The following is a 288,358-nucleotide window of genomic DNA, read 5'->3' as shown; positions in this document are numbered from 1 at the left end:
ATTCTATTGATATCGCTAGACCACACAAGCGTGGTTTAGACGTGCAAGACCGTAGATAGTTTTTAATAAACTTAAGTTTCGAGAAACTTCTTTCTCCATTTGCCACTCTTACCGGTAAGGTTAACAGAATCCTAAGCCATGGGAGCAAAGTCATGTTCCTTAATTAATTTTTAAGTCCCTTTTGGTAACCTTTCAGGCTTAATTATAGCGGATAACACTTTCAGTTCGTCTTTCAAATCATTGAGGTTAATATCTTTCGATTAGGTGTGTTAAAATGCTGGCAAGTTCAGTCACTTTTCAGATTAAAGTTCATGTGGTATATCTTTACGATTATTTATATCGTAAAGAAAATCGAAATACTCGCTGTGATGTTTAAGTTGCTCAAACCACTCTCTTAAAGCTAACACAATCACGTCTAGAACTTTGTAATAAAACTCGATCTTGTATCTTATTTGTGGATCTTCAATAACTTCATCCTCTGCCTCGTACTGAAACTCTCTCTTATTCTTTCGACTTCGAGCATACACTGTATTACCTATCTGTGGATCATCCATATCTAATACTGATGCCAACTCTATCGCATCAACTAAGTAAGATTGAAACTTTGCATCATTTCTTCTCGTCTCAAAGTACTCAAATACATTTTCAAGAAGTCCGACGGTATCCTGCATATGACAATCAGTGCTTTGGAGACTTTTGCTTACTATGTTTATGTGGAGTAAAAAGTCATACCATATAACGAGTGACCAAAGGAAAGTAGCTACGAAGCTGGTTTGCTATACACAGAGCATCGTGGGTGACTATTCTATCTGAACTATTGTCGTTACTTATTTGAAGTAAGGCATCATAAACCTCCCATATTTGATATCTAACACGTAGGTTGAGTCAGAGCATCAATTCGTCTCTCCCACCTTGTGGTGCTTAATGGTTTTAAAATGAGACTGCTGATGTGTTCCTTTAGTATGGCCCAACGTTGAACTATACAAAAACTGAAACGGCGTACTGAGGGGTTGTGGCTGCATCGTTAACGACAAAGTTTAATGAATGACTACTGCAAGGAACATAGAAGGCTCGGGAATAGATTTCTAAAATTCTCTTCTGAATATCTGAATGTTTGCCTATCATATTCGGACTATGGTCATATCCTTGGCCCCTCATGTCTTCGATAGGAATGTTCATTTCCTATAATGTTAATTAATAGTACTTCTGTCGGTCCTAGGCCAGCGGTGTCTGTTACCGGTACGAAACCAACGACTTTTCAACCAATTTGTAAATTCATTAAAAACTCGCTGCTAGAACCTAAATGTCTCTAGATGCTGTAGGCTAAACGCGCTGTCTCAAGTGGAAGTGTACCTTTTGCATATTTGGAGTGGAGCGTTAGAACATTGCTGAATAGAATATATATATATATATATGTATATATATATATATATATATATATATATATATATATATATAAACCACCTTGAAAATATTATCCACCCTAGCTGAAAATCTTCGCCGCTGCAAGGGAAATATTGAACGAGATACCTGTGGCTGGTAGTTCGATAAATGAAAATGAGGGGGAATGCTGTGAATTTCCTGAGTAAGTAATTTCCTGAATGTGAGTGATGTAAGTTCAATTACATTCTCAGGTAAATACGGTTTTATGTTTCCATTTGTGGGCCTATTACGAAGCATTATATTTTGATAGTATTCTTTTCTTTTTCAAATTTTGCCGCCCATTAGACTTGCCGCCCTGGGCGGTGGCACGGCTCGACCCCCCCTCGCGCCGGCCCTGATTTTAACTAATGTATTCACTGGAATATAGAAATTAATGCAAAAATTTAAACACTTCCTCTAACCTCATTCTTAGTTAAAGGATAACATGCAGCAAGATATTACCAATTCTTCTTTTAAGTTTGTTCTCCTGTCAGTAACAATCATATTATACTTCGAATACAACCATATCTCTGAACACCAACACTCGAGACTGGCAACCATATTAAACGTAACGAGCTGACAGTAAAAGGCCTGTGGTTAACTTTCAAACTGTTTAACAATGATACATGTCAACTTCCTTATCCTTACTGTTGAGAACTTCAATAACCCCAAAATTATTTCATAACTCTTTAGAACAGAACCCCAAAATTATTTCATAACTCTTTAGAACAGAGCTTTACGTTTAGCTGAAGGCAAAAAAATACCACCAAAACATCTGTACCTTTAGTGATAATTCTTGTTTAGTAATGCAGTATTCTCGCTCCATAAAAATATAACATTCGTTATTATTATTATTATTATTATTATTATTATTATTATTATTATTATTATTATTATTATTATTATTATTATTATTATTATTATTATTATTATTATTTTACCAAAGACAGGAGTTGGCTATCTTGATGAATATTTTTTTCTGAAATCTGCAAACCTTGGTGCTTCTCTGAGAAAAATTTCACATTATGTTTGTTAGATCTTGAATTATAACATGTTCAGTTTAGAGTACAGTCTCAAAACAGAATCTCGGAAGCTGTAGATATGTGCTATTTTCCCAAACTTTGATCGCCTCTAACTCCAAATTTATTTGGTCTAAGGAGGAAAAACTTCACACAGGTTATGACCCTTGTACTACTAAAAATGACAAAAGTTTTATGAAAATCTAAGATGGTGGGTTAAATGGCCTGGATGAACTGAGGAAGAATAGAAAGAAAAGCCCGAGTTATTGCTGGACCCTAATATCGAAGTCCGAGTTGTCAGATCTCTGTGCTAGAAGACTATTATGTACTTTTAGTAAAGCACATTGTAATTTTTGTTAATATTTCATATTTATGGAGATTTAAAAGTAAAAACTCAAAAAAAGTACCAAACGTGAAAGTTTTGGTGATTCACAGAACGACAATGAAAAACAGTTAAAGCATTAACTACTTAAGCAGATAATTTAGAAAAGAAAAGGTAAATGCATAATAATGAGGTGATTAAGAAAGATTTTTAAAAGTTTCAAAATGACCAACTGTAAAGAAAATTAAAAAAATGAGAAAAAATAGGAAAACGATAACCTAATGGTTTTGTTTTCAGTAGATCATAAGATAAACTCTGTAAATTGGTCTAAACAGAAAGTCATTTGCAATGACTACATAATAGTGTATTACAGTTTTACTAGTCAGTCAGTCAATTATCTAGTTAAACTCAGAATGTATTAGCTTATTTCTCTTTGCCAATTGTGAGAAGTCAAATCCTTAAAATACACGTTAGTATTGCAGAAGTAAGGTCAAGGCTTTGCTTGATTTAAAAAAAAAAAAAAAAAAATCATTGGTAATGGCGTTAAGATTTTATATATTTTACCTTCGATCTGGACGTGTGACAGACATCTTTTGATATACACTGTACTAACTACTGTGGTAAAGAGTTTCTTTTGATTAAGGTTATCATTTCTCTTTTATATTGTTTTGTATATTGGTGACAATATTCCCTCATTATTACAATACCTTCTCTAATAAATTAATAAGAAAGGCATGGTGCCTCAGGGGTAGAATGCTCACCTCTGGTTCGAAAACTCCCTGGTTAGACCCCAAGCCATGTGAATTTGTGCTAGATAACATAGTTTCTGTGCGTTTTCTTGAGATTCTCCCGTGTCCGTTCACATTGTCGTTCCAGGAATTATTTCATTATCACTCTGTTATCCGTCCTCCTTAGCCTAAAGAGTGTAACCTTGGGACATAAAACTAGAAATGACATTTCACTTCACATTAATAAATATATAAATTAATATTACATAACTTCTCAATTTCGGTTTTCCTTAATTTCTGTCTTAGCGTTATCTACCTTTTGTTCAAAGGCGCTGATCCTGGGAGAGCCGGGGGGCCGGCCCCCAAAGTTTATGTGGGCCCCCTATTGTATTTATGAATATACAATATTAGGCATAATTTGAATGCAATTTGTCTTAAAATCCTCTTATATATATATATACCTTCTACATATGAATGGGTCCCCCAAATTTACAGAGAAATCGGCGCCCTTGCTATCCACCAAAGCTAATGCAGACAGTGATGAAATAATGAACGAAAGGTGGAATGAACAAAGTGGAGGAACAGGGGAAACCACGTATACGGTATTTGTCCGCCATACAGCCCATTACGCGGAGCTGGAATCAAACCAGGGACCCCCCACATACCAGAGGTAAAGGTGAGTCCTTTACCACTAGGCTACCGTGGCCTTGTAAAAAAAAGTTTCGAGAAACATAGTAAAAATTTGTCAATATATCAATATCGATTACATGATTAACTTGTTTATGCATGCACAGCGCTGTCATAAAGTATAGTGTAAGTAGTGAATAGGTCAGTACATCTTACCAGAGAGTGAAAGTATTATCCAGTAGCAGCAGCACCCGTCATGAATGTACATAATAAACATATAAATTAACACAAGTTTTGAAGCATCATCCATTACTATTTTTTTCTTCATACTGCATACAGTATGTGTATGTTCCACGAGTCAAGGCCATAGCACACACATATGTATAGAAGACTACTGGAAAGCTTGTGAAAGGAGGTTGAAGAAGTGTGCGAATGGGGTTTATTATGCAGTTATCAGCACAAATGGGCTTCAATTTTGCCTTGACATTTTTTTAAAAAAATCTCAATCAAGCTACTATTTAGGAAAATTATATCTCTAATATTAAACAGGTTTCTTTCCGTATGTTTTCTTGCTTGCATTAACAGATACTATCTATAGAAATAATGTGGAGTTATAAATAAAACATGACCAGCCCTTCAGTAACCTGAAATTATATAATTTCATATCTTTTTAATGTTAGCATTTATGACATTTATAAGTTGCATTCTTCTCGGAAGAAAATGTTCTAAATACCAGTAAAATTACACTTTTACCTTTTAATGATAAAATGTGCAGATAACAGACACGATGCAAGCAAGTATGCAGAAATTTAAAGCCAAATATATTGCCATAATATCTCAGGTTATTACTTCAAAGTATATTTTCAACTTTGGTAATAGTTTTCAGTCATTCAGAATGATAAATCAGGACATACACAAAAATAAAATTAGAAGAGAATTAAGTAACAGATTCGACAACACGGCAGACATTATATTTCGTCAGTCAATGATGCGTGAAATATTTGCTATTTCTTTCTAACTGATGGCAAGTAAGGAAAATGGACCATTGCTGAAACACTGTTGTATGTACTTGTATTTCTATATATTGCATAAGAAGGATTGAAATTCTCGAATGTAGTTTATATCTGGTGACCTTAATTAGACAGTCAAATAGGCCACAAAATATTTGACCACGCCGACTGCGATGTATCAATATTTTATTTAACATCAAATATCAATAGCGTAGTAACATTTATTTTACGTTGTACTACCTTGGAATCTGGAAGGAACCTCTAAACAACTATAGAATATTACTAGCAGAATACTCGTTCTTCGCACGGGGAGAATAAGTTTCATTTTGACATAAAAAAAACTGAATTTGGATTTACACGCCATCGGAAGTGTCACTGTTCATCTCAGTGACCCCGAAAACTTTGGATTTGGCATGAATATCAGTCATTTTCTATCATTTTTCTATGTCTCCCCTTCCCTTTTCCCCAAGTTGCAGGGCTGAATTTGGATTTAAACGGCATTGGAAGTGTCATCGTTCATCTCAGGGACCCTAAAAACTATGGATTCGACACTAATATCAGTCATTTTCGATCATTTTTAGATATACCGAAGTTGCACCGTCAAAGTGAAATGAAGAAAACTATTCCAGGTCCGAACCTCATCTATGTTGAAAATTTGATCGAGTTCGGTCGGGTGGTTCAAGAGTTATGAAGTCACAAACATAGCCACTTTCATTTATTTATATATATATATATATATATATATATATATATCAGTGGTGCCCACCCCCCCTTATGTCCATGACGCACCCCCACCCCAATTGTCTACCCGTAGGTGTTTTTCCATGAAAAAATCTTCTTCTCGATTAATTTTTACACTCCCTCAAACATATTTATACAGATTTTTAACCCCCCCAAATATTTCAATGACGCACTTTGCGTCATAGCCCCCCCTTGTGGGCACCCCTGTATATATATATATATATATATATATATATAGATAGATAGATAGATAGATAGATAGATAGATAGATAGATAGATAGATAGATAGATAGATAGATAGATAGATAGATAGATAGATGAAAAGACTTCGTTCTGACTTAAGGAAAATTATATAAAACATGTGGTTTAATGTTCCATTCCAAGATGAAAAATGTAAATGCTTGAACGGTGGTAAAATTATTACTAAAATAAAGTAGGAAGCATAAACGGAAGAACTCCGAAAAAAACACGCGTGTGATATCCTTACAAGTTATTCTGGCATAGGACTGAAGCATTGATCCTTCACACAAGAAATTTATGACTTTTGACATATTCAATCATTTAGCGAGATTTTTTTTTTTTAAAAAATAGGACTATTTGATTCTTTCAAATTAGCTGGGAAGAATGGAAAATCGGTGAGTAATTGTTACAGATTGGGGCATGTGAGTAATATTGAAAATAAATAGAGAAAGAGAAAAAAAACTAATTAAGACGCTAAGAAGAATTATGAGGGACGTGACAGATGGTGGAAGTAAAACTGGGGATGCAACAAAAACTACTGTAGTCAGTGAAAAGTTTAAAGCGGATAATTTTTACTGCAAGAGGAGGTTAGTTGACAGAGATGCCCATCTACCCAATGAGCTTGGGCATGCCCTACCCTGCAAATTTATCATTCTTCCTCTCAAATTTACCATTGTCTCCCCGAAATTTATCCTTCTCCTCCGAATTTTATCATTGTGTCCCCGAAATTTACCATTCTCTCCCCGAAATTTACCCTTTTACCCTGAAATCTACCATTTTCTCCTAGAAATTTACCCTTGTCTTCCGAAATTTACCATTCTTCTCCTCAAATTTAACCTTCTCCCTCGAAATTTAACTCTCACTTATTTGGAATTTACACTCCCCTCGAAATTTACCTTTCTCTTCCCGAAATTACTATTCTGCCCCGAAATTACTATTCTGTCCCCGAAATTTATCTTTATCTCCCGAAATTTACCATTCTTTTCCTTCTCCCTCAAAATTTACAATTTTCTCTCCGAAATTTACCTTCTCCTAGAAAGTAATGTAATATTCTGTCCCTGAAATTTATCCTTCTTCTCAAATTTAACCTTCTTACTCGTAATTTACTATTCTCTCCCAGAATTTACACTCCCCTCGAAATTTACCATTCTCTTGCCGAAATTTTCTCTTCTCCACCGAAATTTACCCTTTCCCCAGAAATTTACCATTCTTCCCCTCAAATTTACCATTCTCCCTTAAAATTTACCATTTTCTCTCCGAAATTTACCATAATAATAATATTATTTTAACATTAAACTATTATTCTCTACCTGAAATTTAATATTTCCTCCCCGAAATTTACCCGTGTCTCCCGAAATGTATCATTCTTCTACTCAAATTTATCTATCCTTCTCCCCGAAATTTACTATTTTCTCTCCGAAATTTACCTTCTCTCCACGAAATTTACCATTCTCCACTTAGATTGTACCATTTTCAATGAAAAAATATGTCTCCTCAAACAATCTGATGGACACAACATGCGTCCTAAATCCCGGCTATGGATATCACTGTTAGTTGAAGACCGTAGAGTATAGAAACGTTTCTATTTGTGGCAAGTGGCTTATTTCTGATTAGAGAATACATTTGATGATGAAACGATATAAAGATTTCCTCGTGGCTAAAAGAAAAAAATGTTTTACTGCTTTCGCTACGGGAGACTCGGGTTCGATTCACGGTCAAGCTTATATAGTTTGCACCCCATGTTAACCATGTCTCATGGCAGCCTGGATGCTGAAAAGTGACGTTAAATTCCAAAAGAACCAATTACAATAGATTAGTGTATAAGTTCGTCGTTAAATTAAAACATCGTTAAGGACAAATTAAACCTTTTATTGTTAGAAAGTGTATAATCAGTAGGTAAGGTAACTTTTTTCCCTACAGAACTCGAACTACGAGGGCGTGTGTTCTAGTACAATCAAGGCTAAATCCATAAAGAAATATGTTTTAGTTTATTTCTTTTTCTCTGGAAAACTTAAATTGGTCACGATATCTACAAGCATGCATCAGGATTTGTTCCGTTCTAAGAGTTGTTGTTAGAAGTACGGTCACATCACGGCACAATGTCCAAGACGTAAAGAGATTATGATACGCTTTCTGTAATAGGTTAACAAAGGTCCGGAGATCTATTCGTTGCTCAGCTATAAAATAATTTATGATGGAAAAACACTGAGTTTGTGTTCTTTTGGGTGTCACCCGTTTATTCTACTGTCATTAATCCATTGCCATTCGCTTTCTTACCTTGCTTATTGTGTTTCTGTATCTGGACATCATAGGCTAGTAAGTCTGAAGTTGTGTTTAAACTTCACCCGGCTTCAACTTCACGAATTTTTGGTGTTAACTGGATCAAATTGCAAAAGAACAAAGAATTTTTTCGGCTTCTCACGGTAACTACCAAGAAATGATACGAGTATATTATATAATTTATTTTATGCACTTGGTGGTTTTCATTTTCCGTAAATAATTAATCGAATAATTAATTAATTAACTGCTCGTTAATCAAATTGTATAATACTATTAATGTTTAACGAGAAAAATATTCAAAGATGAGACATATATAGAATTCGAGTACAAAAAGGGAGTAAAACAGGGAGACGGGCTGTCGACAACTTTATTCATAATAGCCTTACATATTGCAATACGAGAAATAGATAAAAGAGGCACAATTATCAATAAAACCAGCCAAATATGCGCCTATGCAGATGACATCGCCATCTTGACGAGAACGGAATACGAACTCAGGAAGCTCTACAACGAACTAGAAGAACTAACGAATCCACTGGGGCTGCAAGTAAACATTGAAAAAACAAAATACATGCACATAACATCAGATAAAAATAAGAGAAGAAACGGAAGGTTTGTAATAGGAAACAAAACATTTGAAGAGGTAGACAGATTTAGATATTTAGGAATGACAATAGATAACAGGAACAACATGACAACGACAATCAAAGAAAGAATTCTAGCAGGAAACAAGGCGTATTATGCTAATGCACAAATAATCAAAAACAAAAGCATTGGCAGGCAAACCAAGATGAAGATTTACAAAACGACAATTAGACCGATAGTCACTTACAGCGCAGAAGTATGGACGTTATCCAAAGAAAACGAAGAAAAACTACGAATATTCGAAAGGAAAATAATTAGAAAGATTTTCGGGCCAATCAGAGAGAATAACGAATGGAGAAGCAGAACCAACAACGAAACAGAAGACATCCTAAGAGGAGAAGATATTGTATGGTTTATAAAAGCGCAACGACTGCGATGGGCGGGACACGTAGAAACAGTGGCGTCGGAAGTATTTTTCAGCTGGGAGGGCAAACTGCTGTCTTGAAAATAGACACCGGAATGTAACATAGGTAATATATTACTAATATATGTTTGTAATGTAACAATAATTTGATTTGATTGGTAATAATAATAATAATAATAATAATAATAATAATAATAATAATAATAATAATATTTGGTCTAGGAATTAATTCGTGCGGTTGGTACGCACATATTGAAGCTGTAGTACAAACACAAAATACATAAATACCTTAAGAAAAATATTGTCCATCGCTAGCCACCACTTTCGCCCATCTGTCAGGCAATGTATGGATTCCGTGGCGAAAGAAGTCCTCATTCTTGGAAGCGATCCAGTCAGAGACCCATGTTTCGATATCTTCTGAAGAAGTAAACCGCTGTCCAATCAAATCGTTGTTCATGCAATCGAACAAGTAGTAGTCCGAAGGAGCAACGTCTGGTGAATACGGCGGGTGGGGTAAAACTTCCCATCCGACATTTTCTAAATAGGTTTTGACCGGTTTTGCGACATGTGGGCGAGCGTTATCATGTTGAACAATAAGTTTATCATGTCTGTTCTCCCATTCTGGTCGTGTTCTGGCCAGAGCTTGCTTCAAACGCATTAATTGTCGTCGATAACGTTCTCCATTCATAGTTTCACCCGGTTGCAGCAGCTCATAGTACACCACACCTTTCATATCCCACCATATGCACAGCATAACCTTTGCACAGTGAATATCTCGTTTTGGTTGTGATGGACCTGGTTTCACCCAGGCCTTTTTTCGTTTAGGGTTCTCGTAATGGATCCACTTCTCATCACCCGTAATAATTCGATGCAGAAACCCCTTTCTGCTCTGTCGTTGAAGCAGCAATTCGCAAATGGTTTTTCGTCTTTCAACGTCTCTGTCTTTCAATTCATGTGGAACCCAATGTGACATCTTTTGAATCATTCCCATGGCTTTCAAGCGTTTGGAGACTGTTGTTTGATCAACGCCTAATGCTGCTGCAAGTTGTTCCTGCGTTTGACACGAATCCTGCTCGAGCAATGCTGTCAATTCTTCGTCTTGAAATTTTTTTGGCTGTCCAGCTCGCTCTTGGTCTGCCAAGCCGAAATCACCACTTCTAAACCGTGCAAACCACTTCTGACACGTTCGCTCAGCTAGAGCATGGTCACCATACACTTCCACCAAAATACGATGACTTTCAGTCGCACTTTTCTGCATGTTAAAGTAATGCAGTAGGACACCCCGCAAAAACACTTTATCAGGCACAAATTGCGCCATGTTCACTTAACTACAAACTGGTGTTTTTGACGCTTTAATCCACTGCCCTATACTACGAACGATACGCGATGACAGGGGTTTGCAACACATGTGTGGATACACGGAACTGTGGGACGCTCCGTTCGTTGCGCCATCTCTTGTCCACCCGCACGAATTAATTCCTAGACCAAATATAATGAAGCTGTAAACAGTTTTGTGAGAGTGAAATTACCATCGATAAAAGGCATCTTAGTTTACATCTTTAGATTAATTAATCCCGTGTCAGTTTTGTGCTGGATTTTGGTCTGGTACAGAAATTTTCAATCACTGAAATCAGAGTTAAAAATATATAAAATTGTAAAATTTCTACTGCTCACAATGACTATTTGTAAGTACAATTTTTACCATTTTATATACTGGTACATATTTTTAATTGTATTGGACGTGGTCATACAGACACTATTAAAGAATCTTAAAGCTACTTAAATGACTTGGAAACGAGGAAATTAAAATTATATTTTTAAAACTCCAGTTCTAGTGTTGCAGTACATTGTAGTATTAGAAATTGCTATTTAGAACTACAAACTTTGTAGCACTTTGTAGTAGAAAGTAACTCGAACATTATAAAACAGGCTACATAATCAAGTAAAAAATAAGAAAATATATTTTTCTACCTACTTGGCTTCGTACCAGAAATGGAAAAATGGATTTTTCACTAAGGATTTCATAAAATGTATATAGAAAATTCAATTACACTAATTATCCAGAGTTATATGTATTTTTTACAACACTTACTTCAGTATATCCAGTTTGTTATTACATTCACCTCTCTTCCTAATCTCGTTATATTTACTTCACTTCACACTAATAAAGTACGACACAATTAATAAGGAATAATTCAAGTTTATATTGAATTTTAAGTGCTATTTTGTAATTTAAATAATTGGTTATATAACGCATAACATTTTCACTTATGTAATTCTACATTTATTTCTTTTCAAAATTGACCAAAAGTATCTTTTCTTTCGCTTGTCTTTGATTTGAATTTTCTTGCAATGGTGTTTAAATCTAAGTCTGGTCGCTACACATATACAACAACAGCAGATGAGTCAATCTTTGCTGCGTCATGGACGTCCTCAAATATGTCTTTAGACGACGCAAATAGCTGAATGATCTTTCGCAAATGCTCAAGAAGTGAGAACGAAAGTCCCTAGACGAACAACTTGGTCGAGAAGGCTGCGAACAGTTGAGGCTTCAGCGCTAATAGTTTTAATATTCTGGTGGTCGTCAGCGACTCAGTCGTCATTAAAGTAGGTGGAACCAGCCTGAGCTGAGCCCATAATATATCCAGGTTAAAATCCGACGCGTGAACTCCCAATTCCGGCTTCAAATAATCTCTTAAGAGAGGTCCACCAGCACATATAGCTCCTTCACAAAGTATATTCTAGACTTTTATGAGTTGTTTGAGGCCTGGCTGATTGAAACGACGCTGCACTTCATTCAACAAATAGTCAATGATTTCGAAGTACATTTTTGGAAGATCTAATACAGGTTCTAGGGTAGCTGCTATAGAAGGATTATCAGTCTGCTCCAACCTAATTGGTGTTCTGTTTGATTTTGATGAAGTGGGCAATTTTAAGTGTAGTCTGTCTGCATTTTCCTTTGCTTCCTTATAGATGTTTTCATATGCACTGTCCGGTCGTAAGTTTCTCAGAGTATCCTCTAGATAGAATTGCTGCTGCTTTTTTAGCTCCAGAAGCAGAAGCTTCAGAATTTTGAAGCACTTTCGCCAGTTGTCCGCAAGGTACAAAAACGCTTATACTGAGTATCAGAAAAAATATCATTCCGAATTTGTTCATTCTTTTCAAATACCCTTTTAGAATTACTTTTTGATCATCATTTGGACCACTTGTATTATTAATGAGTCTTTTCCAACGTGATTTGAATTCGTTTGTGTAGTAGATTGAAATCTGATTAGAGATTTTCGCCTAACACACCAGCGAGTAGGACAAACTGGCAGCAAATGTTTAGGATTACTTTCGTTGATAGTTTTACAGGGTTCAAGAACAATGTCGGCGTATGTTGTCTATCGTTTTGCAGAATCCAGGTTGGTGTTTCAAACGTCTTTCACTATGGCCCATACATCACACAAAGATTCGCATTTTCGTGCTACTTCCTGCAATGGAAGATCTAATGCATGATTATTGCAATGAATGCATACAGCTTTCGGATGTTGAGCCGAAATTATCTTCTGCACACTATTCACCCGTCCTGACATAATAGCTGCACCATCATGACACTATTCGCGTATATTTTCTGCATTCAGGTTATGTTTCGTTAGAATATCTTTGATCATGAATTCTGTTTCCGAATTTTGTGCCATATAGGGTGATCATTCCCATAAATATTTTGTTGGGTTTGATGAATCAGAGTCAATACAGCCTACACAGAGACAACTGTTCTTTCTTTGTCGTGGAGTCGGCTATGATTGCATAAAATGGAGACTCTTTAACTTCTGCTACCAAGTCTCTCTATACTGCATATCCCATAATCTTTAGAATTTCATTCTTTCAATCAGCACTAAGCCAGTTATACCGTCGATTAATCCATTGATTGAGAACATGCACATCCATTTTTCTTTCAGCCAGCAGTGACATCAAATTATCCGTACTATGCAAATGTCCACTGATTGCTTGACCACTGCGAGCTAAATATCTAAGACTACTGATTATTACAAGTAGCGACTGTCTTGCTTGTTCTTGTTGTTTACGAACTTGGTCTGAATGGAGACTTGAAACAGGTGTTTTGTTTCTGCACTCATATCTTAACCCTTTCACTACCACTGGGACATATGTGTCCCACGATAAATTCTCAGAGGACCCGTGGCAATTTACCGCATATTATTGCTATGAATCGATGTTCCACTAGTAAAGAGAAGCCTGCTAATGGTTCACAGAATTCTTATGAACATTATCAAATAGGCAGTAGTGGAAGTGAGCGTGAACAATGAAAGTGAGGACCAATGTGCTAGTGATAAAGCAGTGGTTGCATGTACTGTCATTTGGAAAAGGATGCCGAAATGTAAAATATTTGTAATCATAAATACTATCCAATTGTTTTTCTGCCAATATACGTATCATAATTAAAAATACAAGATGATCATTCATGTCACTACCACTAGGAAATATAGGTCCCACGTAAAAATATCAGTGAGATACGTAATGTCCCACCCTTCCCACGTTGAAAAACGAAACGGTGGAAAATGTTTTATATCCATGTGTGTGTGTGTGTGTGTGTGTGTGTGTGTTTGAAAACAACTTAAAGTAGCCATATATTAATGTTTCTCACTCCGAAAAAAAAATGGTAATGAAAGGGAACGACAATAGAGTTCGCATTTTTCATGTGCTTTGAATTATTAATCCTACCTTATACATTTTTCCTACTCACTATAAAACTTACTGCACTCTGCATATTGTTTGTAAGAACATTAATTTAACTTTATGGAAAATGCATTTAGGTCCTAAATATCCTGTTACCAGGGGCGATCGGGGCGATTGCCCCCCAGAAGAGGAAGCTTTCTTATTTTGTATATATAAATAAAACCCATCCCAAAGTTTGGAGCCCTTAAAAGTAGCAGTATGACAACCCATCGCCCCCCCCCCAGAAGTCGGTCCTTGATCCGCCCCTGCCTGTTACTCATTTAAACTGTTATATTTTTCAAACTTTAAAATCTCGCTCGACGACTCGTTTCATATTGCAGACTTAAGATTACTTAAACAACAATTTTTAAGAATTTACAGTGTTTTGAAAATGTACACCAATGGAAATAAGGAGAATTTTCAATTCTTTTTCCTAACTCTTTGTCTAACATGGGGGCAGAAAAAGCGCCGGGCCCTTGTTTCAAAAAGAAAGATGAATCTGGAATAGAGAATTTTTTCACATTAACATAAAAAGCAAACTTTAGTTCTTATAATCAGTGTTGTGTGATGTTCTTACAGTCTGAAAGTGAGGGGGCAAAACGAGTATCTTGCCCCCTGTGAAAATTTCAGGAGGGGCAACTGCCCCCCTTGCCCCCCCGGTTCCGGCGCCCCTGCGTAGAAAGAATGGAAGAAGGACGACTAGCAAAGAAGATACTACATGAAAAGATATTCTCCACGAGAAGAAGAGGTAGACCAAAGCAAAGATGGTACGAGAATGTAAACAAGGATTTGAGAATATTGAAAGTTAAGAACTGGAAAGGAAAAGCAAAGAATAGAGAAGAATGGAGGCGCCTGGTGAATGAAGCCAAAGCCCACCCAGAGCTGTAGAGCTGTATGGTAAGGTAAGTAAGAGACATATATAGGCTTACCATACATCCGGGATTCAAGAATGTGTCCAGCAAGTTGTCCAGGATTAACTAACGTCCGGGACGGGTTAGTCAATGGAAGGCCGGAAAATTTCTCCCTGTTTGGTCAAGCGATTGACTTGCAAGGCTGTCTTGTGTAGACTTTTATGAAAAAATCAAGTGATAACGTGTTCCTCGGAAAATTACTTTCATCAAAAAAGTAAATCTTTAATAATGAAATAATAATTTAGAAAATAATTAAGGTAATTGTAAGAAATATATTTTCAGTAAAGAAAATAAGTAAAAACTTTTTAAAATTCAAAGTTAACCTTTTTTTATTTTCAACCCTTCGCCCTACCTCTTTCCAAAAAAATGTCCAAGGTTGCTATCTAGAAATTATGGTAACTCTAGACATTACTAATCGGAAGGTCTCATTGAGCAATATAAAATTAACGCGAGAAAGTATACTCGTATGCGTAATGTTTTGAGAAAATTGACAAAAACAAATTTTAATAAACCTAAAACTTGATATTGTACGATAACTACTCCATCTATAACATGAAAGTGATACTGAAGTTTTTTATATCAAGTTTTTCATTATGACACTGAACAAGACGACAGTATGGTTAATATGATATAGTATAAAATTGTAATTAACTATTAAAACTTTAGCTTCTGCTTAGCAACAATATTGTCCAAAATTGATGCATATATCAGTGAATAAATCACATTGAGCTAAACAAAATGGCATGCTTTGAGGGTAAATACTCACATCTAGTTATCGAGAAGATCGAGCAAAATGATTTTTTTTTGTGTTTATTTATTTATGTACAGTATATTAAATATATACATATGTAGTGTTGACTTACAGATTATATTTATTGTTTGTTTTCTCCTAACAGTGACGCAATACTCCTAACTGTGACGCATATACTCCTTACTGTGACGCACATACTACTTGTTAGTAATTGAATAATTACCAGTTGCAATACACATAAACTCGTTTCAAAGCTCTTGATAAGCACCCAAAAAGGTATTGTCTGAGCCTCCCATTTTGATTAGTGTGCATTTAATTTTCGTGTGCATTCATATTTATTTTATTTTATTTATTTATTTATTTATTTGCTAATATGTGTCGTAGAACTTCAGAATTGTAATGACGAACGTAACCGAATACAAAGTATCAAAGGGTTTAAACTTTTATGAACTTACTTTGTTAAAAAAAATAATAATTAATTGTGTGTGTTTATGAATACAATGAAATCAAAGATTTTAGAGATTGGAACTAAATTTAGGTGATTCTTCATTGTAGTCAACATCTGAAAATAAGTAATTAACTAATTGACGAAAATATTTTTTTTTTTAATCCAACGATTTTGTCCATATTTATCTACGTATATCTGAGTGTCCTGCCGACAGGCAAGTTCCAACCTACTTACCCTTCATTTCGTTACTAGTTAGATTAAGCAACGAAATGAATTATGTTGGCCAATTTCTTTTCCCCTCTTTAACATATAAATGTTTTTAATTACTCTGTATCTACAATATCTACTTATTTAGTTGTCTTCAAATAATCCAAAAAGAATGATTCATTAGTGGGAGAGAGTTTCGCTCAAAGTTCATTACGGAAGTTAGCCACACTGTGGATCCATACCATCTGGATTATATCTTTCATAACTATTTACGTTTACAACTCATATGACCTCAATCTTAAAACTGGGCATTAAATTCCAAGAAACAAAGGAAAAGAAATTAATATTTTGTAAATATTGCATAATCAATATCAAGAAAGTTTTGTCCCATTAAAAACTCCTAAAACATTTTAATCTTTGTTGCAGCCGTTTACAAATTACAGAAGAAAAAAAAAGTAAAACTTGTAGTTCATATTGATAGTCGTAAAGTTTCTGAAGTTACTTTTAATAAATAGACTACTTAAATATTCATAATAGTAGAAATAACACATGTAAACTTTTCAATAAATAACTTAACAGTGTTGACTGTGTTGTTTGTTTGCCTAGTACGATTCAAGAACGTTAACATGTTGAAACTTCTGTTATTTTGATCATTCTTTTGTCCTATTTAAAGTTGAGAGCCAATCCATTAATCAGTTTTTCTTTCATTTTATTTTATTGTTTCGCATATTGTACGAAACGTGTTTTTGAGATTGATTTCGCATACTTAACAGTGTTGTTAAAACAAGGTAATTCTTAAGTAAATAAGAGATTGAAAACCTCTTTCAACATTGCTATTGTGTTCAATGACTAAACACATTTTCTTCCGTTTCTTTTTTCCTCTGTAACAACCTAACTGAACTGACTGCTACCTTCTGCTGCTGATTGCTATCTGCAGACCATTGTGTTTATGCGGATTACATTTCTTGATGGAGACTAATGCAAGCAAGACAAAGGCTTAGTGTCTGCATGGGTCTTGGGTTGCGACATTGTTGATTGTGAGTTTGTTCGCCACCTTATTCATTGCTCACTTACCAACTACTTTCAATCGGTTCAACAACCGACGTTATATGTACAAGAAAGAAAACAAAGCTTAAGGTTTAATCAATTGATGAAATTTGATACCACTATGGTATTTAGAAGTATAAAAGCTCTTTGTGGCTATACGGTTGGCATACAGGCCTTCGGTGTAGGAGATCTGGACTCATTTCCCGGTGGAAGCTCATGTGCTTTGGAATCTACGTTAAGCTGTAAGTTCACGTCTCATATAGCCTCGGTGATGAAAGGGACACTAATCTCCAATCCCAATTCAAACAAATGATCATTACAGCCAGTCTGTTTTATAAATATTTCCTAATAATGATATCGTATCAGAGTTAAAGTATTTGTGCATATTGAATACTTTAGTAACTACGATCTCAACAAACAGAAGTTTACTCTCTCGTGCGTAAGAAGGACGTCTAACCAATCGGGTATTTTGTCCATTGTGTTTTGGAGAATTTTTACGACTGGGCTTAAGAAGTGGGAACACTTCAGAAAGATTTAGAAACATGGCACTAGATTTCCTGTCTTCTTGTCTTGCGAAGTTGAAACAGGTATTACATGTCGGTCGACGATTATGTACACTCATGTCCAAAATTAATGTCGCATGTCTATAAATATATTGTTGTAGGAATATAATTTGATAATAAATTCACCCGTTATTTCTTATAATGTTAGTATGTGTATAATCGGCAAAGACATGTATGTGGCAAATTTTATGTCAAAAGAGCAGTAAATAAGAGCAATAAAACGAAAATAAAATTTTTATGTCCATTTAGCAACATTTTGTTTTACTCACTCTAACTTTCGTGTTTATAATTCTTTTCCTATGAAATTTACCACAGATATACATTTCCCGATTATACACATACTATCAATATTAAACGTACCCTGCAAAATCATTATCAACTTATATTGTTACAAGAAGACAGTTATAGATATGCGACAATCATTTTGGACATGAGCGTACATTCCTTGAAGATCTGATGACTGCCACCTCTCTCTTTCAAATTTTGAAATTCTGCTTTTTTGATCTATAGATGTTGAAATGTTATTTGTGATCTGTCCAACAGTTGAAGAGTGTATGTGATTTCAATTCCGATTCGGGGTGTTGAAACTGTTGAAATGTATTTCATTTAAGAGAAGACTGCAGACTAGAAAACTAGAAATTATTGAGTTGGTAGCTGATCTGTTAATGATTTAATCTGTTTAATACTTTTCAATAGAATTTTTAGAGCGCGCACAAAATTAGAACTTTCCATGTTCAAGCCTCCTCATTGTAAAAAATGGTTGACGAGTAGGAGGGAATTTCAATTCAAGCGTTGTCAATAATGAGTTACCAACAATTTGTCAAGAATAATGTGTGGAATATTCTATGTGATTTAACAAACAACTTCTCAACGTTGAGCCTTCCATGCAAATTAAGAAGCTCCAAAGGTTTAAACCAAAGTACATTGAATTCCCAGCATTGGGTTTACTTATTATTATTACTATAGTCGATTATATTGAAGGTTCTAAGTAGGAGAACGTTTGGTGTTTCGACCCAATGATTTGCCAACCGTCCAATGATTACCTTACATTAGCCAAAATTTTTTTTGCTGTTAGGTCTGTTGCTGGTTCAATCTTGATTTTAAACCATGTTACATACACTAAAAGCGAGGATGCTAATCAATCAAGAATTATACAGCACCAATAATAAGTCAGTGTAGTGTTGCAGATCAGAATTTGTACAAATTGTTTTACTCTTCGCACACATATACATTGAAATATCACAAGCTATATATTTTAATAGTAGTAATTTGTGTGATCAAAACGTAATTCATTATACAGTATGCAGTGTATATGATTAGGTCTATACAGGCAGCAACAGTATTGTAAATTACTAAAAGAAATTCTGTTCGTATCCGTTTTTAATTAATCACCCAATGGTTTAATAAACGTTGACATGCAAGTAAATCTCGAAAGCTAACATAGAAATATGTAAACGCGTAAGAAAACGTTTAGTTAACAAAACATTATGTAAAATTTCAGTTAATCAATTTAAAAAAAATCGTTCAGTGAATACGTTAAAAACCGAATTCCCATTGTTTCCTCCATATTATGCACTTTTCAAGTTCTTCGAGAATAAATTTACTCCAACCAATGGCGTATTTAGGGGGGCTTCCGGGCTTAAGCCCCCCGAAATGTTACTATAGTAAAGTATATGAAATATCTTGCAGAATTTTCACATTTTCAGGCTAATTCCCCCCCCCCCCGAAAGTTAGCAAAAACCCCCTCCCCGAAACAAAATCGTAAATACGCCACTGACTCCAACTATTCGTAGAAAGACTTTTCATTATTGTTTGAAAGACATAATTAATTTTGTATTAAGATTTGAGAGTTTTCTCATCAGTTACCTCCAAGGTTATTGAAAGTGTTACCCTATTCGTTGTTGGTCTCATCATTTTTCATTGAGTAGGAGCAGTGAGAAAAAAAAAAGTTTTTTACGTTTAAAGCAAGAAGACGGATTCTCATGATGCTTAAAACGAACACCAGATGGAAACAAAATACACTTCATGATTATCATTCGAAACAGCATTTTGCGCCATCTAACGGCGAGTATAGAAACTAAAACGTGAAACGCAATGTAGTTAGAAAATGTTGGAATGTCAAAATACGAAAAATTAACTTTAGTCCTTCGTTCAATTGGGGGAGGAGGGGGGGGGGAATTTCAATGCGAGATATACATGGTTCATACAATCTTGATCAAACTTGATATAGCGATATACCCAGATTTGCTTAATAGATATATAAAATATTTTTCTAAACAGAGAGAATTTCTTACCGAATTGTTGAGCACCAAATCACTATTTAGAACAACAATTAGGAGGAAATATGTAGAATAATCTCAAATTAACATTGAACACGTTTAAATGTTGAGTAAAAGCAGCGTGTAAGTCTAGCTGGAAGGTTTACAATACTATTAGCGTTTAACGAAAAAAAAAATCCAAACATGAAACATAGCAATCGATACATGTCAGTAGGTTGAACAAAATGATGAGTGTAAAATCTCATGCGTAGTTTCTGAGAAAAACGGATTTGTTTGTAAACCTAACAATTGATGCTGAATGAGAACAACACAACTTGTTGGGGTGAAAATGATACTGAAATATATTCTCATTAAGCTCTTCATTATGACACCAGCAAGTACTCGTATAATTAATGAGATATAGGCTAGCCCAAAATTATTATTTAATTCTTACACTTTAATTTCTGTTTAACTGAAATAATTTCTAAACATGATAACATATATCAGTTAATAAATGACCAAACTGAACAACATGACATGCTTGAAGTTCAATTCCCATGCTTAATTTTCGATAATTCGGTGTTATGACTCTAAAGTAGTACATGTCGTTCCTAGCTATTTTAATTGTAAGTTTTTTCCTGGTATAAAGTATTGTTTTTTTTTTTAATGTAATATAATAGGAAAAAATAGACGGTCAATTAACAGATGATATCTGTTATTGCTTCTGTTCTTATGGCGATACTTATATTCCTAACAATGACACATTCTAATACTGTAATTAGGCCAGTACATGGGCGCCCGAAGAAAATTTCCTAGGGGGGCTCAAATCCATGATTGCTATATTAACTTACGTTTGGTATTTTTTAAATTTGTATTAAGAAAATCTTAAGAAATTTAATATATTTTCGTGAGCCAGGAGTAGGAACGGGCCCCACCCTGCCCCCGCCCTCGAGCGTCCATGGGCCAGTACTAGCTGTAAAGATTTGTTACAATCAGTGAAGAACATTTTTTCATAATACTTTTTAAAGAGGAATCGTACCGCAGTTTGCGACACATCATGGAAATGTGATGCGAACAAAATATTATATTGCAAAATGCAATACATTTATGATCATAATTTATTACCGAAGTAAACTACTTTTGAAGAAAGAAAGAAAGTACTTTTATCATTTACTTTCCTGGAAAACAGGAGAGCTCTCTTTTGATGTTACATTTGGTAGTAGACATTCAGTGATAAAATATCCGATCGGTCGAAAACTCAGCTTTCCCATTTTAGGTGTATTTTAAATTATCAATGATGCAAACCAATCCAGTATGGACTATATGACATATTAGTGGCGACAGGTTAGAATTCAGTAAATAGATATCTTCTATATTTTGACATGATATTGCACCTGGAAGTAAAGCATCTAAATAAGATTTCGAAATGCAAGACCCTCACATCTTACATTTGGGAAAGAAGATCACTAGCAATAACACACAAATTTAGCAGTACCTCCTTTTTTGCTCTTCTATCTTTCCATAATTGTTTCAATCTCTGGAGAGGAATTTATAAATAACGATTATTATTATTAATATTAAACTTTTATATTGATTTCGATTAATAATATTAGGTTATAACTGCAATATCCTCTTGAAGCTTCCAACGGTACAACTGTATTAACATTTTTTGTTTACATAGTACTATTGCGCCATATTTCCAAAAGAAACTTCATAAGCCCAAAATACTGGTATCTACAGATAGGTTTATATGTTTGTAGTCAAGAAAAGTTTATATGTTTGTGGCCAGTTCTTTTTACGATGATACTTCAACCGGAAGCTCTAGAAAGATACCGTTTTCACTGATTGATTGCAAGTTTTGTGCAGATTGTTAAGTTCTAATTGGATATTTAAAAAATGACAGTTATTTCTTTATTACATTTTTAAAGAGTACTTTGGAAGTATTGATTTTTTCTTTGTTTTAAAAAAAAAAAATAACACTAGTTGAACCTGCGCTGTCTACTCAGCACATCGTTCTATTATGACCGTGAATCTCCTTCCCACTGTGCATGTCTCCTTATTCACATAAGTAAAGGATAGGAGACCCACAAAGGAAGTGAATTTCTATGTATAGGTATTGGAGTGAGTTTGTAGCAAATTTGTATAAGTAACACGATATCAAATGGAAATATTTTTTCTAATAAATCCATATCCGTCCGAGTACGCCTCTTGCGTCTCTTGAGGCCTTTGAAGTTGCCAACATGCAGTACGTTTCGCCATTCTGATTTAAGCAAAGTGCCTGCAATGTCCATCAACCCGCCATACGTAACTTGTCTACTGGTTGCCTAACACCGTAGTTTCGGCCTGCAACAATGTTAATCTTATGGGCTCAAAACGGCCCCTAAAATGTTGAATAGAACAATAACGACACGGTTTTTGACAAGTTGAATGAGAACTAAACAGTCTTCACAACATTTGGAATCGACCAGTGAAAATGGCACGTTTTTAGTACGTGTGGTTTTCGAGATCTCATTGTCGAAAGGATTGGAGACAAACATATAAACCTAGTATTTTAATATATAGACTAGCTGAACCTGCGCTCTCTACACAGTGCATCATTCACATATGAGCATGAATCTCCTTGTTATTCCTCACATCTGTACATGTCCCTTTGCAGACACAAGTGAAAGACGTCTTGATAAACATCTGCAAGATATACCGTAAGGGGAAGATTTTTTTCGATTACTTTTTCAATATCTCGTACCGTTTGCAAGATTTGAGTCTACTTCCGGTTGGAGTTCTTAATTCATATATGATTGGTGTTTCCTTTCTTCTTACATGCAATATGTAATAAGGAAATACATAAACTAACTAATTCTATGGTCTATGAAACCCGGAGGTTCAATGCCGCGTTCACAAAAACTCTCCACTGACATATATCCTTAGGCAATTTGATCCAGTTTTTACTTTGTATTCCTATTTCTGCGAGATCCATCTTAATATTATCCTCCAATCTGCGCTAAGATCTTCCTAATGGTCATTTTCCGGCTGGTCTTCCAGTTAAAATTTTGAAAGCGTTCCTTCTTTCTTCCATCCTGGCTACATGACCTGCCCACCTGAGCCTCCTAGATTTGATGACCCTAACAATGTTGGATAAACAGTATAAATTATGAAGTTCCTCGTTAAGAAGTTTCTGCCATTCCCTATTTCCGTTTCTCTTGGGTCCGAATATTCGTCTCAGGATCTTGTTCTCAAATACTTTCATTCTATGTTCTTCCTTTCGAGTAACCGATCATGTTCCGCAACCATAAAGAACAACAGGCATGATTATCGTTTTATATATTTCAAAATAAGCGAATACATTACACATACAATCAATTATAATGTCAGTGATATATGGTGTTCATTGGGCAAAACACTCCAAACAATAAAGATTTAACTTCGACTGGAGAAATTGTTATCCTTCGGTTTTCATAATCATTGGCCTTGAAACACGCCTGAGAGATATACAACCGCTATATACAATTATGTGGTGTTGGAATGTATAATGGGTAGGATATGATGCTTTATTTTTTTTCTAATTTCAACACTTCCAGTGTACCCGTAAAAATGTAATAAAGAAATAATAGCCATGTTTTTTTTTTTTAAATATTCAATTAAACCTGGACAATCTACGCAAAATTTACAATCGATCAGTAAAAACGTCATCTTTTTAGAGCCTTTAGTTTCTGAGATCTCGCTGTCGAAAGGATTGACCACAAACATATAAACGCCCACAAACGTATAGTTTTAAAAAAGCCAAAGAAGGCAGCACAATTCATTTGCCTTTATTTTGGAGGAGATTTATTAAAATGGAAAGGCTTTGAACAATAATTTACAGGGATAAACTTTATGAAAAATACCTCTTTAAACAATTTATTTAAAGTATGCATACTTTAAAATACTTGTCTTTGCTATAACGTAAAATCACAAATAACCGTAAATCATAGGTTTGAAATCCAAATTTATAGGTTGGAGCTCAGCGGCCTTTGTTGCGATTGTAGCATTTTAATAGATAGACTAAATTGAACCTGCGCTCTCCACACAGCGATCATTCACATATGAGCTTGAATCTCTTTGTTATTCCTCACATCTGTACATGTCCGTTTACAGACACAACTAAAAGACGTTTTGATAAAAATTGGCAACAGATACTGTAAAGGGAGATTTTTTATTACTTTTTCAATATCTCGCACTGTTTGCAAGATTTGAGCCTACTTCCGGTTGGAGTTTTTAATTCATGTATGATCAATGTTTTCTTTCTTGTTGCATGAAGTATGTAATAAGCAAATACATTACACACACAATTATAATGTCAGTGATATATGGTGTTCATTAAGCAATACAGTCCAATCAATGAAGATTCAACTTAGAGTGGAGAAATATTATCCTTCCTTTTTTAGTATTATTTGGCCATGAAGCAGACGCCTGAGACGTATGCAACCCCTGTATACAATTATGTGGTGTTGGAATGTATAATGCGAAGGATATGATGCTTTAGTTTTTTTTTAATTTCAACACTTCCAGTGTACCCGTAAAAATGTAATAAAAAAATAATGGCCATGTTTTTTTTTTTAAATATTCAATTAGAACTGGACAATCTACATAAAATTTGCAATCGATCAGTGAAAACGTCATCTTTCTAGAGCCTGTAGTTTCCGAGATCTCATTGTCGAAAGGATTGGCCACAAACATATAAACGTCCACAAACGTATAGTTTAAAAGAACTCCAAGATGGCAGCACAATTCATTTGCAACGATTTTGGGAAAGGCTTATTAAAATACAAAGGCTTTGCACAAAATTTTAACAAACTTTATGAAAAAGGTCTATTTAAATCATTTATTTAAAGTACATAATATAAAACATTTGTCTTCGTTAAACATGAAATCACATATAACCGTAAATCAAAGGTTTGAAATTCAAAGTTGTAAATTGAATCTTAGGGCCTTTTGTTGCTACTGTAGCATTTTAATAGATAGATCATACAAACACATTGACTCAAGATCCACGTAACTACGAAATAATTAATTAAAGTAGTGTTTAAATATAAGAAAAGAACGTCTGTAATTGTTTGTAAAGAAAGTTATACATACCCACAAAAAAGTAATTCAACTGATTTATGTTATTTGCGAAATACTGAAGTATAAGTAAACAGAATTAAATATCTCCAAACCAGAGTTTTTCTTCAAATGTTGTGAAATCAAATTAAGGGGGGGGGATGCCAATTTATTGACTAATTCTGTCAAGTATTATAAGATTGCTAGATATCTATGCTATTATATAAAACTTTAAAGGGTATATATATGTTGTTATATATGTGCTTATTTAACCCAAATACTATTAGGTAGATTTGATGGAACCTTCACCAATCTCTTTACTGAAATCTTAGAATGGTTATAGGCTGCTTATCATCTTGCTTAGATTCCAGGGAAGTAGGTAATAAGGGAGCAAAGTGTGTGAAAAATTCGTTTGTGTTTAACCCTATTGTTTGCCTAAAGATTTCTCGAAATTGGTTAATCTACCATTTTGAGACGCTAAGAAAATTCATTCTCCATAGGATGTTTTACAACTTTCTAAAACTGAGTGAATCTGTTATTTTCGAGTGGAAGAAAACGATTCATTGTAAGTTCTACTTTGGGTAAAAAGATTTAAGGGTGACTCTGCCCGGAAGGAGGGTGGGAGACTCCAGTAAATATGAATTTGCGACAACAAGCTCGCAGGCGAAGCAATGGCATTTCAACTATAGAGATATAACTACAATAATTCTCATAAGAATATTAAAGAAAGTTCTTTTCCCTTGGTTAGCGAACGTGTCTTCGGCGCGGAAGATTCTGGTTCGATTTCCGGTGAGAGTTTTTGTGGTTTGGATACCACATTAATCTGTAGATCCACGTTTCACATAGTCTCAGTGCTGAAAGGGATGCTAACTCCATCCAACCAAACCCCGCTTGAAACATTTTGATTGTTGTTCATGAATATATTACTGTGTCTCAATTGACTCTTTTGTTTCACAAGATTTTTTAAAATGTCACTACCAGTGGCGGATCTAGGAGATAAAAACTGGGAGCCAGCCAGAACCCAGACTATGATATAGTTATATCATGAGTTTAATGTTTCACTTTCAAAAATAAATAAATAAATAAATAAATAAATAAATAAATAATATCTTAAATTATTTTTGTCACTTAAAAACTGGGAGTCTAGGCCCCCCCAGATCCGGGCTAGATCCACCACTGCTCACTACATAAAGGTTATTTTTGTTCAGTGATTCACGAATACTTGTACATGTTACTCAAGAAAATCAGAACAATACTGATGTTCATAATTCATATCCACCCAGAAATTTGATACCATCCAATTCATCACTCATGTCTAGTGTGATCGTATCACTAAACGTGGTGCGAGAATCCCGTATGAACCAAACAATATGTATAAAAGCCTCTACATATTTAGTATTATTATGATTTGATATTAACAGCATATTTATATGTTTCAGTATTTAATATCCTTGTTTGTTTCGTTTCAGACGCTGACTGATCGACCAGACTTCACTCTGGATGTCCAGAAGGCTGAGCAGTTGATCAAGAAAATGCGAGCAGGAAAACGTCGCCGCTGTTGGTGTCGATTCATCACGTCGTTCGTCGGTCTCGTGGTCTTTCTCCTCTCGGTCATGGCCATTAGTTTGTTCTATACAAGAGGACAAAGAATATTTGGACCTATTTGAATCCTATGAGTATATTCCCCCCTTCTCCTCCTAATACTTAATAATAAATATATATATATATATATATATATATATCCCCCCTTTTTTATGTATCTGCAGCTTGCAGAATGTGATTGGTACCTCAATGAGGTTTCGTGTCCATTGTAAGTGTGTGTGTATGGTGCATGACACAAAGGCTTGATTATGTATGTTTACGAAAAAAAACGTTCGTATGTTTTTGTAGCATTAGAGCTTAAAAAACTAGTATAAATCCTTAACAAAAAATATACAAACTAACTCGACTGAAGCTCAAGTACTGAATATTCTATTATGTAATTAATATTTGAGTTATTTATTTAAGTATAATTATTATTTATACAGAGGTTGACCTAATCTTGTAACAAGCTATAGTTATTATTAAGCTGTATAAGTATAAACACATTAAGCTGATTTAAACTAACATTATTGTAATTCATGTTTGATAATTGAAAATTATTATGGTTATTATAGAAGAAAAGTACGTGATTGCAATTAGAGATCAATGGAAAGCAAAGAGTGAATGGAACATTTCATTATTAAAGTATTTGCAATATTATTTTAGGCATAATTGAAGTAAGTATCAAATATGATTCATACGTATGTGGTACATTCGATCACTAACATACAGCTATCATCAAAATTGAATACTAATACCTATTTGTCAGTAGCTTTTTGAAAGTGATGGACCAATTTAAATATATTTCTTTTGGCGTAGAAACAGAGAGAAATTTAGATGGGAAACCAATGGAGTTTCCCTTCACCAGAGTAAATTGTAAACATTTGAAGTAGATAATCTAGGGTGAAAAAAATAAGTATTTATTTCCTCTGGGTGAAATTTAAGTTAGTTCATCACTGCTTAGTAAGAATGTAACTGTTTGAATAATGGCTAAAATTCTGCTTCAATTTGGTAAACTCATTTCCGAACTTACTGGTTAAAGAAACTATGGAGTAACAATCTTCAAAGAAAATTAATCTCTTAAAAAATTCCTTTCTGTACAAATTATCTGTAAGACTTCTATCGGTATGATAAGTTAAGAAAAAAGAAAATGTTCTTTTACATGCCGAGTAGTGGTAGTAGCTCCCACAAACTGACCCAGAGCATAACTAATATATATTAGTGATTATATTTTACTTCACTGACATATCAGAGTAAATATTTGGCAATTACGTATGTCCCAAAAGTAGCTCGGTTATTTGAAAAATCAATATATATATATTTTTTTAAGAAATTTATTCTACAATCAGGATTGACATCTAATTTATGGAGGATTTCTTTTTCCGTTATTTCCTTAAATATAACATTCTTCAATTGAGTCGCAATAATTGATCGTTGTTTTTAAAATAAAATTCCACAATTGCGATTCTTTGTTGAATCTTGAACCTCTCCGTATCTTCAATCTTTTCAAATCAGAAACGAAATCAAAAGAAGATATCAAAACTTCTAAGTTTCTAGTTTTCAAACAAACAAAAAAAAAATTAAAAAAAGTTGTTAAGTTTTAACATCACGTAGGCTACATACTTTGGGACACCCTGGGTCTTGATAGGTCTTTTAAATGTAGTCTTGCAAAACGAAATTACCCCATTACTCAAATTCCAAACTCAAATCGATAAATGGATAATTGACAAATATAAAAAGATACCCACAATTAAATAAACGGATAAAGATACAAACTCAATATGCCCAATCGTATTTCCTTCAAATAACATACGAGATATATTTTTGACTCATGATTGATTGTTCAAACTTACTTCTCCTTTCATTTGTTATGGGGGAAGCATCTCCTGTAGTTTGATTATGTTATTTAGAATAATATTAGTGTAAAGAAGTCTTGGAAATTATGTTCTTGAAAAAAAAAAAAAAGAGACTTTATTGCATCACTGTTTAAGAATTAGTTACTATCTAAAAATAAAACATTTTGGAGAAAGCATACTCATTTTCGTTATAAAAAGTTTCATAATAAAGTTGTTAAAGCATTATAAAGTTGTATAATAAAAATAAGTGTGAATACTAACAGTTTTTCCTCTTTTCGGTACAAAATTCAAGTATTGTTTCAAACTTTCTTATATTGTGTTGTAGTTTTCCTTGGATTGCAGTAACGTAACCAATGAGTGTTATAGTTTGAGCAATTTATTTTGTCAAGAATTGGAAATCAGCTTAAAGATAATGTGAGTAATGATTGAAAAAGAGGCACGTATTAGTCGCTATGATATGCAAGTACTCAGTATTATTTTCTAATCTAATTATACGTTTAATATAGTGAGTACAAAGATACAATTTCATTTAGCTCTAGTAACGCTAGATCGTTTGATACTTACAAAGTTTCGTGTTTGCAACCTTAAATCTTCGAATTTAGAGTGAGTCCGGGATTTATGTTATTTTACAATAGTCTGATAATAAATGTTTAGTCCTAGATTTACGACAGTCTTGAGTACGATATCTAGATAGTAGTAATTGTTTCGCAACAAGTTTGTAAATAATGGAATTATTTTATGAAATATGTCTATAGTAAAAATGTCATGATCACTTATCCTATATACGAGCAATAAAAAGAAATAGTTGTGACTCAGTTTAGATAGGTTTGCTCAAAGCTAATCTTCTTGCAGTCTTATTGGATTGGTATTGTTCCTTAACAGTTGTTCGGTTTCTTTCATTCAAGTCATTCAAGCTACTGATTCTGAATGCAAACAAAAAAGTACACTTTTATAACCGTACATCATATAGTACATTTGTGATGTCTCAAAAATGTTTTAGATAACCTTGGACATCCATGAGATATTATGTGATCATTCAGTCTTGTTAAGTTACTTATATGTAAATTCTACCTGCTTTATTATGTAAACAAGTGCATGCTACAACCATTAAACATTGAGCGCTTTTACTAACAATATAAACACTGTTCAAGTTTGCACCTGAATATAAATGGAGTATCGTGGTAATCTTCTGCTTCTTCTACTGAGGAAAAGGATTTACTCCTCTGGAACTTTGTTTTAATGTAATTTTTCCTTGTTGTATTTTGGAAGTACAATAATTATTCTGTCTATTTACGTTCTCATAATAGTTCAAAATGTGATTTAAAAAAGGAAACATATATCCTATATCAATCTTTATTTCTAGGGTTACCTAGTCTGATGAAAATCAATATAGAACCTAGAACCTATTATTCTTTGCAAACCTGTTTATTTCTATATTATTGTATGTTCTCTTCATTCCCTTTGCTTTTTCTTTATTGTTATAATTATTTATGTATGTATTAGTTGTTAAATGGACGGGATGAAAGTTGCAGTGATGTAAATAACTTTGTCGAAAAAAGACACAAAACTCACACCTAGGTTAGTCAATCTGTTATCAAAAAATGTGAAGTAAGTCAGAATTTCATTCCGAAAGATGGCGGATTTCAATAAATGTCAGTGAAAGTTCCAGTGTTAAAGGAAACAGCTTTTAGATTTATTAGAAAATTGGTGGTAGTTAGACAAGAAAATATAAGCCATGCCACTGTAGGTTTCACCCGTCCAAATATATCTATTTTCTATGTTTTGCACCACCTACAAAATACATGTTGTAAAACCATCTTACAGCTTTTAAATTTGGTGTAATCTTGTTGAAGAGAAATCGAGAAGTTTATGATCGAATATAATTTTCCATCCACTGTTGTAGCTTCGTTTACGAGTTACAAAGAGTATTATATTGACTGCAACGTACAATGATCTGCTTGTTAACTACAGAGTATATGTTTCTTCAATTTATAATTTTGTTATATGTTAAATCCCGGTAATACCTTCAAGAAAATTATCCAAAGACTTCGATTGTTTTCGTTGGAAGTAATTTAGCAAAATATATTTTCAGTGAAGTGTTGAATTTTATCATCACATTTAGGTAAGTTCGATAAATTTCTGTAAATAATAAATCAACTATTGGTACACACTGTATTATTTCCTAATATTTAAAGATATAATGTACATTATATTTGTAAGAGATGTTGCTTTTTATTTAAAAAATATGTATCTGATAGAAATTAAGAGTTCGTTTTGAACAAATGAAAGAGAATGACATATACAACGAAATTATAAATAACTTCAGTGGAAAGAAACTTAATATGATATCTCCAGATGATAATATCAACATTTTCAGTTTACCCTCAATAGCATTATACACATAGTTACAAATACGATATGTGTATGTTAGAAAGTTGTAGTGTTCTTCCTTCATATTTGAATTGCTTAAAGAATCAGTAAGTGCATATTGGACAGTTATATTTTCTACCTAGATCAATATTTCAGTCAAGGTATGTTTAATTCAATATGAAAGTTAAAGTTAATTCATTGCATATATATATAATTTGTGTTTATGAAAAGAAAATTAAGAAAGATGAATTACCAGGTAAAATAAATGTGCCGATCAAGATACAGATTCGATATTGTACTCATTATATTCTTATGGCAACTAATAACGAAGAGTAAAATTATTGTCATGTAAAAGAAAATCAACCTCTACTTAATAAAGTATTAGTATTCTCATTAATCACAAAAATGTTATAGGTTTTATAAAACATAGCAACGTTGTTTTTTGTAAGTTAAAAAGGAAATTTCAATATAAAAATTTGCAAATAACAATAATTACAGTATTTATCGCCGATCAACTTTATTAATATTATTATTTCAATTTCACATTATTGTGTAAATGAAGCTTGATCTTCGTTAGTACGAAATGTACTTATGAAACAATATTAGGTTGTTGTTTCTCAAGTAATATGTTAATTACATATGTATGGTTGTTTCAATTACACAACTGGAATAGATAATGCAAAGTATATGTTTAAGAAAATTATGAAGAGTTGAAAAACATTTGTTGGAGCTTGTTGCAGGATAGGCTATATCTCTAGTCGTTAACTATGCTCTGCGTGTGTGACATTGCAGATTTCTCTGTATTAAGGTACAAGAAAAATAAATATTTGGTATTATGTTTAATGCATAATATAAATGTATAATTTAAAAAAACAATAAAAGCAATTCCTTTGTGCAGTATTTAGTTATGAGTATAGACCTGTTCTTTATATATATATATATATATATATATATATATATATATATATATATATATATATATATATATATACAGTGAAACCTCTACTAACGGACACCTCTATAAAGCGGACACCTCCCATAACGGACATATTTTGTAATCCCCGAACACTGTAATAGGAAAAAACATATTGGCAAACCTCTCTAAAGCGGACACTCTCTAGTACGGACACGGACAGTCTTTCTTGTCTTTTATAGGTATTATTTACCTCCGTATTACGGACACTTTCTCTAAAAACAAGTTGAAAAGTACAGTAAAAATATACTTTTAGTAATTCATACTATGTCACCAAGGAAGAACATGAGGATGTGACAACATTTTGCCTTCTAAACTGTCCGCCCAGCAACTCTGAAGAAGGGTCTCTGTTTCGCAACACCCTTATATCCTTTGCTTGCATTCCACTCCCACCCAACCTGCTTCAGAAACAAAAGTGATTGACAATTGCCCACTGTTTGGGATGAAACATCATTCTACTGTCCCTCTGGAATCTCTAACCAAGCAGAAGACAAGTTTGGTATTTTTGACCACGGGTACGCATATTGTCTTAAAAAAGTCATTACTGGACTGCAATTAACTCACAAAATAAAGCAACATACCGAAAATGTAATAAGTAGCGATAAATGTAAAGTGCAGAGAACTATAACATCTTATTCCCATGTTCTGTCTCGAACATAGGGAACTGGATGACGTAAGATAATGCAGATACAATAACATTTTCGTAATATTCATAAATACATGATTCATGCAAAAATATTTTTTTCTAATTGCATATTACCTTGTTTATTAATTTACTTAAGAAAATATTGAAACCTCTGTAAGGCGGACACCTCTCCATAGCGGACAATTTTTGATTCCCCACGGCTGTCCGCTTTAGAGAGGTTTCACTGTATATATATATATATATATATATATATATATATATATATATATATATATATATATATATATATAATGTGTGTGTGTGTGTGTGTGTGTGTGGATGTGTTTGTGTGTGTGTGTGTGTTCTGAAGTATTTGTCTTATCATATTGTTTTTTCTTTAATTAGTTGTAAATCCTTCCTTGGAATATTCTCAAGAACTCGTAATCAGAAGTTTGTACAAATCTGGACAGCTTGCAGGCCACTTAGTTTGAACAAAGAAGCAGTAATAGACCATCTGTTAACCGCCCCACAGAACAGAAAACGGGCCTTCATTTAGCAAATTGACAATTTCTTCATGTATTACTAAATATCAGATCATTTCTCCTTACTTTTTTAAATCCTTGAAAATTTAAGAATATTTGTGTTCTGGAGAAAAAGGTGCCCATGCATAGAAGCTTTACTAACATACGACAGAAAGCAAGAGTTTTTGACTTGTTGCTTTATTCATAAATTGTTATGCGTGTAAACGGTATCAAATAAAAAAATATATTTATAGATAGTCAAGATTCGATTCAATAAGCTAATTCCGTAAATTAATTAAGCGGGTTGGTTTCTATCTTTCAATCAATTGTTTTGAACCAAGTGGAAGTCATGTAAAATCTTCTGAATAACCAAAGTAAAATAATCAATACTCCAACTAAGCTGCGTTTGTAGCACAATAGACTATCCTGTTTCTGTATAGACAAGGCCATACTTCCTTGGAACCAGTGGGAATTTCAGATTTTTCCCGGAGGGCACTTTCAATATACTTGAGATGAAATTAGTACTGCGAAAATACCGGAATTCACGTCGAGTACGATCGGACACTGCCCTGGGAAGAATTTCCTCTCCCTCAAGCCATTCTTTGAAATAATCACTCGTGAGAAAGTGCAGTTAGCTATCATCGTATAACTGAGTAAAGAACATTTTCGTATGATGATTTATGATTTGAGGTAGTCTTATACACCAGTGATTGTTATGATTTATAACATTTTGAAACATCCATTTGGGAACTGTACACCTTATTTGTTTTGAGAAATCTGAAATCTTATCAAGATCGTCTAATGAATGTCATCTTCAGAAGTGAAAGTGTTGCAACATAAGTGATATTTGAAAACATTATTGGTTTGAAAAATACCGGTACCAGAGAAAACTCGAGATCAGCTATTAGAAGTTACGAAGTGGAACTAAAAATGGGATCAATAGCAATAAATACGATATTGTAGTAATATCTAACTTCCACTAAATAGAATATAAGGCTTCGTTCTGTTGGAATGACACAAAACTTCCAACAACATGTTATATCATAAAACTTGTAGGAAAAGATTTTTAAAAACATTGTTTGCTGACAGGGACTGAGAAAGAAGCAAGCATGGTTTGATGCAAGTTTATGTTGAAAAAGTTTCATGGCAGAAAATCAAAACTGTTGCCTGAAGTAGTCACAGGTGACAAACACGAATATGTCCCATTAATCCTAAAAGCAATCGCTAATAGACATTCTAGATCCATTGTTGGAATTCCAGATTGTAGATGATCCACCATCCACACAATGTGAAGAAAATGATCAGATCTGGTAAAACAGAAATGACAGTGACTGTAGAATATGTGTCCTACAGTTTGCTTTCTGCAAGTTTTCTAGGAATTGCACAAACGTTGATCGATGACAGGACTTCGTGAAATCCTCTTTCACCACAGTAATATAGTTCATACACAACTGTTCTTGGATGGAAACAAGGTGTAACTATTGCCACATCTTTACTATTCACCAAGGTTGTCAACGTGCAACTAGTTCATATTTTCCGTAACAGTAGGGGAGATCGGGGCTGGTTGGCGAACTTTTCATTCTTTATTTTTTTATGAGCAGATGGTGCACTGTATTGCAATGTAATGGATGTGTGCGGACAGACCAATGTTTCCTCTAATAAGTTCAATTTTTGCTTTTGTTTTTGTTTTGTTGCTTACAGTTTTTCGAGAAATAAATTTTTCTTTCTTTTAAAATGGAGTATGCCAACCGACCCCTAGTAAGGGGCTGGTTGGCTGATATTGTAGGGCTAGTTGACATACTTTTTAAATGTAGCAAAACCCAAACAAAAATCTGATTTATTAGAAATAAACGTTATTTTTCTAAATTCTATTATATATATTGCAATGAAGTAGGCTATTTGAAGTTTGAAATGACTTTTATTCACAACGTTTAAAAGAATCAGCATTATGAAATATGAAAATTTCTTTCTTTCATTCTAGCTTGCTTGTCATGACATTGAAAGCTACAAGATTATCAAACCACATCAGTTTGAATACGATTTGGTGTAGGTTAGTTCTTGATATTATTTCAAAATGTAATTAAAATAACTGAACTATCAAGAAACGTAGTTTATTTCCCGCTGTTCACAAAGTAGCTAAGAGAAACTAAGATATGTTTTAGCTGAATTATCGAGAAATGCAGTTTATTTCCTACTTTCGACAAAGAAAGAGAAAGCAATAGCTAGGCCTCAATTTTTGTAACAAAAAAGCACATACAAAATATTCTTGATCCTGAGAATTAGGCCTATTCAAAAAATTCAGAGTCCGGCATACAGTCTTATCTCGATTTCTAAATTTTGACAGTAATCCAATACGTGCATGCTATTCTATAACATTCAAGTAAAAGATTGGTAGAATTGTAAACAACATGACAATAAAACAAACAATGTAACAATAAAAGTAAAATGAAATAAAATTCCACACGCGGTTGTTTGGCGCACTTGCCAATCAACTCCAAATGCTATACGCCAACTAACACCAAGCCCATGTTGTGCAACAAAGTCGTAATTATTCAGAAAATGTTTGGCATTTACGTTTTATTGTTTGAATACCCATAAAAACAAAGTTCAGATCTTACTAATGCTGTACTCCAAGTAGTGATCATTCTGTAAAGCTGTAACGGAGATTTGAAGAAAAAAATACTTCAGACTGGCAAAAACACTCTTTATCTAATAGACGCCATAATCCGCAAGTTTCAAATTCCATATGAAGGTAGCAGCTGATCCATAGGTCGCTCTTTTATGGCAGCAGCAACAGCTCATTATGTTAATTAATGAAGGAATTACGTATATGCAGTTCGTCAACCAGCTCCTGTTGCCAACCAGCCCCGGTCTCCCCTAATGATTCATGCACAGTTGTTAGTAGTGTGTTAAGTGATTTCCTGTAGATCTTGGAGATTCGAAATCGAAGAAGAATATGGGTTTCAAAGAGGCAAAATTATGGGTGTGCGGTTATTTCGTGCGAGTGTATCTGACGGTCAGTGGGTCAGATATCGCGAGGAACAGTGTCCAAGGTGATAACGCCCTACAGAACTCATAACAAAACAACATCAGCGAAGATAATAGTAGACGAGAAAACAAGCCTCAGTGACAGGGACTTCTGAGTATTGAAGATGATTCTTACCAAGGAAGTAGAAAGAGTGAGACAAGTTACTGTGGAACTCTATCATCAGCCGGAACAGCCTACTGTAACAATCACAGTCCGACAGGAATTGCGTAACTTGAACATCTGCTCTCAGATTGCAGTTTGTAATTTATATACTGATCACTGACAACAACGCTTTAGCGTAATAAAATTGGTTTCGAGAACATGTGAAATAAACAGTCGATGATTGGAAATGGATAGTATAATCAGGTGAGTCATCTTCACTGTGTTTATGGCGGACGCCGGAGAAAGCATATGCTTCAAACTGTTTCCTCCCTGCCGTGAAATATGACAGTGGCTCTCTGATGTGGGTGCCTATTTCCTGTACATTCTATGGTTCAAATGTTCCTGGCCAATATAATTTTCCAAGGTCAGGTTGCTGAAGCTGATGTGGAGCGATATCATAAAGATCGGGAAGTACCACACCTCCCTAGCTCACCAAATCCCAGATGTCAACATTATTAACATCTGTTGTCACTTCTGAAAATCAGAATCAAGAGCATACATCCTCCTCCATCTTTACTGTTTGCCCTGAGTTGTGCAATGCATGAAGTATTGTATAATACTCCTCTCGAAACGATTAATGACTTACATACCTCAATTCCACAACAAATTAGTTATGATCTGCAGGTTAACGGTAGTCCCACCCCATATTAATAAGGTGAATTGCATTTTCTTCGAGTATTTCTATTATTTTATAATCATCTATACGTACGTATTTGATTTTTTAACACTGTTCTTATCCTTTCATAAAGACATTTCTTCACCTTCTGCCATCTTATGTATGATTGCATGCAAGTTCTGCAGCGCAAATCTCGTTGTAAAAATGGTCTCTGAAGTTTGTGTAAAAGAATTGCAAATTTTTTGCCATAGTTTCCAAAGTTCTCAATTGAGGCGGGACGTCTTCGAACAATTTATGGAATTATTGGTATCGTGAAGATAAATACAGGTTTGTGTCAGTAGCAATAAAATATTAGGCCTAAATTTGTCTCGTATTGTTTTTAGATTCAAGATACAGAATCAACAACAGGGTTTGTTGTTTAGTAGTATGCGGCTGCAGATATGAAAAAAAAACCTACCTAACCCTCAAAAAATTCCTATAAAAGGTTTCTCAATGGTTTTTTGTAGTATCAAATGTGCTGAATAACATATTAAAAGTTTACCAAACTTTGACCACGGGAAAGGCCCAATTTTCAAGATGGCGTCCAAAATGGTTGTTAACTCTTTTACAATTTTAGGCTTTCATTCAAGTAGCTACTGAATCATCACTATTTATCCTAGGATTATGGTTTTTACATCATTCTCTTCAGAATAAAACAAGCTTTCAAGTGGTGCCATCCAAATGTGTGCATGGCCTACGTGGAAAGGGAAATTGAGAATTTGAGAAATTTCCCTCTTAAAATCCCTTTTCTAAAGTTTGGCGCCCTCTGAAGTGGCTCCAGGTAAGAATACATGGCCCAAACCTTCCTAGAGAAGTACTATGAGATATAGACTATGTACGTGCCAAATTACATTGTGAAATCTCTAGTAGTTACGACAGAATAAAATATTTACCAATATCCTACTCTGTGAATATATCTAACCAAATATATAAGTAGACAACAGAGTTGGAGTGGGTCAGTGGGTCAAGTTTTCTGAGTGGGTGAGTGGGTCGTGGGTCAACAGCATGTGACCCACTGTGACCCACCACCCACCATGACCCACTGTGACCCACCACCCACCGTGACCCACTGCGACCCACCACCCACCGTAACCCACTGTGACCCACTACCCACCATGACCCACTGTGACCCACCACCCACCATGACCCGCTGTGACCCACCACCCACCGTGACCCACTGCGACCCACCACCCACCATGACCCACTGTGACCCACCACCCACCATGACCCACTGCGACCCACCACCCAACATGACCCACTGCGACCCACCGACTCAGTATGGTCTACCGACCCTCTCTGCTCACTGCATTGTAGACAGTATCTTCTGAAGACTGGTAAATTTGTCTCCGTTTTACTTTCAAGACCTTCATTTCCCTTCCTTTTCCACTTGTTTCTGTCTACCTACCTGAGGTGAGTATATCTAACCAAGTGAAAAAAGAACTTCAGGCACTTTTGGATATTGATATTTTTAATTGTAATAATAGCAATAGGACTTACACTACAACTTGGCTTTCGAGATCTGTGAGTTTTTAGAGCTAACTACTGGAAAAAAATACATTTTTGAATCACTGTAATATATAAAAAAAAATGCATGTAACTATGAGTGCCTGATCATCACGGTCAAATTGCCAAGTCAAATGAAATTACTTTTGGTATATAGTTCGGCCTTAATCCAAATTGGGATGTTATATTGCTTGTATTATAATGCATAATATCCTAAGGAGGTAGTGAGGAAACAAATTTTGCGGAAAAAAAATGAGTATCTCGCAACCCGTTACACTTACGGAGCTGAAATTCAGTGTAATAACTCTTTATTGAAAATAAACAGAATGTGTCCTAGCATTTTTAAAATTCTCCTTTATGTGCGGGAGGGGCACTTTTCTATATATGGAAAATTGGTAGTGAGTTGGTTTGTAAAAATTAGGGATGGGCACGAGCCAGTTCGAGCGAGTTTTCTTTGAAACTCGATTCGACTGGAAACAGACATGTTTGAACTCGACTCGAGAACTCGGCTCGAAAAATTTCCTCCAACTCGACTCGAAACTCGACTCGAATTTGGTTCGAGTTTCGAGTTGAGCCAAATCGAGCCTAATCGTGTGTGTAGTTCAAGTACTCTCTTCAAGTATTATACATACATAATACAATTATTATCAATGACACTACTACTACTACTATTACTTCTTCTTCTTCTTCTTCTTATTATTATTATTATTATTATTATTATTATTATTATTATTATTATTATTATTATTATTATTATTATTATTATTATTATTATTATTATTAATTTCAGCACGCAAAGTGTCACACATGTAAATATTTCCGTGAAAGCAGAGAAATTAACTTGTTTTTTCCGATTGCCTTTGTAAATAGCTGTGCGATTCTTCCTGTTATTTGAGGAGTGTCTGCAAATTTTGACTACCATAGCTTTGCTCAAATAAATGACACACTGCCGCAGAAAAGTAATATTGTTCTTCTCCTATTTTTATTGCCTCCTATAAAAAAGGAAAGAGCTTAAAACTATTCAGTAAAGAAAAGTCTGAACCTCTGTAGGGAGGGACCTCTGATTACAGATTCCGTTTGGTGGTAACTTGTTTACTTGCAGAGTTGCAGGGCTGTAGAACAGTAAACCACACGTGTTCAGTTGCAGTCCAGTCTAAATCTGTAAGAACGTTTGCCTCCAATGAATAAGATAAAAGAGAATTTCCGGCCATACAAAATATGAAGAAGCGAAGTCATCACTTTATTTACCATGATGTGTGTGTGGGGGGGGGGCGGTAGCTCAGTAGTAGAGCGTTCACCTCCGGTGCTTGGGGTCCCTAGTTCGATCACAGCTCGCGCCCTGTGGACTTTGTGGTGGACAAACACCGAGTAGTAGGGGTCGACGTATATTGAGCCGAGTCAGCAAAAATTTTTGTGACGTCATAGGTCAAAGGTCAATGACCTGGCCCGGGGTCAATGACCTAGGGGTACTTAGGACCACCCCCTCTAAATTTTGGCAGGGGTACCTTGGCCCACCCCCTAAATTTTGGCAGGGGTACATAGGACCACCCCCCTTAAATTTTGGAAATTGCCAAATTTAAAAATTGGGTGTGGTAGCCTAGGACCATAGTATGTACCTCTATCAGTATTGGGTGTCTATGTCGTCCCCTTTTATGGGTAAAAAATTGCCAAAAATTTAAATTTCGGGGGTTTTTGACCTAATTTATCCCCTTGGATGAGGTGTTATTACCCTATATGGTTATATGGGCGTATACAGGGGTCCATTCCCTTTCATAAGACATGGGTATATTAATGCACCCCTTGAAAAATTTGGGAGGGGTACCTTGGCCCACCCCTTAAATTTTGGAAATTGCCCAATTTAAACATTGGGTATTATAGTACAGGACCCTAATATGTAGCATGATAAATTTGGGTGGTCCACCTCGTCCCCTTTTAGGGGTACAAAATTGCCAAAATATAAACGTAAGCAATACGTTATACCACGTGTTTGGTTTTCGGCCTAATTTATCTCCTTGGATGAGGTCCTATTACCTTATATAGTTATATGGGCGTATACAGGGGTCCATTCCCTTTCATAAGACATAGGTATATTAATGCACCCCTTGAAAAAATTTGGGAGGGGTACCTTGGCCCACCCCTTAAATTTTAGAAATTGCCAAATCTAAAAATTGGGTGTGGTAGCCTAGGACCATAGTATGTACCTCTATCAGTATTGGGGGGTCTATGTCGTTCCCTTTCATGTGTAAAAAAATTGCCAAAAATTTAAATTTCGGGGGTTTTTGACCTAATTTATCCCCTTTGATGAGGTGTTATTACCTTATATGGTTATATGGGTGTATACAGGGGTCCATTCCCTTTCATAACATATGGGTATATTAATGCACCCCTTGAAAAATTTGGGAGGGGTACCTTGGCCCACCTCTTAAATTTTGGAAATTGCCCATTTTCAACATTGGGTATTATAGTACAGGACTCTAATATGTATCATGATAAATTTGGATGGTCCACCTCGTTTCCTTCTAGGGGTACAAAATTGCCAAAATATAAACGTAAGCAATACGTTATACCACGTGTTTGGTTTTTGGTCGATTTTATCCCCTTTGATGAGGTGTTATTATTCTATATAGTTATATGGTCATGTATAGGGTCCATTACCTTTCATAAGATATGGGTATATTTGTGCACTCCTTTAAAAATTTGGGAGGGGTACTTTGGCCCACCCCTTAAATTTTGGAAATTGCCCAATTTAAAACATTTGGTATTATAGTACCGGACCCTAACATGTATTATGATAAATTTGGGTGGTCCACCTCGTTCCCTTTTAGGGGTACAAAATTGTCAAAATATAAACGTAAGCAATACGTTGTACCACGTGTTTGGTCTTTTGGCCCAATTTATCCTCTTGGATGAGGTTCTATTACCTTATATGGTTATATGGTTATGTATAGGGGTTTATTCCCTATCATAAGACATAGGTACATTTGTGCACCCCGGGAGGGGTACCTTGGACCACCCCTTAAATTTTAGAAATTGCTCATTTTATATATTTGGTATTATAGTACTGGACCCTAACATGTATTATGATAAATTTGGGTGGTCCACCTCGTTCCCTTTTAGGGTACAAAATTGCCAAAATATAAACGTAAGCAATACGTTGTACCACGTGTTTGGTTTTGACCTAAGTTATCCCCTTGGATGAGGTCCTATTACCTTATATGGTTATATGGTTATGTATAGGGGTTTATTCCCTATCATAAGACATAGGTACATTTGTGCACCCCGGGAGGGGTACCTTGGCCCACCCCTTAAATTTTAGAAATTGCTCATTTTATATATTTGGTATTATAGTACTGGACCCTAACATGTATTATGATAAATTTGGGTGGTTCACCTCGTTCCTTTTAGGGCTACGAAATTGCCAAATTTTAGTACAACCACGTGTTTGTTTTTGGCTCAATTTATCCCATTGGATGAGGTCCTATTACCTTATATGATTATATGGTTATGTATATTGGCCCATTCCCTATTATAAGACATGGGTATATTGATGCACCCCGGGAGGGGTACCTTGGCCCACCTCTTTATTTGGAAATTGCCCAATTTAAAAATTTGGTATAATAGTATAAGACCCTAATATATATATATATATATATTACTATAAATTTGGGTGGTCCACCTTGTTCCCTTTCATGAGTAAAAAAATGCCAAAATATAAACATAAGCAATATGTTGTATCACGTGTTTGGTTTTTGGCCCAATTTATCCCGTTTGATGCGGTTCTATTACCGTATATGGTCATATGGTCATGTATATAGGTTCATTTCCTATCATAAGACATGAGTACATTGATGCACCCTTTAAAAATTTGGGAGGGGTATCTTGACTCATCCACTCAGTTTTAGAAATTGTTTTAATATAAGCATTTGGTATCTTCGTACAGGTCTTCAATATGTACCACTATAAATTTGGATGGTCCACATCGTTCCCTTTCATGGATAAAGAACTACCAAAAATCAAATTTCGGAGGTTATTGACTCCTATTTAATACGTTATATGGTTTATTACCTTTATATGTTTATGTTCTCTTTTAAATTTGGGAATTATAAAATAACATAATTTGGTTAAAACTGAAAAAAGGGGGGGGGACCGTTGCCATAGAGACTACCGTTTCCATAACAACGAATCCTGTCACTGCTTGTCAGTCTAAAACTGTTTGAAGAAAAGAATAAGTCGTAAGTGGGAACCCTTCACCCCTGGTGGGGATGTTCTTGAAGCTATCAGCTTATGTCTAATTACGTTGGAATATAATTTCCATTTCTTAATTTCGAAACATACTAGTTTCGATCGAAACGAGAAAACTTTTTATCGGACTTCTAAAGAAAATAAAATAAAATAAGTACATACATGACCGTGTATATTACATATAGAATTCCCAGTCACGACCCCCCTTTCAGTTTTATTAAAAAGAAATTAGAAGAAGGAGAAGAAGATGAAGAAAAGAAAAAGAAGATAGAAGAGGAAAGATGTAAAGTAAGAAGGTGATAAAGGGGAAGCTGTTACTAGATATTTTGAGGAATATGGTAAAGGAAAGTGAATAATTATCTAATTGTGATCATTTCCAATAGCTATTGGGTGAATGTCTGGTATTAGGGTGATCAAAGGTAGACACATGTTAACCCATACATCCCCGATCTAGATCCATTTGACCCCAACTACCGAATTATCCCGATCTAGCTCGGAGATAGATGAGAAAGTTTAATGTTACCGTTTATTCAATATTTCCAGAAGTTTTAGACTAATATTCAATATTTGAAAAATGAACGACGAAGTTGATGGCATGTTAGAAACGACCACAGAAAGAAAGAAAAAAAAAAAATCAGAGTATCACATATGTGTCGAAGATTTTGACTTTCACAGTTCTCTCATGATGATCATTCGTTCAGGCTACTTCAGTCCTTTTTACTTCCTTCATAGAGCCAACTTAAGTTAGTATTAACATTCAATGAGTTCAATTGATAACTACCAATAATTATAATAAATTACACATGTATGACAAGGTAATTGGTGCACTTAATACTAAACCTACATTTCACTCACACACACATTCATACAGGACAATGTATACTTCGGGTTGTATTTGGTTGAATTAAACTAACCTAACTACATTGCTATAGACATTTATTACATTTCAATAGAAGAAGATTTAGTTTGACATAACAAAAAAAAAATTAATACATGAAAAGAATGTTTCATAAACATGCACAGAAATTCGCTACTTGCAACAAGATCAAATAACACATTTCCCTTTTATATATATATATATTAAAAGTTGAATTACATTAAAAAGAATTAAACCAAAGACGAAACAAGAAAAAGAAGAAAAAAAAACTTCAAGGGTCAAGATATATTTAAAATTCAGTGCAATGAATACATATCGTTGCAGGCAGAAGAGAAAAAATAATTGGTTAATCATTCAAAAAAAAAAAAAAAAACACTTTAGTAATATTTTATTGAGTCTCTGTCTCAATAGGAGACATATCGACAGTTTTATGAGTCTTTGTTCTCACGTCGATAATAGCTCCTTTTTTTTTCTACTCTCTTTACGCACTGTGGTTTGTGTCCATGAGAGTATTCAATTGTTTTTGTTTTAACTATAGACAACTAATTGCTTCATATCACATATATGTATATCTATATTTCTCATTTCGTCACTCGACGCACTTTATCTAAAATTTCAAAGTTTGTCAATATTAAGGAAAACTTATCAAATCCAGTCACAGATATTGGGAACATATTTCCATATTCCGGTATTCACATTAACTTATTAAACAGATTTCAGTTCGTTGAATTTAAGATCACTAATTTTTTCCTAGTATAGATCTTGTAGTCAAAAGATTCTAAATATTGAATAGTTTGGTTTCCAATCGTAGGGGAAGGATTTGTTTCATGGTTCACTAATGGAAAAAGTCGTTGGAGGGGCGCACTGTTTCGTAGGTTGCTAATTTCACTCGCAAAGTAAATTTGGGTAAGGATTAGGGTTATTCTTATTTATCTTACGACCCGCTACTTGTTTTATTCACATGCAGTAGTTAACATTATATTCCACTTTAATAGTTACAAAAATTAATAACAACTCAACAAAAAGTAATTTATAACAATTTACGCGGGAATACTATATATCACAAATAGTTAGTTAATACCGGGTGTCAAAAATCTATGGCAACCTAACAAGACCAGGGTAAATATCGAGCCCATTACATACATACTCGTATATATATATATATGTATTCATATTAATCAATACAATAAATTTCACTTTAATATCTATCTTAATATTTCATCGACGTTTAAATTCTACATTACCGTTCATATTCGACAAGTATTCATATTTTATAAATATTTATATTTATTTGGCTCAAAGACAAAACAAAACCCTGACTATCAACATTCACTTTTTTTCCTTCATAAGGTTGCAACATTGTATTTCATATGAATAAACCCGATAATCAATAATCATTTTTCAATTTACTAAAGATCCGCGTATATATACAAAAAAATAGTTGGTGTTATTTAATGACATAAGAGGTGGAAATGCAACAAAATGAGCAGGCACGTAACTTTTAAAACTATGTAAGCACATATATAGATGTATATAAAAAAAAATCAATGTTATTGGAAACTAGTGGGCCCAGACTACTAATACATACACACTATATGACCAATCAATAGAAATAAAAACCAGTAATCAGTTGTCAATGGATATAATTTGTATGATCCATGAATAACGAATGTTTCTAGGAATCCGAAAGCATAGTGTACCTTCCCATCAATTTCTCCAGTGGTGGATTGAATATCGCGAAAATGGTCCCGAGATGTGCTGCAATACCTCCACGAATTGCATCCCTCGATGTCTCAGTTAGTACATACGATTGAAATAGGTGATATGAAATATTGTACGTTTTCATGAGTTTCAGAAACCGGGGGGGGGGAGGTTGAAATTTAAAAAAAAAAATCTCGAAGTAATGAAGACAGAGAGAGATAGAGAAGAAGGAAGACGAAGAAATAGTGGCGCCAAAGACTTAAGTGGGAAATATCTAACGCTACAAAGACAGAAGTCGAATTTCTATCTCGACAAATCCATAGCCAAAATATTCTTAACATGCCAAAAAGGGTTCGGCTTACCAAATAAATAGCCGATAAAACTGTCTGCGAAGATGAGACAAGTCTGTGTCCACAATGGGATTTTCGGAAAGACAAAGGCTTTAGGGAAATCCCACCACTCACCGTATCCGGTCAACACCCTTGCAGACCCCGAAATCCTCCGGAAGGTTAGAGACGGCGTTAATTTAGAATTTCAAAAAAAAAAATCATCCGACCTCTTGGAAACTAGAAGATTCCAGAATAGGGATGAAATTAGAGTAATAGCTAAGGTATCCCTAATTAGTGATTTGCCAAAATTAAAAAAAAATTAAATAAATAAACTGAATTTTGGATCAGTGATTTCAATTACCGAAACATCACCGATGGCTACCCAGCGCAGACATGCCACCGTCTGGGACGTCGTTAATTTCCCTCATCTAATTAAACTAAGAAAGGACATGAAAAATACTTAAGGGGACTAGGGGTCGACGTCCGGGTACGCTATAACATAAATATTAATTTAGTAGCAGTTAATTTAATCGGATAGTCCGAACTGAGTTATATGAACACTGCACAATAAATAAATAAGATAAGCAACGAAAAAAAAAAATCTCGGAGAGGCAATGAATGCTAAAGGTACAAATGACCGAAACCTGTACTTTTCGATGATCACAGGATATAGCAGTTGGTTTTCTTAATTATCATTTCTGTCATCCTTTAGAAGTAATTCCCACATGATGCTACTCTATCTATTGAAAGGCTTAAGATCTGGGGCTGTTGTTAGGAGGTACATAAATGCAAAGTAACACACAATTCCCAACTATAATTTACTATCCAAGTAGCAAACTCGGTTGGATGAATGCACCGGTGTGGAAGTCAAAACGCGAGAGATTTTTTTTTTTCTTCGTAAACATATTCATATTTTCACTATATAAAATTCACTAGGCCTATCCATTTAAATATAGGGGTTGTCATCTCGTTCATATTATATATCATATTATTAACATATCATTACATTCATTCATTATCTACTAATTTTCGCACGAAGTAATATTTTATAAACGCCCTATTTCGTACATTTTACACGCAGGCCATACACATATTTACATTACGCAGTAATAAATATATATATATATAACTATCACAATCTATCACGCTCAAACCACCACACGATCACATTCATCGAACCACGTACTCTTTATTTCGAAGCACCCAAATTGTATTTACCTTGCAGGTTTTTTTTAAAAAAAAAAAATCATACATGGATTTACGGAAAGTTAAATTGTCAACGATTAATCTATTTCTGATTTGTTGATAAAACTGAAGCAACAATGGAATTTTCTACAGCTACGGGAAAAGAGAATTTAATACTACATTTTTAAACAAACAGTAACAGCATATGGGCTTTACTTCTATTAAGAAAATAGGTGTTCTTTATTTCAGCGGATTATTCATTAACTACTGGACCTAGCAAGCTGAAATTTTCAGTACAGTAAGATCTCATGCCATTTTATACGAAGGTATACTCATCCGAACCGAAAACCATGTCCACGGGAAGTAATTTGAGAATAACTGTCCAAAATCAAACAATCTAAATCACTAAGTCATGCGATGTCGTACTGTCAACAAACAATTGACTACCGAAAACTGACGCTATAGCGCTGTAGTGGAGGCATAATTTACCGTGTACTGAAATGTATACTTGTACTCATTAATCAGAAATTTAATATTTACTCTGGTTTATTTATGTTAGCAAAATGGTACTAAATTAAAGCATATTTATACACTGTCCAAATCGAAAATTCACACACTCACACAAAATTACTAACTACATACACCACTGTTAGTACTATACATAAAGACAACTAACTAAACTAAACATGCACCATTTAGTTACATGCATGTTGACGAAAATAACCTAACACATTAGATTTAAAATACATTACTCCCTCGTCGATATATACAGTCGGCTCTATTTAAGTTAAAGGGGGGGTCACAAATGAGAAAGGTAACACTAGGTCTAATTGACCTGACCAATTGTTTACATAATGATTGCCAAAAATTGATGCCCTGGGGGCACCTTAACGAGGTTTATGGAGGGACCCTTCCCCTGAAAGGGGAAAAGGCCCTAAAACGAACAATAACTAACCCATTCCCCCGCTAGAACTGGTTCAATTTGGAAAAGGGGATAGGAGCCCTTTTAAGCTAACTTAAGCTGCCATTATGATTATTTACAGTACTATCAAACCTACTACATACATGCAATTACGAAATAAATAATGATAAATCACATTTACTGTATACACGACCAACATGCACTAATCAGGTCGTATTGTCCCTAATCCCTAACTGAGTTTTAACAGATCAAAAATCACTTTCCTATATTGTCTATTCTTTGGCTTGGATAACGAGCAATATGGCGTCTGTAAAGCTGGTTCCCATTTCTCCTTTATTTTTTACAGTTCACTTCACGAAAAATGTAAGTTTGTCAGCTCCTAAATCATTATACGGCGTTTTTCAATGAAATTAACTGGATATTACCTTGAGATAGTTAGAATTTCCATCCTTTTACCGCAGATATGTAGAAGAAGAAATCACGGGCTGCTCCTTGTAAGGTGTCTTCAATTATTCTGATAATATTGCGCCGAAAAAGCCAGAGGTAGGAGAATTCCTCCAATCAGAACGAAAACTTTAGCCGCGGAAATTACAAAGCAAATAGAAATTTGGCAAATCCAGATATAACCGGATCTGAAAGTGACTATGGACTAGTGAGAGGGGGTGAGGGAAAGATTAGGTACCTGGCCAAAATCTACATTGGTCTGAAATTAAGGAAATTTATATCCAATAACGGAACTATGTTTCGGTATGACGTCAGAATGGTAAACCTTGTAACTATTCAAGTTATATATCCGAAAATGGGTTTTACACTTAATCAAAATATAAATAAATATATTATACAGTGGGAATATGGTTACTAACGAAACCTTTGGGTTCATTATATTTAATTCGAAGTAGAGAGAGTAAATAAATTGTGTAACTAAACCGAAATTGAATTAAGAAAAAATTTACTAGGTACAGGGTGCGTAAAAAAAAAAGAAAATTGCCATTACTTTCAACTGTAATGGTATATTACAGTTTTCCCCGGCCCATTAACAAAATTTTGTTAGAATAACAAAATTTTGCTAATTGGGAATACTAACTAATGATGCTTGTTAAGTTAACACACTCATTCATCCCATTCAAACGTTACCAGTCACTCTAGGACAGTATATTATATCTACTTGGGGTATTGCGCAAGTAATTCACTACGTTTATCTTCTGTACAATTGAAAATCTTTAAATTTCGAAAATTGTGAGTTCCGATACTTTTTTTTTTCAGTAGTGTTCACATAGCAATAGAACGGACAGAAGGTATAACTGAGAAATCGACGGATACAACTCGTAAGGCTTCACTCGCCGACTAGCATATCAGATGACATTAGGCCGCAGTTTCCCGACTATCACTCCCATTTAATATTGTTCTAGGCTCACCGTTACCACGCACTTGCGAAGGGACTGAATTCTGGGGTCGATTTACATTATTGTTACTATTATTGTTATTATTATTGCCCTGACTATTACCGTTCTCCCTTCTTCCGTACGTCCTGTTAAAATTCCTCCTGGTGTTATCGCCCCTATCCGGGTTCGATGCCATGTTGGTACGGTCATAGGGACGATAACTCCGGCGATTGTTGAACATGGGCCGATTCCTAAATAGTCGCCGGCCATTATTGTTGTTTTCTGAGCCATACCCACTAGGATAACGAGATCCAGCTTGGGTATAACTCAGGAAATCTGTCTGGCAACTTGCCGTTACCTTCGTCTTCGTCGGTTTTAGAATCTTTGCCTGTCGGGCGAAGTATCGTTTTGGTGGACCACCAACTTCCTTGCCGCACAAGGCAGCTAAACGTGAGGTGACTTCTCGCACCGTTTGGCACAAGTGGGACGCTATGGCCCGGGACTCATCGGGTGGAAGAGCGTTAACTATAATATCTACAAGTTCAGCCTGAGAGGGATGTTCAGCTATCTGATAATATAGTTCGATAATTTTCCAAGCATAGTCCAAGAGGGATCCATACTTGGAGCGATCATACCGGAGTGATTGTAAGTTTCTTTTTTGGAGTCGTTCGATGTGCTCATTACAATATTCTTCTTTGAAAAGAATCAAAAAATCACCGAACGTCCGGATTTGGTATTTAACCGAAGCAAACCATGCGCCCGAAGCGGCGATCAAACATTTTTCAACTATCTGTAGGCGTTCCCCATCTGTAAGTTTGTACATGTCTAAATATTGCTGCAGTCTCCGCAGGAAAACTCGAGGTAACCCGTTAGTAATGTTCCCATCGAAAGTGGGAAAACGTTCAATATCCCGGAGGGAAACTTTAGAGCTCATACTATACGGGGCAGGAAAAGAATCTAGTGGAATCAACGCATTATCCTGAGCGGTTGGGGTTGTCACCGGATTTGCCACCGACGGAGTGGTCACTGAACTGAACGCTCCCATATGACCAAGAGAGGTTTTATAGTTAGTATTGACCATGTAAGGTTCGAACTTAGGACCCACCACAGCAGTAACCGACGGTCCGGCACATCTCCTTTCCCCTCCTGGCAGCACGCTGTAAGATTGTACCATTCCAAAGGTAGAGTGAGCATTTACGCTAGTGACTGTTGTAGTCACAACACTCGACTGCATCGGTACATCGAAATTACTCAACCATGATTTCGAGGTTGGCTGATGCGGGGGACAATACATGGTTGTGTCCCGTGCATCAGGCAACACTTGACTCTTTCCCGGGAGGACGTTACTCGTTTCTGGGAAATTTTTCCCTGAAGAATCGCCATCAGGAAAAGGATAGGAGATATCAGACTTGGCGATTTGCAATTTAGTAATATTCCCCTTAATACTGTCTACTTCGGTTTGAATTCGACTAATTCTTTGATCAACCGACTCGAGTTTAGTTTCTATTGATAGGTCGGATATTACAACATTCAATCTACTTATTTCAGCCTGCTGCTGTTCAACCTTTCGTTCGATGTCACCAAATCTTTTGTTTGTACCCTCAAACCTTACATCTATTTCGTTTAATTTCTCATTTGTTTCGTCTCTGAGCTGCTCGGTAGACTGTTGGGCCTGGTATCTAACCTGCTCCAGTTCAGTAGACGTTTGTTCTTTCAATTTACTAATCGAAGAAGCAAAGTCTAAACAAATCTGGTCAAATTTGTTGTTTAATACCTCGAATCGAGCGTCGGTCTCTCGTTTCGAGGTATCAAACTTCTCATTTATCTCACGCCTTAAGTTTTCACTATTCTGGTCTATTTTAACTTCCATGTTAGTGAATTTTTCGTTCATCATCTCCATCATCTGGCGAATTAATGCAGACGTGTCAGACCCTCCAGATGACATTCCTTCCTTCGGGTTTGCCGTCTGATCCCGAGAATCACTTTGATTTCCACTCTTTTCCTCATCGTCGAGGTCAGATATCTCCGCTGGAGATATTTGGCCTCGGTCCTTTTCACACTCCTCACAATATTTCATTATTTCGCCGGTTTGAACTTTTTCTGCATTTTCAGCAGTATCGTCCAAATTGGAGCAAGCAAAGTGGATCCATTTTAGTCCACAACCGGTACATCTTATAAGTCTCCGCGGGGCGCGAGATCTTTTCTCTTTTTCGTCTAACGTGCATTGAGTGCACGTGACTTCACACTCGTCCTGTGATACAACAACCTTTTTTGTTGCCATAGCTTTGAGACACTTTACACTTTACAAAAGACAAGATATATATCAGAAATACACATATACTATAAAATACTTATTCGCTATCCAAACAAGTATTATTCATAAATTAAAGGACTCCCATTCTCTTTCCTTCCTTGAAACCCTTCTAGCGTTTAGTTCTATTTTAGAAAAATTTTGACACTCCTTCTCTTTTTCCCCCTTAGAAAAGGAAACAAAAATGACAAAGTAGCCAACGACTCTACTTGTTTCACTTGACTATAAAATTTCTCGTATTAATTTCAATGTTGTAATCAATTCAACATGCCTTCAACCTCACTCTTTGACATTCTTAAAAAAAAATTCAAATCTATCGGTCGCCATTTAAACTGAGATCCGTTGCCATGGGAACAAACGTTGCCATGACAACCATTCTTGTCGCGGTTCACCAATTCAAACTGATTGGCATGATAACTGGTATTATTCAATAAGCATTTTCAGATCCGTTACCACAGTAAACATGCGTTACCATGGCAACAGTCTTGTCACGTGTCGCCACTCTAAAACTGAAAAAAGGGGGGGGGACCGTTGCCATAGAGACTACCGTTTCCATAACAACGAATCCTGTCACTGCTTGTCAGTCTAAAACTGTTTGAAGAAAAGAATAAGTCGTAAGTGGGAACCCTTCACCCCTGGTGGGGATGTTCTTGAAGCTATCAGCTTATGTCTAATTACGTTGGAATATAATTTCCATTTCTTAATTTCGAAACATACTAGTTTCGATCGAAACGAGAAAACTTTTTATCGGACTTCTAAAGAAAATAAAATAAAATAAGTACATACATGACCGTGTATATTACATATAGAATTCCCAGTCACGACCCCCCTTTCAGTTTTATTAAAAAGAAATTAGAAGAAGGAGAAGAAGATGAAGAAAAGAAAAAGAAGATAGAAGAGGAAAGATGTAAAGTAAGAAGGTGATAAAGGGGAAGCTGTTACTAGATATTTTGAGGAATATGGTAAAGGAAAGTGAATAATTATCTAATTGTGATCATTTCCAATAGCTATTGGGTGAATGTCTGGTATTAGGGTGATCAAAGGTAGACACATGTTAACCCATACATCCCCGATCTAGATCCATTTGACCCCAACTACCGAATTATCCCGATCTAGCTCGGAGATAGATGAGAAAGTTTAATGTTACCGTTTATTCAATATTTCCAGAAGTTTTAGACTAATATTCAATATTTGAAAAATGAACGACGAAGTTGATGGCATGTTAGAAACGACCACAGAAAGAAAGAAAAAAAAAAATCAGAGTATCACATATGTGTCGAAGATTTTGACTTTCACAGTTCTCTCATGATGATCATTCGTTCAGGCTACTTCAGTCCTTTTTACTTCCTTCATAGAGCCAACTTAAGTTAGTATTAACATTCAATGAGTTCAATTGATAACTACCAATAATTATAATAAATTACACATGTATGACAAGGTAATTGGTGCACTTAATACTAAACCTACATTTCACTCACACACACATTCATACAGGACAATGTATACTTCGGGTTGTATTTGGTTGAATTAAACTAACCTAACTACATTGCTATAGACATTTATTACATTTCAATAGAAGAAGATTTAGTTTGACATAACAAAAAAAAAATTAATACATGAAAAGAATGTTTCATAAACATGCACAGAAATTCGCTACTTGCAACAAGATCAAATAACACATTTCCCTTTTATATATATATATTAAAAGTTGAATTACATTAAAAAGAATTAAACCAAAGACGAAACAAGAAAAAGAAGAAAAAAAAAACTTCAAGGGTCAAGATATATTTAAAATTCAGTGCAATGAATACATATCGTTGCAGGCAGAAGAGAAAAAATAATTGGTTAATCATTCAAAAAAAAAAAACACTTTAGTAATATTTTATTGAGTCTCTGTCTCAATAGGAGACATATCGACAGTTTTATGAGTCTTTGTTCTCACGTCGATAATAGCTCCTTTTTTTTTCTACTCTCTTTACGCACTGTGGTTTGTGTCCATGAGAGTATTCAATTGTTTTTGTTTTAACTATAGACAACTAATTGCTTCATATCACATATATGTATATCTATATTTCTCATTTCGTCACTCGACGCACTTTATCTAAAATTTCAAAGTTTGTCAATATTAAGGAAAACTTATCAAATCCAGTCACAGATATTGGGAACATATTTCCATATTCCGGTATTCACATTAACTTATTAAACAGATTTCAGTTCGTTGAATTTAAGATCACTAATTTTTTCCTAGTATAGATCTTGTAGTCAAAAGATTCTAAATATTGAATAGTTTGGTTTCCAATCGTAGGGGAAGGATTTGTTTCATGGTTCACTAATGGAAAAAGTCGTTGGAGGGGCGCACTGTTTCGTAGGTTGCTAATTTCACTCGCAAAGTAAATTTGGGTAAGGATTAGGGTTATTCTTATTTATCTTACGACCCGCTACTTGTTTTATTCACATGCAGTAGTTAACATTATATTCCACTTTAATAGTTACAAAAATTAATAACAACTCAACAAAAAGTAATTTATAACAATTTACGCGGGAATACTATATATCACAAATAGTTAGTTAATACCGGGTGTCAAAAATCTATGGCAACCTAACAAGACCAGGGTAAATATCGAGCCCATTACATACATACTCGTATATATATATATATGTATTCATATTAATCAATACAATAAATTTCACTTTAATATCTATCTTAATATTTCATCGACGTTTAAATTCTACATTACCGTTCATATTCGACAAGTATTCATATTTTATAAATATTTATATTTATTTGGCTCAAAGACAAAACAAAACCCTGACTATCAACATTCACTTTTTTTCCTTCATAAGGTTGCAACATTGTATTTCATATGAATAAACCCGATAATCAATAATCATTTTTCAATTTACTAAAGATCCGCGTATATATACAAAAAAATAGTTGGTGTTATTTAATGACATAAGAGGTGGAAATGCAACAAAATGAGCAGGCACGTAACTTTTAAAACTATGTAAGCACATATATAGATGTATATAAAAAAAATCAATGTTATTGGAAACTAGTGGGCCCAGACTACTAATACATACACACTATATGACCAATCAATAGAAATAAAAACCAGTAATCAGTTGTCAATGGATATAATTTGTATGATCCATGAATAACGAATGTTTCTAGGAATCCGAAAGCATAGTGTACCTTCCCATCAATTTCTCCAGTGGTGGATTGAATATCGCGAAAATGGTCCCGAGATGTGCTGCAATACCTCCACGAATTGCATCCCTCGATGTCTCAGTTAGTACATACGATTGAAATAGGTGATATGAAATATTGTACGTTTTCATGAGTTTCAGAAACCGGGGGGGGGAGGTTGAAATTTAAAAAAAAAAAATCTCGAAGTAATGAAGACAGAGAGAGATAGAGAAGAAGGAAGACGAAGAAATAGTGGCGCCAAAGACTTAAGTGGGAAATATCTAACGCTACAAAGACAGAAGTCGAATTTCTATCTCGACAAATCCATAGCCAAAATATTCTTAACATGCCAAAAAGGGTTCGGCTTACCAAATAAATAGCCGATAAAACTGTCTGCGAAGATGAGACAAGTCTGTGTCCACAATGGGATTTTCGGAAAGACAAAGGCTTTAGGGAAATCCCACCACTCACCGTATCCGGTCAACACCCTTGCAGACCCCGAAATCCTCCGGAAGGTTAGAGACGGCGTTAATTTAGAATTTCAAAAAAAAAAATCATCCGACCTCTTGGAAACTAGAAGATTCCAGAATAGGGATGAAATTAGAGTAATAGCTAAGGTATCCCTAATTAGTGATTTGCCAAAATTAAAAAAAAATTAAATAAATAAACTGAATTTTGGATCAGTGATTTCAATTACCGAAACATCACCGATGGCTACCCAGCGCAGACATGCCACCGTCTGGGACGTCGTTAATTTCCCTCATCTAATTAAACTAAGAAAGGACATGAAAAATACTTAAGGGGACTAGGGGTCGACGTCCGGGTACGCTATAACATAAATATTAATTTAGTAGCAGTTAATTTAATCGGATAGTCCGAACTGAGTTATATGAACACTGCACAATAAATAAATAAGATAAGCAACGAAAAAAAAAAATCTCGGAGAGGCAATGAATGCTAAAGGTACAAATGACCGAAACCTGTACTTTTCGATGATCACAGGATATAGCAGTTGGTTTTCTTAATTATCATTTCTGTCATCCTTTAGAAGTAATTCCCACATGATGCTACTCTATCTATTGAAAGGCTTAAGATCTGGGGCTGTTGTTAGGAGGTACATAAATGCAAAGTAACACACAATTCCCAACTATAATTTACTATCCAAGTAGCAAACTCGGTTGGATGAATGCACCGGTGTGGAAGTCAAAACGCGAGAGATTTTTTTTTTCTTCGTAAACATATTCATATTTTCACTATATAAAATTCACTAGGCCTATCCATTTAAATATAGGGGTTGTCATCTCGTTCATATTATATATCATATTATTAACATATCATTACATTCATTCATTATCTACTAATTTTCGCACGAAGTAATATTTTATAAACGCCCTATTTCGTACATTTTACACGCAGGCCATACACATATTTACATTACGCAGTAATAAATATATATATATAACTATCACAATCTATCACGCTCAAACCACCACACGATCACATTCATCGAACCACGTACTCTTTATTTCGAAGCACCCAAATTGTATTTACCTTGCAGGTTTTTTTTAAAAAAAAAATCATACATGGATTTACGGAAAGTTAAATTGTCAACGATTAATCTATTTCTGATTTGTTGATAAAACTGAAGCAACAATGGAATTTTCTACAGCTACGGGAAAAGAGAATTTAATACTACATTTTTAAACAAACAGTAACAGCATATGGGCTTTACTTCTATTAAGAAAATAGGTGTTCTTTATTTCAGCGGATTATTCATTAACTACTGGACCTAGCAAGCTGAAATTTTCAGTACAGTAAGATCTCATGCCATTTTATACGAAGGTATACTCATCCGAACCGAAAACCATGTCCACGGGAAGTAATTTGAGAATAACTGTCCAAAATCAAACAATCTAAATCACTAAGTCATGCGATGTCGTACTGTCAACAAACAATTGACTACCGAAAACTGACGCTATAGCGCTGTAGTGGAGGCATAATTTACCGTGTACTGAAATGTATACTTGTACTCATTAATCAGAAATTTAATATTTACTCTGGTTTATTTATGTTAGCAAAATGGTACTAAATTAAAGCATATTTATACACTGTCCAAATCGAAAATTCACACACTCACACAAAATTACTAACTACATACACCACTGTTAGTACTATACATAAAGACAACTAACTAAACTAAACATGCACCATTTAGTTACATGCATGTTGACGAAAATAACCTAACACATTAGATTTAAAATACATTACTCCCTCGTCGATATATACAGTCGGCTCTATTTAAGTTAAAGGGGGGGTCACAAATGAGAAAGGTAACACTAGGTCTAATTGACCTGACCAATTGTTTACATAATGATTGCCAAAAATTGATGCCCTGGGGGCACCTTAACGAGGTTTATGGAGGGACCCTTCCCCTGAAAGGGGAAAAGGCCCTAAAACGAACAATAACTAACCCATTCCCCCGCTAGAACTGGTTCAATTTGGAAAAGGGGATAGGAGCCCTTTTAAGCTAACTTAAGCTGCCATTATGATTATTTACAGTACTATCAAACCTACTACATACATGCAATTACGAAATAAATAATGATAAATCACATTTACTGTATACACGACCAACATGCACTAATCAGGTCGTATTGTCCCTAATCCCTAACTGAGTTTTAACAGATCAAAAATCACTTTCCTATATTGTCTATTCTTTGGCTTGGATAACGAGCAATATGGCGTCTGTAAAGCTGGTTCCCATTTCTCCTTTATTTTTTACAGTTCACTTCACGAAAAATGTAAGTTTGTCAGCTCCTAAATCATTATACGGCGTTTTTCAATGAAATTAACTGGATATTACCTTGAGATAGTTAGAATTTCCATCCTTTTACCGCAGATATGTAGAAGAAGAAATCACGGGCTGCTCCTTGTAAGGTGTCTTCAATTATTCTGATAATATTGCGCCGAAAAAGCCAGAGGTAGGAGAATTCCTCCAATCAGAACGAAAACTTTAGCCGCGGAAATTACAAAGCAAATAGAAATTTGGCAAATCCAGATATAACCGGATCTGAAAGTGACTATGGACTAGTGAGAGGGGGTGAGGGAAAGATTAGGTACCTGGCCAAAATCTACATTGGTCTGAAATTAAGGAAATTTATATCCAATAACGGAACTATGTTTCGGTATGACGTCAGAATGGTAAACCTTGTAACTATTCAAGTTATATATCCGAAAATGGGTTTTACACTTAATCAAAATATAAATAAATATATTATACAGTGGGAATATGGTTACTAACGAAACCTTTGGGTTCATTATATTTAATTCGAAGTAGAGAGAGTAAATAAATTGTGTAACTAAACCGAAATTGAATTAAGAAAAAATTTACTAGGTACAGGGTGCGTAAAAAAAAAAAGAAAATTGCCATTACTTTCAACTGTAATGGTATATTACATGGTAAACGTTTTCTAGGACCCATTGGTGTTCCTCTTATGGCCAAATATTCAAAATTTAAAGGTTATTAACCGGCTTTATTATTAAATGAGTAAAGGATTTATTACTTTTTCATAAGACACAGGTGTATTTGTGTACCAATCTTAAATTTCGGGAGGGGTGCATTTCTTATTGTCATATCAATAATTGGTAATTGTTCTTAAAATTGGATAGTATTTCATTCATTGGGTAAATCATTATGATCACGTGATCAGTTATTGACCTATGATGGGATTAGGAGTCCAGGACATTGGTACATTTAAACTTTGTAGGATAATTTGAGAATGCGTCATTGGTATTGATTATTACAGCCAAATATAAACGTAAGCAATACGATGTACCACGTGATTGACCTTGATGAGGTAGTGTACAGGGATACATAGCTAACCTTATTGAATCTTATGACTCATAGTCTTAAGGGAATACATGCTACAACACTGGCAAAGTTATTGTTGATGTAATTTGATTGGTTGATCACTATCTTTCGTGCAATCTGATTGGCTGATCACTATCTTTCGTGCAATCTGATTGGTTGCTGATTTTCAAATCTTTGCTGCATTCAGTTTTAAGTTTTGTTTAACATTTAAAAATCTTGGTTTCGTTCAACATTTTGCACTCACTGATAAATATGATCAAAACCGTTTATTTGTTAATCGAATAGTTAAAAACCGGATAAAGTTTGACGGTTAACCGTGAAACGTAAAATTTTTAGTTTGACATTTTTTTGTTTGAAACTTTTTGTTTGAAAATTCTTGCTTTCAAATTTTTGTTTGAATTTTTTGTTTCAAAATTTTGTTTAACATTTTTTTTGACAACTTTTGTTTCAAAATTTTTTTGTTTAAAAATTTTTCGTTTGAAATTTTTGTTTGAAATTTTTCGTTTCCAAATTTTTTCGTTTAAAATTTTTTGTTTCAAAATTTTTTCGTTTGAAATTTTTTGTTTCAAAATTTTGTTTCAAAGATTTTTGTTCTAAATTTTTGTTTCAAAGTTTGGTTTGACATTTTTTAAAAGTTTGTGCACTCATTAGTAAAGAACCGGAACTGTTAGAACTAAAACCTCTGGCAACATTCTGGTGCAATAGTACACGTCAGAACACGATAATGCAACGTCATCAGTTTTGCATCATCGTTCGAGTTAGTATTCATAATAACGTCATCATGGCTACTTGTCTGCAGTTTCTAAACACGCGTGATGTGATGAAATCATTTACCAAGATTACTGATTTACAACAGAATGTACCTTATAGAATCTTAGCTAGCCAAATGATACCTACAAAGTTTGGATTAAGAATCGTAGTGAAGCTTGAAAATGATAAGAATATAATTTTACCAGCAAGATATTTACCCATGGAAGCATCAAAACAAGAAGAACTGCTGCGTTTCTTAAATACTGGATCTGTATCTTTATGTTACAAAGGATTCTTGGGTCGAAGTCATCAATTTGAATTTAGTACACAGCCAGATTCGTCAGCAAAATCATGAATTCAAACGACAGCACATCAGGCATAGTTGTATGAATTTGGTTGGTCAGCATGACGTCAGTAACTGTGATGAAACCATGAATTCAAACGTCAGCACATTTCTTTCCAATGACGTCAGCAATAACTATAAATCAACCAATACACTGTCATCCCACGAAATCATTTGAGCAAGTGCTTTTCAGGAGGAAAGATGTGTACTTCTAACGATAAAGAGTTCATCTTCGCAAGCTATTATCCAATAAACAAAACATGTGATGATTGGTATCAGTGCTAGAACATTTGAACCAGTAATTCGATTGGGCAAAGCAGAACAATTTGGTGTACAACTGACCTGTGAAGAATGGCTCGAATCGACCAAATGAACGATGAGCTAAATGTGACCATAGTCAAATCATTAGGCTCAAATCATGAAGTGGTGCTGCGTACAGTCCTCGAAGAGAAGATGGTGCTGTTACGTAAAAAGAGTACATTCCATGTCAATCGCAACATGGTGTATCTAACACAAACTGAATGGAACAAATTCATCAGCGTATTTCAGTGTGTGAAACATGCAGTGGAAGTGTGCAACAAAACTAGTATATTCCTGAAAAAGTACTATTTTGAAAAATGTTATGCATATTGTACAACATGTATCTAGATATTGTGATGGTTGTCAACACCGTTCGTGGGTGCATACCTGTATTGATAAACAGTTTATTTGTGATCAAATGGACATTGAGTTTCCACCAATTGATATTGCATTAGATCTTAAAAGACTTCAATTGGAATTAAAATTATATGCTAAAGACAAACTAGTGCAAGAAGTTCAAAATACATTGTATCGACAATATCCAGAACCACTATCTGGTATGGATGTATGTGGAGTGTAATAAAATGATCCATTTCAATGAATTGTGTTTTTTCATTTCAAGTACAACCCCAGGTTCTGACGTGTACTATTGCACCACAATGTTGTCAAAGGTTTTTGCTCTAAACAGTTCCGGTTCTTTACTAATGAGTGCACAAACTTTTAAAAATGTCAAACCAAACTTTGAAACAAAAATTTAGAACAAAAATCTTTGAAACAAAATTTTGAAACAAAAAATTTCAAACGAAAAAATTTTGAAACAAAAAATTTTAAACGAAAAAATTTGGAAACGAAAAATTTCAAACAAAAATTTCAAACGAAAAATTTTTAAACAAAAAAATTTTGAAACAAAAGTTGTCAAAAAAAATGTCAAACAAAATTTTGAAACAAAAAATTCAAACAAAAATTTGAAAGCAAGAATTTTCAAACAAAAAGTTTCAAACAAAAAATGTCAAACTAAAAATTTTACGTTTCACGGTTAACCGTCAAACTTTATCCGGTTTTTAACTATTCGATTAACAAATAAACGGTTTTGATCATATTTATCAGTGAGTGCAAAATGTTGAACGAAACCAAGATTTTTAAATGTTAAACAAAACTTAAAACTGAATGCAGCAAAGATTTGAAAATCAGCAACCAATCAGATTGCACGAAAGATAGTGATCAGCCAATCAGATTGCACGAAAGATAGTGATCAACCAATCAAATTACATCAACAATAACTTTGCCAGTGTTGTAGCATGTATTCCCTTAAGACTATGAGTCATAAGATTCAATAAGGTTAGCTATGTATCCCTGTACACTACCTCATCAAGGTCAATCACGTGGTACATCGTATTGCTTACGTTTATATTTGGCTGTAATAATCAATACCAATGACGCATTCTCAAATTATCCTACAAAGTTTAAATGTACCAATGTCCTGGACTCCTAATCCCATCATAGGTCAATAACTGATCACGTGATCATAATGATTTACCCAATGAATGAAATACTATCCAATTTTAAGAACAATTACCAATTATTGATATGACAATAAGAAATGCACCCCTCCCGAAATTTAAGATTGGTACACAAATACACCTGTGTCTTATGAAAAAGTAATAAATCCTTTACTCATTTAATAATAAAGCCGGTTAATAACCTTTAAATTTTGAATATTTGGCCATAAGAGGAACACCAATGGGTCCTAGAAAACGTTTACCAAATTATGTTATTTTATAATTCCCAAATTTAAAAGAGAACATAAACATATAAAGGTAATAAACCATATAACGTATTAAATAGGAGTCAATAACCTCCGAAATTTGATTTTTGGTAGTTCTTTATCCATGAAAGGGAACGATGTGGACCATCCAAATTTATAGTGGTACATATTGAAGACCTGTACGAAGATACCAAATGCTTATATTAAAACAATTTCTAAAACTGAGTGGATGAGTCAAGATACCCCTCCCAAATTTTTAAAGGGTGCATCAATGTACTCATGTCTTATGATAGGAAATGAACCTATATACATGACCATATGACCATATACGGTAATAGAACCGCATCAAACGGGATAAATTGGGCCAAAAACCAAACACGTGATACAACATATTGCTTATGTTTATATTTTGGCATTTTTTTACTCATGAAAGGGAACAAGGTGGACCACCCAAATTTATAGTAATATATATATATATATATATTAGGGTCTTATACTATTATACCAAATTTTTAAATTGGGCAATTTCCAAATAAAGAGGTGGGCCAAGGTACCCCTCCCGGGGTGCATCAATATACCCATGTCTTATAATAGGGAATGGGCCAATATACATAACCATATAATCATATAAGGTAATAGGACCTCATCCAATGGGATAAATTGAGCCAAAAACAAACACGTGGTTGTACTAAAATTTGGCAATTTCGTAGCCCTAAAAGGAACGAGGTGAACCACCCAAATTTATCATAATACATGTTAGGGTCCAGTACTATAATACCAAATATATAAAATGAGCAATTTCTAAAATTTAAGGGGTGGGCCAAGGTACCCCTCCCGGGGTGCACAAATGTACCTATGTCTTATGATAGGGAATAAACCCCTATACATAACCATATAACCATATAAGGTAATAGGACCTCATCCAAGGGGATAACTTAGGTCAAAACCAAACACGTGGTACAACGTATTGCTTACGTTTATATTTTGGCAATTTTGTACCCTAAAAGGGAACGAGGTGGACCACCCAAATTTATCATAATACATGTTAGGGTCCAGTACTATAATACCAAATATATAAAATGAGCAATTTCTAAAATTTAAGGGGTGGTCCAAGGTACCCCTCCCGGGGTGCACAAATGTACCTATGTCTTATGATAGGGAATAAACCCCTATACATAACCATATAACCATATAAGGTAATAGAACCTCATCCAAGAGGATAAATTGGGCCAAAAGACCAAACACGTGATACAACGTATTGCTTACGTTTATATTTTGACAATTTTGTACCCCTAAAAGGGAACGAGGTGGACCACCCAAATTTATCATAATACATGTTAGGGTCCGGTACTATAATACCAAATGTTTTAAATTGGGCAATTTCCAAAATTTAAGGGGTGGGCCAAAGTACCCCTCCCAAATTTTTAAAGGAGTGCACAAATATACCCATATCTTATGAAAGGTAATGGACCCTATACATGACCATATAACTATATAGAATAATAACACCTCATCAAAGGGGATAAAATCGACCAAAAACCAAACACGTGGTATAACGTATTGCTTACGTTTATATTTTGGCAATTTTGTACCCCTAGAAGGAAACGAGGTGGACCATCCAAATTTATCATGATACATATTAGAGTCCTGTACTATAATACCCAATGTTGAAAATGGGCAATTTCCAAAATTTAAGAGGTGGGCCAAGGTACCCCTCCCAAATTTTTCAAGGGGTGCATTAATATACCCATATGTTATGAAAGGGAATGGACCCCTGTATACACCCATATAACCATATAAGGTAATAACACCTCATCAAAGGGGATAAATTAGGTCAAAAACCCCCGAAATTTGAATTTTTGGCAATTTTTTTACACATGAAAGGGAACGACATAGACCCCCCAATACTGATAGAGGTACATACTATGGTCCTAGGCTACCACACCCAATTTTTAGATTTGGCAATTTCTAAAATTTAAGGGGTGGGCCAAGGTACCCCTCCCAAATTTTTTCAAGGGGTGCATTAATATACCTATGTCTTATGAAAGGGAATGGACCCCTGTATACGCCCATATAACTATATAAGGTAATAGGACCTCATCCAAGGAGATAAATTAGGCCGAAAACCAAACACGTGGTATAACGTATTGCTTACGTTTATATTTTGGCAATTTTGTACCCCTAAAAGGGGACGAGGTGGACCACCCAAATTTATCATGCTACATATTAGGGTCCTGTACTATAATACCCAATGTTTAAATTGGGCAATTTCCAAAATTTAAGGGGTGGGCCAAGGTACCCCTCCCAAATTTTTCAAGGGGTGCATTAATATACCCATGTCTTATGAAAGGGAATGGACCCCTGTATACGCCCATATAACCATATAGGGTAATAACACCTCATCCAAGGGGATAAATTAGGTCAAAAACCCCCGAAATTTAAATTTTTGGCAATTTTTTACCCATAAAAGGGGACGACATAGACACCCAATACTGATAGAGGTACATACTATGGTCCTAGGCTACCACACCCAATTTTTAAATTTGGCAATTTCCAAAATTTAAGGGGGGTGGTCCTATGTACCCCTGCCAAAATTTAGGGGGTGGGCCAAGGTACCCCTGCCAAAATTTAGAGGGGGTGGTCCTAAGTACCCCTAGGTCATTGACCCCGGGCCAGGTCATTGACCTTTGACCTATGACGTCACAAAAATTTTTGCTGACTCGGCTCAATATACGTCGACCCCTACTACTCACCGTGCTCGTGGGTTTTCTCTGGATTCTCCCGTTTCCTCACACTTTCTTCATTCCACCATTTCACTCATCTCTCATCATCACCGTCTCCTTTAGCCTAACCGGCAAAACCGTTGGACATAAAACTTAAAGATTTCATTTCGTTTTTACCATGATACGAGAGGATTTAGCGAACATCATGTTAATTGTCACTTCTGGTAAAATTAAGTTATTACGTGGACCGGATTGGTATTAAACCACAAGGGAAACTTGTTTGGTATGTGTCATTGTATCGAATTGCATAGGAATGATGAACTTTCTTTTCATACTTACTCGAAAGTCAGAAAATGTGGCATACAATTATGTTTCTACGAGCTGCCCATACTATACAAATAACAACATTGTTATCCGGAATAGGCTTTTTATAATATTGTTAATAATAATAATAATAATAATAATAATAATAATAATAATAATAATAATAATAATAATAATAATATGTAGAAACTAGATGACGATTATTCTTCTCGCAAGAAATTCTAAATATGAGGAATTTAAAAATACCATAGGAAAATTATAAAGCTAAAGACAATATAGGAATATTCTGTCTATATTAAAGAGTATTATGAAGATAATTTAAAGTTAAGTATGATTTCTTTTGTCACTAGAATTCTTTATAATGATTGATACTAACAGAAAAACAGACTAATAAACCAATATGTTAATACTGAAAAATTAGTAATTTCTCCACATAGCCTATGATAAGATATTCAGAAAAGTGATCAATTTTGAATTATCCCTTTTATTAATCATTCATAATGGGAGCCATTTCAACACAGCTATACACAGTCACATATATAAAGACAAGGAGATTTAATGTTGATAATTATGGTTGGAGGGGTTATTCGAGATATATATGATAAAATATTGGAAAATATGGTAAATTTTAATGGTAAACACCTCACCTAACCGAGACGGCAAAAACCGATGGCTCACCAGGGCAGAACCCATTCCGAACGAGTCGGCTCAGGCCATCGGCTCAATTGAGCCGAGCCGATGGCTCATTCCAACCGAGCCGGCTCGAGCTGTTTGCTCAGTTGAACCGAGCCGAGCCCGTTGACATCACTACCCGGGTTGGGCTTCTGCTTAGGTTCAGAAATACGACCGTGCAGGTCTCATCCTTGATGGTAAAAACTACAGTATATACATATATTGGTGCTCACGACATTTGAGGCTGTCCTTTTATTTAAAAAAAAAATCTATTGTGCTCTCGTTATCGAGACGAGATGAGATGCAAGCAGTGTCCCCTCTCGTGAGCAACACTAAAAGTATTCCACAGTACGGCTTACATTTCTCATGGCTTTCGCTTTACAGTTTAATCAGGCCATGATTTCAAATCGAGCTAAAACGAGCTAAACGAGCGAGCCATGTACCAAACTTGACTCGACTCGAAACTCGATCTCAAAAACAGTAACTCAGCTCGAAACTCGACTCGAGAAAACAACCTTTCACACGACTCAGCTCGACTCGTGCCCACCTTTAGTAAAAATGATCGAAAACGATCGATGTTATTTAAGAAAAAAAAAATCAGAAACAAAAAATACAGTGCTTGGCTTCATATATCCATTGCTTTCTGTTATAATAATTGCTGAAGCTTATGTTTATTATATGGAGCGCTTACAGCACAGGGCAATCAACCCATAAAGTTGTGAGAAAAATAGGCATAAAATTTGTACTGTAAGCTTAATTACACGGAACTTTTAAGTTTGGATGGCACGCATAATTGTATGGAAAATTTTACACTGTTTTTCCTTTATGTTGGTCTACTTACTTTGATTTGGAACTTTGAAATTTCATCCTTTTTTCCACTGAAAAGTATTGATAATTCAACAAGGAAATAATTATATTATGATAATTTAATTGAAATTCATCGTAATTTGGCACATGGCAAACAGCAGTGTGGTAATTGAAGGGGAAGGAGGGAAATTCCCATTCACCTCTGAACACTTTCCAGGAACCTCCTTCCCTTTCCCTTTCTAGACGGGGGAGGAAACTTGTTAATGGTATCAAACCTTCATGTGTAACTACAAAAATTAAATTTATAAACAAATAAGAAATCATCAGTTTATCAGGCTTTAATTGATAATTTATTCACAAGATTCCCTATCAAAGGTGTGGTAGATGAAGTTTCTGTTCTACATGGGTCGACATTGCCAACTGACATGGTCGATATGGAAAAGATGTTGTATGGTGATGGAGAGATGATACTTCTTGCTGAGTATTTCAAACCTGACCAAGAAAAATCGTTATCAGACTTGAGTCTAACAAGTAGATTGTCGATGAGAAGTTGCAGAAATCGGGTAGAAGTATTATCAATTTCCACGACAGAGTGCAAACGGGGATTTCTCCTTATGAATTTACAGATGACATATTAGAAATAGACTAAGTGCTCAAACATTGTCTAACTTGTTGCTCATCAATGTTAATGACCCACCGCTAGACAAGCTCGAAATAGACGAGCTAGTTATTTCTTGGCTGAAGGATGGACATCATTCCGCTGCGGACGATTTACCACGAAAAAGTTACCAACAGGAAATAAATCCGATTTCAGATTTGTTTTAAGGTGGAAAATTACGAGTTACGGAAAATGTATACTTGTATTACTAATGGCTAATTACTTATGTTATTCAACTTTGTACCTAATTTTTAGTAAGTCTCTTGTTTGCTTTAGGTAAACTACTTTGAATAAATATTCATAATAATTGCAATTATGCATATTTGTAACTTATATTTAACGTGGTGTTTTAGTGATTACACAAATTACAATTATGAGCATGCTTTATGGAAATGCTCTCACATAGGGTACCAGACCACCTTTATACACTATGAAAAACTGATTTTTCAAGTTTTTTGTGAGAAAAATACTGTGAACTGAGAAACCATAACCTTTTCCATATAGTACAGGGATATTTTCCTGCGAATAGAAGTTTCTTGGGGAATGCGTTCAGAAATTAACACTTGCAAGAATACCCTCTTAGTACAAGTATATTTTAGGCACACACTAATTTCCCCCCACCTCGAACTGCTTCAATTTCCTCACTGACAAACACTTTACCATTTTATACCGTAAAGGTCAGATCCACCGTTATTGTAACAGAGTTGTGCTTGAGCGATTGACTAGAAATTCAAACTCCGATTAGTAATAATTTCGCACTGTTGTTTTATTACAAGTGTAAACTCTTTAGTCAGTTCAGAAGAGGCCGTGGATCGTGTTCAGAGTTGGTGACGATGGATTTTGGTGAGTCAGAGTAGGTCAAAGTAGATGAGAGTAGTTCATGGTGGGTGATGGGTCAGAGTGGGTCACCGTGGGTGGTGGGTCATGGTGGGTGGTGGGTCAGAGTGGGTCATGGTGGGTAGTGGGTCGTGGGTCACGGTGGGTCAGTGGGTCGTGGGTCAAGTTTTCATTGACCCACGCCAACTCTGGTAGACAATAAATAGGACAGAACATAAAAGTTTGCAACACAGTACTATTAATCTGGGTATTATCATTCGTGACTTATTGTTTTTAGAATAAAGCAAGCTTTCCTATTGGTATCATTCCCATGCGTCCATGATGCACGTGGAAAGGGAAATTGTGGATAATTCGGAAAAATTCCCCCTAAAATTCCCTTTCCTAAAGTTTTACGCCCTTTGAAGCACCCCTGGATAATATTACACTGCTACAGGAACACAAAAGACATTAAAAGTAAACAACAAAAAAGACTTAAACCACCAAAGAGAAGTGCTAGGATATCTTAAGGTCCTTCTAACAGCCAAATAAATTGTCTCTTCTGCGGTATTACAGTCACACCAGGAAGTGCTGGTATTAGTTATGTGAAAACAGAAGTAATTGTGAACAGTATTATTGAGTGTTGTAATAGTCGTTCAGATGAACGGGTGAGTATCGTGAAAGAAAGAATAGAATATTATGGACATTACCTACACGCCGCTGGCTGTTTACCATCACTCTTTAGCAGTAATTTTCGTTCTGAGCTTTGCATACTGCTACAGTTCCATAAATACTAAGAGGCGAAACGCAGTAGATCTGGCCGACCCAAAAACAAAGATTAAGAGGAAGCATTCTTCAAAGTTCGATCTTATCTAGAAAATAATGACGATGAACCCTTTCTTTCATACCTGATTTCCTGTAAAGATTGTTAAATGGTATTTTGTAGGTAAAATATAAAGTATGATGACCGGAAAACCAGTACAGAGGGCTTTACGTGGACATCTCTTGTTAGACAGATGTCTCAACTTTCTAATTGTCTCAGATCTAGAAAAAACAGCGCACAATTTGTCACTAGTGAATGAAGCAGAAACGCTATATTCATCAATGATATTGAAACAGATTACAATCGAAAGTGACATAAAGTCGGATACACTGATCGAAATAAAGAAAATTATTGACACAAGAAAGACAGAATTTGGCCACAGGTCAGAAACAAGTTTACTTTGGACAAACTATCAGAAAATGTTGCAGGTTGCCCGATCACTCATCAAAGCAGATCGCACAGGGTCCTGGATGATGCATCTGCAAGCGGTGTTAGACTGTCTGCCAATATTTGCTGCTGCTGGACACTATAACTACCTAAAATCTGTATATATCTATGTGCAAGAAATGAGTCAACTGCAGAGCCGCATCCTGATGTATATACCGCATTAGCCAAAGATTCCATGTGATTCGCCACAGTAACCAGTTCTGGGCAGGCCTTAGTCCAGATCTAGTAATCGAGCAGACATTAATGAGATCCTTAAAGAGCAGTGGCAGGTTGATCTACGGAAGTGGCATGACTGAAGAAATGCGTGCTTTGTGGACAATGTCCACACCTATCTCATCTCAATATCGCGATGCCATGCAGGAATTCAATGGTCTTATATACACAACCAGTCATCAGCATCGAGAAACAATATTGTCAAGGATGAAAAGGGATCACTGAGACTTGGAGAAGATTAAAGAAAAACTTGTAACCTTTATGTCATTCTCACCAGACTCTTCTTTGAGAAATATTGTTACGGGTGTAATTGCCAAAGAGGATGTCAATGTGCATAATTCACAGATGATCAGGAAAAATATTGTACAAAATATAATTGGAAAACCAATTTTAATGTATCATTTAAAACAAAAGACCAAGCAAAAACCCTTGCCAACGAGTCCAGCATTAAAATTAACAAAGACAGAACCATTGATCCTGCTCTTCTCTATCAACGATTTTTGGTCGTCAAAAACTTGAGAACTTTCTTTAGAACGTGTATTGAGCTATGAGCTCAGTCCATTTGCAGTAGCCATGTTTGACGCCAAATAAATTTCGTAAAAGTGACAAAGCTCAACTGGCTCATACGATTGAGGTGTATATTACTAAGCAATCTAAACAAGCTATTATGGATTCGGTTTCAGCAACTGAACATCATGTGTTAGATGGTAGTTCACTTTTTCATCGGCTGCCTTGGATAAAGAGCAAGAGTTATGGTGGCATTGCACGTTCATACGTAGAATTTACCATAAAACATAATGGTAAAGCAAATGTTATTTTTGACTTTTACGAAGCTGGTCCTTCCATCAAGGATAATACACATCATCGAGGAGGCCAAAGCACCCATTTCACATTCAGCTTCAATGAAGCAACAGAGTTTCTAGGGAAAAAAGATGATTTTCCTGCTACAACTAGCAACAAACAGGAATTTTTCACATGATGGCAGAAGAACTGCAGAAAAGTGGCTGCAGTGTTATCAATGCATCAGGAGATGCAGACGTAGACATCGTCAAAGCATCTGTCAAGTCATCAGAGCAACATTCAACAACATTGATTGGGGAGGATACAGATTTACTCATCCTCCTTCTTTATTGTGCTCAGTTTGATAATAAAGGCCTATATTTTCGTTCGGACAAGTCTACACTTCATAAGATATATGACATCAATGAAATGAAACGTGTTCTGAGTGGTAATGTATATTCGCAACTGTTGTTCATTATGCTTAAACAGGATGTGATTCAACTTCGCACATATTTGGTGTAGGCAAGAAGTCAGTATTCCAGAAATACATAAGCAGTGAAAAAAAATCAGAACTGTGGAAATGTGTTCCTGCTGCCACATCAAACAAAATCTGTTGTAGCCATTGGCGGATTAAACCAAGTGTCTTGGGGGGGGGGCTCTTTGTTGTGGAGTGGGATATGTTCCCCGAAATCTCCTCCTTAAAAAAAGAAAGATAAAACGGATTCAGGAAAAGAGGGTAAAACATATAATATCCATGGAATTTTCACCACAATGCCCCCTCCCCCAAAACGATATTCTGTCTACAGACCTGGTCGTGGCTATGCTTTACTAAATATTTCGCTAGAAAAATATCAGGTTAAACATATTTTAGAACGCTCATAATGTTTCTGTATCTTACAGGTAGTAAAATGAATTAAAGAAAAGGACAAAAGAACTTAGAAGTTACACTCAAAACATGCTTTTTGGCGAATTCCACCCAAGGCGTATCTGTCGATATAATATTGTCGCGATCTACGACAACATCCCTATGATATTTAAAAGTGTTAGTCCATTCAGTCGCTTTTTGCCAGAACAAGATCGCAATCACGTTTTCAGTCGGTGCAATGTGGATTAAGATCGTTCTGCACTGGCCACGCTCGAATGCAGGGTTCTAACCCGTCCTTGTGTTTGTGTATCGAGTTTGCACATTTCTTCAATGCTATGACATTTTAATTCATACATGTAATACAGTCCCTAGCAATACCTTTGTAGGAATTTCATAGTTGACGACATTTCTCTTCATATTCATGGATAACATGTTTATTTGAATAAAAAATATGAGGTAGACATTCTGTGTCCCGGGCATAAGTTCAGAATCCGCTATTTTGGAAAATGGCCGATTGACACCCGTCAAAGTCCGCAGACATGCACTTTAGCGCTCCTTATACTCCTTCTAATTATCCAATTGTCATAAGTGATACATCGTTGGAAAGGGCATAGAACGCAGATTAAAACATATATAACTTGTGTTCGTACTGTCTAAATTTTAGAAGAAGAAGAAGAAAACTTAAAATTTAGGGAAAAAATAGGTTGTATTTCTATTCTTAGGCAGCTGGCAACACTTACACTTACCGTACGCCGACAAAAAAAATCCAGCGTGTAACTTAGATATTTCTGTAAAACACACGCAACAATCATGAAGATAGGTGTTATACTAAGTAAGAGAAAAAATCAGAAATCAAATATTGCCAATAAAGCACGTTTATTATTAGACTTATGGAGCCCCCTCCTTTTCCCGTACTGTTCTTCACTAGCACTACGCAACTGACACTAACTTGTCCATATACAATTCAACTTCGACTATAGATGTTGTAGCGTCATATATGAGGAAAAATTTAACAAATAACGTATGATATAGTTCACTTATACATTCATACTAATCAAAATTTTCCAATGTGGCAAATTCTGAGGTTACGCCCATTATGCAGAACGTCTACTTCAGATATTTTAATTTGAACAAGCATATTCTCTTTGAATATGAAGAGAAATGTCCCCAAGTATGAAATTGCTACAGAGGTATTGTCGGAACTCGTTATTTTCTATCACAATTGAAGCTATTTTAATGAATTGTGTGATGTTAAACCAGGAAAGTTACATGTTTAAAGTTATAATGCATGGCATTAGTATGTTAAATTATTAAAAATTAGATGTAAACTTATTTTTCAGTTTCTTATTTCAAAGTTGTTAATTGCACCTTTTCATCTTGCAGATAAATTTGAGTAGCCAAGATTATGGATATTAAATCTGGGAAAGGTGTGCCCCTTAACAGGTCTATTGAACAGAAAGAGACTGTTGATCTGTCAAAATGTGTTATTTGTCAAAAAGACATACCAGGAAAAGTTCCAACTACATCTGAATGTGGGCGCAAACGAATTTTGGAGGCAAGTGCCATACGATGTGATGCTGTTGGAAAACGATTGAAGACTCTTAAAGAAAATCAATCTTTTGTGTACCATTCAAATAATGAATGTTACAAAACATATACAATGAAGAAGACTCTTGACAAACTTAAAAGTATGTCTGAAGAAACTAATGAAGATGATGAAGAATTAGAGAATGGAAACTTCATGAATAGAGAACGTCCAGTGCGGCAATCAAAAGTAACTGCAAGTGAAGTAGATGCAGATAGTCGAACTTGTGTTATTTGTAACCATGTGAGACATTCTGGTGTGAGACAAAAGTTCAGAATTTGTGAAAGTGATAGAGCGACGCGATTCTTAAATGCTACTACGTACTTTCAAGATGAGGTATTTACACGTGTTTGTGATTTACAAGATCCCGCTGCTGTGTTTGGTGCCGACGTATATTATCACAAATTGTGTCTTGAGGGATATTTTGCTAAATATGAACGTCAGTGTCGTGAGAATGTGCCTAAGGTGGACAACATTAAAGTTTCAGCTTTCCAGAGAGTGAATGACATGATTTCACCCTTGCTTGAAAGTGGTTGGGGATTTACACTAAGCGAAATAAGAGATATGATAAACGATACTGCTAACGAAATTGTAATAAGCAACAAAGAAGTTAAGATATTTTTATTGCGACAATATGGAGAAGCTGTTATATTTTCTAAACCTAAAGAAAGAAAAGAGTCTTTGATGGTGTTTTCATCTAAAATTAGTGCAGAATAAATTGCAGACAAAGTAAGAGCATATGATGTTGTTAAAGAAGCAGCACAACTTCTTAAATCAGCTTTAAGAGATGTTGATTTCGGTTTGGGAGATAAATTTTGTGATGCTTCGCAACTTAACACAGCATGGAGAAGTACAAAGATACCAAGTGTTGTTCAAAGCTTTTTTGTTGAGTTATTTAGTATGAAACGATCAGGAATGTTTCCAAATAACGAAGATATTGAGGAGGAATGCGAAGAAGATGGTGAACCACAGAACTTTTCTGAAAAGGCGACAGGGAAAGGACTGAAAGCAATGTCACTATTTCAAATTCTCTACTACAATGTTCAGAGAGGCCAGAAGAAAACTCCTCTTCATTTAATGAATGCTCATGCGATATATGAAAAATGCAAAAGCAAGCTACTTATTACATCTTTCAACAAGCTAGGTTTATCTGTAAGCCACAATGATCTTATGAGAAATCGGCAAATGTTAGCTAAATATGCCATTAGATCAAGCAACAGTAGTGTGCCACTACCTAGTAATCTAACAGGACATGGGTTTACAGTAGGCGCTTTCGATAATTTTGATCATGAGGAAGCTACTTTATCTGGATTACATGGAACACACGACATTGTCATGGTACTCTTTCAAGATGGCTCAACGACTCTTCCGACAAAGCCAAGTGTTTCATCCATGAATTTAGATAATGAAAGTAAGAGAATGCCAATGCACCTACCATGCCAAATCCTTAGAAATTATTACCATCGTGAAAGGGTATTACATCTCCCAGAATCAATGAAATTTCCAGAAGCCCTGCAAACATCATATAAAGAAAGTAACTTAGCTGCAAACAAAGAGAAAATTATCAGTTTGTGCCGAGCCTTACCTCATGTAGAGGACAAGTATGATTCTACTGTGCCTACATGGAATAGCTTCAATGCTGTTATATCTTCGGCCAACGTTCCAAAGAAAAAAGTAGGATTTCTTCCAATTATCCCATATCCTGCAACAAATGAGGCAGCTGTATACACAGCTATGAAGAATTTCCAAGACATAAGGAAACAGCTGCGTCAAGAAGCACTTCCAATTGTTTGTGATGAAGGAATCTATCATATTGCTGCAACTATAAAACTTCTGAACCCGGAAGAATTTAAAGATATTATATTGATGTTAGGATCGTTCCAAATGTCCAAAATTGTTATGAAATGCATTGGAAAGTATTTTTCAGGAACTGGAATTGAGCATGCTTTTACAGAGAATAGGATATTCGGTGTCAACATTATCAATCAATTCAATCTAAAATGTAACAACTACAATCGTTCGTTAAAAGCTTTTCTAATACTAGCAGATGCTATTGAACGTATGCAATGGAAATCAATCTTTCAGATGTTTGGGGAGCAGTTTCAAAAATTAAAAGATGAAGCAAAAATCCTCTTAGATGAAGTGCATAATAGGAACAAGCCTTATGCTCAAGAACAGTATCAAAAGCTGAGTGATTTAACTTCTGACCTTCGTCACAAATTAAATGCTTTTGTCTCAGATTGCATGGAAAGAAATGAAATGGCTCGTTATTGGAATGGATTTTTGCACATGGTAACACTTCTAAAAAATCTTATTCGAACTGATAGGGAAGGACTATGGCTACTACATTTAGAGACAGTACAACAGTTATTACCAATATTTAGAACTTTCAATTGTATTAATTATGTCAGGTAGTGTTCATTGTACTTGGAAACTAGAATTTGCTGAGCAGTGATCATCCAAACATCTATACCAAATTTATTGAAGGTCATTTTGTTGTTCGGCGTACAAATACTCAATTCAATGCTGTGGGAGCTGATATGGCTTTAGAACAAACTATAAACCGGAGTCAAAAATCAAGTGGTGGGATAATTGGAGATACCCGGCGAAAAGAATATGTTGCAGAATGGGAATTAGTTTACCACGAAGTTCTGTCTATATGCAATACTTTTAGGGAATTGACTAATACCACATTGGTCACTTACGAGCTTTACTTACATCATGAATTGACAGGAAGTCTTGCAGTTCAGCTAGAATCTCACGTTCAGTCCATTCTACAATTTATGCAGACTCATTGTGGCAATCCGTACGAACCACATGCTGGAATTGTGAAGTTGCATAACTTTCTGACTAAAGAAGTTGTTCATTCAGAAGATGCAGAATTAATTTTAAGTTTTCTAGAGAGAGGAGTCAAGGCTTACGAAGATTTTCGTCTTCATAGATTTGTAAATAAATCTAAACTGTTGTCTATCCTATTGTAAGACTGAAGGAACCAAGATATAAACGAGACCAACCAGTTAAAGCTAAACAATCTTATGGCAAAAAAACTTTGAAGGAGAACACAAAATGCTATAGGATTTTTGCAATTGCTAAGGAAAGAGGCTATGATATTGATGAAATTTTGAAGTACGATATCACACTTTCCAATAATTTGTTTGATTCAGATGGCTTTACTTTAGGAACTACGAAACACACACTATTATCTGAGCTACTCAAGAATTTAGTACCTGATGATTGTATATTTCCTACTGCAACCAACAAACCTTTTTGTATTGTTGTTGATGTGATGAACCAACTAAGAAAAATTCCAGCCCAAAACATTAAAACTTTCCAGGAAATGTGAAAAACGGTCTTGGATATGTCTGTAAAGAGTAGGAAACCATGTCGAGTAGACTTTGTGTTGGACAGCTACCTAGAAGGGTCAATAAAGCAAGGAACAAGAGAGAGAAGAAAGATGGCTGGTCCAATTGAAATCTTAACAATTGATAGCTCCACGTGCTGTCCGGTGCAGATGGAAACATTTTGGGCGTCTTCTAGGAACAAAGAGTTGCTGCAAAAGTATTTTAAAGATACAATAATTTCAAAGGCACAAGAATTAGAATTTCGAACATACATCAGTGGCACAACAACAAATTCTTCCAGGACCCCAGCGATATCCATTTGTAATTCTGTAATAAAATCACATTCTGAATTGGAATTTGACATTGAGGAAGCAGATCTTAGAATTATACCACACTGCATCCATGCTTTACAGGAAGGAATCTCGATAATCGTTGTAATGTCATCTGATACGGATGTTGCCATTCTACTTCTGCACTTTTATCAGATGATGATTTCTTATGGACTCGAGGAACTTTGGTTGATGACGTCAGCAAACAACACAATTCCCATTCATACATTAGCTGAACGCTTGGGTCAACCTTTGTGTAAATCTTTACTTGCTCTTCATATTTAACAGGTTCAGATGTCACTAGTAAGATTGGCACTAAAACGAAAGCACATCCAGAACTCTATTTACAAGATTTCGGGCTATCATTTCCACCAGATCAGAAGAGTTTTTCTCAAGCTGAAGAATTCCTTGTTAAAGTTATTAAACCAAAGTGTGAAGGAAAAACATTTAATGAGTTGAGGTGCTACATGTACAACAAAAGTTTGTTGCAATCACTGAATGAACTGCCTCCTACATCACATTCTCTGTATACTCATCTAAAACGTTGTTACTATGTTGTTCATACTTGCGCATCAGTCATGACGCCTCATCACAGACTAAATCCAGTGGAATATGGGTGGTACCTTGACGATGAGGTTTTAATGCCTGTACAGAACATAAATTTCATTCCTGACAGAATTTTCCAATCTTGCGGGTGTAAAAGCGGTTGTTCGAATATGAGATGTGCTTGTAAACGTGAAAATGTTATATGCTGTTCAGTTTGTGCGTGCTTCATGACTTGTGCTAATAAGGAAAATAAATGAAGATCAAGTGTCACAAACTTTTGATTACTGTGAATGTATAAGTGAACTATATCATACGTAATTTGTTAAATTTTTCCGCATATATGACGCTACAATATCTATAGTCGAAGTTGAATTGTATATGGACAAGTTAGTTTCAGTTGCGTAGTGCTAGTGGAGAACAGTATGGGAAAAGGAGGGGGCTCCATAAGCCTAATAATAAAGGTGCTTCATTGGCAATATTTGATTTCTGATTTTTTCCCTTACTTAGTATAACACCTATCTGCATGATTGTTGCGTATGTTTTACAGAAATATCTAAGTTACACGCTGGATTATTTTTTTTTTTTTTGTCGGCGTGCGGTAAGTGTAAGTGTTGTCAGCTGCCTAAGAATAGAAATACAACCTATTTTTTTCCTAAATTTTAAGATTTCTTCTTCTTCTAAAATTTAGACAGTATGAACACAAGTTATATATCGTTTTAATCTGTGTTCTATGCCCTTTCCAACGATGTATCACTTATGACAATTGGATAATTAGAAGGAGTATTAGGAGCAGGGGTGTAGCCAGCAGGTTTGTGTAGGGGGGCCGTCGTTTTTGAGGGGGGGCAGCTACAATGTACAAAGCCAAAAAAAAAGTGTTGCTGCTAGTGTTTTTGAGGCCTGAAAGAAAGGAAAATTTTGGTTTTCTTCTGGAAAACTAAAAACACTATTTTAGCTTATTATTATTATTATTATTATTATTATTATTATTACTATTATTATTATTATTATTATTATTATTATTATTATTATTATTATTATTATTATTATTATTATTATTATTATTATTATTATTATTATCCATAAATTATATTCAAGCTAGTTTTATTATAAGGTAACCAAAAAAGTTCTGTCCCTTTTCGTGGAAGTCTGTGTTCAATTGGACCTCACACCGTGAGTTGAATGCGATTGGAGATAAGGTGAACGTCAGTTGTTGGTGTGGGTATATCCAACATACTATCTGGTTGTGGCAATTCAGACACACCGTGAACTTGCGTAAAGACAGAGGGAACATGGGACATCCACAGAGCGTCATAAGAGCATGTATGCTGAACGAGTTCAAATGGAGGTCAAACGCCGCTGTAGCGTGACAGAAGATATGCCAGGCCTTTGGTGAGAGTGTCGTGATGACGCGGACATTGCAGCGATGGTTTAACAAGTTTAAGGACGATGACGAAACACCCGAAAACACCACGTGCCAGAAGAACAACACATGTACAAAGAGGAACTGGGACTACAATTCAGTGTGTGAAGAAACCATTCGGCAGCACATCCATCAACTTGTGAAACACTACAAGTTGAGTCAATGAATCTCACATATTTTGACTCCGGGTCAGAAGGCAACGCGGCAGTCGCCTGTGTTTATTTACTGTTTCGGATAGGGCATTTCTGGATAGGGTATTGAAATGTGATAAAAAGTGTGTTCTATACGAAGCTCCACGGCGCCGTCATCATTGGTTAGCATCCCATGAACCGATTTCAAAACAGCCGAAACCAGCACTGTACCAGAAGAAGGTCCTTCTGTGTGTTTGGTGCATCGTGCATCGGGTACTGCTACTAGCTGGTTAGAGTATCAATGCAACTGTGTAGTGTCAGCAGTTGAGCTGTCCTCAACAAAAACTCAAAACTCTGGAGCCATCGCTTCTGAATTACAAATGGGTCCTCGTTTACGGGACAACGCTAAGTCCCATGTGGCTAAGATGACTCAGGACACCATTTTTCGCCTTGGATGGGAAACAATATTCCAACCTCTATATTACCCGGGTATTGCACCGTCCGATTATCACCTGTTCCATTCTTTGAACAATCACATTAGAGGACGCCAGTTGAAATCCCTAGTAAAAGTCCAAAATGCACCTGATACTTTCTTCGTTTCACGGCCCACCAAGTTCTACCGCGATGGATTCCATGGCCTTCCAGAACGTTTTCAGAAGGTCGTCGATGCTGATAGGGACTATTTTTCATCTTCTAGGTTAGGTGACATATCGATGTTCGAAGGTGGTGGGTGAAAAAGCAACAAAACTTTTCTTGGTTACCTTTATATTTAAATTTAAGACCTTGTGTACAGAACCTATCTACACAAGATTGATTTTCTTTCAAATTTCACTTAATTTCTTTACGGTTTCCTGACAAAAATATTTATTATTCGTGACTAAAAATACAATTATTTTAATACACTGAGTAGAAATAAAAGAGAGAGCGAATGAAATCCAAATTGCATAAAAGCATTGTTTCTCACCAAATTTTCCATCCTCTATGTCTTTTAAAACACTTGTTAAAGCATATAAAAATCTACTGTATTACAAATCAGTTTAATACCTTTGTTTTATGGCTGTATTTGTAGTACCTTGTTAAAACGTTTGTCTTCAAACTGTCAAATATAAATTACAGTAAATTGTGTAATCTGCTGTCACACACAAAAAAAAAGTATCCTATTTTTCGATCGGTATAAGGAAGAGATACTATACTATTTTTCGATCGGTATGGAAAAACAATATTTCTCCATACTATTTTGTCAATAAACTTTGTTACTTTTAAATGAATGAAGCGAGATAATTTTACTATGATGTTTTAAAAGCTGGTCATTTGGGGGGGCCAGGAAACCATTTGGGGGGCCCGGCCCCGATGGGCCCTCCCTTGGCTACACCCCTGATTAGGAGCGCTAAAGTGCATGTCTGCGGACTTTGACGGGTGTCAATCGGCCATTTTCCAAAATGACGGATTCTGAACTTATGCCCGGGACACAGAATGTCTACCTCATATTTTTTTTATTCAAATAAACATGTTATCCATGAATATGAAGATAAATGTCGTCAACTATGAAATTCCTACAGATGTATTGCTAGGGACTGGACTAATGACCAAACACCTTTTATGACTTTGCTTTTAATTTATTATATCTGCGATACTATGCTTTTTTGTTCTTGGGTACTTCATTTTTCCTGTAAAGAGAAGAGGGTGCTACTAGAGGGTGCAAAAGACCTCGATGTTGACGCGCCCATGCAAACCCTTTCAATCAATCAATCAATCGAATGCAGGGTTACAAGTTGAGTTGATGTTGAGTTAAACGTCCCTTTCAGCAGCGAGGCTATATGAGACCTACTGATTAACGTGGAATCCGTACCACAGGGTTACAAATATGCGCAGCAGTTTTCGAATAGTCAGTCACGTGAAGATCTTCGTCGCTGGTGGGCAAGGCCTCCAACGCAGTCCCTGATAGAGTTCCACCTTCTTCTTTTATTCTCTTCCATTTACAAGTGCAGATTGCAAATTCAGAACTAAAGAGGGAAAACAGCATTTTCTCTTGAGTTCCGATAGTTTTGTAAAATCTTTCTGCTAGAATGCGGAAATTGTTGCTCAGAGTTTAGTCAGTTGCGCGGGTTTGGCAATAAAATGTTGAGTCCGTATACATTGAAAACTTTCTGCGCAAGACGAGTTTTGAGGTCCTCTACAACCGACTGTATAAACGGAATGTAGACATTTCTTCAGTAGTAAAATGTCGTGTCATCTGCCCTGAAAGTCGTACGATGTGTTTGTCTTTGAGTGAGATGAGGAGTTTGAATCTGCACGTCGACACTAGCAGCCATTCTGGATATTGCTTCGAAAGTTGCCTTGAATTCTTTGCTGTTTAAACATTTCTTGTTTAATGCTGCGATAGTGTCCTGAATGGCATCTGACGTTGCGTTCATGTCTAAATTTGTCTTTTACAAAAGTCGATTGAGGGAAGGGTTATCGTGAGAACACCCTGAAGACACATAATAGTTACGATAAACTCGCTGTCTCCCATCTCGTTTCACACAATGTCTCCAACTGGCCACTAACCGTAAGCTTAAGGACAGTATTACGTTTTGAGATGCGGTGAAAAACGCAATGATCTCTTTCGTTGTTCCTAGACAGTTCCTCACGCACTGTATTGACGACGACCTGAAGATGGACAAGTTGAGGCTGTGACTACAATATGAACAGTACAGCGCATTTGAAGCCTCCTTCTGGAACTCCTGCACAGCCGGCGACTTTGAGAGTTCGTGATGGCGCAACCATCTGTACCTATACCAACGCAGTTTTTCGGTTCGAGTGAGAAATCTCGTAGCAAAGATAGAACAATTTCTCCAATTTTCCCTCCAATCAGTGAGAGTTCGGGCGGTTCTGCGTCTTCGGATTCCGAGTTCGAACCAATGTCCTCACCTTTCAGCTCTGCTTGTGGAGGATAATGAAACAGTCTTCTCATTTTTTACCCATGTGTTCGTACCTTAGAATCAAAGACAGCTGAGATGTGTGCGAAACGACCGTAGTCTCATCAAACATAATAGAATAAAACTGATCCTCTCGCACTCGATTGACAATTTTACAGACGTGATTTCTCATCCACAACCCTCAATGAGGGCATTTTGTGTGGTTTTATTGACAAAAATGATCCTTTTCGAAGCTTTCTTTCAGTGATTCTTTAAGAGATCGTCACTACAAGCCACTCTAAATTTGAACAATTCTCTAAAATTGCCCTCTTTGAACTTAGTTTCCGCACCGTCACCATCTGAGGTCCAATTATTTGCACAAGCATCGTCCCAGGAATATCACTTTCCAAGGAATATCACATTCCGCAACATTAATTTCAGTTTGTCGCGATTTTGGATGACTTGTCTTCTTTACAAGTTGATTTGATTCTCGACTGATTTCACTGGTTCCCAGTAGTTTTTTCAGAAACGCTTTTCCGACCTCAAGAGCGTGAATGTGATATTGTGCCTTGTTGTGAGTTTCTAAAATACCGTAGAAAGTAGCGAATTTCTTCAAAGGTTTAGTCCCAAGAGTTTGCAGGGGCACGTTTCTTCGATAGCCCCCCCCCCCCAAAAAAAAAACGTTGCAAAAAGTGAGCAATATTTACAAAAAAGATCCCTCTCCTTATGGGAAAGAACCAGCCATATATAGTTTTCCAGATGTTCTAGCCTCAAGTAACACCGTCATTCTTTCTGAGATTTTTCTGATATTATGACTCGAGTTATCGTTAGTGAGAACGCGTCATGCCGGATAGAGACTATTTTTAAATAGAATTTAAAGAATAAACCCTCTTTTGAAATAACGCAAGTACGATCCCAAACTTTCGTTCGTGTGACGGTAAGCTAAAAGCAGCAGTGTGTGTAATTTTAATATTTTAGAGGGCTCTTGGGGGGGGGGGGGGGCGATCGCCCCCTTCGTCCCCTCCTTTAATCCGCCCCTGGTTGTAGCATCGTTAGGGGTAAAGGTAATGGCTATCTTGTTTATACGCAGAAGTACTGACCTCTTTGCGCTACCAACTCTTCAGTAAAAGAAAAACTGTTTCTTCCATGTCACTCATCACTCCAGAGTGCCTTCCTCCTACTGAGTCCTCTTACAAAATAGCACAGCTTTAAAGTTTATTACCAAATCAAGGTTTGGATCAGAAATGACAGTGATATGAATGCAGTTGGTTGGAGGTGGAAACTATGGCACAATCAGTATATACCTGTTATGACAGATACATCTGTTGCACCAGAAAGTCTTCTTCATATGCTTCACTGTAATTGTTCAACTGCCTGCCTAACAAAACGGTGCAGTTGCAAGAGGTATGGACTACCATGCACATCTGTTTGCAGACCTTGCCAAACAGAAAACTGTGAAAATAATTTCAATGAATCTGTTTGGGATGAAGAATGTAACAAGGACTATTCGTAAATACGTTAATGTTTAATAAAACGTATATTAATTTTGTGTAAACTAAGGACAAAGAAACTATCCTTTACCATTTAGATGTAATAAATGTATTTTAAGACAATAAAAAATACACTTCAAAAACATTAGAATGAAAACTGAGGAAACAAAATATTTTGAATGAAATAGTATGGGAAGAAAAAAATCTTACAATGATTGTTTGTAAATAAGTTAAAGAAAATTCTGTTAATTTTTGCTAAAATAAGAATAAAGAAAGTACTGTTTAGAATTTCGGTGTAGCAGATGTGTGTTAACTCCATAAAATTATGAGTAGACACTAGAATAACTTTTGTACAATGAAAACTGTAGGATGTGCTATTTATTGCCTACTTATAGGTTCGGTTAGGTATATTCACAGAGTAGGATATTGGCAAATGCTTTGTTTTCTCGTAACTATTGAAGACTTCAGAATTTAATTTCTCACACATATAGTCTATTCATCATAGTAATTTTCTAGAAACATTAAGGTAGTGTACTTTTATCTGGGACCGCTACAGAAGGCGTAAAACTTCTGAAAAGGGAATTTTTAGGGGATTTTTTTTTCGAATTATCCACAATTTCCCTTTTCACGTGTATCATGGACGCATGGAGATGATACCATAGGAAAGCTTACTTCATTCTAAAAATAATGAGTTACGAATGATAATACCCGGATTAATAGTACTGTGTTAGAAACTTTTATGTTCTGTCCTATTCATTGTTTACTTATATATTTGGTTAGATACATTCAGAGAGTAGGATATTGGTAAATTTTTTATTCTGTCGTAACTACTAAAGATTTCACAATGTAATTTGGCACGTACATAGTCTATATCACATAATACTTCTCTAGGAAGGTTTGGGTCGTGTATTCTTACCCGGGGCCGCTTCAGAGGGCGCAAAACTTTAGAAAATGGATTTTTAAGAGGGAAATTTCTTAAATTATTCTCAATTTCCCTTTCCACGTAGGTCATGCACACATTTGGATGGCACCACCCGAAAGCTTGTTTTATTCCGAAGAGAATGATGCACGAACCATAATCCTAGGATAAATAGTGATGACCCAGTAGCTACTTGAATGAAAGTCTAAGATTGTAAAAGAGTTAACAACCATTTTGAACGCCATCTTGAAAATTGGGTCTTTCCGGTGGTCAAATTTTGGTAAACTTTTAATACGTTATTCAGCACATTTGATACTACAGAAAATCGTTGAGAAACCTTTTGTAGGAATTTTTTGAGGGTTAAACCGTATTTTCAGCCGCCTATAGTGTATTTTCGTCTTCAAAAATTTGAAATCAATTTACTACAGGAAATAAAAGTTTAACCCGTCTGACAATTCAAATGAATAAGTTTCAATGTAAAAGGACAATAGAAAAACATTTATTTATCCTAACATTTACTTATTTCGCAAGATTCTTGGGGTCAGCCAAGTTTAGCCCCAATCGCCGTGGGGGATGGGAAGGGGCGAAACATAAAATGTCCAAAATGACCACGGTTGGTATCAAATCCATGATTTTCGAAGTCGGTAAGTTGATTGATGACATTTCCAGTGACCGCAAATTTAATCAAATAACGTGAATGTTAGGTGGTCTGGGAACTGGCTGGCGTTGCTTGTCGTTATTTAAGTTCTCAATAGAACGGTGTAATTTCAATCATATAACACTGTTTAATTTAAGTGATAAACCTTACATTTTTAAAAATAGAATTACAAGAAAAAATAGAACTTAGAAAAAGAGCTGCTTGTGCCAACTAAATATATTTTAAGTTACAGTTCCCCTACAAATACAGTGAACCTTTGGGTTAGTAATTTAATCCGTTCCGCAACGCTATTCATGAACCGCAATGTAAATCAAAATTATCTTTTTATTGAAATCAATGTAAATCGGGCTAATCTTTTCTAGCTACAGAAATATGATACTGAACTTCTTTTTACATTATAAATTGCTTTTTTTTCTGCAGTGGTGAATATATAATGAAAATACCATTATCGTTTTCTAAAGAGTGATAAGTAACTGAACTAAACAAAACAGTATGAGGGCTAAACAGTAGAAAACACAAAAGAGAACAAACAGTAGTTTTTGATCACTGTATTCTGACAGATAATGTATAGGGCAAACAGTCGAAAGCACTACTGGATGAGTGGAATTGCGAATAGACGCGTGTATATGCGTTCACATCCCGAAATATTGTTCGTAAGCCGAAGGAAAACTTGGTCACAAAACTTATTCATAAATCGATTTGTTCATGAACCAAGGGCTTCGCATTCGTAATCCGTAGGTTTACTGTATTACTACACTTATGACGTTATGCTTTGTTGAAGCGAGGGATCCTCCCTCTTTCCTCCTGCTAGTTTTAACCCCAACATATAGGAATAAGTCTCTAACTTCCAGCAAAACATACGAGTACACATTGTGTTCTATAAAAATCGGAGTGTTTTTAATATATTTTCACTTAAAATATGTTCTAGCCTACGTATAAAATATAGAAGAATGCAATTCTTTATTATTGACCCATTTCAACTTCAAGCAATTGAGACTATTGGAATTACTTAAAAGAAATACGCAATATTCGACTAAAATCGACTTTTTAAACGAAAGTTAAGTTTTAAAAAAATATGGAAACAGCTAATTGAGTCAGTTTCAAATGTATAGGCCTAGTTACTAAATTTTGTTAAAATCAAATAATTTCTACGAAAGTTATCATAGAATATATATATATATATATATATATATATATATATATATATATATATATATATATATATATATATATATATATTTAACCGGAGGAGGGAGAAGATAAGTTTCTCTCTTGTTCTCGATTGATTTTAAATCCAAATAGTGGGAATGATTGTGGAGCCTCAAAAAATAAGCGCCAAATTCTATAAACACTTAATATTATTTACGAAAGTTATCGTGAATCATATTTTTATTCGGTGGGGGAAACAGTAATCTATCCCACATTAGAGAGTCAATGCTCATTTTGCCTGATTTTAATCTGAAGCACTGAGAATTACGGAACGGACTGAAAGAAAATAATTCACTTTTTTTTTTTTACTGACTTCAACTTAGTGCGAAAGGAACGATTGGGAGACCCCAAAGAAAATCTACGACATATTATGTCAAAAAGTATTTTAAAAGAAAATTCTCGTTCAGAGACGCTCCCACAGAGGATCCACAGGGTTCGAATACCCCCCAAACTTCCCAACTCAAATACATTTGTACACTTTCTCAATAAAACTATACTTGTTTAACGGGGAAATGATTGATGTAGCATGAAAATTTGATCTTCACCTGTACTTTTTCTCGTATAAAAACAATCGAGTTGTACTTTTTTTTTCTGAAACTATAAGTGGAAGTATTTTACAATTACTTATCGTCTTTTTGAGTGCAACATAATGTCCATTCATGGCTTGTAGTATTGGACTCAACCTCCAACGTTTGGACCCCCCTCCCCAACAAAAAAATTCTGGGTGCGCGCATGTTCTCGTGTAACAGTTTTTAATGGGAGAGAGTGAAATCACCCTTTCATTCCTTACAAATTTTAACCCCAAGCTGTGGGGATGATCTTGTTCAAGTGTCTCGAACAATACTCCTTTGAACGTGTAAATTTGAGGTATTGAATGATCTTGTTCAAGGTTTCTTGGATCGTCTACAAGTAGCATTAGTGATCAACATAACTTATCGTGAATAGTGGGACATTAAACGTAAAAAAATGGTCATTACTATATTGTAAATATATAAAATTTGAAAAGAATCGTCTTAGGTTATTTAAACTGATAGAATGTTTTAAAATGTAAATGGCTGGATGCATTAAACGTTAAATGCAGGAGCATTTTAATACTGTAGTAGCCATTCCAAGAGGTTGAATGACAATGTTCAGAGAAGAAATTCCCGAGTATTTTTGGATATAACTGAGCAAAAGAAGAGGAAGAAATATCCAATGATACGTCAGTTTTTTTTATTGGTTACAGCTGTTACTGAAAAGGATGAAGAAGACTAATAGAGATTGTTTTAAATTTTGCACGTGTGCATTTAAGATTACTAAAAAAAAAAAACAAAAAAAACAAAAAACAAAAAAAAAAATAGAAGAAGATAAACAAACATGATTACAAGGACAATCCATGTTGAACTTAGATAACATTAAAGATCAATTCCTTGATTGTACTTATTTGTTTCAAAATGATCGGACTCAGTATTTTAGTAGTAACTTTACGATATAGTGTGTTATTGTAGCATTTTTGCTATGAGTGAGAGTCAGAAAACCGAATCAAATATGACAGCAATATCAGTAGCGAAGTCTGCGTTACGAAAAGAAATCAAACAAAAATTGAGCCTGTTAAGTCGTGACGAAGTACTACGGCAATCTCAAGTGGTTGTCTCAAAGGTAGGTTTATAAGGTGCTAATTTAAACCAAAGCACTAAACATTTTTTAGTGAGAATTTGCGTATAGGTCTGTCAATAGAAAACTAGGGGTTGTATTCTGTCAAGTCCCGTCAAGATTACTTACATCATGGTAGACTGTGCAAAATTTAATTTAATCTAAGTTAAAGTAACGTAACCTTTTATTAATCTAACCCAGCGCGTGGGCAAGGTTCTAGATTACTGGTCCCCCTTCCCATTGATCAGTAATAAAGACAGGAATCAACGTGCCCTGCGTGGCTGTAACCCGCCTTCACTCGCTAACACTCGCTCGGCAGTACTGTGAAAATTAAATGTATAAACTTTAGTACAAAAAGAAATCAACCCAACTACTAACCTACATGGGGGACCAGCAATCTAGAACCTTCCCCAGCGGGTGTTTTATAAACTGGCATGGGTTAACAAAATTCATGCCCAAAATTATGACGTATACTCTGCCTCTTGGATGAAGTCAGCTCCTAATTTGCTCAAAAAGTTGAATTCGTAAATGTTTAGCAGAAGCGGTCAAGAACTACGTAAAGACTACAAAATTTACAGGAGAAATGGAAGAAGCAAGTAGGGCGACATAACATAAGCTGAACTAACTTAACTTGAACTAACCCAAACTAACGTAATATTAATGTAAATAAGCGAAGTACTATTTTTTTTAAAAAAATTATGCTGGGCTCCTACAGTAATATAATCTAACATAACCTAACGTAACCGAAGCTAACTTAACCTAACCTAAACTAAGCTAGTATGAACAGAAACTACTGAAATTGTAACATTTTTTTAGAAAAAAATAACGACCCCCCTTTTGCTAAACATTGTCCGTTGAATTTTATATATATCGTTCCATTCCTCGGTATAGTTACTTTCGGACGACTTAAGGCAATGATCATGCATACAGTGTTTCCTGTGCAAATGCGTCGCAAACTATTAATCCATTCTTATTATAATGGAGGAAAGCTGTTTCGTGACCCGTGCATGATTGTTAAGAGTGAGAGATCGAAGACATGCAAGTACTACAAAGGGTTAGACTTGGGGTCTATTTATAGTCCAATTTGCGGGTCAAAAAGTTGTTAGTTGATATTTCGAGGGGAATTTTACGAAATTAGTTCGGTACCGTCATATTTAAATTGTTACAAATAATTAAATAGTTACCACTGGTCTAATTTTGGCCCATCATTAGAAAGAATTGTTAGAAAATTATAATGCATTCACTAGTATCCTTCTTGTCCCCTAAAACGTTTCTGCTGGACGATATGAAAATATCTCTCTTGCATAGATAAAATTCAAGGCCACCAGAAGTAATTGTTGAATATTTACTTTTCTTTTACGATTTGCGTATAAGTACGATATCCGGATGTGTGGCATAAAAACTATACAGTGGAAAAACAAACCAACCTGTGCTAAGTTGCAACTAAAACGCACGAATGCTGTCTAACCGAGCCAGAGCAGGGTGAAACTAGTTGGCCCGCGCGAGGTGCGTGCGAAGGAAGCAGGCGCGTCAGCGATGATGGGGATGCGCGTAAGTGAGGGTAGTGAAAAGATGTGGATTTTGGCAATGATACGACTTTCAATAGCACTTGTGACTGTTTCATACTAATAACGCTCCACTCTAAACATAAAATACGGGTTCTGCACATACTGCCGGTAGAAAATACCATCTAATAGAGTCATTTTTTATATTTTATCCACAGACGGGTCGTAAAGCACTTGTAAAGATTTTACACTAGTAACTCTATACTTGTAAACGTAGCTCTCTCTTCACTCAAAATACTAGGGCAATTCAGAAAATACAGAATTACTCTATACGCTTCCCTCTCAATTACAGAAAGTCTCAGCATATTCTGCCGGTACTTAATGAAAACGATATCCTAACCATGTCCCGCAGACGATATCTCCGATAATGTTGTTAACTATACAAAACAAATTCACAAAAAACACCACCTTACTTGCATCATAAATTAACATGTAGATCAAAAATTCACCGTTACAATACCCGAGGAAGTCATCATCATCATAGGTATTCTGCCTTTATTGCCAGGTCACTTGTCGCAGCTGAGAAGCTTCCATGCTCCACGGTCCTCCGCTAACCTCTTCGTCTTCGCGTATGATCTTTCTGTTTTAATATCATCCATTAATTGTAGTCTCCTTCGTCCCCTCCCCATCTTTCCCGCCACCATACCTTCTAGGACGTCCCTCATGATACAATCTCTTCTTAGGCAATGTTCCAACCAGTTTCTCTTCCTCTTCCTAATACTATCTAAAAGTGTTCTTTTCTCACCCACCATTTCTAACACTCTCTCATTCGTTTTCCGCTCGACCCAACTAATTCTTTCCATTCTTCTCCACACCCACATTTCGAAGGCTTCCAGTCATTTTCGTCACCTTTACGTAATGTCCACGTTTCCGCCCCATATAGTACAACACTCCACACGAAGCATTTTATGAGTCTTTTTTTCTCAACTCTTTATTCAAGGTCCCACAAAACAGACTTTTCTTCCTCCTAAATGCTTCTTTCGCCATTCCTATCCTTGCTTTTATTTCACGTTCGCACTTCATGTCATTACTAAGAATACTACCCAGGTATCGAAAACTATTCACTTGTTCTATTTTCTCCCCTCCTACTTTTATATTTGACACAGACTCCTTCGTTCCAATCACCATGGCTTTTGTCTTTCTAACATTTATTTTCATCCCACATTCTTCAAAGCCCTTTCTCATTTTTTCTAACATTTTATTGATTTTCTTTTCGGATTCTGCAAGAAGCGCCATATCGTCTGCAAATCTTATGCATCTAATCATTCTACCTCCTACCGAAATACCATCTTCATCATGTAGGCTCTTTTTCACTATATCTTCTGGATAGACATTAAATAGTGTTGGCGAGAGGCAGCATCCTTGTCGAACTCCCCTGCCAATTGCACTCTCTTCCGTCATTTCTTCCCCTATCCTCACACTTACTTGTTGGTTCATGTATAAGTTTCTTATGAGTCTTCTATCTTTCCATTCCAACCCTATCTTCGTTAGAACTCCCAACAACAATTCCCAATTCACGCGGTCAGAAGCCTTTTCTAGATCAATAAATACAACATACACCTCTTTCCCTTTTTCCATAAATCTTTCACCGATCGCCCTTAATAATCCAATTGCGTCTCTTGTGTCCTTGCCTCGTCTGAACCCGAACTGCTCCTCCTCAACATCTTTATTTGTTCTTTCATATAACCTTATGTTCAGTATTCGGAGCAGAATTTTAGCTGAATGAGATAATAACCCGAAAAAATTAATAAACTGAATATGCCCCGGCATTTTTTAAAAATAACAAAGAAGGCATTTTCAATTTCGGCAGTAAGAATATGGAACTCCCTACCAAAGTCAATCACTGACAAACCATATAATTCATTTAGATCATCACTCCAAACATTATTATTTAGAGATCAGAGACAAAGCATTGGCACACATGAAAAGTTTACTACAGTGTGAAATTGGTATGAAATTGGATTAGCAGTATGAGTATAGTTATATATATATATATATATATATTTACTGAGTGTTTTATTTATCCTTAGTATTGTTGAATGTATCATGTTATGTTGTTATTTGTATCTTGTATCTTATTTGTGTCTTTATTTTTTTCTTTCTTTTCTTTGTAATGATGACAAGGGTTAGGTGGCAGAGCGGCCTCCGACTGAACCTCGCCCGCTGAAATAAAGAGAAATTCAATTCAATTCAAAATACAGCTGTATTACTTTGTATTTAATTCCGGCTCCTGCAAAAATGTTTTTCTAATGAACAACATGTCTTTTCTTGCAAAGTTTGAATTTTATCTGTAAATCTTCCAAAATTGGAGAGCCAAATATACGCTACGCTAAAATATTTATTGTAATTGTAATATTATTGTTATTTAATTTGTGTTGGGGACACAGGTCTCGCTCCCTCCTCAGTGTCTAAACTACTTTATGTCAAGTCTTGTCTTACCTTGTCATCGATATCTACTGTTTCACATGGTATCCGTACTGTCTGAGTGTTTTACTGTTGATTGAATATACACTTTGGGAGAGTAATTTATTAGTAGTTTAATGTTTAGTAACTTGACTTTGCACCTATAGGAAAATTGGTGTTTAAAATTAATTTATTTCCTCTATTCGCTGATATAATTTTTAGTAGTTTGCCTTTTGTTAAACTTGTTCGTGTTAAAAGAGATTCAATATAACCTAAAGCTTAGTGTACGGTGGTGGTTGTGTGAGTTACTCGGTTACAGGATACAGTTAGCATGTGTTTTTCCTTTTCGTGTTTTTATTTTATTCGTAACATGCATGAGTTGAAATTGGTTATTTGGATATTGAAATATTGGTATTTTAATTATATTTTATTTTATTTATTTATTTATTCATTTATTTTTTGAAAGAAAATCGATGAAAATGAAAGAAGGAAGAGTTATGTCATAGCTGTATTGCAACATTTTGCATTGCGATCCTTAGTTCTTTCAAATATATTTGCTTTCTACTTTTATTTCTGGCGGTTTTCTTTCAGAAATAAAATTCAATCATCACTGTTTCACTATTCAGATAATCTTTGAAATTTTATTTGTTTTAGCAGAATACCAACTAACGAACTTTACCCAATTTTACGTACAGCAATTTGCTGGTTGGTTTCCTTCAATACTCATTTATTGCATTCTCTACCTTGTGTTTTTTTACTTATGCTTTTCTTTCTTCTTTTTTTTTATCCACTTCCTGTGCTTCAATTCACTTGTTTTTCCATATTACCACACTAAACTATCAATTCTCTCATTTCTCACTGGTGTTATGTATTCATCATAATCACATCTCATACTGTCTTTCAGTAAGCCTTGTGTTTTGTATACTTCGGGATAAAATAACATTTCCGAAAAGGAGAAAATAAAATGCTTTGATTCTCCCACATTGCTTCCTTTATGGTGAGTTCAATTGTTATTCGTACTTAGGCCTATTTTTGCTCTATTTTATTTTATCTCTTTATTTCTTCACTATTGTGTACCTTACAGGTATGTCGATGTATGAATTAGACCCTTAGGAAATGCTGTTTTGTTCTGATATAACACATTGTGTCTGCAAATCTGATCGTTACCCAATTACGGCGAATTATTTATTTTAGGTTGTTTTATCCTTGGAATAGCCGTGCTAAAACAATATATAATAATCATTCCCCGTTTTTCAAAAAAAAAAAAAAAAAAAAAGTCTAAAATCTTACGCAACTAGTACTAATATTTACTTTTTTGTTACATTTTCTCATAGTGTAAATTACCGTGTCTTGCTGTAATTTTGTTGTACAGTTTCGTCAGACTCGCGTACCATCATCGGTAGGTTGGAGCCTTTACTAGAAAATCATCTCACATCACAAAATGAAATGTCATCTTGTACTGTTGTATGTACAGAACTTATGAAGGGCGACTTAATAAACGATTATTGTTGTTCGAAACCTACCGATGGTGGCAAATGAATCTATTGAAACTGTCAAAGAAATTTATAATAAGTGTGGTAAGTTAACCAATTATTATTACATGTGTCAATTTCTGCCGTCAATCAAGTACGAGTTTCTGGTAGTTTGTTGTAAGTTGATGTTATACACAAACAAAACAAAGAAAATATTGAAGTTTCAAACATATGTAATCTACTTTCAATGTACGAGAAACAATCTTACATAACGTCGTGTTATTATTAAGAGCCAAACCGTATCAGTGAATGGTATCAACTTCCTGAACTGGCGAATCTGTGCAAAATGCTTCTTACATCCCAAATTCGTATTCTTATCTTCATTTCAGTTATTGATTATGGTCACAGATCTGTTAGTGTAAAAATTGTTCCCCATCGTCCTTCATTTGATCTTTGTAAAAATCACAAAAATAGTATACGGTAATCTCTCGATTATCCACGAATGAATTGTCCACTTTGTGGGTTATTCGGCTTTTTTTAAAAAAATTTTTATAGTAAGTTATATTAAAAGAATATCTACAAAGGTAGAGTAAGTTATACGATTAGGCCTACAATTAAACGTTAAAGCGTTAATCAGAAATAAAGAAGTATTTTAACACGAGGAAACGAAAATAGTTGACTAATTCTTTTGTGATAAAGCGAATCAATTAACTTATAGAAAAACTACTTTTTATTAAGTCACAATTGTATGAGTAGGCCTCCTACTATAAATAAAAATTGTTCAAAAGCATTTTCGTGTTGATTTGTATTCTTTTACGGCCATTTTGCGGCATCTAATTTCGAGAATAATCGATAGTTTACTGTATATGTTAGGCAACCGATGAAACTCAACTGATCTTGACGGAACTTGGCATTGTGATAGATCTTGACGAACTTAATACGTTTGAAATATGGGTGCAGCCCAAGCTTTGGGCCATCGAACTTGAAGTTTAGACATAGTCAAGGTTTCGCTTAGGCAATATATGTATGTATAATAAAGATTTGTTTTAAAAAATCAGTGGAGGATGAATTAACGGAATTTGGAAACTAATGATCTTCCATTACAGTAACTAAATATCTCGCTTGAGTTGGTAGTATAATTACGTTGAATCTTTAACAATAATATAGTAAACATTGTAAGGAAAGAATGAATAAAAATAATACTAGCGAAAAGAATTTATTATATTTACATTACTCTTAGAACAACCAGACTCGTACGCAATCATGGGTCAACGTTGCTGGGTCCAACTGACATTCACCGAAACAGTTTTGGCTCATAATAATAACACGACGCGTTAGGTAAAAAATCTTTTTCCTTGATTTAACAGCATGGATTGTGCCAATTACATACCCTGGCTTACATTCAATTTGTGTATTCTTTTCAGCTTCTTTCACACCCAAAGTATAAAGAAAGCAAGAGGGTTTCCGTGTATCTGAGCATGAATAGTGAGATACAAACTGATAGCATCATTGAAAACATTTTCCAGACTGGAAAAAGTTGTTTTATTCCTAGGTAAGTTTGTGTTGTTGCTGTCTTAACAATATATATTGTGTTCCTCCTTTCTATACACTGACCATGATCCTGTAGAGACTTGAAAGCTATGTCTCTCTGTTTAGTTCTTTTAATGAGTGTGTATGTATGCTAACATTATGTAAGTATAATTGGTTACGATACACGAAAAAACTAGAGAGTACGGTGGTGCATCGGTAGAGTGCTTACCTCTGGTGTTGGGGCTCCCTGTTTTGATCCCGGGGTGAGTGAGTTTGTGGTGGACAACATCATGTCCGTCGGTTTATTCGGGGTTTTCTCGTTTCCTCTTACATTCTTATTCCACCAATTATTGTATTATCATTCAACTTGATTAATCATCTGTCTTGTTTAGCCTAATGGACATAAATCTAGAAATTTCATTTCATTTCATACGCGAAAAACCTTGGTTGTACTCTATTATATATAATGGGCTGTCTTTTAAAACAAATTTCGTTACACAAGTATGAAAAAACAAAAAAGGATATGTATTAGTACTAATCCATTTTTCGAAGTTGCATAATGAAGGAGGGAGAGCAGATTAGTCGTCGAAATAATCAACAACAAAAGTAGTGGAATTGAACAGAAGCGAAGTGAGTTCATAATAAGTTAAGTGTTTCTTTTGATTACATACGGTATTGTTAAAGCTACTAAGAAACATATTTCTTTGTTAGAAATTAGGTTGTATCAACACTCATTATTATACTGTTTAGATTATAATTAATTTATTTCCAGTTCGAATATAAGTTTTATTACATTGCTCATTCATCAAAAATGTAATCGAAAATGGAAGAATACAACTGGACGAACAAGAGGGAGTAAGGACGAAGAAATTCAAGTACTTAACAGCAGAATTAGCGGCGGATGGACAAAATGGAGAGAATTAGCAGGACTATTGTGTAAACATAGGGTACCAATACGCTTTAAGAAAAAGCTTACAAAGTAGTTATGAAACCTGCCGTATTATACGAGCGGAATATGTGATGATGAAGAGAGAGGCACAGAAGTTGCATGTTGCAGAGATGAAGATACTGCGGTAGATATGTGGGGTTATACGGTAGGACAAAATTAAGAATGAAGTGATCCGAGGAACAGTAAAGGTGAGATCAGTAGTAGAAAAACTACGAGAAAGTAGATTTCAATGGTTTGGACATGTAATAAGAAGACCTTCGGAATACGTAGATTACCGAGTAGATCCTATAGAACTAAATGGGAGACGCGAGCCCGATCAAAAAAGAGGGGAGATTGTGTGAAGAACGATGGTGCAGTGTGGCATCACAGTGAATATGACACAATATAGAAGCAGGTGGAGGACAAAAGTTAACTTCAGCTAACTGAGAAGATGATTTACTTATAGGAAGAATAACATATTTTGTACAAAGATATATAGAGAACGTGCATCAAGTTTTCAATGTATGCAGCTGTCTTATGCTCATTTGTTGCGGTAGATGCTAATGTTTGGAATAATTTCTCTGGGAGGGCGTTTAACCTCTGTGCAGAAGAAAAGGTGTTAAGAAAATACTAACTTATTTATAAAGATAACCAAGAAAGTTCTGTCGCTGTTTGCGGAGATCTGTATTCAATTGGCCTTCACACCGTGAATTGAATACGAATAGAGATAAGGCAAAGGCCAGTTGTTGGCGTGGGTATATCCAACATACTATCTGATTGTGGCAGTTAAGGTACACCGTGAATTTGCGTAAGGACAGAGTGAACACGGGACCTCCATAGAGCGACATAAGGGCGTATACGCTGTACGAGTTCAAACTGCTGTCAAACACCGCTGCAGCGCGAAGGAAGATATGCCAGGCCTTTCGTGACAGAGTCGTGACTACGCGAACAGGACAACGGTGGTTTAACAAGCTTAAGGACGGTGACGAAACACTCGAAGACCTACCGCGTGCCGGACGACCAACATATGTCCAAAATGAAGATCTTCATGCAGCATTTGAGGCGAACAGTGGCCAGACATGTGAGAAACTGGGGTTACAATTCAGTGTGAGTGGAGAAACCATTCGTCAGCACATCCATCAACTTGGGAAGCACTACAAGTTGGGTCTATGGGTCCCACATGATTTGACTCCGGGCCAGAAGGCAACGCGAGCAGACACTTGTATTTCTTTGCTGTCTCGTCTGAAGATGGAGCCATTTCTGGACATATGTGATGAGAAGTAGGCCATGTACGAAGCTCCAGGGCGCCGTCATCATTGGTTAGCATTCCATTAACCGTTCCAAAACAGCCGAAACCAGCACTACACCAGAAGATTCTCCTGAGTGTTTGGTGGACTACTCGCGCCATTGTGCATCGGGAACTGGTACCAGCTGGTCAGAACATTAACGCAACTGTGTACTGTCAGCAGTTGAGCCGTGTTCAAGAAAAACTTAAAACTCTGGAGCCAGCACTTTCGAATCGCAAAGGGTTCCTCCTGTTACAGGACAGCGCTAAGCCCCACGTGGCTAGGATGACCCGGAACACCATTCTGTCCCTTGGATGAGAAACCTTATTGCATCCGCCATACTCCTCGGACACTGCACCGTCCGATTATCACCTGTTCCATTCCTTGGACGATCACCTTAGAGGACACCAGTTCAGATCCCTAGTAGAGGTGCAAAGTGCAGTTGATATCTTTTTCGCTTCACGGCCCACCAAGTTCTACCGTGATGGAATCCATGGCCTTCCAGAACGTTGGCAGAAGTTCGTCGATACTAATGGGGACTATTTTTAATCTTCCAGGTACGTATTAGGTGATATATCGATGTTCGAAGGTGGTGGGTGAGAAAGCGTTAGAACTTTCTTGGTTACCTTTATAGTTGAGATAAGAAATGGAATGGTGTGAAGACGACTCTGGTTGGCTGGTTAAACAACGTTTAATGTCCCATCTGCAAAAAAGAGAAAATATGATACTACTTAAGTAATAACAGATGAGAAACCTGGGTAGTGATACTACATGAAAATACGTGTATATATATATAATGAAATATTGAACACATATACAGTTTACATAGTTAACTATAAATTATAGAACTTTTCAAATTGTAAGTCACAGGCCTTGAACAGGCTGTCTACTTTCTCCAATCGTATTTACTCGGTGTTGTCCATTTGTGATAGGCGATAGTGCGTACTGACTTTACTGACCGCTGCAAATGTTGTCAATGCCAGACGCACTTCCTAGGAATATTGTATTACTATATTAATTGTTATCTTTAGCAAGTAGAAAAATGAATTATGAACACACATATGCAAACCGCATGTTTGTTATCAACTGGTTGTCATAAAAAAGATTTTTAGATGTTTCCATATAAAACAATAATTGTGAAACTCTTTAGAATATGATGTCTCGCATAACTACTAGTAGATTTTGATTCAAGCTTTTGTTCCATATTTCCCCTCTTATATGAAATCGAACCCGTAACGTATCACAGGATAGTAAACAAAATAACTTACTAACACTACTTGGGCTCTCTTTGCTTGTGGATGCATATGTAACGACGTATTTTTTTTAAACATTTTCGTATGTATAGTGGAAATAAAAAAACTAGACGGTTCTATTTCTTTCGAAATATAATTCTGAAACAAATATTTCTTTATCCGGCTTAGGCAATGTGACTTTTTTCTTCGCGTTTCACGCTTGACTATTTCATGATCCATTTCTCCCTCTCTCTCTTCCCTTCTACTCAACATAGGAACTCATGATTATTTGAACAAACACGCAGACATCTAAATTATACCAAAACTTATTGCATCCAAAACAAACTTGACTGCTTCGAGACGCAGAGAACTGATACAATTGAGCGAAAATAAGGCTTCTTACCTTTGTTCGTAAGGTAAAAAAGAAATTCACATCAGAGAAAGGAAAACGAAAGTTGAATTTACTGCTATAAAAACAAAAGCTTTAGAATTCATTTCGTTTGTATGATTCATCTGTGCTAAAGCAAGGAAGTCCTCAGGGAGGAAACCCAACAACGTAACAAAAAGACTGGGGCGATCCTTTGCTCAATATATAGAAAAATTGCAAAAGAAGATTTCATGAAATAGTAATTAACAAAATTGTAACATGTTACAATAAATTTAGGACTCAGGTTAACACAGCGACAAATTTTACGAGGATAGATTAAAAAAAGAAAAGAAAAAAAGGTTACAACCAGTAGCATTAGAAAAGGGAATGGAAACAGAGCAAGCATTGTGGAGGGAATATTGTTTCCCGGGAGAGGAAACAGATGGCACTTTGTCTGTGAGCAGTTGTGCGGGTAGATATTGCGACAGCGAGTGAAATGGCAAGATATTTACAAAACTGTTCTCATTTGGAGTTGCGAGCTGTGATTCGTTTCTTGTGGACAAAGAATGTGTCATCGTCGGACATTCATAGTCAGGTCGTGGAAATGTATGGTGAAGAAGCGATGATCAAACAGGATGTGGTGAAATTATGTGTTTTTCAACCAGACAGAGAGAAGGTGGAAAACCGAATAAATAGCAAGCGGTCGTCTAAGTTCTGCAAGGACGGATATCAAAACGGCACGAGTGAAGAAACGATTAAAAATAATCGAAGAATAAATGTTCGTGCAAGTGCGCCAGAGCTAGTATTGAGCTATGCTTCCGTGTTGCGTTATTCGAAGGTGTGTGCCCGCTGGGTTCCACATGCGTTATCTTAGGACCAGAAAGACACATGAATAACATGCAGTCTTACATTTCTGGAACGGTACTACGCTGACAACCAAAACTTCCTTGATCACATCGTTACTGGGGACGAAACCTGGCTTCATCATTTCGTCCCAACAAGCAAAAGAGCCATATGGTGTGGAGACACGCTGCATCACCAACGAGAAAGAAGTTTAAGGTTACACCCTCTGCCGGTAAAGTTATGGCAACCATTTTCTGGGATTCATGTGGTGTGATCCTGCTCGAGTATCTGGAGCGTGGCCATTCCGTAACTGCCGATCGTTATTGTGCAACGTTCACCAGATTACGTGAAGCCATCCGATGAAAACGTCCTGGCATGTTGAGTGAAGATATCATCTTCCTGCATGGCAATGCCAGGCTCCATGCTGCTCGCCAAACTCAAGCACTGCTGTAGCAGTTCGAATGGAAAATGTGGAGGCCCCCTTCTGTAGCTCAGATTTGGCTCTCTGTGACTATTTCCTTTTTCCTGCATTGAAGGAGTACCTCTCTGGAATAAGATTCGTTTCAGACTGTGATGTGAAAAGAGCAGCTGAGAACTGGCTGAATTGTCTGAGACGTGATTTCTACCAACCTGAGTTAGAAAAGTTAGTCCTGTGCCCTGGTAAATGCCGGAATCTCTTTGGTAATTATGTGTAAAAGTGATCGGCACATATGCCACTGTCGTTACGTTTGTATTTTCTCTCACTTATTAATACATATTTTTCCTCAATGCTGTAACCTTCTTTTGGATTCATCCTCGTACGAACTATTATAGACAATGGTGATATCAGGATGAAATAGAAGACGAGCTTTTAGAAATTGTAATGGAGTAAATTAAAAACAATTAATCTAGTTCATATTTTATTTCCAGCATGAACAATGAATACAGGGTGAGTCAAAAGTCCTTGGACACCTGCATAAGTTTGAAAATCGACGGGAAAAGTAAAAAGTGATGATGGGAACAGAGGTTTTATGAGGGGCCGCAACTTTTGGAGTGTATGTCATTCATGGCCGCCATCTTGAAATCCGCCATTCTGGATTTGTCATTTTTTTTTTTAAATGGAGAGGGGTTGTATGACACATCAAATAACACTAACTCGAGCTAAGGAATTTAGTGGTGTAATTTGTCTTTTTCTATCTTGTACAGTTTAGAAGTTATTAATGTTCAAAGGTGGGAAATTACCTTGATACTGAATGCTACAACACATGTTCTACGTGTTGTCCATCCCGTGCAATGCACAACTGTAGTCGCCGCAACCACTCTGACTGCACACGGAGGAGAATGTCTCCTGAAATTTGGTCACAGGCCTGTTGGATGCGTTCCTCCAGGTGTCTCAAATAACGGATTGTCTCAGCATACACTATCTGCTTAAGATGTCCTCATAGATAAAAATGAAGGGGCGTTAAGTCAGGGGATCTGGGCGGCCACTCCACGGGATCACGGCGACCAATCCACTTCCCTGGCAGTTGTTCATTCAACCATTCACGGACACCAAGTCCATAGTGTGGAAGGGCTCCATCGTGCTGAAAATAAGATGGGAAAATGCCGTCAGCGTTCAGTGTGGCAGGGAACACAAGGTCCTGCAGCAGCATCAAATACTGTGGTGCAGTTAAGGTGTTGTAACTGAAAAATGGCCCAATGATGCGGGTGTCCCATATGCCACACCACACCATCACCTTCGCTGGACTATGTTCTCGACTCGGGTCAACCCAGTTCGGATTTGCGTCACACCAGTATCGACAATTATGTCGATTAACCTCCCCGTTCAAAGTGAAATACGCCTCGTCGCTGAACAGTATGCCCTTGGCAAACGCAAGGTCCAGTTCGTGCTGTTCAGTAGCCCACATGCAGAACTCCAACCGGCGATCAGGGTCATCCTCGTTCAGTTTATGTTGCATGTGCAGCTTGTAAGGATGGCACTGATTGGTGTGCAATATCCGGACAACGGAGGATTGGCTTATTGCACATGCTAGAAACACACGACGGGTACTTCGTTAGGACTTTTCATAAACGACGCAACAACCGCGGTTGCAGTTTCCTCATTGGTGGCAGTCTTTGGTCGCCCACTACGTGCCCTATCTTGAACAGAGCCCGTCTCCCGGAATTTGGTGATCACGTGAGCCACCGTGCTGTGTGATACCGGTTCTCTGTCTGGGTGCCGTCTGTTGTAGTCAGCTGCTATTGTTCGATAGCTGTGTTCCCCTGATATAAGGATGATTTCGATCTTCTGTTCACGTGTCAGACCCATTTTAGATCACCTGGAACAAAGAGAGAACTGGGTCAATATCAAGGTAATTTGCCACATTTGAGCATTATTAACTTCTAAACTGTACAAGATAGAAAAAAAAAAAAAAAAAAAATTACACCACTAAATTCCTGAGCTCAAGCTAGTGTTACTTGATGTGCCATACACCTCCCCTTCCGATTTAAAAAAATTGACTTGAATCCAAAATGGCGGATTTCAAGATGGCGGCCATGAATGACATACACTCCAAAAGTAGCGGCCCCTCATCAAACCTCTGTTCCCATAATCACTTTTTACTTTTCCCGTCGATTTTCAAACTTATGCAGGTGTCGAAGGACTTTTGACTCACCCTGTATTTTCAATTTTACTGGAATAACATTTTTGACATTATGAATTAAGAGCGAGAAGGAAAAGAGGAATCTGCAATCGGCAACGCTGCGCTAAATATCGCATACCATTGGGTAGTGATCATGTTATTTCTCATCTGAAAAGAGCTGTAGATAGAAATTTATTTAATAAAAATTAAAGGATTTAAAAATTACTTTATGAATAATACACAACAGTGGATATATCAAACGTGGTTATATAAAAACGTATACAAAAAGAAATATAACGTTAAGTTAAAGGTTACCAGGGATTCCGAAAATAAAAATCTGATATCAAGCTTATCAAAACATTTAGAAATTAGAAAAGAATAATAATGAAATTGATAGGTGATTAAAGATTTTGCATAAAACTGATCGTAATGTGAAAAAGTGAATTTTTTAAGCGCGAAGAGTTAGAATAGATAAGATAAACCAGTGCTAAATTTGGATACTAATGAGCTGCATGAGAGATGGATGAAATATTATAGCTGGATATTATGCAAGTTAGCTGGAGAAAAAGAAAGAAAAAAAAAAGTTGAAATACGTATTAAACATTTTTGCCGCCCCAGGGTGTTAAAATATTGCCACCTTCCTTATCAATAAATCCCGGTGTAAAAAGAAATTGAGAGAATGAAGTGAATGATCAATATTTGTAATAGAAGCATTATACAATAAATAAAATAACAATACATACATATTATAATATAGTAAGATAATATAATATAATAATAATAATAATAGAGAATACTATATTTCTCTGAACAATATCTGGTCTGAGAAAATTAGCGACCCAGAGCCATGACCAATGCTTAAAAACGGCCCCGGGTATTACTCAGCTCAAATGTGGTCGACAAATAAGGCTAAGTAAGATGTTGTGACGAATTCCTATGGATGATCCGCGGAGCTTGTGTAGTTAAATCCTTTTAAGTGTCGTGAATGCCTGTTTTCTTTCGATTTTGAACTTGAGATGAGAAATCCGCCATAACTGGAAATACCCGTATATACTTGGCACCAAAGGATTTGAATGTAGTAACGGACACAAGTTTGTTATTTGCTTTCGTGATTGCTTAACACATACACACACACACCGAAATACTAGATAGATACACTTAGGTTTCAAGTCTTGAATGGCTTGTCGACAAACTGTAAAAAAGAGAGATGAAAAACAGTACTAGAGAGATTGTCCAGTTGAGGTAACTGGTAGTCATTTTGAAGCTCTGTTATGTTAATTGTTATTATTTCACTACTTTAAAGTGTCAGGAAAAAATGCATTTATGTAGAAATACAATTTCGACCATTGTTACTTCATTTGAAATCTTGTGCTTGTCAAATCAAAAAGAGAGATAAACATGGGAGGAAAAACAAATAAAAACATTGGAAAAATAAAAGGAACGGGCTCACCAGGGTAGAACAGTGCGATGAACACCTTGTCATAGCTGCTAATCATACGTCGAATGATGGTGCAGTAATTGTGGAATGGCGGGCTCGATTTGTGCATTCTTTTGTTTACATAGGGAAGGTTGCTAGCTTATGTTGATGTTTCTGTTTTGGTGCCAATGTTGTATATACTTTTTATTTAGTGACTTCTATCCCTTGCTTAACCAGTCCTTCTCTATATTTGAATTGTTTAAGAAAAACAAAAGAAATTTTTTAAAACAAGTCTGTGTTTCATTTTTGACTCGAAAGAGAAGTTTTCATTCAACAACATTGTGTTGTATTTCTTTTAAATGTCTCTACAGACTTTAAACCGGATGTTCTGTTTTAGCAACTGTGATATGTTCCTTCACCCGTACTTTTAAGTTTCTTTTTGTCGTTCGTGCTTATATAACCCTCCAGACAGCTGCATTTTATCTGATATCTTTCATTGGACTCTTGAATTGAGTGATACTTTTTTCCAAAATTTTGGTGGCGGGGGGATTTAATGCTGTGCGAAAACCATTAAAAATCGTACTTGATGGAGTTGTCAATCTGCGGAAAAGTAGGTAGTCCAACCCACTTTTCGGCGGTGGTCTCGGTTTTAGGTCTGTGGGAACGTTAAAAACTTAAAAGGTTAAAAGGAATACACCTAATTATACCAACTCAATAAGGTAGAAACAAGATATCCATTCATTTTACCAAGTTTCAACAAGTAATCGGACTCTTCATTTAAGTCTGGCTCCAATGAAGTAAGTCTTAAACACGATAAACAGAATTTTCATACATTCGCTTTGGTCGCTGGTGAGTGTGTAGATCTATGTTCCTTTTTACTTTTCTCGATGTTTTTATTGTTTCCCCTTCTGTTTTTATCCTTCGTGAACAAAGATCAAGGGGAGAGCCGAAAACTAGGAAGTACAAACTGTTTTCAGGAATCACAATTACAAGTAAGTAAAATGATTATTAAAATTCCTGAGCGTGTTAGCGTAGCGTATGTCTAAAAAAAAGAGAGTTAAAACAGTTGGTCTAACAGAAAAGAAAGAGTAAAATGTATCACAGGGTGAAAGGACTTGACTGTGATGTGATTGTTTCGTGCTTTTAACATATCTTGGAAACAAATTACTGCGGAAGATACTCACCAAAGCATTAATATGACAATTCAACACAAACGTTTCAACGAGCATTGTCATCATCTTTGGTGAACATCCATTAAAGAATTATTCTTTGATTAGTTTCCTTCATTGTAGAAATAATGTTTATTGTCGTTCGATTACTGTAAAGCGTAAAGTAGGTGTGTTTTAATAATTATTCATGTTCCAATGTATTATTTATTTATTTATTTACACTTAAACTAGATAACAACACATAGGAGGGTTAAACGCAGACCCAGAACATTTTAAGCAGTAGTCCCTCTGTCGTCGTGAAAATAACTTCATTGTAGATGTATGCAGCACCACTACGATTAAATCTGTTTGTTTTTGCAAAATATATTTCCATTTCGTCAGCGTCATTCTTTCCCCCCCCCCCCCTCCCCATTCCTCTGCCACTTATACACACGGAAAATCAGATGGATGGTCAATTGCTGCTAAGTGGAGAAATTCGTAACCACAATCCTATGAAAGTTGGTTTCTGGGAATATCAAGTGACTGCAACCGCTTGTTGACAATATGAGAAAATAGGAGCGATGAAGGTATAAATGTGCTTCTCCATGTTAAGAACTAGGAGCTCCCTGCCATATGCTTAATGTTACTAGATGTAGTTTCAGCGCTCATGCAACTATAAATGTAAATTCTTCCCTTGCTTTTTGTGTGTGTGTGTGAGTGTGAGTGAGTGAGTGAGTGAGTGAGTGAGAGAGAGAGAGAGAGAGAGAGAGAGTGAATGAATGAATTTTGTATGGTAGATGCATCAATATTGTTTGCGCTAAAGAGTAGCATTTTATTGTTATTCTAACACTACTCATAGACTTCAGGAAACATTCTATAAGGTTAAAAAATAAGCGGTTGAGTATTCAAAATATCTGGATACAACGCTTGCATCTATACTCGAAGATTGCGTGTAGAAAATGCTGAAGGAGAGAAAGTAGGCTATTATCATTGAGATGTGCAGTTGTGTACTTGCCTTGTAATTAGATCCTAAATGTGATTTTTGGTATCAGTCATTTTGACAGATTTGTTGTTGTTTCCTTCAATCTTATCATGATTATCAAAACAACATACTTAAAAATATGTATTTTTTTTTTCTTTTAATAAAGCGAACTATGTACGGTAGACTTCTATGTAAATCGTAGTATAAAGGCACATATTAACTGTAGTATATATTTTGTAGGTATAATAAATCAGTCATGGAGATGGTAAAACTACATTCTCTAGAAGATTTAGAGAGCCTTCCACTGACGAAATGGAATATCCGGCAACCTGCAGTGTCAGATAATAGAGAAAATGCCCTTGAAACAGGTAAGAAACTTATTTTCTATAGTGAAGCATATATATATTTAGGTTCTGCGCCCTGAAGATATTGAAATCAAGAGCATAAATAACTATAATAGAAATATTAAAAGTGACGAGTGGAAACACACTAGTTCCGTTGATTGCGTCTGTAAGACTGGGCAGTTTCAACCACTTAAACTGTGGCCTTGTTCACCAGGTTCAGTTACTAACATAGAGATAAAATACACTCTATCACTTCGTAAATAAATTTTGCACTTTTAGTGCAAGGATTCATAGTTAGAAAGAGACCTTGCTCAATGGTAGTTTATATAGAAAAATATAATATTAAGTAAATATTATGTATGTTTATGTTTTAGCTCACAACAGTTGGGGCGAATGTTTCCTAATTGTCAGCCTTCTAGACTTGTTTGACTCATCCCTTTTTTTTTTTTTTTTTTTTTTTTTTTTTTTTTTTAATTGAAGCATATACTAAGCTTTTTTTTAAGTAATATTTTTAGAAAGGGGAGCATAATTGCACAATAGGATTTACAGATTTTCTGCATTTTGACTTTTTGCCTTTACTTCAATGTAAAGAAATGCTTTAAATTAAAAACAAAATCGTAAATACTTCGCCATTACTGGCAGGACCCTCGGCGCATATTAGGAGCTTCCATGCACTCTGGTCCTCCGACAACTTCTTCGCTCTGACATAAGAATCATCCTCTTTATTCATTCACTAATTATAATCTACTTCTTTTTTCTTCGCTTCAGTTGTATCCCTGACACAAAACAATTTCTGCGCAAATAAGCCACCTTTGCTTCTTTTTAATTATTTCTAAAATTGCTATTCTTTCCCCAACTTTCGACAACAGTTCATTATTGGATTTTCCAACCATCTGATTTTCTTCACTCTTATGTATGATAAATGAAAGAAATAACTAATTTTATATCACAGCAATCCTCTATAGGTTCGACTTCAGTGATATACAGAGAGTTCCAGTCGTGCATTTTTTTTTTTTTTTTCATCTTGCTCTTTGTCATTTCTTCACTTTTAATTAGACCAAATTTTAAAATTCCTTCAGTAGTTTTTATGGCTCTTCCGTATTGTCAATTTTTCTGTTCCGTACAGTACAATTCTCAACATTAAACATTTGAGAAGTCTTTTTCATAATTCTTTATTTCCCAGCTCATCACTTTTCTTCGTCCTGAATACTCTTTTCACCATTCCTATCTTTGTTTTTTAGTTTTCGTTTACATTTCAGAGTTTCTCTAGTAACCTACACATTTGATGTTCATTCTTTCAGTCAACCATGTCTTCGTCGTTTTAGTTTTAACGAGCCGAACAAAATGATATGCTTGAAAAGTAAATCATCATGCGTAGTTTACGAGGAAATCTGGAAAATGTTAATTTTATGGCGTTAAAATGTATGCCATTCGTTGCCTATCTGATGTATTTGATAATTTTTACTCTGCTGGAATAGATTGTTTCTTTATGTACTGTAGATGAAAACTATACACTGTTAAGTAGCAAATTGTTTCGATTGTTGTTTGATATTTTCTAAGAGAGGCGTGCATACTACTTGTAACCCTTGTTGAACATCTCGTCCAATTATAATATCCATTGTCAATTTTCTCTTTTATGAGTCTTCGATCTTTGCTCTCCAATTCAATCTTCTTTAGCGTTTCCACCAAGATGTCCCAGTTCCTCTATCAAATGCCTTTTCTAAATAAATGGCCATTTTGCTTTCTGCTTTTCTGATAAACCTTTCACTGGCGAGTCTACCAATGTAAGCTCTTCACCTCAGTGAATATCAATGGGCAGAGTGAGTTGGTTTCGAAAATTCGTTACCATCTCATTTAAAGGAACTGTTCTTGCTATTACTGCAAGTACTGAATGGATTTTAATAGCTTGTGGTAAAATAATTTTCAGCAAACTTTGATGCTTGCGAACGACATTTTTTCCCCCTTAATTGGCTTTACACCAAAGCAACCTTAGCTAGTATTGGAAAGCAAACTTATTGTTTAAGTTTTACGTCGCTATACTTTGCAAAAAAAAAAAAATGTCGTTTGCGCAAGGCTGATCAGAGGATACTACAGAATAAGATGAAGAGCAGCGGGATTCACTAATACAATGAATACATACGTAGAAGAAGGCCAGTAGCAGATTCAGGCATCTTGGGCCCAGTGGCGAAGGGTGGTAAGAGGCCCTGAGGCCCGGCCTACCCATTTACTTTCAGAAATTATAATTTATAATTAATTCATTTTCCTTGCACAGAATGCATTATATTTTCTAAGTTGAAAAAAAAAATATTTCGATAAAGAAATCGTGGTTGGCACCACTGCTGGGAGGCTCACCGAGCAGTGTCTCAGGCGGCAGTAGAACTACCGCCAAGCTACTTAGAAAATCCCGCGAGAGAACGTGTTGGTAATAACTTGCGAAGGAGACCAGCTTCAGCGCTTATCGACTTTCGTTCCCTGGAGACCTTCGATTTCGATTCGATATATCAAACAAATAAAGAGCAAGATAACGTGGGCTCCATTCCGTTCCAACTTTACTTAATTTTGCGGACTCGAACGCAACGCTAAAGCTGAAACAAGCAATTCTAAAGGCGCTATGCCTATTATCGCAAACTAATGCCCCTTTATTCCGTTGCGATGGCATTACAATATCAGGCTCATTAAGTTCATTAGAAAGAGTGTGTGTTTTTGAGATATTGTGAGTGATATTTTTTCTTACTTTTGCAAAAGTGAATGAGAGAAAATGTCAGTAAGTGGAGAATATGAATATACGTAATATAATTCCTATTAAAAAATCTTCTATGTCAGTGGTCTTTTGAAAATTAATATGTTATTAAGGAGCGAAGACCAACGTCTGTGTTGAAAATAGAACAAACGGAGGGCAAGAGAGTTCTGCATGCATTATATATATATATATATATATATATATATATATATATATATATATATATATATATATATATATACAGTATTTGTAGTTGTTGAAATAAAGAGCAGTGTATAAAAAATATTTAAGTCTGATTCTGTTTTTAAAGGGGAATTAAGTGACACACAAAATATCTTGATTGAATGCTTGGCATGTGTTTTGAACAATATAATTAAAGACAAAATTTTACAAGCACAGTTTGTTTCAGTACATGTATACTAAACAACATAAGTGTCTTGTGAAGCGCAGATAATGTGATAGTCCATCTTCCTCACCCGATCACGCCAATTAAAACAATTAAATTGCATTATGACGAATTAGGATCATCTATGAGTCACATACGTCAATTTCATTATGAGAATTGAGATCCGGATCGAATAAGTGCTGTCGATGGACTATACAATTGCATTAAATTTATGTGAATTCTTCTTCTTGTATTTCTGTAGTAAAATATTTATGTCTAACCCGTTTCATTTTACTATTATTATTATTAGTAGTAGAACATTGGGCCTACCTTCCTGAAACTATCACCCTTCGCCACTGCTTGCGCCTCTCTTCCATTTAGGGCCGGAAGCTCTTCGCTCGCCACTACACCACTCTGTGATATGTTGTCCACTGATGAAATTATTCCTTGATTCTTTTATCTTTTGCGGCCCCTCTGAGCTCTGCGGTCCTAGGTAGTTTGGCATGTTTACCTAGTCATAAATTCGACGCTGATGGAGGGAATAATGGGAATATTTTTATTCAAGATGCATGCTGTGGTGTCCTGCAGATGGGTTACTTATAAAACTGTAATCGGGTTAATTAGGATTTTGTAAACTTCGTAATTTTATTAAATGGCGCACTTGACCATAAATATTTAAATCAAGGGTAGTACTATGAAGTGCGGGGCCCCAGGCGGTTGCCTGGTTCGCCATATGTAAAGGCTATCCTCTGATTATTCCTAATAATTCATAGATATTGTATGTTGTGAGTTTTCAGTATCGTTTAGTGTATATGTTTACTCTTTGAGTATAAAGTAATGTATTGCTCCTTCAAAGTCGAAATTTTCCGAATAATACCACATTTTCTAGAAATAAGGTACATTACTCCCCTCCCCCCTCTCTCTCGCTATATACATTGTGTGTTTTTCTGACAGTACGCAACGGTACGGCCTGCCGTCACCTTTTTAATGAGAACGGAATATTTCCTCTTCTGTCTTAAAAAGGGGTTGACGAGAAACTTCGAAAATACCAAAAATGAGAGTTTTTACTCTTTTCCTCTAAACACTTCTTTCCGAGGGGTTCCAAATTCAGTGTGAAGAATACAATATGTAAGATTAAAAAATACGTCAAAAATTATGCACAAATTTACGTAGAGCTTAAAATTTTCGAAGCTCATCCCGACCGTCCAATTATCTCTGATTGCAGTAAGAATTGAAAATTCATTTAATTGTGAATCAAGCTCTCCCAGTTGCACTTATCTTTGTTGACAATTTAAGTTTTATAAATTAATATGAAATTACGAACACTGGTTGTACAGCTTCTAATCGATTAAACTGAAAGCCAATACAAAAATTCTGTTGAGACTCCACCTCTGTACTTTCTCCGTAGAAGAGCATTTACTCAATTCCCATTTTATTTGTATCCAGTTAATTATTTTTATTCATTAGGAAAAGGATTAAGTGAAAACAACCCCAAGATTTTTTTTTTCGCAAAATTTATCCATTAATTTAGTAAAGGTTAGTAGAACATTTTGGTAGCATGATTAGTACTCTGAAGAATATTGTGTGAACAATGTACTGTAGGTGTGTTGTTATTGAAATTCACTGTTTGGGGAACTCTTGATGCCTTTTGAAAACAAACAATAGCAGCTTACTTTCGCCCTTTACAGAAAGAGATATAAGTGAGAAACAAATCACTAAGAAATATTGATTATTATTACGTGTATTGTATTATACAATTAAGATACTTTAAAAAATCTGATTCTTACATCTTTATATAATATGTATGTAAGAGTTTTTGGTTACAAAACTGCAGTGATATGGTACTGAATATTATGTTATTATTATTATTATTATTATTATTATTATTATTATTATTATTATTATTATTATTATTATTATTATTATTACCCTGAAAGGTAAGCAACCTTTTAATCATTATAAACCTGAGGTCCAGCGTATCGGCATCTTTATTTTTAGAAAATGAACGCTGTATATATATATATATAATGTGATGTTGTGTGTCTACTAATTTTTTAATGTACACTTCGCCACTGATCGTGAATAGAGGCAGATTCATTAGATACTGGATGAAAACTACAGCCAACAGATGTGAAGGGGGTCTTTCACTCCCGTTCAGCGTACAAGTAACCCTGACAGAAACCAAGCCTTTCTAACATACTATTGTAGAAATAGGTACACAACAATATCTCATATTGCAACTATTACATTATATGTTACCTTAGTTTAAACATACGGGAGATCTATGGAGTTCAACTGACTTCGAAGATTTATTTATTTGTATATATATTTTTAATTAATTATTTTTTTATTTATGTTACCATGGCATATTCCTAAAATGCAGATTAATGAAACTCTTAATTTGAAAACGGATTTCTTCTTTGTAGGTGGCCTTGATTTAGTGATAGTCCCAGCAGTTGCTTTTACTGCATCCGGTCGTAGATTAGGGCATGGGAAAGGCTATTATGATACATTCCTAGGAAAGTGCTTTGATTCACAGACAAAACCACCAACTACTATTGGTTTAGCTTTCAAAGAACAGGTGGTCGAAAAAGTACCCGTCACTGAGTACGATAAAATAATTGATTTTGTGTTGTTTCCCGAAGAATAAGAAAGTTGTTGCTGAAGCTCTTTTTTATATGTACAGGGTGTTCGGAAATAACACCAAAAAATTTTGGAAGAATCATCACATGAAAATAGTTATAGATCAACATGGGTGCACAAATATATTATTCTTGAGTTATAGCGGTCGGAACTATATGAAAAGTCACAATTTGAGAACGAAATGCTAGATAAAGGTCGGGTAAAAGAGCGTAGTGATTAGTTTGAGCTTAGATTCCATTGATGTATCAATGAAAACGGAATGTCCCACTTTTCAGTTCCCGGTTTATCATTTTTCGCTTCTAGAAGACATAAATTTCCGTCTATACTTGGAGGCTAACCTTGTCTCCGACTTTAATGCGACATTTCGTTGTTGACGCACGACCCTATATTTTATTGCTACTACCAATTTTCGTCGAGCTATCATTGCTCTGAAATGACGCGTTTGTGCATACATGTTGCTTTATAGTTATTTTCTTGTTTTCGTGTGATTTCATTTCTTAAAGGTTTTTGGAGTTGTTTCCGAATATTCTATGTGTATATGTAATTCTTTTTATTTCATATATTTTATATATTTTATTTTACATATAATTTGTATAAATTTATAATTACAGAGGAAGGAAAGGCATTTGGTAGCTAACAAATTTTGAAATAACTGTGATTTGAATATATTAATTACATACAGAAACTTAAAGAATATACTGCCGTTGTAATATACTTAGGCTCCATGTAGTTATAGCTGATCTCATTTTGATATTCGTACTTAAACAAGAAAGAAAAGAAAAAAAAACAGGTATGTCGTATGTGTTTTCAACAGTTTTGTTCGTTTCTATAATCTATTCTACAATCAAATTACCCTCGATAATATATACTTAAATTATTTCCCTAACCCTATCCCAGATGTCCTTTCCTGATTCTTTCTACAACTAACTTGGAAGTAAAACTTATTTACAATCCACTTTGTCCATTGACGTCTTTCGTTTCCCAACAAAATAATGTCTCTTAACCGTGTCACTCATTTATTATCATGATTTTGTTGAAATACTTAATTACTGCTTTCTGTGGCTAATTTGGTAGAAAAAATAGTGTCTGATATGTGTTAAGACAAATAAACAATAGTTAGAAAATTCAGTGAATTATTCTGAAGGTATTAGCGATAGAGCTGTCATGTACTTAAAAGAAAAGTGCTGTCAGTAACATGTAAAATATAGAGTTGTTAGTACAGGAAATGGGTATTTTAGCCTTTCATTTTTAATCATGACTGTGTTGTTGATTTTCTTAGTCCTATATACTACTGTTGTAGGTTTTAGTTTTACATGTATATAAATCTGAAATTTTGCGGGTTTTAATGTATAAACTTTTAATATTTCAAAGGAGAGGATAATGTTAAATTTTAAAGCTCTATTTTTTGGTAATGTTTATAATTTCCTTTTAGCCGTGTTTCAACAAGAAAAATAAAACATATTTTCTTATTCTTTAAGTCTTAGGTGTTTCATTTCCTTTGCATCATTTGTAAAGTAGCCATTTTAATTATAGGAAAGTATAAGCAGATTGTGCTCATGTAAATAACAATGAATATGGTAATCAGTTTGTAAGCTTCGTACATATACATTAAGAAAATACACTAAGTTCTCTCTCTTTCTCTCTCTCTCTCTCTCTCTCTCATATATATATATACACGAGGTATGATCGAAAAAGGTTACTAAGCTTAAAACTTCTATGTTATAGGCTGTAACTTAACGAAAATTTATTTGTAGATTAATAACGTACCTCGTGGTGCAGGTTTGAAGGCTTCGGATTCTGATCATGTATATCCGAAAAGCGAACATTAAAAATAATGAATCGTCTGGAAAATTAGTCAAAAGTAGAAGTGAAGTAAGTGTGCGGTTTCTGTGGGCCAAACACACTAGACCTGCTAACATTCATAGACAGATTGTATAGGTGTATGGGGAGGGCCAAATTTCCGAGAAACATGTAGGGAAATGGCGTCGTGCGTTCAAAGAAAGACAGATAAATTTATTAATGTCAACCCTGGACACAGCGATAGACCCAATACTTTAACCACTGATGTTACGCTTGGAACGACTAGAACACCTCTTTAACAGCCCTGACCTAGCTCCATTGACTTTCATCTTTTCCGTTTTCCCTGTTCTAAAGCAAAAAATGGTTGATCACCATTATCTGGCATGTGATTATGTCAAAACCACTGCCTCACGGTGACTACGAGAACTTGACGCGTATTTCTATCCAAATGTTAAAGATCTTATCTGCCATTGTGATAAGCGATTGAACAAAAACTGTGATTACATCGAGGACTATGGTTGAGTGCCCTCAATCATCAGGGGTGTTGCTTTTCTAGTATGTCTCACATATAAACCATAGTAGCCTTTGCAACCTTTTTTCGATCATCTCTCGTATATAGCAATATATATGTGTGCTTATGTTACTTAAAAAAAAAAAATAAGAAGATGAAAAAACACCATTAATAATGATTAATAATCTAAGATTAGTAATGATTCTTTAGGACAATTCAGAAAAGAATAGTTTAGAGCTTTCTTTTCGTGGATCTCAGAAGTTTTCCTGAAAGCTGTAAGGTCAAACTGATGATTTGATTCAAGAATAAAAGGTGTTTAAATCTTAACTATCTTTACTAAAAAGCCGCTGGAAGACAATCAGGCAACGTCGCGTCATCGTGTGTATTTTCTGGCTGAAGAAGAAAGAAAGGAAAACCAGTTAAGTTTTCGAGATCTTAAAGATGCTTCTGGTGGAAGTCATTCAATTCATATTATTCCAAGAGACAACTTGCAACCAGATGTTATATTAGTTGTATGTATAAGATATCTTTCGTGTCCCTGATTTGAAACCAGAAGCAGTCCCAAATACCACAATAATTAAATAAGAACAGTAAGCAAGAAACTTCGAAGGAAAGCAGGATCGAGGTAACGAAGCGACAGGTTTAAGAAAGACAAGAAAGAAAGTACGATTAAAACAAAATTCTGCTTTTAAAATTATTTTACTTACGTTTGTTGTAAAGTGACCTCTTACAGTCGCCAGTGTAATTGTATATCCACACAGTGCATAGTCTCTTTTGAATAACTCTGGAACGAATGGGTGAATATGAACACAGTTTTCGGTAATATACAAAGAAGTACATTGTTTTTACGTCAATGATAATTGTAGACATTCGTTCATTCCAAAAAGTCATTGACGGAGGAATAACTATAGAACTTTTACAAACTGGTAACTTACATAGCACTGAAAGACACTGTGTTGTATACAGGGTTGGCTGGTTTAAACCAGCTGTTTTTTCAAAAAAAAAATAAAATAAAATAGAATAAAATAAAATAAATAAAATAAAAAATAAAATAAAAATAAACCAAAAAACGAAAATGTTCGTAAAAGTGTAAGTGTTTGTAAAATCTTGATGAACACACATTTGTGGGTTATCACGTTTCACTCCCGTATACTATTCGTAACGCTGCAATACAGCATAAATCGTTTTGCATAAAAATGTCCATAAGAGGTAGTTTATCCTTGGGGTAAGTTCTTTACTGACGATTTTCTCAAATGTGCACTGAAAGAAAAATTGTTTAAACGTGCTTCGGACACTTTTTAGAAACTACTTTTGATAATTATTTAACATACGAAAAAAAAGAAGTGTTCTGAAGCAAATGCCTCATACAAAATTATATTATCAATGAGCATTAGTTTGTTTGTCTTAGCAAGGCTTCAAATTTTTGTATTGATAGTATTCACTTTTAGCACCTTTTAAAATTATTTTCTGCTTTCCTTTACCGCTTGTTTTGAAGTCAATTAATTTTTATAAAAAGTTATTATTTTCTGTTTTCAGCGGTATTACAAAAGTCGGTATATACGTTTTATTTTTTCCACTTTTCACTACGCCAGTAATATTGATATTATCTGTCAAAAAATGAATTAGTTTTTTTGCGGGTATCATCCACTGTCCCTTGTAGCAATATAAAGTATGATAAAATAAGTTCACACAACGTAAGTTCACTTCGTCACTTAATTGACCTCATTAAAACATTCAAAGCCGTAAATCTTGGTAAAATAAAATATATATTACCTTTATTGATCCAGCTTAGGCAGTATGAAAGTAAAGGCAAGGGAAATCCTAAAACCGTTATATGCTAACAGTTCCACACAACAGGAATATAAAAATTACTACAAGGTTGAAACTTTATAGCAGGTGTAGATTAGGTGGACATGTGAGCTAATGGTTATCGTTCTGTCTTTCTAATTCATCGTTACGTGTTCGAGTCTTCAGTAAGAATTAGATATTTTCTTTGTCTGTACTAGATTTCCCCCTTTTAAACCGAGCAAACCATTCATACACTTGCGTTTTACTGAGAGCACATTCTTTTTAACCTGTTTGCATCATCCCAACAGTTTCTGTTGCGTTCTTACTAATTAAAAGCAAAACTTCACAGCTGCATGTTGTTCATAAGAATCTGCCATTTCTTCGTGTCACAAGTGCACTAAAGACACACACATAGAACTCCCAGAGAAACCACACCCATCATTGTCGATTGATGCTACTTGACATACTGACTCAGGAGAGTCCCCCCACAACGCTATAGCGGCGCAATCTCGTACTACAAGTAGCGTACACGATGCGCAGGAGTACGATTTCAGGTATTTATGAGTCCCCCTCGTAAATGGCATTGGGAGCGTCACTATTTCAGTGACCCCAATACTATGGATTCGACACTAATATCGGTTATTTTCAATTATTTTTACATGTCACAATTTCACCACCTCCCAGGGTGTAAATGAAGGCTAATTTTGAACTTAAATGGCATATGAAGTATCATTCTTTATCGAAACAATTCCGAAAACGATGGATTCGACACTAATATTGGTCGTTTATGGTCTTTATTCTGCTTCTCTCACTCCCCCTAGAACTACAAAGGGGGTTATGCCCCCACTGGGACTGAACTTGGACTTAAACGGCATTAGGACTGTCACCAATTAACTGGGAGAGGATGATGTTCAAATCCAGTTTGGCTCATTCCTGGAACAACTGGTCCCGCAGAGCGGCCAACGTGGGGACATGTTGATGTCTCCTCTTCACGGCCCATTCCATGTCCCAAATTTTCTCGATAACGTTGAGATTAGACAAATTCCCGGACCAAGTGAGATGTGGGACGTTCAGCAAACCACTCCCGCACAATTCTGGCTCGGTGCACGGTGCAGTTGTCTTGATACTGGGACTCTAGGATATGACAATTTTGCAGAAACTGAACAAATGGCAACACCTCATTATCCAGAATGGACACGTAATCCAAAACCTTCATGCGGTTGGACACCTCTATCTAGGCACTAGCGCTCGAATACATCCCCACAACATGACACTACCACCCCCTTCTGTGCAGCCTATTGCACACCCACACAGCTTTGTAAGCTTCTACGGCCCGCCGCCATTGGATTGTAGGCACAACCGAAATTCGTCTGATTAGATATGTCACCACTGGTCTCATCCAACCACATTATCACCCCGTGTTTTCTTACGTAGCGCAATTTGATAATGATCTTGGTTTCCGCTCACGCGAATCCACTTTCAACTTTTAGAGGGTACAATTGGTCAAAAATGTGAGAAAATATACTGATAGATTTTTCTGGGTTTTCCCTGCTCCACCAATAGTCTTCCTTCCCGATAGGGCGCTCAACGGTGATCGTCTTCTCGTACGAACAAATACAAATAAAAATTGATGCTTATCCTCAAAGCCAATGACACAAAGAATGATTATTTTAATAATAATAATTATTATAAAATTATTATTATTATAAAATTCACTTGATCTTTATTGGCCAATTTCCTTCCCTCCCCCCACACTATTTACATCTTTAACTCTTTAATTGTTCACGTAATAATTTATTATTGACGTCTAACTTCTACGTGCTTCTGACAAAAAGAAATTTAAACAATGCACACAATATCATTCTTAGATTGTTCATTTTGCAATTATTCCTATGCCACTAATACACTTATTCCTTGCTAAATCATTTACTATTGCATAATGGGCTTGATAGTCTTTGAACAACAGAGGTAGGCTGGGCCGGAACACAAGCACCTTCTAGATTTCAAAGGTTCCCACGTTGGGATGGTCTTTGCTGAGTTGTTATTTCTTGGAACGAGAAAAAGAACGATGAATTAGATTGTGCTGGATGTATGTAATGCAATTCAACACAAGAAGTGTCACCAATGACCAGAACTGGGAGGGAGACCTTAATCTCTGGCGAGCCAGGCGCATCCTGACTTCCATTACATTACCTCGCTAATGGATGGCGGTAGAGGACAAAAGTTTAAAGCACCGAAATCAATAATAATAAACCCGATAGTGACAACGTCTGGTGCTTCCCTTCACTAACTGCGACGACTTCGTTAGGGTTATTTTAATATGCACCGGATCACTTTTGTTTATCACACTAATGCCCATAATGTTTGTCACATTATCTTTGGGATTTGCAGTGTATTAATTTCATAGTTGTTTTTCATCTACTGGTATAATAAAACAATGATATAATAACATTTTGAACTATGTTCTCTGTCTTGTTTAGAACTAAAACTAGTATTTTATTTCTAAAGAAAATTTATTTTAAATTAAAATTATTTCCAGAAATAAAGATGATCGAAGCTAACACATCAAATAACTAAAAATCCTTCTGGCTAATCATATGAACTGTAATGGAAGAAAACTAATTTAGTTGTCAACTGAAAATCTATTCCTATAATCTATTAATAGAAACTTTGTATGTGATGTATTCGCAGTGATGACATTCCGATGATCAAGAACTATCTAGCAACGTTGTTTAGAAAAAAAGATTTGAATTCGTACTATCAACAAAATAAATAGATAAATAAAATAATAAAGAAAAGAAAGAAAAAATATAAACGCGAACTAGAAAAATATAAAAATGTATTAAAAAATCGCTGGGACCACGGTGCTCAGTGGTAGAGCGTTCACCTCTGTCGCATGGGGTCCTTGGTTCAATCCCAGCTCGCGCCACATGAACTTTGTGTTGGACAAACACCGTGTGCGTGGGTTTTTCTCAGGGTTCTCCCGTTTTCTTCCACTTTATTCATTCCACCATTTCACTCATTTCTCATCACCGTTTCCTTTAGCCTACCGGGCATAAACGTGGGACGTAAAACTCAAAAGATATAAAATTCGCAAAATAATGAAACTACTGTAATAAACGCCAAATTATGAGGGAAAGTTCACTTCGCTATCACTAGTACAAAGAAGATAGGCATAAATGATTTGTTCACTCATACATTTGACAGCCATCTGAAAGAATGCTTTGTCTAGGAAATTCTTCCCAATGCAACAATAGCGTTCTTAAAATTATAAAATATATCACTACTATAAAATGTAGTACTTTTGAGTATACATATTCCCTAAACAAAATTGCAACTCTCTCTGTTGTTGTTACATTTGACCAGACCGACAGTGTGCATATATCGTTCTTCTTCTTGTGAACTGTTTTTCCCTGACGCTGAGTCTTCTGGGCAGTTCAGTTAGATTCGTCTATATTGGTTTAGATGTACTATTGGCAGTCCTTGCAGGAGGATATATCCCACTTGAGAGTTATACCGAGCTGTAGTGCAAGAGCTAATTAAAGCGTAATGTTGTTGATTATTATTTATTGAAGGAGGTGATACACTACTGTTCGAATATTGTTCGCTAAGATCATATATCGTTTGCTCCTGTTTCGCAGAAAAGGTTCAAACTAGTTTTACACACTCAGTGTTGCCATGTTTCAAAGAATAGACGAATAATCCAATGCGTGTGCTCCTATTTTACAGAATGAAAGATTTTATTCATATAGGTTTGTGGAAAATCTATACTGCATCGGAAGTACACCGATATTTGTATTGCATGTTGAGAAATTGATCTCATCATTTGGAAACTGATTCTATCACTGTAATGATATATACAAATTGCAACTAACGATCAATTTCATAAATTATTGAGAAAGTCAAGATGGCTGGTATGCCAGCACCTATTGCACGGGAGGTAGTCTATTTGGGACAATTGTTTCCACTCGTGTTCTGCTTGCTGCAAAACAAAAGTCAGTCGTTGTACATACGTAAGCTTCAGCAAATCAAGAAAAAAACTGAAGATTGTTACTCCCAATTTCGCGTGCAAGAATTTATGACTGACTTTGTTTCATTTTATCCAATCTACAGGCCTCCAAGCAGGACATTGAAAAAATATAGGACAGTTTCGCTTATAAAATACGACAGTTTGGTTTATACACTAGAATATTATGCTTTGAAGCACAGAAAAAAAATATAAATGTATTGTAAGAAAAGGCCACCCTTCACCAATGGGCAAATTGAAACAAGATTTAGATTAATACAGAACAAAACTTTTTACTTTTTAACTTGTGTATTGTTTTGAAGAAAAAAAAAACCTGATTGAAATCACTTTATTTACTGATTTAAAGAAAAATTCTTGTGGTCCGAGTTACCCATGCCTTTCCCTCGATCCACCACTATTATACATACACATTTTTACTTTTACATTTTAAAGGTATAATAATGAACTATAAAACACCAGTACGCGTGTTACTTTTGCGACACCTTTGTTGTGGCATTTTGAACTCTTTTGATCCCAGTCTCAATCAAGGCTTGTGCAGCTGACACGTCATCGGCGAGCCGATGCTTTATTACTTTCTGAAGCCGAATGTTTCCCTCTCAAATTACATTTTCAGCTTCACGAACTTCAACAAATATGTTTTCCTCCATTCCTTTTTTGGCATTCACTTTTGTCTTTTCTGTTGTGATCTTATGCTCACTTTCTTGCTGTTCTAAGTTTTTGTTTTTTTCTGTCCGTATGTTCGATACTTCTTATGTACTTCTTTGTAGTACATTAACATTTTTTTAGTGATATTAACTTCATTTACATTTTTACCAGCTGCGTCTTGAATCATTCGTAGCCCATTGATAGTTTCTTCAGTCAGTCCTTGTCTCTCGGATGGCACCATGTTCTTATTTGTCGAGGCACCACGTTTAACATATGCCTGCCCGAATGAAAGTGTTAACACTGCTTTCACAAGATCAGTAATTGTTGGATACTTGGGTTCCCTTGTATTATTTTCCAGCAGCAATACTTTGTTCCAATACACGTCAATACTACAATTAACAAACAAACAAACAAAAGCCATCGTGTATACTCTGATCTAACTAACTAAACTAACTCTATGGCCTATGGAACCCGGAGGTTCAATGCCGTATTCACAAAAGCTCTCCACTGACTTCTATCCTTAGCCGATTGGATCCAGTTTCTACTTTGTATTCCTATCTCTGCGAGATCCATCCTAATATTGTCCTCCCATCTGCGCCTAGGTCTTCCTAATGGTCATTTTCCGATTGGTCTTCCAGTCAAGACTTTGAAAGCGTTTCTACTTTCTTCCATTCTAGCTACATGACCTGCCTACCTAAGCCTCCTAGACTTGACGACCCTAACAATGTTGGGTAAACCGTATAAATTATGTAGTTCCTCGTTATAAAGTTTCCGCCATTCCCGTTCCTCTTGGGTCCGAATATTCGTCTCAGGACCTTGTTCTCAAATACTTTCAGTCTATGTTCTTCCCTCAGAGTAAGCGACCATGTTTTGCAACCATACAGAACAACAGGCATGATTAGTTTTATATATTTTAAGCTTCAAATTCCTCGACAGAATTCGCGACGACAAGAGATTTTGAACAGAATAGTAACACGAATTCCCTGCTTTTAGTCGACATTTAATTTCTTCGTGAATATGATTTTCGTCTGTTAATATTGATCCTAAATATTTGAAACTATCCACTTTATCAAAACTATTATTTAATATTAAACGCATCCACAATTTGCCGTATTACGGTCCCGACGCACTTCCATGTATTTAGTTTTCTCTGCATGTATTTCTAAACCCATGTCCCTGCAAGCGTTTAATAAGATCTCTGCATTTCTTTCTATTGTTCTAGCATCCCCTATTAAATTTACATCATCAGCATATGCCATAACCTGGTGAATACCGTTCAACTCTAGGCCCTGGTTGCTATCTTTGATTTTCTTTATAGCGTATTCCAGCACAAACTTAAATAATAATGGCGACAACGCATCTCCTTTTATCAGGCCGTTTTCGACGTGAAAGCTCGTGGGCAAAAATTTTCCTACCCGGACTTTACTTTGGGATTCATTTAAATATATCTTAATCTAATTAGCTTTCTCGGTATTACAAGTTCTGTAAGAATGTTGTATAATGTTTCTCTCCTAACCGTATGGGGTCAATCTTGCTAATAGAATATTTGAAAGGATTTTATAGGATGTTGACAGAAGAGAAATGCCTCGATAATTATTACAGTCAGTTTTGTCGCCTTTCTTGTGAATTGGAACAATGATTAATTTTTTCCACTCTTGTGGCAATTCTTCCTTGTTCCAGATAAGGAGAATGAGTTTGTGTATCTTGTTACACAATTTTTCGTTACACACAGTTACACAGCTAAAATTAATTAAGCCGAAATTTCATCTACACCCGGAGATTTGTGTTTCTTTAATTTCTTTATAGCGGTTTCTACTTCTATTCGGTTGGGTTCTGGAGTATACAGTTCTGCGGTGTGTATATCCTTTTTCCACGCACATTAGTTTTTGGCTGCGTGTTCAGCAAATCGTAAAAGAAATCTTTCCATCTATTTAAGATGCTATCCGTATCAGTGAGAACTGTTTCGTCAGCTTTCTTTAATATATAAGCACGAGGTTGATAGCCTTTCTTAAATTCGCTGATCCCCTTATACATATCCCGAATATTTTTATTTTTATTATTATCTTCGAGTTCCTTAATTTTAGTTTTCAAAAAATCGCGTTTCTTTGTTCTAAAAGTTTTCGAAGTTTCCCGCCTGATATCTGCGAAATTTTGTGTAATTATTTCATTCGGATTTTGTAGCCAGCGTAATTTTGCCTGTTTTCTCTTCTCTGCTAGTTTAATACATTCCTGGTGAAACCATGGTTTGTTCCTACGTATTTCCGCGTATCCCAATTTTTCTATTGCTGAACTTTTAATGCTATCTCTAATTTCAATCCAAGTATCCTCAACAACTAGTGCACTCCGAATCTTCTAAAACCGAGAATCTGTTCGAAATTTCAATCTGATATCCCTCTCTTACCTGGCTCTCTTCTAATTTCTTTAAATTAAATCTCTCCGTTTTCGAATATTGAATATTACCTTTATTCAACGATAATCTCTCTCGTATTATTGCTACTACCAGGTAGTGATCAGTGTCGCAATCAGCCCCTCTAAACGACCGGACATCAAATATGCTAGATTGCCTTCTTCTATCTACTGGAACGTGATCAATTTGATTGTGTTTTTCCGTCTGGTGATGTTCAAGTATATTTATGAACGTCGCGATGTGGGAATTTTGCACTCTTCACGATTAGGCTTTTGGATGTTGCAAAGTTCACGAGTCTAACTCCGTTATCATTACTTTCCTTATGCAGACTTTCGTTCCCTATAATCGGTTTGAAAATATTCACTATATTCGCAGCTAACCTCTATATATAGAGGCCTTCTCCTTGATCCGCAACCTGAGGACGCGCCATGCCGTGGTGAGAGGAACCCACGTTAATACTCTGATCACTCATATAAATTCGCTACTCGTCTACAGCCTTCTCAATTTCCTGACTGGTTAACACTTGAGGCACACAAGACGCTAATCGTTTCAAAGATGACAATATCTTATTTTGCTCTTCCTTTGCATGTCTAACAGCAGGATGCAAAATCTGTTTCAAAATTCGGTTGTTTAGCGGCAGAGTTTGTTGAAGGAAACTTGTTACCGCTATGAAGGATTTTTTTTGCATTTAATGCGAATAACCGTTGTTGCACTTTATCGACTTCTTTCAATGCCAACTGTGCGCCTTCTCCATCAATTTTGTTATTTGGCAATAGATTTTTTTCTTCTTTCACTTTATATTTAGATGAGATCCAGTTTCTTCATTGCACAGATTAAATACTACAACTCTTTCCATTATTCTTTGAAGTAGCTCAACTAATTCATCATGCAAAATGTGGGTAAGTGGTTCCTGTTTTTGCATAATCACAAGGAATTTATCAAACAAAGTGCTTACACTAATAAGAAAATGTAAGTATACCAATGGAACAGGGGATCTCAAGTTCTGACCCATTCTCTTGTAGCCTTCTGACGATAATGAAATTTGATTTTGCTTGGGAAGGAAATTAAAGTAATATTCTGTCAGCGCTGGCTACAGAAAGACAATTCTAGAGCAACCAGGATTTTCACCATTTTTCTGCTTTCCATTACTTTTTCAGGGCATTTCCACGACACACTTTTGTTTCCAGGTTTTCCAGGTCACGTGGGAACCCTGCATATTATGTCCAATATTGGGATATATTGGTAAATACCAACACACCTCAATGCCTAGCCAATACTGCTGCACACACTGCTAAAAGAAAATGCTAACACAGCTTGCGTTATACGAAATGGATTATGGCAAGATTCCTCGCCAAGCTTCATTGGGGAAGAATAAGCATATAGGAAACAAAGGAGAGAAAAAAAGAGTGGATATGGAAAGATAAGAAAAAGCAAATTAAAAAAAAAAATAATAGAGAGGATTAGTGACTACCCTCAGAAAAAAAAATGCTAAGACATATTTAGCATATTGTTAATATGTAGCAATTTAAATCATCACTGGAACTACCCTTGGCTTGCATTTTTAATAATTCAATCACAGAAAAATATAGGAAATAAGGGACAAGATTAAAATATATGACAAATATACACAAATTTCCAAAATATATGAAAAATAGGAAAATAAGACAGCTGGGAGCCCTGAATCTAATATGGAGAAAGGTACAAGATATCGTGTTGGTTTCGCTCTACAAGGCTGCTGATGACGTGAGGAAATATATTAGGAGAGCACCTGCGCTTCCCCTTGTTCCTCTTGAAGACATACCTGATGCACCCGACATGCCTGATGCACCCTAGACTACTTGGTGGACACCTACAGGGTATGTTGACGAATTGAATGCACCCTTCCATCCTTAGGTAAAGCAATATTTGAAGGTTTACTTTTATTGGATTGTTACGTGATTCCTTACGTTGCACTAATGGTATTTTTATTGTTTCACGGCAATGGAACTAATTTGAAAACAGTGAAAGGACCACGAACAGTGCCGAGGCTTGACATTCCAAGTTTAATAGGAAATCGACAGAAAGTCATCCTAATATATATATATATACAGACTAATTCTACTTTTGAAGCAAGAACAGTCCGAGAATGAAGCGTCGGTGCAGCAGCTATTGGAAGCAGGTAATTTAACTGCGGAGAAGATTGCTGAGACGTTTAGACAGTCGTATTTGGGTTCTTAAGAGCAGATTTAGGTCCGGTGAGGTTGGCTTTATTCTGTAATTTAATGCAGTATCTCATTGCATTCATTTGGATAGTTGAAATTATAATTTAATGAAGACAAAGCGATATTAAAAGTCGTCGCACTTGTTCAAAGTAAATTATTTTTTTAATTTGTGTGTATGTTGTTTTCGTTGCTGCATATTACGATTGGACTTGCGCGATAAGGCTCTATTGCAAGCCGTTCCTCTTTCTCAGATTTATTTTTCGCCAAATATTTCTAATGTTGAGGTGTTACCAGAATTTTTGATGCAATTTTGCGAAACATGAGGTAATCGAGGTGAATTACTCGTCGACATTTAGCCGGTAGAACACTTATGAAGCAGGAATAGGTAAACTTTAAAACGCTGCACACTGATAACGCATTCTGCAAAACAGGAAGTAATGTGCACAGATCCCACGGAAATGCTAACTTTAGAGGTGATGTGTCCCACACTCATTCGGCTATCCTTCAAAGGAACTTTCTCCACTTATTCGATCACGTCGTCAGACCGGCTTGCGCGAGGCCAAGATTGTCTTGGTATGTTGTCATACAACATTCTGCCTTCTTTGAACTGTCGCACATTAGACACGTTCATGACACTATTATCACATGTCTCACTCAAGTGGTGTCACAAGCACACAAATGAAGAAAATGACGAGTATCGTAAGTAAAAACAGTCATCACTCTCACTGCTACCGCTAGAGTTCTGTGTGCCGTCCGGTGTTGCCATCTCTTGTCACACGTCGACAATGAGTGCTCAGTCTGTTAAAATAAACAGCACGTTTCTGTTACCAGCCCTGAGAAAAATGGAGGTGTTATAACTTCAATGCATCTCGTACATCTACCATGCTCAAGCCATGTGCTCAATCTCACAGTGGCACAATCCTGCGAAATTCCTACTATTAGATATACTCTGGGTCCGCAATGTCTTTTCTTTTTTTTTTTTTTTTTTTTTTCTTCCTTCAGTGACTGCTGCTGGAAAGCGTATTTTTAACACAAATGCAGCTATGAGTGTAGCAGATCCAAAGTGCTGAAACCTCACTGTGTACCTCGTTTCATTGAGAATCACGATTCTGTGATACGATTTGTGGAATTATTTGATGCAGTTATTTGTTCTTTGGAAGAAATAGCGACCGGTAAAAACAGAGATGGTGCAACAATAGCTAACAAGCTATTGTCATTCGTCTTCACGTGCCGCATCTTTGTTAGCGTAGTTATAGTCGAGTTTTGCCCAAAAATTGTGTCCTCTATCAGTGAATTTCCGAAGTCCTACTTTTGACCTGCTTACAGTCACGGAATATGGTATGTGAATATTTGGTCTAGGAATTAATTCGTGCGGGTGGACAAGAGATGGCGCAACGAACGGAGCGTCCCACAGTTCCGTGTATCCACACATGTGTTGCAAACCCCTGTCATCGCGTATTGTTCGTAGTATAGGGCAGTGGATTAAAGCGTCAACAACACCAGTTTGTAGTTAAGTGAACAGGGCGCAATTTGTGCCTGATAAAGTGTTTTTGCGGGGTGTCCTGCTGCATTACTTTAACATGCAGAAAAGTGCGACTGAAAGTCATCGTATTTTGGTGGAAGTGTATGGTGAGCATGCTCTAGCTGAGCGAACGTGTCAGAAGTGGTTTGCACGGTTTAGAAGTGGTGATTTCGGCTTGGCAGACCAAGAGCGAGCTGGACAGCCAAAAAAATTTCAAGACGAAGAATTGACAGCATTGCTCGAGCAGGATTCGTGTCAAACGCAGGAACAACTTGCAGCAGCATTAGGCGTTGATCAAACAACAGTCTCCAAACGCTTGAAAGCCATGGGAATGATTCAAAAGATGTCACATTGGGTTCCACATGAATTGAAAGACAGAGACGTTGAAAGACGAAAAACCATTTGCGAATTGCTGCTTCAACGACAGAGCAGAAAGGGGTTTCTGCATCGAATTATTACGGGTGATGAGAAGTGGATCCATTACGAGAACCCTAAACGAAAAAAGGCCTGGGTGAAACCAGGTGAACCAGGTCCATCACAACCAAAACGAGATATTCACTGTGCAAAGGTTATGCTGTGCATATGGTGGGATATGAAAGGTGTGGTGTACTATGAGCTGCTGCAACCGGGTGAAACTATGAATGGAGAACGTTATCGACGACAATTAATGCGTTTGAAGCAAGCTCTGGCCAGAACACGACCAGAATGGGAGAACAGACATGATAAACTTATTGTTCAACATGATAACGCTCGCCCACATGTCGCAAAACCGGTCAAAACCTATTTAGAAAATGTCGGATGGGAAGTTTTACCCCACCCGCCGTATTCACCAGACGTTGCTCCTTCGGACTACTACTAGTTCGATTGCATGAACAACGATTTGATTGGACAGCGGTTTACTTCTTCAGAAGATATCGAAACATGGGTCTCTGACTGGATCGCTTCCAAGGATGAGGACTTCTTTCGCCACGGAATCCGTACATTGCCTGACAGATGGGCGAAAGTGGTGGCTAGCGATGGACAATATTTTTCTTAAGGTATTTATGTATTTTGTGTTTGTACTACAGCTTCAATGTGTGCGTACCAACCGCACGAATTAATTCCTAGACCAAATAGCATTGTAGTTCTCTTAGAGAATCAGTTTAAATGCACCTGAAGCCTTTTGTGAAGTATTTTCAAAAGCTGTTAGTTTGTGTGATAAGTTGAAGTATTGAAAAACCTCGAGTAACTACTAACAAACAATGTGTGAAAAATGTCCAAGTGGCGTGAGAATTATGCAAGTGACACAGTTGAAGATTACTTTCGATGTGCTTTGTATATCCCATACGTAGATAATGTGATAAGTGAATTGAAAAGTCTGGGAAACATAACGAAGAGTGCCTGAAATTGCACTATTTTGTGCCAAGCAAGATAGGCGAGCCGGGAGTAGATTTGACTGCTCCTTCAGTTGAATTTTAAAATTATGATGTGGCATGAGTAAATATGGTCAAAGCAGAATTCGAATTGTGTCAAAATAAGGGGGAAAATGTGCCTGCAAATGAGTATTCTTGTACAGCTGTTGGTCGCTTTCTTCATTACTCAGAACTGTACTCGAACACCTACAAGTTGCTGCACTTTCTTGTGACTATACCTATAAGAACGTGTACACCTGGATGTTGCTTCTCAAGTTTGAGGATAATTAAATAATATCTTCGCTCATCTATGATAGAGGGCAGATGCGGCCCGCCAGAGACAAATGTCAGCTGAAAATTGCGCTGTAAAAGTAGTCACAAATTCGAAGTTAAAGAGTAAATTACAAATAAAGATTATCATATAACTGTGATTACGATTGTTAACATATTAGTTGGTTGCTAAGGATGGGATTGCATCTTTGCTCCCATATATAGATGATTATTCAATGAGTTCAAAAAAGTTAGTCTACCAGAAAGGGTCATCTTTTCCAATATCCTGGATGCGGGTCTACGTACCCCGGTAATATTTCAAAGAAATCTTATATCACTTTTTAACATTTGGAAATTAAAAATAAATTTTACAATAGTTCACATCCCATTCATGGGCCGGATGTACGGAGAGATTAGTTAAACATTTGCATTAATTGTTTACGTTTAGCTTAACTGTCTGACCACGAAATTTTATCAAGACAATTTTCATTCTGTTTTGGTATCTAGGGCATATATTTGTTGAGTAGCTTTCTGGTTCAGATGCTTGAGTTCAGGTGTTGGTCTATAGAACAAGCATTCAATTACTATTTTAGGTTCCAAAGACAATCAAAATTGTAACACCTTGCGAACATCTTTGACCTTTCCATTCTTGTGCCAAGTAAACAATTAGAAAGCAGCTTTCACTGGTACAAAAATAGAAACAAGAATGTTTAACATTTAAAACACAGTTCTGACCAGAACAAAATGAATTATTTAATAACTATACTTTTTTTTGTTACAGTTTCAAGGACCTAACGTCCTCTTCATCAGACATTGAGAAAAAGACAGATGACAGCAAATCTTATATCTTCCTCAGCCGTTAGTTAGCATATTCATTTATATAATTTTAATTGTTCTATATAAATAATAAGAACAATTAAAATTATATAAATGAATATGCTAACTAACGGCTGAGAAAGATATGAGATTTGCTGTCATCTGTCTTTTTTCTCAATGTCTGATGAAGAAGACGTTAGGTCCTTGAAACTAACAAACAAACAAACAAAAAAAAAAACGTATAATTATTAAATAATTCATTTTGTTCTGGTTAGAACTGTGTTTTGAATGTTATTGTGATTATCCAGAACCATGGAGTTTAATTATTAAGAATTTTTAAGTGTAAAAATATTGGGAAGGTAGGTACAAGTGTTAATTTATTATTCAATGTTTTTCTTAGTTCATCACCACAACAGGTTTTAAGACCCGAAGGATCATGCAGCAGGCTATCTATTAAGGTGATTCTGTCAGAACAATTCCTTAGACTATACAGGGTGGCCCAAAATAGGTATACACATTTCAAGCATAACATTCTAGTTTATGGATTTATTTGCTTCGACTGTTCCGGGCTTAAGTTATAAATAAAAAGACGTTAAGAATAAATAATAAAGAAACTAGGTCTACCTATTTGATAAAAATAAATTATATAAAATAGTACGGGACTGTATACCTACTTTTGGGCCACCCTGTATTTTATATGAACAAAAACAAGTTCTTACTGAAGGTAAAATCAAATATAGATTAATATTAAAATAACTATAATTACTAAGCCTTTACTTTCTAGCATTCTGGACTGAATTTGTTAATTCTCTTTGTAAGTAGCTCGTAAATTGCTTCAACACCGAAAATCTTGATTCTCAAACGAGAATCAAATCCGGAACTATGCGTACCAGTGCGGAAAACGTGTTAACAACTTGGTTAAGAAGCATCATGTGTATCTGAGACAGAATTTGTCCCCCTCCCCCGCCTCACTCCTTTACAGAATTCTGGCTACGGGTCTGCATTCCCGACAGATACATCCCTGCCTCGTCCGGTCAATACAAACTTCCACATGTCCATGGAAGATGACATTCGGCAGCTTTCGACCTTAACATATTTCTTTTCATAATATGTTAAGGTCGGAGCATATGAACTTGGGCCTTATGCTTCAACAGATGTAAATCTTGCGCAATAATGCAATTCACGGTTGCGGCGGATCGTTGTATTAAGCTTGATATTGTTCTTTTTTTTTTTTTTTTGCTTGCTAGAGGAACATGCTTTTTGAACTACATTGGAGGTACACCCGGACCAGCGATATCTATGACGCCTAATATTGAAGGGACCAGCAACAACAGAAGGTGCTCGTTTCGTTATGATTCAACACAACGTTTGTTCCTTTTGTTAACATATGGAAACATTCTGTCATACACTGTGTACTTGTTTGACTAACTACAACAGGGTGTCTATCGATTACGAAATCAGAAAACGGTCATGAAAGTCAAGAAAAAGTCACGAAATTTAGCTTTTGGGTCACGATTTTTTTTTTTTTTTTTTTTATCTATACAAATATTAGTGCAGACTGGCAAATTTTGTTCTATAAAACGTCAAAATTCAGCACAAAAAATGCCTATTGTCGGCTTTAGACGCTACCAAATCGCAAGCAAAGCACAGTTCTATCGCATGCATGAAAATTGGGTCTAATTCGCACTCAAATTCACTCTTGTGAATGTTATGAAATTTTATGGTTTGGTAAATAGAAGGTCTCGAAAAAGTCACGAAATCTCATTTGGAATTTTAGAGACACCCTGTACAAGCTATTGCGGAAAGAGTGCAAATATAGCGCTCTCGAAAGGCCGTAATTTTCGGAACCATATAATCACACTTGACACACTTGACAATACACAACACTTTCGAACTATTCACAACAACTTCTCGGTCGTGTTTACGCGTGCTACTACGTATGGATACAATTCGTTGCCATAAACCTGACGCGATTTTCTGTAGTACAGAATTGAAGTGAAATATAGCGTGAATCTTATGGTGTTCTTTAAAGTTTTATTTTCATAGTATCGATGTTAGGGATGCATTTAGTTATATGGTATAAGTACATTAAACGTCGGCGTAAGCTGTTTGTATCATTAATTATGATAAAATTATCTCAATTTCAGCCCGTAGAACGTTCAACGAAATTTTCAGCTACAGGTCACTTGTTTTAAAATCAAAATCTTAAGTGGTTGATGCTAAACAGTTACCTGACACACTGCACAGTATTCTTACGAATCAAGTAATTATATAAGGCCAAAGAATTTTAAGAAACGAGGTCCCAAACAACCTCGTTGCCAATACTGGTAAGTATATGTCTGAACAATATGTGAAACCCGTCTACAATATGCTTTCATATCACTTCGAGCCCAAATAGACCTACAGCTAAATTATGGTTCAAATATAAATTTATATGATCAATAAAATCAATGTTTTCATGTTCCCAAGCGTCAGAAATGTGTTTATATTCAATTAGGCATGTCAGAATAAAAATATAACATGTCATAAAAATCCGGGCCTTACTTTTTTTTTTTTTTTTTTTTTTTTTTTTTTTTTTCACCACAGCATGTATTAACTTCTTTCCAAATATGACTAGGTTTTGTGGAGCATTTGAAAAGCCGATTTGTATTACCTATGGCTTCACTAGTTACCCTGGTGCTCACTACTATAATTACAGTACATTGTTATATATACTTGAAGGAAAATCATATTGTGTAAAATTCAACTATACTATTTTACGCCATTTGCATTTTTATTGCCAGTGCTCTGAAGCAGAACAAAGGATGTCTATTATTTTTATTTTAACAGTAAAAAGAATCACGTTCAAACTTATATTCAAGCAAGTGACAGAACAAAGAACATTTAAAAGAAAGAAAAACTATATGTATAAAGGTTACAGGCAAGACAATGATAATAATTGTACCAGCATGTAGTTTTTAATTGCAATATTCGTTCTGTCTATACATGATTATCGCACACAGAGCAGATACTGGAACATTGGTACCCGGGCAGTAATAGCTCTTAATGAACACAGTGACAGGATGAGAGAAGAGGGATTGAGGGCAGGGTGTAACAACAAACAGGTTTCTCTTTCTTCATTTAATTAAGAGGCAAATGGGCACAGTTAAATATTACCTACAATGTCATTTTTCTTTCTTTAAAACTTTATCCGATTCCACTAAAACTGGAACGGATTTGCATTACTCTTGTTTAAAATAGCTTAATACATGCCAATTTTGTTACAGAAAAGATCATATTTCTCTCGCATTACTTTTTTTTCTTATCATAAAAAACACAAATAAACATTTTGATATTTCACTCTAGAAGTTGAAAAACATTAAAAATACACATTGAGTTCAAATTTCCCATTGTGCCTACCCACGCTATGACTTAAAAAGACAGTTTTATGTCTTTACACTATATACACAAAAATTTGTATATATATATATATATCTTTTATATTTTTATATATATATATTTATATATTTATATGCATTGTTGTAAAACAGAGTCTGTGAGATACTTAAAATAAATGAAACTTCATTGAACAAAGGGGCAGGGGACACATGGAATGGTCGTGCCGTACAAGTCCCTCATCTGGTTTTGTAAATTTGCTAGATATAATACTAAATTCTTATTATACATTCATCTCTTTTCCTTTTTACTTCAATAAACATTGTATTTTTCCCTTTTAATCTGAAGTTTTTTTTTGAAGGAAAAAATGAAGCCCCTAACACACTATATATATAATTATAAGTCTTGATTTAACAGATTTCACACCACTCAATTGATACCTTGTACTCACAGTAACACCACTCGCACCTACATACAAGCACATGCACACAACACACACACAGAAGCAAATATAATTTCCCATAAACATAACTGGTCTTACACTCTTATTTTTTTTACTCTGTGAGATCAGTATAGTCACACATTTCTTTTTCTTAATGTGGCTGTGTGGAAAATAGTTTTGTCCATGAACCAAATGCCCTGAGCTTCTTCACCGAACTGGTGCAGCTTATAATTTTTAATATCTTTTTATCTTTCTTCATTCGCGCGCAAAGAGTTACACTAACATCTTGCCAACAAAAATAAAATTAAGCACCTATTATTTTAAATTTCCTTCTTTTTTTCTCTTCTCCGTTACATTCTTAATCACGCACAGAAAAAAGTATTATTAAGTCCCTGGGCATTCTCTTCTTGTATTTCTACACTGATGCATACTTGTTATTTGTAGTAAAGATGGTCGCTTGCAACATAAACACTACATTACATCTACATTTAAGAACGGTACCACACACTAGCCCCGGGACTTCACTTTGGTGTATATGGGTTGATGACTGTTGAAGCTGCTATGGCAGCTGCTTGCTGACTGGCTAGAACCGCAGCTGTCGCTGTGGCTGTAGGGAAAAAAGAAAATATTATGTAACATCGATTTATTATTAACAGTTTATTGTTTTCCTCAAAATATTCTCCTTATACTTTAAAATATTAATTCCTACGAGCGACCTATACCTCATAAAAGATAGCTAGTATAAGGGTAAGTCATTAGTCTTACAATATTTCCACAAGCAGGCGCCTGTATACGCGTGACAAAGTCAAACTGGCCCAAGAGGTAGTATCTCGAGGTATGGCAAGCAGAATATTTAACACGAAGACCGCCACTCCGCCAGTATCTTTAGTTAATTTTTAGTGACAGTGACGATGAGTGCTCAATAACGTCTGATACCTGAACTGTTACTGTATGAATTCGAACTTGGCCATAGCACTACAGCAGCAACCCAAAACATTTGCCATGCGAAAGGGGAAGGTGCAGTGAACCTCAGCAATTCGTTGGTTCCAGAATTTTCTTGCAGGTTGGAAAAATGTGGAAGATCTCAGGGTAACAGATTTTAAGGTCATACGATATGCCATTGAGGAAAATCCATCCACCAGCAGACAATGACTGTCATATCAGCTCGGCATGTCTCAGCCCCTTATAGTGGGTCACTTTCACGAATTCGGGAAAAACCACCAGGGCTGGTGCATTTTGCCACATGAGTTGACCCCAGCTTAGGCACAGAGAAGAGTGGATGTGCCGAAAACTGCTACAAAACCCGCCTGATGTACCTTTCCTGAAACAGATTCTCACATGCGACAAAAAGTGTGTGTTTTTTTTTCTTTTCTTTTTTCTTTCTTTCGAAATCCGAATATGGAAAATCAGTATATGAACAAGGACCAACTTCCAGAAGGCTCCGGTCGTCAAACAGGACTGTTTCGAGCATAAAGTCATACTGTGTGTGTGATGGAATTACGAGGAAGTAATTTACTTCGACTTAGTTCCTAACGGTCGTACCATCAATTCCGCCCTTTATTCTGAACAGTTAAGAGTGGATGTATGCTGTACTGCGCAAAAAAATATCGCGCATTTGTGAACCAAAAGCGAGGCCTGTTGCAACAGGATCACGCAAAAATACATTCGGATCGATAAACGCGAAAACAGGAACTTGATGACATCAAACTGGTGCCACATCCAACATATAATCCTGACCTTGCTTCATCAACTAGCAGGAAATGGAAACAGCAGTCACTGACTTCTTTGCCTCTAAGGACAAGATATGGTATTAACGTGGAATCGAAAAACTGGTAGAAAGGGCCTGCAGAGTCCTAAAAGAAGGGCTAAACTTTGAATGTTACCCTGCTTTTACTGTACTGTAATAAATACAAGTATGCTGTGTACCAGAATGTTCTGCAAGACTTATGACTCACACTTATAATATTTCGATACGCAAATTTTCTATTCTTAGCTCACCTCTAAAGAAATAAACACAGAATCGAATGAAAAAAAAATAGTAAAAATTTCAAAAAGGAAACCTATATTATTATTATTAGATGTCTAATGTTTTATTAATAATTCTTCCTCATAAAATAAATTCCCCTTTTCTGGATTTCTATCTACCATTCAATAATATAGACACATATCTATTGTCTTTTGATGAACAAGGGTTTCTATGATTTATCCTTCTACGAAATTCACCACTTAAATCAAAACACTATAATACGTATAATAGTTGTTCTAAGAGTAAAAATTATTATTAAGCTAGTCCTTCAAGCAAAAAAAGTTAACAAGAGCCCCTCGTGAATAAATTTAATTTACTAAAATAAGTAACATTAAATTTACTAACACTGTGTAAATTTTGTTTCAAAAAAGAAAAAATTGTTTTTATTTGAAAATAGTTTGCTTATTTATTTAATTTTCTATTCCACGATTATGTTCTGAAGGTTAATGGGAAACTAACAAGGAACGGTCATGAACGTGTCATCCAGACATCCGAATCAAACCTAGTCCATTCGATAAACATAACAAAGATATATGTTCATGCACAAAAAAGTAGGTGCCATGGACAGTGGTGTAAGCCCCTGGGGCCCATTAACTCTGTTAGTATAAAGAAAATCATAGACTTGCAGTGAAATAGCTATTGCATCAGTACTGTTCATGGGAAAGTCATGGTTTATTCTTCATTCTCTTCATCATAAAACAAGCTTTCCAGAGGTACTATGTATTGGGGCCCAAAAAGTACTTGAACATGGAAAATTGGGAGAATGTTGGGAATATTCCGTCCAGAAATTTCTCCCATCAACTTTGGACCAATCTGGATTGGCCCCGGGTAAAAGCACACAATCCAAATGTATCTCGAAAAATACTACAGGTGATAAATGTGTGTACCAAATTTTCTATTCATAGAGAGAATAGGTATGAGGGGAAATTGTGTATTGGTATACAAGCTTTTCCCTTGTATTTATTCCGTTTATCAATACAAAACTTGGTACACACATTTCTTATCCCCTATAGTACTTTTCGAGATATATTTGGATTGTGTGCTTTTACAAGGGGCCACTCCAGAGGGATCCAAAGTAGATGAGAGGGATTTCTGGAGGGAATTTTCCCGACATCCTCCCAATTTTCCCTGTTCAAGTACGTTTCGGGCCCCAATACATAGTACCTCTGGAAAGCTTGTTTTATGATGAAGAGAATGAACTATAAACCATGACTTTCCAATGAACCCAGTATTGATGTAATAGCTATTTCACTGCAAAGTATATGATTTTCTTTATACTAACAGAGTTAATGGGTCCCAGGGACTTACTCCATTGTCCATGGTACCTAATTTTTTGTGCATGAACATATCTTTGTCGAATGAACTAGGTTTGATTCGGATGTCCGGATAACAGGTTTATGTCCGTTCTTTGTAAGTACCACTGGTCGAACCCAGCACTAAAAAATGACTGCTGAAAATAACTACGCTACCCGAGAGTACATTCTATCCAATATTGAGATAACTATTTTTGGTAGGGTTACGGAAAGAAGTAATTCGTTCCTGTGAATGGGGCAGTTTAATCTACTAGGATCAAGGTTTGTATGCGTCCTATATTTTACGGGATTGTTCCTTATTACGAGGTTGTGTCCAAGTGTTGCCACAAATTATAAGGGACGGAACACTGTCCGATAATTTGTGGATTTGATTTTAACGCTCTTATTTTTGAATTGAAAACATGCAATTGCAAAGAAATCGACAGCTATTGTCATCAAAATGTCATACCAATTTGCAATTCTCCTACGTTGCGAGATTAGTCCCAATACGGACATGGTAATATTTAAGCACGATTTACTTGTTACGACACTGAAGTGCTATCAAATCTAAATTAGATTTATTTCACGTGTCTTCAAAATGCCGAAAAGAATGTGTGTTCTCACAGAAAATGTAAGGACTAAATAGCAGTTTATTATGCTACGTAATTGTAGTGGAAAAGCGTCTCGTATTATTCAAACAGTTTTTATTATTATTATTATTATTATTATTATTATGCGAACCCTAACTAGAATACATGTAACCCACATTAATAGTAAACGAGTATATTTATGTCATCGCTGTTTCTGCAGTATTGGGTCTACATGTTGTTTCCGCTAATTCATAACGATCCATACTTTTTAAAATTCTTTTGCCCTAATTTTGATCTGGTTGATTAATCAATTAAAAATAATATGTTACCAGATAAGTAAAGTAACAATAAGATTATATATTAGTAATTTCAAAATACTTGTTTAGAACACGTAAGCCTACTCATAAATGAGGAATATATTATCTTCGACTTAGTTTGATGTTAAATTTATACGAGTTACTGGTATTATTATCTATATCTACGAACTTCTACACCATCTGCTAAGCTCAGCACTACATTATCCGATACGCTGTGATTAGCATTACTTTAAAATAACTTCATTATTCATAAACATTCATACGTATTTATAGGTATTACCGCTATCTACAGCCTTCAAGCCCGTCACGCATGAGGGATAACGTTTCTCGGCGAGCAAACTATCCGCGGAATGGAGGAAGGAAAGAGGTACCATCCTGGCGTTTGCCTAATGTGAATGGCTGGCCTGAAAAAGCTATTATATCTTGTCGACCAAGTGTCCCCACCGGGAATCAAACCCGGGACCGCTCACATCAAAGTCAAGAGCGTTAGCGACTATGCTACGTGGGGCCACCAACTTCTTCCTTCCTTGGTCAAATTATATCGAAATAACATATTTATACTCCACAATTTATTTAATTCTTCTATTTCTGTTAATAAATGTGTTATATTCATGTGCGGTCAGAAAATTCAGCAGCATATACCATTCTTACATCATAAGAGGAAACTACTTTCTATAGGACAACCCTGGCTGCTGCTTTTTTTTTTTTTTTTTTTTTTTTCATGTATACGTGAAAGAATGACTAGCTTAAAGTGGCAGAAAGGCAACATAGAAAACATTATTATATTAAAATTAAATATTGTTATAACTAATATACATTATACTGGTATACATAATCAGTTCAATTCTATAGTACAGTTTTCCTATGTTCTATATGCATTTATGTAAGAAAAGTAAAACAACGGGAACTATGCATCCTAATCTACTAACACATTTTTCTTAGTACGTGTTAACTCCATCTTAAATGATCATTTCCTCATTTATTTACTGATGTTATGGCATCTAATAAAGGCCTTAAATATAGGTTTTGTTCGGTTGTCATTCAATTTCTTACTCACTTTACTATTAAGTATTTAAGTATTATTTGATATTTCTACTTAATTTTATATAAATTTCACTGCATTAAACTCAATTCTCAAATATGAAACCTCAGAATTACAACGATAATACTATGTTTTCAGAGTTTTTGTCCTATTCTTCATTAAAAACTACAACAGACTAAATTTTTGAAATAAGAAACTATTAAAATAGATTTACTGAAATGTCAAAATTCTGAAACAAACTCATATATTTTTTTGGATTTCTAAAATACATTTTTAAATTTCTCCTCTAGAATTTGCAAAATAGAGCACTAAATATTTCGTAATAACTTACACAAAATATCTAACACATTTTTGTGGTGCCAAGGAAAAGAGGGTTATATTGAAGCTTTTCAGATTATTATACGAAATTTGTGAACTTTCACAATTCTAAATAGCTGCACATCAGTTACTTTCTGTTTTCATGAGAAAAGTCTTATGATGTGCGTAGCTCACATTCAGCAAATTTAGACTTATCACTTTTTCGTGGCTCCACATATTTCTTACAGTTTAGATGTATACTAATCCAACTAGTCACTACCTTGGTGTACACGATGACATTATAGACGTCACATGAAATTACACACAAGCTATTATTACGTGTATTAATGATGTCACATTATTATTATTTTGACTTTATGCTACTTAAGTTTGCTTTTGCAATGTTCTTGAAAACTGTTCAGTGATGCAAAAGCAAAAGCTCGAGGGAAAAGAAAGTTGTTAATTACTTTATCTGATTTAGTTTCTCTAATTATAGTACTGTCTTTATATTCGATATTCATAAATGTAAGGTCAATTTTATCAGTAATATAAGAGAAGTGGATCAAAGGGATCACGAGCGGACATGAAAAATCAATAAACTAATTACCAAAGACAGTGGTAAATTATCATTAAAAAAAAAAAAAAAAAGTATTGTTGTTTCGGTAAATGCTTCCTCAGATACGGAAGGGAAGAAGTTATAAAAGAAGAAAATGAACAGAAAACGAAAACTATGAAGTATCCAGATAGGAGCCATCTTGAAATAAAATCACGTGATAGGGTTGCAAGTTTTAAAGTAAAGAGTGTATCAGGTGGAGAACGATAAAACTATGGGACGTGTTGATCAAGAGTATTAGCGGAGAAGACTAATACATATCTGTTTATTCACTTAAAATTCAAATAATAAAGACTACGAGAATGGTTCGCAAATATGGTAATATACGTGTCGTGTCATCTCATCTCTTTCTACAAAATATGGAAGAGTGTGGAGGAAGAATTTTGAAGATACTTACATAAAAAATGTGGTCGAAAGCACTGTTGAGATGGGTTTTGTGTTCTGGGACAGGTAGATGAGAAACTTATGTGCTGCAAAAGTATTCATGATACTGATTGCACAGATCGAAAGGAAGTTACCGCCAATATAAATAAAGAGATGAACAGAAGCTGAGTCTTCAACAATGTTAAGGTTCAAAGAATGACAAGTGTATGTTACAATGGCATTTCTCAAGTGGAGGTGAGGGGTATTTCAACGACGCAGTTCTCCTAATGAAGATGTAAAGGTTGAGGAGGCTTCAGCAAAGTCTTTCGGCTTCAGGTGAGGTTAAAAGTACTGGAAAGTAAAATTCATTAGACTAGGATGGTATTGGATAAGGAAGTTTCAAACAGCAGATTTTACACTGTATACTTTTTGCACGTCTCAACTGTTAAAAGTGAGGTTTGGAGGAGGGAAACATTCCCAGCTGGATAACACTGACGGGCGGAGGTTGATGGACGACGTGTGTAATAAATGTGTAATGCTACCCAAACGGTGAAGGTGTAATAGGGTAAGGAAGTTTAATGTGCTGTGAGTGGGATCTCTTGAAGTAGACGTATTGCATACTATTCATAGATTTGATGTGTACGTCGAGATGCCCATGTTCAAGTTTGACGTCCATATCCAGGAAGATGATTATTGGTAGAGAAGATGTAGATGAATTTCATTGCACACTTGTTTAGGGACTGTAGGAAGATTCAGCGCTAGCTGGTCCTGGGTCCATATTACGAAAATATCGTCAATGTATGGAAATCAGAGGAAAGGTTGAAGTGTTGACAGCAAGAATATTTATTATTATAGGCACCATATGAATACATTGGTATCAATTACGTTCAACTGAGATAGTTGTATTAGGAGTTTATTATTTATCTTCAACTTTTCAGATTCGAGGCGTTTGTTTAGGAATTTGTTAAGGGCCTCCATGGATAAGTAGCTTTTGTGCATAATGAATTTACTTCACATCTGCGGAAACTAGGATGGCATAAGTAGTAGAGTTTCGGTATTGGAGCAAGTAGTGGATAGGAAACGTTTTGTGTTTTTGAGGCTTGGTGGGAGAGTCTGGTGGAGATCACAGTCGCAGAATGCGGAGATTAGTTCAATTGGGCTACCAGCACTGAAAACAATAGGTGTTTTTGTGTTGTGAATTGTAAAAGGCAGGTGAAATTTGCAAGTTTTGGGAAGATTTTGGAATTCACTTACAACCCTACAACAATATCATGTGACTGCACTCCGCTATGACGTCTATCTGGACGCTTCACAGCTGTTATTCAGTTCCATAATTTTTATGTCCCTTCTTGCTGCCTCTATCAGATGAAGCATAAAACGAACACCCTAGAAAAGTGTACTTGTTTTAGTGTTGTATGATTATGTTTCCATACTTTCTCATAATATGTATAAGAATATATAAAAGAATAAATGAAAGAGAATTTCGCAGTACTTATTCAATATATCTATTAGTCAATGATAACATTTAAGCAGCAAATATATTCTCTAAACTTTGGGACAAAATTTCTTAAATTCCTGAGAAAATTTACTGAAAATGTTCACAAAATTTGAAGAAAATATTTCGAAATAGGTTATACAATTAACCGTTAAGTATGCTCAATAGCTATTATTATTATTATTATTATTATTTCTGTTGTTGTTTAGGGTTTTTTTTTGGGGGGGGGGGGGACAACCACATTAAGTTCTAAAGTAATAGCTAACAAAAGCTGAAAATTTGTACAAAGCAAATATCGATAGAGCAACCATCTGACATACTTTGCAATGCCATCAGATTACCAGTGTTGCCAGCTCAACATAGTTATATTTTTTCAACTAGAACTTACAATACCACGTTTGTTTTCAGTAATGCAAACTAGGGTACACAAACATCTGAATTTTGGAAGCCTCTACCACAGTACAACATAACTGAGATGAGAGGGGTAATGCACATTCTAAGGATCCGAGTATTAGATACCATGATCATGATTACTGGTGCAAATCCCGGGGGAATGAGGAAAACAGGTCCCCTCCAATCCTGTAACTGGGGTAGACTGTCCCCCACCCAATAATTCGATTTGATTTTTTTTTGGGGAGGGGGAAGAAATGTGCTGATTTATGTCCGACTGCCACAAAGGAAAGAGAGATGAAACTGATGTCCCTTACTGTATAATAAATACGTTCATCTCAGCAATCAGATTCATCCACCGTAATATGATTATCATCTCTCCCCCCTCCCCAGAATAAGAATCTGCCTGCCTCCCAATGTTGAGGATAACTCTGCTCACCTGATCCTCCACAGAAATGTTTTCAACTTCATAAATATTTTGAACATTGCTTACACATACGGTCTTGACAGTCCCTCCCAGTGATGAAGACAAATTTGCACCGATAATCATGATATGACATATTTTCAAACAAATGAGAATGAAGTTAACAAAGGCAGAACATTTGACTCTTTTTTTTCGAAAGCTTTTATTTCGAAAAACTTCTTAGATAAGTATCACACCTAAGTATATTCGAAAAACTTCTTAGATAAGTATCACACCTAAGTATATATATAATTTCCAATTGATGAAAAAAAATGTCCTTTACAGCATTTCATAGCTCAACTTGCTCCTGTGATATGATAATCATTACTAAAGTTTGCAACACTGCTTAAATGTTTAATATGATAGTTGTTTTCCTTTACTTTTATAACACAACAGTAATAGCTTTTAGTAGTTGTAATTACAAATTCACGCAATTACGTGACGTTTCCATCAATTTAGATATATAAGTCTGTCTACAAAGAATTGGGCTTTTGGAGGTCAAAATTGAGAATACATTTATTGTGACTTGAAAGTAACATTATGAACCACATATGCATCATTTTGTTCGATGATCATCTGCAATTTTTTCGGCAACACCATTATCTCGTCACTATATAACTTCTGTGGTTTCTGGTCAAAAACTTGCAGCATGAGCTTTTCACAGGTCTCTTTTGAAACTAACTTCACCATTCAGTGAGCTGAGCAGAGACCGAAACAAATGATACCCTAACGGTGCCTTCACCAGGCTATACGGTGGACGCATTAAAACCTTCAAGCCAAGTTCTTTCAAATTCTGACGAGTCTTTAAAGATTTATGCGGTCTGGTATTATCAGCGTGGTATACAACACTTTCTGTTGACCAGTTCCAGTCGTTCCTTTGGAAATGCTAGATGCACTGCGTTAGTAGTCGACAACATAGGTCCGAGTCTGTCATTCTTCCCAGCGACAGTGGCTCGTCATGCCCTTGCAATCGCATCAAATCCACAACATAACATGGGCGTCAGTATAGGATTTGGCACAGACTGTGGGGATTCTTGCTTCGACTCCGGAAAACGGCTAGCTCGAGTTCATTACGTTTGAGTAGAGAATCGCAGATAGAAATTCGACCGTCTAAAAGTTTTTGAATCACGCCATTCACGCGGCACCAAAACTTTTTTTTTTTCCCTCCAAACGGTTTAACACTGTTTTGTGATGGATATTTAGGTCATTGGCGATGTCATGACTGCTTACATGCCAGTCTTACTCGATTTTTGCCGGAATATCATTCACTTTTTCTGTCATTGGTCGTCCATTGGAAGGAGAATCTTGGACACCGAAATTTCCAGAACAAAGGCGCCTCAACTATCTCTCGGCTGTTAATTTTGACAACTTATCTTGCCCATAAACAGCAAAAATTTCTTCACGGGCCTGTGCAGAATTTGCACCTTTATCGAAAGAGCACAGGTTTTCAGAAAGTGCACTTACTTTCTCGGTACAATGTCTTACATCTAATTAGAAGATTTTCAACAATTTCCGCACATCTACTAGCTTCAACTGTCAGCTGTCGAATTACGTCAGCCTGACCTACTGCGACTCATATTACACTTATTATTAATAATACACACCACACATATATAGTGTGAACTATTAATAATAAATGTAATGTTAAGTTTTCGTTTAACATGTAGATTTGAAATATGTAATAACATGATGTAGTGCCATTTGAAAAAATATATCTTTATGTTGGACTGGCATTACTGCTAAACTTCTGGTATACAGAGTACGCCAATGTCCCCGTGCCAATATTTGAGTAGTACAAAATTTCAGCACTTTTTGTCCATTAGTTTAAAAGTTACAAGGGCGTATCAAGATAAATGGTCAATCCTGTATGTATTCGTATAGGTAGGTAGATAGATAGATAGATGTTATGTACAACGTTATCACGAATCTCCGTGCTAGTACTGAATACATTATTAACATAATAAAGGAACTCAATAAAACGTCTCATGATTTGGGTACTTGTTAATACGAAATTATTGTAACATATTATATATATATATATATATATATATATATATATATATATATATATATATATATATATATATATATATATAAAAGAAAGATTTTAGTGTGTATTCTACACCCCAATTATATATATTATACAAAAAGTGCAGAAACTATATACAAAAAATATACGGTGGTGAAGTTGACTAAAAACTATTATTAATAAAATTTATAATGGTATCTGCAGAACAATTTCGCACTATTTCCAACTCAACACAGAAACCCTTTCATATACCATCAGCAACAATAAATTACAAAATTAAATTTACAACTACCAGAACACTATCAGAATTAATGTATATATATTGATTTTCCATAATAATAATAATAATAATTATTATTATTATTATTATTATTATTATTATTATTTCCTACAGGAAAGACTGCGTTAAATGTTCTGTAGATATACGTAAGCTATGCTGTTATTCTGTTGCTCATAAAAATTAGTCTAGACTGGATTATTTTATAAATATTTAACAACTAACTACAACGACCACATGCTATGAGGAGATCCTACACTTACTATTCCATGAGAGAGTGCCCCACTAAATCCCGCACTGTCAGGGCCTGAGAAGAGGCTTACCTCCATAAGGTGCGGGGTACTGGCTCGGTGGCAATATGGGGTAGCCCAGCCCGACGTGTGTATGGTGGTGGGTATGGACGTGGCGCTGGGGCGGTGGTGAACGCAGCCGTTCAGGTCCACATGGTGGCTCTTTGCCATCTGTGGGCTTTGCATGCACTGTCGTTACAGGGACTGGGGCTGATGCGTTGCTGGACCCTACCGTTGCACCTGGAACTGGAGCCGAAGGAGATGCTGCAGTGCGGACTGCAGGATTTGGCGTCGGAGACTTCAAGGCTCGTTCCTGAAGTTCGTGGATTTTGTGGGAAGAATAGTATTGATTTGCATGATGTTGTAACAGATCTAGGGCTTTTGGACCACCTGGGCGAGATAAGTCTTCAGGCCCTCCAGGAGGCACATGATACCGCATCTGCGGGTGAAGATACGGATTAGCCCCATAGGGGCCAGGCACTAACATCGGGTTAATGCTACGATACATGGGATGGCTAGGGTCAAATGGAATAGCACCATAGTGAGGTGACTGCATATAGCTTGGATGGATATAAGCGTATGAAGAAGTAGGAGGCGGCGGGCCCTGTGTCTCCATTGTCGGTTTAACACCTTCTTGTTTCACTTTATCGTGTTCCTTCTTATCACTTTTGTCTTCACTCTTCCGCTCAGACTCCTTGTGGTCTCGGTTGCTTGCATGACTTGCTAACTTTGGACTTTGCATAGTTGAGTTTGCAGGAGTTGGAGGCTTCTGCGGTTCCCGAGAAGCAACAACTGTGGTCGGTTGTGTCTTTGTTTCTGTGGGAGGCTTAGAAACAGTTGCATCCAAAGGTTGACCCTCTTTCCGTCGTGGATCACTTCCTCCCATTTTATGGTCAGGATATAAGTAATACCTTCGCAGTTCCTCCTGGCGCTGATACAAGTATGGATCATACGCCACATATTTACTCTTGTCATTCATTTGGCTCTTCATTTCAATGCTCTCTTTCAAAATCTGATGATTTTCATTTTGCTTATCTTTAAGCGTTGGCGTACCAGGCTCTGTTTTAACACTTTGTGTAGGTGGTCTTTCCTTTACTGGACTTGGAGAGATATGATGAGGAATCGGTTGAATGGTCTTTGAAGGATCCACTTGACTCTGCGCAGGGCTTGACCCTCGTCCAATTGAGGAGCCAGGAATTGATATCGCACTTGGACTTGGACCTGGAGTTAAACTGCTCTTTTCTTCTTTATTGGGCTCCTTAACCATTTTGTCCTTTTCTGCTTGCTTCTGTCGTTCTAAGTGTTCTTTATATAATCTCTCGTTTTCTTCAACATATTTTTCATATGGTGCTTTGTGATTTGGATCTGTAGCCATCACAGACACGTGGTAATTTGGATCTATGTTGTATGGATACCCTGGAACATAGCCATACGGATAATAATGTTGTTGCATCAGTTTCTGTTGGTAGTCATTGACGCTACCAGAAGATGAAGAAGTAGGCACTGGCATGTCTTTTTTATCTTTGTCATTTCGTTCTGGATTCTTTGGTTCTCCTATCTCCCTCTTCTCCCCTTCCTTCACTTTGTTCTCAGCCACCATACTGGAAGATGATGTCGGTACTGACGGCACCAAATATGGAGGCTGTCCATAGAATGGGTAAATACCATAGTGGCCCAAATTATGAGACGATGCTACTTGACTCTCAGGTTTCTTCTCACTCTTCTGCTGACTTTTATCTCCTACTTCAGACTCAAGAACAGGAGCTGTGTCATTGGCATCAGAGATGTCGGAGTACGCTGGGCTCTGCACATCTTCTCGACCACCTCCATCGCCTCCCGGAGGCTGGGGCATTTGCGTTGGGGGTGCAGAACCAGGCAACCCGCTTGGCAGTGGGGATGCTGAGTGTGGCGTATTGGAATCCATTCCAAACACAATTCCATTCACAAGCCCTGACTCAGGCTGAGGCCCTGGACTACTCGACGGCGATTTCCGATCCTTATCCCTACCACTCTTCTTCTTATGTTTATTCTTATCCTTCTTTGCACTGTCCAAAACTGAAGCATCACCAATTAGAGCCAATGGTTTTGGTTGCAAAGGTTTGATGTTAGGGTTCTGGTTGTTGGTACTTGTAACACCACTTTGTACAGAAGTACACACACTCACAGGTAAACTCACTACAGGAGAAGGGACAGGAACTAAAGGTCTTGTGCTTGGTTTAATTTTGTACTTGTCATTCATTTTCGGATCCTGTGTCTGCTGTTTCGCATTAGCTACTACAGCAGGAGGAGGATTGGAAGCCATTGTACTGGCTATGGGCACATTGACTGCTCGTATCGTAGACACTGTTGTTGTTTTCGCCAGACCGTTCACAGCTGTAGGTCCACAATATAAACTTACAGGTACACTTAATGTACTCGGGAAATTTGGCTGTTGGGGTTGAGAAAGAGAAGGTGGTGGAGCAGGCGTCTGCTGTGGTAGTTGTTGTTGTTGCGACTGTTGTGGTGGTGGTGCCTGTTGAGGGGGTGGTGGTGGCTGATGATGAACACTTGCTGTAGATGTGATCACTGAAGGTGGATGAACGGGTTCTTCTGAAGGACCAAATCTCAAAACTCCTGCACCACTTGGAGGTTTTACGCCGGTGGTACTCTTTACATCTGCTGCCACGGATATTGGTGTAACTCCTGTTGACACTACAGGTTCAGATGGCAAAACCGTTGTTGGTTGTTGTTGTGTTACTACGATGGTGGGTGCTAGTACTTGCGTCGTAGGAATCATCAGAGGAGCCCCTGTCACCTGGCTGCTCGTTGATGTACTTGTGGCAGAAGTAGTAGTAGTCGCAGAAGTAGTCGTCGTAACAGTGGTAGTAGCCACTGTAACTGTTGTTGTTATTGTACTGGTACTAGTTGTTGTAGCCGAAGACGACGGTGGTGGTGGCTGAGGGGGTAACGCAGGCGTAGCCGACGAAGATTGTTCGACCAAAGCTTGTGCCGGTTCTTCCTTTCGGTCGGTCGCTTGCTTTGGTCGCGGGGATTTTTCCGGGGAAGGGCTAGGCGTTGCCTCCATGTTACTCTCGTCGTTCTCCGACATGCTCACATCTTTTGCATCCAATAATGAATCTTCTTCATTGACTAAGTTATTCCCACCGTGAGCATGAGACTGGTGATATTTGAGTCCATTGATATGCTTGTACTTCTTTGAACAGTTTGGCTCCGGACACTCGAGTAACACGGGAGATGAAGGAGGACTTGAAGTTGGGCCTCTAGAAGCAGAGCGACTTCGTTTCCCGCTCTCCTCTGCTTCTGTAGGGCGCCCTTTTCTCTTCCCAGGTTCGGGACGAGGAGGAATGAACCCTGCACCACTTGTACCGCCTCCTCGCCGACCCTTAGCCCCATTTCTCAACTTGCTATGTACAGATGACCTCGTTTCTGTAAAATTACTGAGATCATTTACAGGCGTTGCTGCCGCGGCCCGACCTCGCTTGCCCCGACCCTTAGGTGTTCGAGCTTCAAGGTCACTTGTAGGAGAATCGCAGAACCTGCAAAAGGAGAAAGAGAGAAAAATAAATATATTTGTAAATTAATAACACAGAAGTGTATACAAAGTAAAATTGTAAGAGGTGCAGAAAACTTGTTGACTGAGGAAATAAAAAGCGTAAGTTAAATAAATAGGCTGTGACCGCGTGTACCTACCATTTATACACATAATAATCAACAGTTAAAGACTAATTGTGTCGATATATAATTGTAATTATTTCGTCTTTCTCGATTACACTAGGTCACAATTGTACCTGGTGTTTATAACCACTTACTTTCCTCAGATTTCTAAATACTAAGGCATTAAGAGCCATTCCAAGTTTTTCTCTTTTTTAAGAATTAAAACAAAGTAAACTTTTACAAGTTAAGTGGAAGGCAGATCTTACGAATTGCATTAGTAAATCATTGCATATATATTCAATGATTTTAACAGACAAATTCTACTTGAAGTGACTCTTAAGTCCAAATACATATATTAATTTAAAATAATTGTCATTATTTGTTCGCATGAATGGTTTCAGAATTGTTCATTCTAAGTACAGCAACTCAAGTCACGATTCATCTCATTACTTATTTTTTTTTTCTCTCTCTTAAAAATGTATGTTGCAACTGAAGTAACATGTTTCGTATTTACTCAAATACCTCAGATCTAATAGAATTTCTCTACCAATTGGCTTTTTTCTCTCTCTAAACGCTTTCAATATGAATGACTCTTTGGGATATTTTGCAGTCTATACCTAGGTAATACACGTGTGTGTGTCGTAAAATTGTGACAGGATGGTTGAACACGTTATGAAGACTCACGCTATTAGCTATGGAATGAATAACAGAAGGAAAAATACCGAGAGGAAGACCAATATTGAAATATAAGATGTCAGGAACAAAAACTACACGGAAATAAAGCCTGGTTCAGGAAGGAAAGAATGCAAGGCTACATCAAACCAATAGAGACAATGCTGACCCCAAAAGAAATATGTATGCCAACACTTATCTAAGAACTATTAAAGCTTTTCTTTCTTTAGCGGTATTTTCACATATTACTTAGAAACAATACAAAAACTTGTAGTAATTACAACACACACAATAAAATTAATGTAATCATTCACGCCCTAAAAATTTCAATTAATGATGATTAGTACTTATAAAAACAAGTAGTTAACACTTTTTTTAAAAAAAATCTTAATTCAAGAAAACTTAATATTTAAAAACAAAGAGTTAATATTGTAATTTTACTTTTAGAAATTCCCGTTATCTAATATTATTTCACGGTACAACAAAAGACTTCTTTTCAAACACAGCTATCATGGTTTACAGCTTTAAAACTAAAAGAAGAATATAAAATTAACACTCCCATTAATTAAGAATTACAAAACACATTATTATTATTATTTTAATTCGCCATAATACTGTTGCTTCGTGTATATATCAAATTACTTTTCAAAATATTTCAAGACATTAATATGCAGCTGCAGTAAAAGGATAAATTTTAACTGATACCTAAAAAATAAAAGAACTAAACAGAACTGAAGACAAAATTGGTGATATCGGATTCCAGAACACGCAACACTTAAAAACTGTTTATCCATTACAGATGGTAATTTCCCAAATACACGAACGTCGATTTTTCTACTTATGTAATATTACCAAACAGAAAGATCAATATTGATGACTCCATTAGTCCGAACTTACTACCAAAACTCAGGATTTTAGATTCTACGTATTGCCTTCCATCATACATAATTTTTTACTTGATACCGATAAAAGAGATGGTTAACATTGGGAAAAATAAATATAGATATATATATATAGATGCTGTATATTAAGGAAATGTATCTTAATGCTGTGCAACTTATCTTTCAAAGTATAAAAGTATACCATCTTAAAAAATAAAAGAATGAAAAGAGGCAAGTTATACATGAAAAGACCTAGTCTATGTAATTCACAGTAATCCTTGTAGATAATTTTCTTCCTCCTACTTTTCTCCTTATCTAAACTGTCAATTAGCACCTTCAACTATATTCTGTACTCACAATACGATTTAAAGAAAGCAGTGCTACGAATAATTACGTTTCCAATTTAAAATACAGGTCACTAGGAAATAAATGGACTAATGATAATGTGTGTGTGTGTTTGTGTGCATACTTATAATTAGCGACATGTTATTAACATTGTAATTTACACATACTGTACTTCCATGAATATGTAATTTCCTCACAAATTCGTATGATATAGGTATAAAAAATCATACATATATTTACTAGTCTCACAAATTACAAGTTGTATCCAAAACACGTATTCATCAACGTAAGCGCTGCAATTCGAGGTCAAATACGGGAATAACTATAGTGCGCATTCTTGTGTGTAAGTGTATGATCGCACTTTTCAACATATGTATATCAATAATTACTGTATTCTGCATTGAATACTTCAGTGAAATTAATTGCAGTAATTCTACACGTTGTTATACAACAGTAATGGAGTAGGATCAATATTAGGCGTGGTTGTCTTTGCGTTCCAAACATGCACTTCTGATCGCTAGGAAAATGTAATTCTCTTGCCGCTCGCTTAACAAAGCTTTTCTTCTTTCTTTGCTTTTAATGAAAAGCATGTAAAGATGAGTACATTGCTTTAACGAATAATGATAAATTATTCACATTTTAACAGTTATATAAATCAATGTGATAACTACATCATTCTGTTCTGCAAGTCGTATTCACTTGTTTTTATTATTATTATTATTATTATTATTATTATTATTATTATTATTACTATTATTACTATTATTATTATTATTTCTTCATATATCCGAGCTCGGATCTACTGCATATTGAAGACCACAAGTTCTAGTTATCTCGGGTCATAAATTTGAGAATGTATAACATTAGTTGAGCTGTTTACAACTTGCTATAGAACATCATATTTTCTTTGTCTCATCGGTCCAGCCCAAACGTACGCAAACTAGTATTCGGCGTAACAACTATTCGTTAAAAATGGTATTGCTTTTTTCCCCGTAAGGGAAGAACATCAGTAGCAGAGTTTGTGGATGTATTATGGAGGAATGGAAACTTTTTTTTTTTTTTTTTAATAACCGATATTCTTTGTTTCCTATTGGAATAAACTATAATACTAGCTTATTTTAACATATACTAATGTTTCAACATGAGAGGCTATCAGGATGTCTATTCAATTTTCAAATTAAGCCCTGAGATCCGTATTTTAACACTCCTAGCTCATGGAAACACCAATTTCATTACTAATCACACCATCAGAATAACATTCTCAAATTATATTCTTTCATTATTTTTACTGTGTTCTATTTACCGGGAACCTTTCACATTAGAACTCTCGTTATCGTTTTCTCACCATTAACGCGCGAAAATGACTCATCAAGAACAAAAGAAAGTATGCACGCAATAGCGTGTTTGTTTTTGTAGCCAAGTTTTATGTACAGTTACCATTCATTATCTGCAACTCAATATCCAGGACTATTTAACACGCTGCTTCCATACATGAATCAACAAATGTAGTGTAATTCAAAATGTCTGACTCATGTTATTATCGCTTGTGTGCTATAGCAAATGATATTAAATGGGTCAGTATTGACATTGCAATTAGATATAAAATGAATTAATGGTTTATAAATTCATCTTTTATACTTTTCAAGAAGAAAAATTCTGCTTTGTAAATACGCCAATTGACGGATGGATTCTACATCAGGCTTCTTCGTGGAGTGTTGTCACGATACACCAATAAATAACTATTTCATTATTATTATTATTTAAGGAAATGCGACGGAAATTTTTCTTTCACTTTTGTTTTTACACTGAGAACATATCGAATAAGACAGGCCTATATTATGTTTGTTTCCTAAATAATTATCACCATTACCCAAGGGCAGTATCAAATTATAGTATAGGCTAATAGCTAATGCTAAGTTGCATTATAAGTAATGCAAGGAATAGTATATTGACTTATTTGCCCTAAATTTAAATCCCTAAGCTACTCCCACAGTTTTGTGATTGATTTACAACAGTCTCTTCATTCATTTTCATGTTGCCTAATTCCAAAAATAAAAACAGAACTAATTCTCGTAAGAAGAATAAAGCAATTAACATAAGGATTACGTGTCCTTCAATGGATGTTTTTTTTTCTTCTTTTTCCCTAATTAAGTACTAACTTTCTACTGAAAATTAAAACTGACTATATGAATACAGGGATATGAAGATGAAAAGCTGCGATTTATTTAACAAATAAAAGAAGTTTAATATACCACAAGATAGTTTACCTTGGTGGTGCCCAGTCATGCTTTGTGCAATCCAGCAAAGTTCCCACATATGTCTTCCCTCGCCACGTCACATTTACCACAAGAACGCCTGCAATAAAGGAAATAATATGATAATGAGATGTTACAATCACATTGTTTTTCTCACACTTATCAGTTAGCATAGAATTTAACACACCATATTTGAACAATTTGCAAATCTTACTGCCTTAGCTCTATATACCGTTGTAAACTGAAAGCTGTGTCAGTCATTCAATATACAGCAAACTCTCTATAATTCGGCCTATAATCGGACCGTGTGTTACTCCGGCCCGTCCAGTAGTCGAATGTTTTCCGTTAAGCTCTTTGCAAGAGTGGCGATTCAGTAGTTTTCCGCCCGCCGCGTCTAATCCATAATCAGGCACAACGTGGTCTGATATCTGCCAGATTATAGAAAGTCGACTGCATATTTAGAGTGTATGAGAAGTGTATTATATAAGCCTGCTGGATAAGAAATGGGCACTTTCGCTAACCCTCACAAACCTAACGCTCAGCTCTCTCGTGGCTAAATGGTTTGTGTAGTAGAACTGAGTTCAATTCTAGTGGGAGTATATGCAGTTCTGATTTCATGTGATACTAGATTCATCTTGGTACTAGTAAGGGAACGCAAACAAAATCAGCCTTACAATCCTCATGTTTCGGTGATCCTCAAACTCATGACGCTGCTTATTCACCTATCGCTGTCTACATAAATCATAATTTATAGTCTTAATAAAAGCTTAGAAACGAAGCTTTTCTGTAAAGTGTGTACAGAAAAGTACTGTTAAGTTCCGCAATGTTCTAACTTTAGGCATGCAGTTTCAAATGGCAGCTATACTACCTTTCAGCTTGTAAGTACTTGCCAGCCACATCAATTTTTTAAAACTTTTTTTTTAAATTCTCTGTTATTGGTTTAATTTAGATTGAAGACAGTTTCCAGAAATATTATGTTAAAAAAAAAAGAGAGAGAGAGAGAGAGAGAGAGAGATACAGGGACTGAAATGGCATTTTGTTCTGTACAGTTTTTGACATCCTGACCCCGTAATATCGTCTCGGTATACTCCCGAACCACATGGAACCTCATTCATCTTCAACCTCTCACCATGTCACGGCCCTTTAACCTAAACCTCACACAGAATGTGGGTGAATAAAACTGATGGGCGCGGACCTCATAAGATTAACACGGATTGAGCGCTTACTGAGAAATGAAACCGTAAGCATGCATAATGATCACTCAGCAGGTTTAAAGTCTGCATTTTAAATACCTATAAACAATTCACACTATTTTTATTTGCAACAATAAATTTACGAATCTTCAATCTTAATATCAGATTTTCGCCAGAAACTATTTCATGCTGATTTGGATAGGCTATCACATTGCTTGATTCTAGTCTTTGCTTATTTATTTATTTTATTTATTTATTTGACAAATTTCCACATAAAGCTGCAAGGCTAACACACTAAACAAAATACCTCACTCTACAATTTCTTTCATATTAACAATACGAAAGGAAGTCAACGAGGAACTAATATTTCGAGGTAGATCCGTTATTGTGGCATTCAGCTACTAAACAGTCGAAAAAATACATAAACAACTGTTCTCTTAGCTGGTCGCAAGGTTTAGAACCTCTTGAATGGGAAGCAAGGACGCTAACCACTGCTCAGCGTCCGCTTGATATAGCTCTGTAATGTAATTCAATAGGTATAAGAATATTTGATCTTATAGATTCGGCAGAAGTTCAAAGAGAGTTCTATTTTTACTTTCGAGTAATGATAGAGCGAAGGAACTTTTGTAATCTTGAAGGGAAAAAAAGTTCTAAATTTCAATGAATTTACTAGTTTCATCACTCCTACATCCGAGTGTTTATTTATTTATTTACTTCCAAATTTTGTTTTAAATGTCATTTGCCCGTTCTTATGTGCGAAGTCAGCAGACACTGCTCAACGTATCAAAATCAAATTTTCAAGGGTTTTAAGGGATTCTCCCAGGAATTTTGCGTATTTGCTCTATACACCCAAATGTATTGAGAGTAAAAACTGAAAAATGGCATATATTCTCGGAAACAGTCCCAATGAATTCGTTCATATTATGTAACTTGATATTCCATTAATAATGCTACAGTATGGCATAATTCACTTGTTTCGGAAAAATCCACACAGCGTTTATTTTTTTTTTTTTAATTTTATTTTATTTTATTTTTTTTTTTATTACTGAAAACACTTATGTCAGTGTTGTTCATATTCCATTAACAATCCTACAGCGTGGCCCGAAAGCTCCTTTACATCCTACCTAAGGGAGTGTATTTAACAATGTAAGACGTTAAAATCTCATCCTGATCATTGATATGGCAACAGTGCTCCTTACGTGAACTGACACGTGACTGCCAGCGGAGGGAGGAGAATATAGTCTGGGCAATTAACCAGTTAAGTGTCTCACCTTTCTGTGTGTGATGAACACCATTAGGAGATAACAGTGTCTTCACTTTGGAGAGGCACTTAGTAGCTCCACGGAACGGAAGCACAATAACGAAAATATGCCGCAGGTGATGGCTAGGTTTTGTGAACGGTTCGGTAAGGAGCCAAGTTATCAGACTGATCACGTCGAAGAGGAAGATTTTCGCCAGGGAAGTGTTCTGGATGCCCTTCGGTTTGATCGTCTATCAATCTAAAAGGGAAATATTTGCAGAAGTGAATGCGTCCGTGATGTGTTCACTCTGCAAGTCGACCACAAAGCGTTCTGTAGAACATGGAATTGCAAGGAGCACAACGCAGCTACACAAACGCCTGCACGCATTCCGACCAATGGCTATCAATGAATTAACGATGACAAACCGCCGGCAGGAAACATGCACGATCTTGTTAGAGACCTTTCCCATCATTCCTACTCGGAAGTACGTTCTTTTCTCTGATGAATGTCCTATTTATCGGAGTTGGCGAAATAGGACATTCATCAGAGAGAGCGAGAGAGAGAGAGCACAAAATTTCAGTCAGACGCACTCGCCAATCCAAAAATGATGGTCGCCAATATCTCTCACGTACAAATTATGAGAGGTCCTCCTTCCCCAAGGCCTTTGGTTTGACAAAGAAAGAGATTACATCGAGGCATAAAAATTCAAAACCATAAAATTAGATTCAGAATAATCAATTTTTTAATTGAACAATTCGTATACATGCTAAAAAATACCTTACCGTAACGCTCTGTCTTTACACTAAAGTACCAGTTGTCGATTGCATTTTTCGGATCAAAGCCCTTAAGTGAAATTGTCAGCAAATCATCCAGTGTATGGAAATTGTCAGCAAATCATCCGGTGTATCAGTCTTCAGTGAATTCCTGTAGGCAGTCTTAACTCTGTTCAGACTGCACAAAAATATGATAGTTGGAAGCAAATTTGGGAATCTTGTAATGAAGTTTTCACTGTAAATATTTTTCAGTGTCTGATTCAACGTCAATGAGGGTGGGAAAGGCGGGGCACATTACAACGTTGTGAAGACTTCACATTCCGTGTTTTCTCTCATTCAGTGACAATTATTTTCGTGCGAAACAAACTGCATAGCCCTGTTTTAGGCAGAAACCATTCCTACTGAACACTAGTAGCCAATGGCGATCTGGCGACCGCAAATGTTGCGCCATATATATATATATAAATCACAGGGCTCATAGCGAGTCACCTTTTTAACTAAAAGTTACTTTTTTTTTTTTTTTTTCAAGTTGGTCACTAAAAGTTACTTTTTTGGGAGGTAAAGTGACTTTTTCGTGTGGTTTATGTTTTGCATTGGCAGTTTTCTAAGAGAAATATTATAAAAATAAATGGAAAAAGGCAGAAACTTGTTTCGCAATACTCTTCTGAAAGCTTCAGTACTTGCTGCCACTTATGAAACAGTCACGAAAGTCAAGAAATTGAGCTTTTCGGTCACGATTTTTTAAATCTGTACAAATATAAGTAGACTGAAAAATGTTGTTCTATAAAACGTCAAAATTCACTACCAAAAGTGTCTGTTGTCGGCTTTAGACGCTGGAAGCAAAGCACGCTTCTATCGCATGCATGGAAATTCGGCCTAATTCGCACCCAAATTCGGTCTTGAGAATGTTAACAAATTTTATGATTGGTAAAGAAAAAGTCACAAAACAGTCACGAAATTTCATTTTGGAAGTTTAGTAGACCCTGAGTCAGCTTTATTCTCACTTCAGTTTTTATTCGTTCTAAAGCACAGTGGATGGTTGGTGGATGCTTAAGCTCTCAAGGTGGTTTGAGAACCCTTCTGTGCCCATTCTTTCTTCTATCATAATTGTCTTTTAGTTTTCTCTCGTAATAGTTAACGCTCCACTCAACGTTGTGTGTGTGTTTGTGTGGTTCATGTTCATCTTGTTTTATGCTTCTTGTATGTTCTTCTTAAGAGTAGGTGATGAATTTGAATATTTCATGGCTTTGAGAACTCTCAATGCTAAGTTAAATATAATGTCTGGAATAAAGAAATTCGGAAATAGGCCAGAACTGATTCCACTTACTCAGAAGCTTCTTACATTTGCTAAGTTTGTTATAGTAACTACAAAGCATACTTAGAAAACCTAAGAAAGGAGGAAGCTCAAAAAGAAGTAAAGAAGAAAAGATGAAACAAAACAACAAACAAAGGAAAAGGTGATAGAGAAATTGACAAAGGAGGAAAGGGGCATGATGAGATATTGGTCACTTTTTCATGTACTTTTGGTCACTTTTTGGTCATTTTTTCGTGTGCTTTTAGTCACTTTTTCGTGTGTTTTTGGTCACTTTTCAACTATTTACAAGAGACCAGACCACTATGACCCCTGTAATCAAGATATTGAGAACAATCCTCCGCACATTATGCTTTGGGCGGGAATGACTGAACAACACATCTTTGGTCCCTACTTCTCTTTGAGGGTTTCATGACCCAAGTTACTTATCTGGAGATGTTGAATGTCTAGCTTCTTCCACTGCTGCAAAGTCTGAGCATCAGCAACACGATTGTTTATCAACACGATGGAGCTCCCGCCCACTTCTTACTTGCTGTTTGTGAACGCCTGAAGCACTTTTCCCTGGTCAGTGGATAGAACGTGGGTCCTCAAATTCACCAACCCTTTATTGGCCATCTTAAAACCCATAACTTACGACACCAGACAGTGCCTTGTGAGGTTTATCAAATCAAACGTGAGGAAGAAGCGGTACATGGACAATGAAGCTCTGCGGGTAAGTGTGTTTGAAGCCTTGCAGCTTGTGACGCCACAGCTGCAAAAACGGTTGAGTAGGTAATCATGAATGCATGTCAAGCTGTGCATTGATAATAGAGGTGCACATACGGACATTTTGGATGAATAACTGCAAGTATTATTAATGTAGGGATGAAATAAGTGCAGGTGTAAAGGGACTTTTTGGCCACCCTGTACAATATGACAATTAATTTATCTTGGAAAATCTTGGCACTCTGGTTACTGGGGAAGATAAGAGTATTAAAGATATTTTCTCCACAGCTGCGCCATCTCTTTTGTTCATAAACATTGTATAAAGAAGCCTATAATTTAGCATAATCCATTTGTCTGGGGAAAATCCATAACTGGTAGTTATTAGTTTCTTGAGACATTTTTTCTGAAAAATGGCTGTAGTCACTTAGTTTATACTTCATAAATAAATATTTCACAGAGTGACGTAATTCATGATTTTCTGTATGTGTGGGTGAGAAAATGAATGCGGTGGCCCGTACCTTTAGTAAGTATATATCAATTTCCTTTGATATTTTACATTTTATCATACTGCCACAAAATGAATTCAGTTACAAAATTGTGAGGACAGTGCTAGTCGTTTTATTGCATTCTTTTGTCGCGTATGAAATGAAATATCGTGCTTCTGTTTCGTAGAACAAAATCTATTGTTTTGTAAATACCATGTTTTTCATTTCCTGTGATTTTGTTACTGGTAGCTTTCAAGGATTATACAAGAAAAGTCTTCCTGCAGATAGAACGGTTAAGGATTTCTGTTGTCTTGTTTTCCGTTATGGTCTTTATCTAATTTCCTACATTTAATCACCGTTAGCACATTTTCATTCGAATTTCACAATAGCCTTATGCAGTATTTTTTATTATCTTTAACTTCAAGGACACTAATCTTTCAAAATACTTGTAGCTACTAACTTGTAATACGGCAAATGATAAAAACTTCTTTAAATAATGAATTAGCTGTAAGCCACTGTGTTCAAATAATGATATTACTATCTGTTTTTTAAAAACTAAGATTTTACAAAACAATTCTATAGACCTGTGGTTTCCAACCGGTATGTCGTGAAATTTTAGAATGTTGAAATCATGAAGCATTTAATGATAGGTAAAAATCAATTTTGAGACGGACTGCACCAGTCAAGCGGCAGCAATAATGTTCAGTACAAATGTAGTACTTTATAGAAACATATACTCTTACATTTTTATATTAGGCCTAAGGTATTAGCTTTAATAGAAAATAAAACAAGAGTATCGAGATCTTGCGGGCGTTCAGTAAAACTGTGTCGTCAGTCAAAAAGGGTTGGAAACCACTGTTATAAACCAGTTATTTCCAACTGGCCAATGTATAACGTAGAAGCGGGATTTTATAATCAGAGCAAGGACAGAGAGAACAACTTAGGACAATGGAAGGGAACATGGTAGGTGGAATATAAAAAGAAAGTGTTGGCGGTGTACCACTAGTCACAAATTCATGAGTAACGTAATCTGCAAAACATTGACTTTTTGCTTTTTTTTTTTTTTTTTTTGAAAATACAAACAGAAAATTGTGACGTCACAGATCATCCAGTTAGAAAGAATGCTATAGACGAAAGATAAATGAAGTATCTAAATTTTAAATCAAAAGTTAAGTCTAATATATCCTGTCAAAATTTAATATGTATCTATTTCACTATTAAATGGTCAATAGCTTTGGAAATTAATATTAGCAATTTGATCAATATTTATTTCCATTTTTGGGTAACTGGTACTCTTTCACTTCATAATGGCATAATGAAATTCTGGCACCGAAGAGTACACGCACAACAGTTTTAATCTCAAATATTCACCTCTTATTCCATCAGGATACCACAACTAATACGAAAATACTTGAAATTTATATATATATATATTATATATAAAGACTTTCTTTTTATAAAGACCATTCACGTAATGCATCACAAATGATTTAACGATTTTTCTGAGCTGGTAAGAAGTTTTCACTCACTCTATTGAAACTTATCGTAGTATGAAGTGGAAAGTGGAATACTTAAAGCTGAACGACATAAATAATTAGTCCACTGCTTTTTTATGAATGGCATGAAATTTTAATACGTAGCATACGTTGTACTTCCAACATTATCAGCTACATAACTTGCCATATAAATTTATTTAAAACTAGTATTTGCAGATAATCATTACTTTTATTGAAATAAACGTATTGTATATTTTAATTTAAAATTAACGTTTTAGAAGCAGAATAAAGACAGTTTTGTTCCTACACATTACCAACTAAATCTCAATACTAAATGAAAACTCCATTTACAAAAAAGTAATAAAGGAAATCACAATAGTTATTTATTACTGTGACGAATTGTTAATAATTGCTAATAAACAGACTATAAACTCATTTAATAACACTACGTTAGAGATTTAAATGAACTTTTCCTATTCTTAACTGCTTCTCTCCATAATCATATATCCCTTCCTTCGTATCATTCGTATTTTAATAACCCATTACGTAATGCACAAAATACATAAGAATAGTGACCAGTTTACTACACATGATTTTTTTTTTTAATAAACCATATTAAAAAGGAAATATCGCCATGTAATACCATCGGCTGGATATCAAACATGTATTGCAACAACGAGGCTATTCGTAATTATGAACTCTATATGATGTCTAAACACTTACAAGCTATACCTAAGAAACTTCTTTTCTGATTCTAGGTGCATTTGATATCCTGAAAACAAAACGGGAAAATGAAAAAGTAGTTGAATGCTCATTCCTAACCGAAAGGGTGAAGACGTAGTTTTCTAACAATAATCTACAGTCAGCACATTATTGGTGAACGACACGTGAAAGCTGTCCAATTAAGAGTAACGCATACAACGATAACGAAATATATGTTAATCATCAGAAGTCTTCCAACGGATATTGATATTGATAAGTAATTGTGAGTACATTCCTGCAATAACTAAAAGGCATGTATTTATACATTTATACTTGACGCCATACAAGAGAAAACAGTGGAATTAAACTTTATCGTATATATTACCTCATGAAAACTTTTTGTAATAAATATTATTCTAACAAAAATGTCTGAAAACTAATATTTATTGCCACATGTGTTCTACCACTGTCATGGTTACTTTTCACAATTGAAAATTTTCATGTACTGTATTTCCCTCGCTCCTCATCTTAAAAGTAGGGTTATTCACTTCAGTGGCCGCTCTAGAGGGAAGTCACACTGGTAAAAAAAAAAATCATCGCTACGAGATAAGAAAATTAGTTCACATTTTATTAATATTAAGCTGTACATAAGAATTATGGTAGTACTATTTTAAGTTTTTTTTCCCTTAGTTTATACTGATAAAACGTTAATTTTTACCGATATGATTTCTCCCTACAGCCGCCATTGATTCACTTTTATATTGAAATCATCTTCTCTTTACTCCTTTTACCTTTCTCTATATCTTATTATCATGTCCCTCACAATACTAATTCTTCTCCGTATCGTAGCCACTTAAAAAAAAAATCTTAATCTATCCTCTCCTACTTTTCCCATTACTTCCTCTGTGCTTTTCTTTTCATTCAGATAATTTCCTCCATTCTTACCATACTAAGATCTATACTTTCATACACATAACCGAGATATACAACATATATTTGAACAGCAATGTACAGATTCCAAGTATTTCCATACAATTGTCGCATAGATAGCTTTGCTTTTACACTAACGGCACCTGCAGAACAATTTATAACATATTTGAAGTTGTACATCCTTGTCTATTCTGCATCTTGTTATCTGTGATAGTATCCGTCCATATCGCCTCCGTATATGTTCAACAGCGTAGCTTCTGTAGGGTTTATATTATTATTATTATTATTATTATTATTATTATTATTATTATTATTATTATTATTATTATTTAAATGAAGACTATAATATAATTGTAATAATTATTTTACATTGCAGATGAGCAATTGGTTAATTAACTACCTCATATCTTTAATAATTATCATTCAGAATGTCATTTCTAAACATACTTGATGTTATATCGAATACAAATAAAGCGAAACTGGTTCCCAACGTTAGTTTTCAGCAGAAAATCCACACATGAATGCAACTAAGCAGGAAAACATTCATGTGGTAGAAATTGTTTAAATAATTCCCTAATAATGAGTATTATTATATATTCAAAACAGCACTGAACTTTTACTTTTGAATTCTAAAAGTCACTGAACTTTTAGGATACATCACAGGAGTCATAATCGAAATTAAATCAACTGTAATAGTAGTTTACTCGGATCGTCTTGGATTTGACTTACTGGAATGAATATCAATTGATAATTTCGATACAAACTTAACACCCATTGTTTCCTTTCATCCTTTTCATATCCTCTGGACAAGAAAATAAGTATACTGGAGTGTATGTGTTGAAAATAATAGTAAATAAATAATATCCTACATTTTCTAAAAATGAGTAATTACGCTTTCTGCTTCTCTCCTCGGTGTTGGTTATGCTATTTTCCCGGTATTTTCGCGCCGGAAACACATCTTCTAAATCGTTCAGGCATTTCAATTTGTAACTGTCCAAACAAGACTAGAAAAACATGACCGTGGAAAAATAAACGATCAGCCTGCTTTGCTATTTCTTTGTACGTTTCCATCTTTCTTCGTTCATCTGTCAGCACTCGAAAGTTCAACCTTAGAAGCCCTGCTGTAAGTTCCCATTAAACTTTTTCTACCCTCCTACGAAAGAAGTCTTCCAAATCTACAAATAGAATTGCTAAGAATAACTCCTCTGCGTGCCTATGAGCTGAGTAAAGACACACAGCCTATCTTGATGCGTTGACAAATCCTGCTTTTGTTACGAGTTCATACATGAACAGTTTTATAGGCAATAAACACTACTTCTTTTCGACATTTTTTCTTGTATATTCATTTAAAAGTAAAACAAAAATATATGGAAGAACGCCAATTGCTGTATACTAGCCAAGTATTTTCTGTTACCTGTAAAAACGTAACCTCATTAATTACTATTTCTAACACCTACCAATTATTAATGTCGAAATCATGTGTATAGCACATTAAAAAAAAAAAAAAAAAAAAAAAAGAGAAACAGATACATCGCGTAAAAGCATAAAACAGAACGAACTATAATTCATTCTCATAGATCTTCTTATATTCTCAATCTCTTTCTCCTTTTTTTAAACAAAAAAAAAAAAAATTTCGAACACTAAATGAATAAACAAAATTGGAAGACAGGAATTGCTAGCTAAAGTTCGAAGTTTTAAATTTATATATACAGTATCTGGAATTTTACTTGTTTTTTAACCTGTTAGAGATCTCCTGAGGGATTAGACAAAGACCTTTCAGATTAAGCAGCCATATCTGAATCTTAAGATAATTCCTTTCACGTTACAAAGGAAGAATATTTCGTTTACTGAAAAACCTATTCAATGCAGTGGTTTCCAACCTTGGGCGCCCCCTTCGTGTTTACTTCATCTCCTTCCCTTCTTTGCGCTCGTTGGTTTGATCCTTTGAATTCTCGTATCTTCAATAATAATAGTAATAATAATCACCATTTTCACCAATTTGTATTTATTTCCAGCACGACTACTGCTTACAATAGTAATAATAATAATAATAATAATAATAATAATAATAATAATAATAATAATAATAATAATAATAATAATAATAATAATAATAATAATAATAATAATATTGCACTATTATTATTATTATTATTATTATTATTATTATTATTATTATTATTATTATTATTATTATTATACCAGCTTTGTCTTAATGGATGGTTGCTTTGAACTTATAGTCCCTTTCAGCTAGAAGGCTATATGAGACGTTAATCTACAACTTAATGTGCAATCCAAACCACATGAGCTTCCATCGGAAATCGAACCCAGGTCTTCTACGCCAATGGCGCGTATGCTAACCATACAGCCACAAAGGAACTTTGTGCTTTTAATGGAACCACAGGGTCTTACTCAACAGTTATTTTGTGTTTGTTCAGTATTTAGTTTAATACCTCTCTGTTACAACATTCGCAATATTTGTTATTATTAATGTAATTCATTTCTGTCAGTAGCTTGCACCTCCTTGCTTGCTGTTCATGCCCTCCAGGTTGGAAAATACTGATTCAATGTAACTGAAAGCCATCCTTGGAGGTCGCCAGAAAATTAATATAGCTTTCAAATGAATTATTAAGCAAGTGTTTCATATGAATTATAAAACAAGGTATTAAACAACTTGAATATCTAGATTATACTTTGCATAAACACATCAATTCCTCTTTAGGTACACAGACTGAAGTTCTAGAGTTCGATAAAGATCATAAAACGAACATTACTATATTTTTCGTTAATCTAGTAGTTGATCATGAAAATCATTTGTTAAATTAAACGGTTTGTGTATGAGATACTTTTCAATAAAGTATGTAATAAGGGAGTTTTCCTTTCTTTTCTTTATTCAACATCTTTAATAATGTTAGAATTCCTTGAAACAAAGAAGAAAAAAGATCGTAGCAAGACCGCAGACTTTTGAGTGAAAACCTCGCTGACTCATTCTTGCTTCTTTATCTGCTCTTTGGGTAGCAACTTAACTTGGCACTCCTATACTTTGCCAATTTTAAGCCAGAATAATGAATAAGTCCAGAAAGTTTTTTTTTACACAGGAAGAGAGGCAAATATGCATGTATACTTTTAAGAATATAACAATTTTTACCGTTCCGGCTCGAAAATCCAATTTTGGTAAACCAGACCCAGGGGAAAGCAAATGCCCAGTCAGTACACCCAAAGAATTACACAATTTATTTATATAATGTTAAATGTAAGGGACAGACGATATTTCAACGTAGAATATACACATTACCGTTTGTATGAAGTTGAGAATCTGAATTTTATTGGTTTATTTAATGGAAGTTGTTCAATAACTGCTTCCTGCTCTTCTCTAACAGTTCAGAAATCTGGGAGCGCAGTCTGTGACGTCATAGTTGTCATGTCTACACAGCAATAAAACATCTTGAAAGCAGCAATTATGCTAAATATTTAAGAACACACTGCAAATATTAAATCAACGACTTCCCCAACTCATTTCATTTTCAACACTGCTGCGAAAGTTTGTACCAAGAAAGCTTTGACCTTAGTGTTCCTGAAGATAGTATTAAAGGTATAACGTTATACAAAGAATTTCAAATCGCTTTCCTGTAAAATTAAAAACATGCAGATACGCCTGTATGTGGATTTACCGACGATATGTGCGTATAACCTGAACGATTTCCAAATATTATTTCTTACTGTTGTTAGTTTTTTCCAATTTAAATTGTCCTATCGGTTATACTTGACATTATTAATACATTTCTTTTAATATATGGAACGTTAGGCTTGATATCTCAATGAGCTGATTTTAATATAACTGAGTGAACAATACACGTTATATCAACAACCACTTAATGTTTTTATGCACCTGTCACAGTTCTTCTTTTAGTATTTATTTACATAAATATGAAGTTATATATTCGTTAAGAATTAAAGCAATGTTTGATCTATCTATTTTACCTCCTTCAGTTTCGTGCCATACAATTCCTTCCAGAGTGACGCTGGTTCCTGGTTCACAAGGTCCCAAGCAATCTGGTTCCGTAATGGTGCCTACACTAGTTCCAATACAAACATCCAGCATTTCCGGTTTCACTCCCGGGGTCTCCTGTGAACAAAATAAATAAATAAATGAAACAGTTAGTCACTTCATAAAAAAAAACTATTACTACTTTAGAGAAACAACAGGAAAAAAGACATTTTTATTAGCATGTAAATAATTGAATTCACGAGTTCAACAATTTATGACTTTAAAAAAAAGTTCCGTCCTCTGTGTGCAGAAGCTACGTTGTTTAATGACTTGACTGAGTGTTCTTTCGCCCCAAAGGTACGTTCTAGCTATATTATCCTAATGTAGCTAGAGGGGTCTTAAACCATAAAGCACGGTGCCAGTTCATTTCAGCTCATTGTTTGTAATTTCCCTGAGGTTCAACTGATCAAAGAGCTGGAATAGATGGACAGATCGGATATCAGAAGCAGAAACACCACGTACGTAAGAATTCACGAGTTATTATGGTCACAATACATCGGCTTACCAGACATCCTCTTTTACGGGTTTAAAATGCTCTGGGCTTTTACTAAAATAAGATTTATTTCGCAGCCAATATGTGCTGATCATAGTTCTTCGTGAGTTCTAGCGCCAGAAACGTTTTAGTTTAATTTTATTAACCTTCCATACACCAACTACAGTACAAATTTTCATCTTAGTGATTTTGTTCCTGATAACTTAATTTTCTCTTGCATTATCTACCAAACCTTTATAAGCATTTTCTTAACAATCTTCTTTATAAAATATTAGTTGCATTATGTTTTGGAAAAAAACTTGAAACAGGATACAAATGTTCACCAGTTGGCTGATTATCAATACAACAACAATTCTTACATTGGTGGAAAGAAATTGAGAAATGATGGAAGAGGTTTGCTAACGGTATCGTTGTTGCATGACAAGACTATTTTTAAAACAAAAGACCAGTGGATTGTATGCCAAACGTCAACAACATTCCAAGCTTAAGGATAATTGAAAATTTTGACTACGAAGAACAAAGAAAAATCTTGTAGTTTACAGCACTGTTATCATGGTTCATTTCCTTAATTGTGTTAACTGTTCAGATGTTTTTTCTTGCTTCTTTCAATTTTCATTAATAATTTTCCACCAAATTCTGTATTATTATTATACACTGTTACTTTACAAACAATAGTAAGAATAATAGTCATCAGAGAATCAATCGAAACTTTACTCGCATCTAGTTTTGGGGATACACGACACTTCCTTGCTCCCTCTCTCACTACGGGCCTATACACTAGGAAGACATGATAATACATGTTACCATCTATAATATTGTGTATTCTAATTCTGAAATACACAAGAGTGGTGCTGTAGCATCCCATCAATTCTCTGTTTACCCATAGAAGTTCTTTTTTGCTGACATGTTTTTCTTAAATTGGTTTTTAGGTTGATTTGCTGATTTATTTAATAAATTACACCGTTGGGAATCGCTTGAGTCCAACTGATAATGACTTTGTAGAAGTAGATAACACGGGTTAGGGTTCTCAACTATAAGTTGACCCATCCCGAGACAATATTTGACGATAGGACTATGCCAATTGATTTTATCTGGGGGAAGGTTAAGAATCGAGGACCATAACTGTCACCAGACAAAATTTGTATTAATATATATATTACAACTTAAATTATAGAGCTACAAGAAAATCTATTATAAACCTATTGTAAATTATAAATCTACATTTTATAGATTTCTGGACATTACATAAATTAGTCTCATTGCTATTGACATTTTTGTAACTCCCAGGTCTGTGATTCATATTTTTACGGCATACCTGCATAATACACATACTTTCATTAAATTTCGGAGACGCATCATGTATATTTAAAAAAAAAAACTGTTAGTAATGGAACAAATATACCATTCAAAAAAGTTCAGAGTTGCATTTAGTGGGATAAAATAAAATTGGTCCTGCTAAAGTTATCAAGTCTTTTTTAACATCTTTTATTATTATTTTTTTTTAATGTTTTTAAATTATTTTCAGTGCAAAGAAGAAAAGAAACTGCATGAACAGACATGAAACAACAACTGTTTTCTTATAATCACTGCTGCTGCAAAGATCGATCATCGTCCCTCAGCTTTTTAAACCAATATTTTTCCTGAGACTTGCAATTGCGATAGTTGCTAAAACTTACACTTTATTTATTTTTGTAACCAACGTAACGTATAATCATTATTCAAAAGATGAAAGATTGAATTTCGGGATTTTAACTATCCCCGTGCTACAATCGAAACAAAAACATTTCTGCTAATTTAGTCATAAACAAGTAGCCGTGATGATGATTGGTTTGCATGGCGTGATATTTTCTCAATTAATATTGAAATCGAAGTGGCACCGTTCCGGTTTTAGTAGAAATTGAAGTGGAGATGGAATATATTCTTTGGATGCTTAACTGGTTGGAGAAGTTCGCGTCTCGCTCTCTATTACCATTCTACTATTAGCGATCAACGTTAAAACCGGAAGTGATTGATTGCTCCTACTGGAAAACAAGATTTAAGAGGAGATGGTAGTATCTATTCTTAGAACACTAAATCAATTCCAAAAAGCCGCTTCTCGCTGTTAATCATGTTTACTCTTCAATATTGAATCCGGGAAGTTATAGTGGATTTCTGTCACTTCCGGTTTTAGTAGAGAGTTAAGGATAGAGATGAAATATAATCCTGGAATGTTAATTGATTACAGAAAACAGGACATTTCTTCACGTTAAAACCGGAATCGGTTAATAGTACCACTTCCGGTTTTAATATCACTTCCATCCACGAACTCGATCCCTAACTTCCGAACCTTTACATCCTGACCAAAAATTTATGATCCATCAAGTAGTTCTTGAGACGGTTTGTCTCTCGGACACACAACACACATACACATGGACGGACGGACAGGTAAATATATAGGAGTTTTGGTTAATTTGGGTTCATCAGCACCCCATCTGTGTATTAAAAGGTACAGAAATTGCTTGTTTTCCTGGGTTAAGGATATTAGAAACTGGGTTTTAGTAACTTTTTCTTTTATTTTAAATTTACTAAATCCAGTACTGTTACTGTTACACTCCCGTATCAGAACGTAATATAGCCTACATGCATTAAAAATACATATCCATGTCTCTCATCACCATAATTAATGAGTTTCCAAACTTTATCTAATACTATTACTACTTTAATGTAAGCATCAACCATTTTTCAGATGTCTTTCATGGTTTAAATTCTCAACTTCTAGCCAAGGAGTATTGAGTTCGAGTTTTGATTGGAGTACCTAGATTCTGATCTCATGTTAAGTTGCTGAGACAACGGTTGAGACAATCTTGATGCTGAAAACAAACGAAATTCTAACAAACGAACAATATGATAGTTAAACATCGGAAGTTCTGTGCTTCCACTGATAATCGAAAATGTACGTTACAATGGGGATATCAATCGATTAATAAGAGCATGTATTTCTACAACACCTACAAACTGAAATGCGTGCAACATTGTTCAAACTTATTATTTTGTTTTTATATATTTATTTTAGTTTCGTCTCATGATTATGCACCAAGGAAGATGGTGATAAGATGAATAATAATGGTAGAATGACGAAAGTGGGAAGAAACTGGACAACTCCGAGAAAATTCACACACACGGTGTTTGTTCACCACAAACCCCATTTGGAGGAAGCTGGGATCGAACCTTGGATCCCACGTGCCAACGGTGGGCGCTCTACCACTGACCAACGCAACTGCAATTGTAGCATAAACGTAAGAAATACTATTAGACCCTTCAACTCTCTCTAACAAAATATCTATGTATGTTTCTATTGACTATTAATATTGTAAGGTATTTATAAGGCTGAGTTTTAAATTAAAAGTATGTACCTACCATTATCCATAGTAACATATATTATATAGCTTGTATCATATTTCTGTTACTTTTTAAAGCGATAATGAAGTGTTAATAATCTCGTATCAGATACGTACCCGTAATTTTTTGTTGAAGGGGGGCCAAAGTTGAGGGGAAGTCCAATACTACAAGACACTAGTCTAAGTGCTTCCACTTATATTCTCAGGGGGAGGGTGATACAACTAAATTGTTTTTATAGGAAAAGAAAGAGTGCATAGACCTATGTAGTGGAGATCAAGGTTTGCAAAAACCATGGTTTTTATTGAAAAAATCAAAAAAACAGGTTTTTGGTTTAAACCCGTTTTTTTTTAACCAGGTTTTTTGGTTTAAATAATTTACTCTATGTATTTATATTAGAAATGGACAGAAATTAGTTTGTTTCGCCTTGGTGTTATTATGTAACAACAAAGTTATGCTGGAAGAGGTCACATAAGCTTAAAGCAGAATCCAAACCGCTTCTCCGCTTACATCCAAGAGAAATTGTCCATTTCGATACGAAACCGGGACTAATTGGACACAAATGCGATTGCCGACTCACTGACGAAGGACTCTTAATAAAAATACGTTGTACTGATCTTTACATAGACCTAGTTGTTAATATAATTGTCAAGAGTCATTTCAGAAGGACAAAATGATAAACAGTTGCACAAGTAAAAACATTATACAGAATTACATATAAATCGAGAAACTCCCGCCTTAGCCATTGGGAAAATCGTGTTATTACTTTATATGGTCAACGTATCATAATCACTACGCTAAAACTGAGGTATTAAATTACAAATTTGGAATGTAGGTATCATTCAATAAAATTAAAACAAAGTCGAATCCAAGCTGATGTTGGAAGCTACGTAGGCAGTTGATACATTTTGCCAATTTCTATCAATATATTTAAGTAGGCCCTAACCTTGGCTTCTTTATAAAACAACAGGCATTCAGGCAAGCAGAAATATATAATTTGGTTTCGTTTCGTATGTTTAGGCTTAACATCCTTATGAAATACCAAGGTTATCACGGAGAAGACTTTCGCTTAAAGAGACACCTCGAATCGCTACTTGGTCTACACTTGAAAGATGGGTTGTGGTTCGACCGAGAATTGAACCAGGGACCCCTTGATTATAAGGTGAAAGGTAGATAAACGTAATGCAGATGGTGAGATATGTGGAGACGTCACCATGAAGTTCACACGATTTAAAGCATTTTTTTTTCTTTCTTTTTTTTTGGTTTAAACCAGCCAATCCTGGTGGAGATCAAATCTTTATGTCGTATCACTTGTTAAAGCAAGTATTGTTTTATTAAGACGACACGTATCTGTTGTGTTTCTAAAATTGAGAGAGATCCGGACCCGGAAGATTCCTTCTGTAGATGTGCCCCTATCCCTCAATATTATACTACTTATGCTACTTTCTTTGCTTCACTTTAACAAGAGAACAGTTGCAATGTAAAATTGATTTTAAAACAACTGATATAACTATGTACTTTCATTCAAGGAATACTTGATTATTAAGACAATTTGCATTATTTTAAAAGGAAAAGTCAGTAATTGTCTTTAAAAAAAAAAAACATATTTAACATTTTTATACGTACTGTCAGTTCATCCAAAATACTATTTTCGAGTTATTGGGAGTATTTCTGCTTGAAAGTCTAGCAATATTGAGTAGCCCATGATGCAAATTATCACACGTAATTTCCGGAACAAATCATTGTGTCCAATAACAAAAAAAAAAAAAAAAAAAAAAAAAAATGGTAATATACTTTTCCGAATATCAAAAAGTGCAACACTGCGAGTACTTTCCTTTTTAAGAAAAATTAAAACTAAGCATGAGTACTTACAATACGGCGACGTTTGCGTGGAGACATGACGGCTACTCTTATTCTAAACGTACACTTAGTTTGTACACTTCCACAGCACTACAGAAATCATTCGAATATCTAACAATAGTGTGCTTTTTCTTACTGCGCATGTTCAAGTCTTTCTGTTTCTTTTTTTCTTCGACTTTGTAGATAAGTCATGTGGAACATTTGAATCACCCTGCATTTATTTACGAATAGCTTTGAAACCAAATACCCATTATTGTAATTGATATCAACACACGATATGGTGTGGGCACAATGGTATTTACTTAATCTTTTTAAGGAAGTTGAGATAACAAGGATGTAGTCAACACTTTTCCCAACAGGAAATGACATAATTAGCGACGGAGTGACAACCTACAAAGGGAATCTTTTCTATTAACAACTGTCAATAGTATAGATCAGTATTTCCCAATTTGCGGTCCGCAGACCCCTAAGGGTCCGCGCAACAAATTTACGGGGTCCATGACATTATTTACATCACGTAATTTATACATAAAAATGTACCTATGGATCCGCTGTATGTGTAAACTGTGTGTTATATTCGTATAAAATAAAGATTTGTAATTTAATTTTTGTTAATATTGCAACCTGCCTATCCACTACTACTATGCAGGTATCAAAATTTAAAAGGTGTAGGGTCCGTATTTTGCCTTAAAAATAAGAAGGTCCGCAACTCTGAAGTAATTTGGGAACAACTGGTTTAGTTTAATATCAAATACAAAATCGTAACTTGTGGGAACCGGAATTGGAATCAAACTGCAGTGGGATAGATATAAGGGATTCACTTTCTATATTAAACTGTTCGTGCAGTCTTATGTAGTTGTGGTGGTGAAAAGGAGTATTTAACTACAAATAAACTATTATTAATTCAGTACAGAGATTTTCTGCTTAATGTATGGTGACCACACACTGAAATTCGACACTTACGATTCAGGTTTCCTCGGGGCTATATAGTCAACCACAGGAGCCTAGTATTCGATTTGCGATGGGGGTTTACATAGTCCAATTCCAATGTTAGGCTTTAGGTCTACGTCTCATGTATTCTGGATGCTGAACAGAACGTTATACTACTCGTACAAATCGATCATCAACGTAGGGGTTCTGTCCTTACCGTTTGTAACTTATAGCAGCAGAAAATTATAAACTGATCTGAACCGCATTAGCTTCCACCCGAAATCGAACAAGTGATTTTCTCATACTTCAGAAATAGATAATATTTGATAACGACATAATTGCAAAATGTTTGATGAGACATGATTGTCGAGCACTCAAATTTCTTAAAACATTAAAGAAAAATCGTGAAAGCAAGTATTGGTTCATTTAATAATATATTGTAAGTATTACTGGACCACTTTCAAAAGTTATCATATTTATATTATTGATTGAACAAAACAGTAGTGGGGAGCATAGTACTATTAAAGGAATTATCAACAGACAAACCTATGTCAAATGCGTTTTATCACTATCCCTTCTCTACTTTACCACTCTTTTCAAATATTACAAAAAACAAATAAGATACTGCATAATGTTCAAGAAAGTACAAAATATTACTCAAATGTTTTATTATTTTTTTTTTCATATTATTCTTGTTCTTTTTACATTTCATCATCTAAGCTACTAACTTCCAACCGGGTGCTCTGTGATATCACAGTCAACAAACAAGGCGTAGTACATATTTTGCAGAGACACTTCTCATGGATTCATGACTAATCGACTCCCCCCCCCCAACACTTAGTTTTATTCCATTCCACCTAACTCTTCTTTCCCCAACCTGATTTCCCTCTCTCTCTCTCGTCTCTGATCGTAAAAGCTCGTTTCTACGTCATACATCGGCCAGTTTGTAAATAAATTGATCTAAGCCTATGACGTCATACGAATGTGCATTCTTTGACAGTGAAGAACGTATTAACAACACGGACTACACGTATTTCATTAACTAAGTAAAACGTATTGTGGGCAATTAGCAGACGTTCTCGCATACTAGTCGCCGAGATAGAAATTATCCTGACTCGCTTCTCATCTCACCGATTTCTCTTTAACGTGCGGCGTTAACCATCCGTATTATAAAGAATGTATCGTCCCATTGAGTACTCAGCATATTCTTGTAAAACGTCCAAAATACTCTGACCTTAGACAACATTTAGGTATGCCTAAAAGTCTTAGGTTACGGTGGATAATCCTGTCCTTAGCAATCTATTCTCACTTTTATTAGTGACATTAGAGTAGTTAACGTCTTCCAATGATTCCCCTTTTAGATTTCTAATGCTAGGAGTTATTATTATTGTCCATTGGCTTGATTGTGACGGGGACAAATAGCATCACTTACTAACATCTTTATTAAAAAGAAAAGCAACACCAACGTATTTTACTGAGAGTACTCTCCAAGTACTATAAATAATTACGCAGGTAAATATTACTATTGTTCCTTGATTTCTGCAGCAGGGCCTATTACGGAAAAAAAAAAAATAGGGAATTAGAGTCTGTACAATGAAACTTCTAAAGCATGCGTTGAAACCGTATTTCAATCAAAACACTGAGTCTAAATTTGTAGAATTAACATGCCACTTTTAAGAGAAACTTTCCCTGGCCATCTTGAAAATATCTCCGCACTGGGCAAATTTTCAAAAAACGAATACATTAAACCAACTTGGAGACAGATATTTGGCACCACGCCACTGAAGGAAAAAATGGACCTAGAAACACGTGAATAGCTTTAAAAAAAAAAAAAAAAAAACTTGGCTTCAGAAAAGCAAATGTGTTCCAACACACACACTAAGTGCTGACATGAAAACTTATTGAGAACCTCTTCACAGCTTTATGCATACAAATGTTCCTAATTATTTCGCTTAGTTAGACAATATTCTACACTTATATTCAAATGAAAACACAATACCCCAAAGAATGCCGGAACTCATTGACTTAGCAGTACGGAAGAAATTAGTTTTATTGATTCGAGTTCATTTTTGAGTATTAAGGCTATGTAAGATGAGACCACCACATCAAAGTGGAATAAGAACTATTGATCCGGACTGTATCCGATGAAGCCTCACCGAGAATCGAACACACTCACTCAAAGTTTCAAATTCGCAACTTGACTAGGATTAAACTGAAGCACACGCAGAAAATAAAATTCTGAAACCCAAATATGAAACACCAGAGTATATTATATGATACACGGTGTGTAAAATGAGCTATTTCTGTCTTTTCAGGTATCTGTTTCATCTGAATAACCCTGACAGCATTAAGAAGATTGCCTCGAAAAAGAGCTATTCAGTATTTCCAGCTCATATGGACATTTTAACTGTTGTTGTATCACTTGTGAAACGTTAAGTTCCAATTTCTTGATTTTATGCAGGTTAACATTTGGATGAAAATTTTGTATTTCAAATTTTAACCACTCACAGGAAACAAGCTGCATCAACAGAATTTTTAAGCAAGCATATGCATCATACAAAACGTCATGGGTAAACGTGTCACTGTAGTAAAATAAAATAGGATAATTTCCTGATATGCTTGTCATGTCGTCTGTAGTCATCTTAAAAAAAAAAAAAAAAAAATATATATATATATATATATATATATATTTGGGTGCCAGTCTGTGTCTTAACTAAATTTATAGTTTCGAAAAATCCCAGATTTATAAATAATTCTATAATACTTTGAAACTGCGATTTCGAATGCGGAATAAGGATTGATGGTCATAATGGAATCAACAACACAATTACTAAGAAATAAATGCCTTTCACAAAAGGACAGGAGAATAATTATTTTTCTTTAGATTTCACTAGAACTAAAATATCTGTGTATCTTGAAACATTTCTACTTCCAGTCATAGCAGAAAACATCTCTTGAAAAACACAATGTTTTAAACATCGTTGTTTATTTACGTACAAGACACAAGGAACTCCCTCCCCCCCTCCTCCAAGCTTTGAGTAACCTTTCAGAACGGGCAGGGAAGTATTCTTAGTTTACATACTTAGTACTGAAAATACTTTCTGCAATTTGAAAATAAACCTGCACAGTCGATAGAAAATTCTCCCTCTCCCCTCCCATGAAAAGGCTTGCCCGTTAAATCAATAGGCTAGTGATTCACCATACAGATTAGCTGCAAGCTTAAGCTGAGATTATTCTTTCTTTTTACTGTCCAGAATAAATTGCTTTCTAGTGGGAAAACATTCAAATGAGTAAAACCAATCGTTGAAAGCAAACTACATGGCCAAGAATTCTACATGGACCCCCTTCTCTTTCCTAACAAATCCACTCCTCTTCCTATTAAAGCTTGCCTTCCTCTGCAACCCTCACATAAGCACATCAACCAGCGATGATTGTTTCTTAGTTTCTTTCTTTCCATCTTATACTCCCCAGAAATTCGAATACTGAGCACAGTATTTCCATATTAGCCTAGATTTACATTTATAATTAATATATTTAGTGTATAAGAGGTGTATACAACTATCCCATGAGCCGTAAGTAAATTTTTGTAGTCTCTTTGCAGTAGACACGTCTCATTTATGGAGGAATAATCATCGGTATCTGTTATTCAGAGGTTTCACGCTAATATCTTCGTACGCCTTAAGGAGCAGTTATAAGAAAAATCATAATAAATCACTATACATATTGTCTATAATAGTGATGAGCAAAGGGAGTCAAAGAAGAATGAAAATACTTTAGGCAGACCAATATAATTTATTGATTATTTTGATTTTAGCGTTCCTTTCAGCAGCGAGGCTATATGAGACGTGAACCTACAGCTTAACGTGGGATCCATACAACATAAGCTTTCGCTGGGAATCGAACCTGAGTCTCCCACGGCAATATAATTTATTAAAAACAACAATGGTACCCAGTGTTTTCACTTGGCACTTTAGGAATCGTGCTGCGGGCTTGATACAACTTTCAAGGTGGCCCGTAGGCCGTAGTTTCCCCGTTACGGGTCTATAACATTAGTAAACTAATGTCATTTGTTAGATAATTTCACTCTCTTCCTGTGGAATGGGTTGCTTCTATCCCACCACAAATTAGAGTATTCTGACGTACGATAACCTACAAATAATGATTTTTATCGCAAAAACAAACCAAACGAGGAAAAGAAAGAAAAATCCGATTATTCTAATTTGTAGGGAAAATGTAATGCATATAAATACTGTGTAATATAAAAAGGAAAACCTACAGTTCCGGGATAGCGTATTTTCTTCTAGTTCTCTCCCCCGTACAATTCCATCACTACCTGATGACCCTTTTCCGTGTCGCAATGCACGGCTACCAACCTACGAAAGTCTCAAGGAATATAATAGAAACGTACAAACCAAATAAATGCTTATTCCGTTGTCTTACACAATTTTCGTCTCTCTTTCTTCCCAGTACCCACGCAAACCTGTTTACATAAATCCATTATCTATCAAGTAATACTTCTGACCATTTAGTGACAAGTTAATTACATATTATGTATAAATTACGAGGATCATGAAGATAACAATTCTGTATGTCTATAGTTTTCGTAATTGCTTCAGTGTATCCAGGAATAGTATTCTTTTCTATTCTATTTAACAAACTTGTCTACCATATTTTCATTTTTACACTTGAAGTTGTGATTTTATAATATACTTTTCAATTTCATAACAATCTTTGAATACGAAAACCACAGTACATGAATACTAATCCTGCGATCATTATTCGATAGCTTTAAGTAAGTATTAATTGCAACATTTTGTGGAAATTTTACTATGATTCATTGGCATTGTTTTAACAAATGCTTGCTTCTATTGACTGTAACTAGATAATGCGAATAAATCTTCGTTTTAATTGACCAAATATTTATCCAGAATATTTAATCAGAACTTTTGAATAAATTGTCATTTTCTAAATAGCTTTCCATTAATGTAAGGTTGGTGAAATGAAAATGAAATGAAATATTTTAAGTTTTACATCCCAAGATTATGCCGGAAATGCTAAAGGAGATGATGATGATAAGAAGTGAAGGAAATAGTGGAATGAATAAAGTTGGAGGAAACGGGATAACCCCGAGAAAACCGACGCACACGGTGTTTGTCCTCCACAGTTTACTTGGCGCGAGCTGGGATAGAACCAAGAATCCCATACACCAGAGGCTTTGGTTCCCTACCAGTGAGCCACCGCGGTTTCATGTTAGGTTGGTACGAATGAAATGGCAATTTTGAAGTCTGGTAGGGAACTCACCTGAGCAACACGACACAGGAATGGAGTAAGGTCACGAGTCTAACGTCACAACCTTTGTACCCGTTCAGTAAGCAAGCTGGGATACCCAAACAATCAGGTTGGGGAACAGGGTAGTATGAAAGTACATAATGGAAATCACACAGGTATGAGTGATTTTTCTTTATGAATTCATACTGGAACATTCATCATGGTAAGCCATAAAACGTTAAATGCTGAATGAACGCTCCAGTCGTCGTTGGTTTTCGAATTTCGTTCAGGTGATACAGTATTGCAAAATGAGCCCAGTGGGTAGTGACCAATATCATGTTCAGAGGAACTTCTCAGGAACGCCGTGGAAGCAGGCCCTCGGAAAGTGTTGACACTGCACACGGATTAAACGTGCACCATACCACTATCATTTGGCGGCTCTGTGCAATTGGTACGGTGAAAGAAGTTGGAATCGTGGGTGCCACATGAGTTGAAACCGTTCATCAGGAATCGTCGTCCAAGAACAGTTTCGTAGCTATATTGTTAGTATATACACGCTCCTGACACGGGAGACCCGGGTTCGATTCCCGGTGACAGTTTCGATTTTTACCACCATTACATATCAAGCTTGGGTTGATGAAGATTTTTGTTAAAGCACCTTAAGGAGAAATTCCCAAACTTAAGTGAGGCAAAAATTAAAAAAGCAATCTTTGTTGGTCGACAGATTAAAATAGTCACGCAGGATGAAGACTTTGAAACTAAAACTCTGAAATTGAGAAATTAGCTTGGTCATTTAAATTGGTATGTTCTGATGTTCTTGGAAGTGTACAGGCTGAATATTATGAAACTACTGTTAGAGTGACATGGTGAGCAGTTTTCCATTCATAGGATGCAACAGGTCATTAAAATTAGGTACATTTTTTGCAACCACATCTTGACTTTTTTCCTCTCAAAACTTCGGCACGGTAAGTGATGAACAAGAAGAACGGTTTCATGAAGATATTGCCACATTTGAAAAGCGTTACAGTGGAAAGTGGACTAAAAATACGCTTCCCGGGTATTGCTGGTCTATAACCAGAGAGACTTCCGAGATGTCTACCCAACGATACCGATCAAAGAAAATATTTTACAGAGTAAATCAACAAAATTTAATATTAATACAATACGCTTTCCTAGCCTACATTGGATATATGTACATTTCGTATACTGTATTATGGTCTGCTCAACAAAAACGTGAAGTGATGGAGCATTTTGGTTTCCACTATTGAATTCAGCACCTGTCATTTAGTTAAAATCACGTGCTTTCATTTGAAAGACAGAAAAAAAAAAGTTAAAATTTGTTGCACAGTGTAATTAGGGTTTCTAATACCCATATATCCTACACATCCGTTCCCGAACAGGAAGTAAGAAGAAATGAGCCGACCTAATCTTCACCTTAACCACTATATGTGTCACTGTAACACCTTTTATTTAGAACTAAGAAGTATATTTGAATCTTCTACCAAATAATGTGTATTGTAGGTCTACATTGACAGCATTTGGTTTTGAGCGAATTGTTTTGGAAAGTTTCAGCTTTTGAAACTTAACAAACGAAATGCACAGCATCCTTCAACCTATCACTCGTAATTCGTATTTAGACTTTCAAGCGATTACTTCTAAGAGATCAAAGAAAAATTAAAGCTCTCTTGCCGAATAATTTTGTAAAACTCTGAACGTTTATATCTACAGAGAGGGAGAGAGAGAGAGAGTATGTGTAATTTTGAGTTCGTAATTTGGATATTTCGTGTCCAACAATGACAATACGAGGTGAAGACTTTTAAAAAGTTCTTCTTTAACTAAACAATAACTTTGCTTCAGAAATCCGTGTCTACTCATTTCTTAATATGCTTGTGATTGAAATTGAGAAACTGCGTCATATCTGCAGCGTAATAAGCTAATTCAACCGTTACAAACATTATGAATAGAAAATGTATATATATACACATTTTCTATTCATAATGTCATACATGGAAAACCATAAAATATCCGCAAAAAAGATTTATAAAAACAAAGTATAGAATGAAACCACATAATTATAAACGTAAATAAATACCAGAATGTAACACAATATTCATTAAATGAAACATTAAAAACTGATGTCGGTACTAAAAATAACAGACAGCGTTCAGGAGAACTTCCAATTATTTACATGTGAGCGTTATTGTTATTACCATTTAGTATCAATATATTTGCAGAAACCTCCATTAGAGGCAATAAATTGGAACTAGTAGGTTGTAAAATATCTCCGCCCATCACGGCTGGCGATAATCGGATTATGCAATGAAAACTCTATCCTCTCTGTATGTAACTAACACAAAAGACCCAACCTACCATTGAACACACTAGAATGTTGTCAGCCCTGGAGCTCGTTTGTATCGATCGAAAGAGCCAGCCACAGTTGAGAAGCTCACGAGTTTTCGCTTGAAAAATGCTGCTTCCCTTTTCCCCCATCTATACATCTGCTACATTCCGCATCACCATTTCTATGTATCATTTCCTTTGTTTCTCTCTGTTTTCATTTTTCTATATAGCCTCGCGTTATTTTCTTCGTTCCTTCAAAATTCTAATAAATAAATAACATAATAATAATAATAATAATAATAATAATAATAATAATAATAATAATAATAATAATAATAATAATAATAATAATAATAATAATAATAGCAGCTATAAATTCGTGGAATACTGTTCCATTCAAATACTACATGCGAAAGCACTCCAGCACATCCCTCCCCCTTTTCGGTCAAAAACAAACGAAATGCAAATTGTTCAAAATTGCTTGTTCGCTGCAGTTTAGAGTCACTGGGAGTTAAGAGCTCATTATGATTTGGTACAATGTTGTATTGAAATCGATTTATAACAGTTTATCTACAATAAAACATCTCTACGTACTCCACTCTTTACTGTATCTGTACGCGAACAGTCTTTTCCCGGATATTTTAAATTTCAAAATCTCACTTCTTCGATTGAGATGTTTACAAGACTCGTCATCCAGTTTTAATTGATGCTAAGAATGCTTATCATTCATGTCTCATGCTTATTTAAAAAAATCAAGATATTGAGAATAACTTATTATACTACAACTTATTTGCGTCATTTGCATTTAGTAAGTACTACTTACTGAATAAAAGTTCTCAATATATTCCCCATGTCAAAGACTTTGCCCTCAGATTAATTGTGCAGGACTGAGCAAGAACAAAGGCGATTTCAAAACCATTGATTAGTTTACTAAGCTGTATTTTATGATTCAAGAAGTTCCACACTTATAATCACTTCCACTGGCGATTCACCCTGTTGGCACATGAATTGCATTTCGGCAAAATATGACTGTTTCCACGTTTTGGAATAACCAATCTCTTGTAACTAGCAAGATATCCTGTCTAGCCTTAAACGAAGCTTCATTGGTTCAGTACATCAGCTTCATGCAGCAGAAGGAAACGCTCCAACACTGAAAAGTTATGGTCGAGATCTATCTATGGAGAACTTGAATAGCCCCATTACTTATACGTACAGAAGCTCGCAACACGAACAAGTGTGATTTTTCTAAAGACATTTATCCCCATTTATCCCACCTTGTTGTTAGTGCTTACGTTTTCATAAATAATTTCAGTTGTCACTATGAATTTGGTTTTACCTAAATTCCGAAACGAAAGAAGAAAAACATCTTGGATTAAAAAAAAAAAAAAAAAAAACTTGGATATACCTTTCATATTGATTTCTTTACTAACAGATTATTGTCCCCTATCACATCTACCATTTCCGCGCAAACAAGTAACAGGTTCAGACTACTCAGTGGTAGTCCTCTATTGCAATACAGAGATAGTCATTTCCTTACATTGTATCATCATGCATTCCGAAAAAATCAGACTAGGAATGCGCACGAAACAAATTTTAAGCTGTCTCGTCTCAAAAAATGTATTCATATTGGGAAAGCTCTGTCTCATCAAGAAAATCCTATCTCGTGCGCAAACATAAATCATACACGCTTTACTACTTGTTCTATTATGGTAACCTAAATATTTTTCATAATCTGAATTATTCCAAGATACTATACAGCTTTTTTTTTTTCTTTTTTTTTTTTTAACCCGAAATATAGATTTCCTTAAAATTTACGAATTGTTGGTGGACAGCATCGTCATTCCCGCTTTTTCTCTGTCGCAGAATACCTGTTCCAATGTTGATGTATTACGTGTGAAGCCACACTGGTGGCCTTCGATTAATCAGTACAGCTAATATGGTGAAATTGGACTGTGGTTACAGAACAACTAGTAATCCAAGGTAATAGCTTTAATAGGATAACAAGTGTTGCCGGATGGATAGACGAGTAATCAGCAGCACTAGGCTAAAGAATACAAAACACACATCAACGGGGGAACGAGCTTTTTTTTTCTTTCTTTCTTCATTATCGTAATTTTTCACCACGACTTTTTAAGCGTACAAGACACAATCATGAAATCTAAGAACAACTATGCCCCCAAAACAAACACTCGTGATAGACTATTGTGAACTGACACTAATACAAGTAACATCAGTAGAAACTTCAAATTACAATTCAGCAAATAATGGAATTCCATTTCCATTTAACAGTAAACTATCACGCATCACACGCAATGCCACTAACAGCTTATTTGCTCGCACATACGAAGATTTATTTTTAGACAACAATGTAGTTATAAATTTTGAAACCAATGCCCCACAGAGCCACGAGTTGGTACTGATTTATTATCAAAACGCAACAACGCAAATATTTTTATGATCTACACTTTGCATATCACAACAATACTGTTATTATTCACCTGTCATGAATTGCTTTCACTTATTGAGCTTCCTACATACGGACACGAAAATCTGCATCATCTCCATTGCAGGGATGCCCAAAATCGAGAGCCTGGCTCTCAAGAATCAACAAATGGGCGCGGGCCTTTGAGAGCACGAGTACTCAAAGTGGATGGTGTCCACGAGACGAGATGAGAAATAGTAATCTCGTCTCGATTCTTAGAAAGCCTTTGTCGTCTCATTTTGTAAATTTATATACAGTAGAAGAGCAATGCCTGATTTTCTTTCTTAATTTCATCTGGAAGTTACCAAAATAATTTCGTGTTACGAGAGGAAGATGAAGGGTGTGATATAACAATTATTGGAGTATATTTTGTAATAACTTGCATATTTTTAAACGCTTATAAATGCTCTTCATTGTGTTCGTAAAAATCACTTTATCAATTTATAATTTTTATCCTATTAATCATATAACACTACATCAGTGTACTCGAAGAAATTTCTATCTCGTCTCGAATTTGAAAATTACTTCTCGTTTCCTGTGCAACACTAACTAGAGCTCAAGTCCAAGCGACCACGAGCCACAATGCTCATATCTGCTCCTTTGATGCTTGTAATTCTGGCCACTTGCACTGTTTATTTTCGACGGACTGACTACAGTTAAACGTCCTTGTTCGGCAACGAGAATGTATAATAGGATATGATCTATGGTTTAAAGGCAAGTCTGATTATCCTATCTGTCTTTTTTCAACACCCGTATAAATTAAAGCCATGAAAAAAAAAAACTCATCGCCGAAGAAACAAAATGTTGCCACCCGATCCAATACTGTGCACAAGTCAATTCAATCTCTGTCAACTATCTTCCTTACTTCCTGCACTTATATTATTATTCTCTCTACCTAATTTTCTAGCCTACCTGAAAGATAAATCTTTTTCCCAACGATTTTCTAGGTACAGTTCTTACACCTGCTCGAATATACCTGAGTCTACGTGCTCAATTCACGTTAGGTACCTTCTACATACTTGGTGATCCATGGCTATTCTCACCCATTCCACCCATTTGATTTTTTTTTTATTTTTTATTTTTTATTTTTTAAACAAGAACATTCATTACTATTTGTTTTCGAAACTTTCATGCAGTCTCCAACCAACTTTTACATCTTTATAGCAAGCAAAAGTGTGCTTTTATGGGTTTTTACTTTCCTTTCTTCGATGCCCTTCTAGCCTCAACAATATGATTAGCATTAAAGTATGAACATATATGTATTTCTTGCAAACTTATTTTGTCTCTCTCTCTCTCGTTCTGTTGGTTGCCAGTGTATCTTAAATGTGCTCAAATGTATACAAAACATGAACTTAGCGAATCGAACTATTTGAATCACTGATATATGTCATATGATACCGGTACTCCTGCAATGCAAAATTAAGGTATTTTGCTCTTTTAGTTTGAGTTGATATGGATAAATGAACATACCGAAATTTACAGTGAAGAACTTAAGTGAATGAATCAATTAAATGAAAATCTCTTTTATAAAAATGTAGCTGTACAATGACAGAACAAAGAGCATCATAATTTCCAATTATTAGTATTTTAACACATTTCTATTTATGGTATGAAATATTCTAAACGCCTGGCTCCTACACTTCTGGTGCAACATCTTTCAAGGGGTAGCGTTTACTAGCCAGCTTGTATTATAACACTCATGCATTTGGGGTGATGTGTAGTCAGCACATCTCGCCACCCCTCGCGGTTACTGCTGGTTTTTATGAAATATTCTTTGTGGATAATTTCTTATACCGACTAGCGAGTCAACGAAAAAGAAAAATATGAATTCGCCGTGACCAACTCTGATTTTTTTTTTTTTTTTTTTTTTTTTTTTTTACAAGTCCTGTCTGCTATGTAATCGTTTAATCTTTTTAAGGGAGCACTGTGGCTCCATGGTAAAAAGTTCACCTCTGATGCAAGGGGTTCCTGGTTCGATCCCAGGCCATGTGGTGGACAGCATAAATGTATGTGGCTTTTCTCTGGCTCTCCCGTTTCCTCCCAATTCTCATTCCATTAATTCTTTCATAATAACTCACTCCGTCACCTCTAACCTACACAACATAATCTTGGGACGTAAAACTAGGTAATATTTCAATTCATTTCTTTCTTAAGTCTCTGCCTCTTTTGCAAGCTAAGTAAAATACAGATAGAATGTTAGCACGCATGCCTCTGAGATGCGTGATCACGGATTTCGACTCGCGGCGGAAAAAGAATTTTGGGGCTTGTCTTACATCGACACGAAATCGTTCCCCAGCCGATTTGTTGACTATGCACCATTCAATTAAAAGCACTCTTAGCCGGACAGGACTTTCTTTCTTCCTTTCTTTTAAACATTTGGAAACAGGTGTTCCCCTGAGATTGGTTAATTATTTCAACGTTAGAAGTAAAATATGGACCTACTGCAGCAAACTTAATCACATTAGAAAGGAAGTGCGTGTCTACGTGTAAACTCCTATTAAAACTGATCCAATTACTACTTTCTTCTTTTAAAAAAATGTGTTCGAAAAAGACCCAAAGAGCACCAAAAATGAAAGTCCAAAAATTTGATGAAGCAAAAGCAGGAGTACGACTAGAATCTCGACTGTAATTACAAAATAAAAGAGGGCGAAATGGAAAGGGAAAGGACGAACAGGAGTGTAAGTTCATTATCAGGTGAAGAGGAGCCGCTGCATTCACGACGCAGTGTAATCGGGTTTTATACATTCAACGAAAAGTTTCCTTACTTCAACTAAACTTTGTCGATGAAAGCGAAAGATGGGAGATGGGGATAGCGCTTGGGAAGTAGCCGCTGTAGTGGGTAATTTAATTTAATGGGAGTGTTTTCCGTCATGAAGAGAGCTGAAGTTGCTTTCTTGTCGATAACTCGAGCGCTATCATGAAATTACAAAGTTGCGAGAACAGGGGAAAAAGTTAATTTAAAAAAAGACTGTCTCTATCTGTTACCTATACTAACGCACACAGAAACGTCACTATAATCACTTCGAGATATTACTGGCACATACATTTATCTATATATTTATTAGTTTGTTTCACGACCATACTTTGTAGACAAACACTGCATTCAAACACTGACCGCCTAACACGTTTAATAATATTTTTTGAATATACTGACAAACAAATTTTCAATATACCTAAAATACATTTTCAGTATTACAGGCAAATATGTTCTTTCTGTCCAAAGAACTTCCTTGTGGGGTGACTCCATAACATAGTTTGTAACAGTATTGTGATTCTTAATTTAAACTTTCTGGGCACAATCTCAAAGTAACTTACGCCATTAACAGGAGACGGTTTCCTTTTACAGTAACAGTCAGTACTATTTGCAACTAATCATAATAATTTCATTAGCTCCAACAAGACGGTGCTGTTTTTTTAAGTTCTATCATTAGAGAGTCTTGTAATTCACTAATAATACACACTGGAAGGAAGGAAGACGCACAGAATACGCAATATGCGAATCGATATCTTCTAAGTCGATAATGTCCTTTGAGTATAATCTTAAGCTTGAAGAAGAGAATTTGAAATACAAAAACTAGATTATGATTAAACATTTGGTGGAATCAACGTGAAGGAAACGATAAACTGATAGTGTCACCTGGCTTGAGAATGAACCAGAGATCCTTTGTACCAGAAATAAGCGCTTTAACACTGAACCTCCGTGGCTCCCTCGCGCCATCTGAGTGTCGTAGTGGATTAATACGGGGCATATTATGACTTAGGTTCATTTTCTCAAATCTTTTATCAGTTCATTAGTAACCATTAATGTGTACTATTTATCGCTTCCAGCAGTTGAGGAAATATAATAATCCGGTGAAATGCTGAGCATAAAATAATTAACTATAAAAGTAAGATTGATTAGCACGGTTTGGAATTTACATGCACTCTGACAGAATAAGAGTATGAACTGCCTCTCATTCTTCTACAACAAAGAAGCATGCACAACACAATTTGTTTGCTTGGAGAAATCTTTATGTGCTGTTATAAATTTTAATTGTTTGTATTACTGCACTTTAAAAAAATGAAAGAGAAATGGCACAATTATTCCTTTGTTATAATTGTTCATGTACTCCACGTTCATGCTGCCGAATATCACGAAGTTCGTCCGTTCACATTCTGTTTAGAGCATATAATACCACCACATTAGTCTTTCCTGTTACATGCACGAGTTTTGAAGTTTAGAAACACTGTCAAAGAAAGAAAATTAATAACTGCTCTATACTTCTTGGAATCTATTTCAAAACACACTTTTCTCTGCGATAATCAATGAAAGTTATGATTAATTGGTTATTTATTACTTACAGTTAACACTACACATAAAGTTGTTCTAGCTTCTCAGAAAGACAAAAGTATTTTCCGTACTGCTTAATTAACTATCAACATTAGATCATATAAATAGGAACAAAATTAAAAACAGCAATACCATTTAAGCGTTGTTTCTTAATACGTTTAAAATACTATTCAATTGTCAAGCAGATGAATCATTAAATACTTACTGGGAGATCCTGTTTGTGTAAAACAAGGATAAAGGAGTGTTTTTCTCTTAGGCATATTAACACAGAGTAGAAATACATTTGCTCGAGACAAAACAAAAAGATAGTGTTTCATATTGTGCTAACTGTTTCCTGTACAGTAAATAAAAACGCTCTACGATTTCAGTTCATTTTCGTTCTTCCTTGTTAATCTCTTCTACGAGTCTTTTTACATAAATATACATAAGCTCACTTGGCACGAGCAATGATCGAACCACAGTTCTCATGCACCACACAAATGAGCGCTCAATCACCCCTAGCTAATTCTTCAGTAAATTATGTTTCTCTTATTTTGAAATTTGTATTTAAAAAACATATCTAATTTACTGAAGCTTCCTCTTAAAAGCCGTGCAAATAACACGGTCGTAGTTCTATAGTTGACTGTTGAATAGCTTCTTCCCCAAATTAAGAGAAACTGTGATTGTTTTCGTCTGGAAGCAAATATTCTGTTTACCAACTTCTTCATTTCTTTTAAGTAAATGGTTTGCCTCAATGATCAGTGACTTAGAATACTTTTTATTATGATACAGAACACACGAAGAACAAAACAATCTTCAATAACAAATGTATCACCAACTTTTGTCCTCACGTTCTAACAGGCTTCCAGATGTCTAGTATCATTGGTACTATAATTTTCTTTTACATACACAAGTTTAATTTTGAGACGGGGGACTCAGTGGTAGAGTGCCTATTTCTGGTGCGCGAGATTTGGTTCGATCATAGCTCGTGCCAAGTGGGCTTTGTGATGAGAAAACACCATGTCCGTTGATATTGTCGGGTTTATTTTCTTTTCTTTACTGCACCATTTCACACATTATCATTGTCATCATCTCCCTTAGCCTCGGAGCATAATCGGGAATGTTAACCTTCGAGAGCGCGTGCATTACGCCATACTGTCAGTGGTGCGTTGAGCACTTTGTGCGATATGTTGTTAATATTGACTGTATAAATTAATTATAACAATGTATTATTATTATTATTTGTAGGTGTCATTTCTATACATAAATTACAACTAACATTGAAAGAGGCAACACAGAAAATAATGAGTATCATTTTTCGCATTTTTTGTGCAAGCGTGCCTATTCGTGAGTTAAACTCGAACTTTATTACATTTCAATTTATGAGTTTAATTCTAATGCTTTCTCCGTCCCTTTCAGTAAAAATAGCCGAGATTAATTATTTATAGGAGTATTGTAACGTAAGATATATTAATTTTCGGACAATGCAAAATACTCTTCAAATACATGTCGCAACAGAGAAAAATTAGTATTTTTACAACAAAAACCTAGTAGTAATGAAAATACTATAGAAACTGTGTACGTAAAAAATAGAAAGATTCGAAGAACCAAACACGAATACAACACAAAAAACTGGGAAATATGGGAGAAGAATATATTCACCAAGAACTGGTAATTTTTTCTCAAGAAATCTAAGCAACAAACAACATAAATCATCTTCACTTCAGCTTCAAAAAGTGGTCAAAGAGCATTGGAAGGAATTTAAAATAATGGAATGGATTAAAATTTAGCGTCCGTTTCAGCACCGAGGGTATATGAGACGAGGACCTACTGCTTAACGTAAAGTTTCAACACCATAAGCGTCCTCCGGGAACCAAACCTAGATCTCCAGCGCCAAAGGTACGAGTGCTAACCATATAGCCATGATAAAGTTCTTGAGAAAAAAATGTACGTTCAAGATTTTCGAATGCATGTCTGAAAGCGAGAAGATACCAGAAAATCGAAAGTTACACCTATAATAATAATAATAATAATAATAATAATAATAATAATAATAATAATAATAATAATAATAATAATAATAATAATAATAATAATAAGCATTAGCAATAATTTTGTCCAAAATCGGACTTGAGTATGAAAAGGTCATAAAGTTACATTTTAAATACAGTACTTTATCAGACAATACAAATAACCGTTTCCCGCTAGAAACTACTGAAAAAAAAAAAAAATTAAGCATTACATAGGGCCTTGAAATCCACAATACGTGTTATTTTATGACAAGATTTGATTTTAGCACAAGACAGAAGCTCATAATACTTAACAAGGGTTACGTGATGAAAACAATCAAGCATCGCGCCAAATTAATGGTCTGTAAAGTACGGTTTTTTCAGGGCTATATGAACTCAGAAACATTGAATTATTAGTAAAACATCTGTTTATAACATTAGTAACATATTTGCCAAAGGGTTGTGAAATCTCCAACCCAGATAGGGCATTGTGATATCTATATTTCAAAGAACACGAAATGCTTTTGCATGCAAGCCTGTCGCGATAATGAAAGTTCAAAATAATGGAGCACTTGTTAATTAAGCATGTTAAATGCAACAAATATTTTGTAAAGCTCATAACGTTGTTGGGTAAAGTGACGACGTATTGCGCAAGTAAGAAAAAATGCAATTCTACGATCTAGGATGGAAAAGTGGGGTATACTACGTAATGATGAAATAGTACGATACTACAGATTTATTGGGAAATGCTAACCATTGTTTACACGAAAATAAGAAAGGAACCTTCTATTAATTTTGCTTATGTGTAACATTGGTGTCGACTTAGGACTATTAATTCAAGTACCAAACTCATTTAATCAAGTCATATTTCTCTTGAAAGTCACGGACATTGTGTGAGAAATTGTAAAATACTATATCTTCTGTAGTAAATTATTATAAATAAGCCTGTATTATTTAAACATTAAACAAGTTATTATTTTAACATATTTTGTCATACATTACATGTCACATTATTCACGGAAACAATTACACTACTGCTTTATCAATAAACAAAATGAATTTCTCGATGCTAACATCTCTTTAAATATATGGTATCCATATATTTACGACGCAGAAGACGATCAAATGGAACATAACTAAATAAAATCACGTGTTTTGAAGGACTACATCAACTGACAGATCTTCGTAAGAAAATATGGATTTTTCACATAGAAGTTGATTGACTGATATATACACAACAGAAATGGATCTGGTCAAGAAATATACACGATAAAATGGTACTTTCCCGTTGAGAAGTACGATTAAATGACAGTTTTATCCTGTGTAAATTTGGAAATCTTAGGTGCTGCGTCTATATCCGAAATACAGCTTTTCAACACTTAAAACAACATCCTACCGAGTTGTTGAAGTATCATATATTCTCATCAGGATTGTTAATCGTGTATCTCCTTGCAGTGAAACTTGACGACCACCCACTTAATCTTGTATTCCTATCAGACAATCACGAACACGCCCAAATGCCTTTGGATACAATGCTGCCCATACCAGTATTGAATGTACAGAGTTCACTGGCCCTTCAGCAACAAATCACAAAGACTCATAAATTACCATTAATAATATATATAGTATACAAGCCATCAGTTGTGATGAGATAGTATGGCATGTATTTCCATATTGCAATTTATATGCTTCACTAGTTGAGGTGTGTGAAATGCATCCCGAACAGGTTTCTTATCTATCAGTGTTCCAACTTTGGATAAATCGTTTCCAATGCAATAAGTAAGGCGATCGATCAAAAATATATCTTGCAGCGGGTTCTTTTCTATAGAAGAGCATAAAAACACATAATTCACGATGACGAGGTCTTTCAGTTTTTCTCAAAGTAGTGAGAATCTTAAAAAAAAAAAAAAAATCAATGGCTTTTTAAACCTCTAACGCAGAGGTTCTCAACCTTGCTTATCTGGCGCCCCCTTCACGAAATCTGTATACTTCACGCCTCCCACTTCTTCCATCCTTTCCGTTCGTTGATCATACATATTTTCTGTGTGACTCCTGCGATTTCAGATGCAGCATTAAAATCTCAAATCTTTATAATAGTAATGTCACTTATTTTTTTATTTTGATTATTATAAGTTATTATGAACTCACTGGGATTTATTTTCATATAAATCTAAAACCGCATCAATTCCGATCACAAATTTCTTATGATAGCTTCATTTAGTTGAACCCTTGGTATAATAAACACCTGCAGCCTGGGAAAAACTTAGTTTAAAATGAAAATATGCTTTTTTTTCTCAGAAGTATAATACATACTGATTGTACAACTTAACGTAATACATACTGCATTGTCCATGGCCTGGGAGTTTTTTTTTCTTCTTCTTTCTTGGCGGCAATCTAAATGTTAAGAATCTCGTAACTATCCATCCATTCATTTAATACTGAAAAAGTTCATAAGGTGTCTCAATACTGATTAAAACATAATAACTAAGTGCGCTGTTTATCCTTTGATTATTGATTTCATTTACTTTGGGGCACAATATATATTAAATCTGAAAGAATTATTGCCAATATTAGTAGTACAGCAGAAAAGTTCCCATTTTTTGGTAAATGCAGCTCCCTCTCATTCAAAGCATTGATTCCTACAGATTATGCAACCCAACCAAGCTCAGTGCATAAATGGTTGTCTGCGTTCCAGGGATGTACACATTAAGTTCCTCAATACACTTAATACATTGCGAGGAGAATTGTAACACTTTCACTCATGGGTATGCAAAATTCCAACTCTGTGTAAGTTTGGTGAATTTTTAAAATATGTGTACCTGGAAGATTTTTTTTTCTTTCTTTTTAAGGAGGTATGCAAAATACATAGTAAATTATAAAAATTTAAAAAATCGATTTTGAAATCAATACATTTATTGGTATTGTTGTATGGAATTGCTACAGTATTCCTTCCAACAAATGTTCTTTCACTTTCGTATTTTTGTATTATCAATTTTTTAAAAAGAAACAATGTGGAAAAGATACAAAAGATGAAAAATGAAATCTTTGAGTTTTACGTCCCATGGTTATGCCAGCTAGGCTAAAGGAGACGGTGATGATGAGAAATGAATGAAATGGTGGAATGAAGAGTGGGAGGAAACGGGAGAACCTCGAAGAAACCCACGCACACGGTGTTTGTCTACCATAAAGTTCAATCGGCGGAGGCAGGGTCTGAACACGGGACCCCAACACCGGAGGTAAACGCTCTACCACTGGGCCACCACAGGTACAAAAGATGTTCATTGTTATCATCAAAGGGTAAAACTGCTACAATGTTCACTATTTGTTCTTCGTCCAGTTCCATTCCTTCACGTATTACTACAGAAAAAAGTAAAATGGCCGACCTTAGCACGAAATATCCACATATGTTCTCCAACTAAGTACGGCTTAAGAATTATCTAGACATAGCACCGTGTGAAATTTTGTGATAAAACACTTTCTCTAGTCTAGATTTATTCTGAATACACGTTTAAATACATTAAACGAATAATTTGCCTTCCTTCAATGACCATTAATTAAATAAAAATATAAAATTTGACAATGTACGTAATTATATCTGTTGCGTAAGATCAAATGTATATTTGATGAAGCAAGAATTGTTGTTTTATTACATCATTAATAACCTCATGAACCTGATCGATATGAAAAATCTCTCTCAGTTGTTCAAATTGATCTTATATAACAGACATATTCTGCAGTATAAAGGAATACATCCGCAAATGTAGGATGATGTCAATTGTGATACGAATACACTTTATCAGAAACTGTTTAGTAATTAAGAACACCTCGTTAACACTCATCATTTTCAATAAGTTTTAATATTGCTTTTCACTTTTGTGATTGTAAAAAAACTGGTACAATCCGCGGCAAAAAACCTGCAACATGAGCATATAAGTTTATTGTGAAATGACGAAGTCTTTTGCTCCAAAATAAGTAAACACGGGAGGAGGCCGAGGTTTATCCTGGCGTCATTCGTTCCACTTAGACGTTATGTTCATTCCCTGTGTTGTTAGGCGTAGTTTCACAATAAACTTACATCCTCATGTTGCAGGTTTTTTGCCGCGGATTGTACAACCATAAAAAAAAGAAATCAACAAATTTACATGTACTGGTACATATTTCATGGTTCTTCTATCTACCGATTTGATTGATATGGTTAATTTAGAGTTTAACGTCCCTTTCAACACTATTACATGAGACGTAAACATGTCCACCTACAAAGGATAGTTTACCGATGTAGATAAGACTTTTCATACAGATTTCCAGGAAATGCCTCCAACGATTTCGCTTATGTCTTATAAATAAATATTTCATTAACTCTACAAAACTGCGTGATTCGTCATTTAATTTGTAAACATCAGGAGCGACAAATTGGTAGAGTGGCCTATCTTTATTTGAAATACAATGAAAAAAGGATGTCGACTGCACGAACTTCATGATATTCAATTAAAATGTCTTATGCCTTAGAATATGTGTATTCCCGAACTCGAAAAATTGAGCAGTAACTGAATGCTTAATACAGGGCCTTTTAAACACATGGTTCTTCGTTCACAATTCCCGGTATGGACACATAATGCACTCGGATTCCGTTAGCCAGTAAGTTACATCTAATACATAGCCTTGATGAGGGAGATGATGCTTCAAACAAACAATTCTAACTCTCATATTATCTCTTCCTTCCTCGTAATTTTGAAATTTGCATAATTTAAGTAAGTACTCCGACTTCGGAAGACGAAAAAGAGTGAATCATACAGAATGCGTGTGTAGAAAAAGAAGATATAATGTGACGTAACCATGTTGAAAAAAAAAAGAAGAAAGAATATCTACCTCATGTTAAGAAACTCTTTCCCGTATCTACAAATAAATTGCTGGGAAATATAGTCTCTTTGAAATTCTTCCTGCTCGCTTATGTATAACAAGACAAGTATTACTTACCGATGCGAAAATAAGAGCTTTCAAAAGCAAGGAATTAGTTAAGTCTTTTGGAACACTACTGTGTAAATAATATTCTAAACATTTTTTAATGGCTTTAACTCTCACGATATTCAGTAACCCTGACAAATTATTTAAAAAAAAAAAAAACTGGTTGAAAATATTACTGAAAAATGACCTTTGGTAAATTAACTTGGAAAATATACTCAAAACTGCTACAAGAATACTTTTAACCTTTCACAACAATAAATTTAACGAAAACTAAATAATCAATATAATCGATTTCTTTATTTTCCTTTTAAAAGAAAAAAATATTCACGCTATTCTAATATTATATACAATATAAACAAGAATTAAGAAATTTTAAAATTTCAAGACGAAAGGAAATAGAAGATTTCAGTTTCAAACTTAAAGTTCTCTCTTTTTTTAACATTTAATATTAATAGGCAAGTTGAGAATCTTTACGACTCTTTTCATGCGAACTGAATCAACGTTTACTGCATTCGAAATCAGTAATTTAATACTGCACTAGTATTTTGATATTGTAAGATACGTTGTTGATATTCACTGTGAATCCACGACTTTACTCCTTTATTTTACTCTACCGTAACAACAGGATTATACATTATTGAAGTGGATCCAAATTACTACTCCAGTTGTACAGAAACACTGTGTTCTCAACAGAATCCCCACTACCACCACACATACATACATGAAATTATATCAATTACTACGTTAGTCTGAAGGTTGAGCAGATTCATTTTTATTTTATTTTATTTATTTATTTATTTATTTATTTTTGCTGAACATAACGACAAAGATTTTTCTTAATTGCAAATACTGTCTAAACTATTGGCCGTTATTCTATTCCGTCATTTTTTTTAAATTTTCGTATGTTATTCCATGATTTGATTTGATTCGGTTCTGAGTTTAACGTCCCTTTCGGCAGCGAGGCTAGACGAGACTTGTACATACAGCTTAACGTGGAATCCGAACCATATAAGCTCCTGCCAGGAAGTGAACTGAATTTCCCACCGTACGCTAAGCGCTTAACCACGAGAGAGCTCCTTATTCCAGCATGAATGCAAGAAAGAATACCATAACACTTCTAAACCTAACGACTACTTGAACCCTTAACGATGTTGAATACCAGTGCCATCTTGCTTTTAGCCTACAGGGGCAATTACTTTTCCAGCTATTTTTTTTTAAAGAATTGCAATTTTGATGCCCTTTTCACGTCTATTAAAATGTTCCTCACATCGTGAAAACTACATTTAGTTTTATATAATTTTAATATCTCGTTATCAAATTTAATTTAACTAATATTAATATTATTTATAATGATCGCTTTTCACTGCATCCTCCCTTTAAACTGATGTTGAGTAAGCAACAGACAACAACACTAGCTCTGAAGAAGAAATCAGTAAAATCATAAACCCTATCATTAACATTTCAGTTTATTTCAAAGAAAATAGGGGAAGAGTGAATCCCCATATACATGGAATGACTGAAAAGTCCCTGGCTTACCCATGATTAACTATTTTTGCAGAATGTTCGATTTGCTACTGATAGTGCATACATATCTTTCCCGAATTTCAAGCTAAAAGTTTTGCTTGAAGAATGTCGCATCAAACTTAACTCTCCTAGAGACAGATCCTGTGACATTTTTCAAAGGTTTTCTGTTTATAGGTGAAACATGACCCCCCCACACACACACACACACAAAAATCAAGTCTGTCCCTCAGCTCGCTAGGTGATGATCTGTTTTGGGGACATAGGGTGTCATTTTGGCTGAGCACCTTAAAAAGGATTAAATAATAAACAATGCGTACTATGCTGTCGTCCAATGAAAGCATTTGAGGGAAGCCATCAAGGCAAAATGTCAGAATGTGGCAGAAGAATGTCCTGAAATGCTCCTGCGCACGGATTCACCATTGTAAAATCTGCCATTCAGTCCTGTGGCTTCGAACTCCTTCTTCATCCTCTCTATTCGCGATAATAGGCTCCTACAGACTTTACTTTTCCAAAGCTCAAGAAACACCTCGCTGGAACCCACTTTTCATCGCATGATGATGCCATGGTTCCATTTTTTTATATATATATATATATATATATATATATATATATATATATATATATATATATATATATATATATATATATATAATTATTATTATTATTATTATTATTAATAATAATAATATATAACCATGTAGGATTATAAGTTCTACAAGGAAGGGATCATGGGCTTGAAACACCGCTATCAAACGTGTGTGGCGCTGAAAGGGGACTACGAATGAGGTATCGGACCACTCTTCTGTGGTAGGCTGAGAAGTTTTCTTTCATTCAACGTAAATTAATAGGCTATAAAATAAAGACGGTATAGGTATCAACATTATTAAGAACCTGAAGAGGTGTCAGATTTTTTTCTTTTTTAAACATTGGATATAATGGGTTTTTACTGACAACAATACAAACAAATAATATTTTCTGCAGCTGTGTTTGTACTATACAGACCAAATGATACAAGGTGTTGAGGAAGAACATCATGACAAAGATGAATGGAAAATTGGGTCAAACCTATCGAAAGAATGCTGCCCTGAGAAGAAATTACAATAATATTCAACTTATCTCTCAGATTATGATATAATTAATTTTAGAAGTTGGGATGATTCCTACTTAGGAGAAACTGTGTAATTTTTAATGCATTATTCTTAAACTATTATTGCATTATTTTGTTTACGCAAGGGAAGTAGCGCTTCCAAAGGTTGCTTGGACAAACGCTCTGATTAAATTATTAGTGGATATTGTTCTTCAAAGTTTGGAATTGTTTTGAGTACGACCTTTTGAAAATCTACGGAAATCTCTCTTTTTAAGCGAATCAATAGGCCAACTGTGTTGTCATTTAGTATGTAGTCCAATATTTTGTAGTTTTTTTTTTATTATTATTATTATTAAACATCATGATAAAACCATAAAACCATCATTTTTGCCTGCAATTCACTCCTATGTACTACTAGCACTTTAATAATAAATGTAAACCCTATATTCTGATTAATTCCCACGAAACATGTGTTCTCCATAAACATAATCTCTCTTACCTGAGTACTTATAAACCAAACCAAAATGGTTCGTAAACCGTAAAGCGATGGAACACATTCTATTTACATTTTCTGCTAAATGATTTTTTTTTTTTAAAGAATAGTTTTAAATGGTACATTAATTAAAGTGCAGCTACGTGAATATGCGTCGTTTTCCTTGTTCTGTGAAGCGCATCTTATCAACTACACTGCAAAGACATTGGAAACATGTTTATTCAGTTAGTTTTCCTGATGATCTTGTTGTTCGTCATGGAGAAGAGCCAGACAAGTGAACTGAACATTTCGCGTTCCCTGGAGCGTAACCATCGCTGTTTTTGCCATGACATCAATAACACGACTCGGGGGAAGGCCTGTAACGCCCACGATTGGTCGAAACTCCCAGCCGCATATCCGAGTTGACAAAATGAAGAAAGAAAACGAGCACGCAAGAGCGCTTTCGTGGAACAAAACAAGATAATATTGCCTGTTCCATTCTACTCCTATCACCAGTAATTGTTGGAACTCAATGTCACCAACACAATGGGGTTATCTGTCTTCATGAGTTTATCAAACTGTTTTACGCTGTCGCTATACAACACGTCTCTCGCACACACACAATACCATGTTCATCAAACTGTACATATTGCATCCTACGAACTACCACGTAGAATGTCACAATATTGTGAGACAAAGGAAAACATACTGTGAAGAACGTGTTAAATGTAATAAAATCCTCAGATGGAAATAGTTTCGTTCTCGGAAGGTGTAACTATGCTAGTACTGTTTTTATATACGTACCTGAAGTTGGCCATTCCTTAATCGAACCAGCTCATAAAATTTTATAATCTCACCCAATTTGATAGTTTCTAGCACTCATCCAGAGGAATTAACGATTTATTACTTGATCATCATACATATTTATTTCTTCTTAACTAACTGCATAACGCAATAGCAGCACGCTCACCTTTTGTCCTCGTGGTTCAAAGTTTGATCCTCTTGGAATCTAGTTTTTCTTTGCCTATAAAGCATACATGTGGTAGCAAAGAAGAAACTAATTTCTTTGTGAACAACTCATTTACTGTTTCTTTTATAGTCATTTCGATACAAAATTAGTCATAATATGTATTAATGTCACATGATTAATAAACTCATTCGCTAAAGTAATTTAAATTTGTCAGGCGGAATAAGCGTTTCCAGTGCAAGATGATATATGCAACTCGCGTTGCGGTTCTCGCATGCTTCATAATGCATACCTACGATCCTATGTAGCTAATTTCCTTCCTCATTTGAATAACATACCCTTTTTGAAACAAGAAAATCCATGTTTCAATTCTCTCTAACATGAAGAATGGCTGACTACCACTGAATGTAATGCTTCTTGACGTGACACATGAAATATATATATCGAAACGGATAACTCAGACGTACAATAGCCTATCTTTTTCTTTTAACTAGTGTTTATATCAAGTACTACAAAAATCTAAAGTGCAAGAATACAATTTCTGTTTATAAATTCGCGCATCAGAATCAACATTCTTATGATTTTTTTTTTTTTTTTTCATATGAAGAGTCCAACACAGAACGAAACAATTATCAAAAAGATAACACAAATCTAATCACTAATATCAAACAGATATAAAAAATTTTCGATTACCTACAAATAACTTGTCCTTTTTCTTACTGTTTTAAGTGGTGTCAAAGTTTTCATGGATTATTCTACTTGAAGAATATATACTGTTATAGCAGTTTATTAGTTTTTATTTAACACAATCGTACTTTCAATTGTTCTTGTACCGAGTCTGTAATTCTTGCATCCTCTTCAGTAGTTAGATGAAAGACGAAAAAAGGACGATTATTTAATAGGATACTGCACTAATATTTGTCTGCTTATAAATATGAAGACAAAAACATGGATGAACATAAAGGAAACCTTCACCTCACCACATCGTAAGTTCAATAGCAAGACCATCTATTCAATACTTTTTAACAAGTATCTAATATATTATCTGTCTACCACAGTCCTATCTTTCCTTTGCCCGAATTAGCCTGGTTAGTATACACATTTTTATATTTGATATAATCAGAATAGCATCTCATTTTATACCAGACTTGATTTCATAGAATTTACAGTTTTATCTTACACAAGTGCCTATTGCAATATCAGTATATGTTAATATTTCACCTATCATGCATTGGTAGGCAATACCAGTATTCTGAACCTAGCTGTGGTACTCATCATAATTCCTTAACACGTAACTGATATCTTTCATTTCATATTTACTTTATTACAAGACTCTCCTATTAAGATCAAAGAACTTACATTCGAACACCCCTCCTACAACAAAAAGTTTATGTCTGATGATATATCTTGAAAACATTTCAGTAGTTTCAGAAATGACAAAAGAAACAATTGAATATGGTATTTTGAAAAGGTGAATAAACTGATTTTAACAAGAATGAATTTGCTTTTTTGTTGTTGTTGTTTTTACGAAGCTCAATACACATTTCTGTACGAAAACAACACGTTTGCACATAATTTACTGTGTAAACAATATATACTTTTACTGTTATTTTAACAAATACTAATAAAATGTTCATCAATATCTAAACCATAAGAGACGATATACAAGAAAAGAGGAAACAAATACAGCAGCTGTATCTGTTTCTCATGATAGTGTTTCAATAGCAGGCACAAAATTACTGGAATAATGTTATATTCAATAACTCAGTAATGTTTGAATTCTCGTTAACAGTAGGAAAGTGTTCTAACAGCATAAATGGAAGTTGTACGAGTAATGACATCACTTTCGCCAATTGAGAATGGAATGGCCAATGAAGAATGCTGTTCGAAATAATTCCTAGATACCCCCAAAATGGCTGCTATGTCATTATCTTATGCCTTCCATTTTCTCTAATTAGATATGTACACAGAAATTTTATTGGGGGATCCGATGTTCTGACTGGAGGGTCCAATACTAGAAGACGTCTATGTACTATTGAACTGTTGTTATTCTACACCCGAAAAAAAAAAAAAAAAAGATAAATTATTTGTTAACTACCATAACCTGTATTCTCAGAAAAATAATATATAGAATTAAATTGTTTCTGTAAGAAAAGTACAAATGAAGTATGAGACCAAATGTTTAGTCTACACCAATAATTTCTTTACAAGCATGCACATTTCATTAAGAAAGTGATCAAATATCTGTCGAGTTAGGAGGTTTAGGGAGGAGTCCAGACCTGGTGGTACCTTTCCCCTTGTGGGTGCGTCTCCGACTGGTGTTTTATACCCTGAATGTATTCGTACTTGGCTGTTCAGTTTTCATGTACATTCGTTTTCAATTGAGCATCCACTTTGGGTTCTCCACTCCTACCCATAATATAACATTTAAAAAGCTATATCCTTAAGAAATATCTGAATTTCAAATAGAAGAAATATCTGACTGTTTACAGCAGATGCTCCCAGCTTCTTTTTTACGTTGTGACCCTCCCAGCAAATGCTGCAAACTCCATGTTTACCTTTTTTTGGTCTAGTATTATACACGACTAATCCAAATAAGCTTTAAAACTCCTGAAAGAGAAGTGGGTCTTCAATGTTTTTCAAATGACTGTGCAACCGCAGATCCTACTTCCAACGTCATGCGCGTACGTACTTACCAAGAATTTTCTTTGGCATTAACTTTAAGCAGTGTTTTCCTAATGAAATAGTACGCACAATAGCGACACTTTTTTTTTTCTTGTGTTCTTAAAAATTGCAATTTCTCCAACTGTTTGTTTTTAAGTTTTTGACTTACGAAATGGATACTTTAAATTATATTGATTTGAATGCTGGAACAAAATACATTATATGCAATTGAAAGGTAATACTATCAATAAATGATAGCACATGCCCTTCTATGTGTTTAGATTTTGACGCTTTCCTTCGCACCAATCAGAATGCATAGAATAACGTTCTCTTGGTGAGTACGGTTAAAAAAAAAGAAAGAAAGAAAAAGAGCACTGACTAGTATACAAAACTACAATACAGTATCACTAAATTTGTAAACCACTTCAATTTGCACTGCACACATGGTTACAACCTTGACGTCAGGCAACAATTAAATGAATTATTGTACACTGCATTTCATGACAAGTGAAATCGTTAACTGAAAGGGAAAGAAGAAAAAGCGTGTTCAGCTTACCTTATTGTTGGTGTCGTTGTTCACTTTCATCTTTTTGGCTGGGGGACTGCTGTCTTCTGTTTTCACACTGAAATTATTCACTACAGGCGACAGTGGCAATTTGTTCTCAAGTTTCACACTAACAGGAGTAGTTGTAGTAGTAACACTAGATTGTGAACCACCACATAAACCACCTGCTGTCGTTGATGTGGGGCACGTGAAGTTCAAATGATTCCCCGTCCCCGTAGATGAGGAAGTCACCACTGTATTATTCTGTGTTGTTGAAACAGACGCCGAAGTTGTTGGTCCGCCACTGTTGCTGTTGCTATTAACTTGCGTCTGTTGTTGGTTCGTAGACGAAGACTGTTGTGAACCCTGTTGCTGGGGCTGCGACACAGGCACCAGCTTTACGGCCGGCGATGGTGGTTGTTGCTGCGATGGCAGCACACCATTCACTTCCGCCGGTTTTGTCCCGCCGTGTTTGTCCCGAGATTTGTCCCTCCGGTGACCACTAGAACCACGTTTGCTGGACTGGTGTTTACCACCCCTGTTCGCTTCGTTTGCACCACTATTATTACCACTACCACTACCTGAAGCCGCACCACTTTCACCATTTTGCACACCAGAAGCACTAGATCCACCACTACCACTATTTCCACCGCCATCTTGTTGAACATTGCTACCACCAGGCTTCGACACACCGTCAGATTTCACAATTTCATGCTTCGCTTCGGAAGTTTTGGTTCCGGGTTTCGTACGCTTTATCTTCATTTTTAACCCTTTATCTACCGTAGCTGAGTGCTCGACCGTGGCTGCGGTCGCCATTTTGTTATTCTTCCCACCTGTACCGGACATCACGAAGTTGGCCGTTTGCAACGTGCCACTCCCCGAAACGCTCGACCCCACAACACCCCCACTCTTCTCGTTAGTTTTCTCTATATCAGCATCCAAGTCAATAATGAGATCACCTATCCCTATATCCCACTCATTGTCATCGTATTCGAAGTTGGTCGTGGATTCCGTCTTCGCTGCCACCGTTGCCGACGTCGACGTCTTCGGGTCTGCCACCTTTCCTCGGTGGCCGCCGTCCACCGGGCTCTCTTTCATTGGGTCAGCCATCCGCGGGTCCCTGCCGCCAATGCTCGCGGCGAGCCGCTTTCTACGATCTGCTTCCGTGGCAGCCCGGTCCAGGGGTGCTGCCCCGGTTCGCAACGCACCACCATGTTAATCCCTGCTAAAAGAACGAGAAAACCAAAATCAATACGGATAATATAAAAAGATACGTATAAAACAAGATGCATAAATTTATTTTCTTTCATATTTAACACGATACCTATTTACTTTATCAAGTTAAAAATAAAAAAAGAAGATTTGTTTAGCATCTATTAGAGATGTTTTCTTCCTAAGCCTGTTCTTAAGTTAACAAAACACTAAGTACCAGTTAGTCACGAAAATCGGCAAGTTCTGAGTTCAAACACATCAAATGATAAGTTGCAAAAAGTTTAATGATTTAATTAAATAGATAGTCACTGAGATCTTTTACGAAAGTAAAGTTTGTTCATAAACTAGTTCCTAATATTTAGTCCAAGCTAATGTTCTTGAGTGATAGGTTTCTTCTTCTTCTTCTTCTTCTTATTATTATTATTATATATAGTGGCGGATCTAGGATATGATCAAGGGAGGAGCTAAACCATAGTTTGCCGTTTTTGTCCAGTGTAAAGCAGGATTGAATCCCATTTTGGCCAGTGTATACCTGAGCGTCAAGGGGGGGGGGGGGCTATAGCCCCTATAGCTCCCCCCCTTGGATCCGCCACTGTATATATATGTTTAAGTAACTTCACATTTTATAATAAGATAAGAATGGCAATACTAGCTCAAAATTTTACAGGGACTTCGAAAATAATTTCACAGTTTACTGTTTGATCTAATGTTACCTAATACTTTAAAAAAAAAAAAAAAAAAAAAAAAACTCTACTCTTGAAACCCACTGTGTTGAGAAATGCAAATAAATTAAGATGAAATAATCTGCGGAATTCCAAAATAGAAACAAACGGAAAGAACGAAATAAATAATGCGCAGTGTTATTTCAAACCACCAAAACGAGACCAGAGATCAAACTTATAATTCGTCGCTTTCGAGACAAATGGGCGTCTCTTTTTTTTTTTTTTTTTTTTTTTTAACTTTTCCAGGAGACAAGTTTAGAGATGTTATCATAAGTTTATTTTATCGCGTTCTGTCAAAATTTAATTTGATCTCGTAAGTTACATACCTGACACGAAGGGTATCAAAACTAAATTTTAAAAGAAGACGATAGAATAAATATTGACTTGTCTCCTGGATAAGTTAAGAAAATGAGATACGCACTTTTGTCTCGAGAGGGACGAATTCTACATTTTAGGTAAGCTCTCTTTATCTCCATTCGCATTTTTTTTAAATAAAAAAAAACATAATATAAAATTTCCACGGTTTCCTATTTATTTTTCTCTATACTCCTCTACTACGTACACTAACGCAAAATGCTATTCTTACATGCACAGTGTGATCGGTTACCCTCACTTCAAATATACAAAATTTTTATTCGCAAATAAAATTGTATACACTCAGAAGCACAGGTGGGCACTCGCTTAAACAATTTATTTTCTCGTGAATCTTTGAAGTGAAGCCAACTCCTTTTTTAATTTAAACATTTCTGAAAATTACAGAGAACACAGTTTCTTCTAAGTTAGTATTCAAATCATCCCTCACATTCCGAAGCCTGGGGAAAATGAATTATGTAAGACTGTTGCTCACTTTTCTACATAAGTAGTTTATTTGTGGGTTTGAACAAAGCAGTTAAGAGAACGAGAAGTATTGTCGGAGGAAAGCCAAACCTGCTTGATTCTCGTAAGTCTAGAAATGAATTCCGTGTTATTTTAAACATTATTTCCCCTCCCTCAATATACACACATTGATGATGAATGACAATTAAAATAATTTCAATAATGTTTCTGGAAGTTTTGTTTTGTATGTAATTCAAATGTCCCTTTCAAGTATTGTTTTGATATTTTAAGCTTCCAGTTTAACACAGGTTCCAAACCAAATGTATCCATTCATCGAGGATCGAGCTCGGATCTCTGTGCTGAACGACAAAAACACTAACCATCTAGTCACGAAGAAACATTCTTAAATTTTATACTGGTCTACATATCAAAACAACCAACCCTACTTACAAATCAATGTGGTAGCTATTTCTAAATGACTACCCTCTAAGATGGTGTTTTTTAAACTGTGGTCCTCGAGGTCTCCACTTGTGGTCCGATTAGAATAATCATTACCATATTACAAAACGACAACGAAAAATTCAAATGAATTTCGTACCATACTACAGTTGAGAATCTCAACAGTCTGGAAATTACATAAGCGTGTTTTCCTATCTTTCCCTGGGACTGACATTTTATGAAAGTGATTAACCCTTCTACTCTATAAAATATTTTTGATAGCCTTCAAGCATACCAACATAAAATTAAGGGAATTTTAATTAATATTATCTTAAACAAGTTTTTTATCTTAATGATCAATTTGCTGCTATAACAAATTAACTTGTGAGAGAGTCAATCTAGCATTCTTTGAATGAAACAACCAGGTATCATTAAAACATAAGTTATTGACAGAAACTATACAGATATCAAGGTAACATGATGCCATCTTTTCTGAGTCAATTGTTCCCAAAGTAACAATAAAGAGGAAAAGCACAATAAAAGGAAGGAAAGAAAGACACCATTTTCTTCCCGTTACACGTAACGGCTATGTTTGGTTTTATTCTAGTGGCAAAACAATCATGGAAAGAAGAAAATAGGACGGGACTGTAAGAAATGTTATTTATCAGGTGTAAATGTCCACATAAATTAGTACAAAGAAAAATGATCTCACAACACGAACCATCTATGAAACAAATACAGCTTCAACAAACAGGCTATATATAATTTATTTCCTCTTCCCCTTCCCCTCTCGTTTCCATTCAGAAGTTGTGCTCAAAAGAAAAACAAAGTTCTGCACAAGAAAAAAAGTTCCTTGTGCTAATAATAAACACGTATATTCATAGTAAACATGGCTTTCCAAACATCATTCGTACATAAAGTAAATATTGTACACAATAAGAACAATATATGGCTATCGACAATCGTTTTGTATTCATACATGTACATATCAACACTACAAGAAAATAAATCGCCCTGAAGGATCATGTTGAAGAACATTTTTTTTAATTGCTACTGTATTTCTTTTCTCAGTAATCAATACATATACTGTACATTTATTAAAAAAAAAAAAAAAAACTGACCACCCAATTTTAATTCAAAAGATGAATCTTGCACTCGTAGGTATTAATAGCATATTTTCAAACACGAACTTGCAAGAAAGCTTTTAAGGAGACGAAAAATATATGACTATATTGTGGACAATTCTATTTTCGGATAAAAGTATTCTGACTTATCAAAAGAGAAGGAATGTTCGAATGTTTTTTAACATACTTGGACAGTACAGAAAAGATCAGTAACTGAAAACGTAACCCATAAATGTATAAATACCGAATTACTTCTATCATACAAACTACTCTACACACTATTTCATATAAGAAACAACTTTACTACTATTCAAAACCTTTCTCGCAGCTGCCAACATCTTAAAATGAACTGTTCCCAATTTATTATTACTAATCCCTTATTGCACGATTTTTTGTTGATGTGAAGAATGATTTGGTTTTTTAACAATCATTTCGGAAGTAAAATAAGAAAAAAAAATGTTGAATTAGGATTTCAACGGATTGAATTCAAAATGAAAATTATGACTGTATTATATTTGTTACACCATGCATTAACTTATGCGAATAACACTGAGGCAACAGCATTTTTTAACAGTATTTATTTATTTTTAAATATAGCTCACATAATTAAATGTGTTAAAAACAAAAAGAAAATTTTGACTAAAAAGTGCAAAATAGCCACTTCACACGGTACTCGTTTTGTTTTTTCTACTGTTTTAAAACATCTTTTTTTTCCAACTTGACACACATACTGTATCAAAAGCCCAATGAACTGGTCATCTGTGTTCAAGACAAAAGTAGGCAACACTGTAATACATGCCCTATATTACACGGGTTATGACATCTTAACACAGCACTCACACACAAATGCATGTAAATTGCAATTCAACAACAAAGACGAACACACTATATGAAAAATGACACATTTGTAAAGCCCAAGCTATTAGAATAAAAATATTACGTTCTTGCACAATACGTTTACCTTGACGTTCCATAAGAAAGTCACATAAGCATATAACTTCAAGGTTTTAACTAGGTTATGCTAGTACCTGGAACACAATGCTAATATGTGGTCTCTATAGACATTTTAATATTCGGGTTATCTTAGTGTAGAGCAAAACTACTTTCAATTACGAGAAATGACAAAACTGGCGTAGCCCACAGGAAATGCACACTGGATTCTTTTGTAATAAATGGAAAGCTTCCAAAGCTGTAACACTATATAATAATAGTAAAACATTATTTTTATTACTTACTCCATTACTGTATCTAAAAGTAGCCTTTCGATACTGCCGTGTAATACATGTAACAGCCTTCATTGTTCTATTCTTAAACAAGAGTGCTATGGAGTTCCCACTATCTTAGTATGAGATTTATTTTTTTCTTGCTTCATAAACAAATATCTGTACTCTGGCCTTCTAAATTACACAATCAGCGGGAGTAATTTTATCCTTAAGTGCTAACCTTTCTAGCCTTAGACCTTTGATCTCAATTCTTTATACAGCAAGTACAAGGCGTTAGCTCACATAAATACACCTACAAATAATAAATTTCCTCACGTTTTCAGATTTCCAAACATTTTCAAATATTATTTATTGTGATGATGGCCCTATATCTCTTCTCTCATATGGGTAATCTAACAATATGAAAAAAAAAAAGTGCTCTATGTGACGAATGATTGAATGTTTGATGAGAGCACAACTGTTTCATGCCTTATCTTCGTATCTGGTACATAAGGTTGCAGGATCGATCTCAAGACGATATGCGCATCGTCACCGATAAAATTCTCGGGAAATTTCAGTTTCCTCTTATCTTTCTATAATTCTGTTCTTCTTTAGTGCTTTCTCCTGTAGGTTAACAGATCATGATAAATACAGAAATTACAAGGAAATAAGTAAACAATAAAAAAAAAAAAAAATTACCAGGAATTGAAAAAAAAGAAACATCTCGAGAACATTCAGGCAATAAGAAAATAAAGCGAACACAGTTTGCACTGGATTCAAATCTGCCTTCTTAATATTTAGAGCGATCACTATGTTATCAAGTCACAGTAAATGTAATCTTTATTTTGAAACGAAATAATCTTAACAGGGGTTATCTAAACAACGAAGTTCACTATCCATGAACTAAAATGTACACAGAACTCGATAACTATAAATTACTGTTTCCCTACGTAACCAAGTATAGTCGGTCACTGGCACCACACTCAAATATAGTAATCACATTAAACTTTTCAAATGTAAAAGATTTTATTCAAATGTAAAAAAAAAAAAAAAAAAAAAAATGAAATCGTTGAGTTTTACGTCCCACCGTCCCTATGCCGGTTAGGCTAAAGGAGACGGGACGATGAGTGATGAATGAAATGGTGGAATGAAGAAAGTGGGAGGAAACGGGAAACCCCGAGAAAACCCACGCACCCAGTGTTCCTCCACCATAAAGTTCACTTGGCGGGGGCTGGGATCGAACCCGGGACCCCAAGCACCAGAGGTGAACGCTCTACCACTGAGCCACCGCAGCCCCCTTTATTGGTGTTAAGAAATCCATTATTGGTGTTAAGAAATTGTTTTTCGTGTAGTAAATCCCCAATATTTTTTTAAAAAAATCTCTAAATGCCTTGTTGTTTTATCAATACTAGATTGATTCAGTTTTTATGATGTAGAGAGGTCATAAAATACTAAGTGTTTGCTTTGATCATAAAATCTGATCAAAGCAAACGCTTAGTATTAGTAATCTGTGTTACAGTTTCGGAAATATATCATTGCCTTCATCAGATACAACTTTTACTTAAGTTAGATTTAATTTTTACTTAAGTTATACGTAGTTCGAAAGATAGAATGGGTAGCATTCAAGTACAATTTTCTGTGAAAACTGAACTCAAAATGATCAATAATTCCGCAGTATTTTAAAGACTTTGCAACTATTTTAAAATGCCAAAGTGGAATCATTGTTATCAAAATACGGCTATCTTATAAACTTATATGGAAGAACAAGAATGATGGCTCAATACTTTTACTGTACTTCTACTTATGACTTTACAAACAAAATAAACGAACTGAACGGACACTTACATGCTATAACACGACGTTCTCTACAGAAAATGGATATTTCCTATCTAACCGAAAGTTTCAATTTAATGATTTCATCATGTAGAACTAGTCTTCAATATAGCATATACCAAAAACCTCAGGAAAATGTTTCTTAGCTACGGAGACACAAAGCTTCAGACAACACAAAAATGCGTTGCTTACGTCACGGCAACAGATACAGGCTGTTTGGCGTGACGTCCACATATCGGGCCCCATCTCTGAGCTGCATTCAAAACTTCAGGGGGTGCATTTATTTGCAGTTTCTTACTGTACACTACAAATAAATTTCGTAGAACAGTAAAAGGAAATTAAGAAAATAAGTAATATACTTCCTGTACATAAAAATAGCGTGTTAACAAACCTTTTCTCCTAGTTTAGAATACACTAATCATCATCTGTAATGTTCTATCATTAAAAATATTTTAGATATGTATCAGGAGGATCATATTATTATAATAATAGGCCAGAAACATTAGGAGTCTAACTACTACATCAATTAAAAATAAATGATGCACAGATTGAGAATATTTAGATCAACTTTTTATAGTTTCAAATAGACATATAGTTTATTTTCAAAATTTGGCTTCCAGTGGTTTGAAAGTTCATATTTTATTGGCACCTATACATTTCTTCCTCTCATACATACTGAAAACGTGTAGGCATACGTAATAGTAAATGTACTGAATTTCCAGGCTATTATACTACAGCTACAATATGGCACTTTATGCATTACAAACTCTTAATGCCTTTTAAAGAAAACGTATCCTACTATATTCTTCACATAGTTTCTACAATTTATTGTACACATTAAGAACTGATCACCACACCATTGCTACAGGTAATCGCATCTAAATGGTATAAGAACTCGTATTATATGGCGTCTTTACCGTTTTACTATACTTCCACAAAGAATATACATTCGTGGTCACTGCGGTGTTTTGGAGCTGAAGAAAGCTATACCAGACTGAGGCAGCCTAGTTGCACAGATGGTCAGGCAGCCGAAAGAACGAACAAGAATAGTGCTCGAAAATTTTTCTTTTGACCTAGGCGCCATAATAATACAAATACAATTTGATATATGGGGCTACATATTTTAGATTTGAGTTATGTAGACGCCAGACTCGTATTTCCAGTCGTCATAGCTATGTGGCGCCGGAATTTTTTCGAGCCTGAACAGGAGGACTTTGAAACTTCAACTTCTCTTATCAACAACCTCGCAGGAAATAGTGTTCTAGCATACGAACATTTAAAATTTTCTCTCGTCAGCTCTATGAGTAATGTGGTGGTATACTTGCAAAGATTAGATCGTGAAAGCATTGCGTTTTGTACGTTTCCTGAGGTCCACAAGGAGGGGGGGGGGGGAAGTAGTAATAACAACAAAGCAAATGCTTGAAGTGCTATACTCTTTGTTTAAGTTTTGTTAGTGTTGATTGGTTTTCCTCATACTTCTTCACTCAGTGGAAAAGATTATTATTATATTACTTGTCACACCTCATTAAGTAATCAAGGGATATGGTGGATAAGTGGAGCTCTCATCTTAGGTGCATGAGGTCCCTGATTCGATCCCAGATCATATAAGTGGGCAACATCGTGTTCCTGACTTTTCTCGCGGTTCTGGCATTTCCTTCCACATGGCCATTCCGCCACTTATTTTATAATTATTAACATTCATTAGTCACCCATCTCACCCTACAGCGCATAAATGTGGGACATGAAATAGAAATGTCATTTAGTAATCAGCTATAGGTATAAATAGCACCCCCGTAACCCCCGCGGTGCGGAGGCGCATGAGCTCCAGGGGGGCGCTGAAGCTTCAAGTTACGCCACTGTAATCAGCCAATTGGAATTGGTCTGTTACAATTAATGTGCCATCATACCTGTTTATTTGTTGATTTAAATGTTAACTCATGTGTTCAAAAGACTTCCTAAATCTTAAAATTACTTACCAAACTCTTTCAATTATATCAGTTTTATATATATATATAAAACTGATATAATTGAAAGAGTCTGGTAAGTAATTTTAAGTATATATATATATATATATATATATATATATATATATATATATTACTCCATGATATATTCCATTTACGAGTATGTTCCATTGACTACTAAAGAAAACAACCGTGACTTAATATTGGTAATGTTTAAAGTAGTTCGATAATATTACTGGAGAATTCCCCGAAAGCTCATCAGTATGATTATCATCTTAAATTTGTGCATGCTAGGATTGGATTCAATAGAAAATGTGTATTATTTTTACTTGGGAAAAAGTTTTCTCCTTGATAAACTTCCTCGGGCTCCTGAACGCCTTTTTATCGAATCTACGACGAACTTACATACCAGAAATTAGTACTCTACTATCAAAAATTACCGTGTTCGTATATCGTTAATTTTTTCTTAAGTACGAACAACATTTCGCGTCGTAAGGTCAGTTGGCGACTCAAACATGAGGACATTAGTGTGCTAACTCAGACTTCAAACAATGCTCATTTACGTAAAAGTACTACATAAAATTACTATTACAACAGCCTTCATATGGCTTAGCTGTAGCTTACATTACAACTCTCAAAAAGAACTGCATTAATACTTATGTTCATAGGCACTGTCTCTGCTGTGCTGCGAAGGAAATTAACACTAGTTACATATTTAAGGGGATTAGTAAATTCAATACATTGATTTTATTACTGAGTTCAATATATGTTAGATACTTGCTTATAGCTATACTATTCCAAAGTAGTACATACTACAACACAACTTTGTCCTTATTCAAGTATATTCAAATAATTGGTAATAAATAAATAAATAAGTTTACTTTTTAAAGAAGCCTTAAATTCTGTTACTTTTTTAATTCTCTGTTTTATTAACAACGTTGTAGACCAGCGTTTCCTAACCTTTTTCAACTTGCGGCACACTACGAGTGTAACTTGGATTCTCGCGGCACACTTATAGATATTATTATTTGTAAATATAAAATACCGTGGTATTTTTCTGTGATTACTGATCTCCTCCTTACAGAGATGAAAGCTCGATTACTGGTTTTCCCCTATGCTAATTCATTGTGCTTATTTTTCATTCTAATTTAAAAACAGAAAACAATTGCAATGAGATACAGGAATCAGGTTTTTAAAATTACGCTTTCTTTTTCGAAAACTGGATCCAATCTTTTACTAAGAAGGAAGATCACTAAATAACGAACGAACAAATAAATCTCTTTTACTTTTAAAACACAAATGTAGGTAATTCGTCGAAAGGATTGAATGATATTTTAAATTTTCAAGTTACGAAATAGTCTGCAACAATAAAGAAGCAATAATGGTCATAACAATGGCAACAAATACTTTTTTTTTTCAACATTAGAAATGTACAGAAAAGTAACACGGCATGAAACTTAAAATTGTAGATTCATAGTAGAGGCTCATAGTAATGTGCAATACAAATATACATTTTCCCCTGTGTTTTGCAATTTGATTGTTATAGGATTAATAATTTTGTTTCGATTTCCTCGCGGCACACCAGCGGCCCATTCACGGCACACCGGTTGGGAAACGCTGTTGTAGACACTTGAAAAACGTGCATCGTATCTTTAAGTCATTTCTTTACTAAGCGGCGCAGACAGTTCCCCTGAACCGACAGATGATGTACCAATAAAGCGGTCACTTCTTTTAAGCACAAGAGTAACAGACAGAAATTTAGTCGCAAATTTCGACTAGTTAGAATCATCGCACGAGCGAAAGGAAATGTTTTCCGTAATCAGCTAGCTCTAAAGTATTTTATAACACAATAAAACTAAATTCAGTGGAATGTCTATTGACATACTGGCATATTCATTTGGAAATGGCTTTTCTGTATACAGTTTACACCAAATGTTAACCTATTCCGCATGAATTAGTCTTGTAACAGCCTAATAATTAAGGACCAGTGTTTTATTCCATTGAACCATTCAGTTCAAAATCATTACGTGGCACGATCAGAACGTACTTATATATAATCACATTAATGCATGAGATCAAATACATTATATTTACGTATACACATTCTTTAAGTGACACAATACCAGAGTATAACAATTCAATTTTCTTGTTCACTTACAATCTTTTATCAGCTAATAAATAAACTTATTTTCATTTTATCTGACGTGAATATTATTTCTCTTTTTTTTTCCTTTTTTTCTTTTTAACTTTGTATCATTTTTCCTATACGACAAGTAGCTTTGCGCCATGAACACGCGAATAATAATAAACGTGAAAAATCCAGAACACGAATTATATTGTATATGTACACTGGTAGTAATAAAAATACCAGTAAATATCGCGTGATGAATATTAATACTTAAATATTAGCAAATGCATTTCCTTTTTATGGCTCATTTTCCTAAACAAAGGAAAGAAGAAAAAAACTGTTTTGTCACCTTCTAACTAGTGAAGAAATCATTGACACAAATCGAAAAATGTCACGTATTTAATTTAGAAGGAAAAAACTAGTTAAACAACTTACTACATGATTTGTACAACCTCATGATGTTGTTACCAACTTACGTGAAAACAAAGTAAATAGATAAGAGGAACAAAAAAAAATATATAGTTAATATCTACCGCTACTTGAAATTCAAATTACTCAACTTGCTTTGACACGAAGGTCGCTGCTCATGCTGCTTTTTCTTGATTCTATAGAAAGACCTTGTCATGCCTGGGACACATGTATAAGCAAAGTTTAAGAATAACGAATGTAACTTCTTGTCTCAGCGCTCGTTTACATTTAAGTTGATGATAAACTTGTTTGAGCCATTTTAATCAAACTCAATGCGATCCTTTCTGTAGTCTCATTAATCACTGGCAGCACGGGTGGATTAGCCATTAAACAAAATAATTACGTGTTTAGGATATCAAGGGAAGGGAATACCATAGAAATTTTCCATAGCCGAATTTATCACGGTTTATAGACCATATAGTACATTACTGCAAATGATGCAGCTGAACCAGGAGATGCGAAAGGGGTTCCCACCTAAATGATTACATGCAGATATATATATATATATATATATATATATATATATATATATATATATATATATATATATATATATATATATATATACACGTTATTCTTACATACTAAGGTCGTTTGATATTAAAGAAAACATTTTAATATTATTAACGTACTTTGTTTTTCGACATAGTTCCTCGAAGTTCAACGCTCTTGTCCCAACCTTTCTCCAGCTTCGTAATTCCTTCACGGAAATGAGTTTCTTCGAGGCTTCTTTGAAAATACTCGTTTACTCCCCGTATGGCCCTTTCTCTTAACTTTTCGTCCTGCCAGGAGTTTTGTCTTAGACAGTAGTCCGAGGGAGTTAGATTTGGTAAATAAGCAGGCAGCGAAAACAGTTTAAATCGTAGCTTAGCTAATTTTTGCCCAGCGACACAGGTTTTTTCTCTACTTTGGAGTGAGTTAACACGCACCATCTTGCGCGAAGTTTTTCTATGTGCAATTTATTATGCAAAACTACGTGAACGCACTAAGTTGAGATGCCTGTGGCTTCAGCTAACTCGGATACTTTTACTCGTCTGTCGGCTATTTAAAAAAATCGATGATTTCGGGCGTCACAACTAATTTCGAGCTCCGGGACGTGGTGCACATTGAATGCTTGTTCTGCTATACTTAAATTAATTTATCCAAAGTCGAATAGTTTTATAGGAAGGATATGAGTCACCCAATGGAGGTAAAATTCTCTCATGAATTTCCTTCGCTGTTTTCACTACCAGAAAAAAGAATTGAATCACGCTACAAATTCCAGTTTTATCCATTTTCCACTGTTACTCGAAACACTTGTGTTTAACTGTCAAACAACGAGTTAATGTCAAAATGACATGAGACCACAGATTATTTTTTCATTGAAGGAAAACTTCATGAGTAGACTACATATACAGATGACATTAGCGCCACCTATTATTATGCGAACCTAGTTACTTATCAAACCGCCTCTGCAAAGGATAATGACTAGAAAAAAAGAAAATCTCCCTACATAGTCTGAATAAAAGCGGAGGAAATTACAAAACTCCATCAGATACATAATGTCCTTGGTGGAAGTAAAAATAATAATGGTAATGATAAGACGTGATTATTGATAATAATATTGATCGAAAATCTGATCAAAGATTTTGCGATTTTAAAATATTGAAGAAAACTTTTTCCGCCTTATGCAGAGTCGTTTCGACGTATGATTTGCGTCATACTAAAACACTGACTACTGCAGGAGACTTATGTTAGTCGAACTCTTTAGTATGGCAGAGCTCCTCCGTGGCTAAGCGGTTAGCATACGCGTCTTTGGCGTGGGAGACCCGGGTTCGATTCCCGGCGGGAGCTCATGTGGTTCGGATTCCACGTTAATCAGTAGGTCCACGTCTCATATAACCTCGCTGCTGAAAGGGACGCTAAACTAAAATCAACAACTTTAGTATGGCACTAATCGCGCTTCAAAACGACTCTGCATAAAGTCCATTAAATATAAATAAAGTGGAAGTTCTGTTAATTTTGATCCATAAAATTTTATTTTATTATTTATTATTGTTTACATTTTCAATTATATAAACATAAGGGTACCCAAATCTTTAAGTACTTAGGACCTTTAAGGATTTTAACCCGATCTTGATTAGCAGGATTTATATTTAACGGAGATATTAACCGTAATAACAACACGGTACTTTCATAGGTTAAGTTTTAAGAAATTTTAGTATGTATCAGTGACCTTTATCCTGCAGAGTACAACATGCTAATTCGTAAAATGTTTAATTCCGGCTAAAAAAATTGTGTGCCACAAGGTTTTATTTTTTAAAAAAACAATATAGCCTATAAATTTTATACAATGATTCTATTTCTATGCACACATAATATAACCTGTTTCGTACGAAAAAGGAACATACATTTGAAACAACTCGCTACAATAATCTGTACTAAGCTCTACAGTTTACGAATCTAAAAGATACAGAATAAAAAAGTTCCGTTAATTTGGCGAGCACAAATTCCCTGACTTTACCAGGTTTTCCAGGTCACGATTTAACGTTTTCTGTTCTATATAATGTTAAAAATTAATAAACAAAATAAAACAAAAATTACATTATACCCGATCATATTTACTATGTATATACAGATATAATATATACTGTGTGTATAGGTAGAGAAGTTTTGCAAAACAAATTAATTATTTTATAAAGTATTCACCTATCAATGGCCGAGCAAGGCAAAAAGAGAATTGGGGAAAAAAGTAAAACTTCGTACTTAAGACTCCCTGACTTTTCCAGGTTTTTTTCAGCTTTTCAGGGAATTGCCTGACTTCTCCAAGTCGCCTGAGTGGAAACCTTAAGTGATCTTGCTTTTGCAATATATGATGCAAAACTTCTCATTGCTGAACAGATTTACGAACTTAACTTTACTCTTTTACTCGACTACCACTTTAGCCTTTAAACACTCGCAGATTCAACAGCCCCTTCTTGTGAGGACTACTACAAGAGATTTTTGATTGTTAGTGTAGTTTTATGGTAAGCTCTGAAAATATACCTAGTATTTACTATAGATGTATTTCTAGTAACCTCTCTTTTTTTTAGGAGGGGGGATGGATTAAAAAATATACGGTGTCGTCCCCGCTGACGTCCCCATTAAACTACATTTTTTTCCTACTAAAAATTAATATCTTCTTTTTCTGATAAATAAAGTATTACCTAGTAAGCTATCATATAACCTTGATGCTAACAAGGGACGAATAATACAATAATAATAATAATAATTGGTTAACCATCATTTCAAGGTATTCGTGGTGTAGTATGATTTTTTACTTACGGGAAGTCGTTATTTTTATGCATTATTCTTAAACAATTATTACATTATTTATATTAATACATTATTAAGAGGAGAAGCGGCGCTTCCACAACGCCTGGGGAACCGATTTCAAGGATGAAATAATCTGAAGAAACCGACGGTAAAAGTTTAATTCTGACTGACTAATTTTCTTTTGCCTCATTCTAATCAGCTGAGTTGATGAAGGAGACCTACATTTTACGCAGGGCCGGCGAGAGGGGAGTCGAGCCGTGCCACCGAACAGTGGCAAAATTTGGAACTCTGATGAGGATCTGGGCTAGAAGATCGAAACGTCACGTGTAAATGTGTTTTTTATATTAAATAAGTGCAGTCTTGCTCAGCAGTGTGTTTATTTTTTGATTTTATTTGCAAGACGTATGACTGATTGTGTGTCGGCAAAATTTGAAAAAGAAAAGAATACAGGGGCGGCAAGTGTTTGAAAGAAAATAATAAAAGGGTATGTACTGTTCAGGGTGGCAAAACTTCTAGCGCCGGCCCTGCATTTATGTGAACTCAGAATAAGCCGGGACTTGAATCCAGCACAGTTAGCAAATGCACGGATTATGCAAGACAACTTTTCACAGAACCCCACAATACACCCAAAAGGCTGGATTACAGGTCTACATCACAAATTAGGTTTAGTTTCATTATAATGTGAAGTCAATCAGGCTCAATGTATAATTCTAACGAATCGTTTCCATTTCTTAATTATGTTAAGTATTATTACAAATTGAAGTTGATCAAGTATTAATTACTATACTATAAATGCTCTTCTATATAGAATTGAATTGTGTGTTGATGACATAAATCAATATATTTGCTGTTGAAGTTGAAAATTTATGGGCAAACTCGTCGTGTCAGGTACAAAACAAAAAGTTACGACCTTGGGAATCAATTAATTAATAACATAGTGTGTAAACTTTTGACATTATAACAATCAATCATCAATTTACACTAATTATAGCTATTAAAAAGCGTGACAGATAATAAAACATGTTTCTGAAATTCACAAAGAGAGAAGTCTGTCATTTTCCCATTCCTGTCCAACCTACACAGTTTTGTTTTCTATGTGGGAGAGAACTCCTGTAGTGAAAAAGAATAAGTGCATTAAAAAAATACATCCGCGTTCCATGAATTTGCCAAAGCTAAAGAGAACTTCTTCAACAATAGTCACGATTCTATTACAAGTTTTCTTTTACGTCAAGCATAAATGGAAAAGTTAACTATTACATGTTTGTGGCGTAGTATGAACAAAAGCTAAAACATAACAAAAGTATTAAGTAACATATTGTGTTACATTACATTATCCACTAAGAGTGCTCCAGCAGCTTCCAGTGCAGTGAAATAAAGTTATTTTTTAAAGCTTTACCTTATGTAGCAGAAGTATCATTTCAGGTTTTGATTTTTCAGTTATATGAGCCGCATTTCATGCTTTTTCATTTCATTAACATATTCCTATACTACTGATTAGATACTCAAAAAAAGTCAAGGAAAGCAACTGCCCCCTTTCTCCTATCACGGGCACGGAAACCGATCCTAGGAGTCCGAGGGAGAGGGTGGTTTCTTCTTAAGTTGGCTTGGATCTCCACATTTGTATTAAAATCCTTATTAATAGCCCATCTTGTTAGACGACATTTGTCAACACACGAACTTCCTGCCGCCCAAGTTACTCAGAAATAGAATCAACACAAAAATGGTAAATGCAAGTGAAGAGTCACGAATATTCTAAAATATCTACTTTGTCTCTTTATTGGTCTTTTTGCACTCTTCAGTACCGAAACAATTTTAGATTACGTTAAAATTCAACTTAGGAACCGAGCCACATGTATTTTTGAGGAATGCAGAGCGAAAGCGAATTTATTAGCGTTTTCGAAGACTAAGTGGGAATATCTGCACAGCCAACATTGGTTTAATCAATTAACTAACTTTTACTTCGTTGTTTACAGCAATAAGATCAGAACTACCAAAATGTTTAAAATATGTTTTGACTGGGAAGAATTAATCAAAGTATATGGCTATGAAAGAATTGATGAAATGAGTATATGGAAAGAAACGGAAGTACCCTTAGAAAACCCGAGACACGATGTTATCTACCACAAACTCACATGCTCTGGAATCTAGCTATGTAACCCTTAATGAGTGCTCTACCACTGAGCCACCGTACGCACTAGAAAAAGAAGAGGAAGTACACGGACTACGAAATTTAACGTTTTTATGGAAAGAAAAACCATCGATAGACATAGGTGAGAAATTTAACTCAGTCTTGCAAATAGTGAAGGTAATCTGAGTCAAATAATATAAAAACCATGATTTTATGAATTGCACTAACACGGAGAAAATGAAATGCACTAAAACGGTGAAAATAATTTGTTGATGGGGTAAAATGAAAAATCTAAAAGCATTGCGTGAGAGCCCTCTACCTTAGGAAGAGCGCCCAATGCCTTCAGCCTTAGCTTGCTCATTTTACTATTTTCTTCGATAAATTGATTGTTTTCGAGCCGATTGCGAAACAAGTAGAATCCTCCTCTCTCTTTATATATATATATATATATATATATATATATATATATATATATATATATATATATATATATATATATATATATATATATATATATATATAACTACAGCTTAAATCAAGGCTACGTTTTAGGGTATGCTCAAGGTATCAAGTCTCCACAAAAATTCAGTTTGTTCGTGATTTTTTTCGGAGTTGTTTTTTTAATCTAATTTTCCTGAGCTATATACAACAAACCACACTTCGGAGTATTTGGGTTGAAGATCTCGAAAACCACAAGTGCTAGCAACGTACCATTTTCGCTGGTCGATTCCAAATTTTGCGTAGATTGTCCAGTTCTAATTGAATATTTAACAAACATGGCCGTTATTTCTTTATTGCATTTTTAGGGGTACAATGGAAGTGATGAAATTTTTAAAGGCGTCATATCCTACAAGTTATACATTCCAACACAACTTTGTTGTATACTGGGGTTGTATATTTCTCAGGCGTTTGTTTCATGGCCAAATGATAATGAAAACGAAGGATAACCATTTCTACAGGCTAAGATGTATCTTTATTGTTTGGAGTGTTTTGCCCAATGAACGCCATGTATCACTGACATAATTAATTGTGTATGTAATGTATTTGCTTATAACATACTGCATACAAGAAGAAAGAAAACACTGATCACACATGAATTAGAAACTCCAACCGGAAGTAAGCTCAATCTTGCAAACGGTGCGAGATATTGAAACAATAATCGAAAAAAATTTCGCCTTTTATGGTACCCCTTACCGATTTTTATCACTTGTATCTGTAAAGGGACATGTACAGATGTTGTGAGGAACTGCAAGGAGATTCATCTCATATGTGAATGATACGCTTTGTAGAGAGCGCAGGTTCAGCTAGTAAATCATTAAAAAGAACTTATTTTTTACAGAAACTATACGCTACAGCAAAAATTATACAAAAATATTTTATTTTCAACAGCTTTGTGTAATTTGCGTGGAAATATGAGAAATTTAATTTGCAAGATCGGACTGAAACAGAAAAGTAACCCACTAAAACAATTATAGTCTAATAATAACAACAGGACTTGAAACATTACTGTAATTATTGCCTGAGTACTGCATACATAAACAAATGTAGGTAAGTTATATACATTGGTATCTGAATTTTCAGCTCGTAATTTAGTAGTTGGAAGACACAATTAAAAAAAGAGAAAAGAAAAATAGAAAGAAAGAACATCAAACGGAAATTGAATGTGAATAGAACTGTTTGTATTCTTGGCACAGAGCTAATTATACATTCCACGCAACATCTGCTGGTCATCAATTAAATATTCTTTGCCTACGGGTGGTGCCTGACACTTTGATCGTTTTTCCGTCCTCTTAAAAAAAAAAGTTTTATTTTATTATTACTAAACCAGACTTTTTTTCTTTCTTGTTAACTTCTTGCGGCACTATTTTTTTAACTAGTTTCTTCCGAAAAGAAAAATTAGCAAATGTTACTTATCTTTTAAAATTGTAAAAATTGTTTCTCAAAACATTCTTGAAGGAAACGAGCTTACGTGGAAACAAGTCGGTTTGTCTTTTCTTTTCTCTTTCGCACTACACTAACTGGCTTTCAGCCAAAATAAACAGGTTTCTGTATTCAAGACTTCGAGTAAGAAAACAGAAATGCACCATGTCGTTTAACACTTGTACGTTGCCAATGTCTACATACCAATCCTTTCAATGTTTTAACAACAAATGCAAGTCGTACTCACTCAATACATACACCATACCTTTGTTCTTAAATTTTAAAAAGTCCAATTTACATATTTAAAAAGTGTTTTGTTGTTATCTTTACACTACATTGTACTAAAAACTCAATTCAATCACGTTTTACAAGGATTAAATTAGCTTTTAACAATAATGTTTCTTAATAGCTTTGTGTTAGCAAATATTTTATATACAGTATACCCATTCAAACCTGACACAAATTCTTGTAGTGGTAATTATTCGTAAAGAACTTTCCTCTCCCATCGACTAGATTGCTTTATAGTCAGCAACGAAGTTCTCTAACATTCTTGAAAATAGTTTTTTTTTTAATCATGACTTTTATGTGTATGAAACAATATTTTCGATAATTTTGCCTCGAAGAATGTTTAAATTTCATATATCTTTAAGGGATTAATTTCTGGTTAATAGCCTATAAATTACCGTTTCACAAACATCAGTTTCCAACTATAATACAGCATATTTGAATTAATTGTTTATTAGCTGCTACACGCTTCAAATATTTTAAAGAATTACTAGCTGAAATGCCAGTTTTTCGCACAGTAAAAATAGTTTTATTTAAACTACTTGAACAGTAATGCGTTCAATTTTTTTAAGGTTCCCCGGGAAATGCTGGGAAACGAACATGGGGTCCTGTGTATCATCTCTTGTAATATTATATATACAAAACTATAATATAATTTTGTATATATAATATTACATCCCCATTATAGTTTATATTACATGGGGATATATTACATCCCCATGTAATATAAACTATAATTGTATAATATTAATGTAGTTGAGTAATGATTCTATGATGAAATGCATTTTTTGTCTTCGTGAATATTGACATAAAGCATCTTTGTTATCGTGGTAATAGATCTGATATATTGAACAGTTCCGAATGTATTTAATAGAACTAGTATATATATATATATATATATATATATATATATATATATATATATATATATATAAGTTATCTGTACAAATATTTGTTCACAAAGCCTAGTAACCTACTTCGAGAGAAATGAAAGATGTTTTTGTTTTTGCACAGCTCTGTAACTTATATGGATGAAAGTTTACTTCTACATGTGATATGAACCAATTTTACCCTCCTTCTTTTAGCTCTAACCTATATCCGAATAATCTCAAATTCGAACATCTTTTTTTATATGAAGAACTGGAGAAAAACATAATTTATTAGATTAATTTTAATTATGTAATTTACTTCTACGGTTGTTTGAAAGTAAAATCTACTAAATCCCACACAGGTAGACATTTATTTTTAACTAAACAGTCTCTATAGTCTCAATGTAAAATAAGAAAGCAATGGATTCGTGAATAGAAGAGAAATTCAATAAACCACACTATCGCCTTAAAATGACAGAAGACATGAACACCGCGTGCCTGAAATTTCTTCGAGTTCTTCTGCTTCCACCCACTTTGTTCATTCCACTTTTGTTCGTTACAAGTCAATGAATTATCATCCATTTCCTCTAGCACCGTGCATGAAAGCTAGCAGCTGGAAAGCCCATTCTGTTGGCAAACAATTTTCTATACGCCAATGAAAGTGGAAGTCCACATAAACTTTATTCATCACCTCTAGTTCTAAAATTATATATTTCATATCTTGAAATTAAGGGCTATTTTCACTTGCCAGTCACTTTACCCAACAGTCATTTACAGAGTTAATATAATACTATTGTATCATAGATTTTTTGAATGTTATAAATCTAAATTATTTGCATTGTTTCTTTTTTTCTTTCTTTAAAAAAAAAAAAAATAGCATGAGTTACAAACCTATAATAGAATAAGCATATAATTGAAGCGGCAGCTCAACTTTACATCAATGGTGATTTTCTACTTATTAATAACAGGACCAAATTTCTTAAACTTACTGAAGGTGTACGGTCAAGTATGCTAGTCTTCGGTGCGACTGGCCCAACATTCAATCCCCATGCTTTTTTATTGATTTTGAATAATTTCCCTTGGGCTTTCACTTTGAGAAGATGGAAATCATTTTGGATATTTATGGAGTGTGTAAAAATTAAATATTTTAGTAAAGAAAAATAAAATCATGACATTCCTATGGTAAATTACACGTTTAACCTTCGATCCGTATTTTCTTTTTATTAACAAATTATACAGGTCCGTGAGTAATCGTGGGCAATGATCTATCTTATAGTTCTTTTATTATTAGAAAATGACTAAATTATTTTGTGATTTCTGTTGGTCGCAACTTTGAAGAAAAATGAAAGGAGACGCAAAAGTAAAGGGGATTAACTTTTGAATGTTTGAATACAGTTTCAATGAGTATTTCCCTAAAAACATACACCACACCAATTAACAGTGCCAACAAACGTATGAAAAATAGAGAAAAAATAAATGTAACAAGGTTCACACCAATGAATTACAAGACCTGAGGGTGTTCCTAAATTAACTTCCATAGCATACATGCTAAATCAATAATACGTTCTATTCATCACAACAAGAAACATACATTATTACAAAGTAAATATCACGTGATATTTTCATTGTTAAACTCCTTGCTCTCTATAGAAGTCTTGCAATACAAATGGAATCAACACAATGTGTGTCACGATAATGAATCATGAAAATATATCATATTTGCCATCAGAATGGAGAGACGTATGTATGTGTGTATAAATGATCATGCATTAATCTACGAGTTTATACAGTCCCTTGTGGTTATATGGCTCATGTACGCGCTTTCAGTGTGCGAGATTCAGGTTCGGCTTCCAACGTCTTCAATGTGTCATATAGCCTGAATGGTGAAAAAGGGCATTAAACCAATCCAGGATTATATTCGATATTTACATCGCCAGTCAACTCAGATCAAGTAATGTACCCTGATGTAGCTAAATAGAGTCACTAAAAATCAGCAAAGCGACTAGTTTCTTTCCCTTAGAAGCTCTAAACAAGAAAGTAAAGCAAAACCAAAGTAAAGAAACTGGAGCGAATGAAGATTGACCAGAAGGAATAGGGAATTTCGTGTGCACGAAGTTTATAATTATGGCTTTATTATAACTGCAATCACCTGCACAAACTAATATTCCTTCGATTTGAAGGTATTCTGATTTTGTATAGTGTCAAGAAGCCAGATACTATATAAGGCAGTTAGAAGTTTACCAAATGTTTCGACGCTTAGACAAATCAAGTCCTATTATTAATAATAATCGTAGAAAAAGAAAGAAATGTTCCATTCAAACTGTTGACTCAACTCGTACACTGAACACCTAAAGAGTTCAGTAATTGTCTATTGTAGTTTTGAGGTGCATCAGACGATATCATAATATAAATTATGCTTGTCCGGTAACACTTAAAAATCTCCCTTCCTCTCCTCTTTTGGCATACAGCAAATGACGCTGGCATGAAACATCAAACGTGTTACAGTTTCATACGGTACTTAAAAATAAGACATTGCTATTATAAAAAGTCATAAAGTTTTTATTGCAGTAAGCCAAGTTCGAAATGTTTTAAGTGACTAGTAAAGTTATAAAATATAAATGATTTTATATTTTATACTATAAAAGGCAGAACGAATAAATCGTACATGCTTGCTGTCAATCCCAAGTTTTAATATTTCATATCTCGATAAAAACTAATTCAGTTCTGGTAATACAATAAAGTCAGCATTAATGTGTTTCTAATACTGTTGGTGGAAGACGTACATTTTCTTATTTTATAAGTCAATGAATTTAAGAAATCTTCAAAAAATCATATTTAATTTTACAGAACACGCTTGATTAATAGTCTCTATATAAGCAAATTTATTATTAAAACTTATCTGGTAAAATTAATTCAATATTTATGAAGGCTTTTTAAAAATGATACATGCAACAGTAGTCTAAAACTGACTCATTACCGAAATTGAAAGTAGTTTGGATTCTTTTCTTTAAAAAAATTGTTAAAATTAGAAACAAAAATATTTAATCGTGCGTTCTATTAATATTTCTTCTTGTGTAGCAAAACTGCAGGAAAATAATCTAAAAAAAATGTTACAAGTAAAATCTCTACACGCTTACTAAACTAATTTAATTTTAAAAATACAAAAATAGTGGGACATATTTGGTAAATTTAAGGTTTTTACTCAATAATTGAAAGAAACTATGATTATACGAAATATACAAAATGAGTGGCATATGATCACGAAGATAAAATATAGTTAAAGATCAGTAGCAGAGTGTGTTTCTGAGAACAAAGAAGCCCCGGGTTCAATTTCCGGTGAGAGTTCATTTGATTCGGATCCCATGTTAAGCTGTAGGGAGATCTCCAAGTTTCATATAGCCTTAATGATGAAAAAGGGACGTTAAAACTCCAAACCAGACAGTTCAATGCGTCAAAAAATAAAGCCTAGTTGCAGATTAAGTAACATTATCTTCCTGGTGTCAAGATAGATGAAGGGATATGGCCAGCCAAATGGCTTTTAATTTAAGTGATGTGTGGTTATATCAGATTATCCTACCACAGTCGATATTTCTTGCTTTCTAATCCGAAATTCAATACTTCTCTCAAATTGCCTTACCATGTTGGGTGAGTACAGGAAATCATGTGTACCTCACTGAAAATCGAATCTGGGAGCATAAGTATCAAAGGACAATAAACATAATAAGCTCTCCTAATGACGATAAAGAGAATCACGCGAAACGTCCACTTATGAATGAATACGATATGGATAGCCACCGTTACCCGTGGAGATGTTAACGGATTGGCTCCATTAGTGAACTGGGGCGAGGTAATTGCTCTAGTTCTCTCTATTGTTTAAAAGAAAAAAAAAAAAGCTTTCGCTCAAGAGTTACCGTGTAGAATGGACGGAAGTGCTAACATTACGATGTTATAAGGTCCACTAGCATGGTTCTAATGAAAACACGATAATTACACTGAATGTAGAAACAATATATTTTCCTTTCTCACAAGGAACAAACATGAACGTTTCATCCGGACATCTGAATCAAACCTAGTCATAAACCTAGTCAAACCTAGTTAAACATAACAAAGATGTTTTCATGCACAAAAAACTACGTGCCATGGACAATGGAGTTTAAGTCCCTGGGGCCCATTAATCCTGTTAGTATTAAGAAAATCGTAGACTCCCAGTGAAAATAGCTATTGCATCAACACTGTTCATTGGAAAGTCACGGTTTATAGTTCATTTTTTTCATCATGAAACAAGCTTTCTAGAGGTGCTATGTATTGGGGTTTATAACGTCGAACAGGGAAAATTGGGAGAATGTTGGGAAAAATTCCCCCCAGAAATCCCTTCCATCAACTTTGGACTCCTCTGGAGTGGCTCCGGGTAAAAGCGCAGTATCCAAAAGTATTTCGAAAAAATACTATAGGGGATAAGAAATGTGTGAGGTGAGGTGAATTTCAGTTTAACGTCCCGTTCAGCAGCGAGGCTACAAGAGGCGTGGACCTACTGATTAACGTAGAATCCGAACCACATGAGCTCCCGCCGGGAATCGAAGCGGGTCTCCTACGCCAAAAGCGAGTACGCTAACCGCTTAGATAAGAAATGTGTGTAAAGTTTTGTTTTGATAGACAGAATAGGTGTGAGGGGAAAGCGTGTATTGGTATAGAAGCTTTTCCCTCATATCCATTCCATCTACCGATACAAAACTTGGTACACACATTTCTTATCCCCTATAGTATTTTTCGAGATACATTTGGATTCTGTGCTTTTACTCAGAGCCACACCAGAAGGCTCCAAAGTTGATGGGAGACATTTCTGGAGGGAATTTTCTCGACATTCCCCCAATTTTCCCTGTTCAAGTATGTTATAAGCCCCAATACATAGCACCTCTTGAAAGCTTGTTTCATGCTGAGGAGAAAGAACTATAAAACATGACTTTCCAATGAACAGTGTTGAATGGTGGAATGCAATCGCTATTTCACTGCGACTCTACGATTTCCTTTATACTAACAGGGTTATTGGGCCCCAGGGACTTACTCCGTTGTCCATGGCACCTAATTTTTTATGCATGAACATTTTTGCCAAATAATAAATGAACAATGAAATACATTTACAGTCTCTCAGATTAATTCACTTCAGGAATTTGTCGTTGACATGTATAAACAAATATCGAAGAGAAACGTAAGAACATTCACAATAATCCAAGGAATCTGAAAGCAGAATAAATTTACTTCAATGAAAATAAACGAAACTACCAACAAGAAAATTTAATGCAAACACCTGCCAACTTCTTCCAATATTTACAAGGATATGTGGAATAGCTTGAGAACCACTGCTAATAGCTCATAAAAATGTTTATATACTAGCAAGTCATTCCTTCCAAAACCTTGAGCTAATAAGCTATTGACGCATGAAACCAGCTTTAGCGTTATCAAGGTAGAAAGCTCGGCTGGCACGATCCGCGTAAACAGGTGTTGTGCAGCACAAATGGACGCCTCATTATGCTGTCTGGGCTCAGACCCAAAATAAAAAGTTTTAAAACACAAACCATTAGATTTTATGTAACATCTCATTTACCCCAATCAAAGTCAGCATTAATCCTAACGAATGATAACAGACTAAGTTAAGAGACTTGATGAATAAAATACTTAATTACGTGATAGTAAGTTGAACAAAAGCAAGAGTGATCACGATCTGGAATTAAAAATAAATAAATAAATAAAGCCCCACTTATTCCTGTGTGAAATTCAAACGTGGTTTTGTCCGTCGGTATGCTTGTTGATGCTACGAAGCATTCCACCTTTCACGTGAAGTCGTTCACCACAATTTCCTATCCATTTACTTCCACCATTGAGTTTATTTAATCAGCTCTTTCTCGTAATAACATTTGAAAAACAAACCTATTGCAAGGCATGAAAAACAGCCCATTCCTTCGATAGATTTATCAAACACAGTCATTATCTGTTCTGTTTTTTCGAAGCTCACGCATTATTATATCTGCGAGATTCAAGCTTGCACGTTCGTAAAATTTCATATGTTGATGTGGTAATCTTAATATATTAATGTTTATTTTTGCATATCTTGAGGTTTTAAACTCCGAAATTTCCCCCTTGAGTATGCCAATGAATGACAAATAGTGTGGACTCACTGTAACAAGGTGCTTCAACATATAAGAATTTCGTGTCATTATATCTGTGATTCGAAAACGTCCACCACTACAAATCCAAACTCTTTCAAATAACGAGTTTACTGCCTTTATGCATGTGGTACAAAACAAATGTCTCTTTTTCACCCCGCAAATATAGGTCTATAGTCATGCAAAATTCAACAGAATCGATGCTGTTTTTGTGTGATGCTTTGTCTGCACTGTACAATTTTTAATAATCTTAGTTGTTAATGTTAAACTATTGATGTTTAGGTTTTCTGATATTTATCGGGAAAAGAAAAAATCATTGTAAGCCTCCTAAAGTAAATCTTTTGTTCATTAAACTATGAAACTTTTTCAGTCAGGGGTGGTGCTAAACGCTTTCGTTACACCTGGAACAGTGCTATTTATGGATTATATTCCAATACCCAGTTAGTCAAAGCGAGACGATAAATGCACAAAGGAAGCAATGATATATGGGTCTATCAAATGCCAATCTATATACACACGAAGGTTTTCACAGGAAACAGGAATGCATGTAGGCCCTATATGGAGAATATTACGTTTCACAATCGTTTTGAAAGAAATATTATAGAAGTCTTTATCAACTAGAATATATTAGAAAATCGAGAACTGGAAGACTTATAAAGTCTCCTGTGTATCTCATGTTTTCAATGTTGGGATCTCGCCTATTATCGAATTCCATGCTTTCTTTCTCTAAAGGAAACAAAATAGTTAAGTCTCTTCTATGTGAAAATAAATCATTGCATCTGCTGTTGTCTCTTCCATACTTCCGAGAGTCCAAATAGAAATAGTTATTATTGATAGCTAAAAAGCTAAGGAGTGTGGCTGGCTCGTCAATAGTCCTTGCTGAGGATGGTCATACCTACCACGCATGATGCTCTTCAGAAAGGCACGCTCATTTCAAACCTTGAGCATGCTAACTATATTCCATTTTAAAACATCAGTTCTGTTATATTTTGACTTTTTTAGCTATCCCTTCCTTTTGCTTCAATTTGTCTTAAATAAAGTAATAAAAATAATAAGTAAATCTAACAAATACACAACTGTTTCTAAAACCGCCTTTCAATACTGACGTGTGTTTGAAGTATAAGGAGATGTCCCGGTTTTTTACTTTGGAAATCTGGTATCCCTATTTCAGTGCGCAATTTCTCCACCTCTTACGCAAGTTAAAAAATATGTGTATAGCTGCAGACGATTTACGCTGTCAGTTTTCCTTGGAAAATAAACAAACTGTCTAACAAGTCTTTGTCTACTTGGTTTCGTAATGGGAAACGTACAGACGTTCTAACAAAAGAAACCGAAAGAGCGCTACTTATCTAAATTGACCACTGAATATTTATTACTGAAACTCATTACCACAACGTGAATGTTTTCTGCTTAGACATTCTTGAGATTTTAATACTTATACACTTTAACACTATTTGGATCAACGCAAACAAACACATACAGCCATTTCCTTTGCGTCCTCGCCTCTAACAAATTGGTTCGTCCATCTTTTGAGCCTTCATTTACTTCACGTGATCTTAGCTCGTTTGCCAAATTGTTCGCTAACATCTGTACTGACACCAGCGAGGCGAGAAAAAGGTTACTGAGTTGAGTAGGGCATGCATGCACTCCTGAATAAAATATGGCAACCCTCAGAAAACACGCAAAACACTTGCTGGAAAAAAAAGTAAAACAAACATTTGGCTTTTCAACAAGTTCTTCCTTCTCTGTGACAAGTATGTGTGCGCATGTGTTCCATTTACTATTAATAGGAAACGTATAATCAATCATTTCGATTTACAACAGAATAAAATAGGACTATGGTCAGATCAGTATTAGTATTACCTACATATTCCTGTGTTTGTAAGAAACTTGGCTAAGATCATAAATACGATTGAACGAGTCAAGCTAGACTAAAATAGCACGTCGCTCTAAACAAGCGCACAAACATTAGCTAAATTTACTGCAGGAACATTTTCAAATCATTTGGCAAACGTTAAGTGTTCCTAAAATGTATCGATTCTTAAATGAAATTAGTCTTTCCTGTCAACAAACTGATCATTCAAAGCCTTATAAGATGTTCTCGCTTTAAATAAAAATTATATATATATATATATATATATATATATATAGAGAGAGAGAGAGAGAGAGAGAGAGAGAGAGAGAGAGAGAGAGAGAGAGAGAGAGAGAGAGAGAGACAAACAGGCAGAGACAGGGTGTACTAAACGAACACGCCACATAAAAAAAAAAAAAAAGTTACTTCCAATAGTACGCTTACAACTCTCTTCTCTATTATCTTACAGTGATCCTGATACTTCTGTTTGATGTTCGTCCGCACCTGAAAGATCATTCTGCCTCCGTATTAAGTATTGGTATTTACAATATTAAATTGTATGGCAATACTCACAACAAAAGAGCCTTGTGAAAAATACGTTTGAAGTCCAAAGTTTTAACTATACCATTCCCAACAAACTCTCTCAAATGTTTATGTATTGTATATTACCACTAGTTTCTATATCCCACTATACAGTAATCACGTTTGGATATGACTCCTCTAATAGTAGATGTTCTTTGCTAAACAATTTCTGAACTGACAGCTCAAATCAGTATAGTTGCCTCCGAAATTACATTTGCCACACTTCCACTTCCTCACTTTTAAAAATACCTACACTTACCGAAGTAAAATTTAACACCTACATGAAATATTTTGTAATTGAAATATTACTAGTACAATGTTTTGCATATTCATCGCTTCCAAAAAATACTTGTCTTCAAGGCAATTATATATATTGTATATATACACGATCGTCAAATGTCCTCAATTCATCTAATAAATTTGTTTCCTTATATATTGTACAAGAATACTATTCGAACATGATAGCGAATTTCAATTTTAAAAACGCATCTGTTTTGTAAACAATGAGCTCCAAGTACGTTGTAACATTTTAAGCAACTAATGATAACCCTTCATTAAAATGTATGCGTAACATATTTGATACACATTCGACTGCGCAATACGAAGTGAAACTAGATTAATAATAATAATAATAATAATAATAATAAAGTGAAATGGAATCTCAATGTGGCCTTTCCATGAAGTACTATATATACACACCCCGGAGTTTTAGATACTCTCTTTAGAAATTATAAAGACAGTAAGGTATCTACGGAGGTATACGGGACTAGATATCGTTAAAAGAAGTTTAACCTGTTCCATTCCGTGGCAATCAACATATATTATTATTAGACAGAATCTGAATCCTTATCTCTTACAATAAAATTTCGAACAAGTTACTGGATAAAATTATAGTACATCATACGGTTGTGTGTGTCCATTGACAATCGAATTCATGTAATTCACATTTTACGTAGCTCGTTTCACATAACCTCGATGATGAAAAGGATAGTAAACTTCAAATAAACAAACAACAACTAAAAACATATATTGTAAAAAAAAAGAAAGGATTTCAAAAAGCATAACTGAGCAATTATTCGTGGAAAGCATAAATGTCGTAGTTACAATTTGCACTAAAAGCCAAATACATGTAGCACATGTTACTTGAAGGTTTCAACATCTTCATAGCAGTAATTCGACTGCCAACGAAACACTTAACGTACGAATATTGCTGACTCAAGAAAAAAAAGCGTCATTTTGTTGACGACATCAGCTAGTAGGTACTAAAACACAAATTGTGGACAATGACACAACCTGTTTTTTTTTTTTTTTTTAATTTTATATTTTTATTTTTAATAGTATTATTTCCTCCTCTCGTAAAGGAAAAGTCAAGAGAAGCAAGTAACATCGAAGCAACCGCAACCAGAAGAAAGTATTGATGTTCTTACTTAACGCAGTATTGGACACGTCTCAGGTAAACACTTAATTACTTGAAATAGGAACAGGATAGTGTCAAAATATGTTCCAGTTTTCTTATTAAGTACAAACTGAGAGAACACGATTTCTTCGTTACGACCACGCAGTTTTTTCTGCACTATTTTCTCAATATTTAAAAACAGTAAACTTGACTCTATTACTTAGAACCAAAGTTGTACTGTGCATGACCTCAATTATTTATCTCCTTTATTCTGCGCGTCAAGTTCATACACGTTTCTGGCACTTTTTAAGTATGTCTGTACATTCAGGGTCGTCACAAAGCATATAATTTGGTGATAAAAATAGAGAAAGTTAACGGTCTAACGACGCAAACCTACTACAGCTATTTCAGATGTACAGTATTAGATAAATGGACTTGTTCAAAACACTTACTTCAAGATTATTATTTTAGAACTGTACAAACGTACAACATTACTATTTTTGTGTGAACAGTTATTCTAATACCAGGAAAATACACCGAGTACATAGAAATATACTTAGGTTTTTCTTTTCCCATCGTATAGTTATCTTGCACGTACAGTGAATTCCTTTATGTTATTCCAGATACCAATCAAACATTTCGGATCAATGTGAAATGGGATTTGTTCGATACGAATCAACACCACACAAATAAGGAGGGCGGGAGGGAGAGAGAGGGAGAGATAGAGATAGAAAGAGAGAGAGAGCGAATTGATTTAACGAATTCGATTTTCCTTGTTGACTGTTTCATTATTAAAAAATAAATAAATAAATAAAAACACTATCTTCTAAGTTACATGTTTTTGAAATTCGTCATGGCGAATTTCTACAATTTCATCTCTTAAATGACGAGTTTTCGATTCCATACTTATTAGGGAGAAAATAATTTAATATATAACATCTATGGCATAAAAAAGATGGATGATATTTTATATGCTAATTTCCTAGAGTTAGGGAACTGTCAAAGCTATCAAATTTGGAGCTATGATCATGTTCACAATAATTAATACAAGAAAAATATTAATATTTTCGTGTATGGTATATTATATATATATATATATATATATATATATATATATATATCGCTTTCTCTTCTATTCCTTTACAAAAGTCTTTCTTTACTTTTTAATTTTTATTTTAGTATTGTAGCGCTATTCAAATTGCGAGTGTGTAGGGTAGATCTTAACTCCCATACTGAACATCTTTATATGGTAATCTGCAGAGCTGATAGTAAACAAAGATCTAATGGAGAAAACGTAAGAAAAAAAAAATATGCCAAAGTTGGAAGAATTTCATAAAAATAGTTAAAGGAAGTAATTTTTCCCAGTCTGGGACCATAGTATTAAGCGTAAAAGGCACGGAAAGAAATTCTAGAAAGATAAAAAGTTCATTAGCTTCCCCCTCTGAACAAAACCTGCTTGATAATTACAACTGAAAACTGAGAACGTTGAGCGAAAAATAAAAAACAGTCACAAACACACAGATTTGAACTTGTCTACCACAAATCGACATATGACTAAACTCTGCACCAGAAAGCGCTCTGTCGCTGAGTTAACATGAAACTTATACCTATTAAAACTTGTTTGATGTTAACAATGACCTCTCGAAACTTCTTAGTTAAATTATAAAACACCCTGTAGAATCACTTTTTTTTTTTTTTTTTTTTTTAATCTTATGTGTGTGGATTGGAGTTTTAGCATTTCTTTCAGCACCGAATCTATGACACGTGAATGTACAGTTTTTAAGGTGGGATCCAAAACACCGTAATGAATTCAGATTTTTTTAAAGCTCTTGCACAGGATATCGCATTGGGGACTCTCATGTATCATATATTTATTGCATGTCCTCTATGATGAAGATTTCTTATATTTAGTTTATGAAAAACCAGAGACTTATGGAGAAAATACCTTTATTATATAATATGTTTTTCTTGACATTCTTTAAAAAAAATCATACACACACGCGCGCATTCCCTGCTTACCATATATTAAATATTCCAACAGTTTATGAAATACTAAATATTCATAAATGTTTCACCATATATCAGTGAAATTTTCTTTTAAATCCTTTTTTTTTTAGTACCTGCTATGCCACATTTTATGATCTTCACGCCAAAGCATTTGAATTGTAAAACACGTTACGCCAACAAATATAATACACATATACATAAATCATATATTATATATATATATATATATATATATATATATATATATATATATACGTGTGTGTGTGTGAACGACTCTCTTAATGTCGCTTGTAACCGAACGTTATCAGGATTTATGCTACAGTAATTGAAAATAACCATTATGTAAACCGAAACGCATTTTATAGTATTATACAAACTCGGCAATTACAAGTCCGATTATAACTTTCAATTAAATTTAATCCAGTGGAAACTTAATTCATTGTTAGTATATCCAGTCAAGAAATAAAAATATGAAACACCTTATTTTATAGTTATGATAGTAAGCATATAAGAATATAACTACACTTTCTGATTTCGTTATCAACATAACTACTAACATAAATGTAAGAAAAAAGTAATCAATACGTATGGGAACTGAGAAATATTTTATTCTTTTAAGTTGTTAATGTCGACTTTTACAGTGTGATTTTGCGTATCTCGAAACATCCCTAAAATTGACAGCTACTACATTTATTTTTATTAGGTCGCTATCCTGGTTGTTAAAATCATTTCTATATTGTACTAACTGGGGAGAACAATATAATATTAAATTTTCCTTCTAACTTTTCACTCGTAACTTTATTGAACATGACCGTTTGAGTATAATAAATTTTAAATTTCGTATTTAAAAAAAAAAAATAGCCTTAACTTAGTATAAAAATATATAACTGTCTTAATGATGTCCAAAAAGTGAACGAACTTTATAAAAATGTATATAATTACTTCTAACAAATAATAACATGAATTACAGGAATAAATGAAAACATTAGTTGACATTACTTTACTCCACTTTTAATGACTGTTGGTTTTGAGTTTAACGTCCGTTTCAACAGCGAGGCTATATGAGACGGGACGTATTGGTTAACGTGGAATCCGAACTACATAAGTTCCAGCCAGGAATCGAACCCGGGTCTCCCACGTCAAAGGTGCGTACGCTAATCGCATAGCTACGAAGGAGCTCACTTCACTTTTAATGTCTGCAGCTTATTAAAGGAGAAATTACAGCAAAAATTCTATATGAATTTCTTTCTTTCTACATATATGAAATGCAAATTAAATTTTTACCATAACGTTCCAAAGGTTTGCTAAGAGAGATGGATGATTACGGAATAGTGGAATAAGAATGAGAGAGAAAACGGAAGAACTCCGAGAAAACTCAGACACGATGTTGTCTGTCACAAACTCACATAGTCTGAAATCAAACCACCCATTCCTCGCACCCGAAGTGAGCGCTCAACCACTAGTCCATCGTGCTCCTTTCTTCTTTATAAACTACTAGTTAAAATTGTAAGAAAAATATCGAATCAACACAGAGTCGAAAATATTAACACAACATTTAGTACACTATCATATTTTAAATTACATCAGAAACAGAAATCTTAAATTGCAATGAATTTGTAATTCATTACAAAGCAACGAACGTAAAAAGTACTGAAGAACCTGAATGGGATCTGATGCAATTCAAGAAGGAAGTATGTTTTTGTTGTACTAGTTGTAGATCAGTAATCGTTAGCTTACATGTCTTTGCACTTACGAGAAGTCATTACGACATTTCCGTCTCAATTTTTGTCCCATCAACAAGACATTTAAAATGAGGAAGGAACACTGAAAGAACAGTAGTTATACTGTGCTTATCTTTTTATTTGCAACAGAGAAAATACGTTCAACATTAAGAATGAGGAAAGTCCAATGTTTAGAAGCAACGTAATAGCTTTTTCCGAAACTATAAAACGTCACTGAGAGCACAATAACTGGATTGTGTTAATCTCTAACATGTGTAATACTTTTAATGTTCACGTACTGTGAAAGTAAACTGCAACAAGAACGGTTGGTATCATTGCTCGTAATACAAGTTTTTAACTACAAAAAAGAAAAAGAAAAAAACGCTACGAAAGAGACAAAAAGTTATGAAGTTACTAAATGCCTATCACATATACATGAAACTGTACAATGACGTCAAATTATGCTGAATTAATGAATCCATTAAAATAATCTTCCCCTGGAAAATGGATAATGACAACTCTGGTAAGCAGTTTTAACGTCGGGTCACGTTAAGTTTGTATGTGTTGGTGAATTTTCTCAGCAGCGGAATTCCGTTTACTTTCACTTCAACACAATTCTACTATTTTATCATTAATTTATATCTATCATCTGTCTTCTTTTATGTAAAAGACATTATTTATTTCACATCTCCGTCCCCTTTTATACAATAGGAGATCAATTACTTGGGAGTAAATTACCTTTCTTCAGGAGTGAAGTATTTTGAGAGACGAAACAATTAAATTATGCAAACCTCTTATTCCCTTGGTGTGAATGATTTTATTTTTATATTTAGAAACGAGAAAAGTGGCTTTTCATAAATGGGTTAATGCTGACAATTTAATTTTTTATTTTTGATTCCAATGTTCTTAAAGACTCTTCGCTAAAACACACCCTCATTTTTTTTTTTTAATTTTAAAAAGTGGGTCAGATAGTATCTGCAAAGTGATATTAGAAGAAGAAATAGCTGTTTTCACGATATTTCGTATGAGTGTATACATTTGAGTGGCCAACAATTATGACGTAATCAGCTGCATACCCGAATTTCTTGGTTGGAAACAAGTTATTATTTTATTTAACATTATTTTTGGAAAACAATTATGACGTAATTAGATGCATACTCAAATTTCTTGATTGGAAACAGTTATTACTAGTATTTTGTATATATGGACAGGATCACTTTCTACATTTTTTAAATACTGTTTGTTATTTTTTAAAGTTATTCAATACAATCTGAAAAGTAGGGGTGAGTTTGGCGAAAAGCTTTTAACATTTTTTAAGTATTATGTTTCAAATTATTTACGTAACTCTAAGAATTACTAGTTACAATATTGAATTAATATATATATAATTCACATAGCACACATATATAATTCTTAACATTTTAGCATCGCGATCGTGAAGATGTTGGGAGGAGAAAGAATTCAAATTCACAAATTTTTACGGGATTAAAAGAGACCTACTCAGTATCTTTAATGATACTTTTTTTGTACACAAGATTTTACAAGTACATTAAATTTAATACCATTAAAAATATTTGAGCTTTAAAAATATTGCGTTTGCTTAGGGCAGGCATTTTCTTCAGTCACAAGGCTAAACAATTCAGGCTACAAATGAACATTACTACAAACAAAAAAAAGTGGAGGGAAAGAATGAAAGAAAAAAGTCCTTGGAAATTAAAAAAAAAAGGAATCAGTTCTCCTAAATATAAACACGCCCGTATTGTGATCATTTAATGATAGATTCATTACAGCGATTTCCACTTAAGTGCAAAGCTATTAAATTTACTGCCTACGACAGGGAATGCCACAATTAATTAGTTCTACATATCTGTTAAATCAACCACTTTATCAACTCTCACAGCATACGACTTTTCAAGCACAACCAGGAACACAATAACATTACGAAAAAAAAAGAGAACAAAGAGAAAGAAAAAGAGTGGGGGGTAGAAAAAGAAAAAGAAAAGAGAACATGGAACGTTGCCAATTTTGATCTTGCAAACGGCAAACTTGCACGTCATGCAGGAACAATAGCTATAACTTCTGAAAGAGCTCTCTCTAGTTGTATTGATTGCTTTAGTTTGCCAAAAGCAATGAGATCAAGTACGTGCAGGAACAAAAAAAAAAAAAAAAAAAAAAAAAAGGTAAGCAAAAAGGAAACTTTCCAACCATGACAGAGAGAAACATTTTGGCATTTTTTTTTTAACTGCCTGGCAACATGCCTCTGAAAATCTAGTTATAACAACCTCTTTCGGTTTATTAGAACAGTTGTTAATAGTTTTGACTCACACAAACGTGATGAATATGCAAACAAGTCTAATTTAATTTGCATTGCAGTGGAGGTATATGAAAACTGACTCAAACGAAAACTTCATTTACATGTTCTCGGATACATTTACTTCTTTCTCTCTTTGTCCCATTTAAAAAGTCATGTCGCACTATTGAAAAATAAATTAACAGTGTAAAAATTATGTTTTCTGTTGCTCTGCGGCGTATTTTATGTTATCCCTTTCAGATACAAAAGAAACTGGTTTTGCAACTCCTTTTTTTTATTATTATTAACTTCTGCATACACGAATAACATATACGTATATAAATGTCACGTCTTACAACACATTAATTATAACCATTAAACGGCCGTGAAGATCACAAATGAAGAGAAATTACGTGCTAAAAATAATATAACATTATATCTAAACCGTAATTAACGCGTAATTTGTAAGAACGCTACAGGAAGTATTCAACAAGTACACTGCACAAGTTCATTCTTGCAAAATTACTCGAGGTTGCAAGGTTATTGCATATACTTCATGAGTCAATAACTAAAAAGAGTCTCTAAAAATTTATTCGCAGTTCGCTTGTAAAATCTTTTTACTTTTTAATTTTTTTTAATTTGTTAAAAGTTACTACAAAATGTTTTACACTTCGGAAATGATCTGCACTTAGTCATCAGCACATTGTGAGACATCTTAATGAAATTGCATTAGTGGCGTAGCAGCTGCCCCCGCAACCCCCGCAGTGCGGGGGACCCCGAAGTCTTGTGATGAATAGAGATATAAAGAAGTAGAACTTCAACCTTACTTCTGTCGGCTTTACAACTAGGGTCCCTTCTCTATAATTTGCGGGGGGCCGCAAAAGTGTGCTACGCCACTGAATTGCATTTATGATTTTCAAACTGGTGCTTGACACAGGTTTTCAATAATCACCATCTGCTTCTGCTCTACAACTGTTTCGTTTATAGAAAATTCTAAATAATAAATTGCAAACTTCTCAGTCTGTGGGTCACGCTTATAGGTGTCGCTATCTGCGTATCGCTTACATGCCTGACGCTAAGAGATCCCGCTGCTATTATCACTTGCCACTCAGGATAATCTACACAATTGTATATAAAATTGGATAAATATTATATGGAGTAGCTGTGGGAAAGTTGAAAGAAGTTATATATAAGCAATGATAACTTTTAATTACGCATAATTGTAACCTATGGCGTACACCAGGTCAAAGGCTTGGGGAAAATAACTAGTGTGTATAAAGTAAAATTAGCTGAAGTGAAGCTACTGTTCAATCTATGGAAAATGTCCAGTTTATATAAGTGACCAAGCTACGGAATAATAGCATCTGGCCATAATCTATATACGTGAGGACAAAGTGATCAATTTAACATGCTTCCCTGTGGTACAGTATAACATGAAGCATTCTGTGCACCAACTGATATCCTTATTTTATTTGAAAGTAGTAGGTCCTTTATCCCTTTTCCTACGATATAACTTTTTTTCTATCATTTTGATTCATTTTCCAGACCGTCAACTCCGAAGTGACGCACTTATGCATCCATATTGGTTTCTGTAATTTATTTCATTTTTTTCATGTCAGGATTTATTTCCCGAAAGTTTTTTTTCTCCAACACCCTGTATAATATTAGCAGCAATATCATCTAATGTGTGCACAATATTAACTTCATATCTCAATGTACCAGAAATTGGGAAATTAATTTACTGTCTTACCCTTAATCAATTTAATTGCAAGCTGGAAGAAATGACTAATTCCTAATAGTTCAGTCAGGTTAAAAGCTGTCGCCAATTGCTCTTCTTCCTACTGATGCCAAGTGATATCGTTCATTCGAGTGCAGACGACTCGAATGCTTGAGCGAACAATTAGTATATTTTTTAAAAAAAGAATCTTTTATATTACATTTCTTGAAAACAAAATATGCAAGTTCAAGAACGTATTTCATAGCTCAGTTTGTAGTACAAAAATATATCTCTCTCCCATCCACACTCGATCTCTTAATGTAGTAATTACTAGTATTAGCACTATATAAAGGACAATACAAGTACATTCTCAAAAGAGAAGTAGAAAAGGCTCTATTTAAACGTACCACTTTAAAAGGTTGTGTTTTTGCACAGTGCTATACTACCGATATATAAAACTCCCACACACTCAACTCCCACAAGTAGTTTTTTCTTTCTTTTTCTTTCTTTCTTGTGAAGAAGCCCAAGCTCACGTATCACCATCTTCCTCCTCTTTACAGGTAAATGCTTGCCACAAGCTTTTAAAAACATGACACCATTTCAAGTGGATTGAGAAACACTGTTAAATACATGAGCGTTAAAGACTTCACAATGGTCAGGAACACAGAGGAATGTTGTAGAAACACTCCCTCCACTACTCTTTTTTCAATTTTTCTTTCCTTCTTTCTCTACCTTCTATATGTTTTAACTTCGCTTGTCACGTGAATGTTCGGTTGACCTTGATTCCGCCCTTGCTTTTACCCGAGGCAGGCACACGTAGCACAGGGCGCAATGTCCTGTAACGAGGAACATTAGCTTCCACCAGTACGTGACATCCAGAGCCCACGTTACAGCATAGGTTGTAATTTATGACGAAACGCAACGATTCTAATTGCATGTGTGAAGTGGTGTATACAAGTTAGTTTGTTAGTATCAAACGTATATACTCTACATATAAGAAAATTTATAGTATATTTGCTTTTAATCTTTATTATGCAGCATCTTTTAAAATTAAAATATGTATATAGGTAGTTCTGTATGTCAAATTATTTACTTATGGGCCACTGGATCAGCATTAATGCGCTGCAACCGAACTAAAATATATGCATGTGCATAACATGGAATACATACACGAAGTATATATATATATATATATATATATATATATATATATATATATATATATATATATATATATATATATATATATATATATATACTCTTTTCTGCTTTGTGTTTATCATGTATTAAAATCTCCTTAATTTATAAGCACATATAATATATGTTATATATTATATAACATATAATATATGTATATATTTTGTCTCTTTATTTGGACAAAAGTCAGTTTTGCTGCTAATATGAAAAGAATGAGGCAAGTTTCAACCAGTATTTTGTAGAATATGTTTAACATTATTTTTAACTAATTATTCTATAAATGTTTTAAAAATTCATTACACTAAATAAACTCTTCAACTATAATGTGATAAAATAGAAATATTTTAATTAAATATTAAATTGTAACATTATATTAAAGTTTACCGATGGTGAATCTCAAAAGTTTTGCATTTCTACCAACCATGACAAAATAAGATAGGAATACGTCGTTAACGATAACTTTATAGCCTTAAAGTTTACAATACTAATCCAGGGTTCCTACAGGTTGAGGAAGTCAGGGAAAATGGTGCAGGTCAGGGAAAAAGACTGGAAATCAGGGAGTCAGGGAAATTTTATAAAATATATTTTTCTAACATTAATTATACACCAATTTCAGCTTAGCCAGCCATTAATGATAACAATATGAGATGTTACTCGGATTTTTATGGGAGGTAAATGGAATGTATGTATGTATGAACAATTGATTACTATTTGTCTATAGAATAAATGTTCTTATATATAAATATTCACCGTGATTTCTTCCTTATTTATGTGTCAATGTTATCCGATACCTGCCATGAAAGTCAGGGAATTTCTCGCCAAAGGTCCGAGAAAAGTCAGAGAAATAGATTTCTCCGGATCAGTAGGAAGCCTGCATTTTTTAAATAATCTCTAATGACTGTGTTTTCATTCATGATTGAAATTCTACAACAGAGTTCATTATTACGAGTTTACTACCAAACAAGTATTTGTTGTGCTTACATAAATTAATAGGTTATGCTCTACGTGAGCCTATCATTATTCGGTTACGATTGACATCTATACAGAATCTCTATTTTTTCCCTTAGTCATCTTCAAGTCTCTACATGTTCGAGATAAGCAAGAAATTTTCCATTCAGTGTTAAATGTTTGTTTCTTTCATCTAGTCTCTCCCACGCCATGGGAGAGTTTCGTTTCTCTCATTTAACACGTTTTTATTCACTTTTTATCTCCATCGCAATATTCCAAATATTTCATTTTCTTTGTGTTCTATTTTTTGTTAAAATGTCCATAAATTTAAAAAAAAAAAAAAACTCTTCACAGATTCCTACTGCCATTCATCGAAGCACTCTTCATAACAGTAGTTCTTTCTGAAAACTGATTTCCTGTTAGAACCTTAACCTAGCCAACTAACCAGTAGAATTGCATTAAATCACAATAATAAAGTTCTGCGTACAAAGTATCTATTGTAACACTATACAGCAATGGTTCTCAACCTTTTCGGGCCTAGTGTCCTCTTGGGTGAATGCGATTGCCCTGGCTGGCAAACATGAATACTGGCTTTCGTCCATTATTAAAAATATGTAAAATATTTATGTATATTATGTATATTAAAAATATTTCATTTTCTTTGTGTTCTATTTTTTGTTAAAATGTCCATAAATTTAAAAAAAAAAAAAAACTCTTCACAGATTCCTACTGCCATTCATCGAAGCACTCTTCATAACAGTAGTTCTTTCTGAAAACTGATTTCCTGTTAGAACCTTAACCTAGCCAACTAACCAGTAGAATTGCATTAAATCACAATAATAAAGTTCTGCGTACAAAGTATCTATTGTAACACTATACAGCAATGGTTCTCAACCTTTTCGGGCCTAGTGTCCTCTTGGGTGAATGCGATTGCCCTGGCTGGCAAACCTGAATACTGGCTTTCGTCCATTATTAAAAATATGTAAAAATAGTTTGTAAAGTGAATAAGAAAGCGGTCTAACAGGTCATGAAATCTTAACGCCTCCTAAATAATCTATTGGTTAATCAATCGCCACTTTTTGCTTCAGTGCCTCCTTTGCAAACGAGGAACGACCCCTAGGGATGTTAACGCCCACGTTGATAAGAACCACTGCTATATAGTATAATTAAGTATGCATCTTCAGATGATCTCACGATTCTTTCAGTGAGAACAAAACCACCCATTCATTTAATGCAGATGATGAGGAAGAACGAAAAGGACTCCACATATATCTAGAAACAAAATACGTACACCTTACGAACATCTGTTTAGTTTAACACGATCTAGACCTTTAAAAAAATGCTCGTGCTCACAAACACGTAGACTCACGCACTGAAGGCAACAAAAATAGTAACTGCGTGTGTATAAATTAAAAAAGATGAAAAAACAGCGAGGGATGTTTTTGAGAAAATATATACCCAACGCAAGGAACTGTTTGGCAGCCAACAACATTGAATATATCATACTGTAGCTGGATCTGTGGGCGAACGGAGTACCAGTCCAAAAAGGACAGAGACGGAAAGGGGAGGGAAGCAAAGCAAACACAAAACAGGCAACCAAGCACTTCCCCCGACCACTTTCCAGGAGTCTTCACGCTTCGCTACCCCTTTCAATCGTTAAGCACAGAGATAGAAGAGTCAAGAGAGTGCTGCTGATGCTAGAGCGATGGTGGGGTGAGGTACGATGAATAGAAGGGGGAAACAAAACCAGTTTCTCGCTCCCCAACTGTTGGTGCGAGTTCTTTTTTTATTTTTATTTTTTTTTCGTTCTTCACAATACACATAAAAGAAAAAGAAAACGACAAGAGGCAAATCGTAGAGGAGGTGAAGTGACAAACGAGAAGAGGGATTGTTACAAGGGTGGCCACCAGTGGAATTCTTCCCCTATTTCATCTCCCTACCCACCTAAATACAAACAACTGTTTCTCTTTCTCTCCTTTTTTAATCCTAATCGCCTTCACAATACTAACAGAGTGGTGAAAAGGAAAGAAAAGAAAAGAACGACGCAAATGCAGGTGGGAAAGTATTAATTCAACACACCCCATTTAGTAACCTAACATCGAAATTATCAATATATCTTCTTTTTTAAAAGAAACAATCAGCAGGCCCTATGCATCTACGTTGTTTTCAGTATCATTACTTCCACTGCGGAAAACCCATCTTCTTCGTATCACAATCTAATCCCCAATAAACGCAGGACTCAAGAAGTTCAATTACGACATTTCCCTCCTTCTCTAATTATCAAACTTAAATTTAATCAAGCACAACTCTTTAGATTCTATCTTTTTCTCCTAAAATTTTAGAAACAAGAGTTTTGTCCAGCTCAAACACCAAGATACCACAGGTGCTTACACGATAAGATAAACAGTTTATCAATGCTACTCAAATTGATATTGTGTAAATGTTAACATTAGATTACAAATAAACTTTCCTCTTAATGTTTCTCCGAAAACAACAAACATGAAACAAAGTATGGAAAAGCAAAAACAAATTTACTGATTGTTTACTCACTCAGTTAACGTTTTTTCATATTTTTGTATCTACCTATCAGACACTGTCCCCGGAATGCAATTTGGATAAAATATAGTTAAAAGGAAACTGCTTGAACCGTTTTATAGACTAACTAACTCTATATCTTATGGAACCCGGAGGTTCAATGCCGCGTTCACAAAAGCTATCCACTGACTTCTATCCTTAGCCAACTGGATCCAATTTCTACTTTCTATTCCTATCTCTGCAAGACCCATCTTAATATTGTCCTCCCATCTGCGCCTAGGTCTTCCTAATGGTCGTTTTCCGATTGGTCTTTCAGTCAAGACTTTCAAAGCGTTTCTACTTTCTTCCATCCTAGCTACATGACCTGCCCACCTAAGCCTCCTAGACTTGGTGACCCTAACAATGTTTGGTAAACCGTATAAATTATGTAATTCCTCGTTATGTAGTTTCCGCCATTCCCGTTCCTCTTGGGTCCGAATATTCGTCTCAGGATCTTGTTCTCAAATACTTTCACTCTATGTTCTGCTTTCAGAGTAAGCGACCATGTTTCGCAATCATATAGTACAACAGGCATGATTATCGTTTTATATATTTTAAGCTTCAAATTCCTCGACAGAATTCGCGACAAAGAGATTTTGAACTGAGTAATAACACGAACACCCTGCTTTTAGTCGACATTTAATTTCTTCGTGAATATGATTTTTGTCTGTTAATATAACAGATATTTGAAAGTATCCACTTTATCAAAAGTATTATTTAAGATTTTAACGCATCTATAATTTGCTTGTATTATGGTCCCAACGCACTTCCATGTATTTAGTTTTCTCTGCATTTACTTCTAAACCCATGTCCCTGCAAGCGTTTAATAAGACCTTTGCATTTCTTACTACTGTTCTCCTGTCATCCCCTATTAAATTTACATCATCAGCATATGACATAATCTGGTGGATACCGTTCAACTGTAGGCCCTGGTTGCTATCTTTGATTTCCCTTACAGCGTATTCCAGGACAAAGTTTAATAATAATGGCGACAACGCATCTCCTTGTTTCAAGCCATTTTCGACGTGAAAGCTCGTGGATAAAAATTTTCCTGGTCGAATTTTAATTTGGGATTCATTTAAACATATCTTAATTAATCTAATTAGCTTTCTCGGTATTCCAAGTTCTGTAAGAACGTTGTATAATGTTTCTCTCCTAACCGAGTCGTACGCCTTTCTAAAATCAATAAATAGTTGATGTACCAGGGTATTGTATTCCCACTTGTTTTCGAGTATTTGGCGAATGGTAAATATTTGGTCGATAGTTGATCGATTTCATCTAAATTCGCACTGATAATCTCAAATAACTTCATCTGCGTATGGGGTCAATCTTGTTAATAGAATATTTGAAAGGATTTTATAGGATGTTGACGGAAGAGAAATGCCTCGATAATTATTACAATCAGTTTTGTCGCCTTTCTTGTGAATTGGAACAATGATTGACTCTTTCCACTCTTGTGGCAATTCTTCCTTGTTCCAGATAAGGAGAATCAGTTTGTGTATCTTGTTCCACAATTTTTCGCCTCCAGCTAAAATTAATTAAGCCGGAATTTCATCTACACCTGGAGATTTGTGTTTCTTTAATTTCTTTATAGCGGTTTCTATTTCTATTTCTAAACCAGCCACTAAGGTTTTTTTAAGATCCTACGGCAAGCATATATATTTGACAGATGCCCACAAGCAGTAACTATAGTGAGATAAAACTGCATTCTTGGGTGAGTTTAATTTTAGAAACACAAGATTGCAATGTACGTAGGCTATTAATGTAATAAAATTATTGAAATACAAAGACATTATGATTAGGTGTGGCAGTTAGTTTGGTACATCACATTCTTCTTTCCTGCCGTTTACTTAGGGTATATTATGAAGATAATCTTAGTGTATACAACTACTATATTGTCATTCCATGGTGTGCACCAGTTGTATAGCTTGGCTTTTGTAAAAGCCATTTTCTGAGAACACAGGATTGAGTTCACTGACAGCCGGTTTCACAAAGTCTTGAACACAGAAATTTATTTCTTCCTGTGGCGCGTTCTTCCTTCTAACCAGGGTTTTCATTGTCTCCCTTTGATGTTCACTTGTTTGGTTTAATTCCAGCGTGAAGCGGAACAGCATCATTATTAACTGCTTTATTAATTGCCTCGTCTCGACTCGTCTAGTCTCGCTACTAGGCGGCACTCCACACAGGACACTGCGTGCTGAAACGCTCTAACGAAGTTATGATCCTACAATTACAGTACATTGAAAGGACTTTATTTTGCTTTTATTTTTATTTTTATTTATTTATTATTTTCTTTTTACTGCATATATGCTGTAATGTGTCCTTGAAATTACACCACGACAGACAGAGTTAATGCAACTTCTGTGGCTGAATTACGAAAACAGATTCCGCTTATACTTCCCGTACCGAATATGAACAGTGGAAATTAGTCAATTGGAGAATATTCCAAGATCACAGTTCACCCCAATGAACTATGTGAGTGTGGTGTGGTGGCTAACAAAATATAGGATTGCATTTTTAGGTTGCTGAAATCATATTGTGACGAAACTATGTCAGCGTACGAGCATTTCAGAAAACATAAATAAGAAAAACTAAACCAACCAGTATATTTTACGTCCTTTACACACACGATACACGATTACATTTTGTGCCTTCTTACACAGTTCCCTTCTTTTTTTTTTTTTTAAGTATATCTTAAGTTACTTTTACGCACATCTTTACCGAATGTATGCCATCATAAGAGTCACGGTTTACACGTAGAGTCTGTACGAATATTGATTCCCAAACCACGCAACAAATCGGAGAAATAGTAGTCCTACAAGATGCGATGGACAGAGTTCGTAAAATGCCGATAGAATACAGTTCCCATACCTACAGAATCTTAAATAAGCTCATTTATGTCAAAGAATACTGAAAACAAACGTATGACAAGGTAGAAAAATAAGTAGTACGGAAAGAAACTCTTCTAATAAACTGAAACCAAAGCAGGACGACCATCCCTGATTCCAATCTGGACAAGTGGTCAAAACATGGGGTATATAAGGCGTTCCGTGTATTAAGGTCGAACTAAACAAAATTTACATACAATATGAACGCTCCGAAATCACATTTTAGGAGTTCGTGCAGTAATATCAAACTACTTTGTGGCAACCTGTTCTCGTGACATTATTTATATAGTTCGTAATATAACATATATGAGTTGCTTCTCTTTCCTTTAGAAAATACAGTTTCAAAATAAATGAACGATTATTTTAACCGTTCAGGGTGCACTTTCAGGAAAGAAAGCCTTTGTTGATAAATGGAATCTCCCAAGGTCTTGAGCGTAGATATAAATGTCTAGAAACAAAAACGAAAAGAAGGAAGTGGGATGGGAAAAAAAAAAATACAAAAAGTTTATTACGCTGCATAACCACGTATTGATGAGAGAAGATCACGTTATATGTGTATTTAAAATTAATAATAATAAATTCTCTAAGCCCAACACAAAGATTATAATAAATGAGAAAAGATTCAAATTTTAATGAAATAATGTCATTTCATATATGTTCTCTCTTCAGCAAAATAATACGATTTATTGTATAGACAAAATATAATCTTCAATATCAGGAATCTAGAGCAATGGAAGAGACCTGTTTGTATATTCCCCCTAGGGAAAATGTTACATTTCTATGCAAATTATTTTGTTTTTGCCACCACAACAGTATGCTGGAACTTCATTCGTTTTGTCGCTTTTTTCTTTTCAAACGTGTAAAATACTTAACTTCTACGGGACGAGCAAATAAAAATAAGAAAGGAAAAACAATCAATAGTCCAACATATGAAATTTTATATATCATCCGTCCGCACCGAAAGCTTGTTTTGAATATTAAAACCATGAATTGTTCTATAATACGGAGAAAAGTGTGGGGAAGGAGAGCGGTGGCCTTGAATATGATGCTAACAAGTAACGTACGTCTATTTCGATGTACAATACAAAGATCAAAGATACTTGCAGTTCTGCAGCTCATTTTGCAGCAAGCGCCAATCGTCTTGGTCTCTCCAACTCTTCTTCACAAATGTCTATCTTGGATTATTCTTTTCTAGGTTACTCTGCGGTTCTTCTTGATGTGTTTCTTGATTTCGTCATCACCTTGTATGGGAACTTTCCTAGTTTAGGCGCGATGACTCAGTGGTAGAGCGTTTATTTCTAATGCTCACGGTTCATAGTTCGATCCCAGCTCGCGCCAAGTGGGCTCTGTGGTGGATATACACAGTCTGCATGATTTTCTTGGGGTTCTATCGTTTTCTCTCACTTTCGTCATGCCACCATTATCATTCATCTCATCGTCACAGTCTCCCTTAGCCTTGTGCATAATCATGATATACTGAACTAAACTTTATAAAAATTACAAAAAAAGAAAAAATGTTGCACAAAGGAATCAGTGAAGCCACATTCACTTTTCGTGAGACACACTTCGCACCATTGATACTTGCTTATATTTCTATTTCTAGAAAGGAGTAGACAACTTTGTAGAGTAACAAAGAGGTGGATAATTCTATATAATTTAGTATTAGAATAAAATCCTATAAAACACTCAGAATTCAAATCCCTGAGCCAGCGAGCCTGACTGAAGATTCTTTAGTTTTCCTCAAAATACGCCAGGCATATACTTGGATCAGGCAAGTAGCCAGAAACAAAAACCGTTTTATTGAATGGATGTTCCATGAAAGAAAAGAAAAAGAAAGAAAGAAAGAAAAGAAAAAGAAAACGGATCTTTTTCCTAATATTTTATTTCTTAAAATACATTTAACGATTAGACATACGATAACTGTCCTATATGTCACATACTCAACTAAATACGCAAGAAGAATTCGGGGGGTTCCACGATATGATTGCCGTTAGTGATGAGAAGGTAGAGGTATATCTTTAGTATTTTTTTTTCTTTCTTTAAAAAGTGAAGTATTCTCGATTTGTAATTAACTGATATATGGAGAAAGTCATTTCATTATTTACTGATACGTAATATATTATTTGCTTTTATATTAATACGCAAGTATGTACTACAAAAACAAAGGGAATGTAATCGTATTACCTTTTATTACAGACTAGCTGAAATATTCGCTCTTTGTACGGGGAGAATTTGGTTCAAAGAAAATGTTTGAGCTTCATCTCCCCCTCAATGAAAGTGTAATAAAAGAAACGTTAAGCTATTCTATTTTTGATATGAATTTTGAACCCCCTTCTCTCTTAGAAGTTACATGATAAAGTCCCAGCTTGTGAGGTAGATCCTATGTTCAAAAATTCATTTCAAACTGCTCACCCATTTCCCCGTGACACGACCACAAACAGACAAAGAAATTATAGAAAATACCCTCCTTCTTCCTTTAAAACGGAAATTATCAAAAACGGTGGGACCGGGTCAACTTAGTTTATACGTATAGCAAGTTTTATCTTTCTAACATCACAGGATTGTGAAATAATTTTTTCGCACAGAGTTTGACCTTCCACTCTCCTGCCTTAGAACAAGATTCTTTTCATTTTTATACAATAGATTACAGCTAAACACGTTATAACGAATTTGATGAAGCGCAAACAAAATTCGTTATGCATGATTCCCAAACATTAATTTTTAATGTTATTCTGTTCTAATGATGATCTCTTGATAACATATTTTAAGCCGATACTGGAAATAGGCATTAAGAAACACGATTGAAGAAAATAATTATAACCACATTAAGGTTATTTCAATCCATGTTTTGAAATATATTTTTGGAGGTGGGTTTTTTGGGTTTCATTGTGGGTTTTACCTCAAAAAAGAAACACTGGGAAACTTTGGGTTCGGGAAAATTCCAACTACCCTGCTAAAAAGTAGCCACTAGCAAATGATTGTGCTAAGTAATTTCCTGCACGAGAATAATGAACAGCGAATGAATTCATTACGCACCGCACTGCAGCACACATCCTTAGCATTTCCAGAAGAAGATCGAGTTCCATCTCAAGACTCAGTTCGATGCCCAGTGGAAACTCAAGTGATTCACATCCCATGTTAAGCTGTAGGTATATGTATCATATGGCCACGGTGCTGAGAAGGATGTTAAACCCCAAACCAACCAATCCAGAAGGTCAATCGTCCTACAAATTTGTGGTGTCACTGTGTTTAATAATAATAATAATAATAATAATAATAATAATAATAATAATAATAATAATAATAATAATAATAATAATAAAATATAAATGCTAAGTTGCAATTTTAAGTTGAACGGTAATATTAGACAGAATCACTATGTGTTATATATATATATATTTAAGCACGTTTTCGTTAAAGTACAGGGTGGCCCAAAAGTAGGTATAAAACCCTGCATTGAACAAGTATAACATTTTAGTTTATGCGTTTATTTGCTTCGGCTCTTCCGAGCTTAAGATGTAAGTAAAAACACATTAAGAACAAATAATAAAGAAACTAAGTCTACCTGATGGATAACAATAAGAAATTATATAAAATGAAATGAGCTGATCAGTACGGTACTGTATACCTACTTTTGGGCCATTTTGAAACCAGATGAGATTTAATTTCAATTATATCCTACGAACAATCAACGCGTGAGATAATGAACGCGTTTCCAACAGAAATAATATTCGTATTCATCTAAATATTATCTCAGCTAATGATAACGCTTCTTTCGACGCCAATTGTGATTATTTTAAAAGCAATGAACTTGTTGACAACGTAGTGATCAAGTGGCTAACATACTCTTATTCGCATGACTCCGGTTCGACTCCCAGTGGAAATGATTATGCCTCGGAAACAAACCCAAGAGGTTGATCCCACTTTACAAAGCAATTATGTTTGGAATGTACAGTTGAACAGCGAAAACTATTTTCGTGAAAACATTAGCAATGACAAATCACTAGTACTTTGTACTTTTCGTTAATACCAAAAACATTGTAATCACCAACAGGATAGCTAGATACGCAGAAAGAGATAAAGTAAATCCGTAATGCATGCAATTTTGAAAGCATGTTGCTAGCGTAATGCATATTTTATGTTCTCGATTATTCCTTCAGAATAAGTGTCACTTGTTGAAATAAAAATCTTTAAAACTATTGCCAATGAATTTGCAATGGAAATAAAGCTGTGACGATTGATTGTACTTGTCATGCTTTTCTGCAAACAATACGCTGTTAATGTTGTCATTCACTGACTACCATCTATTGACTGATTAATAAAAAGAAACGATAGAAAGAAGAAATTGCATCTTTTAGTCGACACATATTTTACTACCTACAATGAATGCAGTATGTTTATTATATATATATATATATATATATATATATATATATATATATATATATATATATATATATATATATATATATATATGAGCGTGTGTGTGTTGTGTGAGAGAAAAAGACACTAAGAAAAAAAGAAAAATGTGTTCGTGTGCTAGCTAACCAACAGCAAGGATGTCGAGGGGAGGGAGGGGGTTCAGAGCTTTGTGGGAATAACAATTACATTGCGTCAGGGCCATTAAACAAACGATAATTCTCTCCATTCATTTTTACTCATAATGCTACTTCACAATACGGTATTACGACCCCTTTTTCGTCTTCCAAACACAAATAAAAGCTACAGGTTAATCTACCGTAACGACATTTAACCGCAAGGAATGAATATTGCATTCACAGTTAATCAAAACTTTTGAGTCATATACTTATATGGTACACCGATACGTGTCACAAACTTTTAACAGGTTTGAAAAAGTTTTCAATGTTCCACAAGTTATAACATTACAAAATAAACAAGTAAAGCTGGTATATAGAATCTTTTCTTCTTTCTTTCTTTTTTTTAAATATTTCTTTAATGAGCTGAACATAAATAAGGATTCGTTCTTCAACAACCGCAATAAATTAGACAGATCAACATAGGAAGCTGTGAAAGAAAAAGGCAACTAAAACTGGTTTTCTTGATACAGGCGTGCAATCCTACGGCAAACATGAAATTTAATAATACTCAAGATTATATGTCGGTATTACCAAACATCGTCTACCTCAGTGCTATCGCGAATATTTTTAATATCTTCCTCTCCCTGTGTTCCATTCCTTTCATCCTCGATATTAAATACAAATGAATAATACAAACGCCAAAAACCTATTTAAGGTCCCATACACTCCAACGGATATGTAATTCCGGAAACTGCCTTATCTGCAGCCCAGGGTCCTAGAACATTTATACAAATTTTCAACTTTCTACGTCTAACTGTTACAGAGATCTGGAGAACGGGAAAAAAGTATTTAAGACTCCATTTCCCTTAAAATACATATTTCGCAAAAATATCGTCTTATCTACAGCAAGAGGAACAATTCCACAAAATTTGAAAGTTTCTAGGCTTACTCGTTTCTGAAATCTGTTAATAAGTGAATCAAGGTGTATATTCAATTGTTTCCCTACGCTGGGTAGCTACTAACCTCAATCTACATTTAATTTGATTTATCGTAGAAGTTTACAAGTACACTCATCCATTGGTTTTACAGACACTGATTTAAGATAGATTTCGGAAGCAACAGACGAAATTCTGATCAGTTTTAAAGTACTGATCTGAAACTTAAAATAAAAAATAAAAAATAAAAAAAAAAAGTTGAACTGGTTATTAGTATATTGCATATTTACAGCGTACCAGATATTTTACACTGTCAGATAATGTAATGTAATTGCAGATAATAGAAACTGAAGACCTAATGTCGGAACTTAGATAGAATCGGCAACATTGGATTGCTACTGCATCCTCCTAATCCGATAAAACAAAGGCTGGGTGTACTTTCAATCTCGACTAAAAATTCAAAACATTGATATGAATCAAACACAATTTTAATTTTACAATATAAAATTCTTTTATCTCCCCCTACTGGCTAAAAGAGGGAAAGACACTATTTCTAACAATTTCGTCGTCCAGAATGAATTACTTTTCCGCGATATTTTGAGTCTTTTAGTGAATTTTCTCCCCCCCCCCCCCCCGGTGGTTATTATTCGCTGCGATCTTGGATGTCAGAAGATCGCTTTACTTTGTTACCGTAAGTAGTCACGTATTATTATTATTAGGTATTCTGCCTTTCGGCAGGTCCTGGGACTAATGATTTTTTTTTTTTTTTTTTTTAATTTTAGATTTGAGCCTGGAAATGTTTCTTCCACTTTTGTCGATCTTCAGCTTCCTCTTTTAACTCCCAATATTGTCTCCTTATCTTTCAAATCATCGATCAGCTGAGTTCTTCTTCTTCCCTTCCATCTTTCCTTCTATGGCGGTGTGGTGGCTAGAAGTGTCCTCTGCTCTCCTATCTGTTTTAAAACATCTTCGTTTGTTGCTCTCTCTGTCCATTTTATCTTCTCCATCTTCCTCCAACACCACGTTTTAAAGCTCTCCCTTCTACTACGCTGTTGAAGTTTCCCATTACTATGGCATTGACTTCACCTCTTCCTTTCTGATGCAATATGTCACTGATCTGATCATACATTACTTCTACTTCATTATCATCATGGTCGGTTGTTGGCATATACACTTGTATTATAACAATACCCGCTGGTTTTGCATGTAGTTTCACAAACGTCAAGCGGTCACTGCAGTATTCCACTTTGGTTACACTTCTTGCTACTTCGTTCTTCATTGCTATCGCGACACCATTCATGGCCTTATCGCCACCCGAATAGTATATTCTGTAATTTCCCGATACTATCTCATCTTTCCCTGCCCATCTCACTTCACTCAGGCCCACTATGTCCACTTTACATTTGTTCATTTCCAATTTTAACTTTTCAAGTTTTCCCTCACGTCGTAGAGTTCGTACGTTCCAGGTTCCCATGCTGAAATGAAAGTTATTATTTTCTCCTCTGATGATTCTTCCCGGAATAGTCCCCACCGGGAGATCCGAATGGAGGACTATCTTACCTCCGGAATTTTTACCTCAGGAAGAACCATCATATTTCTTTATTCTCCTCCTTCGTCCCTTCTGGGAAAAAGATAATGTGGTCGTATTCCCATTTCCTTTCCACATCTCCATGCCGTTGACCATCTAATGGTTCATCAGCCTTTTAGGACAGTTTCCCCTCCTAAGGACAAGAAGGTGTCCTGACCTCCACCCGCTCATCCGCCCTTCGAGAAGGCCGTTGGCACTTGGTAGAAGCTGACTCCTTATCCCGGGAGTCGGTCGGTCCCCACCTACGTTAGCCGCCAAAGACGTTGCCCGCTTTCTCCCGCGAGGAGGTGTAGGTTGGGATTTTCCCTTCGTTTAGGATGAGACCCGAAGGTTTTTCTCAAACCTTCACAGTACTTTTAGAAAGCTAGTCACGTATATACACTTAATTAAAATAATACATTAAACCGATTTTCAGAATTAACACTAAAAAATACACAATTAAACATTTTAAAATCCACATCTTTCCACAGTTATGACTAAAATAATTGAATTCTCATTAAATTAATAATATTAATTATGCATGAAGTGTTGATTTAAAAGATACCTAATCTTGGTTTGTCAAACAGTGTAATGTTACTAATTTCCTTCTATTTATATGATCAAAATCAATGTGTTACACAATCAAAAAAAAAAAAAAAAAAAATTCTACAACATATTATGCTTACTCTGGTATATCACAGGAATCAAACATCCATTTTCTCCACATTTAATAAGTGTTTTAAAGTTCAGGCTGTCGTTTGTTTGCACGCATAACCTCAAAGGTATTACCATAGCAAGCATACTGGATCTAAAAACTGTTGTAGATGAAGTCAAGAAAATATACTTTAATAAGTATATAATTACATTTCATTATACAAAACGATACCCCTCCTGACTAAACGATACTCCGAGATCCTAGATTCGATACCCTGTGGACGTACTTGGCTCGGATACAAATCCAAGTAATGTTTCGGATCCCATTTTAATCAGTAGGCTCCGTTCTATATTACTTTGCTGCTGAAAAGGGACATTAATTTCCAATGAACCAAATAAACAAATGGATCCATTATTATCATAAAATGAACGCACAAATTATACATATATATAAAACGAAAGTACCGGTACGCCAAATAATGTTAGATGAATGTACATTGATAAATTATTAAATTATCCAACACACAATACCGAGAAACACGATGGAACTGCAAAATATTCAAGCGATATCCACACCGTTCAATACTATGATAGGAAGCAAATCATAATATTTTAAGTGTGATTTGTTCTTATTATTACCAATGTTATATATAAATAAGAGTTGGAAAATCACAAAATTAAGTCTTACACTTTATTTCTTATGTGTTAAGAAAATATATCAAGTCATGAACTTAATATATAATAAATGAATTTAAGTTCATAACAGTTCACGAAAGAAAAAATCGCACAATATAGTAAGATGTTCAAAATTATGAATGAATTATTTGACAATCAAGAATGCTCGTAATTATTCAATTGTAATGTTTGGAAGTAATCGGAGAACTAGACTGGTATTCTATCAATAATAATAATAATAATAATAATAATAATAATAATAATAATAATAATAATAATAATAATAATAATAAATGTACTAACAAATTCTATAATAATGAGATTATGTACGAAGCAACTTACAGTAAAACAAAATTAAAATTATTTTACTGTTTTGTAGTATCATATCTATCAAAGTAAACACTGCGTTACTTGCTAAATAATAACTTTGTATTATTTGTAGTTTCATTCACTATAGTAACGAGTTCATATTATGTATTGTACTTATTAAGAGTTTTGGATTTTATTCTTTCTTTTTTTCTTCTTCTTCTTTTTTGTTTGCACTCAAAATAATTACACATTTCATTATTATTTGTAGTTAATGGAACTCGACTACGATAGAAGTAACATTGTAAAATTATATACATTCAATGTTCCGATATAGCACCTACTGTATTGGAGATAATATCTGTAACAGGTTATTGTTAATACATCAATAATAGTAGGGAAAATAAATTATATGAATAAAGCCACCGACTTTCTCATCATTACTAATGCTTGCTATCCCCGTCATTATTACCACGTAATGCAGGAGCCACTTTAATTCTTTTCGGTAGACATTGTGTACTGGAGTACGGCTTTTTTTTTTTTTTTTTCACAATGGTCTCTGCGCCAGCCAACTTGTCAGATTTAAGTCCTGCCATGGTTCGAGCCCATATAAGTCCTGTCCTTCATATTGGTGGTGTCGTATAAAGACATAAAATACAGTGTGTTTGAAAAAGAACTCCCTAGTTTTGATGAGTCCCAGAATCTGTACAAAGTGACGTACACTATTCTAATTTGTGGTGTTTGATTCATCAACTCTCAAGTTTGACTTCCCTGCAGTTGGCAGTCTACCTGACCTTGAGAGGCACCAGTGCTGTTTTTTTTTTTTTTTTTTTTTTTTTCTGTTTCCTCAGTTCAGTCCAGGCAGCTGTGCAGTGCAGAGCAACTCAGCAACAATGTCTACTCCGCAACAGAAAGCCCAGTGTGTTATTTGGCTTGTGAAAACTGAGTCAGTTATAGCAGTACAAAGTAATTTTAGACGTCAGTATGGTGGTGAACCACCTACAGCAAACACTATCCGTCATTGGCTAAAGTCTTTCAAGGAAACCGGTAGTATTTTAAAAGCAAAATCACCAGGTAGACCGAGAACTTCTGAAGATGTTGTTGAACAGATCCGTGTTTCTTGTGTTCGGAGCCCGAAGCCCAGACTTAACCCCACTCGACTTTTTCTTTTGGGGACACAAAAAAAATGTGTACAGTGAAAAGATCAGAGATATCAATCATTCACGGGAAAGAATCGTCGCGGCGGTTGGAACAGTTACACCTGAAATGTTGGTGAATACGTAGCGAGAAGTGGAATATCGTCTCGACGTGTGCAGGGCCACAAATGGATCCCAAGTTGAAGTCTACCAACATTAAACAAAACTTGAAGGAATTCTCTTTCATGATATGTACCCATTGATGTAAGTTTTCATTCATTTCCCAATTAAATTTATACTTAAAACTAGGGAGTTCTTTTTCAAACACCCTGTACAAGTCGTTTAATCCATATTATATAATATTAAAGAAGATCAGAACATTTACACGTTTCTTCTTTTAAAGATATATATATATATATATATATATATATATATTGTTGGTGGCAGTCGTTGATAGTAGCTACTACGCAGAGCAATGACGGGGTGGAAATTAAGACTTGATTCAACACTGTATTTTACATACACACACATTGTATATATTACATCCTCCCTGAGGTGAGCGGTTCGAGTTCCCCTCCTCCAGTGGCAAAGTGGAGAGCTGGATAGTTTGATCTAATCTATCAGCTTACGTGAAATGAATAGTAGTATCGCATCACAACGAAAACCTTGATGAGGGTACATTCAGTATCAATTTTATTTATCGTACAGCATCAATTTTTAGGCTTACAATTTTTTTTCTCTTTTAATTGCATATGAGAATTCACATTCAAATATATTACTGTTCAGCTTAATGAGATTATCTGTTAGTATATGCAATTACCTTTGGACTTTATTATTATTATTATTATTATTATACGCTAATAATATTGTAGACATGTGTTAGGGATGTAAAAGTGAATAAGGTGATACTTTCAGTTTATTAATGAAAGTCAGTGAGTTGAGCTGAGCTGAACTGAGTTTAACGTCTCGTTCAGCAGCGAGGCTACATAAGACGTGAACCTACTGATTAACGTGGACTCCTGACTACATGAGCTCCCACCGTATGTTTGAATTAAACTCCTATTGCAGAAGAACGCTGACAGTCCATGCATAGTAAAATAAATTGCATGACAAATGGAGGATATTGTTCTGATAGAACAGATAATGTATTCCTATTATATTGAGATGCTATATGGTGTGAGTAATACAGCAGTCATTGTTGCCCAGCTTTTACAGCTAAGAACACCGAAATAATCTCAGGCTTCTAATACAAAGAATAAAAAAAAAGTACAGTTTGCTGCCAACACATAACTCAAATGAAAACTGTCTTGACATGTGGAACAATAGAGCAACAAGCAGACAGGAAGAATCGCCGATCAGCATAGCACGTGTTGTAATCGCCTGCAGGGAATCTGTTGTTTATCACAGCTCTCGTTGATTGAAACACAGAGCGCCGCACCCTTTTACAACACCCACAAGCTGTTGATCTTGACCTTCAACAGGTCACTACACATACTCGTTATCATCCACTTAAAAACCGGACACGCCCACACAACACGTACTCATGTCTGACCAGTTCTTGGCTTACCGACGTTGCCAAATAACAGTGATCAAGCAGCCTAATGCTGCAGGTGTTGGTTATTTATTAGTCGCCGCCGCCCTCATTCCACCGTCAATTCTGGGTGGTCATTAAATACATTCATTCTTTAAATCTTACCATTAGTTATTTACGTACGTACACGGATAGATACTATAAAGAAGGAGACGGAATCACACTAAAACACTTCGTTGGAGTCTTAATCCCTTCACGGACTTCCTAACATTCCTTCATTGATTTTTAATGATAATTTGCAATGTCGACCACGATGTTTAAAATTTACTAATGAAAAGAAAGATAGAGAAAATAAAATGCAGCAAATATTAAGATTTATTGAACCCTGTTAACATTCAACTATGGCTAGTCCTAATAACTTGTTCCGCTAATATTTATACATGCAGCATATTAAAATACTGTCATCTGGACACTGTCCATATTTTCAATTCCCACAACATTGGGTTATTTAGCCAGCCTGGATTGCAGTTGTTTCCGTTTGTTGTGAAATCGATATTTGTTCTTGCTCGCTTTGTTTTTGGATTGTTCTTACAAACTAGTGTTTGAAAAACGAAAAAAAAAAAAAGTGCATAGACTGGAAGGATCAAAAGAAAATATTCATCAAATTAGTTAACAGCAAGCAACTGGCTACAAGGAGTGACACATGCACCTGATCAGTCCAGTGGCAACTGAAATGAGTACCCGAGGAAGCCCATAGACACGATGTTGCTTACTACAAACTTATTTGGTCGGGGATAGAACCAGGCACAGTCCAGGCACCAGAAGTAAGCAGTCTACCACTGAGCCACCGTGCGTCCCCTCTTTAAGAGTAGCATTTTCACACTTCCAACTTAAGCGAATCCCGACATTCGACATTTTCTGATTAAACTACTTAGTATTTTTGAGTTGTTGAAACAAGTTTTTTTTTTTTTTTAATATCCCCGTTTCCCCCTTTAGGAGCGGAATTTTCAAAAACGCTGAAATACGTGTTTTTATTTTTAACGAAGGGTTACTATTCTGAGTTCAATTTTTCTAACTTCAGGGATTTGTAAAATACACAATTCTTAGCAAAAAAAAAAAAAAAAAAAATTGAACCCACTTTCATCGTTCTTAGGATGCGTATTTCCTAAAATCCGTCCTTATCCCTTGCTTTCGTGATAAAAAGAGTATTCTGTCCAAATTTCACCTTTCTATCTATAGTAATATGGCCTGGACGATAACGAGTCACTCACTTCTACTCTTCTACATAACAGTATAGATCAGGGGATTATATCATTATTCCTAGCTTTTTTTGAATGACCGATCACAGGCGGATATATGGCCACTGATAATTCACTATCCAGGAAAAGCCAAGGCACATTTTGCATAAAACAGATAGTGAAACGGGAAATAACGCAAATAACAGTAAGTTCGGGAAAAAGAAAATAAGCCACTCACTATTAAAATAGTTCTGCTCTCGAACCTAGAGTTACCCTAAACGAAAAAAGATCTGCCTTGGAACGAGAATGTAGGTAAATTTTCACTTAGTCTATACAACCCAGAAACATACTGCATGATAAATAAATCAAACCGATTTATGGTTTAATTTAACCGAACTGTAGAATTGGGACGCCACAACATTCACCATTACATTTTTCAGTCAGAATGTGTCTTTATAGAAGCATAGTTTAGAAATAATTCACTTCAAAACAGCCCAGAGTGTACACACAATAAATAACGCTTTTCAACATTATAAGGGCACCTTGTTGAAACCTGTTCTGGAAACTAAACACTATTTTCATAAACTTAAGCAATTAACTCCAAACTTAACAATAGACTGCTCTGGTGAGGACGAACTCCCAACGAATTACTTTCTACTTCATCGATCAAACAATTTTATTATGAAAGCAAGTGATATATAATACGCCTTTGAGGAAGTGTCATGAATATGCTAATTACAGAACTTAAAAGCACCTACTGTTTCAATATATACGTAAATCATATCAACAATTAACTCCCAGGGAGCAATCTTTATCTTGACTTGAAACTTATATATTATGTTATAGTAATTTATTATGTTATTGTATCTGGTCTATCAAGATTACATAATTAAAAGTAAATATGCATGCACAGACCTGTTTTGATGTTACTTCGATTTAGAAGATAAGAAAGAGAGCAAGAAAACGAAAAAAAAAAAAGAAGAATGAAGACCTAATAAAGTGAAAATCTCACATGTAATTTACAATCTGTCAAGTTTGTCTTTTTCTTTCCACCTTTACCTACCAGAAAATTAAATTGCTATTCATTCTAAATTCAGATTTAGAAAGAAGAAAAAGGAATAATTTATGTCAAAAGAAAATCAAAAGGAACAGCTGCTACTAAAGGCTAACTTAATTTATAGATATCTCAAAAACAATAATCTGCCTTAAAACTATAACTTTTATTATTTATTAAATTACAAAGTAAATTTCACAAATGACGTCATTGCCTCCTATCACACCTTGCCCTGATTCTTTTAAGTCATTCTACCTCAACTTCATTAAAAGATTGACTGATAAAAATGACTTTGCAAGGTAAAGTAGAAATAACTTTTACGTTCTTTTTGGGGCCAATCTACATGTACAGAGAACAGATCTTCCTTAACTACCTTTATTTGCGTCGGACAATAGGATGAGGTGATATAATGTATGAGTTTCACATAGAGGCGAACTTCAAATTTTTAATGTTCATTACATATTAATATTAACTTTGAAAGAATTTTGAAATCCTATTGAAATAAAAAATATACCTCCTGCTGATTAACTGTAACAATTACTATTCCTATTTCTCTTCTCTGGTCATGAAATACCACCCGATAGCTACATTTTATGCTTTTGTTTTATTTATTTATTTTTAAAGTTTTGAAGCCTCTACAACGCTCACGCTATGGACGAGGTCAAGCATGATGAACTTAATACATTGTTCGTTTCAGATTGATTCAAACATATTTTGTATATGAGATATGCAGTTTCCCTTTCCCTACACCTGTACAAACAATAATGGCTTGGCTGTATGAGTACTATTACAGCTTAACGAAAACTTATCAAAATTCGTTAAGCTCTATAATGACTAGAGCTATAATCTCTTTAAAGTACTATTAAAGCTTAACGACAACTTTTCAAAATTCAGTACTCTATAATGAAATAAAAAGTAGAGGTCAAGTTGTTCACATAAAGTTTATCTGCATGCAAATAAAGATGAAACCAATACTACACTAGCCTATGCTTTCGTTACCTGGAAACCATATTTAGAATTATATATATATATATATATATATATATACTTTGTATGCACACTTGTACTAAAACTGATGTCCAAAATTGCTTGATTCATTACCTATGGAGTACTATTAAAACAAACATACACGAACTTCTACTATTTAAGATTATATAAATTTGATTGTCCATCCGTCTGTCTGTCTGTCCCGCAATAATTTTTGTAAAGCTTCTCCGATTTCAATGAAATTTGGTGTGAGCTACCTTTGAGACCGTTAATAGACATTTAAGATTTAAATTCTCAAGAATGAGAGGATAGAAGTGAGGCGTATTCACCTCAACTAGCATACACACCTTAAAGAAAGAAGGAAAGCTTAACAACTTTCCAAAATTGTATCAATTCTCATTCATCAAACATAACGTGTAGCTTTCTTGGAAGTTTCCCCACTGGTGTCTACTCAGTGACTGAGAAGGGGATGAATTCAACCTAATGCGATTTACGAATGAATCATTGCATACATTCCCTTTGAGGTTTAAGAATACTCCTACTGCTTGAAGCTGAAATCAATCTACGATATAGTGATTGAATTCTTGGAAGCTGAAGAAATATCTATTTGGGCAATGTTTAATTACTGAATACTATTAATCACATTTAACACTATTCATATGTTTATACTATACTTCAGCATGTCTCAGTACATATTATACTGTCAGTTGTATTAATATAGCGTGTACCATAAGCTATTTAACACTAGCCAATGCATTTTTGTGAAGTGTCTTCTGGCCCTACGTGTACTTTTATTTCATTTGAACACAACAGGAGTACACTTAACATCACTAGCTGTAAGCTCCCATCGTTGCTGGGTATTAATTCAGAACCTGGATAAAATATATACATAGGCAGACGAATGTCTTTATTACATTGCCCGGATATTTTATCCTCTGCTGTTGCGTTGTGTAAGGGTAAGCCCGTAGAACAAAGTAAAGTGGGTTACATACAGATAAGGCGTTCTCAGATCAGGTAAGAAACGAACGTTAACTTTTTTTTTTTTTTTGACCTCCCGTCCCGTTTCTCGAGCCGAAAATTAAAAAAAAAAAAAAAAAGACCGTATACAATTTGATCTGGTACAGATCTATTTCTGTACAAAATATGGTGCCTATAAGTAGCTCCTTTCTATCTGAAATTCTGTAAACAGGGCCACACACGTGTATTATTTATTTATATGTAAGCATAAAAAGAGCGAAAAGTAGTAGTGCTGCATATCATTACATTATTTATACAATGCCAAAAATTTCTAACCTACACTTTAACTAAAGAATTCTATATTTGATTATTATTATTATTATTATTATTATTATTATTATTATTACGCGAACAGTCATACTTGTTTGGATAAACATTATCCAGCTACCATATATTTCGACACTAATATTATTTTTACCCTCTCATCCTCTGCAACAAATCGGTACTTGGCCTACATTATATTTAAAAAAAAAGAAAAGAAAAAAGAAATTACTGGGTAAAAACTTAATGATGTAACAATTTTGTTGTAAAAAAAAAACTATGGAAAAAATGCGGATTGATTGACGTGAGTTATCAATTTCACGGCAGAAAGGGGGGGATGCTGTCATTATGAATAAAGATGTTTCCTGATACAATTTCGTGCTCGTTGAATGCATGGGGCCATGCATGCCTAATGGACTAGTTATTATATTGTCTCTCTTTATTTCGTTTTTTTTTTGGGGGGGGGGTGCATACACACAATATAACTTGCAATGCCATTTTAAAAACGTCCTTGTACTGCTGAAAGTGACTTAAAACACCAATAAATCAATCTTAACAACTCAGGGAATATTTAACACTATTGTGACAACTTTCTGAAGTGTTATATCGTCTGAATGCTTACTGACAAAACTTTTAGTTAAGTAGAACAGCTGGGGCTCATGGGGAGTTATTATTTTTATGCAAAGTGCACATGGGCACCATGCAATAACATATCTTCGTGAATGTGCAACATTATGAAATCAGTCGACGAAAGACCCCAGTAATACAGAAATGGGGTTCAATTTTCACGGTAACAAGACCTTGTTCATTGACCACCATTGCCTGAAGTTTCCAAATCCATCTAGACACTTCATATTTAGATTTATTGCATTAATACGTTGAGTATCATGAACTTACAGTACAAGTGCATAATAAATTATCAGTCCACCATAACGGAGTTTTAGTGTATTATTAAATGCATTTTATTCTACTTCCTTGGATTGTTTATCTCCTCTACTCAATATAGCATAAGAAATACATTTTTAAATACCAGGAGGTTTCTAAGAAACAAGAGCACCCTACACAACACTACCGTAACATTTATGTGAAGACCGGGAAAATAGCTACTAAAACAAGCTAAAAAAGTGTATTGAAAACTCTATATGCACTCGCAAACGAATTTACAAATAAACGTTTGTCTTGTCACAAAAGTTACATACTGCGGCGTGAAATTTCCAGTCTACACTTTAGTCTGGAGACATTTATTTTGTCTACCTTCGAGCTGCAGGTTTTCGAGGCGAAAAAACTCTCTCTGATCCTACTGGATCTACACCTGAAATTTCGTGGACTGGAATACATAATGTAAATTCCACACAAGCTAAATGGCAAACGGATTTCTGAACAGCAAATAAAATATGATTCTTGAAATTTCCAGTCTACACACTTTACCATACTAAATCATCTCTGGAATTACAAAACAGTACGTTATGGATGAGAAACTGTTATGTAAAAACCACCCAGTAGCATGACTGCAAATGAATCATGTTTTTAATTGTCACTATCCTCTCGGCAAACAATGACAGATGCACATTACTGACATTACGAGACCTATTATCGACAAAATGTTAAATTACCTAACATCGAATAGCAAATGGGTTCGTTCTCTTCCTATTGTCATCCGTAATTACGGATGAGAAGCGAGACAAGCAGCTTACGCTAATCTCCCCATGCTCGCGTTGGAAACATTTCTGTCTAAAGTCACACGACCGTGTCAAATTCAAATTGAAGATTCTTTTTTCTCTTCTTTTCCTTAACACAAAGACGTTGCTTATAGCAAAAGTAACAATGTTTTTTTTTTTTTTCTGTGCAACCAACAATCGACTTTCTCTGGTTTTCCCTCTTTATGACCCGAGGTTACAAATGAAAAGAGTACATACATATATACCTACAATGGAAAGCTATGACAAATTAATATGTTGTTTACTTCCTTACTAACGTCATCTTCGAGACAATTTTTCTTCTATGATCGAAAAAAGAAGAGGGAGAGGGTATTTCCTCAATATCCTTCGTCCTAGGCTATCGAACGAACACTGAAATCAATAACTTCTTTTTATCCGTATTTTCGCCCTCTGTCTCTGTACAGAACAGAAATAATAATACTAAAAAAAAATCTACATACTCGCTTCCTGAATCGCAATTTAACCCAATAGCAAGTAACGTCACGTTTCGAAATAACTGGTTCAAACATTATGTACACTGTTTTCTTCTTATACGTTTATTTTCCTACATAGATAGGAAAGGTGTTTTACAGGAAGTAACATGTAATTTAAGTACATCTAATATCCCTAATCTAGCTAATAATAATGCAAACAAGATTACTAAGATACCGATGTGTTGCAGGGTAATTTCAATTCCACAGTGTTGCTTTCTCTTGCAACTATTTGAATAATTTTTATCTTCTGAAATCTGATACGCAATATACTGTACTATAAAAAATAAATGGGGGCAACATGTTTGAAATGATACTAATGCTTTATTGTTTCTTTCTTACCACCCAATGTACTAATTATATATATATATATATATATATATATATATATATATGGGTTACGTGATCATATTGTTGTTTTGAAGGCAAACGAATAGAATGCATCTTTTATGTTATCAATATGGTGAGAATGAAAAAATGTTTTGTTAAGCGTGATCTTAACACTATCTTTGGCCAGTTTTATCGCAATCAATACGGATAAAAGTGCCTCTCAACCTGAATTATGACTTTAAAAAAATAAATAAATAAATAAATAAAATAAAGTTAATTCTGGAATACGAAGCCACATTTGCGTTTTATGTGTTGAAAAGTAACGTACAATTGGGGTAAAAGTGGATCTGAAAAGGTAAGGGGACGCAGCCATCATGCTGTCCCCCGTGCCTATCTTTGAGGACTGTAATTTTTAGAAAGTTGGGGGACGCCATAGGTATTTCTGGAAGTGGGGCAACAATGTCCTACCGCGTTTTCCCTCACTTTTACCCCTGTCGTATACAACTATTGACATGTAACAAGCAGCAGTGTCACAGTGTACATCACGTGAAAGAGTTTGGTTTGTTATTTGGTAAATTTTTACGAACGTTTTCGGGGACTTTTATACCGGATTTCACCTCAAATTAAATTAAATACTCGTATTCTTTAAGATGCGTGAATATTTCAAAATACAAAATATTCAAATGTCGAATACAAAATAATTTAGTTTCATTTTAAGATTGTACTCAACAGAGAAGAATCAGTATTTTTCATTTTGGAGATTACACTAAACCGCTAATCTTAACAGCAGTGTGGGCAGTCTATCAAACAAGGATATTGACGATTATTCCCATAGGAATATATAAGGAACCGCTTTTTGATTCATATTTTCGGATCAATTGGATGGATCTGCAGCATCAACTAACAAACTCTATTTCTAGGTTCTATTTTTCTCTCTGAATCCAAGCCAAAATTGATGACGATTCATCAAGCAGTTCTTAAGATTTTGTCTCTCCCGGCCGAACAGACTGAGTTTGGTAAACCTCAAATCTTTAATAAATTTTTCAACTTCAAGGCTATATGAGATGTGAATCCACATCCAAAAGTGTGATTCGAACTATATGATTCCCTACCGGGAATCGAATCCGAGCCTCCCGTGCTAAAGACGTGAATACGAATGATATAGCCACGAAGGAGCTCTTCTGTACTCATGGGCGCCCACCCTGGCTCACAAAAATGTATACGTAATATAGCAAATCATGTGTATTAAATATCAAATTGTGATATTGCAACCATGGAACTGCCCCCCTAGAAAATTTTCTTCGGGCGCCCATATCTGTACTAGATTTGTTTTAAGGGTTGTGAATATAACTAAACGAATATTTACTTTACTTCACTAGTGCAAAAGAAATTAGCATATTTTTCTTGTTTCGGAATCCAGAATATCCATTATCAGTAAAAAGTATGACATCGGCGCGCACTTATACCGCTCCAGTTTTCATGCACTGCAACGAAATGCAGTATAGACTACAACAGAAAAAAAAAAAAAAAATCTAATTCACAAATCATATTACAGTTGAACAGTGGTTCTCTTGTGGTTTGGTCACTTGGTTTTGCCGTAACGACTACCAAAAAACTAAGTAAAATGGTACTATTTTAGTGATATACGATACCACAACATTTTGGAAAGGGGTCAAACATTTTTGAAAAAAAAAAAAAAAAATGGAACTTGAAGGAAGTCCTCCTATTTCGACCCATTAACTGTATTAGCATTTTATACGTACTACTATTACATAATCAAAAATCTAAGAAGTGCGACATTACTTTCGCTCTGTTACGAACTATATCTCAAAATTATGCCTATAAAACAAATGGCAACAAGAAAATGTTCCTTCACAAGGCAGAGAAACATAAAAACGAAAATAATAAATTTAAACACACTCGGCTCCATGAAACAATACACTTCAATTCGGTGAATATTTTCGCTTTCCGGAGTTTTCAATCAGAACTGCACGCCTGAAGTCACGAAACTGTGTATTCTTTTAATTTACCTGAGCAACGCAAAGGAGCAGAAAAGTATTCACACACACACACATTGGCACTAAGATAAATTACAAGTGCCAATAATACTGTATCTTGAAAGCACAAACTATTTACACGTGAAGTATGGAAAAGAAGAAAGAACAGTAGCAGAAATAATGTTCTGCATAAATTTATATAGACTATATACAATTGAAGTTGCTTCTATTGTGTTACTTGGTTTATCGCAAAATAAAACAAAGGGTAAATATTTTCTTACTAACACCTTCCATTACTTATTGCCTACACTTTACTGTAACAGAAAGAAATATATACATATAATGTAATAAATTCCATTATTTTCGACGTGTTTATTAACGGATAAAAAAAAGCAAAGTATACTTACATATGCACGTATATTTCTTAATTTCATGCCATATTATATTATAATAACCATATTAATATATCAACAAATTTTATGGAATATACATTGTAAGAAAGCTCTTGCTGCAATGGGAAATTACAGACTGACAGAAAAGAAAAAAAAAATGTTCAATCCTACGAACTGAGAAATTCTTCAAACTTAGGCATAATAAAATGTACTAAGCTGCACTCACTCTACAGATTAAATAAATAAAATACACACTAAGGTGGAATAATAAAATTCGGAGTTAGCATAACAAGAACAGTTATCTACCACTGTTATATTAAAATGAAAATGATTCTCTCTCTCCTACCCGTTTGTTCGGATATGAAACTAGGAAATCTCAAGCAGTGTTGCCAACAGGTGTCTTCAGAAAGTCCCTAAATGAAGCACGAAATCTGGATAAAAATGGCCACATGTACTTCAGAGTATAGTAAAGGGGTTAAGCAATACAGCAACAAAAACTTCCCGAACTTAATACATTTACTTATATACTGTAACAATCATCTTGATATACACTCAAATCAAACAGTTCCACCATTTTCTACTCTAAAATATTTATAGTACAGTTTGCTCCTTTATTGACAAGGAGTATGAAAATCAATCGATACAAATTAACTCCGCTTTAAAGTATAGCGAAGCGAAAGTTACTAGAGCCTTGATTCACGGTGAGGATGTGACAATAAAACAAGATATCTATTGTGGTGGATAATAGGTACAGTAGCAAGTAGAAGGACTCCTGAGGAGCATGACCAGGAGCTATCACGCCTCCCCTAGGTCCCACAATCACCAGATCTAAACATCATTGAGCCATTGTGGTCTGAGTTAGAAAGGCGTGTTCGGTCTCATTACCCTTCACGAGCATTCCTTAAGGAACTGGAGCATGTTGGAGGAACAATGGTACAAAATTCCACACACTACGATTCAGGAGCTGTATACGTCCATTTTACGTCGGATCCAAGCTGTTTTGGACGCAAAAGAAAGCCCCACACCATACTAGGTATGATTTTCACACTTTTGCAAACGTTTTAGATTTTTTGTCCAACCCCTGTATTTCTCAAGACGAGATCTTCAGAGCAGAAAAAAATGTTTGGGAACCATGCATACCGAATTTCGTTCGCGCTCGATCAAATTCGCTGTAACAATGTCTAACTGTAATCTAAAACAGAAAGCAATGAGACTACATTCCGTTTGTTTTTGTAGTACATACTCTCGTACAGGACGCAAAATTTCCGGTTGCCAGGTCGCCATTGGCGACTAAAAATTTAGAGCTGGCGACCAGTGTTCAGTAGGAATGGTTTCTGCCTAAACTCACAGGGCTGCGCAGTTTCTGTTTCGCATGAAAATAATTGTCATTGAATGAGAGAAAACACGGAATGTGAAGTCTTCACAACTGACAGGGAATCTCTCTCTTTGTCAAACCAAAGATCGTGGGGGGGAGCTCTATAATTTGTACGTGAGAGAGTCTGGCGACCATCATTTTTAGATTGACGAGTGCGTCTGACTTCGAAATTTTGCGCCATGCTCTTGTATTAATACAAACAAATAATAAAATGTCATTCCCCATGTGCAACTTAATTACAAATCGAAAACGCTTCACTTAAAAAGCGAAATTACTAAAGTTTATTTAGATATACTCTAGTTTTCTCAACACTAAACTTGAACAGTGTTGACCTTGCGGCATTATCCCAGTCTTTGCCTGATGTGTTTTGACGGAAATTACAAGAATTTTCAATCAGAACGGCTGGCTTAGGTATTTGAATCCGGAGTGTAACAGGGGCTTCTATTCCTATTCTTAAGGAGTTTGGTTCACTAAAACTCTTTCAAATACGTATTTATTCTGTCCGTGTGTCCCTCCGGGAGAGAGAAATCTAAGAACTACTCGATAGATTACCATCAATTTTGACAATGATGTAGAGAGTCAGAAGTCAGAACTCGGATTCGCTTATGGACGTTACATTCAAACCGGAAGTGTAAGGTTCTCGTGGCCAAGCGATTAGCGTGCGTGCCTTTAACGTGGGAAACCTGGATTCGATTCCTGGTGGGAGCTCATGTGGTTCGGATTCCACGTTAAGCTGTTGGTTCACGTCTCATATAGCCTCGCTGCTGAAGGGGACGTTGAACTGAAAATCAAATCAAAAATGGCAGAAATCAATCATTTTTGGTTTTAACTTTGATCACTACAGAGAAAAAAAAAAAACTGTAATGGATACCGAAGAGCGGTTTCTAAACAAAAAAAATCCACTTCAATTTCCTGTTTCAAGATTTATCTATGTAAAGAAATACCACTAAAGATAGCGTTTTTTTTTTGGGGGGGGTTCTGTGAATTAATTTTGCATTATTAAGATTATAGGTACCATCTTCTCTTTTAACCCTCTATTCAAACTGGAAGTGGCAAAAATCAACCACTTCCGGTTTAAACATTGGTCTCTATCACGGTTGGATGGTTTAAACCAAAAAACTAAAAATGTTCGTAAACATGTAAGTGTTTGTAAAATCTTTATGAACACACATTTGTGGGTTATCACGTTTCACTCCCGTACATTATTCGTATTATATTCAGACTCAAAAGATTATACGCAAAAGCAACTTTTTTTTATATAAGTTTATGAATGATTATTGTTATGTAATTGCAATCAAAGAAAAATTATAAATATTGTTTCGTTTCAACAATGTTTACTATTGATAAAATACATCGAAATGCCGTACTTTTGTGTGGGGGGTCATACAAACCCCATGAGAGGCATTTAGTGAAATGAGAAGTATCTTTGGTATCTATTTATGTATAAATGCGATTGAGAAAAAGTGGACTCAAATAATTCGTATCTTTATTCACTTTTCTTATTGATATGCAAATTAAGTCTTTTCTTAACTTGGACTAATAAAAATCGTTGTTAACTAACTTGGACTAAATTAGTTCTGTACTCTGTAGTACTTTGAAATTGTCCATACGTAATTCTGTATAATGGGTTTACTTCTGAAACTGTTAATTCTTTTGTTCTTCTGATATGACTCTTGACAATTGGCCTACGTAAAGATCAATACAACGTATTTTTATCAGGAGTCCTTCGTGAGTGAGTCGGTAGACGTATCGCATTTGTGGCCAATTAGTCCTGGTTCCGATTTCAAATGCAGGACAGTTTCTCTCGGATGTAAGTCGAGAAGCGTTTTGGATTCCGCTTTAAGCTTATGTGACCCCTTCCAGCATAACCCGGTTGTTGTATAATAACACCAAGGCGAAAGAAACTTAGTTCTGTCCATATATAATATGAATACATAGAGCAAATTATTTAAACCAAAAAAACCTGGTTTAAACAAAAAAAGCGGTTTTTTGGGTTTTTATCAATAAAAACCATGGTTTTTGTCAATCCTGGTCGTTATTGAGTAAAACCGGTAAGAGATAGCAAGAAGCTGTTTTCCGCAATCAATTAAGAATTTCAAGAATAAGTTATATTTCCACCCTAATCTCTCTACTAATACTAGATGTACCAGGAATCTACTACTACTTCCGGTTTCAATACTGGGAAAATATGCCATACAAACCAAACTTCTTCACGTGGTGTACACGTGGCACTGCTACTTGTACAGAATTACCCACTTCTTTGTTACTCTACAAAACTGTCTTACTTCTTTCTAAAAATCGAAACATAGTGGCAATGTTACAAAGTGTCCCACGAAACGCGGATGTTGCTTCACAAATTTACTTTGTGTGACAAGGGTATCCCTTAGCTTCATGTGTACAAAAGAACATGAATATATAAGTGGTATTTTAAGTAAGAATACGCCTATAAATGTGTGTACTGGGCCTGGGAATGCTCGTAATCCATCACGCAGTAACCTTGAAATGCTCTGTATAAATGTGTACATAAAAGGATTATTAATTTTCACAAAACAAACCTGATTGCTTAACGCATTGTTGTTAATCTCTAAATAAGGCAATCCACTTAAACACAAGTCAACGAAATAAAAATCCTCCTTCCTCATCCCCGTGCAGAATATTATCACTGAGTATCTATCCTCTATACCAATACCGTAATACGTATTTATTAAAATTTCTCTGATTATTATTTTCATAATATCAATCTTTGTGACATTATAAAAATCAATTCCCACGAAGCTGTAAAACTGCCATTATTTTTCCCCTGTATCTTTTAACGTGCCATAAAATATTATTACTAAGCACTGCCAGAACAATGACGTTAAGGAGTTTAAGAAAAAAAAAATATAATGTGCCTTTGTAGTATGCACTTCATTGCCAGTACAATAAGTATTTACAACTTCAAGCTTGTTCTGGAGATAAAAGGCAAACGTTTCCTGATACTTCGTTCAATCGTGTTATACTAACTAATAATATTAACTTTAGGTGAATATTCATACGCATAAACTATGATTAGCTCTACTTGAAAATAAACTTTTTTTTTCTTTCTTTTAACTTTACTCCTTTCCGCAAGAATTGTTTGTATTCGAAGTGCCAAAGCTAACTCTCCAATGGTGAGATTTTATGGATATAAGCTTGGATCCTTTTCTGAATGGTTATGATGACTGGCATGTTAGGTACCGCAAAAAAAAAAAAAATAAATAAATAAATAAATAAATAAATAAATAAATAATAATAATAATAATAATAATAATAATAATAATAATAATAAATAAATAAATAAATAAATAAAGCTGAAACCCATCAAGAAGATCCGAAAAACAGTGGAATAGACAACAATGGAGACAAGTAAAACAGAAATAAAGAAAAAAAGTAGAAAACTGAGAAGTTATTCTATGCTCAGAAATATGATAGATATGTTCCCGTCGGTGAGCAAAGGGGATAACTTGTACATCAAGATTAAAAGACTACGAAGGAATGATGAACTACATGAAAATATCTCATCTGTGGTGAATGACTTGGCAATTATGCAGAAACACATACTACAATTAATATAGGGACCATGTTGAAAGAATGTGAAGCCCGTACTGTTTCCGTTAACTTCAGAGAATACTCAAACACATAGGTAGTTTGAAACACATTTAAACATACCAAACATGATAAATCATTAAATAAAACCACATGATGAAATTACAATGAGATGGAAAAGAAACGACGGATAAAGTGGAAGAATTCAAATTTAAAAGCGATCGTATCCAAAATAGCATAAAAAGAATAGACATTAGAGCCGAATGCGTTTACTATACAAAAAGATCACTCATATTCTCGTTTGTCTCTTTGATAAAGGTGCATACACTTATCCACATGACGTGATGATGACATCCTCACATAAATATATTCAATACGTCATACTTTGTTCTCGACATAGACCTCTTGCTATATGTAGTCTACAAACTTCCAGGAACTGGATCTTTACAGCCAGTGTAATAACTACAAATACTTATCGACAGCAGGGTAATCGTGTACAAGGGCAAGGTGTAAAGCGTGCTCACGAGTAAAATTCGCCGACGGCAGTTCCCACACAGTCAAACGACCCCAAGGGGTCATTGGAGTCGACGTCACGTGATCTCTGGAATCCTGCTGCCCCTGAAGCTTGTACAAATAGTGCCGGCTTATTACTTCAAGCGATCATCACTACCATAAATTCTGGCACAGTCACAGAAAGCACCTCTGACATACACATGCATTTAGAAAATGCTTTAATCTTCACACACTGCCTTGGCTAGAAGAATCTTTTAAAGAATTTGGTAGTGGATTGTATTGTCTAGAATTGGACAAATGTACTTTCTACAATACCTATGGAACTTTTACTTCCATTCCATATTAAAATAAATTAATATAAAATGTAAGTCTTTTCCTCAAGTTGAAACAGTAATTCAAATAGAGCTTGCAGAAAAGAGTATCTTAAATGGCTGAGCTAAACATTCTAAGAATTGGATATTACATCACATCATCTTATTAGAATACTACAAAGTATTATCTAAGTTTTCCAAATATTTGTTTCGCTACTTGTTAAACATTGAGGGAAAAGGAAAATGTAGCAAATTTTACGTGAATGCTCTTACGATTAAAAATCGATTGCTCTCGAGATTAGCGAAAAGAAAGTATAATTAAAAATAATACATAACTGAAGAACACTCGGACAGCTATTCCACGTTTGGAGGTGGATTCTCCGCATTTACGTGGGTGTTCAGTAGATAGATGGAAATTGATTTCACACGGGAAGAGGTAATATGTCCGTAGCCAAATCCAAATGATTATTTAAAAGGCAGAAAACTACCCGACGACAGATTCAAAGCAAAGAACAAACCAAGGCCTCATATAAGGCTTTGATTTACGCGCACAAATAGGCCTATTTGCTTCTTACTATCAAAACGACCCATCACGACAAAATGCAAGTTAAAAGTTCATCACGATGAAAGATGTTATCGAAGCCATCTACTCACTATCTGTCTACCTACCTACCTACCTACATATATATATATATATATATATATATATATATATATATATATATATATATATATATATATATATATATATATATATATATATATATATATATATTTGTGCAGCTACGTTTTTTTTTTTTAAAGATCAACTTTAAAAAAGAACGAAAACGAAATACACAGTTTAAATATTTTCACTGAAATTGCAGCAGAGTAGTCGGTAAGGTGTCCACCTACTTTCTTTCGTTCTACCCTCATGTTAATGCGGCTCAAGCATAACGGTGACTGAAGCATCGTACTGACTGTAACATCCTTCCCGTATCATGCGCAAAATCTAGATAAATACCTACACATGCCTTGGGCTTCCTATGACCTGTCCCGAATGGAGGACGGGGTATACATTTACTTTTTTTTTTTTTTTATTGTACTTTATTGCTACGTACATACTTATACGTATATTCAATTTCGCTCCAACGCAGTAAACAGTACCTCTACGCTTACTGTGAAAACTGTGTTCGATCTTAAATTGTTACCTATGAAAAAGAATAATGTTTTACGATTCTGGAACTTCCAAAAACAAACTCCACAAGAAGAGTAACAACTTCCAAAATTTCTAAATTTATTTGGGTTCCATGTTTGGTTGGTTTCGAGTTTCATGTACCTTGTGAAATCCAACCCATCGTAATGACTTCAAATGTCAAGGTATTCCAACCGGGAATCCAACCCGGGACCCCGTGTACCAAAGGAGCACACGCGCTAGCTATTAAACTAGCCGGGAGAGCTCTTTCCGGGAAGGTCTAAAGGGATGAAGTAACTGCTGAAATTCTAACTTTAACAACGCATATACTGCTAGTTTCGGGTATTAAGTCGTGTATGTAATTTTGATGAGAATTACAGACACGACATAATACCCGAAAACCAAAAAGATACGTCGAATTCTCGTCATGGCAGTATAAAGCAACGACTCAACAATGTATGTTACATTGGCAGTACCCACTACAGATAGTTATCATCCAGTGAAAGGTCAGAACTAAACAGAAATTAAGATCAGGTTGTAACAAGAACGCAATTGCAATCAAACTACAAGAAAAACAGCTAAGAGAATTGCTTTAAAATGCAAAAGCTTTAGTAAGATTACAGACGGAGAACATTTTGCCTGCTGCTGCACTTTCAATTAGTTAACACAATATTATAGCTTTGGAAATATCTTGCTGATTAACGAATTCAAAAAAAAAAAAAAAAAAAAAAATCTGATTGCATTGCTTGCAACAAGCCACATGACAAGCGAAGGCAAGCCTTATTTAATTAATTCACTTTCCCGTTAATTTATACAGATACAAACTCTCAGAATGCTTGTCTATTGTTACAAGTATATTTACAACAATGAGACAGAACAATTCATTCAAACAAGAAGTACACTAGCAGCTCTTTTCTTTGATATAGAAAGAGATATCAAAAAGATAAGGACTTTTCTTCTTACTTGTTCGTCACTCCAGAGGTGCCAAGTGGACCAAGACGCGCAGTCATGAGCAATTTTCGGAGGGACAGAAATATTTCGCCTAATCTTATTTTGTATAAAATTATTTTATAATTTCATCTCAAACTACCTCTCATCTTCTCTAATGGGTGTGATTATAACTATTCGCCGGAGATGGTGTTTGATCGGGTATAAATGTTTAGCTTTGTTTTTAGTGAAGGGAAATTATTCTTCACTTTTCCTTAAAATGAAGTGGAATTTCAATGATGTAGATTTATTTATTTATTCTTCCGGTGCAGTTAAATGTCACTTGCTTTTTCAAAATGAATTTGCATTATATATAAATTTAATATTACTTAAATTTGACTAATTAAATATTAAAATTATACGTCATGAAATTTAATATTCATGAAGTAAAGGACATTTAAATAATTTGAGAAATAAATCAGTAAAATCAGATTATTAAAATTCATTTCAAGGTAAACAGAAAAAAAGTTATCCATATAAATCAATGGGATTTAGAGGAAAAAAGATGGCGTAGGTATTCAACATCGTTAAGAAAGCTATCCAACTTCTAAGTTTCATTCTTCATTTAAAGGCTTCAGGAAACGTTGGAAAATTTGATAAACAACGAAGTAGGCAAACATTCTAAACATCTTAGAGCTTAACTCATTTTAATGCTGTTAAAAGAATACTCTTAATTCGGGAATTCCTCGAAAATATTCTTTTGTTAAATCGGTGTTACACCGGTAGTTGTCTTATTCCGGCACTACAGCTTGGAATCGGAACAATATATAGTTTTAATAGTGATTTTAACATCTCGTTTAAAACTAAAGCCCATAATCCAAGTACAGTAACTTAATGCGCGGTTAAATATTCTGAGATAACCATCTTTAATCTGCTGAAGACCAAGGACTGTTCTTTCGCTTCTAAAAACCTAAAGAACTTAGAAAAGAATTGTGGCGTTCTATCTTCATTCCCTCCGAGAAATGTTACCAAAAGGAACCACCTGGGTAATTTTGTTTGGGGAAGGGGAAGATTCTCCTCCAACAGAAGATTTTAACATTTTTTATTAGTAGATAATATACAATCGATTAAAATATGGTATGTGTATCATTTCAACTGAAGGTGGAAAGGGAATAAATGCCCTTGCAACTGCTCCTCTGCACTTCTTAACCGACGCCCCTGGAAGAAATGTTGTGAAATAGCATATTTTTTTTAGCAGATTCTTTTAATTCATAAAACCTTCCTTCATACTGGTATACCCTTTTAACCAGTCTATTCCAAGATAAGTCCATTTGGGATAAAGCAGAATAAAGCCTAATCAAGACAAACAAATTTATTATCCATCTAACACTAAACCCCTGCAGCCCTACTCCAAGAGACTAACAACAGTGTTTCCACACCTGATGATCTATGTGGCGAATTAGCGGAAATAAAATACTAAAAGATCGCTAGAGAGACCCTCAATAGGGCACCAGCTTCTCAATATTATCGGACAAAATGAAAGGTCTTGGAAACAACAATTAATTACATTATTTAAAAATGTTTTATACGTATTGCAAAAGTTACTTTCACAAAAAATACTTTTTGGTTAATTAAAAAGGCCCAGGAGCACCGTGAATACTTTAAAAAAAAAAAACTTTGAAAGCGTTCCTGCTTTCTTCTATTCCGACCACATGATCTGCCCACCTGAGCCTCCTACACTCGATGCCCGTAACAATGTTTGGTAAACGGTATAAACTACACAGTTCCTCGTTATGAAGTCTCCGCCATACTCCATTCCCGTTCCTCGTGGGTTCGAAAATTCGTCTCAAGATTTTATTCTCAAGTATTTACAGTATGTGTAAAACAGGGTTGCCACGTTAGAAGTTGTAGCTGTCAAAAAAAAAAAAAAAAAAAAAATGAAACCCTACCACATTTCACCACGTACACATAGACTTCAAAGGGTCATAAAACATTTTTTTCCCATCTTGCAAGGATTTGAACAGTGTGCAACTTTCTGGGGTGTCTTCCTTGCTACCTCCCTCCCGCTGACATAAAGGAAAAACCAGTTTCGCCTCTTCGGAAACAATGGATTCTTTTGGACAGGGAGGGGGAGTGCGCCAAAATACGTTTTTAATGAGGAGGTTCACTGTGTGTCCACTATAGTGCAGTGCTGTATAAGTGGAAATACCTTTCTTGCCTTCAAGGAGTTGTAATATGTACACAGTAAATTGAAAGATTGGGTTTCAAGATTTTTTTTTTTTTTTTTTTTGATAGCTACAAGTTCTTGTAAAGTGACAAGGCCTCTTAAGGCCACATTGCCACGTTAAATGAATCTTGTAGCTGTCATAAAAAAAAAAAAATTGCAACCCGATCTTTCTATTTACTATTTAGATGTTACAACTTCTTGAAAGCAAGAAAGGTGTCTCCACACATGCAGCACTGCACTCTAGTGAACAAACAGTGAACCTCCTCATTAAAACGTATGTATTTTGGCGCACTTCTCCTCCCTGTCTAAAAGAATCCATTGTTCCCGAAGCGGCGAAACTGGTTTTTCCTTCATGTCAGCGGGAGGGCGATAGCAGGTAGCAAGCAAGACGTTCCAAAAAGCTGCACACTGTTCAACTCCTTGCAAGATGGAAAGAAAGTTTCATGACCCTTTCAAGTCTATGTGTACATGTAGAAATGTGGTAGGGTTTCATTTTTTTTTTTTTTTTTTTTTTTTTATGACAGCTACAAGTTCTTCTAACGTGGCAACCCTCTTTTACATATACTGTAAATACTTGAGAATAAAATCTTGAGACGAATATTCGAACCCACGAGGAACGGGAATGGAGTATGGCGGAGACTTCATAACGAGGAACTGTGTAGTTTATACCGTTTACCAAACATTGTTACGGCCATCAAAACGTCCCAGAAAACTGCCTGCACTTGTTCAACTTCTTGCAAGATGGAAAAAGTGTGTGTCCCTCTCAAGACTATGTTTACATGGTAAAATATGGTAGGGTTTCAAGATTTTTTTTTTTTTTTTTTATCACAGCTACAAGATTCATTTAAAGTGGCAATGTGGTCTAAGCGACCATGTTTCGCAACCATACAGCACAACAGGCATTATTATTATTTTATACAGGGTATTAATGAACTATACCGACAAACTAAGACGTGATTCCTCACATCAAAATAAAGAGATAAAGTTCATATGGACCTACGGCGAAACGTACATAGTTTCAAAGCTAGGGCTGTCCAAAATCGCGAAAAAGCCAAATTTCAACTGGCCTTATTTCGAATTCCAGAAACTGTGGATGGTGGTCCTTCTCAGCGTAAAGGAAGCCACGCATACACAATTAAAAAGTGCGTATTTTATCAATTTTCAATAGGTGTACAGGGTATAAATCCCTGATATGCTCTCAATAAAGTTTTCAGATATAACCAGATTTGAAGCAGGGTCCAAAATAGGCAGGAGGTAAGCCTTGAAAACAATGGACGTCCAATGCTTCAGAGGGAAGGCGGAAGTGTTAGGAACCGGCAGCTCCATCTGTGTGTGTGTGTGTTCAGAATAACGTGTGATGAGATGTATTTCGTCACGGTATTTTTCACATTTCCTTCACTTGTAAGTGTGAAAGAAAACATCGCAACATGCGTTTTCAATAGTACAAGAGACCGCGTTGCTGACGATCCTTAACACTCTCGACATCGCGCCAAACTATTCTGAGTTCACTGCTAGCAAGACTTATCGTTTGCCTACTTTGGACGAATCATAAAATCAGAGCATATCTCAAAATTCGGTATATGGCATGCCTGGGAATTTCACCCTGCAGGGACTATTCTGTACACCAATTGTACATTAATGAAATGTGTATTTTTGGACTTCGTATGCATGACTTCTTTTACGCTGATAAAGATAGTTTCTCGAATACGAAATAGGGCCTCTTGAAATTTGTCCTTTTCGCGATTTTGGACAGCCCTAGCTCTGAAACTATGCACTTGGCCATAGGTCCATATGAACTTTTTCTCTTATTTCGATGTGAGGAATCAGCTCTAACAGTTTGTTGATATAGTTCATTAACACTGTATATTTTAAGCTTTCAATTTCTCGAGATTTTGAACTGAATAATAACACGGATTTCCTTATTGCAGTCAACATTTAATATATTCGTGGATATGGGGTTGGTCTGCTAACAATGATCTTAGATACTTGAAGGTATCTACATTATCGAAAGTGTTATTTGATATTTTGGCAATACATAATTTGTAGCATTACGATTCCGGAGAACTTCCATGCATTTACTACCAAACCCATGTCTCTGCAAGCGTTTAATAAGGCTTCTATACTGTTTCATACTATTTTCCTTTCTATTGTACGCTATAACCTGATGAATACTATTCAGCTCTAGGCCCTGTCTTGATTTTCACATCTGAAAATGGAGGATACGAAGACCCGCGACATTGCATGGTCTTCGATTTAAGGAAAGTCGTTACTTTCAATGTATTCTATTCACTCAGGAGAAACGGCGCTTCCACAGCTTACATTGACGCTACGCCCCTGCAAATATCCTCTGCAGCATTCCAGTTGCTTCTAACGCTAATTTCGATGATACATGACCAAACAATATTTCGAGGGCAGTGATATGCTATCAGATGTAAATGACGTCATAATTGGATAACTGATAATATTAAGTACATGCCCAAGCATGGGAACAACACACGCAAAAATGTCGATTCTTTTTGGCGGAAATCTTGAAGGAAAATCCACGTTCCCAATGCTTTGACCTTTGACGTGAAATGATAAGGGCAATGAAATTACCCAAAAATGAGTGATCATTTATACAATAAATAAAAGAAAATCAGTCGAACTTACGTCCCTGAAACAAAAGAGGGGGAACTATAATAAAAGGAAACATTTTAGTTAAAATGCTCCCTCTTGTTAGCTATGGTGATTACATGTGACAGCGAAACAGAAATAAAATTAGCTGGTATCAGTTACAAAATTAATTGTTCATCACTTAAAATAATAATAAAAACAGGGCCAATATAGAACAGAATCACAATTATAGGCTATACAGACTCTCAATCCCAACAAACTATACTAATTAATATTCACACCTCTTAGTAAATCTTGTGCCGTTTTTTCCTATCCTTTCCGATAAAGGAATTTTAATCAAACATCTGAGAAAAATAGAAGAAAGCGAAAGAAAAACTGCTTCTATTAAACTGATTCTCATGAGGCATAATAACTCGCTAATGTCAGCACAGACAATCGTTGCTAAATTACACCATGATGCCACCTGCGAAATATTCGTCACAAGGCTCGGTTTTATTAGTTCTACTCACGTTACTCCGTCTGCGTCCTATTAAGCTATGGAAACAAATTGTTACAAACCTTAACAGGCCTTCACTATGCTCCCCGCCCTTACTTTTCATTTGTAATTCAATAATACACAAATACTATCAAATGAATTAAATGTTGTTTCTAAGAAATTCCATAGTTCAAAAAATGACGTCATGAACTGCGTTTCCAGGTTTCAGCTCTATAAGATACAGAGCATTTCATTTTTTAATCTAATGCCTCCATGCTCTTAACATCTTTTTTATTAGTAAAATTAAATCGATTCCAGGACCATGTACACCAAAGGAACATACGCTAACCACTAGATGAGTGCGGAGCAGGGGTGTCATTTAGGGAGGGCAAGAGGGGGCATTGTCCCCCACGAGTTAGAGGAATATATAAACTTTCATCAATTGTCCACTAATATATTAGTACAAAACGTGAGTCATAGGTCGGTGGTGAACCTCCCCCCCCCCCAAGCGAAGTTAGAAATGACGCTCCTGGCGCGGAGGACCTAAGCAGTTCAATACCATTCCATTCTGTAGACAGTATCTGACTAACTTCATAAAAAAAAGTTTATTCCTTACATTGGCTTTTAAGTTATATACTAAAATGCAAATCAGTGGTGAGAAGCGTACGTAATTACCTTACTTTAACTGTTACCAGTGGCGTATTTAGGGGGGGGGGCTTCCGGGCTTAAGCCCCCCGAAATCTTACTTACTATAGTAAAGTATATGAAATATCTTGCAGAATATTCATATTTTCAGGCAAAGCCCCCCCGAAAGTTAGCAAAGCCCCTCCCGAAACAAAATCGTAAATACGCCACTGACCGTTACTATCAACATGAAAATACAAATGCTTGCACTGGGCTCCTCATTTTACTCCAATGATCGCAACAACTAAAAAGGCAATCATATATCAAACCATTTGCACGTGAAGAAAGAAAAAACACTGGAACCATAGAATAAAATTACTCTATGCTACAAACCGGTAGTTGTAAAGAAACTATTTGGGCAAAAGGCATAAAAATGTACTTCAGAATATCTCCCTAATATTAATGTCTCGTAAGTATGTAAACTATCGTAATAAATAAAACATTCAACTATTGAAAGCTGTAAAGGAAATAGTGAACAAAATTACACACAAGTCCTGGTAATTACTAATAGTGCAAACACGAAACTAATATCAATCCGTATTTGGGATAAAACAATTATGTAACATAAACCTGCAATTATATTTTAATCTATAAAAAAATAACTAATATACAACCATCTGCACCAAATCTCTTTCTTTTAAATTACAGTACTATGGATTTTTTTTAGTGTGTATGCGAAAGAATATCAATAGGATTACATCCCCCAGTACTTTCTCCTACCACCCTTGAATATTTAGAAACTGCAAATTAATACTGTTTACTGTTTTCCCTGAAGCAAACACAATTACTATTTATAAGTCTCGAATTTTCAAAACACGAAAGAAAAAGGGAGAAATGCTAGGACTGTCGAAAAGAAAGATGCAAAATCGAAAAGTCTCGGACCAAGACTACCCATCTCCCTTGATTCGGACGTAGGATCGTCCATGCTTCAAGCACACAAAAGAAATCAGCACATACCGTACCCTCTCTGGCTTCCACGTCCTCACTCCGTACACTCAAAAAACTTCCAAACTGGCTTCAGTCCACTATTAAATTATGACAAAGTACATCGATATCGCATCCACAGCTGATATATATTAACGAAAAATCCTTTGTCTTTTAACACCTCCGAAGCAATTGTTTCTGGAAGAACTAAAAACAAGCATTGGGTCCTGGCAACACTGCATAGTATTAAAAAAACAGAGAAGTATAAATGTACTCCATAGCACACTAAATTTCTTCCTCTTCGCTGCTAATCCAGGAAAACACAAATATGATCCATTATTACACTGCACTCTTTATTAATATTCATTGAAGAAAAATGTACTGTACACTTCACACGTAATACTTGCCAAATCCTGCGCAGAAATTTACGAACTCCTGGCGTGCATTGTATTTCCACTTACATGAATACACAATAAAATAATTGTTTACTTGAAATTTCATATATAAAATCACGAAATGTGACTAGAAACTTGGAAAGAACCACAATTCTTTTGTGTTTGTCGTTAATACTACGGTTTCATGATGCTATATCACTGACGTCAATCACTAGGCACGGTGCATCCAACAGAAAACAACTGTTAACACAGAAGACATATTATAAAAGATTTTCGTTGTTTTAAAAACATTGATTCACATTTAAATAAACACACACATAAAAGAAACACAAATCACCTGGAAAACACAATGTAACAGAACACAAGAAACGGACGCACAATATATAAATATATATTTAATATTTATAAATTTTAATATTTCCCCCAAACAAGAAAAAATTATTATACAGGCAAAACTACTTGTGTTAAGCACACACGGGTAACGAGCGCTACACCATAGCTGTAGCTACGAATAATAGCAAAGCGAGCACCAACCTCCAAATATGTGTTACATGTAGCTCCATTATTGCATAGTATCCACTTAGTTCTTGGTTAGCTGGAAAACACCAAACAAAAAAAAAATGTTTTAAAAAAACACTGCACCAATTATTGGCGTCCCATGTACACTTTACTATTCATATAACACAAGATGTAAGACCCGTAAACACTACCACTCTTTCCAATCCCGCAGTCAGTCTCATGAAAGACTCGGTTATGTTCGGCAAAGTTCGTACATCTTCGCACATGGCCTCCTACTTCGTTGCGTTCATCCACGGCATAATGTTATCCACAGTGCAGGGCCAACTCAAACCCAAGCGCAATGGAATTACAACGTTCACTCGCCAGTGATAGTTCTCTTGCCAGCACAAAGAAGCTAGTAAAAAAAATGTATTAACGTTCAAATGCTGTTGTATATAAAATAAACATTTCTATAGCAAAGTAACCAGGTGTACTGTGGTATTTTTTTCTTTTAAACAGTAATGAAAATTAATATTCACGTTTACAGCGGATTTTTATTGGTTCATACGAAGAAAATATTTTTTTACGCTAAAGGAGCAGGCAGAAATACATAGAATTGTACGTGGCGGATGAACCTCGTGTTCAGTGTTTCTTGGACTAACTGGCGGCTGATTTTTCATGGCTGGTGGAGGGTGATAAATTCTGCCGTACTTGACTGAAGATTGCCGTGGCAGTCTTCGTAGCGAAGATCCAAGTTGCTTTCGAAGAAGTGTAGGTGTAGTCTAGTAAGGGGGGGAGGGAGAAAAGAGAAGACATTTCAGGCTGCGAGCTGTAAAAACCGACCATGTACTTCTGCTGATCAGATCACCTCCCATGAGGGAGAAAGAAGTGCTTGCTTTCTGTTGCGGCCTTTGCTAAATAATAACAAAAAAAAAAAAAAAATGCTGAAGACAGTTGGTATTGACAGGAACGTGCGGAGGAAAAAACAACTTTGAGCTTATACTGCTGACGTGAAATTTAACAGATGTAGCGCAGTTCGTTTCTTTTCTTTTCTTTTTTTTTTTTTCAATTTTGTTTTTCAATCTTCCAACAGTAATGCACACATATACTTAGTCACATTTTTCGTTTGTAGTAGGGATAACGTCTTCATTTTCTTTACATAACACACACACACATACTCAACTAGCTAGCACAAAATACAAATACTTCTTTTTAAAAATAAACATGCAATGTCCTTTTTTTCCTTCCTTGAGCGTTTGAAGATATTAATGGATGATAGTAAATGTATATAGTATTATTATTAAAGCAAAAATTGTTTTGATATAATTCACAGAGTGCAAACATGATCTCCAAATGTTTATTTGAAAGAATTCCCACACAGTAAATGCACAAGTAGATTTTGAAGTATGGAGTGTGAGCGTAGTGGAGAGAGCCTTCCCTAAACAGCACAGGATGTGCTAGGCATGTGCCATTTAGGTGTCCCAGCTACTTTTAAGGTACCCAACAATTGGCACATATGATATTCTTGTGCTAAGTATGTACTTCAGCTATCTACAGTTTTAGGTACTTGTTATACCTAATTGATATTTGCAACTATGTACCTGTTGCTTCTTTTTCTAAGCGATTGTGTACTAGAAGCAACAAAGGTATCAACTTTATTAGATGGCGACTGTCGCCGATCATTTGAAAGTGAATATGGAAGAACCATGAAATAAAGTAAATAGACACTCGTCATTTTGTTATAAAATTACATGGGGAGTAGATTTTATCTGGTCCCAAACGGTTATCGTCGAATATACGCGGTTAAAGGAGCACTCTGATTAGCCAAATTCGAAAGACCCTAACCATTTATGCCTCTACAAGCGACATTGTCTTCATCGCCTCTGTGGCTAAGTTGGTGGATCACGCGGCTAGTTTTCCAAAGGTGCATGGTTCGCGCCCCCCTAGCGAATATTTTTTTTACTTGTTCAAAGTGTTTTTTAGACTCACCTTAATGTTAACACATTACACATATAGGCGATTTAACATATTTTGGTGGAGTAAATTTGTGGTTCATTGTCGCTTGCGGCATAGGGAACATACCTAGAACATACTAGGCACATTCTCCAAGTACATGTCAGGCATGTGCCTAGGGGCAGACATAGACTGTGACTATCACTTGCCATCCATGTGATTTCTTTCTCAGAGCTACATAAGGCACATACTGGACACATTCCCATGTACCTGAGGGAACATGATAGGCATATGCCTGCTATGTGATTGTGCTGTTAGGGTTAGCTCATTATGTTATGAATATTTATTTTGATAAAGTTGTGCCGTACATAAAATACAAAAGATTTGCCAAAGGTTCATGGGGAATGTTGGATGTTTGGTCTCACTATTCTGTATCATTAATTACGTTATATGTTAACATCTACTGCTCCTCGTTGCTTTTACCTTGGTCAGTTTCGATATTCTCTAATTAAAGCATATATGTTGTGTTGCTAGAAATACGAATAGGAATAAAAAGAAGCATTCAGTAATATCAGCTTTATTCGGGAATCGTTCCTCAAATGACTGTTGATTAGCGCGTTGAGACAAGTAATAAACGGTCTTTGTTTTCATCAATAGATTTGTAGTAGTTTAACATTTTTTTTAAACCACTGAGGTTACATGAAAGTGGAACCTCTACTTGTAGTTCTATCCGAATCCGACGCCTCTTGTTTCCTGCTAGTATAGAACCTGGAATCGCGCACAGAAAGCACGCATATCAACTGTTTGGTTAGTTGGAAGGGCACTTTGTATTTATATCAAACGTGTTTCAAGTAACCTATTCGCAGTGTCGGATCTGGAAGATAAAGCCTGGAGGCAGTCAGAACATCTAGGGTTTTGCCCCTTCCCCTCTCAAAGTAAAGTATGAATTGACACTGCAGTTCTATGGTTCATATCAGTACAACTAACAGCTACCAAGTTGGCACCACAAGCTTCCTGTTTCGTGCGTTAAATTTTCATCCAAAAATATACGTATGTACGCCTTTGTTCCACAAAATACAAATACTTTTTTTAAAATAAATTCTTAATAAATTATTCTTAATAAATTGTTCCACAAAATACAAATACTTCTTTTTTAAATAAATTCTTAATAAATTATTCTTAATAAATTGTTCCACAAAATACAAATACTTCTTTTTTTTAAATAAACATGGAATGTCCTTTTTTCGTGGATGAGGAATCGATAATCTCCATATATACGATAAATCTATTCTGCTTTAGGTTTACTAAATTGTGTCAATCCTATATATAAGCAATGTTCTAAAATAATAATAATAATAATAATAATAAATTCATAAAATCCATTAATAAAATAAATGACGTACAGAATTTTAATGGTATTTATTTGCATTTAGTATATGATATTCCTTCATTAGTAGTACATATTATTTTTAACAAATTAAACTATCCTACTCATTGAACAAGATAAGATAAAAACAACTCAGACAGAACAATAAGGATTAAAATGGGAAACTGATAATATTGTACAGCTTATTCCTGAAGTGTCGCAATTGTTGAAAACATCGCTTGCAGAGATAAAGTATTTCTTCCTTAAAAAAAAGAAAAAAGAAAAGAAAAGAAAAAGAAAAAAGAAAGAAAAGAAAAGAAAAAGAAAAAAAGAAAGTGAATGACTAGACCTATAATCTATTGTATATATATTATTGTTATCCGAACTCTTTGTCCTAATATGCTACAATGAACATGTTCATACCACACACTCCACAATCTATATTAAAATCGTCCATGCTGGTGTCCTCTTTACATGTCGACTCGAGGGAAGTCACATCGGTAAATTTAAAATAAATAAATATATATATATATATATATATATATATATATATATATATATATATATATATATATATATATATATATATATATATATATATTCTTCAAGCTAATGGAAGAAAACATACTATGCGTACTATAATATTACTACTACCATATGTGTACTATAATTTTTTATCGCCTTATGCAGAGTCGTTTTGACGCATTATTAGCGTCATATTAAAGGTCTGACTACTGCAGGAAATATATGCTAGTCGAACTATTTAGTATGGCACTAATCACGTGTCAGAACGACTCTGCATAAGGCCTTTAGTGTTTATACCCAACATCAAGGAAAGCTTTCTTCCCTTAGCTTATACCGGTAAAATTTTAAATTTTATCGAATTGACTTCCCTCACGAGCCGCAACTAAATACAGTGGAGTTCCGCTAATCCAAACTAATTGGGACCGACCCCTGTTCGGATTAGCTGGAATAACAGTGAAATCACGGTTTGAAGCGGATGAATAGGTCTACTATTGTGTTGTAATACATAGCATATAGTATTTCAAAATATGTTTTCTGACTACAGTATATGTACTGTACTGGGAAAATGTTTAAAATGTTGGAAAAACTTGATGCCTTTATTTTTTCACGTACAGTAGTTACAAATCTTTCTGTTAGGTGTATTATTATCTTTGTGTAGTTCACTTTGCACTGTAGTTCACTACATTATTGTATTTCACTCATATTAAACCTATAAGTTTCAATATTGTACAATACGTACACTGCATGCTATTTCAAACTTTGTGTAATTGCCGTAATATGGCTTAAGGCTTAAATACAGGCATTAAAGAAAAAATGTATTTAATGAAAGTTCGATTTGTTTTCTACGAAAACATGCACCCATTTGCATCCTTTTAGTTAATAATTTCCTAAAACTGCATATTTTCGCCACAAAAAATTCCTCTCGGATCTGTTCGGATTAAACGTGTTCTGATTACCTGGACTCCACTGTATAATTTTTAAGAAGTAGTGCATCAGTAGAAGTAATTGTTGATAGGAATACAATTTCTTCTGCTGCATGAAGATTATGATCGTTTAAATTTTAATCTTGGTTTCGTTATACAGCGAGCAGTTCAACGTTTATAAAATATAGTTTAATTGGAGTAAATATATAGGCTATTTATCCATAAATGTTAGTGTTTGAAACATGGTTCGAGCTGGACGCGTAACAGTTTTGTATTGTACTCAGTGTTGTATACAAGAGGGGACCGGGTTTTAGCCCCTCCTCCTTTGAGCAAGATATAATGCAAAAGTAAGCGTTTACAATATTAAGATATATACTATATAACAGTGCTATTCAGCCTTTATTTCTCGCGTACCCCTAGACACAGTTCGCTATCCAACTGTGTACCCCTGAAGCTGTTTAAAAGAAATTAAATCGAAATGAATTTATTAAACTTAATACACATGTTCTGTTGATTAAAAAGGGGACAAATAGAGACCCAATAAAAGGTCAATCAGTGTACCAATTAAAACACTATTTACAGGAAGATAAAGTGCACATCTGAAAAAATTAACATGAGAAATTTCAAAACAAATGGGATACATCCAGTTCTACTGAGGGGAATTTCCCCCTCATCCTCCCTAATAATTCACACACTGAGCACAATGTTAAAAATTCGAAAAGTAGAAGTAACTTTAGAACTAACCCACCCAACACAAGTACATACTGATCATGTGTAAAGAATGTTCCTCGAGGTACATTGGAATGTACATGATAGGTACGTGAATAGAGCAATCATGTGAAATACACATGTAAGGAATAAGGTTACTTCCGCCCAAAAGTACGGAGGAATGTATCTATTATGTGTATATCACGTACCGTGTATGTACTTGACACATTTACTTGGCATTGGCATGTGCCAGGAATGTACTAGGCATGTCAGTAATGTTCCTTAGGGCAGTGCTATGCAACTGGGGGTGCGAGTACTTAAATACGAAAACCTTAACGCTTCACTTTTACGTTCGAATTTAGAAGCTTGTACTTTTAAAAAAAGCCAAGCAACTAACTCTGAAAATATATGCCCTCCTCCGGCATCTGTGTGGCAATTAAAATACTACAGTAACATTTACGAGCGACCGAGCTCTAACCTATAATCTTAGCATTCAAACCTTTGATTTACGGTTATTTGTGATTTCACGTTTATAGCAAAGACAAATATTTTTAAAAGAGTGTAGTTTAAATAAATTACTGAAATAAATATTTTTCACAAAGTTTATCCTTTTAAATTATTGTTCAAAGGCCTTTGCCTTTAGTAAGCCTTCTCCGAAATACATGCAAATGAATTGTGCTGCCATCTTTGGAGCTCTTTTAAAATACACATATATGTTTCTCGACAATGAGATCTCAGAAACTACAGGCTCTAGAAAGATGACGTTTTCACTGATCGATTGCAAATTTCATGTAGATTGTCCAGTTCTAATTGAATATTTAAAAAACATGGGCACTATTTCTTTAGTACATTTTTACGGGTACATTGGAAGTGTTGAACTTTCAAAAAAATAAAATAAAACATCACATCCTAATCATTACACATTCCAACACCACACTGTTGTATATAGCGGTTGTATATGTCTCCGGCATTTGTTTCATAGCCAAATAATAATGGAAAAGGAAGGATAACCATTTCCTGAA

The 288,358-nt window shown here is 35.1% G+C and overlaps 3 protein-coding genes across 8 annotated transcripts in view; 2 read left to right on the top strand and 1 right to left on the bottom strand.

Annotated features, from left to right (window-relative positions):
- Positions 1 to 29,002, top strand: part of LOC145678092 (uncharacterized) — a gene marked incomplete in the record, with an annotated part of 443,224 nt that extends 414,222 nt beyond the window's left edge. Inside the window, 1 exon segment of the mRNA XM_081748227.1 lies at positions 26,846 to 29,002. Within this exon segment, the coding sequence (XP_081604353.1) occupies positions 26,846 to 27,043 (198 nt within the window).
- Positions 29,003 to 86,742: 57,740 nt separating this feature from the next.
- Mthfs (methenyltetrahydrofolate synthetase) lies at positions 86,743 to 112,459 on the top strand. The gene is made up of 4 exons (XM_081748223.1): positions 86,743 to 87,103; positions 93,962 to 94,089; positions 105,111 to 105,238; positions 110,766 to 112,459. Exons 1-4 carry the CDS (start codon positions 86,963 to 86,965, stop codon positions 110,987 to 110,989), a joined length of 621 nt encoding a protein of 206 aa, XP_081604349.1. The 5' UTR covers positions 86,743 to 86,962; the 3' UTR covers positions 110,990 to 112,459.
- An 18,835-nt stretch (positions 112,460 to 131,294) lies between these two features.
- LOC145678042 (uncharacterized) lies at positions 131,295 to 282,139 on the bottom strand. Of its 6 annotated transcripts, none has more exons than XM_081748208.1 (6): positions 281,898 to 282,139; positions 199,652 to 200,864; positions 164,287 to 164,431; positions 151,481 to 151,568; positions 143,695 to 147,197; positions 131,295 to 132,784 (listed from the first exon to the last, which is right to left on the bottom strand). In XM_081748208.1, exons 2-6 carry the CDS (start codon positions 200,747 to 200,749, stop codon positions 132,699 to 132,701), a joined length of 4,920 nt encoding a protein of 1,639 aa, XP_081604334.1. In that variant the 5' UTR covers positions 200,750 to 200,864; positions 281,898 to 282,139; the 3' UTR covers positions 131,295 to 132,698. The 6 variants fall into 6 exon arrangements, with proteins under 6 accessions (XP_081604334.1, XP_081604337.1, XP_081604348.1 ...); XM_081748211.1 differs by having other exon boundaries at positions 199,652 to 200,861; XM_081748222.1 differs by having other exon boundaries at positions 143,635 to 147,197; positions 281,898 to 282,137.
- Between the last annotated feature and the right edge of the window lie 6,219 nt (positions 282,140 to 288,358).

This window comes from Thermobia domestica, chromosome 2 (assembly GCF_964235325.1).
Source record: "Thermobia domestica chromosome 2, izTheDome1.hap1.1, whole genome shotgun sequence".
NCBI lineage: Eukaryota > Metazoa > Arthropoda > Insecta > Zygentoma > Lepismatidae > Thermobia > Thermobia domestica.
This window is presented reverse-complemented; position numbering and strand designations above follow the sequence as displayed.

What these genes read in the sequence shown, in the direction of transcription:
- Mthfs (XM_081748223.1), top strand. Translation starts at nt 86,963, where the DNA reads ATGAGTGAGAGTCAGAAAACCGAATCAAATATGACAGCAATATCAGTA. An exon ending in AAAAGTTGTTTTATTCCTAG is followed by an intron (nt 94,090 to 105,110) that starts GTAAGTTTGTGT and finishes TATATTTTGTAG; the next exon opens with GTATAATAAATCAGTCATGG. An exon ending in AGAAAATGCCCTTGAAACAG is followed by an intron (nt 105,239 to 110,765) that starts GTAAGAAACTTA and finishes TCTTCTTTGTAG; the next exon opens with GTGGCCTTGATTTAGTGATA.
- LOC145678042 (XM_081748208.1), bottom strand. Translation starts at nt 200,749, where the DNA reads ATGGCTGACCCAATGAAAGAGAGCCCGGTGGACGGCGGCCACCGAGGA. An exon ending in ACAACGACACCAACAATAAG is followed by an intron (nt 164,432 to 199,651) that starts GTAAGCTGAACA and finishes TTTTGTTCACAG; the next exon opens with GAGACCCCGGGAGTGAAACC. An exon ending in ATGGCACGAAACTGAAGGAG is followed by an intron (nt 151,569 to 164,286) that starts GTAAAATAGATA and finishes CCTTTATTGCAG; the next exon opens with GCGTTCTTGTGGTAAATGTG.